The sequence below is a fragment of the Bombus huntii genome, chromosome 6 (assembly GCF_024542735.1).
Source record: "Bombus huntii isolate Logan2020A chromosome 6, iyBomHunt1.1, whole genome shotgun sequence".
Classification (NCBI taxonomy): Eukaryota; Metazoa; Arthropoda; class Insecta; order Hymenoptera; family Apidae; genus Bombus; species Bombus huntii.
The window spans coordinates 7,264,754-7,553,111 of record NC_066243.1 but is presented as its reverse complement, the minus strand read 5'-3'; the positions used below and the strand labels follow the sequence as shown (position 1 = coordinate 7,553,111).

The 288,358-nt window shown below is 33.3% G+C and overlaps 7 protein-coding genes and 1 pseudogene across 18 annotated transcripts; 3 read left to right on the top strand and 5 right to left on the bottom strand.

Annotated features, from left to right (window-relative positions):
• Positions 1-65,076: 65,076 nt before the first annotated feature.
• LOC126866809 (jerky protein homolog-like) lies at positions 65,077-66,261 on the bottom strand. The gene has a single exon (XM_050620765.1). The coding sequence runs from the start codon at positions 66,259-66,261 to the stop codon at positions 65,077-65,079; it is 1,185 nt and encodes a 394-aa protein (XP_050476722.1).
• Positions 66,262-67,618: 1,357 nt separating this feature from the next.
• Positions 67,619-69,016, bottom strand: LOC126866808 (jerky protein homolog). The gene has a single exon (XM_050620764.1). The coding sequence runs from the start codon at positions 69,014-69,016 to the stop codon at positions 67,619-67,621; it is 1,398 nt and encodes a 465-aa protein (XP_050476721.1).
• Positions 69,017-78,051: 9,035 nt separating this feature from the next.
• On the top strand, positions 78,052-83,842 carry LOC126866579 (uncharacterized). Its single transcript, XM_050620359.1, has 3 exons — positions 78,052-78,364; positions 79,657-79,815; positions 82,639-83,842. Exons 1-3 carry the CDS (start codon positions 78,304-78,306, stop codon positions 82,878-82,880), a joined length of 462 nt encoding a protein of 153 aa, XP_050476316.1. The 5' UTR covers positions 78,052-78,303; the 3' UTR covers positions 82,881-83,842.
• A 2,051-nt stretch (positions 83,843-85,893) lies between these two features.
• LOC126866575 (protein spaetzle 3) lies at positions 85,894-120,413 on the bottom strand. The gene is made up of 8 exons (XM_050620352.1): positions 120,049-120,413; positions 114,415-114,907; positions 113,508-114,005; positions 112,178-112,409; positions 100,756-100,880; positions 89,338-89,628; positions 88,543-88,668; positions 85,894-88,474 (listed from the first exon to the last, which is right to left on the bottom strand). The coding sequence occupies exons 3-8, from the start codon at positions 113,990-113,992 to the stop codon at positions 88,282-88,284; spliced, it is 1,452 nt and encodes a 483-aa protein (XP_050476309.1). The 5' UTR covers positions 113,993-114,005; positions 114,415-114,907; positions 120,049-120,413; the 3' UTR covers positions 85,894-88,281.
• Positions 120,414-126,958: 6,545 nt separating this feature from the next.
• Positions 126,959-132,405, top strand: LOC126866807 (uncharacterized; annotated as a pseudogene).
• A 908-nt stretch (positions 132,406-133,313) lies between these two features.
• On the bottom strand, positions 133,314-136,368 carry LOC126866576 (GATA zinc finger domain-containing protein 14-like). The gene has a single exon (XM_050620353.1). It carries the CDS (start codon positions 136,357-136,359, stop codon positions 134,959-134,961), a length of 1,401 nt encoding a protein of 466 aa, XP_050476310.1. The 5' UTR covers positions 136,360-136,368; the 3' UTR covers positions 133,314-134,958.
• A 201-nt stretch (positions 136,369-136,569) lies between these two features.
• Positions 136,570-139,963, bottom strand: LOC126866568 (ring canal kelch homolog). Its single transcript, XM_050620335.1, has 9 exons — positions 139,518-139,963; positions 139,162-139,308; positions 138,573-138,977; positions 138,241-138,494; positions 137,912-138,139; positions 137,619-137,791; positions 137,399-137,539; positions 137,043-137,298; positions 136,570-136,760 (listed from the first exon to the last, which is right to left on the bottom strand). Exons 1-9 carry the CDS (start codon positions 139,586-139,588, stop codon positions 136,570-136,572), a joined length of 1,866 nt encoding a protein of 621 aa, XP_050476292.1. The 5' UTR covers positions 139,589-139,963.
• Positions 139,964-141,337: 1,374 nt separating this feature from the next.
• Positions 141,338-281,725, top strand: LOC126866564 (dual 3',5'-cyclic-AMP and -GMP phosphodiesterase 11-like). Of its 12 annotated transcripts, none has more exons than XR_007689924.1 (18): positions 141,338-141,693; positions 202,163-202,404; positions 205,479-205,583; positions 264,811-265,054; positions 269,003-269,375; positions 271,274-271,669; positions 274,340-274,588; positions 274,781-274,891; positions 274,984-275,081; positions 275,185-275,248; positions 275,342-275,577; positions 275,676-275,775; positions 275,923-276,177; positions 276,258-276,367; positions 276,456-276,861; positions 277,454-277,537; positions 278,968-279,309; positions 279,574-281,725. XR_007689924.1 is itself a non-coding variant. In XM_050620317.1 (17 exons), exons 1-17 carry the CDS (start codon positions 141,407-141,409, stop codon positions 279,139-279,141), a joined length of 3,534 nt encoding a protein of 1,177 aa, XP_050476274.1. In that variant the 5' UTR covers positions 141,338-141,406; the 3' UTR covers positions 279,142-281,725. The 12 variants fall into 12 exon arrangements, 10 of the variants coding, with proteins under 10 accessions (XP_050476274.1, XP_050476275.1, XP_050476278.1 ...); XR_007689925.1 differs by having other exon boundaries at positions 278,968-279,323; XM_050620317.1 differs by having other exon boundaries at positions 278,968-281,725.
• Positions 281,726-288,358: the final 6,633 nt, after the last annotated feature.

The following is a 288,358-nucleotide window of genomic DNA, read 5'->3' as shown; positions in this document are numbered from 1 at the left end:
AACGTATTACGTTTATGGTTTAACGTTATAACGTATTACTTTATATGATATAACGTTATAACGTATTACGTTATATGGTATATCGTTATAACGTATTACGTTTATGGTTTAACATTATAACGTATTACGTTATATGGTATAACGTTATAACGTATTACGTTATATGATATATCGTTATAACGTATTACGTTATATGGAATGACGTTATAACGTATTACGTTATATGGTATGACGTTATAACGTATTACGTTGTATGGGATGAGGTTATAACGTATTACGTTATATGGTATATCGTTATAACGTATTACATTTATGGTTTAACGTTATAACGTATTACGTTATATGGTATAACGATATAACGTATTACGTTATATGGTATAACGTTATATCTTAATACGTTATACGGTATGACGTTATAACGTATTACGTTATATGATATAACGTTATAACGTATTACGTTATATGGTATAACGTTATAACATGTAACGTCATATGGTATAACGCTGTAACGTATTACGTTATAGGGTATAACGTTATAACGTATTACGTTATATGATATAACCTTATAACGTAATACGTTATATGGTATAACGTTATAACGTATTACGTTTACGGTTTAACGTTATAACGTATTACGTTATATGGTCTAACCTTAAAACGTATTACGTTATATGGGATGACGATATAACGAATTACTTTGTATGGGACGACGTTATAACGTATTACGTTATATTGTATAACGTTATAACGTATTACGTTATATGGTATATCGTTATAACGTATTACGTTTATGGTTTAACGTTATATCGTATTACTTTATATGATATAACGTTATAACGTATTACGTTATATGGGATGACGATATAACGAATTACTTTGTATGGGACGACGTTATAACGTATTACGTTATATTGTATAACGTTATAACGTATTACGTTATATGTTATAACGTTATAACCTAATACGTTGTATGGTATGACGTTATAACATATAACGTTATATGGGATGACGTTATAACGTATTACGTTATATGTTATAACCTTATAACGTAATACGTTATATGGTAAAACGTTATAACGTAATACGTTATATGGTATGACGTTATAACGTATTACGTTATATGGTATAACGTTATAACGTAATACGTTATATGGTATAACGTTATAACGTATTACGTTATATGGTATAACGTTATGTCGCATTACGTTATATTGTATACCGTTATAACGTATTACGTTATATGGTATAACGTTATAACATATAACGTTATATGGTATAACGCTGTAACGTATTACGTTATAGGGTATAACGTTATAACATATAACGTTATATGGTATAACGCTGTAACGTATTACGTTATAGGGTATAACGTTATAACGTATTACGTTATATGATATAACGTTATAACGTAATACGTTATATGGTATAACGTTATAACGTATTACGTTATATGGTATAACGTTATGTCGTATTACGTTATATGGTATGACGTTATAACGTATAACGTTTTGTGGTATAACGTTATAACGTATTACGTTATATGGTATATCGTTATAACGTATTACGTTATATGGTATAACGGTATGACGTATTACGTTTATGGTTTAACGTTATGACGTATTACGGTATATGGTATAACTTTAAAACGTATTACGTTATATGGTATGACGATATAACGAATTACTTTGTATGGGACGACGTTATAACGTATTACGTTATATTGTATAACGTTATAACGTATTACGTTATATGTTATAACGTTATATCGTAATACGTTATATGGTATGACGTTATAACATATAACGTTATATGGGATGACGTTATAACGTATTACGTTATATGTTATAACGTTATAACGTATAACGTTTTGTGGTATAACGTTATAATGTATTACGTTATATGGTATATCCTTATAACGTATTACGTTATATGGTATAACGGCATAACGTATTACGTTATATGGTATAAGGTTATAACGTATTACGTTATATGGTGTAACGTCACACGGGACGACGTTATAACGTATTACGTCATATGTAATAACGTTATAACGTATTACGTTATATGGTATGTCGTAATACGTAATACGTTATATGGTATGACGTTAAAACGTATTACGTTAAATAGTATAACGGTATATCGTATTACGTTATATGTTATAACGTTATAACGTAATACGTTATATGGTATAACGTTATAACGTATTACATTATATGGTATATCGTTATAACGTATTACGTTTATGGTTTAACGTTATAACGTATTACGTTATATGGTATGACGTTATAACGTATTACGTTGTATGGGATGACGTTACAACGTATTACGTTATATGGTATATCGTTATAACGTATTACGTTTATGGTTTAACGTTATAACGTATTACTTTATATGATATAACGTTATAACGTATTACGTTATATGGTATATCGTTATAACGTATTACGTTTATGGTTTAACGTTATAACGTATTACGTTATATGGTATAACGTTATAACGTATTACGTTATATGGTATATCGTTATAACGTATTACGTTATATGGAATGACGTTATAACGTATTACGTTATATGGTATGACGTTATAACGTATTACGTTGTATGGGATGACGTTATAACGTATTACGTTGTATGGGATGACGTTATAACGTATTACGTTATATGGTATAACGTTATGTCGCATTACGTTATATGGTATAACGATATAACGTATTACGTTATATGGTATAACGTTATAACATATAACGTTATATGGTATAACGCTGTAACGTATTACGTTATAGGGTATAACGTTATAACATATAACGTTATATGGTATAACGCTGTAACGTATTACGTTATATGGTATAACGTTATAACGTATTACGTTATATGGTATAACGTTATGTCGCATTACGTTATATTGTATACCGTTATAACGTATTACGTTATATGGTATAACGTTATAACATATAACGTTATATGGTATAACGCTGTAACGTATTACGTTATAGGGTATAACGTTATAACATATAACGTTATATGGTATAAGGCTGTAACGTATTACGTTATAGGGTATAACGTTATAACGTATTACGTTATATGATATAACGTTATAACGTAATACGTTATATGGTATAACGTTATAACGTATTACGTTATATGGTATAACGTTATGTCGTATTACGTTATATGGTATGACGTTATAACGAATAACGTTTTGTGGTATAACGTTATAACGTATTACGTTATATGGTATAACGTTATAACGTATTACGTTATATGGTATATCGTTATAACGTATTACGTTTATGGTTTAACGTTATAACGTATTACGTTATATGGTATAACCCTATAACGTATCACGTTATATGGTATAACGTTATAACATGTAACGTCATATGGTATAACGCTGTAACGTATTACGTTATAGGGTATAACGTTATAACGTATTACGTTATATGATATAACCTTATAACGTAATACGTTATATGGTATAACGTTATAACGTATTACGTTTATGGTTTAACGTTATAACGTATTACGTAATATGGTATAACGTTATAACGTATTACGTTATATGATATAACCTTATAGCGTAATACGTTATATGGTATAACGTTATAACGTATTACTTTATATGATATAACGTTATAACGTATTACGTTATATGGTATAACGTTATATCGTATTACGTTTATGGTTTAACGTTAAAACGTATAACCTTATATGGTATAACGTTATAACGTATTACGTTATATGGTATATCGTTATAACATATTACGTTATATGGTATGACGTTATAACGTATTACGTTATATGGTATGACGTTATAACGTATTACGTTGTATGGGATGACGTTATAACGTATTACGTTATATGGTATATCGTTATAACGTATTACGTTTATGGTTTAACGTTATAACGTATTACTTTATATGATATAACGTTATAACGTATTACGTTATATGGTATAACGTTATATCGTATAACGTTTATGGTTTAACGTTAAAACGTATAACGTTATATGGTATAACGTTATAACGTATTACGTTATATGGTATATCGTTATAACGTATTACGTTTACGGTTTAACGTTATAACGTATTACGTTATATGGTCTAACCTTAAAACGTATTACGTTATATGGGATGACGATATAACGAATTACTTTGTATGGGACGACGTTATAACGTATTACGTTATATTGTATAACGTTATAACGTATTACGTTACATGGTATATCGTTATAACGTATTACGTTTATGGTTTAACGTTATATCGTATTACTTTATATGATATAACGTTATAACGTATTACGTTATATGGTATAACGTTATAACATATTACGTTATATGGTATATCGTTATAACGTATTACGTCTATGGTTTAACGTTATAACGTATTACGTTATATGGTCTAACTTTAAAACGTATTACGTTATATGGGATGACGATATAACGAATTACTTTGTATGGGACGACGTTATAACGTATTACGTTATATTGTATAACGTTATAACGTATTACGTTATATGTTATAACGTTATAACCTAATGGTATGACGTTATAACATATAACGTTATATGGGATGACGTTATAACGTATTACGTTATATGTTATAACCTTATAACGTAATACGTTATATGGTAAAACGTTATAACGTAATACGTTATATGGTATGACGTTATAACGTATTACGTTATATGGTATAACGTTATAACGTAATACGTTATATGGTATAACGTTATAACGTATTACGTTATATGGTATAACGTTATGTCGCATTACGTTATATTGTATACCGTTATAACGTATTACGTTATATGGTATAACGTTATAACATATAACGTTATATGGTATAACGCTGTAACGTATTACGTTATAGGGTATAACGTTATAACATATAACGTTATATGGTATAACGCTGTAACGTATTACGTTATAGGGTATAACGTTATAACGTATTACGTTATATGATATAACGTTATAACGTAATACGTTATATGGTATAACGTTATAACGTATTACGTTATATGGTATAACGTTATGTCGTATTACGTTATATGGTATGACGTTATAACGTATAACGTTTTGTGGTATAACGTTATAACGTATTACGTTATATGGTATATCGTTATAACGTATTACGTTATATGGTATAACGGTATAACGTATTACGTTTATGGTTTAACGTTATGACGTATTACGGTATATGGTATAACTTTAAAACGTATTACGTTATATGGTATGACGATATAACGAATTACTTTGTATGGGACGACGTTATAACGTATTACGTTATATTGTATAACGTTATAACGTATTACGTTATATGTTATAACGTTATATCGTAATACGTTATATGGTATGACGTTATAACATATAACGTTATATGGGATGACGTTATAACGTATTACGTTATATGTTATAACGTTATAACGTATAACTTTTTGTGGTATAACGTTATAATGTATTACGTTATATGGTATATCCTTATAACGTATTACGTTATATGGTATAACGGTATAACGTATTACGTTATATGGTATAAGGTTATAACGTATTACGTTATATGGTGTAACGTCACACGGGACGACGTTATAACGTATTACGTCATATGTTATAACGTTATAACGTATTACGTTATATGGTATGTCGTAATACGTAATACGTTATATGGTATGACGTTAAAACGTATTACGTTAAATAGTATAACGGTATATCGTATTACGTTATATGTTATAACGTTATAACGTAATACGTTATATGGTATAACGTTATAACGTATTACATTATATGGTATATCGTTATAACGTATTACATTATATGGTATATCGTTATAACGTATTACGTTATATGGTATGACGTTATAACGTATTACGTTTTATGGGATGACGTTACAACGTATTACGTTATATGGTATATCGTTATAACGTATTACGTTTATGGTTTAACGTTATAACGTATTACTTTATATGATATAACGTTATAACGTATTACGTTATATGGTATATCGTTATAACGTATTACGTTTATGGTTTAACGTTATAACGTATTACGTTATATGGTATAACGATATAACGTATTACGTTATATGGTATAACCCTATAACGTATTACGTTATATGGTATAACGTTATAACATATAACGTTATATGGTATAACGCTGTAACGTGTTACGTTATAGGGTATAACGTTATAACGTATTACGTTATATGATATAACCTTATAACGTAATACGTTATATGGTATGACGTTATAACGTATTACGTTATATGGTATGACGTTATAACGTATTACGTTGTATGGGATGACGTTATAACGTATTACGTTATATGGTATATCGTTATAACGTATTACGTTTATGGTTTAACCTTATATCGTATTACTTTATATGATATAACGTTATAACGTATTACGTTATATGGTATAACGTTATAACATATTACGTTATATGGTATATCGTTATAACGTATTACGTTTATGGTTTAACGTTATAACGTATTACGTTATATGGTCTAACTTTAAAACGTATTACGTTATATGGGATGACGATATAACGAATTACATTGTATGGGACGACGTCATAACGTATTACGTTATATTGTATAACGTTATAACGTATTACGTTATATGGTATAACTTTAAAACGTATTACGTTATATGGGATGACGATATAACGAATTACTTTGTATGGGACGACGTTATAACGTATTACGTTATATCGTAATACGTTATATGGTATGACGTTATAACGTAATACGTTATATGTTATAACGTTATAACCTAATACGTTATATGGTATGACGTTATAACATATAACGTTATATGGGATGACGTTATAACGTATTACGTTATATGTTATAACGTTATGTCGTATTACGTTATATTGTATACCGTTATAACGTATTACGTTATATGGTATAACGTTATAACATATAACGTTATATGGTATAACGCTGTAACGTATTACGTTATAGGGTATGACGTTATAACGTATTACGTTATATGATATAACGTTATAACGTAATACGTTATATGGTATAACGTTATAACGTATTACGTTATATGGTATAACGTTATGTCGTATTACGTTATATGGTATGACGTTATAACGTATAACGTTTTGTGGTATAACGTTATAACGTATTACGTTATATGGTATATCGTTATAACGTATTACGTTATATGGTATAACGGTATAACGTATTACGTTATATGGTATAAGGTTATAACGTATTACGTTATATGGTGTAACGTCACACGGGACGACGTTATAACGTATTACGTCATATGTTATAACGTTATAACGTAATACGTTATATGGTATGTCGTAATACGTAATAAGTTATATGGTATGACGTTAAAACGTATTACGTTAAATAGTATAACGGTATATCGTATTACGCTATATGTTATAACGTTATAACGTAATACGTTATATGGTATAACGTTATAACGTATTACGTTATATGGTATATCGTTATAACGTATTACGTTTATGGTTTAACGTTATAACGTATTACGTTATATGGTATGATGTTATAACGTATTACGTTGCATGGGATGACGTTATAACGTATTACGTTATATGGTATATCGTTATAACGTATTACGTTTATGGTTTAAAGTTATAACGTATTACTTTATATGATATAACGTTATAAAGTATTACGATATATGGTATAACGTTATATCGTATTACGTTTATGGTTTAACGTTAAAACGTATAACGTTATATGGTATAACGTTATAACGTATTACGTTATATAGTATATCGTTTTAACGTATTACGTTTATGGTTTAACGTTATAACGTATTACGTTATATGGTATGACGTTATAACGTATTACGTTGTATAGGATGACGTTATAACGTATTACGTTATATGGTATATCGTTATAACGTATTACGTTTATGGTTTAACGTTATAACGTATTACTTTATATGATATAACGTTATAATGTATTACGTTATATGGTATAACGTTATATCGTATTACGTTTATGGTTTAACGTTAAAACGTATAACGTTATATGGTATAACGTTATAACGTATTACGTTATATGGTATATCGTTTTAACGTATTACGTTTATGGTTTAACGTTATAACGTAATACGTTATATGGTATAACTTTAAAACGTATTACGTTATATGGGATGACGATATAACGAATTACTTTGTATGGGACGACGCTTTAACGTATTACGTTATATCGTAATACGTTATATGGTAAAACGTTATAACGTATTACTTTATATGATATAACGTTATAACGTATTACGTTATATGGTATAACGTTATATCGTATTACGTTTATGGTTTAACGTTAAAACGTATAACGTTATATGGTATAACGTTATAACGTATTACGTTATATGTTATAACGTTATAACGTAATACGTTATATGTTGTTACGTTATAACGTAATACGTTATGTGTTATAACGTTATAACGTAATACGTTATATGTTATAACGTTATAACGTAATACGTTATATGTTATAACGTTATATCGTAATACGTTATATGGTATGATGTTATAACGTATTACGTTATATGCGATGACGTTATAACGTATAACGATATAGGGGACGACGTTATAACGTAATACGTTATATGGTATGACGTTATAACGTTATAACGCATTACGTTATATGTTATTAAGAAATAACGTAATACGTTATATGGTATAACGCTATAACGTATTATGTTATATGGTATAACGTTATAACATATTACGTTATATGGTATATCGTTATAACGTATTACGTTTATGGTTTAACGTTATAACGTATTACGTTATATGTTATAACGTATAACGTAATACGTTATATGTTATAACGTTATAACGTAATACGTTATATGGTATGACGTTATAACGTATTACGTTATATGTTATAACGTTATAACGTAATACGTTATATGTTATAACGTTATAACGTAATACGTTATATGGTATGACGTTATAACGTATTACGTTATATGTTATAACGTTATATCGTAATACGTTATATGGTATGACGTTATAACGTATTACGTTATATGTTATAACGTTATATCGTAATACGTTATATGGTATGACGTTATAACTTATTACGTTATATGTTATAACGTTATATCGTAATACGTTATATGGTATGACGTTATAACGTAATACGTTATATGGTAAAACGTTATAACGTATTACTTTATATGATATAACGTTATAACGTATTACGTTATATGGTATAACGTTATATCGTATTACGTTTATGGTTTAACGTTAAAACGTATAACGTTATATGGTATAACGTTATAACGTATTACGTTATATGTTATAACGTCATAACGTAATACGTTATATGTTGTTACGTTATAACGTAATACGTTATGTGTTATAACGTTATAACGTAATACGTTATATGTTATAACGTTATAACGTAATACGTTATATGGTATGACGTTATAACGTATTACGTTATATGGTATAACGTTATAACGTAATACGTTATATGGTATAACGTTATAACGTATTACGTTATATGGTCTAACGTTATAACGTATTACGTTATATGGTATAACCTTTTTAACGTATTACGTTTATGGTTTATCGTTATAACGTATTACGTTATATGGTATAACTTTAAAACGTATTACGTTATATGGGATGACGATATAACGTATTACGTTGTATGGGATGACGTTATAACGTATTACGTTATATGGTATATCGTTATAACGTATTACGTTTATGGTTTAACGTTAAAACGTATAACGTTATATGGTATAACGTTATAACGTATTACGTTATATGGTATAACCTTTTTAACGTATTACGTTTATGGTTTAACGTTATAACGTATTACGTTATATGGTATAACTTTAAAACGTATTACGTTATATGCGATGACGATATAACGAATTACTTTGTATGGGACGACGTTATAACGTATTACGTTATATCGTAATACGTTATATGGTATGACGTTATAACGTAATACGTTATATGTTATAACGTTATAACGTAATACGTTATATGTTATAACGTTATAACGTAATACGTTATATGGTATGACGTTATAACGTATTACGTTATATGTTATAACGTTATATCGTAATACGTTATATGGTATGACGTTATAACGTATTACGTTATATGTTATAACGTTATATCGTAATACGTTATATGGTATGACGTTATAACTTATTACGTTATATGTTATAACGTTATATCGTAATACGTTATATGGTATGATGTTATAACGTAATACGTTTTATGTTATAACGTTATAACGTAATACGTTATATGTTATAACGTTATAACGTAATACGTTATATGGTATGACGTTATAACGTATTACGTTATATGTTATAACGTTATAACGTAATACGTTATATGTTATAACGTTATAACGTAATACGTTATGTGGTATGACGTTATAACGTATTACGTTGTATGGGATGACGTTATAACGTATAACGTTATATGGGACGACGTTATAACGTATTAAGTTACATGGTATAACGGTATAAGGTATTACGTTATATGTTACAGCGTTATAATTTAATACGTTATATGGTATGACGTAATAACGTATTACGTTATATGTTATAACGTTATATCGTAATACGTTATATGGTATGACGTTATAACGTATTACGTTATATGTTATAACGTTATAACGTAATACGTTATATGTTATAACGTTATATCGTAATACGTTATATGGTATGACGTTATAACGTATTACGTTATATGTTATAACGTTATATCGTAATACGTTAGATGGTCTGACGTTATAACTTATTACGTTATATGTTATAACGTTATATCGTAATACGTTATATGGTATGACGTTATAACGTAATACGTTATATGTTATAACGTTATAACGTAATACGTTATATGTTATAACGTTATATCCTAATACGTTATATGGTATGACGTTATAACGTATTACATTATATGTTATAACGTTATATCGTAATGCGTTATATGGTCTGACGTTATAACTTATTACGTTATATGGTATATCGTTATAACGTATTACGTTTATGGTTTAACGTTATAACGTATTACGTTATATGGTATAACTTTAAAACGTATTACGTTATATGGGATGACGATATAACGAATTACTTTGTATGGGACGACGTTATAACATATTACGTTATATTGTATAACGTTATAACGTATTACGTTATATGTTATAACGTTATATCGTAATACGTTATATGGTATGACGTTATACCATATAACGTTATATGGGATGACGTTATAACGTATTACGTTATATGTTATAACGTTACATCGTAATACGTTATATGGTATGACGTTATAACGTATTACGTTATATGTTATAACGTTATATCGTAATACGTTATATGGTATGACGTTATAACGTATTACGTTATATGTTATAACGTTATATCGTAATACGTTATATGGTATGACGTTATAACGTATTACGTTATATGTTATAACGTTATATCGTAATACGTTATATGGTATGACGTTATAACGTATTACATTATATGTTATAACGTTATATCGTAATGCGTTATATGGTCTGACGTTATAACTTATTACGTTATATGGTATATCGTTATAACGTATTACGTTTATGGTTTAACGTTATAACGTATTACGTTATATGGTATAACTTTAAAACGTATTACGTTATATGGGATGACGATATAACGAATTACTTTGTATGGGACGACGTTATAACATATTACGTTATATTGTATAACGTTATAACGTATTACGTTATATGTTATAACGTTATATCGTAATACGTTATATGGTATGACGTTATACCATATAACGTTATATGGGATGACGTTATAACGTATTACGTTATATGTTATAACGTTACATCGTAATACGTTATATGGTATGACGTTATAACGTATTACGTTATATGTTATGACGTTATATCGTAATACGTTATATGGTATGACGTTATAACGTATTACGTTATATGTTATAACGTTATATCGTAATACGTTATATGGTATGACGTTATAACGTATTACGTTATATGTTATAACGTTATATCGTAATACGTTATATGGTCTGACGTTATAACTTATTACGTTATATGTTATAACGTTATAACGTAATACGTTATATGTTATAACGTTATAACGTAATACGTTATATGGTATGACGTTATAACGTATTACGTTATATGGTATGACGTTATAACGTAATACGTTATATGTTATAACGTTATAACGTAATACGTTATATGTTATAACGTTATATCGTAATACGTTATGTGTTATAACGTTATATCGTAATACGTTATATGGTATGATGTTATAACGTATTACGTTATATGCGATGACGTTATAACGTATGACGATATAGGGGACGACGTTATAACGTAATACGTTATATGGTATGACGTTATAACGTTATAACGCATTACGTTATATGTTATTAAGAAATAACGTAATACGTTATATGGTATAACGCTATAACGTATTATGTTATATGGTATAACGTTATAACATATTACGTTATACGGTATATCGTTATAACGTATTACGTTTATAGTTTAACGTTATAACGTATTACGTTATATGGTATAACTTTAAAACGTATTACGTTATATGGGATGACGATATAACGAATTACTTTGTATGGGACGACGTTATAACATATTACGTTATATTGTATAACGTTATAACGTATCACGTTATATGTTATAACGTTATAACGTAATACGTTATATGTTATAACGTTATAACGTAATACGTTATGTGTTATAACGTTATATCGTAATACGTTATATGGTATGATGTTATAACGTATTACGTTATATGCGATGACGTTATAACGTATAACGATATAGGGGACGACGTTATAACGTAATACGTTATATGGTATGACGTTATAACGTTATAACGCATTACGTTATATGTTATTAAGAAATAACGTAATACGTTATATGGTACATCGTTATAACGTATTACGTTATATGGTATAACGGTATAACGTATTACGTTATATGGTATAACGTTATAACGTATTACGTTATATGGTGTAACGTCACACGGGACGACGTTATAACGTATTACGTCATATGTTATAACGTTATAACGTAATACGTTATATGGTATGCCGTAATACATAATACGTTATATGGTATGACGTAAAACGTATTACGTTAAATAGTATAACGGTATATCGTATTACGCTATATGTTATAACGTTATAACGAAATACGTTATATGGTATAACGTTATAACGTATTACGTTATATGGTATATCGTTATAACGTATTACTTTATATGATATAACGTTCTAACGCATTACGTTATATGGTATAACGTTATATCGTATTACGTTTGTGGTTTAACGTTAAAACGTATAACGTTATATGGTATAACGTTATAACGTATTACGTTATTTGGTATAACCTTTTTAACGTATTACGTTTATGGTTTAACGTTATAACGTATTACGTTATATGGTATAACTTTAAAACGTATTACGTTATATGTTATAACGTTATATCGTAATACGTTATATGGTATGACGTTATAACGTATTACGTTATATGTTATAACGTTATATCGTAATACGTTATATGGTATGACGTTATAACGTATTACGTTATATGTTATAACGTTATATCGTAATACGTTATATGGTATGACGTTATAACGTAATACGTTATATGTTATAACGTTATAACGTAATACGTTATATGTTATAACGTTATAACGTAATACGTTATATGGTATGACGTTATATCGTATTACGATATATGGTATGACGTTATAACGTAATACGTTATATGTTATAACGTTATATCGTAATACGTTATATGGTATGACGTTATAACGTATTACGTTATATGTTATAACGTTATATCGTAATACGTTATATGGTATGACGTTATAACGTAATACGTTATATGTTATAACGTTATAACGTAATACGTTATGTGTTATAACGTTATATCGTAATACGTTATATGGTATGATGTTATAACGTATTACGTTATATGCGATGACGTTATAACGTATAACGATATAGGGGACGACGTTATAACGTAATACGTTATATGGTATGACGTTATAACGTTATAACGCATTACGTTATATGTTATTAAGAAATAACGTAATACGTTATATGGTATAACGCTATAACGTATTATGTTATATGGTATAACGTTATAACATATTACGTTATATGGTATATCGTTATAACGTATTACGTTTATGGTTTAACGTTATAACGTATTACGTTATATGGTATGTCGTAATACGTAATACGTTATATGGTATAACGTTATAACGTATTACGTTATATGGTATATCGTTATAACGTATTACGTTTATGGTTTAACGTTATAACGTATTACGTTATATGGTATAACGTTATATCGTAATACGTTATATGGTATGACGTTATAACATATAACGTTATATGGGATGACGTTATAACGTATTACGTTATATGTTATAACGTTATATCGTAATACGTTATATGGTATGACGTTATAACGTATTACGTTATATGTTATAACGTTATATCGTAATACGTTATATGGTATGACGTTATAACGTATTACGTTATATGTTATAACGCTATAACGTAATACGTTATATGTTATAACGTTATAACGTAATACGATATATGGTATGACGTTATAACGTATTACGTTATATGGTATGACGTTATAACGTATTACGTTGTATGGGATGACGTTATAACGTATAACGTTATATGGGACGACGTTATAACGTATTAAGTTACATGGTATAACGGTATAAGGTATTACGTTATATGTTACAGCGTTATAATTTAATACGTTATATGGTATGACGTAATAACGTATTACGTTATATGTTATAACGTTATATCGTAATACGTTATATGGTATGACGTTATAACGTATTACGCTATATGTTATAACGTTATAACGTAATACGTTATATGTTATAACGTTATATCGTAATACGTTATATGGTATGACGTTATAACGTATTACGTTATATGTTATAACGTTATATCGTAATACGTTATATGGTCTGACGTTATAACTTATTACGTTATATGTTATAACGTTATATCGTAATACGTTATATGGTATGACGTTATAACGTATTACGTTATATGTTATAACGTTATAACGTAATACGTTATATGTTATAACGTTATAACGTAATACGTTATATGGTATGACGTTATAACGTATTACGTTATATGTTATAACGTTATAACGTAATACGTTATATGTTATAACGTTATAACGTAATACGTTATATGGTATGACGTTATAACGTATTACGTTATATGGTATGACGTTATAACGTAATACGTTATATGTTATAACGTTATAACGTAATACGTTATATGTTATAACGTTATATCGTAATACGTTATATGCTATGATGTTATAACGTATTACGTTATATGCGATGACGTTATAACGTATAACGATATAGGGGACGACGTTATAACGTAATACGTTATATGGTATGACGTTATAACGTTATAACGCATTACGTTATATGTTATTAAGAAATAACGTAATACGTTATATGGTATAACGCTATAACGTATTATGTTATATGGTATAACGTTATAACATATTACGTTATATGGTATATCGTTATAACGTATTACGTTTATGGTTTAACGTTATAACGTATTACGTTATATGGTATAACGTTATAACATATAACGTTATATGGTATAACGCTGTAACGTATTACGTTATAGGGTATAACGTTATAACTTATTACGTTATATGATATAACGTTATAACGTAATACGTTATATGGTATAAGGTTATAACGTATTACGTTATATGGTGTAACGTCACACGGGACGACGTTATAACGTATTACGTCATATGTTATAACGTTATAACGTAATACGCTATATGGTATGTCGTAATATGTAATACGTTATATGTTATAACGTTATAACGTAATACGTTATATGTTATAACGTTATATCGTAATACGTTATATGGTATGACGTTATAACGTATTACGTTATATGTTATAACGTTATATCGTAATACGTTATATGGTCTGACGTTATAACTTATTACGTTATATGTTATAACGTTATATCGTAATACGTTATATGGTATGACGTTATAACGTAATACGTTATATGTTATAACGTTATAACGTAATACGTTATATGTTATAACGTTATAACGTAATACGTTATATGGTATGACGTTATAACGTATTACGTTATATGTTATAACGTTATAACGTAATACGTTATATGTTATAACGTTATAACGTAATACGTTATATGGTATGACGTTATAACGTATTACGTTATATGGTATGACGTTATAACGTAATACGTTATATGTTATAACGTTATAACGTAATACGTTATATGTTATAACGTTATAACGTAATACGTTATATGTTATAACGTTATATCGTAATACGTTATATGCTATGATGTTATAACGTTTTACGTTATATGCGATGACGTTATAACGTATAACGATATAGGGGACGACGTTATAACGTAATACGTTATATGGTATGACGTTATAACGTTATAACGCATTACGTTATATGTTATTAAGAAATAACGTAATACGTTATATGGTATAACGCTATAACGTATTATGTTATATGGTATAACGTTATAACATATTACGTTATATGGTATATCGTTATAACGTATTACGTTTATGGTTTAACGTTATAACGTATTACGTTATATGGTATAACGTTATAACATATAACGTTATATGGTATAACGCTGTAACGTATTACGTTATAGGGTATAACGTTATAACTTATTACGTTATATGATATAACGTTATAACGTAATACGTTATATGGTATAAGGTTATAACGTATTACGTTATATGGTGTAACGTCACACGGGACGACGTTATAACGTATTACGTCATATGTTATAACGTTATAACGTAATACGCTATATGGTATGTCGTAATACGTAATACGTTATATGGTATAACGTTATTACGTATTACGTTATATGGTATATCGTTATAACGTATTACGTTTATGGTTTAACGTTATAACGTATTACGTTATATGGTATAACGTTATATCGTAATACGTTATATGGTATGACGTTATACCATATAACGTTATATGGGACGACGTTATAATGTTATAACGCATTACGTTATATGTTATTAAGAAATAACGTAATACGTTATATGGTATATCGCTATAACGTATTATGTTATATGGTATAACGTTATAACATATTACGTTATATGTTATAACGTTATATCGTAATACGTTATATGGTATGACGTTATACCATATAACGTTATATGGGATGACGTTATAACGTATTACGTTATATGTTATAACGTTATATCGTAATACGTTATATGGTATGACGTTATAACGTATTACGTTATATGTTATAACGTTATACCGTAATACGTGATATGGTATGACGTTATAACGTATTACGTTATATGTTATAACGTTATATCGTAATACGTTATATGGTATGACGTCATAACGTAATACGTTATATGTTATAACGTTATAACGCAATACGTTATATGTTATAACGTTATAACGTAATACGTTATATGGTATGACGTTATAACGTATTACGTTATATGGTATGACGTTATAACGTAATACGTTATATGTTATAACGTTATAACGTAATACGTTATATGTTATAACGTTATAACGTAATACGTTATGTGTTATAACGTTATATCGTAATACGTTATATGGTATGATGTTATAACGTATTACGTTATATGCGATGACGTTATAACGTATAACGATATAGGGGACGACGTTATAACGTAATACGTTATATGGTATGACGTTATAACGTTATAACGCATTACGTTATATGTGATTATGAAATAACGTAATACGTTATATGGTATAACGCTATAACGTATTATGTTATATGGTATAACGTTATAACATATTACGTTATATGGTATATCGTTATAACGTATTACGTTTATGGTTTAACGTTATAACGTATTACGTTATATGGTATAACTTTAAAACGTATTACGTTATATGGGATGACGATATAACGAATTACTTTGTATGGGACGACGTTATAACATATTACGTTATATTGTATAACGTTATAACGTATCACGTTATATGTTATAACGTTATATCGTAATACGTTATATGGTATAAGGTTATAACGTATTACGTTATATGGTGTAACGTCACACGGGACGACGTTATAACGTATTACGTCATATGTTTTAACGTTATAACGTAATACCTTATATGGTATGTCGTAATACGTAATACGTTATATGGTATAACGTTATAACGTATTACGTTATATGGTATGACGTTATAACGTAATACGTTATATGTTATAACGTTATAACGTAATACGTTATATGTTATAACGTTATAACGTAATACGTTATATGTTATAACGTTATATCGTAATACGTTATATGCTATGATGTTATAACGTATTACGTTATATGCGATGACGTTATAACGTATAACGATATAGGGGACGACGTTATAACGTAATACGTTATATGGTATGACGTTATAACGTTATAACGCATTACTTTATATGTTATTAAGAAATAACGTAATACGTTATATGGTATAACGCTATAACGTATTATGTTATATGGTATAACGTTATAACATATTACGTTATATGGTATATCGTTATAACGTATTACGTTTATGGTTTAACGTTATAACGTATTACGTTATATGGTATAACGTTATAACATATAACGTTATATGGTATAACGCTGTAACGTATTACGTTATAGGGTATAACTTTATAACTTATTACGTTATATGATATAACGTTATAACGTAATACGTTATATGGTATAAGGTTATAACGTATTACGTTATATGGTGTAACGTCACACGGGACGACGTTATAACGTATTACGTCATATGTCATAACGTTATAACGTAATACGCTATATGGTATATCGTTATAACGTATTACGTTTATGGTTTAACGTTATAACGTATTACGTTATATGGTATAACGTTATATCGTAATACGTTATATGGTATGACGTTATAACATATAACGTTATATGGGATGACGTTATAACGTATTACGTTATATGTTATAACGTTATATCGTAATACGTTATATGGTATGACGTTATAACGTATTACGTTATATGTTATAACGTTATATCGTTATACGTTATATGGTATGACGTTATAACGTATTACGTTATATGTTATAACGTTATAACGTAATACGTTATATGTTGTAACGTTATAACGTAATACGTTATATGGTATGACGTTATAACGTATTGCGTTATATGTTATAACGATATAACGTAATACGTTATATGGTATGACGTTATAACGTATTACGTCATATGTTATAACGTTATATCGTAATACGTTATATGGTATGACGTTATAACATATAACGTTATATGGTATAACGTTATAACGTATTGCGTTATATGGGATGACGTTATAACGTATTACGTTATATGTTATAACGTTATATCGTAATACGTTATATGGTATAAGGTTATAACGTATTAAGTTATATGGCGTAACGTCACACGGGACGACGTTATAACGTATTACGTCATATGTTTTAACGTTATAACGTAATACGTTATATGGTATGTCGTAATACGTAATACGTTATATGGTATAACGTTATAACGTATTACGTTATATGGTATATCGTTATAACGTATTACGTTTATGGTTTAACGTTATAACGTATTACGTTATATGGTATAACGTTATATCGTAATACGTTATATGTTATAACGTTATATCGTAATACGTTATATGGTATAAGGTTATAACGTATTACGTTATATGGTGTAACGTCACACGGGACGACGTTATAACGTATTACGTTATATGTTTTAACGTTATAACGTAATACGTTATATGTTATAACGTTATATCGTAATACGTTATATGCTATGATGTTATAACGTATTACGTTATATGCGATGACGTTATAACGTATAACGATATAGGGGACGACGTTATAACGTAATACGTTATATGGTATGACGTTATAACGTTATAACGCATTACGTTATATGTTATTAAGAAATAACGTAATACGTTATATGGTATAACGCTATAACGTATTATGTTATATGGTATAGCGTTATAACATATTACGTTATATAGTATATCGTTATAACGTATTACGTTTATGGTTTAACGTTATAACGTATTACGTTATATGGTATAACGTTATAACATATAACGTTATATGGTATAACGCTGTAACGTATTACGTTATAGGGTATAACGTTATAACTTATTACGTTATATGATATAACGTTATAACGTAATACGTTATATGGTATAAGGTTATAACGTATTACGTTATATGGTGTAACGTCACACGGGACGACGTTATAACGTATTACGTCAGATGTTATAACGTTATAACGTAATACGCTATATGGTATGTCGTAATACGTAATACGTTATATGGTATAACGTTATAACGTATTACGTTATATGGTATATCGTTATAACGTATTACGTTTATGGTTTAACGTTATAACGTATTACGTTATATGGTATAACGTTATATCGTAATACGTTATATGGTATGACGTTATAACATATAACGTTATATGGGATGACGTTATAACGTATTACGTTATATGTTATAACGTTATATCGTAATACGTTATATGGTATGACGTTATAACGTATTACGTTATATGTTATAACGTTATATCGTAATACGTTATATGTTATAACGTTATAACGTAATACGTTATATGGTATGACGTTATAACGTATTACGTTATATGGTATGACGTTATAACGTAATACGTTATATGTTATAACGTTATAACGTAATACGTTATATGTTATAACGTTATAACGTAATACGTTATATGTTATAACGTTATATCGTAATACGTTATATGGTATGATGTTATAACGTATTACGTTATATGCGATGACGTTATAACGTATAACGATATAGGGGACGACGTTATAACGTAATACGTTATATGGTATGACGTTATAACGTTATAACGCATTACGTTATATGTTATTAAGAAATAACGTAATACGTTATATGGTATAACGCTATAACGTATTATGTTATATGGTATAACGTTATAACATATTACGTTATATGTTATAACGTTATAACGTAATACGCTATATGGTATGTCGTAATACGTAATACGTTATATGGTATAACGTTATAACGTATTACGTTATATGGTATATCGTTATAACGTATTACGTTTATGGTTTAACGTTATAACGTATTACGTTATATGTTATAACGTTATATCGTAATACGTTATATGGTATGACGTTATAACATATAACGTTATATGGTATGACGTTATAACGTATTACGTTATATGGGATGACGTTATAACGTATTACGTTATATGTTATAACGTTATATCGTAATACGTTATATGGTATAAGGTTATAACGTATTACGTTATATGGTGTAACGTCACACGGGACGACGTTATAACGTATTACGTCATATGTTTTAACGTTATAACGTAATACGTTATATGGTATGACGTTATAACGTATTACGTTATATGTTATAACGTTATAACGTAATACGTTATATGTTATAACGTTATAACGTAATACGTTATATGGTATGACGTTATAACGTTATACGTTATATTTTATAACGTTATAACGTAATACGTTATATGTTATAACGTTATAACGTAATACGTTATATGGTATGACGTTATAACGTATTACGTTATATGGTATGACGTTATAACGTAATACGTTATATGTTATAACGTTATAACGTAATACGTTATATGGTATGACGTTATAACGTTATACGTTATATTTTATAACGTTATAACGTAATACGTTATGTGTTATAACGTTATATCGTAATACGTTATATGGTATGATGTTATAACGTATTACGTTATATGCGATGACGTTATAACGTATAACGATATAGGGGACGACGTTATAACGTAATACGTTATATGGTATGACGTTATAACGTTATAACGCATTACGTTATATGTTATTAAGAAATAACGTAATACGTTATATGGTATAACGCTATAACGTATTATGTTATATGGTATAACGTTATAACATATTACGTTATATGGTATATCGTTATAACGCATTACGTTATATGGTATAACGTTATATCGTAATACGTTATATGGTATGACGTTATAACATATAACGTTATATGGGATGACGTTATAACGTATTACGTTATATGTTATAACGTTATATCGTAATACGTTATATGGTATGATGTTATAACGTATTACGTTATATGTTATAACGTTATATCGTAATACGTTATATGGTATGACGTTATAACGTATTACGTTATATGTTATAACGTTATAACGTAATACGTTATATGTTATAACGTTATAACGTAATACGTTATATGGTATGACGTTATAACGTATTGCGTTATATGTTATAACGTTATAACGTAATACGTTATATGGTATGACGTTATAACGTATTACGTTATATGTTATAACGTTATATCGTAATACGTTATATGGTATGACGTTATAACATATAACGTTATATGGTATGACGTTATAACGTATTACGTTATATGGGATGACGTTATAACGTATTACGTTATATGTTATAACGTTATATCGTAATACGTTATATGGTATAAGGTTATAACGTATTACGTTATATGGTGTAACGTCACACGGGACGAAGTTATAACGTATTACGTCATATGTTTTAACGTTATAACGTAATACGTTATATGGTATGTCGTAATACGTAATACGTTATATGGTATAACGTTATAACGTATTACGTTATATGGTATATCGTTATAACGTATTACGTTTATGGTTTAACGTTATAACGTATTACGTTATATGGTATAACGTTATATCGTAATACGTTATATGGTATGACGTTATAACATATAACGTTATATGGGATGACGTTATAACGTATTACGTTATATGGTATGACGTTATAACGTAATACGTTATATGTTATAACGTTATAACGTATTACGTTATATGTTATAACGTTATATCGTAATACGTTATATGTTATAACGTTATAACGTATAACGATATAGGGGACGACGTTATAACATATAACGTTATATGGGATGACGTTATAACGTATTACGTTATATGGGATGACGTTATAACGTATTACGTTATATGTTATAACGTTATATCGTAATACGTTATATGGTATGATGTTATAACGTATTACGTTATATGCGATGACGTTATAACGTATAACGATATAGGGGACGACGTTATAACGTAATACGTTATATGGTATGACGTTATAACGTTATAACGCATTACGTTATATGTTATTAAGAAATAACGTAATACGTTATATGGTATAACGCTATAACGTATTATGTTATATGGTATAACGTTATATCGTAATACGTTATATGGTATGACGTTATAACATATAACGTTATATGGGATGACGTTATAACGTATTACGTTATATGTTATAACGTTATATCGTAATACCTTATATGGTATGACGTTATAACGTATTACGTTATATGTTATAACGTTATATCGTAATACGTTATATGTTATAACGTTATAACGTAATACGTTATATGTTATAACGTTATATCGTAATACGTTATATGGTATGATGTTATAACGTATTACGTTATATGCGATGACGTTATAACGTATAACGATATAGGGGACGACGTTATAACGTAATACGTTATATGGTATGACGTTATAACGTTATAACGCATTACGTTATATGTTATTAAGAAATAACGTAATACGTTATATGGTATAACGCTATAACGTATTATGTTATATGGTATAACGTTATAACATATTACGTTATATGTTATAACGTTATATCGTAATACGTTATATGGTATGACGTTATAACGTATTACGTTGTATGTTATAACGTTATATCGTAATACGTTATATGGTATGACGTTATAACGTATTACGTTATATGATATAACGTTATAACGTAATACGTTATATGTTATAACGTTATAACGTAATACGTTATATGTTATAACGTTATATCGTAATACGTTATATGGTATGATGTTATAACGTATTACGTTATATGTTATAACGTTATATCGTAATACGTTATATGGTATGACGTTATAACGTATTACGTTATATGTTATAACGTTATATCGTAATACGTTATATGGTATGACGTTATAACATATAACGTTATATGGTATGACGTTATAACGTATTACGTTATATGGGATGACGTTATAACGTATTACGTTATATGTTATAACGTTATATGGTAATACGTTATATGGTATAAGGTTATAACGTATTACGTTATATGGTGTAACGTCACACGGGACGACGTTATAACGTATTACGTCATATGTTTTAACGTTATAACGTAATACGTTATATGGTATGACGTTATAACGTTATACGTTATATGTTATAACGTTATAACGTAATACGTTATATGTTATAACGTTATAACGTAATACGTTATATGGTATGACGTTATAACGTATTACGTTATATGGTATGACGTTATAACGTAATACGTTATATGTTATAACGTTATAACGTAATACGTTATGTGTTATAACGTTATATCGTAATACGTTATATGGTATGATGTTATAACGTATTACGTTATATGCGATGACGTTATAACGTATAACGATATAGGGGACGACGTTATAACGTAATACGTTATATGGTATGACGTTATAACGTTATAACGCATTACGTTATGTGTTATTAAGAAATAACGTAATACGTTATATGGTATAACGCTATAACGTATTATGTTATATGGTATAACGTTATAACATATTACGTTATATGGTATATCGTTATAACGTATTACGTTATATGGTATAACGTTATATCGTAATACGTTATATGGTATGACGTTATAACATATAACGTTTTATGGGATGACGTTATAACGTATTACGTTATATGTTATAACGTTATATCGTAATACGTTATATGGTATGACGTTATAACGTATTACGTTATATGTTATAACGTTATATCGTAATACGTTATATGGTATGACGTTATAACGTATTACGTTATATGTTATAACGTTATAACGTAATACGTTATATGTTATAACGTTATAACGTAATACGTTATATGGTATGACGTTATAACGTATTGCGTTATATGTTATAACGTTATAACGTAATACGTTATATGGTATGACGTTATAACGTATTACGTTATATGTTATAACGTTATATCGTAATACGTTATATGGTATGACGTTATAACATATAGCGTTATATGGTATGACGTTATAACGTATTACGTTATATGGGATGACGTTATAACGTATTACGTTATATGTTATAACGTTATATCGTAATACGTTATATGGTATAAGGTTATAACGTATTACGTTATATGGTGTAACGTCACACGGGACGACGTTATAACGTATTACGTCATATGTTTTAACGTTATAACGTAATACGTTATATGGTATGTCGTAATACGTAATACGTTATATGGTATAACGTTATAACGTATTACGTTATATGGTATATCGTTATAACGTATTACGTTTATGGTTTAACGTTATAACGTATTACGTTATATGGTATAACGTTATATCGTAATACGTTATATGGTATGACGTTATAACATATAACGTTATTTGGGATGACGTTATAACGTATTACGTTATATGGTATGACGTTATAACGTAATACGTTATATGTTATAACGTTATAACGTAATACGTTATATGTTATAACGTTATAACGTAATACGTTATATGTTATAACGTTATATCGTAATACGTTATATGGTATGATGTTATAACGTATTACGTTATATGCGATGACGTTATAACGTATAACGATATAGGGGACGACGTTATAACGTAATACGTTATATGGTATGACGTTATAACGTTATAACGCATTACGTTATATGTTATTAAGAAATAACGTAATACGTTATATGGTATAACGCTATAACGTATTATGTTATATGGTATAACGTTATAACATATTACGTTATATGGTATATCGTTATAACGTATTACCTTTATGGTTTAACGTTATAACGTATTACGTTATATGGTATAACTTTAAAACGTATTACGTTATATGGGATGACAATATAACGAATTACTTTGTATGGGACGACGTTATAACATATTACGTTATATTGTATAACGTTATAACGTATTACGTTATATGTTATAACGTTATATCGTAATACGTTATATGGTATGACGTTATACCATATAACGTTATATGGGATGACGTTATAACGTATTACGTTATATGTTATAACGTTATATCGTAATACGTTATATGGTATGATGTTATAACGTATTACGTTATATGGTATGACGTTATAACGTAATACGTTATATGTTATAACGTTATAACGTAATACGTTATATGTTATAACGTTATAACGTAATACGTTATATGTTATAACGTTATATCGTAATACGTTATATGGTATGATGTTATAACGTATTACGTTATATGCGATGACGTTATAACGTATAACGATATAGGGGACGACGTTATAACGTAATACGTTATATGGTATGACGTTATAACGTTATAACGCATTACGTTATATGTTATTAAGAAATAACGTAATACGTTATATGGTATAACGCTATAACGTATTATGTTATATGGAATAACGTTATAACATATTACGTTATATGGTATATCGTTATAACGTATTACGTTTATGGTTTAACGTTATAACGTATTACGTTATATGGTATAACTTTAAAACGTATTACGTTATATGGGATGACGATATAACGAATTACTTTGTATGGGACGACGTTATAACATATTACGTTATATTGTATAACGTTATAACGTATTACGTTACATGTTATAACGTTATATCGTAATACGTTATATGGTATGACGTTATACCATATAACGTTATATGGGATGACGTTATAACGTATTACGTTATATGGTATGACGTTATAACGTATTACGTTATATGGTATGACGTTATAACGTAAATCGTTATATGTTATAACGTTATAACGTAATACGTTATATGTTATAACGTTATAACGTAATACGTTATATGTTATAACGTTATATCGTAATACGTTATATGGTATGATGTTATAACGTATTACGTTATATGCGATGACGTTATAACGTATAACGATATAGGGGACGACGTTATAACGTAATACGTTATATGGTATGACGTTATAACGTTATAACGCATTACGTTATATGTTATTAAGAAATAACGTAATACGTTATATGGTATAACGCTATAACGTATTATGTTATATGGTATAACGTTATAACATATTACGTTATATGGTATATCGTTATAACGTATTACCTTTATGGTTTAACGTTATAACGTATTACGTTATATGGTATAACTTTGAAACGTATTACGTTATATGGGATGACGTTATAACGTATTACGTTATACGATATAACGTTATAACGTAATACGTTATATGGTATAACGTTATAACGTATTACGTTATATGATATAACGTTATAACGTAATACGTTATATGGTATAAGGTTATAACGTATTACGTTATATGGTGTAACGTCACACGGGACGACGTTATAACGTATTACGTCATATGTTATAACGTTATAACGTAATACGCTATATGGTATGTCGTAATACGTAATACGTTATATGGTATAACGTTATAACGTATTACGTTATATGGTATATCGTTATAACGTATTACGTTTATGGTTTAACGTTATAACGTATTACGTTATATGTTATAACGTTATATCGTAATACGTTATATGGTATGATGTTATAACGTATTACGTTATATGCGATGACGTTATAACGTATAACGATATAGAGGACGACGTTATAACGTAATACGTTATATGGTATGACGTTATAACGTTATAACGCATTACGTTATATGTTATTAAGAAATAACGTAATACGTTATATGGTATAACGCTATAACGTATTATGTTAAATGGTATAACGTTATAACATATTACGTTATATGTTATAACGTTATAACGTTATATCGTAATACGTTATATGGTATGACGTTATACCATATAACGTTATATGGGATGACGTTATAACATATTACGTTATATGTTATAACGTTATATCGTAATACGTTATATGGTATGACGTTATAACGTATTACGTAGCATGTTATAACGTTATATCGTAATACGTTATATGGTATGACGTTATAACGTATTACGTTATATGATATAACGTTATAACGTAATACGTTATATGTTATAACGTTATAACGTAATACGTTATGTGTTATAACGTTATATCGTAATACGTTATATGGTATGATGTTATAACGTATTACGTTATATGCGATGACGTTATAACGTATAACGATATAGGGGACGACGTTATAACGTAATACGTTATATGGTATGACGTTATAACGTTATAACGCATTACGTTATATGTTATTAAGAAATAACGTAATACGTTATATGGTATAACGCTATAACGTATTATGTTATATGGTATAACGTTATAACATATTACGTTATATGGTATATCGTTATAACGTATTACCTTTATGGTTTAACGTTATAACGTATTACGTTATATGGTATAACTTTGAAACGTATTACGTTATATGGGATGACGTTATAACGTATTACGTTATACGATATAACGTTATAACGTAATACGTTATATGGTATAACGTTATAACGTATTACGTTATATGATATAACGTTATAACGTAATACGTTATATGGTATAAGGTTATAACGTATTACGTTATATGGTGTAACGTCACACGGGACGACGTTATAACGTATTGCGTCATATGTTATAACGTTATAACGTAATACGCTATATGGTATGTCGTAATACGTAATACGTTATATGGTATAACGTTATAACGTATTACGTTATATGGTATATCGTTATAACGTATTACGTTTATGGTTTAACGTTATAACGTATTACGTTATATGGTATAACGTTATATCGTAATACGTTATATGGTATGACGTTATAACATATAACGTTATATGGGATGACGTTATAACGTATTACGTTATATGGTATAACTTTAAAACGTATTACGTTATATGGGATGACGATATAACGAATTACTTTGTATGGGACGACGTTATAACATATTACGTTATATTGTATAACGTTATAACGTATTACGTTTATGGTTTAACGTTATAACGTATTACGTTATATGGTATATCGTTATAACGTATTACGTTATATGGTATAACGTTATATCGTAATACGTTATATGGTATGACGTTATAACATATAACGTTATATGGGATGACGTTATAACGTATTACGTTATATGTTATAACGTTATATCGTAATACGTTATATGGTATGACGTTATAACGTATTACGTTACATGTTATAACGTTATATCGTAATACGTTATATGGTATGACGTTATAACGTATTACGTTATATGTTATAACGTTATAACGTAATACGTTATATGTTATAACGTTATAACGTAATACGTTATATGGTATGACGTTATAACGTATTGCGTTATATGTTATAACGTTATAACGTAATACGTTATATGGTATGACGTTATAACGTATTACGTTATATGTTATAACGTTATATCGTAATACGTTATATGGTATGACGTTATAACATATAACGTTATATGGTATGACGTTATAACGTATTACGTTATATGGGATGACGTTATAACGTATTACGTTATATGTTATAACGTTATATCGTAATACGTTATATGGTATAAGGTTATAACGTATTACGTTATATGGTGTAACGTCACACGGGACGACGTTATAACGTATTACGTCATATGTTTTAACGTTATAACGTAATACGTTATATGGTATGTCGTAATACGTAATACGTTATATGGTATAACGTTATAACGTATTACGTTATATGGTATATCGTTATAACGTATTACGTTTATGGTTTAACGTTATAACGTATTACGTTATATGGTATAACGTTATATCGTAATACGTTATATGGTATGACGTTATAACATATAACGTTATATGGGATGACGTTATAACGTATTACGTTATATGGTATGACGTTATAACGTAATACGTTATATGTTATAACGTTATAACGTAATACGTTATATGTTATAACGTTATAACGTAATACGTTATATGTTATAACGTTATATCGTAATACGTTATATGGTATGATGTTATAACGTATTACGTTATATGCGATGACGTTATAACGTATAACGATATAGGGGACGACGTTATAACGTAATACGTTATATGGTATGACGTTATAACGTTATAACGCATTACGTTATATGTTATTAAGAAATAACGTAATACGTTATATGGTATAACGCTATAACGTATTATGTTATATGGTATAACGTTATAACATATTACGTTATATGGTATATCGTTATAACGTATTACCTTTATGGTTTAACGTTATAACGTATTACGTTATATGGTATAACTTTAAAACGTATTACGTTATATGGGATGACGATATAACGAATTACTTTGTATGGGACGACGATATAACATATTACGTTATATTGTATAACGTTATAACGTATTACGTTATATGTTATAACGTTATATCGTAATACGTTATATGGTATGACGTTATACCATATAACGTTATATGGGATGACGTTATAACGTATTACGTTATATGGTATGACGTTATAACGTATTACGTTATATGGTATGACGTTATAACGTAATACGTTATATGTTATAACGTTATAACGTAATACGTTATATGTTATAACGTTATAACGTAATACGTTATATGTTATAACGTTATATCGTAATACGTTATATGGTATGATGTTATAACGTATTACGTTATATGCGATGACGTTATAACGTATAACGATATAGGGGACGACGTTATAACGTAATACGTTATATGGTATGACGTTATAACGTTATAACGCATTACGTTATATGTTATTAAGAGATAACGTAATACGTTATATGGTATAACGCTATAACGTATTGTTTTATATGGTATAACGTTATAACATATTACGTTATATGGTATATCGTTATAACGTATTACCTTTATGGTTTAACGTTATAACGTATTACGTTATATGGTATAACTTTGAAACGTATTACGTTATATGGGATGACGTTATAACGTATTACGTTATACGATATAACGTTATAACGCAATACGTTATATGGTATAACGTTATAACGTATTACGTTATATGATATAACGTTATAACGTAATACGTTATATGGTATAAGGTTATAACGTATTACGTTATATGGTGTAACGTCACACGGGACGACGTTATAACGTATTACGTCATATGTTATAACGTTATAACGTAATACGCTATATGGTATGTCGTAATACGTAATACGTTATATGGTATAACGTTATAACGTATTACGTTATATGGTATATCGTTATAACGTATTACGTTTATGGTTTAACGTTATAACGTATTACGTTATATGGTATAACGTTATATCGTAATACGTTATATGGTATGACGTTATAACATATAACGTTATATGGGATGACGTTATAACGTATTACGTTATATGTTATAACGTTATATCGTAATACGTTATATGGTATAACGTTATAACATATTACGTTATATGTTATAACGTTATAACGTTATATCGTAATACGTTATATGGTATGACGTTATACCATATAACGTTATATGGGATGACGTTATAACATATTACGTTATATGTTATAACGTTATATCGTAATACGTTATATGGTATGACGTTATAACGTATTACGTTGCATGTTATAACGTTATATCGTAATACGTTATATGGTATGACGTTATAACGTATTACGTTATATGATATAACGTTATAACGTAATACGTTATATGTTATAACGTTATAACGTAATACGTTATGTGTTATAACGTTATATCGTAATACGTTATATGGTATGATGTTATAACGTATTACGTTATATGCGATGACGTTATAACGTATAACGATATAGGGGACGACGTTATAACGTAATACGTTATATGGTATGACGTTATAACGTTATAACGCATTACGTTATATGTTATTAAGAAATAACGTAATACGTTATATGGTATAACGCTATAACGTATTATGTTATATGGTATAACGTTATAACATATTACGTTATATGGTATATTGTTATAACGTATTACGTTATATGGTATAACGTTATATCGTAATACGTTATATGGTATGACGTTATAACATATAACGTTATATGGGATGACGTTATAACGTATTACGTTATATGTTATAACGTTATATCGTAATACGTTATATGGTATGACGTTATAACGTATTACGTTATATGTTATAACGTTATATCGTAATACGTTATATGGTATGACGTTATAACGTATTACGTTATATGTTATAACGTTATAACGTAATACGTTATATGTTATAACGTTATAGCGTAATACGTTATATGGTATGACGTTATAACGTATTGCGTTATATGTTATAACGTTATAACGTAATACGTTATATGGTATGACGTTATAACGTATTACGTTATATGTTATAACGTTATATCGTAATACGTTATATGGTATGACGTTATAACATATAACGTTATATGGTATGACGTTATAACGTATTACGTTATATGGTATGACGTTATAACGTATTACGTTATATGTTATAACGTTATATCGTAATACGTTATATGGTATAAGGTTATAACGTATTACGTTATATGGTGTAACGTCACACGGGACGACGTTATAACGTATTACGTCATATGTTTTAACGTTATAACGTAATACGTTATATGGTATGTCGTAATACGTAATACGTTATATGGTATAACGTTATAACGTATTACGTTATATGGTATATCGTTATAACGTATTACGTTTATGGTTTAACGTTATAACGTATTACGTTATATGGTATAACGTTATATCGTAATACGTTATATGGTATGACGTTATAACATATAACGTTATATGGGATGACGTTATAACGTATTACGTTATATGGTATGACGTTATAACGTAATAAGTTATATGTTATAACGTTATAACGTAATACGTTATATGTTATAACGTTATAACGTAATACGTTATATGTTATAACGTTATATCGTAATACGTTATATGGTATGATGTTATAACGTATTACCTTTATGGTTTAACGTTATAACGTATTACGTTATATGGTATAACTTTAAAACGTATTACGTTATATGGGATGACGATATAACGAATTACTTTGTATGGGACGACGTTATAACATATTACGTTATATTGTATAACGTTATAACGTATTACGTTACATGTTATAACGTTATATCGTAATACGTTATATGGTATGACGTTATACCATATAACGTTATATGGGATGACGTTATAACGTATTACGTTATATGGTATGACGTTATAACGTATTACGTTATATGGTATGACGTAATAACGTAATACGTTATATGTTATAACGTTATAACGTAATACGTTATATGTTATAACGTTATAACGTAATACGTTATATGTTATAACGTTATATCGTAATACGTTATATGGTATGATGTTATAACGTATTACGTTATATGCGATGACGTTATAACGTATAACGATATAGGGGACGACGTTATAACGTAATACGTTATATGGTATGACGTTATAACGTTATAACGCATTACGTTATATATTATTAAGAAATAACGTAATACGTTATATGGTATAACGCTATAACGTATTATGTTATATGGTATAACGTTATAACATATTACGTTATATGTTATAACGTTATAACGTTATATCGTAATACGTTATATGGTATGACGTTATACCATATAACGTTATATGGGATGACGTTATAACATATAACGTTATATGTTATAACGTTATATCGTAATACGTTATATGGTATGACGTTATAACGTATTACGTTGCATGTTATACCGTTATATCGTAATACGTTATATGGTATGACGTTATAACGTATTACGTTATATGGTATAACGTTATGTCGTATTACGTTGTATTGTATACCGTTATAACGTATTACGTTATATGGTATAACGTTATAACATATAACGTTATATGGTATAACGCTGTAACGTAATACGTTATAGGGTATAACGTTATAACGTATTACGTTATATGATATAACGTTATAACGTAATACGTTATATGGTATGACGTTATAACGTATTGCGTTATATGTTATAACGTTATAACGTAATACGTTATATGGTACGACGTTATAACGTATTGCGTTATATGTTATAACGTTATAACGTAATACGTTATATGGTACGACGTTATAACATATAACGTTATATGGTATGACGTTATAACGTATTACGTTATATGGGATGACGTTATAACGTATTACGTTATATGGGATGACGTTATAACGTATTACGTTATATGTTATAACGTTATATCGTAATACGTTATATGGTATAAGGTTATAACGTATTACGTTATATGGTGTAACGTCACACGGGACGACGTTATAACGTATTACGTTATATGTTATAACGTTATATCGTAATACGTTATATGGTATGACGTTATAACGTATTACGTTATATGTTATAACGTTATATCGTAATACGTTATATGGTATATCGTTATAACGTATTACGTTTATGGTTTAACGTTATAACGTATTACGTTATATGGTATAACGTTATATCGTAATACGTTATATGGTATGACGTTATACCATATAACGTTATATGGGATGACGTTATAACGTATTACGTTATATGTTATAACGTTATATCGTAATACGTTATATGGTATGACGTTATAACGTATTACGTTATATGATATAACGTTATAACGTAATACGTTATATGGTATGACGTTATAACGTATTACGTTATATGATATAACGTTATAACGTAATACGTTATATGGTATAAGGTTATAACGTATTACGTTATATGGTGTAACGTCACACGGGACGACGTTATAACGTATTACGTCATATGTTATAACGTTATAACGTAATACGCTATATGGTATGTCGTAATACGTAATACGTTATATGGTATAACGTTATAACGTATTACGTTATATGGTATATCGTTATAACGTATTACGTTTATGGTTTAACGTTATAACGTATTACGTTATATGGTATAACGTTATAACGTATTACGTTATATGGTATATCGTTATAACGTATTACGTTTATGGTTTAACGTAATAACGTATTACGTTATATGGTATAACGTTATATCGTAATACGTTATATGGTATGACGTTATAACATATAACGTTACATGGGATGACGTTATAACGTACTACGTCATATGTTTTAACGTTATAACGTAATACACTATATGGTATGTCGTAATACGTAATACGTTATATGGTATAACGTTATAACGTATTACGTTATATGGTATATCGTTTTAACGTATTACGTTTATGGTTTAACGTTATAGCGTATTACGTTATATGGTATAACGTTATATCGTAATACGTTATATGGTATGACGTTATAACATATAACGTTATATGGGATGACGTTATAACGTATTACGTTATATGTTATAACGTTATATCGTAATACGTTATATGGTATGACGTTATAACGTATTACGTTATATGTTATAACGTTATATCGTAATACGTTATATGGTATGACGTTATAACGTATTACGTTATATGTTATAACGTTATAACGTAATACGTTATATGTTATAACGTTATAACGTAATACGTTATATGGTATGACGTTATAACGTATTACGTTATATGGTATGACGTTATAACGTATTACGTTGTATGGGATGACGTTATAACGTATAACGTTATATGGGACGACGTTATAACGTATTAAGTTACATGGTATAACGGTATAAGTTATTACGTTATATGTTACAGCGTTATAATTTAATACGTTATATGATATGACGTTATAACCTATTACGTTATATGGGACGACGTTATAACGTATTACGTTATATTGTATAACGTTATAACGTATTACGTTATATGTTATAACGTTATATCGTAATACGTTATATGGTATAACGTTATAACTTATTACGTCATATGGTATAACGTTGGAACGTATTACGTTATGTGCTATATCGTTATAACGTATTACGTTATATGGTATAACGTGATAACGTATTACGTTATATGGTATAACGTTATAACGTATTACGTCATATGGTATAACGTTGGAACGTATTACGTTATATGGTATAACGTTATAACGTATTACGTCTATGGTTTAACGTTAAAACGTATTACGTCATATGTTATAACGTTATAACGTAATACGTAATATGGTATAACATTATAACGTAATACGTTATATGGTATGTCGTAATACATAATACGTTATATGGTATGACGTTATAACGCATTACGTTATATGGTATAACGTTATAACTTATTACGTCATATGGTATGACGTTGGAACGTATTACGTTATGTGCTATATCGTTATAACGTATTACGTTATATGGTATAACGTTATAACGTATTTCGTTATATGGTATAACGTTATAACGTATTACGTTTATGGTTCAACGTTTAAACGTATTACGTTATATGGTATAACGTTATAACGTATTACGTTATATGGAATAACGCTATAACGTATTACGTTATATGGAATAACGCTATAACGTATTACGTTATATGGTATAACGTTATAACGTATTACGTTTATGGTTTAACGTTAAAACGTATTACGTCATATGTTATAACGTTATAACGTAATACGTCATATGGTATAACATTATAACGTAATACGTTATATGCTATGTCGTAATACGTAATACGTTATATGGTATGACGTTATAACGCATTACGTTATATGGTATAACGTTATAACTTATTACGTCATATGGTATAACGTTCGAACGTATTACGTTATGTGCTATATCGTTATAACGTATTACGTTATATGGTATAACGTTATAACGTATTTCGTTATATGGTATAACGTTATAACGTATTACGTTTATGGTTTAACGTTTAAACGTATTACGTTATATGGTATAACGTTATAACGTATTACGTTATATGGAATAACGCTATAACGTATTACGTTATATGGAATAACGCTATAACGTATTACGTTATATGGTATAACGTTATCACGTATTACGTTTATGGTTTAACGTCAAAACGTATTACGTCATATGTTATAACGTTATAACGTAATACGTCATATGGTATAACATTATAACGTAATACGTTATATGGTATGTCGTAATACGTAATACGTTATATGGTATGACGTTATAACGCATTACGTTATATGGTATAACGTCATATCGTATTACGTTATATGTTATAAAGTTATAACGTAATACGTTATATGGTATAACGGTATAACGTATTACGTTATATGGTATAACGTTATATCGTAATACGTTATATGGTATGACGTTATAACATATAACGTTATATGGGATGACGTTATAACGTATTACGTTATATGATATAACGTTATAACGTAATACGTTATATGGTATAACGTTATAACGTATTACGTTATATGGTATAACGTTATGTCGTATTACGTTATATTGTATACCGTTATAACGTATTACGTTATATGGTATAACGTTATAACATATAACGTTATATGGTATAACGCTGTAACGTATTACGTTATAGGGTATAACGTTATAACGTATTACGTTATATGATATAACGTTATAACGTAATACGTTATATGGTATAACGTTATAACGTAATACGTTATATGGTATGTCGTAATACGTAATACGTTATATGGTATGACGTTATAACGTATTACGTTAAATGGTATATCGTTATAACGTATTACGTTATATGGTATAACGTTATAACATATAATGTTATATGGTATAACGCTGTAACGTATTACGTTATAGGGTATAACGTTATAACGTAATACGTTATAGGGTATAACGTTATAACGTATTACGTTATATGGTATGTCGTAATACGTAATACGTTATATGGTATAACGTTATAACGTATTACGTTATATGGTATATCGTTATAACGTATTACGTTTATGGTTTAACGTTATAACGTATTACGTTATATGGTATAACGTTATATCGTAATACGTTATATGGTATGACGTTATAACATATAACGTTATATGGGATGACGTTATAACGTATTACGTTATATGGTATGACGTTATAACGTAATACGTTATATGTTATAACGTTATAACGTAATACGTTATATGTTATAACGTTATAACGTAATACGTTATATGTTATAACGTTATAACGTAATACGTTATATGTTATAACGTTATAACGTAATACGTTATATGTTATAACGTTATATCGTAATCCGTTATATGGTATGATGTTATAACGTATTACCTTTATGGTTTAACGTTATAACGTATTACGTTATATGGTATAACTTTAAAACGTATTACGTTATATGGGATGACGATATAACGAATTACTTTGTATGGGACGACGTTATAACATATTACGTTATATTGTATAACGTTATAACGTATTACGTTACATGTTATAACGTTATATCGTAATACGTTATATGGTATGACGTTATACCATATAACGTTATATGGGATGACGTTATAACGTATTACGTTATATGGTATGACGTTATAACGTATTACGTTATATGGTATGACGTTATAACGTAATACGTTATATGTTATAACGTTATAACGTAATACGTTATATGTTATAACGTTATAACGTAATACGTTATATGTTATAACGTTATATCGTAATACGTTATATGGTATGATGTTATAACGTATTACGTTATATACGATGACGTTATAACGTATAACGATATAGGGGACGACGTTATAACGTAATACGTTATATGGTATGACGTTATAACGTTATAACGCATTACGTTATATATTATTAAGAAATAACGTAATACGTTATATGGTATAACGCTATAACGTATTATGTTATATGGTATAACGTTATAACATATTACGTTATATGTTATAACGTTATAACGTTATATCGTAATACGTTATATGGTATGACGTTATACCATATAACGTTATATGGGATGACGTTATAACATATTACGTTATATGTTATAACGTTATATCGTAATACGTTATATGGTATGACGTTATAACGTATTACGTTGCATGTTATAACGTTATATCGTAATACGTTATATGGTATGACGTTATAACGTATTACGTTATATGATATAACGTTATAACGTAATACGTTATATGGTATAACGTTATAACGTATTACGTTATATGGTATAACGTTATGTCGTATTACGTTGTATTGTATACCGTTATAACGTATTACGTTATATGGTATAACGTTATAACATATAACGTTATATGGTATAACGCTGTAACGTAATACGTTATAGGGTATAACGTTATAACGTATTACGTTATATGATATAACGTTATAACGTAATACGTTATATGGTATGACGTTATAACGTATTGCGTTATATGTTATAACGTTATAACGTAATACGTTATATGGTACGACGTTATAACGTATTGCGTTATATGTTATAACGTTATAACGTAATACGTTATATGGTACGACGTTATAACATATAACGTTATATGGTATGACGTTATAACGTATTACGTTATATGGGATGACGTTATAACGTATTACGTTATATGGGATGACGTTATAACGTATTACGTTATATGTTATAACGTTATATCGTAATACGTTATATGGTATAAGGTTATAACGTATTACGTTATATGGTGTAACGTCACACGGGACGACGTTATAACGTATTACGTTATATGTTATAACGTTATATCGTAATACGTTATATGGTATGACGTTATAACGTATTACGTTATATGTTATAACGTTATATCGTAATACGTTATATGGTATATCGTTATAACGTATTACGTTTATGGTTTAACGTTATAACGTATTACGTTATATGGTATAACGTTATATCGTAATACGTTATATGGTATGACGTTATAACATATAACGTTATATGGGATGACGTTATAACGTATTACGTTATATGGTATGACGTTATAACGTAATACGTTATATGTTATAACGTTATAACGTAATACGTTATATGTTATAACGTTATAACGTAATACGTTATATGTTATAACGTTATAACGTAATACGTTATATGTTATAACGTTATATCGTAATACGTTATATGGTATGATGTTATAACGTATTACGTTATATGCGATGACGTTATAACGTATAACGATATAGGGGACGACGTTATAACGTAATACGTTATATGGTATGACGTTATAACGTTATAACGCATTACGTTATATGTTATTAAGAAATAACGTAATACGTTATATGGTATAACGCTATAACGTATTATGTTATATGGTATAACGTTATAACATATTACGTTATATGGTATATCGTTATAACGTATTACCTTTATGGTTTAACGTTATAACGTATTACGTTATATGGTATAACTTTAAAACGTATTACGTTATATGGGATGACGATAAAACGAATTACTTTGTATGGGACGACGTTATAACATATTACGTTATATTGTATAACGTTATAACGTATTACGTTATATGGTATGACGTTATACCATATAACGTTATATGGGATGACGTTATAACGTATTACGTTATATGTTATAACGTTATATCGTAATACGTTATATGGTATGACGTTATAACGTATTACGTTATATGATATAACGTTATAACGTAATACGTTATATGGTATGACGTTATAACGTATTACGTTATATGATATAACGTTATAACGTAATACGTTATATGGTATAAGGTTATAACATATTACGTTATATGGTGTAACGTCACACGGGACGACGTTATAACGTATTACGTCATATGTTATAACGTTATAACGTAATACGCTATATGGTATGTCGTAATACGTAATACGTTATATGGTATAACGTTATAACGTGTTACGTTATATGGTATATCGTTATAACGTATTACGTTTATGGTTTAACGTTATAACGTATTACGTTATATGGTATAACGTTATAACGTATTACGTTATATGGTATATCGTTATAACGTATTACGTTTATGGTTTAACGTTATAACGTATTACGTTATATGGTATAACGTTATATCGTAATACGTTATATGGTATGACGTTATAACATATAACGTTACATGGGATGACGTTATAACGTATTACGTTATATGTTATAACGTTATATCGTAATACGTTATATGGTATGACGTTATAACGTATTACGTTATATGTTATAACGTTATATCGTAATACGTTATATGTTATAACGTTATAACGTAATACGTTATATGGTATGACGTTATAACGTATTACGTTATATGGTATGACGTTATAACGTAATACGTTATATGTTATAACGTTATAACGTAATACGTTATATGTTGTAACGTTATAACGTAATACGTTATATGTTATAACGTTATATCGTAATACGTTATATGGTATGATGTTATAACGTATTACGTTATATGCGATGACGTTATAACGTATAACGATATAGGGGACGACGTTATAACGTAATACGTTATATGGTATGACGTTATAACGTATTACGTTATATGGTATGACGTTATAACGTAATACGTTATATGTTATAACGTTATAACGTAATACGTTATATGTTGTAACGTTATAACGTAATACGTTATATGTTATAACGTTATATCGTAATACGTTATATGGTATGACGTTATAACATATAACGTTATATGGGATGACGTTATAACGTTATATCGTAATACGTTATATGGTATGACTTTATAACGTATTACGTTGTATGTTATAACGTTATATCGTAATACGTTATATGGTATGACGTTATAACGTATTACGTTATATGGTATGACGTTATAACGTATTACGTTATATGGTATATCGTTTTAACGTATTACGTTTATGGTTTAACGTTATAGCGTATTACGTTATATGGTATAACGTTATAACGTAATACGTTATATGTTATAACGTTATATCGTAATACGTTATATGGTATGACGTTATACCATATAACGTTATATGGGATGACGTTATAACGTATTACGTTATATGTTATAACGTTATATCGTAATACGTTATATGGTATGATGTTATAACGTATTACGTTATATGGTATGACGTTATAACGTAATACGTTATATGTTATAACGTTATAACGTAATACGTTATATGTTATAACGTTATAACGTAATACGTTATATGTTATAACGTTATAACGTAATACGTTATATGGTATGACGTTATAACGTATTACGTTATATGGTATGACGTTATAACGTATTACGTTGTATGGGATGACGTTATAACGTATAACGTTATATGGGACGACGTTATAACGTATTAAGTTACATGGTATAACGGTATAAGTTATTACGTTATATGTTACAGCGTTATAATTTAATACGTTATATGATATGACGTTATAACCTATTACGTTATATGGGACGACGTTATAACGTATTACGTTATATTGTATAACGTTATAACGTATTACGTTATATGTTATAACGTTATATCGTAATACGTTATATGGTATAACGTTATAACTTATTACGTCATATGGTATAACGTTGGAACGTATTACGTTATGTGCTATATCGTTATAACGTATTACGTTATATGGTATAACGTGATAACGTATTACGTTATATGGTATAACGTTATAACGTATTACGTCATATGGTATAACGTTGGAACGTATTACGTTATATGGTATAACGTTATAACGTATTACGTCTATGGTTTAACGTTAAAACGTATTACGTCATATGTTATAACGTTATAACGTAATACGTCATATGGTATAACATTATAACGTAATACGTTATATGCTATGTCGTAATACATAATACGTTATATGGTATGACGTTATAACGCATTACGTTATATGGTATAACGTTATAACTTATTACGTCATATGGTATAACGTTCGAACGTATTACGTTATGTGCTATATCGTTATAACGTATTACGTTATATGGTATAACGTTATAACGTATTTCGTTATATGGTATAACGTTATAACGTATTACGTTTATGGTTCAACGTTTAAACGTATTACGTTATATGGTATAACGTTATAACGTATTACGTTATATGGAATAACGCTATAACGTATTACGTTATATGGAATAACGCTATAACGTATTACGTTATATGGTATAACGTTATAACGTATTACGTTTATGGTTTAACGTTAAAACGTATTACGACATATGTTATAACGTTATAACGTAATACGTCATATGGTATAACATTATAACGTAATACGTTATATGCTATGTCGTAATACGTAATACGTTATATGGTATGACGTTATAACGCATTACGTTATATGGTATAACGTTATAACTTATTACGTCATATGGTATAACGTTCGAACGTATTACGTTATGTGCTATATCGTTATAACGTATTACGTTATATGGTATAACGTTATAACGTATTTCGTTATATGGTATAACGTTATAACGTATTACGTTTATGGTTTAACGTTTAAACGTATTACGTTATATGGTATAACGTTATAACGTATTACGTTATATGGAATAACGCTATAACGTATTACGTTATATGGAATAACGCTATAACGTATTACGTTATATGGTATAACGTTATCACGTATTACGTTTATGGTTTAACGTCAAAACGTATTACGTCATATGTTATAACGTTATAACGTAATACGTCATATGGTATAACATTATAACGTAATACGTTATATGGTATGTCGTAATACGTAATACGTTATATGGTATGACGTTATAACGCATTACGTTATATGGTATAACGTCATATCGTATTACGTTATATGTTATAAAGTTATAACGTAATACGTTATATGGTATAACGGTATAACGTATTACGTTATATGGTATAACGTTATATCGTAATACGTTATATGGTATGACGTTATAACATATAACGTTATATGGGATGACGTTATAACGTATTACGTTATATGATATAACGTTATAACGTAATACGTTATATGGTATAACGTTATAACGTATTACGTTATATGGTATAACGTTATGTCGTATTACGTTATATTGTATACCGTTATAACGTATTACGTTATATGGTATAACGTTATAACATATAACGTTATATGGTATAACGCTGTAACGTATTACGTTATAGGGTATAACGTTATAACGTATTACGTTATATGATATAACGTTATAACGTAATACGTTATATGGTATAACGTTATAACGTAATACGTTATATGGTATGTCGTAATACGTAATACGTTATATGGTATGACGTTATAACGTATTACGTTAAATGGTATATCGTTATAACGTATTACGTTATATGGTATAACGTAATAACATATAATGTTATATGGTATAACGCTGTAACGTATTACGTTATAGGGTATAACGTTATTACGTATTACGTTATATGGTATAACGTTATGTCGTATTACGTTATATGGTATGACTTTATAACGTATTACGTTATATGGTATAACGTTATGACATATAACGTTATATGGTATAACGCTGTAACGTATTACGTTATATGGTATAACCCTATAACGTATTACGTTATATGGTATAACGTTATAACATATAACGTTATATGGTATAATGCTATAACGTATTACGTTATAGGGTATAACGTCATAACGTATTACGTTATATGATATAACGTTATAACGTAATACGTTATATGGTATAACGTTATAACGTAATACGTTATATGGTACGTCGTAATACGTAATACGTTATATGGTATGACGTTATAACGTATTACGTTAAATGGTATATCGTTATAACGTATTACGTTATATGGTATAACGTTATAACATATAATGTTATATGGTATGACGTTATAACGTATTACGTTAAATGGTATATCGTTATAACGAATTACGTTATATGGTATAACGTTATAACATATAATGTTATATGGTATAACGCTGTAACGTATTAATTTATATGGTATAAAGTTATACCGCATTACGTTATATGGTATAACGTTATAACGTATTAGGTTATATGGTATAACATTATAACGTATTACGTTATATGGGACGACGTTATAACGTATTAAGTTATATGGGACGACGTTATCACCTATTACGTTATATGGGACGACGTTATAACATATTAAGTTATATGGTACGACGTTATAACGTATTACGTTATATGTTATAACGTTATAACGTATTACGTTATATGGTATAACGTTATAACGAATTACGTTATTTCGTTATAACGTATTACGTTATATGTTATAACGTTATATCGTAATGCGTTATATGTTATAACGTTATACCGTAATGCGTTATATGGTATGACGTTATAACGCATTACGTTATATGGTATAACGTCATATCGTATTACGTTATATGTTATAAAGTTATAACGTAATACGTTATATGGTATAACGGTATAACGTATTACGTTATATGGTATAACGTTATATCGTAATACGTTATATGGTATGACGTTATAACATATAACGTTATATGGGATGACGTTATAACGTATTACGTTATATGATATAACGTTATAACGTAATACGTTATATGGTATAACGGTATAACGTATTACGTTATATGGTATGACGTTATATCGTAATACGTTATATGGTATGACGTTATAACATATTACGTTATATGGGACGACGTTATAACATATTAAGTTATATGGTACGACGTTATAACGTATTACGTTATATGTTATAACGTTATAACGCATTACGTTATATGGTATAACGTTATAACGAATTACGTTATTTCGTTATAACGTATTACGTTATATGATATAACGTTATAACGTAATACGTTATATGGTATAACGTTATAACGTAATACGTTATATGGTATGTCGTACTACGTAATACGTTATATGGTATGACGTTATAACGTATTACGTTAAATGGTATATCGTTATAACGTATAACGTTATATGGTATATCGTTATAACGTATTACGTTATATGGTATAACGGTATAACGTATTACGATATATAGTATAACGTAATAACGTATGACGTTATATGGGACGACGTTATAACGTATTACTCTATATGTCATAACGTTATAACGTAATACGTAATATGGTATGACGTTATAACGTATTACGTTATATGGTATATCGTTATAACGTATTACGTAGTATGGTATAACGCTATAACGTATTACGATATATAGTATAACGTAATAACGTATGACGTTATATGGGACGACGTTATAACGTATTACGTTATATGTTATAACGATATAACGTAATACGTAATATGGTATGACGTTATAACGTATTACGATATATAGTATAACGTAATAACGTATGACGTTATATGGGACGACGTTATAACGTATTACGTTATATGTTATAACGTTATAACGTAAAGCGTTATATGGTATGACGTTATACGCTATTAGGTTATATGGGATGACGTTCTATTTTATAACGTTATAACGTAATACGTTATATTCTATGACGTTAAACGGTATTATGCTATATGGGATGACGTTATAACGTATAACGTTATATGGGACGAAGTTATAACGTATTAGGTTATATGGCATAACGTTACGACGTATTACTTTATATGGTATAACGTTATAAGGTGTTACGTTAAATGGGACGACGTTATAACGTATAACGTTATATGGTATATCGTTATAACGTATTACGTTATATGGTATAACGGTATAACGTATTACGATATATAGTATAACGTAATAACGTATGACGTTATATGGGACGACGTTATAACGTATTACTCTATATGTCATAACGTTATAACGTAATACGTTATATGGGACGACGTTATAACGTATAAAGTTACATGGTATAACGATATAACGTATTACGTTATATGTTACAACGTTATAATGTAATACATTATATGGTATGACGTTATAACGTATTACGTTAAATGGGACGACGTTATAACGTATTACGTCATATGGTACAACGTTGGAACGTATTACGTTATATGGTATAACGTCATATGGTATCACGTTATATCGTATAACGTTATAACGTATTACGTTATATGGTATGACTTTATAACGTATTTCGTTATATAGGACGACGTTATAACGTACTACGTTATGTGGTATTACGTTATAACGTAATACGTTATATGGAATAACGTTATAACGTAATACGTAATATGGTATGACGTTATAACGTATTACGTTATATGGTATATCGTTATAACGTATTACGTTATATGGTATAACGCTATAACGTATTACGATATATAGTATAACGTAATAACGTATGACGTTATATGGGACGACGTTATAACGTATTACGTTATGTGGTATTACGTTATAACGTAATACGTTATATGGAATAAAGATATAGCGTATTACGTTAAATGGTATAACGTTAAAACGTATTACGTAATATGGGAAGACGATATAACTTATTACGTTACATGGGATGACGTAATAAAGTAATACGTTATATGGTATAACGTTAAAACGTATTACGTTATATGGTATGACGTTATAACGTATTACGTAATATGGGAATACGATAGAACGTATTACGTTACATGCTGTAACTATATAACGTATTACGTTATATGGTATAACGTTATAACGTATTAGGTTATATGGTATAACGTTATGACGTATTACGTTATATGGTATATCGATATAACGTATGACGTTATATGGTATGACGATATAACTTATTACGTTGTATGGGATGACGTAATAAAGTAATACGTTATATGGAATAACGTTACAGCGTATTACGTTATATGGTATAATGTTAAAACGTATTACGTTATATGGTATGACGTTATAACGTATTACGTAATATGGGAAGACGATAGAACGTATCACGTTATATGGTATAACTATATAACGTATAATGTTATAACATATAACGTAATACGTTATATGGTATGACGTTATAACGTACTACGTTATGTGGTATTACGTTATAACGTAATACGTTATATGGAATAAAGATATAGCGTATTACGTTAAATGGTATAACGTTAAAACGTATTACGTTATATGGTATGACGTTATAACGTATTACGTAATATGGGAAGACGATAGAACGTATTACGTTATATGGTATAACTATATAACGTATAATGTTATAACATATAACGTAATACGTTATATGGTATGACGTTATAACGTACTACGTTATGTGGTATTACGTTATAAAGTAATACGTTATATGGAATAACGTTATAGCGTATTACGTTATATGGTATAACCTTATAACGTATTACGTTATATGGTATAACGTATTACGTTATATATCGGATGACATTATTACGTATTACGTTATATGGCATAACGTTATTACTTATTACGTTATACTGTATACCGTCATAACGTATTAGGTTATATGGTATAACGTTATAAAGTAATACGTAATATGGTATAACCTTATAACGAATTACGTTATATGGTATAACCTTATAACGAATTACGTTATATGGTACAACGTAATATGGTGTAACGTTATAACATATTACGTTATATGGTATAACGTCATATGGCATAACGTTATATAGTATAACGTTATAACGTATTAAGCTATATGGTATAACGTTATAACATATTACGTTATATGTCATAACGTTATAACGTAATAGGTTATGTGGTCCGACGTTATAACGTGTTACGTTACATGGTATAACGATATAACGTATTAAGTTATGTTGTTTACCGTTATAACATATTACGTTATATGTTATAACGTTATAACGTATTACGTTATATGGTATGACGTTATAACGTATTACGTAATAAGAGAAGACGTTATAACGTATTACGTTATACGGTATAACGTCATATGGTATAACGTTATATAGTATAACTTTATAACGTATTAAGCTATATGGTATAACGTTATAACGTATTACGTTATACGGTATATCGTTATAACGTATGACGTTATAACGTATAACGTTATAACGTATTACGTTATATGGTATAACATTATAACGTATTTCGTTATATGGAATGACGTTATAACGTATTACGTTATATGGTATAACGTCATATGATATAACGATGTAACGTATAACGTAATAACGTATTACGTTATATGATATGACGCTATAACGTATTACGTTATATGGGACGACGTTACAACGTATTACGTTATGTGGTATACCGTTATAACGTATTAGGTTAGATGGTATAACGTTATAACGTATTACGTTATACGGTATATCGTTATAACGTATTAGGTTATATGGTATAACGTTATAACGTACTTCGTTATATGGGACGTCGTTATAACGTATTACGTTATTCAGGACGACGTTATAACGTATTTCGTTATATATAATGACGTTATAAGGTATTACGTTATGTGGTATAACGTTATAACGTAATACGTTATATGGAAAACGATATAGCGTATTACGTTATATGGTATAACGATATAGCGTATTACGTTAAATGGTATAACGTTAAGACGTATTACGTTATATGGTATGACGTTATAACGTATTACGTAATATGGGAAGACGATATAACGAATTACGCTATACTGTATACCGTCATAACGTATTAGGTTATATGGTATAACGTTATAACGTATTACGTTATATGTTATAACGTTATATGTTATAACGTTATAACGTAATACGTTATATGGTATGACGTTATAACGTAATACGTTATATGGAATAACGATATAGCGTATTAAGTTATATGGTATAACGTTATAACGTATTACGTTATATGGTGTAACATTAAAACGTATTACGTTATATGGTATACCGTTATAACGTATCACGTTATATGGGACGACATTATAACGTATTACGTTATATGGTATAACGTCATATGGTATAACGTTGTAACGTATAACGTTATAACGTATTACGTTATATGGTATAACGTTATAGCGTATCACGTTATATGTCATAACGTTATAACGTAATAGGTTATGTGGTCCGACGTTATAACGTATTACGTTATTCAGGACGACGTTATAACGTATTACGTTATATATAATGACGTTATAAGGTATTACGTTATGTGGTATAACGTTATAACGTAATACGTTATATGGAATAACGATATAGCGTATTACGTTATATGGTATAACGATATAGCGTATTACGTTAAATGGTATAACGTTAAAACGTATTATGTTATATGGTATGACGTTATAACGTATTACGTAATATGGGAAGACGATATAACGAATTACGCTATACTGTATACCGTCATAACGTATTAGGTTATATGGTATAACGTTATAACGCATTACGTTATATGGTATAACGATATAACGTAGTACGTTATATGGCATATCGTTATAACGTATGACGTTATATGGTATAACGTTATAACGTATTACGTTATATGTTATATGTTATAACGTTATAACGTAATACGTTATATGGTATGACGTTATAACGTATTACGTTATATGGGATGACGTTATAAAGTAATACGTTATATGGAATAATGTTATAGCGTATTACGTTATACGGTATAACCTTAGAACGTATTACGTTATATGGTATAACGTCATATCATATAACGATGTAACGTATAACGTTATAACGAATTACGTTGTGTGGGATGACATTATAACGTATTACGTCATATGGAACAACGTTATAACGTATTTCGTTATATGGGACGACGTTATAAAGTATTATGTTATATGGAATGACGTTATAACGTAATACGTTATATGGAATAACTTTATAGCGTATTACGTTATATGGTATAACGATATAGCGTATTACGTTAAATGGTATAACGTTAAAACGTATTACGTTATATGGTATGACGTTATAACGTATTACGTAATATGGGAAGACGATATAACGAATTACGCTATACTGTATACCGTCATAACGTATTAGGTTATATGGTATATCGTTATAACGCATTACGTTATATGGCATATCGTTATAACGTATGACGTTATATGGTATAACGTTATAACGTATTACGTTATATGTTATAACGTTATATGTTATAACGTTATAACGTAATACGTTATATGGTATGACGTTATAACGTATTACGTTATATGGGATGACGTTATAAAGTAATACGTTATATGGAATAATGTTATAGCGTATTACGTTATATGGTATAACCTTAGAACGTATTACGTTATATGGTATAACGTCATATCGTATAACGATGTAACGTATAACGTTATAACGTATTACGTTTTGTGGGATGACATTATAACGTATTACGTCATATGGAACAACGTTATAACATATTTCGTTATATGATATACCGTTATAACGTATTACATTATATGGTATAACGTTATAACGTATTACGTGTTATGGTATATCGTTATAACGTATGATGTTATATGGCATGACGTTATAACGTATTACGTTATATGGGATGACGTTATAAAGTAATACGTTATATGGAATTACGTTATAGCGTATTACGTTATATGGAACGACGTTATAACGTATTAAGTTATATGTTATAACGTTATAACGTATTACGTTATATGGGACGACGTTATAACGTATTACGTTATATGGGACGACGTTATAACGTATTAGGTAATATGCCATAACGTTATATCGAATTACGTTATATGGTATAACGTTATAGCGTATTACGTTATATTTCAAAACGTTAGAACGTATTGCGTTATATGGTATAACGTTATAACGTATTACCTTACATGGGATGACGTTTTAACGTATTTGGTTATATGCCATAACGTTATAGCGTATTACGTTATATTACATACCGTTATAACGTATTACGTTATATAGTATTACGATATATAACGTAACATTATAACGTATTATGTTATATATGTCGCATTTACATTAGAATTAGTGTTAGGGGCGTGAAACGAATCTTCGTTTGGGTTAGACGTTGTCGATATGTAATAGAGAAGACATTGACTAGTGCAAATACGATTATTATAGAACCGGTCAAGTAACCCTGGTAGTTAGGTACTCGAGAAACTAATAACAATGATCCTAGGTTCAATAACGAATCCGCGGTCGATTGGATGATAGATGAACGTACTCACAAAATCTAAGTCGGACGCGTAATGTGCACTGGTCGTAATGGGTTACTCCTTTCATCAATGAGATCGCGAGCGAGAATGTCTTTCCCCTCCCGATGATTCCACAGGGGAAATCTATAATGGGGTGTGTCTGAGGACACGAGATCATCGGATTCGTCGAGAACAGCCTTCGTTCAGAAAGTAAGCGATATTGGCGTTGCTGCTAGTTGGTCAATATCCATATTGGTGGTTAGAAAAAGATGCTAGCCGCCCTCGAGGGTAAGTTTTTTTTTTTTTATTTATTTGTTGAAATTACAATCAATTCTCGCGTTGAGAATTTTCTGTAATTTTTCTGGCGTGGCGCAGTGACATGGCTGTTTATTTACAATAAGTTAATACTTATTATAGATAGGTATAATTTATAAGTATTATAAGTAAGTAAGTGCATATGCTTAATTTGGATAATTAAATCAATCTAACGTTTAGGTCTAGCGGGTAGTGCCTCTTCAGCCTGCGAATCTGGTCCGTCGTATCGAGTAGTCCAGTGATTAGGGGGTTTCGGTGTTTGTTGATTCTTTTGCTGTATCTGTTGCTATATTTTGCTATTTCCTCTTTGACGGTGGGTATCTTGAGGTCGCGGTGTATTGTTTCGTTGGTTACATACCAAGGTGCGTCAATTAGGGATCTTAGCGTTTTCGATTGAAAGCGTTGGAGTATTTCGATGTTGGAGTTACTTGCTGTTCCCCATAGTTGGATTCCGTAGGTCCAGACAGGTTTTATTACGGTCTTGTAGAGGGTAATTTTATTCTGTAAATTTAGTTTGGAGCGTCGGCCCGTGAGCCAATAGAGTTTTTTTAGTTTGTCCTTTAGTTGCTTCCTTTTATCTGAGATGTGTGTCTTCCACGTTAGTCGCCTGTCCAGGGTCATGCCCAGGTATCGGACTGTGTCCCTGCTAGGAACTGTTGCATTGTTGATGGTGACCTGGGGGCAGGTTTGCTTTCGGAGCGTGAAGGTTACATGTGAGGATTTCTTTTCGTTGACTTTGAAGCCCCATTTGTGAAACCACTTTTCCATGGAGTCGAGACTTCGCTGGAGAGTGGATGAGGCTATTACCGGGTCTGCGTGGGAAGCTAATAGCGCTGTGTCGTCTGCAAATGTCGCTATTGTTATATCGTTTGATATAGGTAGGTCGGCAGTGTAGATGGAGTACAGTAGGGGTCCGAGGACACTACCTTGGGGTATGCCGGCTTCTATTGGGAATGTTGCGGAAGTGGCGTCTAGGTATTTAACCATGAATTGTCTATTGGTTTGGTAAGATTTTAGGATGGAGTAGTAGGGGTGGGGTAGGATCTTTTTAAGCTTGTGTAATATCGTGATATAATGTGTTTACAAAGAGTGGACAATAGAGATGTTAATCAGACAGAAAAAGACGATTGTTGTTCAACCTGAACTATTCACGCCAAACGCACAGAAAACAGCGTAATCCACACTCTCTCGGCAACGCCACTCGCAACCTCTGTCTCCGCTCAGCTCGCACTCTGCTCCTCGACTCACGCTCTGGCCGTTGCCGCATTCTGTTGTCTTTTTCCTAGGCCCACCGCACACGTGTTCTGCAGGCGCTCGTGGCCAGGGTCACGTAGGTCTTTTCCACGAAACTATGCACTTGAAAAGACCGATGACACATTGATGGGCCCGACGACGCCTAGGCTCTCGCGACATTGTTCATAGTTCGCCCGATATTTCTTAGGCCTTTCGTCCACGATACTACACTTGTATAGTAGCCCTTCATGCCATACTTTGTCGAATGCCTGTTGGATGTCTAGGAAAACCGCTGAGCAATATTTTTTCTTTTCGAGTGTTTGGCTGATCGTATGAGTTAAGCGGTGGATTTGCTCTACTGTAGAATGATGTTTTCGGAAGCCGAATTGGTGATCTGGGAGTGTTTTCAAGTTCTCTAGGATTGGAAGGAGTCGGTTCGTGAGCATCTTCTCGAATAGTTTGGACAAAAGACTGATTGGGCGATAGGAGCAGGTTTCGTATATCGGTTTATCGGGTTTAGGGATGAGGGTAATCAATGAGATTTTCCAGGCCTTAGGATAGTGTTCCAGGCGAAGGATAGCATTAAAAATCGATGTGATGAGTGCTATCCCTTTTGTGGGAAGTTCCTTGATTGCTCTATTGCCTATTAGGTCGTGTCCTGCTGCTTTCTTGGGGTTTAGGCGATGATTGTTTCTATAGTCTCTGCAGAGAAGAAGGGTTCGATAGGAGGGGACATTTGGAAGGGGGTGTGCAGGTATTCAGTAACGTCCGCGGCGGCTTGGGGGGAATGGGGTTTGAATACTTTTGACAAGTGTTTGGCAAACAGGTCGGCTTTTTCTATAGGGCTTCGCGCCCATCCACCTTGCGGACGGCGGATAGGTGGGATTATTTGTGGGGGGCGTGTGAGTTTCCTGGAGGCCTTCCATAGTGAGTAGTTGGCGTCGGCTGTGGGGGATAAGCTGACGAGGTATTTATCGAAACAGTCGTTTTTATAGTTTCTTAGGGTTCTGGATAGCTTTCTAGTTGCGCTGTTAAGTTTGCGTTTGTCCTCCGGTGATCTATGAGTCTGCCATACTCTTCTTAGTCTACGTTTTTCTGCTATTTTTTTAGTATGTATTGGAGATATTCTTGTTTGCTGCTAGATGGCTTTGTCGGTGTGGAGAGGCGGATTGCGTTTATTATGCTCGTGTTTAAGTATTCCGTGGCTGCTTCGATATCTTCCTTTGTTTTTAGTGGGGTGAAGGCTGAGGTTGAGTGTGTAAAGACTTCTCTGAAGAGCTGCCAGTTGGTGTGTTGGTTGTGAATGGAGCCATTAGGTGTATTCTCGATGATTGTTGAACTGACTGTTGCTATCACGGGAGAATGATCAGAGGAGAGATCAGCCGAGGAGTTGATCTGGACGTGTCTTGATGGGATATTTTTAGTTATGAAGAAGTCGAGAAGGTCGGGTATTTTGTTGGTGTCAGTGGGCCAGTATGTGGGTTCGTATGTGGTGAGGTAGTTGAGGTTGTTGTTTATTATGCTGTTTAAGAGGTTTTTGCCTCTTGCTGTAACCAGTCTGCTGCCCCATTGGATGTGCTTGGCGTTATAGTCTCCTCCAACTATGAATCTGTTGCCCAGGGTGTCCAGGAAGTTATCAAAGTCTTCTTTGGCGATGGAGTGTCTGGGAGGGCAGTATACTGCTGAGGTGGTGATTGAGCCATGACAGTCTTCTATTGCTACGTTTGTTGCTTGGAGGTAGTCTTTCTGGAATGGTGGGAGTTCGTAGTGCTTAATACTTGCTTTGATTATTATTCCGGTGCCACCGTGGGCCTTTCCGCTGGGGTGTTGGGTATGGTAGAATTTGTAACCATTTATTTTCAGGTAGCTCTTATCGGTGAAGTGGGTTTCCGATACGAGCATTACGTCGATTTGCTGGTGTTTTAAGAAGAGTTCTAGTTCACGTTTGTGTTGCGCTAGACCGTTGGCGTTCCAGAGAGCTATGCGCCTTGGTTTTATTTTGAGTCGGGGCGTGCTAATTTTTCCACGATGAGTGTTAGTAGCGATAGCAAGTGATTTATTTGCTCCGATTGTTTCTCTATTAGCTTTTCGAGCCTTGAGGAGTTGTCTGTGTTAGGTGGGTTGGGGACACTGTTTTGGGGAAGGTTCCTTTGGCTGTTCGGGTTATTTTGGATGCCTTGTACTGCTTGGGCATAGGAGGTTGAGGTGGAGATGAATTTGGTAGGACTGGGTGTTTGGTTGGTTGAGGGGGTTGGGGTAGTCGTGAATTTCGGCGGGCTGGGTGTTTGGTTGGATACCTCTTTTGCTCTGAGCTTAGGGTACCTGTTCGTGTATAGTGTTTTATATGCTGGGCAGCCTTTGTAGTTGGCAGGGTGGTCCCCTTGGCAGTGGATGCATTTCGCTGGGGTTTCCGGTGATTTGGCGCACTGGTCAGTGGAGTGAGAGCCTGCGCATTTAACGCAGCGGAAAGTATGGTTGCAGTATTTCTGCGTATGACCGTACCTTTGGCACCTTTTGCACTGCACTATTTCTTTTTTCACACGGTGGTTCGATCTTTACTATCGCGTTCATTAGGCGACTGATGTTGTATATTTCCTTGTTATTCGGTTTTTGTTTAATGTCTAGGAAGAATAAGGATAACGGGTCTTTCGAGACTCTATGCCTTATATTACTTACGTTGATGACTTCGTGGCCGAGTTTTGAGAGTTCGTATTTGAGTTCGTCTATGTCTGCTGAGTGGTGTATGTTTCGTAGGACCACCCGGAAAGGCCTTTCCTGTTTGAGTTGGTAGGTGTGGAAGTTGGCGTTCAGGGTCCTGAGTGTCTTGGTGAGTTTTCTGTAAGCTTCTGGGTTCGTCGGTAGTATTTTAACTTTATTGTTGTTTATCTTAAGATTATATTCCTCCTTGCTGATATCTCTCTCTAGGAACTTGGTCATTGTCTGTATGTCAATGACGTCGTCCACAAATATTGGTGGGGGAGGGGGGATTCTCTGTTAGTTTCCATGGCGTCGTTTGAGGATTCCAATACGGCGAACCTGTTGTGTGTGTTTATTTGCGTTGCTGTTTCTATTTTTCTTTTCTTTGTAGTGTTAGCGTCGTTAGTGCGGAGAGTTCTGCTACACTTCTGCCACGGGGGGGGGGGGGGGGGGTAGCGCGGGGTAGCTGCGAGTCTGCTCCGGAGAGCCTGGTCGCGGTTGCTGGGCCATCATCGAGCTAGTTAATTCGGAATGAACAACTAGTCGTGAGGCTGTGAGGCTAGTATTCCAGTTGGGGTTAGGTGCGTGGGATTTTCTTCTCCCTAAAGGGTAAGGGACACTTAGCTGTGTTCTCTTTCGACGGTTGGGCGACACGTGTTGTTTTCGGACTACGCTGGGCATTAGAGACACGTCTGCACGCTTCGGCACTCCACAGCGAACTGACTGTGCAATGTCTACCTGAAAATCGAGAATCGATTTTCAACGTCCTGAGCTACCAATCTTTCTCCGTCAATCTTCAATGTTTTAAATAATTACCCTTTCTTCTGTGATCTTGTCTATCTCCGATGTTGATCTCCGTCCGTCCGTTTGGGAAATGCGTGTCTCTCAAAATGGCTTTCCGTAAAACAAAGAAAGCCGCTCTGCTCGTGAAACAAAAGAAGTCGTGCTGTCCGTAAAACAGAGAAAGTCCCCTTGTTTATCCGCACTTGAACTCTTAGAGAGTTTACATATATGTCCTAATATAAGTAGTTTCTCCGAGCTATTTTCATTTTGTAGTTCAAATCATCTAGGCCTTTTATGGAGAGCTATCATCAAGTATATCTCGAAAGTTCTCGTCAGTAAGTTTGTTCGCTTCTATATCCATAGCTGCATTTATAAAATCTATAAGAGTACTGCTGATATCGACTTGTATGTTGATATTATGTTTCTTATCACTTTCAAACCAGTTCATCACAGCAATACTGTCGCACCCTCCGCATCCTGGTATTTTGTTCAGTTTTTTAAGTGCTTTATCTATGTCCTTTTTTATTATTTCGGGGTCTTCCGAACTCTGTTCGCTTTCATCTTTCAAAAGCTTGTCCCATGCGTTTTTCAGTATTAGACTCTTGACTTTTGACCAAGTATTATTTACCATACGACAGCAATCGTCTATATATAATTGGGAATAGATGTGTATAAGTTCTTCCTCTGAAACGCTGTTAGATGTTGGTATTAATGATTCTAGCAAACGTTTCCGTACATTCGCTTGAAACATGCGATTATTCCATGATCCATTGGTTATATGAGCGGTGCAGCGTCATTTGAAAGATACATAATTTTAACTAATTCATCTTTTGTACTTATTATCCCGCTTTTGTGATGAGTGGCAACGTTATTTAGGAAGAGCAGAGTTTTCTTTCTTCGCCCGATTTTCTGTTGTCTTTCTGTAACTGATTTTAAGAAACATTCATCGGACCATTCATTGAAAAGTTTATTGTCTATCATAGGCTTGGTGTTAGCTTTGTAGATAATTGACAGAACTCCGGAGGATGTTAAACATGGAGGATCCTTCCGATTACTAGTACCGGCAACTTGTGACATGCGGTAGCATTTGCACAAAAAAATGTAAGAACTTTTTCTCCGTACGTGCTTTTCTTTGATTGCGATGCCTCAAAGAGCAGAGTTTTTTCTGGTACTGTTCTCCATATTAGTCCTAGGCAATCGGCATTGTAAACGTTATCCAATGTGTATTCTCCGTCTTGCAGAAGATTTTTGAGCTGAGCTTTGGAGTAATCCGCTTCACCTTCATTTACGATTTCTAAATCTTCATTCGTATCCGTATTACGGAAACCATAACGTTTTCTAAAACTTGCCACCCAAAGCTTACTGCCTTTAAAAGGTAAAGTACTGCGAAATTTTTTATTCAATTCCTGAGCTTTAGTCGCTAACATCTCATTTGTTACTGTTATGTTTTTATTTGTACAGCGTATGTACCACTGGCGAAGAGTTCTGTCGAAATTCGCACAAGAGGCTGCACTTCCAAAAACTGTTGTGGAACTGCTAGTAGCCGCTGAGTTGCTCTCGAAACATTCCGTTATTCCATCTTGCATTTTTTTTTTATATTGCATATGGCGCCTTTTGAAATATCATACTTTTGTGCTATTATTTTGTAATGGACACCTTCTTCCATCATTTGGAGGATTTCCTGTTTCTTTTCAACTGACTACCATTTCCTTCTTTTTGTTAGAGCCATTATTGTTTGTAACGTTTCGTATGTAAATACCGCACTGAAATGTTGTGACGAGATTTTATTTCGACAGTTACAGTCGTCGACGATTTTGATAGGAGGAAACAAATACTATATGGATTATATACTTATATTGGTATATACGTATACAGGGTGGTTGGTAACTGATGGTACAAGCGGAAAGAGGGTGATTCTACGCGAAAAAAGAAGTCGAAAATATACAATAAAAATTTTTCGTTTGAGGCTTTGTTTTCGAGAAAATCGACTTTGTATTTTCGCTCGGTACGCGTGCAGTACGGTATAACGGATCTCACTGTAGATCGTTGCCTCGATGGAAAAATTAAAAAAAAAAAATTAAAAAAAATGTTTATTGTATATTTTCGACTTCTTTTTTCGCGTAGAATCACCTCCTTTCCGCTTGTACCACCAGTTACCAACCACCCTGTATATGTATCTGACATGCATTATGGAGAATTATACAACATTCTGATGATTGAACGTTGTGATAATGTATGTATGTGATGTATAATCGAGGTTATATTCTATATCAAAATAACGAATAATATTTCACCGAGAGTTGACGGAAGGAAGCAGCATGAAAGTAAGAATTTATTATGAGATTATTATGAGCGGTAACCTTTTCAAGAAGACTAATAATTCATTGTTTCTGCGAATATTGCAAAGCTTCTTTTCATGATTTTATTTTTCGAGTATTTTTATGCAATTTTGTAAAAGCAAAAATAATGATTCTAACTACGGAGACAGGCGAATCAGAAATAATTCTAATTTTAGACATCAGTGAATTATGGAACTACACGTATCATTGTGCTTTATTGTTAATATCGAGTAATTTGAAAACAGTGTCTTCTTCCGTAAAAAATTTAACGTAGATTATACCTATGAAATTTGAATTTTTAATACGTACTGGCAACTTGCCTTTTTCGATTGCAAGTAAGCAATGCTGAAATTGCGATCATTAAATATAGATATCTTGAAAATAAAGATTTATGTTAATCCCGATGTTATTCTGTATTTTATTTGGGCGTTACTTAGGAGAATCCTGTTTCAAAAACTCAATTTAGTACCGTTCTGTACTATCGACCATTTATCATAAATCACTAGATTTAGGACAATAGGAACCCATGCGCAGTTGACTACGAAAACATGAATGACGCATAAGCGATTGCCCGATCGCTACTCAAATCCGGTGCATTAAGCAAATTATATACACTGCTATATGCACAAGTATGCGAACACTCGGTGCAACTCAAACAAAACGTTTATATAATTATTATATTTTAAAGATTATAATAGAAATATGTTTCTCTAGTGTTAACTCTTTAATTCTCGTCGTAAATGGTATTAAATGTAGTGCCAAATCGAAACTGGAACGAGGAAAATATACTTTTGCCAAACAAGTCCCATATTCATTACTAGTAAGTAGCTAACACTTGATAAAATCTATATAAACTTATAGAATGTAATTGAATAAACGCATATTGCAATCATTCTAAACTCTCAACATTGTACAGATATGTATGCTTACAGTCACTGACCTTAGCTGTTTTCATGGAAGTAATGTTCATTCATCTTCAATTGTGTTTTGCTTTTTAATTACACTAATGAATATCAACTATTGTATTGGACAATATCGACTAATCACAAGGTTAACAGAGATAAGATCAGATGCGAATGTACATTATAGAGCCTTATTTCAAATATATTTTATGTACTTGCAATAATTTAGAAGTGTCTTAATGCTTACGCACGGTAGTATATACTCAATCTACGAACAATTTTTATGATTTCCCGTTGTGAAACCAGATTTGTCTAAAGCAGTAAAAATTAGTTTCTATTCCACGCAAGAAATTGACATTGACGGAGGAATTTTTTTTTTTACTGAAAAATTTCAAGTCGTCGAATTTCACCGTCTGATTTTCTATCTGTTTAAAATTCGTGGAATTTTAAATCAAATCTGTACTTCTATTAGAATGATTTTGGACATGTTAGATTTTTGGCCATCTAACCAACATGTTATCATGTGGGTTCTTATCTTTGAGCGGATAATAAATCTACAAACATTTAATGCTTTTTAAAAGATTTCTTATTATGAAGGGCTAATCTTGTTCAAAAGATATGTCTGTAAATACATCCGTTGTGCGCAGAAACATTTTCTGCAAACTTTTTAATATATAAATTAAGCGTTTTAATATAAAGGGTTGAATCGACTAATTTGGCGTCGTCAAATAATTTGAAAATTACTGCAGAAAGCACTGTTTTGAGCAAAAATCAGATAGGACTCATGTCAATGTAGTTTTCTCTTATTCTTTATAACGACGAGTAACTTATAAATCATAAACAGATTGCAAATATTTATGTAAATTTATATTTAATTATATTTATCAGTAGTATTTGTCAAATCGTTATCATGAACAATAGTCTGGCATTTTTTGCACGACTCACTTTAAGATTTGTTATTCCTCGTTTTAAGTTTTTGAACTATTTCTATGCAGTACATTCACTTGGGTGCGGCTGGTGGTATTGACTTTGATGATATTGGTTACGAAATGGCGAATTCCAGCAACTTGAAAAGAATTGCATTTAGTTCTTTTTTTCAGTTGCGTGACGGAATTAACTGCGAGACGTTTCGTCGATAGAGTCAAACCATTAGTATTAGATGACGAGATATCTCGGCACAAACGTTAAACAGGTGGTATCGAGCCGCGAGATATCTCGTCTAGTGTTATGAAGGGGTTAAAGTACAATTAGGAAAAATTCATCGAATCAAACAGCAGGCGAAAGAAATGCCTAAACGGTTTCCTAAATATGGGGAAGTTTGTCCAATTACTTGATCTATTAAAACCCGATGAACAGCTTTCATTTTGTTTCTTTAAACACATTCTAATGTAACGAATAGTCTTTCTTTTACAATTTCTAACAACGAATGTAACATAAAATTGGACATGAAGCTGACGATATTAAATATTTCTTATTCAACATATAATATTCTGACTTAATAATCTGATAAAGGAGTTTTAGTAAGTATAACTATATTTCGACAGAGATGAACGAGATATGCTGTCCTCAAGTACGGATTTACTTTTACAAATTTCATAGTGTAAATAGAATTGTTACCTTTTTGACCTTTATTAAACATAATTGTAAATATTTTTAACTGCCACGGGTAACTTCGATTCGCCGAATAATTTCGGCTCGATATTCTGAAGAAGAAAGTTGTGTTTAGGAACATATATGGGAGATCTAGGGTGATATCGTATAATGTAGCCAGAATATTGATAGATGTAGGCGTTGAGGTAAGAGGAATGTTACATACATTTTTAAAAGTAAGATCATATTTTTTGACGCATTGATAGATGTAATTCGCTATTCCTTAAAGAAATATTAGCTTGTTATGGGGGTGTCCTAAATTGTAACGTTATAAAACAGCGTTTTTTTGTGATTTTTTTTTTTAGAAGGGAAAGAAAGAAATGAAGTTATTGAATTTTGAAGTATGGTTTTATATATATTTAACGAATACAAAAAAGTTCTTTTTAAAGTAAAACAAAATTATAACAGATTTCTAAGCCTATTTCATGGGCGTCTTGTCGCTGCAGTCTTCAATCGGCGGGAAAGATCCGCCTCGTAATTCTTGACTGAAACAAAAAATCAAAAAAGGATTAAATTTTTGTTTTCTTCAGGGTGAACTAAAAAAAGGCAGAAAAAAATGTGAAATTAAAAATTTCGGCGGGTTTAAGAAAGAAATGTGTTTAAAAAAAAATTTAAGGTGCTATAGCAATTATTTAAATAAACTTTTTGACGAACTTTTTTAGTTCACTTAGAAGAGAATTTAATACTGAAGGAAAAAATTGTTGGTTCAATTAAATAAGTCGTTTAGTTTTTTTGCTATTGCGCCCACCAATTTAGAAAAATCGTGAAAATAAAAACTGGTGAAAACGCGTTTTAAAGTTTTCAATAGGAAAAAATATCAATTTTTAGTTACTTACGTTGAAAATCTGCTACTCAGCTATTCCTGGTCAATATATCAGTCCTTCTTTTGATGCACTTGATGGAGTCTACGAGCTGTATGAGCCTCTTTACGGCTAAATGCCTGGCGCTTGTTCTCTCTCTCTCGATCCGTCGCGTGTCAGCGATATCAGTAAACATTTTGCACTGCTGGTCTATATTCAAATTAAGCAACTGCATGACACTCAGAATCGCTGAATACCCTTCGTTGAACATACCTGCAGCCGTGTAGGCAGCAATTTCAACGATCTTTTGGCCCGAATTGAGGTGTTTTGAAATGATGAGCCAAATTGTTGAGTTGAACGACTCATTGGAATTTTCAGTATAACCGCATAAGCATCGCGTTAAAAAGGTTACCGTCTGAGAGATCTTCATAAATTGGGCGAATGTGTTTCTCAACTTCTTTATTAATCAATCGATCGGGATGATTCAGCGTTACTGTTATAGCTTCTTTCATCTTTTGGACAGAATCCACGTCCCTTCTAATGGCCAAACCATAATATTCTTACGATGTGTACAAATTCTTACAATCTGAACAAAACTAGTTATTAATGCTACAAACTAGTAGGTAAAGTCACGTACACTAAATGAATCATACACATTTGTACTTCTATTAGACACATTAAGACTCGACTGGATACAACCATGGATTATAACTATTGTATTGAACAACCCTTCAACCTTTTTCAGGTATGAAACTCTGAATAGAAAGTCGGAGTGGCGAGCGCTCGCATACCTGCTCCACGCTCGTTTGCTTTATATTCTTGGAAATATTTAGAATTGGCCTTTATCACTTTGCAAATATATTCTTAGATAGTTTATCTATCGATTTAAGCAATAAAAAAAAAAAACACGATTTTTTGACATTTTATTTCAGGACATCCCCTTATGTCAGAAAACTGTTACTTTCTTTTAAGAAGATGTAAATATTTTAGAGACGTATGTTAACGAGTACCTGCATCAACATTTACGTTTAATGATTTAGTTTAACGCTACTGCTCATTTTATAGCATATGTTCAATAATTCGTACATCTCCGAAAATATTAATAATAATCATAATTTTTAGTTTCTTTGGAAGATAATTAAGACATTTGTTGGGTAAAAGATAGTTGGTAGATATCAGAATACGATGATATATTTACATTACATCAAAATTATAAGCTGTGATTGAAATTCTTTCTAAAGGATTGTCAGCAATTGTCTTCTTATAAGATTAAAATATATTCTATTATATTTTCTTTTAATTCAAACTGTAGAGTATTTAGCATTTTCTTTGGCTTCTAACGCGTCTAATGTTGTATTTGATGTTTCCTTTACGCTTTATACAAATGAAATTTGGTAAAACTTGTAATTTTTTGCAAAATTACAAAAATAAATAATTTTATACAAAACATCAGAATAGAGATCACAGATAAATGTGAATAATTATAATAAATGCTAATCTTTTACTAACAAATTGCTTCATAACTTGAAAACCAAAGCCGACGAAAAGTTATTGAGAATGAAAATCTTGATAATATATTTCACAGTTATTTAAATCGGCGAGGTCGCCATTCCCAATAATTAAACTCTTAATAATAATTTCGTTTAATAAGACAAATTATAAAGAATACGAGATAGAAGAGGGGAAGAAGAAGCTAATTTGTGTATTGTATTTCTTTCTATATAATATGATTTTATAAATATAAATTTAATTCCAAATCAAGTTTTGCACAGATTATTTACGTATCCAGCGGCTTTGGTAGGTACTCGCACTGATAAATATCCGTCGATGTATGGGATGGGATACATAAATCGGAACACCTAAATATTTTCGTTTTTAGTGGTTTCATAGAAAAAACTACACAGCAGTAAGTTGTGCTATATGGAGGAGCACACACAGTGATAGATAATGTTTTTTCTGAAAGTCATTTTTTAAATAAGATTTTAAGGTCATTATCATTTTTTTGTGGGACCATATATTTGTTTAATACATTAATCGATCCATCTCGATATTCCCTACAAAGATTTAATTTAACAGTTACTTTAACTCTAATTTTTCAAATTGAAAATATGAAAGTCAAAGAGAACGTAAATACAAGGAGACCATTTCGCATCTTTCCTTGTTTTCCATATATTGTTGATTCTTGATTATCGTAACTCATAATAATAAATATCAGGATATTAGAAAACAGCTTCTCGTATACCGATTGTCATATATTTCAAACTAAATGGTACAAACAAACAATTCAGCGCTACATAAAATCTTACGCGTCCCATACCTTTCTTGTCAATAATACATATTATATTTCTTAATATATTTTTAAATATATGTGTCTTAATATAAGTAATTCCTCCTAATTGCTTTCATTTTGTAGTTCAAACCATCTAAGCCTTTTATGGAGAGTTATTATCAAGTAAATTTTCAAAGTTCGTTCGCCTCTGTATTCGTAGCTGCGTTTATAAAATCTAGAAGAGTTTCCTGGATATCATCTTGTGTGTCGGTATTATGTTCCTTATCAGTTTCAAACCAGTTCATCACAGCGATACTGTCGCACCCTCCGCATCCTGGTATTTTGTTCAGTTTAGTAAGAGCTTCGTCTATGTCTTTTTTTATTATTTCGGGGTCTTCCGAACTCCGTTCGCTTTCATCTTTCAAAAGCTTGTCCCACGCGTTTTTCAGTATTGGACTCTTGATTTTTGACCAAGCATTATGTACCATACGACAGCAATCGTCTATATTTAATTGGGAATAGATGTGTATAAGTTCTTCCTCTGAAACGCTGTTAGATGTTGGCATTAATGATTCTAGCAATTCGTTTCTGTACATTCGCTTGAAACATGCGATTATTCTACGATCTATTGGTTGTATGAATGGTGCAGCCTCATACGAATAGTACATGATTTTAACAAATTCATCTTTTGTACTTATTATCCTGTTTTCGCGATCCGAGCCACCGTTATTTAACAACAACAGAGTTTTCTCTCTGTGTCCGTTTTTCTGTTGTCTTTCTGTAACTAATTTTAAGAAACATTTATTGAACCATTCATTGAGTATGTTACTGTCCATGAAAGGCTTGGTGTTAGTTTTGTTCATAATTGATGGATCACTTGTGTGAAAACTATTGAAAGATGGAAAATGCTCAATCGTGGCGATTATTAGTACCGGCAGCTTATGACATCCGGTAGCATTTGCACAGAGAAATGTAGTAACTTGTCCTTCTCCCATTCTTCTCCTTGATTGCGATTTCTCAAAGAGCAGAGTTTTTTCTGGTACTGCTTTCCACATTAGTGCTGCGCAGTCGGCATTGTAAACATTATCCAATGTGTACTCCCCGTCTTGCAGAAGTTTTCTAATCTCAGCTTTGAAGATATCCGCTTCATATTGATTTCCTAAATCTTTACTGATATCCTCTTTACGGAAATTGGAACGTTCTTTAAATCTTGTCACCCAACGGAGACTGCCTTTAAGACTATGATTTGTGCGAAATTGTGCATTCAATTCCCGAGCTTTATCCTTTAACATTGCATTTGTTACATTTCTGTTTTTTTTTTTGTACATTGTGTGTATCACTGGTGAAGAGCTTTGTGGAAATTCGCAACAGAGCATCCTACTTCTAATACTGTTGTGTAACGGCTAGTAGCTGCTGAGTTGGTCTCAAATAATTTTATTATCTCTTCTCGTCTTGATCTTATAGTGGACGCGGTGGCACGTCCAATTCCATACTTTTTGCTATGGATCTATGAGACTCACCTTTGTCTATCATCTGAAGGATTTCATATTTTTTCTCAACTGTCAACCGTAACCGTTTTCGTGTTGGAGCCATTATTGTTTGTAACGTTTCAAATGTAAATACCGCACTGAAATGTTGTGACGAGATTTTACTTCAACAGTTACAGTCATCGACAATCTTAATAGGGGGAAACAAATACTATATGGATTATATACCTATATAACTATATACGTATATATGTATATGAGGTATACTATGGAAAATTATACAACATTCTGATGATTGAACGTTCCGATAATGTATGTATGTGATGTATAATCGAGATTATATTGTATATCAAAATAATATTCGACTAATAAAATAATATTCGACCAAGAGTTGATAGAAGCAAGCAGCATGAAAGTGAGAATTTAATATGAGAATAATGAGAACAATTTTTTTTGCAAATAGTTTATAAATAAATGGTTCCTTGTAACTGAATTTATATTTCTGTCTATTCTACAAACGGTAACATTTTCGAGAATACTAATAATCCATTGTTTCTGCGAATATTGCAAAGCTTCTTTCCATGGTTTTATTTTCCGAGTATTTTTACGTAATTTTGTAAGAGCAAAAGATAATGATAATGATTGTTTTTAATGCTTGTGTGGAAAAGACTACACGAGACAAAGTTACGCTATTTCAAGGAGCAAACGCAGTGGTAGATAATGCTTTTTCTAAGAGGCATTTTTTAAATAAGATTTGACGGTCATCGTCATTTTTTTGTGGGACCATATATTTGTTTAATACATTAATCGGTCCATCTTGATATTCCCTATAAAGGTTTAAGGTAATAGTTGCTTTAACTCTAATTTATCAAATTGAAAGTATGAAAGTCAAAGAGAACGTAAATAGAAGAATACCATTTCGCGTCTTTTCTTGTCTTGCCTATATTGCAGAACCTTGATTATAGGAACTAATAATAATAAATATCCGGATAGTAGGAAAACAGCTTTTCGTATACCCAGTGACATATATTTCAAAAAAAATGTTACAAACAAACAATTAAACGCTACATAAAATCTTACCCATCTCATTCCTTACTTGACACTAAAGCATATTATATTTCTTTATAAATTTAATGTATATGTTTTAATATAAGTAGTTTCTCCGAGTTACTTTCATTTTGTAGTTCAAATCATCTAGGCCTTTTATGAAGAGCTGCTATCACCAAGTATATCTTCAAATTTCTCGTCAGTTGGTTTGTTCGCTTCTGTGTCCATAGTTGCATTCATAAAGTGCAGAAGAGTACTGTTGAGATCGAATTAATGATGGGGCATATTTCTTGTTAGTTTCAAACCAGTTCATCACATCGATACTGTCGCACCCTCCGCATCCTGGTATTTTACTCAGTTCTTCAAGTGCTTGATATATGTCCTGTCTTATTTCGGGCTCTTCCAAACTCTGTCCGCTTTCATCCTTCAGAAGGTTGTCCCACGCGTTTTTCAGTATTGACGTGCTGACATTTGTCCAAGCATGACTTGCCATGCGGCAACAATCCCACAGATTTAAGTTACACTGGTTATTTACCATTCCTTGCATTGTATAGGGTTGAGTACATGGAACTAATGTTTTCAGCAATTCGATTTTGTACTTTCGCTTGAAACACTCGATTATTCCATGATCCATTGGTTGTATGAGCGGTGCTGCGTCGTATGAAAGATACATGATTTTAACTGATTCATCTTTTGTACTTACTATCCCGGTTTCGTGATGAGGGAAAACGTTATCTAGCAACAGCAGAGTTTTCATTCTGCGCCCTATTTTTTGTTGTCTTTCTCTAACTGATTTTAAGAAACATTCATCGAACCATTCATCGAAAAGGTTACTGTCTATGATAGGCAGGGCGCTACCTCTGTAGATACTTGTCAGAATTCTGAAGGAATTTAAACATGGAGGATTCATTTTTGTTCCGACTACTAGTACTGGCAACTGATGACTTCCGGTAGCATTTGCACCAAGAAGTATCGTAACTTTTTCTCCGTGCGAGGTACTCATCTTTAGTGATGGCTTATACATTGCAGATTTTTGTGGTACTGCTGTCCACAGTATTCCTAAGCAATCGGCATTGTAGATGTTATCCAATGTGTATTCTCCGCTTTGCAGAAGATTTTTAATTTGAGCTTTGCACTTATTCGCTTCATCTTCATTTCCTATTTCTATATCTTCAGGCGTATCCCCTTCACGTAAACCGTAATGTCTTTTAAAACTTGACACCCAAGTCGTACTGCCTTTAAAATTAGCAGCACCGCGCATCTTTGTATTCAATTCCCGAGCTTTACTCCCTAACATCTCATGCGTTATTGTTATGTTTTTATTTCTATATCGTATGTACCACTGGCGAAGTGTTGTTTCGAATTTTTCATTAGCTTCATCTTTTGTAGAAGCTACTTTGGAAGTGCTAGGACCCGGTAAGCTGTTCTGGAATTCTTCTATTATCTCTGCACGGTTGTCTTTTATTATGCTCAGAGTTCTAGATGAAATATTGTACTGTTCTGTTATGGTATGACGAGTCTCACCTCTTTCAATCATTTGAGTGATATCGTATTTCTCGGCAACTGACAACATTCCCAAGCTCCGTCTTGGAGCCATTATTGTTTGTAACGTTTCGAATGTAAATACCGCACTGAAATGTTGTGACGAGATTTTACTTCAACAGTTACAGTCATCGACAATCTTAATAGGGGGAAACAAATACTATATGGATTATATACCTATATAACTATATACGTATATATGTATATGAGGTATACTATGGAAAATTATACAACATTCTGATGATTGAACGTTCCGATAATGTATGTATGTGATGTATAATCGAGATTATATTGTATATCAAAATAATATTCGACTAATAAAATAATATTCGACCAAGAGTTGATAGAAGCAAGCAGCGTGAAAGTGAGAATTTAATATGAGAATAATGAGAACAATTTTTTTTGCAAATAGTTTATAAATAAATGGTTCCTTGTAACTGAATTTATATTTCTGTCTATTCTACAAGCGGTAACATTTTCGAGAATACTAATAATCCATATATTTGTTTAATACATTAATCGGTCCATCTTGATATTCCCTATAAAGGTTTGAGTTAACAGTTGCTTTAACTCTAATTTATCAAATTGAAAGTATGAAAGTCAAAGAGAACGTAAGTAGAAGAATACCATTTCGCGTCTTTTCTTGTCTTGCCTATATTGCAGAACCTTGATTATAGGAACTAATAATAATAAATATCCGGATAGTAGGAAAACAGCTTTTCGTATACCCAGTGACATATATTTCAAAAAAAATGTTACAAACAAACAATTAAACGCTACATAAAATCTTACCCATCTCATTCCTTACTTGACACTAAAACATATTATATTTCTTTATATATTTAATGTATATATATATATGGTTTAATTCTAGGATCATTCAGGGATCGATTCTGAAAATCGAGTTTATTGTGAAAATACTTAAATGAAATACAGGAGTAAACAACAATTAATAATTAACCACAATTAATAACAGTAATAATTAAATAAACAACAACCAATTAATAACAGTAAACAATAAATAGCAAGTTCTGCGCAATGTTTTTTTTTTTTTTATTTTTATTTATTTATTTGTTGAAATTACAATCAATTCTCGCGTTGAGAATTTTCAGTAATTTTTCTGGCGTAGCGCAGTGACATGGCTGTTTATTTACAATAAGTTAATACTTATTATAGATAGGTATAATTTATAAGTATTATAAGTAAGTGCATATGCTTAATTTGGATAATTAAATGAATCTAACGTTTAGGTCAAGCGGGTAGTGCCTCTTCAGCCTGCGAATCTGGTCCGTCGTATCGAGTAGTCCAGTGATTAGGGGGTTTCGGTGTTTGTTGATTCTTTTGCTATATCTGTCGCTATATTTTGCTATTTCCTCTTTGACGGTGGGTATCTTGCGGTCGCGGTGTATTGTTTCATTGGTTACATACCAAGGTGCGTCAATTAGGGATCTTAGCGTTTTCGATTGAAAGCGTTGGAGTATTTCGATGTTGGAGTTACTTGCTGTTCCCCATAGTTGGATTCCGTAGGTCCAGACAGGTTTTATTACGGTCTTGTAGAGGGTAATTTTATTCTGTAAATTTAGTTTGGAGCGTCGGCCCGTGAGCCAATAGAGTTTATTTAGTTTGTCCTTTAGTTGCTTCCTTTTATCTGAGATGTGTGTCTTCCACGTTAGTCTCCTGTCCAGGGTCATGCCCAGGTATCGGACTGTGTCCCTGCTAGAAACTGTTGCATTGTTGATGGTGACCTGGGGGCAGGTTTGCTTTCGGAGCGTGAAGGTTACATGTGAGGATTTCTTTTCGTTGACTTTGAAGCCCCATTTGTGAAACCACTTTTCCATGGAGTCGAGACTTCGCTGGAGAGAGGATGAGAAGCCCCATTTATGAAACCACTTTTCCATGGAGTCGAGACATCGCTGGAGAGTGGATGAGGCAATTACCGAGTCTGCGTGGGTAGCTAATAGCGCTGTGTCGTTAGCAAATGTTGCTATTGTTATCTCGTTTGATACAGGTAAGTCGGCAGTGTACATGGAGTACAGTAGGGGTCCGAGGACACTACCTTGGGGTATGCCGGCTTCTATTGGGAATGTTGCGGAAGTGGCGTCTAGGCATTTAACCATGAATTGTCTATTGGTTAGGTAAGATTTTAGGATGGAGTAGCAGGGGTGGGGTAGGATCTTTTTAAGTTTGTATAGTAGCCCTTCATGCCATACTTTGTCGAATGCCTGTTGGATGTCTAGGAAAACCGCTGAGCAATATTTTTTCTTTTCGAGTGTTTGGCTGATCGTATGAGTTAAGCGGTGGATTTGCTCTACTGTAGAATGATGTTTTCGGAAGCCGAATTGGTGATCTGGGAGTGTTTTCAAGTTCTCTAGGATTGGAAGGAGTCGGTTCGTGAGCATCTTCTCGAATAGTTTGGACAGGGTAGGTAAAAGACTGATTGGGCGATAGGAGCAGGTTTCGTGTATCGGTTTACCGGGTTTAGGGATGAGGGTAATCAATGAGATTTTCCAAGCCTTAGGATAGTGTTCCAGGCGAAGGATAGCATTAAAAATCGATGTGATGAGTGCTATCCCTTTTGTGGGAAGTTCCTTGATTGCTCTATTGCCTATTAGGTCGTGTCCTGCTGCTTTCTTGGGGTTTAGGCGATTGATTGTTTCTACAGTCTCTGCAGAAGTGAAGGGTTCGATAGGAGGGGACATTTGGAAGGGGGTGTGTAGGTATTCAGTAACGTCCGCGGCGGCTTGGGGGGAATGGGGTTTGAATACTTTTGACAAGTGTTTTGCAAACAGGTTGGCTTTTTCTATAGGGCTTCGCGCCCATCCACCTTGCGGACGGCGGATAGGTGGGATTATTTGTGGGGGGCGTGTGAGTTTCCTGGAGGCCTTCCATAGTGAGTAGTTGGCGTCGGCTGTGGGGGATAAGCTGGCGAGGTATTTATGGAAGCAGTCGTTTTTATAGATTGTTAAGGTTCTGGATAGCTTTCTAGTTGCGTTGTTAAGTTTGCGTTTGTCCTCCGGTGTTCTGTGGGTCTGCCATACTCTTCTTAGTCTACGTTTTTCTGCTATTTTTTTTAGTATGTATTGTGGATATTCTTGTTTGCTGTTAGTTGGCTTTGTCGGTGTGGAGAGGCGGATTGCGTTTATTATGCTCGTGTTTAAGTGTTCCGTGGCTGCTTCGATATCTTCCTTTGTTTTTAGTGGGGTGAAGGCTGAAGTTGAGTGTGTAAAGACTTCTCTAAAGAGCTGCCAGTTGGTGTGTTGGTTGTGAATGGAGCCATTAGGTGTACTCTCGATGATTGTCGAACTGACTGTTGCTATCACGGGAGAATGATCAGAGGAGAGATCAGCCGAGGAGTTGATCTGGACGTGTCTTGATGGGATATTTTTAGTTATGAAGAAGTCGAGAAGGTCGGGTATTTTGTTGGTGTCAGTGGGCCAGTATGTGGGTTCGTATGTGGTGAGGTAGTTGAGGTTGTTGTTTATTATGCTGTTTAAGAGGTTTTTGCCTCTTGCTGTAACCAGTCTGCTGCCCCATTGGATGTGCTTGGCGTTATAGTCTCCTCCAACTATGAATCTATTGCCCAGGGTGTCCAGGAAGTTATCAAAGTCTTCTTTGGCGATGGAGTGTCTGGGAGGGCAGTATACTGCTGAGGTGGTGATTGAGCCATGACAGTCTTCTATTGCTACGTTTGTTGCTTGGAGGTAGTCTTTCTGGAATGATGGAAGTTCGTAGTGCTTAATACTTGCTTTGATTATTATTCCCGTGCCACCGTGGGCCTTTCCGCTGGGGTGTTGAGTATGGTAGAATTTGTAACCATTTATTTTCAGGTAGCTCTTGTCGGTGAAGTGGGTTTCCGATACGAGCATTACGTCGATTTGCTGGTGTTTTAAGAAGAGTTCTAGTTCAAGTTTGTGTTGCGCTAGACCGTTGGCGTTCCAGAGTGCTATGCGCCTTGGTTTTATTTTGAGTCGGGGCGTGCTAATTTTTCCACGATGAGTGTTAGTAGCGATAGCAAGTGATTTATTTGCTCCGATTGTTTCTCTATTAGCTTTTTAAGCCTTGAGGAGTTGTCTGTGTTAGATGGGTTGGGGACACTGTTTTGGGGAAGGTTCCTTTGGCTGTTCGGGTTATTTTGGATGCCTTGTACTGCTTGGGCATAGGAGGTTGAGGTGGAGATGAATTTGGTAGGACTGGGTGTTTGGTTGGTTGAGGGGGTTGGGGTAGTCGTGAATTTCGGCGGGCTGGGTGTTTGGTTGGATACCTCTTTTGCTCTGAGCTTAGGGTACCTGTTCGTGTATAGTTTTTTATATGCTGGGCAGCCTTTGTAGTTGGCAGGGTGGTCCCCTTGGCAGTGGATGCATTTCGCTGGGGTTTCCGTTGATTTGGCGCACTGGTCAGTGGAGTGAGTGCCTGCGCATTTAACGCAGCGGAAAGTATGGTTGCAGTATTTCTGCGTATGACCGTACCTTTGGCACCTTTTGCACTGCACTATTTCTTTTTTCACACGGTGGTTCGATATTTACTATCGCGTTCATTAGGCGACTGATGTTGCAGATTTCCTTATTGTTCGGTTTTTGTTTAATGTCTAGGAAGAATAAGGATAACGGGTCTTTCGAGACTCTATGCCTTATATTACTTACGTTGATGACTTCGTGGCCGAGTTTTGAGAGTTCGTATTTGAGTTCGTCTATGTCTGCTGAGTGGTGTATGTTTCGTAGGACCACCCGGAAAGGCCTTTCCTGTTTGAGTTGGTAGGTGTGGAAGTTGGCGTTCAGGGTCCTGAGTGTCTTGGTGAGTTTTCTGTAAGCTTCTGGGTTCGTCGGTAGTATTTTAACTTTATTGTTGTTTATCTTAAGGTTATATTCCTCCTTGCTGATATCTCTCTCTAGGGACTTGGTCATTGTCTGTATGTCAATGACGTCGTCCACAAATATTGGTGGGGGAGGGGGGATTCTCTGTGAGTGTTGGTTTGGTGGCGGTTCTACGATTTCCATGGCGTCGTTTGAGGATTCCAATACGGCGAACCTGTTGTGTGTGTTTATTTGCGTTGCTGTTTCTATTTTTCTTTTCATTGTAGTGTTAGCGTCGTTAGTGCGGAGAGTTCTGCTACACTTCTGCCACGGGGGGGGGGGGGGGGGGTAGCGCGGGGTAGCTGCGAGTCTGCTCCGGAGAGCCTGGTCGCGGTTGCTGGGCCATCATCGAGCTAGTTAATTCGGAATGAACAACTAGTCGTGAGGCTGTGAGGCTAGTATTCGAGTTGGGGTTAGGTGCGTGGGATTTTCTTCTCCCTAAAGGGTAAGGGACACTTAGCTGTGTTCTCTTTCGACGGTTGGGCGACACGTGTTGTTTTCGGACTACGCTGGGCATTAGAGACACGTCTGCACGCTTCGGCACTCCACAGCGAACTGTTGGGAAAGTTGCTAGTGGGAGACGCCGCTCGTTGAAAAATAGGTCTGCCCCATCTTCCTGTAGTTGGGACAAAGACCGTTTGTCTGTTTGAAGGACTTTAGTTGACTAAATCTTAAGATTTATAACGGGCCCTCGAGCTAGCTGGACATGTACTGCGGAGACGCATCGACATCTGGCAATCATCTTACTCGAAGAATAGGGTCTGCGTGTGGCGAGCCACGGGACAGAAACCGTTGGAATGTTTACTGTCGCGTGTCGCCACGAATATTTCTTTTAAGGAGAGCTATAGAATTACTCCATACCTTTGTTAGACAAAGCGTTCATCCCGTGACCGCGGCTACGTTCGGCGACTGACTGTCGCCTCGAACCCAAGCTCATTATCACAACTCTCGAACAATTACAATCGGATCGAATGACGACAATTGCTTAATTACGCCTATGATAGAATCTATATTACGGTGTTAGGGGGTTATCTCGAAGTTCCAAAGGGGAGGCTTCGATGTCCTTTCATCTCCGACATATAGTATAACGTTATAACTTATTACGTTACATAACATAACGTTATATTACCATATGGTATAACGTTATAACGTATTACGTTGTATGGTATAACGTTATAACGTATTACGTTATATAGTATAACGTTGTAACGTATTACGTTATATAACATACCGTTATAACGTATTACGTTATACAGTATAACGTTATAGCGTAATACGTTAAATAGTATAACGTTATATGGAATAACGTTGTGATCTAACGTTATAGCGTAATACGTTATATGGTACAACATCATATGGTATAACGTTATGGTATAAAGTAATAGCGTAATACGTTATATGTAACAACGTTATATGGTATAACGTTATAACGTATTACGTTATATAGTATAACGTTATACCGTATTGCATTATATAGTGTAACATTATGCAGTATGACGTTATAACTTATTACTTTATAACGTATAACGTTATATAGTATTACATAATAACGTAATACGTTATACAGTACAACATTATATAGTATAAACGTTATTTCGTATTACTCTATATGGTATAACGTTATATAGCATATCGTTATAAGGTATTACGTCATATAGTATATCGTGATGCAGTATAATATTATAATGTATTGCGTTATGTAGTATAACGTTATATAACATTACATTATACCGTATAATGTTATGTATTATATCCACATATCGTATATCGTTATATAGTATGACGTTATAACATATTACGTTATATAGTATAACGTTATATAGTACAATGTTTTATAGTATAACGTTATAACGTATAATATGACTTTACAATGTATTACGATATAATGTATTACTTTATATATTGTTTTACGTTATACAGTATTACGTTATATGGTATTACGTGAAAATGTATTACGTTATAATGTATCACATTGTAATGTATTTTGTTATATAGCATTACGTTATATTATATTACGTTATATTGTATTTCCTGATACTATATTGCTTTATATTATTTTGCGATATTTTGTATTTCGTTATATTTTATTACATTATGTTATATTTCGTCCTATTGCTTCATGTTGCAATTATCTTACTCCCTGTTAGTCCGTAGTATTTTCTTGATAGAATAAGCTTAACTCGATTTTTTACAAGTCCGATTTTGGGTTATGTTCTTGACTCATTAATAATTAAACTTTTTCGGTATTTCATTGCATTGTGGCTGATAATCTGCTATAATTTTAATATTAAATATAGACGTTTAGAGTTGCTACTGGATAGAACCTAATGGAAACTAATTAAAAGATGTTTACACTTATAAGCGATGTTCGATCGATATAACAATGCGGGATAATGTAACGGAATCATAAGTTCACAATTAATAGCGCAATCAAATAACAAGAAGTCAGTAGAGTGCTAATATAATAATAAACTGTTTTCTCTCTATGCTTCATATAACTGCTTGATATTATTAATAATCCTATATATAAATTTACAAGAATTTCGAAATATATCTTTATTTCCTTAAAAATGTTAAAATTGTCGAAAAGTGTTTCGGATTACAGATTTACATCTGTTTCACTTTCCTTACTCTGCGAGTAACTTTTTCTTGATAATCGTAACGAAGCATTTTTTTCTTGGTTTTCACATCATATACGCTTAATTTCTGAAAGAGAGTACGACGATGTTGATTGGCCGGAAAAGGCTGTTGACTTACAAGTCAGAAATTAAATGGCTTTATGAATGAACAGGGAGACAGTCTACTCGATGTAACCTTTGTATCGATGATGGTGATGTTCTAACCAACACTTATGAAATCGTGTATGCTCGGATGTACACATCTTTACGTATTGACGCATCTAGGTGAAGAGGGGGGGTTAAATGCTCGAGTCAATTCGGTAATGTCAGGCAGGGTTAAACGATCTTCTGACCCCTGACAAGTCTTTCTTAACAAGTCGGCAAATTCACTTTACAATCCTGTTATTGGGCATCTGTAACCAATTGGATTTAAAATAGATTGAGAACATACACAACAGTTTTTCATGCAACTGATGTAGCAATGAAACTTTAAAGTCATTGCAACAGGAATAAAATCATTGAATTCGATTTACAATTCAATCGAATATATCAAGAGTCTTATCAATCTTAAAATTTAGCTAACCAAATAGGGAGATCTCCCGTCTGTAAAATACAATACATTGCTGCGACCAAACAGGGAGATCTCCCTTTTTTACTTTTGCAACGCGTTTTCCTTTTCTTTTCTTTTGTTATTATCAGTTATTGTTTACCTGGAATTGTTCCCAATTAATTGTGCCACTTTTTCTGCTCTTATAAAGTACAATATATAATAAAATACACTAATGTCTTTATACCATATTATAAAAAAATATTAAAATGCATTGTGAATTTTTAATTTCACGTTCTAGTTGTGTTACTTATCTTTAGTCACCTATAATATTTTTAATTCTACCTATATTTTTTATATTTTTAATATATACTTTTAATTTAATGTTGTATATAAACAATATGTGAAATCGTTACATAAAATCATTACCACAAAATATAATTGACCACTTAAATAATTTTTAGACTTCTTTGTTTTTTAAATAGTGACTATTAATCCTCGATACTTTGAAAAATGTGCGATAGACAGCATATAGGTTGGCTTGTCCGAGCGCGATGAGAAACGTATAGCTCGCTGTGGCGCGCTCGGTTGGCTAAGTGTTAATTACTGGATGATCAATAATAATAAGTCGCTGATACTCGTACATGTTTAGTAATAAAAGATTAACAATATTGCAGCACGTGGTGTTCTACGAGAAAAGCTTAACGTTATTTAATTGTTAATTCGTTCAGATTTCCATATCTCAATCTGAGAATCTTCAAGTTCTAAACAATTGCGTATTCCAGTTTCCATCTTAAACCTCGAAAGACCCTAGAGAGCGTTTAACCGGTCAGTAATTGTCCTAATGAGTCCAATGAGGGCCCCGAGCAAATTTGTTTTCTCTTTCCTTCTCCCTCTCACTCCTGGAATATAATTAGCGTTTCGTCTGTTGCGTTCTGTTAAAAGGTTCCTTTCGTTGTTTGCTCTTGACTCCTACTTGCGCTTGCATGATCCACGGAGGGGTTACGGAGTTATTACATGCGATATGTTATTGGACTGGACCGTGTTAGCCGCGTGCCCCGAGAAGCGCGGAGAAACTCGAAGAAGAGAGGGAGCAAGGAAGAAGGAGACCGCGTGTATGTTCTCGGTTCTCGGCAAAAAGGGGGTGTTGCCTCTTCAGTAACGAAGTGAACACTGTCTGTGACGCTAGCAGTTTCTCTCTATCTATTTCTGGATACACATGATATCGCCTTTGACATCTTAAGCGGCTGTATCACTCACGGTGTAAAGTAATCATCGATTAGATTAATTCGGCAGCCATACAGGTCCGAGAAGTAATTGAATCAACATGTCCTCCAGATTAACATGGATGTTGGTCATCTTCGGTCTGGTTGTCCTTTTGCAATCAGGTAAAACAATTAGTAATATGTAGAATACGTCTTAATATAACAATATAATGTAATACGCATTAAATATTTTGATATATAAAATTAAGGCGAAGTGAATAAGTTAACGTTTCGTATATTTGCATTATTCTTTAACCATGTATCGTATAATTATCTAATAATATATTGTTGAAGTGCAATAAATTCGTGATATCGCTAGAAATAACGATAGTTTGGGTACGACAGAAAATTTATGAGTAGAATATAAATTGAAAGGCTCTTATATTTATCCTTAAAGGATAGTTATAAAAAATAATTGGAAAATGAATTGTAAGAATTGTAATTTAAAGAAATAAGAAAGGCAAGTTGTTTCATAAATACGATATAAATGTATCGATTCGTGTGAAACAAGCTATAAAGAATTTAAAATATTCGGAAAAAATGAAATTTGTAAACTAATGTCGAGTAACAAAGGTAATGATTTATTTGGCATGACGGTGGAATGTTACGTTATTTGCTCATTAAACTCGATCATTACTATTCTTGTGTCCTCGCTTGTTCTACTGACGATTTTAATTATTGCTTTTGTTTTCGTGTTAGTGTGTTCATTATTATCGTCTTATCAGATATATTAAGCCTATTACTGTCATTTGTTTGTTTATTATATGTCGCGCTACGTTATGCTCATAACACAGTAAAATAAAAAACCGAGTACGAGTAGTTGATATAATAAAGTAACATTATATAATAATATATAACATTAATATTATATGTTATAGTATATAATATCAATATTAATATTAATATAAATCATTATAACTAAAATCATATTAATTGTTATTGTGATTATTTAAACGGAGTGTAAGTTTACGGGAATTATATGCAACATATTTTATATCCAATTAGTAGATGATCAGATGATTAATGTATACGTATAATTTGTAAGTATCGATGACATAATACAAATTGTATAGAGCAATTCCATTCTTAACTATTCCGTCATTTGCCGTTATAGTATGGGGGGTGACGGGGAAGAGCGAGCAATCGTCAAAACATTCCATAAAATTTCTCAGAAAAGTTCTCTAAATATTTGATTGTTATAATAAATAAAATATATAATAAAAACAGAGCTAAAAATGTGAAAATATTCGAAAATCGTATTTGATTAAATGTTACGTATATTTAAGAATCATGTTTGAGATTTAGTACCGTTCAAGATATAACGCAAGAAAACTTGCTTAACAATATATTTTACTTTGTCGCATTTCATATGCAATATTTACTGATATTTAATAATGTATTTACATATGTTATAGGTTTAGCTTTACGATGTTGGGATTGCGCTTCCAATAATAATATACTGTGTGGTGATCCACTGAACATTACAGAACATCAAGCGGCGTTTAATACGAAACTTTGCGAAACTGGATCTTACGAACCGGTAAAACATGTATGCAGGAAAATTGTGAGAAGAGGTAAGTGGTTTGACGAGTAATTTATTAAAAAATAATTTTTTCTTGTCAACATTGCTTTACAAAAAACATTTCTGATGTAGCCTAGAAAATACTAAAACGAAATAATTAAAAATTGTGTACTGTCTAATATAATTTTTAATTCATAATATAATTGCAAATTAACCTGCAAGTGATTAAAAGTTTCTTTGTAGAAATTTTATTAATTTTGTATTTATACTATTCGCAACTACGTTTACTCTACCTTACGTACGTAAAAATATTTCCTATTTAATAAAACACTTACTGTTGTGTTTTTCACTCAAATGTCTACTTACATATAAATATGTATATGTTTAATAGATCATAGACAATTCATTTTTTCTTGTAGCCGAGTATTGATTAACTGATTATACACGTCGTTTCCATTCTGCATATAGACACTTATTATTATTTAAATGTATTTGTGATAATAATAACAATTATTACAATCAATGACTTGATATAGTGCGACTGAAATTTAAATTTGCATGGATGTGCTCATATTTTAAGACATCCTGTTTCGTCATAAGCATAGCAATTTATTACTCAATTACGTACGATGTTCTCACATTGGATGACGTATTTGATATATGTGTATATATTGCGTGAAACTAGAGAACATCATAATCTAGTGTTTATCGTCTCCAACTTAATCGCCACGACATACTATGTTTCACTCGTGAGTCACAGCACGCGCTGTTACGTTCTACACTATAATCGCGATAATAATATGTTGTCAAGGTCAAAACCGCGCCCGTGTTAAAGAAAAATCACTCACCGTCGTAAAATTTTGAATATCAAGGTTAATCCTACTAACGTGACCGTAATCTTAGGATTAACGATATTCATACATGCATGATAACTGAGAGATTAGTAAAATTTGTGTAACACGAAAAATTATGCGAAATGAATATGTTCACTGATAACGCCAACAACATTTAGAAAATCAAAGTTACTTAATAAAATAAAATGCATTTGGTTTGTAGTAACAACATAAATAACGATCGTTTGATTGCATAGACATTTGCATGATTTTCATTTTCCAGCAGACTTTATCGAAATTTTAGAATATCTTGTAATGAAATATAAATTCTAGAAGTAAGTAGAATACATAAAAAAATGCTTTATCGGTTAACATAATTCCTTGTTCTGGAATATCTCGAGCTTTAAATTGTTTATTTCCGAAGTGAACAATAGCTACAATAATTTTTTTACTTGTGTTTCAAATCAAAAAGATAGATTAGATATTATTTGCTCCATTAAAATGTCTTTTGCTCGTTTCCGAGACTCCGATGTTCAGTTTATAAAGGAATCTGAATTTATTTAAATGCGCAATACCGTAATTATTTCCTCAGTCCACTTCGTCATATACTTTGAATCATAAGTGTTACACAACCTGTTGCACCATATCGTTCAAATAACACTACGTTTTAACAGAAACACAAAAGGAAACGTCGCATATAGCATATTTTGTTATGTGTACACACAAGCGCGATCCGGAAATTATTCAAACGTATACTACGTATGTATCTATTTGTATTCTCTTACGTAGTACGCAAATCTTGCAAAGCTGACAATAATTTGCTTCAATATCACATTGTCATCGGAAACTAATAATCTCATGATTTTATACCATCATAAAACTCATCCATCAATATACAGGATATTTTCTTCATATCAATCATCTCGAATATTTTCGAAATTGCTGACAATAACGAAAAATATTTCAAATAAAAGTTGAATGGTTTCGAGGTGTGCATAATTTAATTTATCACGTAGCTGATGTATAAGACGAATAAGATTTCATTTCATACTAATAATCTAGAATTTTCTTTAGTCTCATCTTTCTCTCTCTTTTTGTCTCATTCTTTCTGTATTATTTTCTAGCAAAAATATGCTTGTCATTTTAAAAAGTACACATATTACATATAAGTGTTATAAATTATTATATCTCCTAATCTAATGTTCCTTTCACGAGCTGGGTAATCTTATTAGTAGCTTAATGATTTTATGAATAATAACAGCAACATCGATCAATACGTTAAAAAAATATGTTTCCGTTTAAAAGTATGAGGTTTCCTTTCATGTATTTAGCATTCGCCCACGTAAAAATTGCTTACATTAAATAATACGTCCCCTGAAAATATTTTACTTCTATTTAATACACCTTCCAAACTTAATACTTCTGTAAGTTTTAATTTAAAGGAAAAGTTTCAATGAATTAATTTAAATTAATTTTTTTAGTTTAATTCTTTTCTAATGTTTGTATTTATTAATATTACATAATATATTACATAATATATTATGTATATAGTATATAATACTTGTATTTACTAATAGTTTTCAAGATATTTATGTTTGATATCAGGTATGAAAGTATGCACCTTTGAAGCGATCAAACGCAATGATACTGTGCAAACATACTTAACAGATTTAATTTTTGAATTGTTTAATTTTTAACAATTTAATTTTTCTTTTTTTTCAATTTACAGAAATTGAAAGAAGACTATTCAATATTAGTTGAAAAATATAATACATATTACAATGTATTAAAGCTATTGATTGAAGATTTGATAAGTATATGTTCGTATTTTTAAAAAAATATAGATACATATTGCATAAGTAATTCAACATGTATTAGTAAAGATTAATAGAAATTTCATGAGTTTAATTATAAATCACAGGATTGCTTTTTTGCTTTTCTCGTTGCTTGCGTTCATACTTGAATATAATGTCTTAAATATTTAATCAGCTATATTTTCAAAATTGTCTAGAGAAAATTCCAACGAGTACTTTTTCTTGCAGAAAATAACGAACGAGTAGTAATACGCCAGTGTTCTACATTGAACGTCGATGAAGGAGACATCACCGATGGTCCTTGCAGCACTACAATGACTTCAGGTCGACACATAATCGAGTCCTGCCATATTTGTAGTACTGACCTCTGCAATTCCGCGACGGGCGCGTCGATTACGCAATCGCTGTTCGTCGTTGCTCTAGCCATTATCGGCTATCGTTCTCTCCAATCGAAATACGGTATCCTTTAACAAAGCGTCATTCAAGCCCGTAAATAAAAATCGTTACTTTTAGAGAGCAATTATCCGAGAGAGTGCCATTTTAAACGACCCTAAATTGAAACGCGATTAATGTTCCGCAAATAAATTTTATTGACTATTCGTCACCTTTATGTCCTTATCATTTTCTTGTATTATAAGAACAATTTGGCCAACCTATCGATTAATTAGTTAAAAGAATTGCTGTTCTGGAAGCGTAAGACAGTTTAAAATCTTATTAGCATAATGAATAGTGTCATGTTAAAATGGTTCTACGTAATCAGGATCAGTTCGTTAAGATTTTATAGTTAGGCATACCTCGTTAGTCGCGTACTAATTGTAAGTAGAACGGTTGACATATATTACAGTAGTTGCGTAACTGTGCTGAAAGCTTTACTTAATTTCTAATCGTCTATTTAATTACTATACCTTCGTACGAAACTACTTTAAATAAAATTAGCACTTTTGTACAATTTGTGTATATAAATTCAACACGTATGGCGTGATTGTACAATAAAGGATTATTAATTTGAATTATCCTCTGCCTGTCGTGATCACACGCTCGCGTCACGATTAGTAAGAATTCTTTGATCGATTGATTGAAATATTCTTCATATTACACAAAAATCTGTATAAATAAACTGCTTTCTCTCGTTTTTATCTAATTTTGGGCTAAGATTCGTTGCTATGTGTCTTTTCAATCTTGCGTTTACTTGCAATTTCTTTCGTTATGACGTTACTTTAAGGTTAAAAAAAATTACTAACAAGTAAAAAAAATTAGCTTATCAGATATCCGTCCAATGTATAGGATAATGCAAAATTTTTCTTTCATTCTGCGCTTAGCGAATGTCTGATTAAATTAACATTTTGTTATATATGTACCATTAAAATTCTATTACTTAATTAGATTTGTAGACTAGATTGCGCATTGTGAATAAATTTGCTTTCGTTGTTGATCATTTCTCTTATTGTTAGGATAAAGTACAATCGTCTTGTCCTTTGTAATTTATAAAAATTATAAAATCCACTGTATTTAAATTTACACATTCTCTTGTCGTTTAAATCTTTGCCTGTACATTTATTTTGTATATATTACGAGATATTTTTATCGACTCACACAGTTTTCGGTGATAGTCCTAAAATCTCCTTATTTTTATGCTACTATTTTCTATAAAAAAAAGCAATAGATCACGCATTATGACAATCTATGTTATGAAAATAAAAATGTTATTTGATGATAAAAGTTCCATATTTATTTCTTTGAACGTAGTTGAACATATGAAATCATATTTATTTCAAATGACAACGTATAACAGAAAAGAATGTATATAGACATCAAATCTAAGAATCATCGTACAGGTTATCCCAATCTCGATTGGCATCTCATTAATCTGATCGACATTACATTTTCTACCTACACTTTTAACTATATATCGATGAAATGTGTTGCCAAAACGACATTTTTAATAACTCCTTTATTTACTTAGTATCAAGGTAAGCTTTCTTTCCTTTAAACAGAATCGACGTTACGAATCTTCATATTAATTTTTTAACACGCGCTTCTCAATTCCTATCCGAGAAACTTTTTCTATCAAAATTCCCCACGAGTGGCACGATATCTGGTGCCAAAGAATTGGTCATATCCGATCTATTTATTACTGAGATTAATGTTCGCTTGACCATTATTTCGAAAAATGGCTCCGTTATCATTTTATACTTTTATTGTATGCAGACATACATAACATAATCAGAGAAATAAAATCTCCATAGAATATTGTCTTACCTAACGAATATTATAAAAAGCACTGTAATTTCAATGTTTTATATATTTTTTCGTATCATGCGCATTCCGCGTAATATCGCACTTTCAAATTCTTTATGAAAGCATAAAAATCCGTAGTCTAGTTACATCCTTCAAACAAAATATTTATGCTCCTGTGATGTCCTTCCCACATAGAATAAGCTGGTATCGTTCGGTGAAAGAAGTTTGCGATATACTGTGATTGGCCCACGTCTCAACGCGGATTTTTTCCTTCTCCGAAATGCACATTCCGAAATCACCATGTTGATACGTGATTTTCACAAAATCAATTGCCCGCCAAATAATCCCTTTGCACCGGAGGTCGAAATAACCGAAATACCTCACGCCTACGTTCTTCGACGTTTACAATGGAATATCATTCGTCATCGGTCGCTTTTGGTTATGATAATGCTATTTCTGCTAGTTTGAAAATTGAGAGAACTGAGTTTAATGTTTATTCAGAAATTTAGTATCATCGCGCGGAGTTAGGACTTAAAGGAATTGAATATTTGTTGCTTTCTAAATAGAATTTGTATCATATTATCGTAAGTTTATGTCGTTTATACCATCGAGGTATATTTGTGTTGGTTAATTACATTTTTTTTAAAAGTAGGGTTAGGCACGTGTTCACAATTGTTAGAAAGAAGAACCCGATTTAATCTACATCAACTTTCGTAAAATGAAGAACTGACAGCCTGTGTCGGGATATCATCGTTAGATTACAAATGTTTATATAAATTCAAATATTTTTATTAACGTAACTAAAGAAATGAAATTTAGACATAGAAATTTGTTTCATCGTATATGTATGTATTACTCGTATATATTACTCGTATTTTATTTTAAATATTTTCTATAATTTGTATGTTATCTATTATTTTGCACATATAGATTAAAATTTTTCATAAACGTACAAACACCTGCAGTCTAGTTACTACTTTTTGAATATCGAATTTTATAACAGTTAACGTTTAGTAATTTTCAATAAAATAACACTGAGAATGAATATATTTCTATATTTATAATATAAAAAGCTATATTTCTACATCTATAATAATTAAGAAGTATTAGAATTAATTCTTGTTTTCGATTCTTTTATTTGATCATGGAAATTGTCATTCTTCTATCCTTTTCTACCTACATATCTTAAATGATCCAAATTATTATTTTCTTGTGTTAGCCATTATATAGGACCAGGAAATAATAATAATAATCAGAATTTATTTCGCGTATGTACAAAATTCTATTTTACCGAATATAGGAATATAATGTGTTACATATGTATGTTTGGATTTCGTTGTTTGCGGTTCGCGTACATAACTTAATAAATATTTTTCTAATTCGTATTTTAACGTTTCTATGCAATTACATTTATACACGCTAGTAATTATATAGATTCGTTACACGGTATTTGACTTTGAAGATACATATCCTAGAAGAAACAATAAAACACGGGTAATGAATATAATGATCTAACTACTCCGACGAAAAAGAAATAACAACGTCGATTACTGAGAATTATATTTTCTAGATTGTCAGAAAGAGATTGCGACAACAGGATACGCATTCCAACTAAATGACCGCGCATATCTACTTATTTACTTACAATTAAACTAAAGGAGGGAAAAAAATGTCGACGTGAACGATGGAGGACAAAACGCGAAGGTTGCGCAGCAGAAAAGCCTCTTTTCAATCGAATGTAATTATCTTGTCTATCGTATAAAAAAGCATACCGAAGGTACCATGGAACGAGTTTTTCCTGTTTTTTACATTCGAAATACGCAGCACCTTGATACACCAAAATTTAAATGCTGCTTTAAATTGATACGAGGGCGTCGGGTATCTTAGTTGCAAGGGAAGGTTATAGCGAAATTGCCGATCACAAGCAAATTCTCTCTGATAAACTAGACTGTAATTAACAGAAGAAAGCAACAAATGCGTATTACGTATTTATAAAGATATAGAACTGAAAAATTTTGATCGCCAATATATGAACTATATTAGTATTGTCACGTTGCCATTAAACAAACTGACTGAAATTCGAATCTATCTTATTACGATTATCTTATTTCGTTACGTTTAAAAGGTTTACGAAAATGGTATTATAGTTTGTTTACTGTTTTAAATATCATTGTTCTTTTTAACGCTGTTGTCTATTATCACAATAGCAATTCGAGCATTATTACATCGATAATGTTTATAATACGATATAATATATAAAAACATAGTTGCAAAAAATTATTGTAATTGTCATTCGAAAATTGAAATAAACAAGAGTCGCGTAAATACACAGCTGCTAATTATAAAACTATGGCGAGTTTATTATACGTACAGTATGTCTACTTTAAATGGATGCACCCTATCATTTCTCTAACTATTGAGAAAATATTATTGAACATTATTGAATTCGTTGTGAAATACGTAATAAAGTGACATCAATATTATAATACATAACAAATCGCGTTAATATTCAAATCATTGGAAATAAGAATTTCAAAAATTCACGTATTCCAAACAACTTTTACGTAAAACATTTTTTTCGCTCTTTCGATGGTGTGTATACGTTTAAGTAGGACATACTATACTTATATTAGTTACATGTATCGCTAAACCGGGCTGTGATATTATTCACATAATTCAGATGACCAAAGGACACCCTTTTTTCATAATTATTTCTGATTTGTTTATAATTTACAGCCAATATAGTACATAATATATGTGTTAATATGCATCTGTTCCTTCTCATATTACTTTTTGCTATCCTTTCCTTATTAATTAGTTGCCTTGATCTTACACTGCTGATAGATGTTCGATAGATCATTAAATTAGTAACAAAAATTGTATTAAATACGATATCACTAGACTGTGAATGTTTATGCAAATACGTATCTCTATAAACACTACTGAAAACATGGAACTTGAAGATTTTTATGACGAGCAGCACTTTATTTTCGATACTTTGTACGTACAATATCTTTCTGTGTGTTATGTGCGTTCTGTACATGTTTGCATCTTGAAACTTCCCATAAATGCATAAACATCCGTAGTTTATCACTGATAAGTATTATTTTACAATAAATGAAGATAGATAACAATAAACAACTAATAATATAACAAATTTTCCCTAATTCGCATTACCAAAAAGTATTGCAGGAAAATAATGATATCTATTCTAATTTATAATCTATTATATCTGTTTATTTAATTCTTTATATAACTTAATCCTAATAATCCGACAAAGAAAGGGAGAAACGCTCCTCAGTAGGAAGGGAATAGTAGAAATTCCTCCAATAGTTTCTAATACTATATTCATAAATAAGGCGGATTTTCTTAGCGACGAAATGTAATAATCGTCAATTAAACATATATGTTATGCTTAATTTAATAAATGTGGCGGAGTTTTATCCTATCGAAACGACGGCGTTGTTGAAACCTGCTTAAAGCAAAAGGATGATAGTTTCTCTTGCCGCAATTCAATTTCATTTCGAAGACAATATCAATCTGCGTACAGTGTTCTAGCTTTCTTTCTAATCGCAGTTGAATCACAAGTTCGATCGTGACAGTATAAGAGACTCTTGCTCGTAAAAAGTCATGTTAATTTCGACTGTTAGATGAGGAAAATTTGCTCGGAACCGGGTCGCATCTACAGACGCAGCAGGAAGGGAAGAGGAACCAGTCCATGAAGATACCTTTGCAATCGTTGTCGGGGTCGTACGCAAGTAGTCGGTGCCACTTATACTTTTGTTCGCAACCGCAATCACCAGTACAGCGGTTTGTCTGAGTTTTCCTGCAAGAGGAAAATTTTTGAAGAAAAGTTCCGATTTCACGTAAAGTCGCGTATGAAAGCACACTTACGAGCAAACTTCTTGGTGAATGGCCTGCTCGAAATGCTGTGTGTTCACAATGGCACGAATTTTGCCAGCGCTGTTGCTGGCCCAATAAGGAGTTACAATTTCCACCTTCGATTCGCATGCATCGACTCTGAAAAATATTCGGCTGTTTAATACTTAATGTTACCACGTTTTTATTTGTCGTGGTAATTTTCTTTTCTATCTACAACGATAGTATTAGTGTTGTTTTCGTGCTAATATTTCTCATTTGTCCTGTAATTGTAAACAATAGAAAAATGTTACGTAAATATAAATTGTTTGGAGCTTTATTAAAAAGTTATAAGAAAAATGCAAACTATAGAGAGACAATCACATAATTACTCCTTGTTGATACACAATTTTAAAATGTCCTTTGTTCCCGCCAATGGATACAAGAATGTAGATGGTAAAAAATGTAATTTACCAGTCGACAGTGAGTCAACATTAATTCTTGGATAAACTTTTTCATGTTCCAAGTTGTACATGCGAGAAGGTGCAGTGGTATAAGCAAGCTATAAATCTTTTCCTTTTGTCGTGTTCTGTTATAATTTTATAACGAAGCTTAAAACGACCTATTTTGTATAATATTTATTTCTTGCTTATACACATAGGATATACTGATAAATTTTGACCAGAAAAGAAGTGGAACTTCCTATAAGTAAACAACTGCATCGATAGAAGGAAAAAGAAATCAATTCGAATTATTATCTTATGGAATAGTGATATCTTGTCATTAGCGATTTTTAATGGACCTATAAACTCAAGCTCTCGAAGAAAGTACCTGCCACTGTCATTTCGATTCTTTCCAGGAGATTGTCGGGGATTTCTGGTCTTTCTGATATTAGCAAAAAATGAGTCACCATCAGCCTCCATTTCCGGATCCAGTTCGTCGCGAAAACTAGGTCCACCATCGGGGATATCATGTTTTGTAGCTTCTCTACTTTTTCGTCTCCTACGTGTCCGATGACTGGGCTCTCTTGTCGGAGAACCGTATCCTGAACTCATTTCGAAGTCACCGTACATTCTCTTCATTAACGCCTTATTTTCGTCAATAAAACGTTCTATCCGTTCTCTAAAAAGTATTTTATCGTTTTAAATTTCATTATCTTATGAACACCTATGAAAAATTCTCAATGCGAGAAATATGTTGCATGAAACGAAACGTAATTGTATAGGAAATCTAATATAATTCTTTGTAACAAAGTTCAGGGTGTGGGAAAACTAGTTGTAAACTAGATCCATGAATATTATTACTTTTAATTGAAGCATTGAAAGCATGACATGAAACGGACGAAGATACATTTTTTTTGAATCTGTGTTTATAGCGATCATTTATTCCAATAAGCTGTATTAATTGTATAAACATGTAAGAACTCGATTTGTCTGCATCAAACACAAATAACATAACGAAATCAACTGTTGCGCTGGATATTTTGTGATCACATTTATTGTAGACAACGAATCAGCTTGTTGAGTCGAAGTTAGTCCACTTTTACTCTAGCCAACTCTCATACCACGTTGAGTGCACTCGTTCTCGTCTCCACTAAAGTAGAAGGATCAAGTGACAAAAAAGTGACAAAAAAGTGAAAAATACTGCATCGACATCATCTCCATAAATACAAATAAGAACAAAAAGAAAATTAAATAAGATAAGACAAAATAAAACTGTACAAAAAAATAAAAGCCACCGATAATGAAGCCAAGAGCAACGAAACGGAACCCACCGTAGACCCAATAAAAAAAGCCATCAAGAGAAAAATAATTACACATAAAACAGCCAGGGAAATCAACAGTATCTTAAGACTCCCCGCTCAAAAGACGCGGAAACTCAACCCACAACCTAACCTGGTTGCCAGGGCAAAAAGTCTAGCAAACATCCCAGGAAACACAGTTGTAGATTATCACCCCAGCCAAGAAGAAAAGGCTAACGAAACCAAAAACATGAAGCCCACAAGAGCTACTTCGCCTCCAGCGATAGTAACAAAAAATAGATTCAGTATATTACAATCTGAACCAGAGCCTCATCCACAACCGGGACCATCAAACTACTCCACTTGGAAATCAACCCTGGATGAAATCAGAAAAAAAAACGAAACATTACGAGGCAAAACGGGAAGGCACGGTCCCACCACGCCACCGGAACAATCGGCGCAGCAGGGGCGACGCACCCCACCGTACAACCCAGGAGGCCCGGCGCCTCCAACACCGCCAAGGGGGGACCGAGCACCGGACGGACGCCCCACCGGATGCTCCGCGGAGGAGCGTACGAGCACCCCACCCACCACAAAAGACAACAGGCCGCCACCCATAAACATACTCCTACAAAACCCCAAGGACACCGTAACGCTCATAGAAAAAGTAGCGGACATTAAACAATTTCACATTAAAAGAATACACGCAGGTAAACACGCACTCTACTTCCAAAATCTACCCGATTTCCATAAAGCAAAGCAAACTCTCCTCTCAGCAAACACAACCTATTACACGTATACACCCAAAACAGAGAAACACCATACATACTTGCTAAAAGGTTTAGACAATAGCTACACCGAAACAGAAATACTTACAGACCTACAAGCCTTGCACATTGACTACGTAAAATTCATAAAAGTCACACGATTCACGACAAGAAGATCAAGGGAGAACAACATATTGCTCCCAATTTACATAATACAGCTATCCCCCTACAGCAATATAAGCAACCTACTAAAAATAAACTATTTTAACTACTACAAGATAAAATGGGAAAAAATAATAAAAAAAAAAGGATGACATAACTCAATGCCACAAATGCCAGCGATTAGGCCACACAGCGCAAAACTGCAACCTAAACTACCGCTGTGTTAAATGCAGTGAGCCCCATGGCCCAGGCGACTGCAAAATAAAAAGGGAAAACGCAGTAACCAAAGACAAAATATTCTGCGTCAACTGTAAAAACTCAGTTCGCTGTGGAGTGCCGAAGCGTGCAGACGTGTCTCTAGTGCCCAGCGTAGTTCGAAAACAACACGTGTCGCCCAACCGTCGAAAGAGAACGCAGCTAAGTGTCCCTTACCCTCTAGGGAGAAGAAAATCCCACGCACCTAACCCCAACCCGAATACTAGCCTCACAGCCTCACGACTAGTTGTTCATTCCGAATTAACTAGCTCGATGATGGCCCAGCAACCGCGAACAGGCTCTCCGGAGCAGACTCGCAGCTACCCCGTGCTACCCCCCCGTGGCAGAAGTGCAGCAGAACTCTCCGCACTAACGACGCTAACACTACAAAGAAAAGGAAAATAGAACCAGCAACGCAAATAAACACACACAACAGGTTCGCCGTATTGGAATCCTCAAACGACGCCATGGAAATCGTAGAACCGCCACCAAATCAACATTCACAGAGAATCCCCCCTCCCCCACCAATATTTGTGGACGACGTCATTGACATACAGACAATGATCAAGTCCCTAGAGAGAGAAACCAGCAAGGAGGAATATAACCTTAAGATAAGCAACAACAAGGTGAAAATACTACCGACGAACCCAGAAGCTTACAGAAAACTCACCAAGACACTCAGGACCCTGAACGCCAACTTCCACACCTACCAACTCAAACAGGAAAGGCCTTTCCGGGTGGTCCTACGAAACATACACCACTCAGCAGACATAGACGAACTCAAATACGAACTCTCAAAACTCGGCCACGAAGTCATCAACGTAAGTAATATAAGGCATAGAGTCTCGAAAGACCCGTTATCCTTATTCTTCCTAGACATTAAACAAAAACCGAATAACAAGGAAATATACAACATCAGTCGCCTAATGAACGCGATAGTAAAGATCGAACCACCGTGTGAAAAAAGAAATAGTGCAGTGCAAAAGGTGCCAAAGGTACGGTCATACGCAGAAATACTGCAACCATACTTTCCGCTGCGTTAAATGCGCAGGCTCTCACTCCACTGACCAGTGCGCCAAATCACCGGAAACCCCAGCGAAATGCATCCACTGCCAAGGGGACCACCCTGCCAACTACAAAGGCTGCCCAGCATATAAAACACTATACACGAACAGGTACCCTAAGCTCAGAGCAAAAGAGGTATCCAACCAAACACCCAGCCCGCCGAAAATCTCGACTACCCCAACCCCCTCAACCAACCAAACACCCAGTCCTACCAATTTCATCTCCACCTCAACCTCCTATGCCCAAGCAGTACAAGGCATCCAAAATAACCCGAACAGCCAAAGGAACCTCCCCCAAAACAGTGTCCCCAACCCACCAAACGCAGACAACTCCTCAAGGCTCGAAAAGCTAATAGAGAAACAATCGGAGCAAATAAATCACTTGCTATCGCTACTAACACTCATCGTGGAAAAATTAGCACGCCCCGACTCAAAATAAAACCAAGGCGCATAGCTCTCTGGAACGCCAACGGTCTAGCGCAACACAAACGTGAACTAGAACTCTTCTTAAAACACCAGCAAATCGACGTAATGCTCGTATCGGAAACCCACTTCACCGATAAGAGCTACCTGAAAATAAATGGTTACAAATTCTACCATACCCAACACCCCAGCGGAAAGGCCCACGGTGGCACCGGAATAATAATCAAAGCAAGTATTAAGCACTACGAACTCCCACCATTCCAGAAAGACTACCTCCAAGCAACAAACGTAGCAATAGAAGACTGTCATGGCTCAATCACCACCTCAGCAGTATACTGCCCTCCCAGACACTCCATCGCCAAAGAAGACTTTGATAACTTCCTGGACACCCTGGGCAACAGATTCATAGTTGGAGGAGACTATAACGCCAAGCACATCCAATGGGGCAGCAGACTGGTTACAGCAAGAGGCAAAAACCTCTTAAACAGCATAATAAACAACAACCTCAACTACCTCACCACATACGAACCCACATACTGGCCCACTGACACCAACAAAATACCCGACCTTCTCGACTTCTTCATAACTAAAAATATCCCATCAAGACACGTCCAGATCAACTCCTCGGCTGATCTCTCCTCTGATCATTCTCCCGTGATAGCAACAGTCAGTTCAACAATCATCGAGAATACACCTAATGGCTCCATTCACAACCAACACACCAACTGGCAGCTCTTCAGAGAAGTCTTTACACACTCAACCTCAGTCTTCACCCCACTAAAAACAAAGGAAGATATCGAAGCAGCCACGGAATACTTAAACACGAGCATAATAAACGCAATCCGCCTCTCCACACCGACAAAGCCAACTAACAGCAAACAAGAATATCCACAATACATACTAAAAAAAATAGCAGAAAAACGTAGACTAAGAAGAGTATGGCAGACCCACAGAACATCGGAGGACAAACGCAAACTTAACAACGCAACTAGAAAGCTAACCAGAACCTTAACAAACTATAAAAACGACTGCTTCCATAAATACCTCGCCAGCTTATCGCCCACAGCCGACACCAACTACTCACTATGGAAGGCCTCCAGGAAACTCACACGCCCCCCACAAATAATCCGCCGTCCGCAAGGTGGATGGGCGCGAAGCCCTATAGAAAAAGCCGACCTGTTTGCAAAACACTTGTCAAAAGTATTCAAACCCCATTCCCCCCAAGCCGCCGCGGACGTTGCTGAATACCTACACACCCCCTTCCAAATGTCCCCTCCTATCGAACCCTTCTCCTCTGCTGAGACTATAGAAACAATCAGTCGCCTAAACCCCAAGAAAGCAGCAGGACACGACCTAATAGGCAATAGAGCAATCAAGGAACTTCCCACAAAAGGGATAGCACTCATCACATCGATTTTTAATGCTATCCTTCGCCTGGAACACTATCCTAAGGCTTAGAAAATCTCATTGATTACCCTCATCCCTAAACCCGGTAAACCGATACACGAAACCTGCTCCTATCGCCCAATCAGTCTTTTACCTACCCTGTCCAAACTATTCGAGAAGATGCTCACGAACCGACTCCTTCCAATCCTAGAGAACTTGAAAACACTCCCAGATCACCAATTCGGCTTCCGAAAACATCATTCTACAGTAGAGCAAATCCACCGCTTAACTCATACGATCAGCCAAACACTCGAAAAGAAACAATATTGCTCAGCGGTTTTCCTAGACATCCAACAGGCATTCGATAAAGTATGGCATGAAGGGCTACTATACAAACTTAAAAAGATCCTACCCCACCCCTACTTCTCCATCCTAAAATCATACCTAACCAATAGACAATTCATGGTTAAATACCTAGACGCCACTTCCGCAACATTCCCAATAGAAGCCGGCATACCCCAAGGTAGTGTCCTCGGACCCCTACTGTACTCCATCTACACTGCTACCTACCTATATCAAACGATATAACAATAGCGACATTTGCAGACGACACAGCGCTATTAGCTACCCACGCAGACTCGGTAATTGCCTCATCCACTCTCCAGCGATGTCTCGACTCCATGGAAAAGTGGTTTCATAAATGGGGCTTCTCATCCACTCTCCAGCGAAGTCTCGACTCCATGGAAAAGTGGTTTCACAAATGGGGCTTCAAAGTCAACGAAAAGAAATCCTCACATGTAACCTTCACGCTCCGAAAGCAAACCTGCCCCCAGGTCACCATCAACAATGCAACAGTTCCTAGCAGGGACACAGTCCGATACCTGGGCATGACCCTGGACAGGCGACTAACGTGGAAGACACACATCTCAGATAAAAGGAAGCAACTAAAGGACAAACTAAAAAAACTCTATTGGCTCACGGGCCGACGCTCCAAACTAAATTTACAGAATAAAATTGCCCTCTACAAGACCGTAATAAAACCTGTCTGGACCTACGGAATCCAACTATGGGGAACAGCAAGTAACTCCAACGCTTTCAATCGAAAACGCTAAGATCCCTAATTGACGCACCTTGGTATGTAACCAACGAAACAATACACCGCGACCTCAAGATACCCACCGTCAAAGAGGAAATAGCAAAATATAGCAACAGATACAGCAAAAGAATCAACAAACACCGAAACCCCCTAATCACTGGACTACTCGATAAGACAGACAGACTTCGCAGGCTGAAGAGGCACTACCCGCTAGACCTAAACGTTAGATTCATTTAATTATCCAAATCAAGCATATGCACTTACTTATAATACTTATAGATTATAAATTATATCTATCTATAATAAGTATTAACTTATTGTAAATAAACAGCCATGTCACTGCGCCACGCCAGAAAAATTACTGAAAATTCTCAACGCGAGAATTGATTGTAATTTCAACAAATAAATAAAAAAAAAAAAAAAAAAACTGTAAAAACTACGGACACCCCGCGTCATACAAAGGTTGCCCCAAACTCGTAGAGCTTCGTAAAAAGCTAGCCGATAAAATCAAAAAAGACAAAGAAGCAAAGACACAACGAATTGCCCAAATAAGCCGCAAATACGTCCCAGAACTAAAGTTCTCTGACGTAGTGAAGCAGCAAACAACATTAAATCAAACAACCAAAATCACACCACAATCAGCAAACTTAGATCCGCGCTCAAGCCAAAGCCCAATCACAATCGATAACTCCCCCCATCTAAACATTATAAACGTTATCGAAGACTTTAAAAAAGGTATTCTCCAAGCGTTAAAAGAACAACAAATGCAATTAAACGAAATAAAAAACACTCTATCAACGCACGAAGAAAGGTTCGACGCCATCTTCAGCACTTTCAATAGTACAGATGACGAATAACCAAAACACGCCAAACCAACAATCACAGCAAAAAACACATAAATTTAACCTAAAACATCTGAAAATAATCGCAATAAATGCTAACTCTTTAATTTCAAACCAAAAAAGATACAGTATGCTAACCCTAATAAATAAAGAAGCCCCCGATATGGTACTCATTTCAGAAACAAAACTAAACAAAAGACACAATGTACACTTCAAAAACTACACCATGATAAGACACGACAGACCGAACGCCAGTCAAGGAGGAGGAACAGCGATCCTCATAAAAAACCCTATAAAATACAAAACGATCCTAATTGATAAAATAACACGTTTCAGAACCTTAGAAACAACGATCATAAAAATAAAAATAAGCAATAAGGAAAATTTATTCATCACTGCAGCCTACGCAACCTACGGAAACCAGAAAGAATTTAACTACGAATTCAATAATCTCTTCGAACTCTTGCAGCTCAACAAACCGGAAAACTACTATATAATAGCAGGAGACCTTAACGCAAAATATACAAGCTGGAAAAACGAAATAAACAACACGAGAGGCAACTTCATTAGAAACTGGCTAGACAATAAAAGCATCCACTACAAAACAAACTTATACAGCTCCGAGCTACCCTCTTACCCAAAAGGAGGCTCATACCTGGACATATGCCTAGCAGATGCGCGACTAAAATTCCAAAACCTACGTCCAAATAACACCCTAAAAACCTTAGCCTATGACAGTCACCATAACGCCCTAGTATTTCAAATCAACAAAAACACATCTGACTTCCTAACACTCGAAACCCAGACCGAGACACCCAGGTACAACTACAAAAAGACAGACTGGAAAAAGTTCCAAAACACACTCGAACAAAACTGCGACCTAAAGATCTACAACAACGTCAACCTAACAAACAGACAAATCGACTCATTCTTAGACGAAATAGAAAAACACACACAAATCGCTCTCAAAAAATCCGTGCCAATCATAAAACAAAAAAATTCATGCAAGCCCTATATAAACAATAAAATAAAAGATCTACAGCGAGATAAAAGTTACATACTCTCCAAAATAAACAATATAAAATTTAACTATTCTTACGACAAAAGAGAAGAATTAGAATTCCTGAAGTTCCTACTACACAGAATAAAAGCGCAACTAAAACAAGAATTCGCAATTTCTATAAACCATTACTGGACAAACAAAATAAAAAACATCTCTAAAAACGACTCAGCCAACATGTTCCCACAAATAAATCAAATCTTTAGACCAAAAAAACAAAACCCCATCCCACCTCTCAAATTGCCCCCAGAAAATGCCTCCCTCATCCAAGAAGCAGGTATAACGATACACAACACCATCAAAGACACCGAGGGTAACTTCATAATACCTAAAACAATAGAAAAACTAGACATCATCGGCACCCACTTTTCCAAAATACATACGCAAAACGAACACATGGGCCGAGAACAACTAAACAGAATTATCATCGCCGAAACAAACAAACTCAAAAATGAAATAGAACAAGACAAAACGCTAAACAAAACAGTCTGCACATTCTCAAACGAAAACACCGCAGACAACCCCAAACAACCAGATCCAGAAATAAACTACTTCACAAATTACAATCAACTAAACACAATCCTCTCCAAACTAAACAACAAAAAATCCTCCGGCTTCGACGGCATCCCAAACATCCTACTCAAGCGCCTACCGAACAAAATAAAATGGTACTACACGGTACTCTTCAACAATGCTCTAAACAACACATACTTCCCTAGAAAATGGAAAAAAAGCCAAATTGATAGCTATAACAAAAAAGGACAAAGACGGCTCATCGCCCGCAAACCTACGACCCATAAGTCTCCTCCCCAACATAAGCAAAGTATTTGAAATAATCATAAACAACCCCCTAACCTCCTTCTGCACAAAAAATAACATAATCCCAGAGAATCAATTCGGCTTCCGACACAAACACTCCACAATCCACGCAATAAACAAACTCACGTCGGACATCTGCTGGGCTCTAAACGCAAAACAACGAGTAGCCGCCTGCTTAATAGACCTCGAAAAAGCTTTCGACACAGTCTGGATCCCAGGTCTCATATACAAACTGATCAAAAAGAAGTTCCCTAAACATCTGATTAAAATAGTCTGGGACATGATCACAAACAGAACATTCGTAATGACTGAAGGTTCACACTCATCAAGCAAAGAATTCTCCATAAAAAACGGTCTACAACAAGGTACAGTAAATTCCCCGTTACTTTTCAGTATTTACAACAGCGACTTACTAAACCTCTTTGATCTCAATACATCCACCCATAAACGCTCCATAGCCTTCGCAGACGACCTAATCATATACGTAACAGGCCGCAAAACCAAAACTATAAAAACGGAACTCCAAGAACTTTTTGAGAAAATAAACGACTATTACCACGCATGGAAACTAAAAATCAACATAAGCAAATGCGAAACCATACTGTTTAGACCCAAGTCAAGTGAAATCGGCCCAATAGAAAGAGAACACTGCAAAAAATTTCAGATAAGAGAAAAAACAGACAAAGGGGCCCTCATACCACACAAAAATTGCGTAAAATACTTAGGGGTAAATATAGATTACAAATTAAACTACAAGCAGCACACCGAAATTCAACTTACCAAGGCCAATAAAGCATTTTGGAAAATGAAAAAACTATTCCACTCCAAACATCTCGACAGCAAAGTAAAAATCCTATGCTATCAAGCACTAATCAGACCGATCATAACCTACGGCTGCCCAATCTGGTACAACATATCAGCCTCCCAAATGGAAAAAATTCGCATATTCGAAGGAAAATGCATCAGAGCTTGCTTGAGTACTTACAGATCCGAACACAGCGGATTCAAAAAATACGTAAGAAACAAAATAATATACGACCTAGCCAACGTTCACCGCATAGACTGTCACATCCTAAAGCTAATACGAAACCACTTCGCGCAAGCGGCAAAGATAAAAGAAAATAGTTTAATCTTCAGTTGCTTATTTCCAAATGACACATATTACAAAAACACTCTGACAACAGGCTACATCCCGCCAGAAGCTTTCCCATACCTTGACGGAAAAAACTATCTACAGGACCAAAATAACATCCCGATAATTTATCTCATAAAAAGAAAAATAGGGACCCAAACTATACTTTACGAAGAAAACCTAGATGGTCAGACCGCAGACACTAGATGGAGATACAACATGGCCCTCCCTCTGAAAGACACCAAAGACAAACATAGAAAAAATTCAAAAAAATATTGGTGGATACTGAATCCATAATAAAATAAGAGAGAAAATCCATTAAACCGATAAAACTCAATTCTGCCCCCGTACAATACAGGTACAAACATTGTAATTACTGCAATTCTCCTTCTTTTAAAAGAAACTTATTTATTTAATATCCCCCTCCCCCTCCCCCTCATCCCACCCCGCCCCCAAATACCACAGCACCCAAAAATATACTACCGAAGCGTCCTGTTTTTGCGACCCAGTTTCCAGGACAAAAACAACAAGTAAAAACAAAATCACATAGAAGCTCCGCTCCTCTAGCGGCTTAAACCAAAAGATATATCCAACACGAAAAATGTAAAGCGTCGACACATATTACAGCATGGCTACGTCGTACCGTTGCGTATCGGTACCTTTGCCTAAGATACCATTATATAAATTCACCGTTTATTGTGAACACTATAATGTATTCAAAATTGTATATTGGGTTTTTAATAAACAGTTTAAAAAAAAAAAAAGCACTCGTTCTCGTCCGATCACGAAAGTTAAGCAACGTGGGGCACGGATAGTACTTAGATTGGTGACCGCTTGGGAACTCCGTGTGGTGTTGGCTTTTTTTTGGAGGGGGGGGGGTGTATCGCTCACACCAGTTCCCGGGCCCCTTTCGATCGCAGCCGGGGCGGTCATCGTGAAGGTTTTAGTCGGTTGGAGTCCGGCACTACCACGCCGCTTTTCCCCAGAAGCGGCCTGGTGTCCGTGCGGATTTCCTCCACGTTAATAAAAAAAAAAAAAGTTTTGCTCTCAATGCTTCAATTATAGTACGACTCATTGTCAGCCAAGCTTTTTCTTTCAGTTTTGAAGTGGCTTCTACAAAAATTTTAATTTTCCTACAGAAAAGTCGATAATTAGTAAACAAAGTTGTTTTTGAAGATTTGAAGATATCTGTAAAATGCCTTGCTTCTACTATTTCTAATTGTATTGCTAATAATGTTATATGTAATATTATGAACTAATTACGTTAAATACTATTTTTGCAGTATCACGTTAAATGTTACTACGAAATATTGAATATTATATGCGATGACATATGATATTGCAAACGAGTATGAATCTTCTTTTATTTTACATCCAACTCTAACTACGTCGTTTATGTCATAACAAATACCTATTAGTTACATGCTAAATACGTGGCAGGTAATGTAATAAGATAATAACGTAAACGTAAAATATTACTACGTTGTTGTTACAGGTATTACATTGGATATGTGTTTCCGGCAGTTGGACAGAACAGCTGATGATATTTTTTAATACACGGTACACCACGTACCAAATCTCCCCTCAATTCGACTCCCAGAGCAACGGAAAGTGCGGTCCAAAGAATCTATAACAAAAATATAATGTGTCTTAAATTCGCAATATTTTATTCTATAAGTTGTTGTCAACTACATAAACATCGCAAATCTCGTTATTCGTTGCTACAAATATGTAGAAAATGGTCAATTATATTAGAAAATTATAATAGAAAATGGTCAATTATTTCTTGTATACAGTTCTCGAGTTTCCATGTTCTACATCTATTATAACTTAAAGTATATTAATTTTTCCATTTCTAAAAAACATCACGCAAGTACAAACCTCTATTGCACAACTAAACAGGCGCGGCTAGTTCGAAGATTATTTAATGTCGATTAAACTTATGTTGTATATTTACTTAATAATTACAGTAAATAGGTATACGGCTCGAAAAAGATTGTTCTAAAAAGTTGGAGCAGTATAATATTAGTCGATATAATAGAAGATGCAATTTCGATATGAACGTAATGACTCGTACGTTACGTGATACGATGCGATTTACTTCGTCGCGAAAGATTTCCAAATAAAATATAGAAAATACTGCGATAGAATATATAAAATTCTTGTAGTTCTCAAAACAGAAATTCAAGATACGAGCGGAGAAATACTAAATAGTTAGGATATAAACGAGTGACGGAGATATGCGCATAAAATGATCGACATCAAACAACCACGCCTCGTGTGAGTCTAGGGCGTGTTTGACCATTTCGATTGTTGTACACGCTCGCATTGTAGACACGAGCCAAACGAACCACCCTTTGGTCGTTTCTATTTCTATTCAATCAAGGTTCGTATCAAAGAAATGTGAAACGACGTCTTCAATCAGAGAATATTTGCTAACACCTGCGCAATAACGATACGAGGTACGACATGTACATATTTTGTAAATTGTATAGTATGTGGCCTACGCGTCCTCGTACTACATGCTTTGTAGAATAAGGATGGTAAAGATATACGGAAAATACACTTCGGTAATGTCATGGAAACACCTACGATCAACCGCAAGGACGTCTTCATCGAGGAAACAATTGTCTCGGCGCGACAAATGTTGACTTGAAATAAAATAATCGAAATGTGCATACGAAGATCGCAGGACGAAGATACAGGATCTGATCGAATAAAAGCGGACACTATGCGATTCCTTGTGAATATGGTATGGTATCTGAATGTGGTAAAAGTGAAATTTAATATTTAATAATATCTAACTTTATATCTATATCGCTGCACAACGTTTAACTTATACAAAATCAAAATTCTCATTTACTTCTGTGCATTTTGGTGTATTTTGGAGTTTATCTATAGTCCACACAAATAAACTTATATATGAAAATCGATATATAAAAAAAACATTTTAAACTATATTTAAGTTAATTGAACATACAAATATACACACACATACTATATCATTCATAAATTCGGATATTTTGACCGATATGTAGTAATAATATTTGAATACTTTTAAAAGATATTGATGTGTACACTATCGTACACTGTACATTGATGTGTGCACATACAGTATATACATCGTGTTCCAAAACAATACCAAAAATTGTATCATTCTACTCTATAAATAGAATTAAAGGAACAGTGTTATTACATAGAAACTGAAGTTGTGAAAATAGCTATATATCAGCGATGTTTATCAAATCTGTATATTCTAACTATGTCTACGCTTTAAATTCATTGAAAGCTTCTATTTTCGTCTTACATTCAAAGGGAAGATATGTGTAGTTGTAACATTTGGGCTTAAAAATTTTGTTCTCTGTTTATGAAGAAATCTGAGAAAAAAAGAATAGCAGCTAGTTACTTATACTTCCGTTTAAAAGGATGAGAACACTTGTTTAGTATGATGAAAATGGTACTTGAAGTGCATCGTGACGAGTAAAGAATGTATCCGATGAAAGTCATTTCAAGCCTTCAAAAGTAATAGAGAATTTTTTAAAGGCAATATAAAAATGATACAAAACTAATAATTCGCTAATAATTGGATTGAATATATTTTGTAGTGAATACTAAATTACGAATTGCTTCAACATCGATATATCCTCGATTTGAATTATTTAACTATTTCAAGTATTGTAAATTTTACATAAACGCGCGTACATTCACGATCAACGCCACGAATGATTATAATTATAGAATTGCTGATTTGTACCGGAAATCGGGTCCGTTAATGATTATCGTCCTACACTCACGGCTCCGTTGAAGAATCAGTAGGCGTCATTCAGTGACTCGAGTCAGTCTGGAACGTTGTATGTATGAGGAAAGTATGAGCAACGTGATACATTGCCCGCCAGAAATGAATCACGCCGTGTTTCTACGTCAGTGAATTGCAATCTCTCACACGAATTGAATTAAAAAATTAAGTTACATGTGATAAGCAAACAGATAAAATGACACTTATGGTACATATTGATTTATAGCTCTATTATTTCACTGTACTCGTCTTGCAATTTTTTAATGCGTTAGATTAATAGTTAAGTGGTATGTAGATGGTAATTCTGAATATGAAAGTACTTTAATATGAGTTAAGAAATCGAAAAGAAAAAGTTGTATAAGCTCGTAGAGGTATTAGGATATTAAATTCAATTAAATTCTAATGATCTGTTCTTATCGGGACAATACGATAGCACATTCTTAAATTTCTATAATCTTTTGTGATAAATTATTTTCATATAAATATTATTTATTTTATATCTACGATATTCACAAAACTTACTAGTTTTAAATTACCATTTTGTATTGTATACGATTTTGATATGAGTAAATGAAACATATGCTAAGCTCGACTTTCTATCTAAGGAAGAAATATAACATCTATGCGTATGTTTTAATTATTGGATTATAAAATAATTTAGTCTACTATACTGAAGAAAATTATATGACATAGAGATCTGTAATTGCTGAAAGGAGGAAATAAACGTAAAAGTGATTTGATAAAAAAAAAATGAAAAAATATTTTTAGATCTCTGTGCCATCTAATATTTTCTTGCTCACATATAATAGATTTTAAATTGTTTGTATGTATTTCGAATCTTATTTGTACAAAACAATATATGAAATAGAAATCTGCGTAAAGAAAATAATTATTTATTACATTTGTTACTACCAAATAAATGTTTCCCACTAATAACACTTTACAAAAGAAGCCAATTTTTATGTTTACATATTAATGTTCTGTTTTCTGTATTCAAAATGCAACGCATGCAACGAAATAAAATAAATTCGACAGAATGAAAATATTGTCAAAGCGAAACTTTCTCCATTAATTTTATTTGTTTACTTGTGTGTTTAATATACATGCAATTTATGAATACTCTGTGTGTGTGTGTGTGTGTGTGTGTGTGTCGCAGGGAATATAAAATATTAAAATGTAATAATATTAAATACAATTAGTTGAAAAAGGAAAGAAAATGAATTTTGTATACTTCTGAATGATTTAATAAGCTCCAAGATTTTGCAATATAAATTTATTGGCAATAACTATGCGAGTTAATGATAAAAAGGTTGGTTTCATTTAACGTGAGATTATATGTATAATATATAATGCAAATTTTTATTCCTATTAGCTTGTAACATAATATGAAAAATGCAATTTTTATTAACATTATATTACAAAAGTGCTTTAAATCATTTATTTATCTTAATGAACATGTAATCATGATGAAATCTGAAGATCACATGTCGGTTGCGTAAGGACAGTTATAAAACTGAATGACTTACTCAATTTAAGTAAGATATGTTGATTTTATGGCATACTATAATAAAACATTTATTTATTTAATGTACCATCAGTCTCTTGAAAAATTTCCAAACATTGCCAATGTTTAGAAAATTCTCTCATATAACGTTGTTTTATTCATGTAGCTGGGTTTTTTACAAACATTAAGTATAAAATTTAAATATTTATATTTTATATTTGTTCATCACGATACTCTTTGCTCTACGCCAACCTCATGATTCCACTAACAAACCAACAATATCTCTAAATAATAATAAAAATAAGCAAAAATACCTACTACACACTTTTAATCATATGTACATTTCACATGTTCGTATGTACACGTATTTATACATACAATGTTGAACATAATTATAAATTTACCACTTTTTTGAACTATTCATTATTCCGTAGGAATGTACGAAATTAATGAGGGATGAATGTTGTATTAAATTCAATTTTATATTATTTACGTAAATAATGAATTAGAATGTCTAGTAAAAAATGCTGTTCATTATTTATACAAAAATTACTTGTGAAACGACAAATGAATTTGTATTGTTCACTTATAGAAAACAATGCCATTTTTAAGTAATTGCAATAAAATAGTTCATAAAGTTCATAAGTTACTACTTAATAACGGATAATCTGTTAAAAAGTTTTCGTTTTCGTATTGCTAATAAACTTTAGTTTCTCTTTTTAGTACGATTGTAACTTGTGTAGTTTTTGAAGGTATATTTGAGAGGTCTGAACTGCCTGTCTATTCTACTTAGAAAAGCGGAGCAGTTAAATAAAGGCTTGAAATGGACAGTTGCCAGTCACATCTCGTAATGTGGATAAATATTGACAATACGCTATTGTCAACCGACTAACGACTAAATGAATAAGATTTGCGCTAATTCAACATTTGAGTTAGTCGATTTTACTATTCGGCTCAATCTCACCGCTCGCTTTCTACATCGAAAAATACCATATTTTAAATTGTAATGCAGAAACATTTTCACACTTTCGTCGCCTTTAAACAATTCTATCATTTGACTAAACGATCTCTAGCAATTTCTATTAATTACGTAGCAAATTTTGTTGCGTGTTAAAAGGAACAAAGGAACAGCAGCGAAGAGAAAAGCAACATAATTCCAACGTGAAAAAAGACACTACATATTTGCAGTGTTAGTAGAAATTTCTTGCTTTGCGTTGGCGTGAACAAACACATAGCTGTCACATAAATACTTGGGTATAGTACATATAAACATACCGCTGCGAATATATCGCCGCGAAATATTCGTCGTTGTCATAGATATGTGTACTTCGCATTAGCCCGAAGACTGCTGTAAGGCTTCGACAGCATCATAGATCCTATGATCAATTTATAAGGCACTTAAAATTTAGGAAAAGGGTAAGACAAAGAATTCCGGTTAGTCATACTATAAGGAATGTACAAAATGAATATTATTATTTAAAGATTATTTTACTGTTAAGAAAAAACAACACAGATGCGTATTTTATGCGTCATTATTATTTAACGCATTAAATTATATCTGTGTGAAACATCGTTTGCTTAAAAGTTTACTTTAAAGCATCGAAATACATATTTATACCTAGATAGTCTTTCATATATTTTTAGTCTACGTATAAAAAATATGCATATAATAAATTAGTTTATTGTACCGCTTACGAATGTTTGAAAAACGTATAAGATGACCAATACGCGGAGAAACTTCGCCATCACGTCTGGTAAGTCTTTTTCTATAAAAAAAAAATATTTTATACAATAAATATGAATCGATTCAACTTCATTATCGAGATAAGGCGATATACATCGAAGTATTAATGTAGACAAATTTAAATATTTTTGGTACGATGGTACAAATAAGAAGAAATCCCCACGCTTCAACACATCAAATATACTCAAGAGTACCACAGTCGTACGCAGTAACGTATTTTCACGTACAGATTTTCCGCAAATGTGCGATATATATTAGCAGACATTCGTTTCATCGGATCTCATTTCTTTAAGGACTATCTCACAGGAGTATCTCAAACAGATCTTCTGCAACATTGGTTATCCTTGTGCTTAGATAGCGCGTCATTAGAAATACAACATCGTTTATGGACGAGCACGATGATCCACCTGACTGTGTTACCAGAGACGTAACACTATTGCTCAATGAGACTTTTGCTGATCGATAGATTGGAAGAGTCAGATAGAGATAGACTGTGACACGACCTCCACATTAATTTGACTTATCCTCCTCAGATTCTTCTCTTTGGAGCTACGAAGTCGAGAACATGTCTAATCGAAAAGCTTGATACACGCAAACAGTTAAGAGAAAAGATCGATGAAGCTATTAACGTTAACCTCCTGACACTCAATGGACATGGTTGATAAAAGCACATCTACTTGTTGTACAGTGACACACGAGCTTATTTTAAACAATATGTGCAAATATCACTGCAATGTTGTACCGTCAACGAGCAATTTCAAATGAATAAATAATAAATGCAAGTTGTCAATCTTAATATAGGTTCATCGGTACTAATTATAATATTTCGTCATTCGAATGAAGACATTTATATTGGACAAGTGATGAAGCAAATACTAGAAACACGTTCTAAGTTTAATCGCATTAGTTTTGAGTCGATTGAACGATTTCTGTCATTAACACAAATCGGTAGCTATTCGTATTTCGAAATGCTGCCGGTCACTAATTTCAATTTCGCTTGCTACTTCATAAGTCAGGAATACTTCAATATGACAAACTCGATGATAATTTTACTTTATATAAATCGCATACTAAAAGATAACGCAAAATTGCACAATTCGAGTAGCTGATTTGGTTTCTTTTTATTTTACAGTTTTTCTTTTACAATTTTACAGTTACTATAAATGTGAATAGCCGTTCAAAGACGGGACAACAAATTACGCGGCTTTAAATAAAATAAATAATAATAATAAATTACACACATCTTACTGCTATATTATTTAATGGATAATATAATAGCTACGTCTATTCTATATATCTATATATCTATCTATAATATTGTACCTATATACACAAAAAATTTGTATAAGTAACAAATTCGTAACTAAGGTCGCGCAATTAAATTATAGTCCCGCTTTCGCTAAAAAAAGGAAGAAAACATTTAAGTAGATACAAGCTAGCAGAACCGTATGTAAAAAAGCATTTACTAATGATTAAAAGTAGACCTGAACAATATTTATGTCAGTCATAGTTGCAAACAAGGAACTTAATTTCGGTGTTAAATTTATCTTCAATAACTACATATCTCACTCATGAACCGCATATCTGAGCTAAATCCGTCAATTTACTTTTATGAAGTGGAATACCTTAATTACAGCGACTGACAAAAACAGCCCGCACGAAGTCGTAAAGTCGTAAAACGACGCAAGAATCACGTGGAACTGTGGAATGAGCGTGGAAGGTTAAACATATTTCTTTTTAACTTTCAGTGATCAGACCGAGGACATCGACCAGAACGCTTCCGAACTGTAATACGAGCTGCGAGTCGTTACAGCGTTACATCGTTATATCGCTACGTTTCACAATCGATGATCACGAATCGATTTTAACACGTTTATGCGAAGCAAAAAAACAAAATAAAGAAAGAAGAAAAGAGACATCGTATTGACATTTATTGCGTGTTATTACGATTAATTATATATCACGAGATTCGAGTATAATAAACGATCAACTTGTAATTGAGCATTATCTTCTCTTAATCTTCTAAATACTGGATGCATTACAGAATTGCTCCACGTACTATGTAGGCTAAATGTTAGTACCTCTGCAAGGCCAAAGCGTAATAGCGGACAGCATAACAGAGAAGCATAAACTTGGCGTAAAGGACGATTGTATTAGCTTATACTTCGTTATAAATAATAAGATTGATTATAGAGAATAATATGAAGGAAAAACTGGTCAAAATGCCATTGTAATAATTTATGGAAACTAGTAAAAGGATGACTTTGTACACTGCAGTGACTTTGTATTCAATCATATTTCATATAATTCCATATTTCATATGTCATATAAACCGTATTCGGTTAACAAGGAGTGGAGTAACAACGATTTTGCAATTACTACGTTCATTACTTTAAGTAAAAGAGACTACTGTTTGAAAATGGCTGAAGATTAATGTTTGTTACAGATAAAAAGCTATTAACTACTAACAGAGCGCGGTTAACGTGGATATAGAGAAATATTTGTATCTTCCGTCATATAAGAGTCATGCTCGATTTTAATTTCGAATAGACTGGAAAAACCGGATTGCCAGCTCGACATTTTTTCCCAATATCCAACAATGGAGATCTGAGATTTATCATTAGATTGTTCCGTTCTATCTCTATACGACAGATATTTGTTGGAGAATCGTTGCCTAGAAAATTTCATTCGCGCACGTAATAATCATTTTTATTAATAATTCCTAATGATCTGAAAACAAAATTTGTTTTCTTCTTATGTCATACACTATTAACTATTCTTAAGTAAAATTAATGTAAGTCGTCTTTTCAGATCGCAATTATATAGATGAGATAGTATATATCTTTACATAATTAGAAATTTTTAAATAAAATGTTCAATTCTCGATAAAACTATTAAATAATACAACAAGCATTTAATGACGCCTTAGGATGTAACATTAAATTTAGAAATCGGAAAGCTTGTAAATTCAAATTTCATCTACTGCGTGTTGTGTAGTAGTGTTATCTTAGTAATAGTATTGATTTTATCTAGTAGTCTAAAGTAATTTCATATTGATTTCGTATATAAAAGTTTCAAGCAATTTTACAAGAAGAATAAATTTATCCAAAGGCATGGTAATAGATAACGGAAAATTACCGTTTGTCTTTCGCAAGTAAATATGTAATGATAAATTGGTTTGTCGATTTAAACAAATTAACAAGAAACGGAACGTCGGGTCAAGGGGTTACTGTTTCAATGCCAGTACATCGATTGACCTTAAAGTTGGTATCGCACCAGGGAATTCTTTGCACGGTGCGCAATTTTGCAGAAATGTACGACCACACAACTAAGAGGAGATACGTGCAAAACAGCTGGGCAGGTGTAAGCGAAGTACATGCACTCGACCGATCGTACATTTGCGAGATTCTAGGGAAGATATTTGGGGTCATGGGTGCTTCCAAGAAAATGTCACGCCAGTGATATAGACTTTGAATGTTCCTGTAGCCACGGCCGCGTTCGATCACCTTTCAAACGATCCTCGAACACAAGTCACGGTTTTTCAAGTACGAGTCTTGGACTGCGACGTTCTCAAGGAACAAATTGTACAAAGAACTGCCAGCAGAGATCATGGTAAACATTTCTGAATTAATAAACTGCAAAGGCTTTGTCGTTATTTAATAAATCCATCGTCTTCCTGACGGAACGATCTTTTCATCGTAAAGAACGATTTTGAGTTTTAATTATGGGTAATCCATTGTTTGAATCGTTTCGTCTAGGTGTAATTAAAAGTTTAAGTTACTTTTGAAACGTTTCGAGTAATAGTTAGTGAGCTGACGAGCTCTGACGAGCCAGATATTTGGAATTTATGAAAAGCGCGTTAGTCACGAAGGTTGAGACAAACGTGCGACCTAATTCTGAGATCGCGATTATCTAACAAATTTGTTGAAAGTTGTGTCTAAGCTTGACGAAATCTACTTATATATTCCATACTCGTAATTCGTGCGTGAACAGCTCAGTATACTTTCTACTCACAACGAATTCTTCCGCTCAACAGCCTATGAGTCACACCATACCATTGTCACTCGGCATTCGTAAGAATCGCATGAACGAAATGATATTAAAACAGTCGGCGTCTCGTAACGTTTAATGATTATACGTTGTAATTTATAATTATATTTTATACGATTTCAACTTAAACAAAGCTATTTATCTGTACAAAAAGATATAATTATTGTAAATATATTCTTAATCATATAACGAGTAATTAAATACCAATTAATCAAAGAACGATAAAGAAGACGTTTGAATATTCAGTAAAAACTGAAAACCAACTACATCATCGTTATATTTGTGACAAATACTTTTAGAAAAAGTTGAAAGCAACTGTATACTGTAGTAAGAAAAATGCAAACACGCTTTGTCCTATAAAATTTTGGAAATCAAAATACAAATGAGAATTAAACAATACACGAAAGACGCTGCCTTGTTATTCCTTCACGAAATAATATCATTTTCACCATTAACAGGCTTCAGGTGTCGAGTCATTTGTGCTCCGCACTTATACATATTTCAGTCACATATTTTGGTTTCTACAAAAATAATGATTCGTGTTTTATGCTTTGTACTTGAACAATTACATGAAGAATTAGTTTTTTATTCAATTTGGTCTGACGAAGGAAATTTTAAGCTATCCTGGATCAAAAGAACAAAATAATGGGTGATTGAAAAAATCAAACGCATTTCGTCCAGTACTTATTACTAATAATCTTATAGATAATTGTAAAATAAAAATTAGATAATTAAAAACATTAGTAGTATCACATTTAAAGATGTATTCCTAATCAGTAAGTAATCAATCGTTCATCAGTCAATGCTTGTAAAGAATCATACGGTCAAATAGTATTATATAATTCAGCTTACTTTACGATGAATTTTTGACCCTTTATAGTTCTTTATTAAAGCACTTTCGGATATGAATTTAGTTGAACTCGTTTCATCCATAATATTTGGTACTATATCAACTTGGTGTCAATCCTTTTCAAACTGAATGACTGTATTGTAGTTCGTAAGTTGGACAAATTACTCTATAGATTATATTGTAATATATCACGCTACATAAACACATACACGTAACACACATTATCAATTTGCAGTGAAAAAGAACATGCAGTGTTATGTAAAAGAACACAAGATGACCTGAATTTTTTATAAGGGAAAGATATTTTAAAGTAACGCTACGTTTATCTCTCTTTTAGTCGCTACACATTCTCTGTTCATATTAACTTGAAATACTTTTTTGATAAATTGCTACGAATACTTTAAACACAATGAACTTCATACACAATTAAATAGTATGACATAATGTACGAATTACATTTCGATGATATACTTCGTATTTTTACGACTGTTTCGATTCAGACTTTCGCTTACACCTTAATTTATCTTTTATCGAAACCTACGTGTATGCAGTTCGTGCATTCGAAATTAAAGTATATCATGTTTCAAAGCTCCGTCTAAAGCTGTAAAATGACATTGTTTCATTAACCGAGGAAAGTTCACGGGGAATTTTAAAGAGCATTTACAAAAACAAAATTAAAGAGGAGAAAGCCAAATTACACACGACCTCATTAGCGTCATGTCTGTAACGCCGGAGATTTTTTGTAAGAAACTTTTACAGGTGTCAGTAACAAGACGTCATTCAAGTCATCGTAACATATAATATTGTAAATAATTCAACAGAGATCATATAAATATTTTGAAAGATTAATTATCGAATGTCCTTATACTTGTTCTACTTGGCAACAGAGTTGCTAAGTGAAGGTCTCTCATTCTCCAGAGACGTTTTTAAAGCGTTGCATGCAAAATGATTATATGCCATGATGTTGTTTTCAAACTTACCGGTATCTGTACAAATGTACCATTGTTTAGTTGAGGATACGAATACAGTGGCACTACGGGGACCGAACCATTCTTTAAAAAGATTGGACCTTGAATGGGTGTGACGTGAGCGTCCCTTGGTATCTCTGGGTCTTTGTCGTCGTAGTAATCGTCGAAGTCGTCATCATAGTCTAAAACAGCGTGAATCGAAGTTTTTGTACCAGGTCCACTTTCACCGTTAACTCTCGTATACCTTTAACAAAATAAACAAAAATTGAACAACAAAATACTTGGCACTTTCATCGGATTATAATTATAAATTACGATATAAGAAGTAAATTTGATGTGCAATTTTAACACATTAGCGGGTTCGACGAACCTTTCAGAGATTCTTATGATATATATATATCTATATATGTGTGTGTGTATATGAAAAAATATTACGTAAGCGAGAAAAGTTATTGAGTTGTATACGAAATAAAATATAAGAAAATGTAAAAGTATGAAAAGAAGCGTGAAAATTACAAAAGAATGCAAGCTTAATGTCGGTAAAAAAGATTAAAAGGATAGCAGGAATGCGTACTTTCCGCGTTTACCGAGTTGAAAAAAGGGACTATAAATGACGTCCTTTTACGATAATTGTTATTAAGTTTGACAAAAAATTGTGCTCCATATTTAATAATACATATCTGGAGTAACGCAGGATGAAAGAAGCTATATCGTATGTACGGATCGATGACATAATTGACCGGACGAGGGAACGACAGTGACGGGCGAGCACACGAGTCAGATATTCGTCAGAAATTCATTAGGAATGCATGGCAAGCAACAAGAGAGCATTCAGCTGATCGTTACATAAATAATTACGAGAGCAATTAAGGTTGCTATACGAAATGCTTTCGCTGGTTCGGCAACAAACGATGCTTTAAAACGAAAATATTGGTGTACTCCGCTACATAGCACATTGAGTTTAATTACACGTATTGCCATCTAATTAATTGACGGAAAAATATGAAATTCAAAAGAACGGAATTATACGTCACCGTGTAATATAATCGATTTAATTAATTTTCTTTTAATTATGATTCCCTTAACGTACACCGAAATTTCTACATTTTCGTTAAATTAAAATTCCATCAACTGGCGACCGCGTGTTCACACTACTTTTTCCCCTTTTTGTTTCGAAATTTAAGAAATCGTTGACCACATACACTCACACCGACAACGAAGAGTGTAGATAATAACTGAATAACGGTAAAGTTAAACGAAAAATCACCAAATACAAGAGATTACAATTAAATCGATTAAACGAAATGTATATAATAAAATATTATGAATCCTGCGAAGTTACCCATTAGGTCTATCAGGATAGCTCTCCTGTTCTGGCATTCTCGATGTTCGAAAATTATCTTGATCCCTCTCTACCGAAACTCGTTGCTGTTGTTGTGACAGCGACGGAGGAGGTCTCATTTGTTGCTGCTGTTGCCGTGGTTGCGTTCTTCGAAAATCTTGATTGTAATTCGCATATCGACTGTCCTGTGTCGATGAAAAAGACGAATCTTCGACGAACGTGTTTGTATTTCTTTGTCGGTTAACGGTCGACTGACGTTGTCTTTGTTGTTGTTGCTGTTGCTGCTGCTGCTGATAAGCAGCAGGCGGTATATACGGTTCGTTTTGGAAAGGTTCTTGGTCATTGAAATTTGGAGCGGGCGCAGGCGGAAGTACGGCATTCAAACGAAGGTTGTTCACTGTCGACTGTCCTCCGTTTTGTCCACCGTAGAAAAATGGAGTAGGCGTTGCCGACTGATACGGCAAGGTAAAGTTGACCAGTGACATTTTTACTTTTATTCTTCAAACAAACAAAGAAACTCTCTCAATCGCTTTGAAACAATCTTCCAGCTCTTATTTAATTCGACAGTTTGTTCGGACTCTTTTTATTTCTGTAACACGTTACCGAAACTGAAAACGCGATTTAAAGTCGAATACGTATATTATTGTTACTTTTTAACAGCTGATGTACGAACACTATAATAGGTATTCATTTATATAGAGTGAGCCATATTTCTATAATACTACGATACTAAAATATTAAACGTTAAAAGTAATGCACAAATGTGCAGAATTTTCGATAATAAAATTATATAATATTTGCAGAAAATCAAATTCGAGAAAGAAGTGTACAAAAATATGATTAAAGTTTCAAGGTCAAAATAATAAAATTATTTATTCAAATGTATATTCAATATATCTTAACTTACCGTAAAATCAGGACGACACTTTAGAAGGAAATACAAAGTCACGTCCTTCGATTGTGAATTTTCAGTTTTACACTTTCAGCTTTGATGATCGTGATTTTGATCGTGTACAAAATCACGTCTCATTACCATAAACTTCATGATCAACCAGGAACGAAGAATTTCGTGATTACTGTTCAAGATCTCAAATGAACTGTACGTTAAATATTTCAGCGATCGATTTCATCGAAATTCAGCTATAATCTTTCCTTAAAAGTGTTATATCACCTTCGAAAAATTCCTTTAAACACGCTTCAATTTCACTGACATTTTTAACGCTATCCTACGTTTTACGAAATCAGACAACATAGTCGATACTTGAAATATAGGTTGATCATTCGCAACTTGATATGTTAAAATTTTTCTAGATAACGCGATTAAGATTATTCGGCGAAGATTAATGGCTTCTTCCTTCCTCTTTTTTCTCACGTGATGTTTGTGTTGCCGCGAGATCGACCTGAAATGACAAAGAAATATCAATATTTGGCGAATGTATCGCTCACCGAAGCGTGAACCATTATCAAGCGTAAGTCCACAATTTTACATGCAGGGAATAAATAAATGTATTGTGTAACATTTCATTGAAAATACCACTGGTAAACGTACACCGGTGATTTCTACCTTTAAATTGTTTAAGGAAAATATAAAGCATAATGGTGAAAAATTGTTTCAAGCGTAAGAAAGATTGAAATACAGGATGATCATTAGCGAAGGACAAGAAAACGGAATGGTCATGGAAATCAAGCTGGATGGAAAAATATAACAATTTCGTAACAGAATGTCGTATAGTACCATAATAATTTGATTTTTTATGAAAAATATTATAAATGTCAATTATGGAAATATGTAGGTTAACGATACAAAGAATTACTTATTTGCCTTGCTCACGATGATTTATTAGACATGCCACTTTAACGACAGTGACAAAATTATGCTATAACAAAAGCTATAAAAATTATATTTTTCGAACAACTTTTTAGAATTCACTCAAAGAAATCGGTTGCATACAAATATGTGTATTTTGCACGTATTACAAAGTCGTCTTTAATTAATTAATATCAATAATATTCTTTCATTGCGTGTGTTAATAATTTGTAAAGAATTAGTAAAGAAAGAGGAATATTTATATATTGATAGAAAATATGCAAGATAGAAATAAAATGATACCTAATAATAGCGATTATTAATGTTTTCTTAGTTGTTACTATACGACAAAGAAATTTAATATACAGGGTGGTTGGTAACTGGTGATACAAGCGGAAAGAGGGTGATTCTACGCGAAAAAAGAAGTCGAAAATATACAATAAAATTTTTTTTTTTTAATTTTTCCATCGAGACAACGATCTACAGTGAGATCCGTAATAATGTACCGTACGCGTACCGAGCAAAAATTCAAAATTGATTTTCTCGAAAACAAAGCCTCAAACGAAAAATTTTTATTCTATATTTTCGACTTCTTTTTTCGCGTAGAATCACCCCCTTTCCGCTTGTACCACCAGTTACTAACCACCCTGTATATACGTATAATATAATATATTATAATTAATATTTAATACATAGTATAAACAGGATATATACTGTTTTCAATAGATATTTTATTACATATAATATTTTATAGATATTACACAATATAATATAATATAATAATATAATATAATGGGTATTTTAATATATCCAAATTTTTAATATATCATAATCATAATTTTCAAATATCGACGTATCACGATCTTAAATTAGCATATACCGCGGTAGAAACAACTCAAAGTACTCAAATTACCTGAGGTGAGACCTATCTAATGAATAGGTTACGCAGCGTTACTCATAATACGACAAGTCTCAAAAGACAATGTAGTCATGGATATTGAGTACAAACCGCGTGCCTTTCTAATTGGCTTGCAATTGACGACATTGTGTTTTGAAGTATCTAGACTTTTAATAATTTAGACTATTTCTTCGAAGGAAATAACGTTGCTACAAACGTCATTGCGTGAAGCATTTGAGAAATTTGAGTAATTACAAGTTTAATTCCAAACTGTAAATTTCGTAGAGAATACACAAACATACGCGATCTTTTATCCCGTTAATCCAAATATAGAGTAGAATTAAAATATTATTTTAATCGATAATCAATTATACGTAAATTATGGCATGGTAAATACACAGATGCTGATCCAAGATAATGTCAGTGTTAGTACCTCTATATATCTTAATAACATTATATATTAAATATAACTTTAGCGAAATATAAAATAGAAATAATATATCATTGGAATAAAAATAATCGCTAATGACCATAGTAGCTGATGCGACTTTAAGTAAAATAAATAACTGTATAGCGATGATACTTGTCGAGAAGTAACGTGATGAGACAAATGATATTTATGACGTACAATTAGCAGTATCAATTTATAAAACCTCAATGTCCTAATCTGATAATAATACGTCATATCACGACGTTGGAATTACGTCAATACACCTATCCATAATAACAAGTCACTTTCATTCCCTTCCATTAATCACGATTTATGGTTCAATGGACAAGAGAGTGAGTCTACGCGAAAACAAGTCGAAATAAGTCGAAAATGTGGGATACGATTTTCTTATGAAACGCTTCGTCCTTGAGAAAATTGAGTTTGAGAATTTGTTAAGTGTGTACATGTACGTAAATTTGGTTAATATCCAACTGCATGTATAATGTGTAAATAATCAATAGATAGAAAATAAATCACATTTTTTCTTTCAAGATCTCGTTTACGAATAAATGAAGTTTGATCGTGTCTAGATAAGAATTAAATCTCTTAGTCTCTTCTTTTCTAATTCCATTTTCTCAAAAATGGAGTTTCGAGCAAATATCTGGTCGCCCACTTCTGCGTGATATACATATTGAATATATATATTAAACAGTACCGAGAAAATTTATTTCAAGGTAATCGAACGAGTTTCGTGTAATATGGTTAAAAATATGAATATGAATAGGAAATATGTTGTAAATGTAAGATTTTTAATGTTGACATAGTGCACGCGTAAAGTAATAAGAAAAGAGTTACTACAAACCATTACTTAGTAGCGATAAAGAAAATATGTCAATTTTTGATTGAAAATTTCATAAGGGAAATATTAATTATCGAACAATAAAAGAATGCCATAAAAATTAATTTATTAGTTTTTAATATTTCTATTAGGAACTTCAAGTGCATTCACTTTAATTGACTTACTTGACATTTACTTTACTTTCGCGTTGCATGAAATAATGTCATAAAAATTAATTGATATATATATATATATATATATATATATATATATAATATTTATATTCAGAACTTCAAGTGTATTTACTTTAATCGACTTGCTTGACATTTACTTTACTTTCGCGTTATATTTACTTGATCCCATACGCAACATCAGTCGCTTTATTTTATTATACGAGACATAAAACCATACTTCGTAAGCAGGATCGTAGCATTTTAAGCTAGGCTATCTAAGTTCATGGAAACTTAAAAACACGTTCACCTATTTGCTTCTGAAAATATCTCGACAATTTGTTTTTAACATTCGGAGAACTACGATTGTATCCTTGATTCTAAGACCCTCCTTATTCTACTTGAACAGACATTCGCTAAAATTATGTCATTGAACGATATCATTGCAAATAAAAATTTCCTGCCAACGTTTTTTCTCGCAATAAATTTTACATAAATCTGATTTCGCTTTACTTATACTTTTTCATTTGAATTGTTTAACGCGTTTTATCTTATAAACTGTGTTTTTTTTTTTATAAACATGTGTACTTACATACATATGTTACACCTTTCCAGTAATGTACCCAGTAATGTATAAATAATGATAACGATTATATGTATATATTAACTTGTTTACTATAATAATATACGTAAATAAAATATAAATTATAAGTTATGTTATATTTATAGTTCACTCAGGAAACGTATGTTTATTGCACTTCGTGATATCTATATATAATAAAATGAATTATTTACGAATACATAAATGTTCATATACTATATATATTTATATGCACGGTATATAAAAAAGATAAATTTCATTTATATAAGGTAATACAATTTTTTACATCATATTTCATTCATTTATGGAAAGCATCTTAACATTAAAATAACCACATTATACGTTATAATGTAAGGCACATATATATTACACATATTAGCACAAAATTTAAAAATTACATTTACTGTACAATTAAATATATTATTTACCAGATATATATGTATTCGCTAAAGTTATATAACAAGTTCTTACAACAAAAAAAAAAAAGAAAAGAAAAGAAAAATGGCTAAAGACAAAACATTAAAGCGCGTGTTCATAATTTACAAATGTTGCTAACGATGAATTAAAAGAGTAATCGAGGCAAGTAGTAGATGCAATAAACGCACGAACGATAAATCTGAAATGTACTTTCAAAGCACGTGTTTTATTTGAAATAATCTTAACTAGCCGTGAAAATGAATAAAATGCGATGATAACATTTGTATATCCGTTTAAAAATATATATGTATACTTCAAATGACAGTCAGTGTCGTCTAATATCTTTATGAAAGAAAATTATGCGAACGCGTCGGCGTATGCGTGGCCACGCAATTGTTCATACGAGAATGGGATTCGCGCGCGTGTACCACGTGTCTTCCGAAGATGCCTGTGAGATGCGAAAGCGATAATGACTCCGTTGATTTACCGGAGAACCGATAAAATTCGACCATAGTCGAACAAGTTTGACCGTCCGTCACTTTCGCTCATCGAATCGCTTTCTTCGAAATCGAGTATGTAAACTGTGCTTTCACCTAAAAATAAATCGTGCTCCCACTGTCCGGTTTGTTAAAACGGATAGCTTTGCTTTCCTTTTCGTTCTTATACACTTATTAAATTCAACCTATCAATTTCATTATCGTTTTCAAGGTACTATTCTCTTTTATTGTGTTAGCGATTAATTAAATAAAAGACACTAGTATGGTACATCCTCTGTTAATGATAGTTTCCGATGTGATTACAAAAATGCTAGTTTTTTCGAGGCGAAATGCTTTTGGGCTGTTGCTAATCTGAAATATTCGATGATTCAAGGGTATACGAGTTAGTCTGGAACGTGGATTAGAACCTGTTCACGATGTCTGTAAATATTTCTCGTTAACTTGCTTCGTATTAGAAACGAGGGGTTCGCAGGATAAACGTATAAGATACGTATGATAAAATTTGTAATTCGTGAGAACAGTGAGTGAAATTGAACTTTAACTCTTTGTTTCTTTCTGTTGAACTTAAAGTTGAACAGAAACATATGTATGCTCCTACATGTTGAGATGCAGTACCTTGACATACGTGGCCGTAGAGACATAAAAGTGCGTGAGAAATTTTTCTAAATAAACAGAAATATCGAGCATCGCTTCGAGTATGTCTCGTTTTCACATCGAGCACCTGGAATACCGCTACATTATGAGGTTAATTCGACGCTAAAAATTATGTTTACCCAACATATCGATTATCTTATTCGGCACTGTCGAAGAAGCTTTTTAATCGTAAGTGGCACATCGACATCACCGAGATACATTGTTACGAAAAATTCGACGGTCAACTTACCGGATTCAGTGATGCGTTTTAGATTCTCGTGGAGCTCGACAAACTTAAAACGGAAACACGGCCAACACGTATCGAAACAAAAATCTCATCCGTTGCTTTCACTTTTGGTAATCGATCGATTTTCGGGCGAAAAGCAGGAGCTGAAAGCGAACGAGAGAGAAACGAAAAACGGAAGTACGCGACACGGTAAAACGCGATTGATTAACCGGTGGAATCGGGCAGGAAGAAATCCGTGGAAATGCATTCGCAGAGGACGAAACACGTGCTTGCTCGTGCGCGAAACACGAGCAGCTCGTCGAAATCGCCGAGAGGCGTGCGTGACACCGCGCGAAACGCTACGTTGGCGAGCGACAACTGAAAGAGAAGCGTTTTAACTTTAACCAACTCTACAGAGAATGGGGATAAAGAGAGGTGTCCCTCGATCATGAAGAGTAGCGCAGCCTGTAAGTTCTCTCTCACTTTCCGTTCCTTGATGTCCCTCTCTTCTGTCTCGTTGCTCCCTACCTTCGATTTCGATCGTTGCTTCACCTTCTCGCAGGAAGATCGTTTAATAGAGCATCTGTTTGTTTTCTTTCTCATCGTTTTCTATAAATTCGTCGATGTTCAAAAACGATTACTTTCTTTTTAGTCCGCGCAGTTCAGCCGCATGTACTATATAGGCATTCATATATACTTTGCATATCAATGCTATGTGCATTCAAATATCAAATCTAAAAAGCAAAGCAAATTTTTCGCTCTTCTACTTTTATTTTCTATTCCGTGATACTAATCTTTCGCATCTCATGAAATCACTTTTAGCATTTCGTATCGACTATATCTTTCTTCCTTTATCTTTTATATTTTATATTTCTAATCAGCAAATTTTACTCTTTACGTTTTCTCTTATCTCTGCCTGCAGATCGTTCATCATTTATTCGTTAAGGGTCGAGTTGGATAGAGAGAAAGAAGAAGAGAATTTCTCACAAAAGGAACGTTTTCTTACGTACTATCCGCGTTCTTGTTCTTGCAGCATAAATAAAGCATTCGAATCAGGGCCGTAAACGCGGCGCGACGAGACGGTTAAACGTAATCGGCCTGTTTAAACTGTTTAAAGGCATCGTTTCCTTTCCCATTATATATATGTATAACGACTCTCTTACTTGCATCTAATCTCGCAATTCGGTCTCACGGATCGTTGCAGCTACGCAACACGAGCAAAGATTCACGCCGTTCGACGTTCGGGCGCCAGATGAAGACGAAAAAGAAGAAAGAAAGCCAGAGGGGAAGGAAGGTATCACGAGGTTGAACTGTATGGCAACGAGCAGTTATTACAACCCTATCACGCGTCTACCATCGTTTCAACCGTCTTTTTTCATTCGCGTGTTTCTTCTCTATCGAGGGACATTTTTATCGCATTCTCGAGGTGCCTTCTCCTCTCGAATCCTTTAGATGCATCGCGCTCCAGAACCTTTCATTTCTTTGCACATAGAACGGTATAACTGTATCGGAATCTGCAACGGGCCCACCTACGTTCACCTTCTGTGTTCCGAGATACTGTACGTGTCTATCCACGGATGCTAAATGCTCGTCCCTAGTTTCAAAGAACGCGTTCCATTATTTGCGGTTTCTAACTTGAACAGGTAATGCGAATACATGTTCAAGGAAATGTACATATCTTCGGTTTCAGTCGTCTCAAGGCTCTTTCTTTCCATGGTATTTCCGCTCAGTTGCAATGGATACAGGTAGCTCGAAAGGGAATTATCAATAATAATTAATGCCGTAGAATCTTCCCTAGAATATATCTTTTATTCTATTTTTTTGTGAAGTAACGTTTCAATGATCAAATTATTAGCGTTTAAAAATTTGGAATCACTTCGAATATATTTAAGGTTTATGGAGAACAAAAATAACGTAGTTCGATATTAGTTGTTCTTAATGCATTTAGTATAGACTATCCGCGAATTAGGTAGTTAATTTCACGTAGTATATTTGGAATTTTTAGCTACATAAAAGATTAAATGTGAGAACGGAGACAATCAATACTGTACCAAGAATCGAAATTCTGAGAACATTTTTGGCAAATATAAAGTAATAATCGTAATCTATCCTCTTTGCTATGGTGGATAATAATTTAGAATATGTAAAAACTCAAGCATCTATTCGTCTGTTTTTTATTTAAAAACTCAGGTTCACTTTTTATTAAACAAGCAATCACGAATTTTTAAGCGATAATTTAATATCTTTGATGGAATTAGGATACCTGCTAACTTCTACAGAATTTTTGGAAAATCTATTGCAATTTTTTCCCAAAAGAATACACCGAATCCCTTCGTATATTCCATTGAGAAATCGAAGTTGTAAATCTTACTAGGAAAATCAATACATTTGCGACCAAGTGTTTTTAAACGACGCTATTTCATTCTTTTAGCCGAAGCAGAAATAATGAAACGTATTTAAAACACGAAAGTAAACGTAATAAGGAACAATTTTAAGTACAAATATGAATTATTCAAGCATAAACAACGTATGTATTCTGTCATGTCTATTAAATGCAAATTTAATAGAATAAAATAAAATAGATTCCTAAGAGGCGGAGGGAGGAGGAGGCAAATAAAAATCGAGCAATTCATTCGCGTGGCAAATATGGACAGGAAATATCCTCAGCGAAAGTCATTAAGGAAAATTACGATCAGCTAACCGAAGCTTTAACCTTTTTCGTATCTTTTACATTTTATTCGCAAAGACTTTCTTAATACAGATGCGTATTTCTTACCTTCAAAAATTAAAAATACATTTTTATTCCGCAGAATTCTGAAGTGGCAATATTTATATGACTTATTCTCAGAATCAATTGACAAATGTTTGTTCATCCGTGTAAAAGCGTTCTGTGTAATGCTTATATTGTGAAATCGTTTGTGCATGATTATTCTCTGTTCTCTTACTGTGATAAGTAAGCCGTATACGAGCAACGACAGCGTTAGATGTACAGCAATAATAGCAGGAGAAAATAAAATTCTTTATGCGAAAGAACATGAAACGTAAGGAGTGACATAAAAATACGATTTTAATAGATTTGTTATTCGTTTGAGAAAGTTCCGATTCGATACAAACAGATATAATGATTCATGTAGTTACAATGAAACAAATCTGCAGAATGATTTTCCTACTTGTCACTTTACACACGCAAAAAGAATTTTACGATACCTACTATTTATTTACGATACATCTTTACTTAAGTATAATGTCATTCGTATAAATTATTTGGAAACTACAATAATTACGTGACACAAGTGCTTCGCGCTATTTAAATACAGAAGTGGTTTAAGTTAATGCAGTTAATAAGTACTTTCAAAATTGAATTAAGGAGTACAACGCTGTTGTTTTCATCGCACAGTGTGCAAAGAGTTCTGTGTAAAGAAAATGCGGTTTAATAAAAATTTGTCGTCATGTTATAGAATTATATAACGAGCACTAAACACCTATATGATAAGCCTTATGTTAAAAATTTGTTTCATTTCTTATTCTTTTCACTCCAGAAGATTGAATTTACATTGACGAGGTTCAAATTGCTATTTTACAAGGAATCAACGCTGTGGAGCATGTAGCACAATTTTCTGGAAATTAACCATTTTCACTAGGAAACATCGAACAATATGCAATTTATCGCACGAATTTGCACAAAGAAACACTGTCAAATTGATTTGTCGAAATTTATGCCGTTTCTACGAAGTACGTGCCAATGGCGTTCCGTTTCTCTTGGAATATGTACATTTCATATCGAACAACTGATTACTTAAAGCAACGTAAATGTCTCGTTAATCGTTGCTTATACAGATCCCACAGTTACCACTTTGATCATAATTTCCGCATTGAACATTTATTTGTTGCTGGTGCCTGAACCAAGTTACTTAATAAGTAAATAGAAGACTGAAGAATCGTACATGATAGATTTCCTCGGTTTCTCTTTCGCTTTCGTCATGAGGCAATCGTAATCTTGACATCCTTAAAAGCTAATGATTCGCGTCGGTATTTTTCGTATTTCGTCGTAATTTCAGAAATTATATTTTCAAACGTATACCTGAGGCCCGTGTTCTAAATATTTCGCGTCAGTAAGATTTTATTTCCGAGAAAGTAAAGTCTTTACTTTGATTCGTTGCTTTATAGAACTAAAAAAGTAAAAGGAAGAAGCAAGAACACGCTTAATCTAATCAAAATTTCGAACAACGAGTTACAAATGATTAAGCTGCGGATGTTCGTGCAAATTTTATATGTCCAAATATGTGAAACGTATACGAAATTGACGTAAAATTAAACGTGCCAAAGATATGTGAAAATATATTAGAAAATATATTGGAAATAGTACGATATAACCCTTTTCAAATTGCTAGATTACGTCTTATGAAATTTAGCGTGGAACTTTTTATTGTATAGCGTTGATCTATTTTCGGTATATTATACGTTGCTACTACACACATACTCGTATGAATCTTTAAACAATATAATTTGCGCATATTAACTTTTGTCAAATTGAAATTAGAGATATCAAAATTGAAAATAGAGATACAAGTCTCGACTCGTTTTATCGGATTTTTACAGTGACAGTAGTTCCTGAGATACGACTTCGGCCTTGCTATCTTTTAGATACATCTCACACGTACGTATGGTACAATCACTTCGTGAAATTGAATGTACGATAGGAAGAACTTATGTTACTATTTAGCAAGCTATAAACGGATATAAAAGAACACAGGCTAATGCGAACGATTTTCGAAGGTAATGATCAGTATAATCATTGCAAATAATTGTAAAAACATACGATCGTATATATCGCTTTTGCCCGATAATTTTTACATTCGGTTGTTCGTTTCATATTTTTTAAGAATTTATTAAAAATATCGCCTTTACTAAAATTGTAACTAAATCGTAGCAGAACATTTTTATGAAAATAATTTTGATCGCGTTATAAGTACTGTATTAACAAGGGGATTTTTCGTTACGTACATCTTAAATAGGTATTTTCTCTATTCGTTGCATATTTTGTCGATACTAGCTGGCAATAATGATATGCAAATAGGGTTGTGATAAATTATAGATCGTATTACACGCATTAACTTAGAATTACGTAAAGAAATAGTAATATTGAAAGACCAGGATATGATCTGGAATAAATCGGTATAATTAATGAGTTTCAGAAACCCATATTGACAAACCAATCAGCCTTATAACTGCTACCTCTGGTTTTGTTTCGAGGAATGTAATGACCTGTTTCACCAAGTAATCGATTTCATCGTCGCGTACGCTGCCAAAGAAAGCCCGATAAAAATCGACTTCGATCAACGACCAAACAATTTCCTGTCAATTTCTGCTCCACCCACTCTACAAGGACTTCTTTTGCCTTAGGCGTATTTATTGCAGGAAGCTATAAGCATACAAGCGTAAAAAATACTGGTCACGAATCTTAGTCCATTGTATATTACTATATTAATCAGGTAGATATTTTTAATAACTCGACATGACTTTTACGAGTTTCTTTGGGTGGTAAATAAAATGAGATGAGTATCTTGAATTTTATTCCACAGATCTATTTAATTCATACGGTATAAATACTTAAAAGCTACCTAATGTTTCAGATTTAATAATATACCTATCATGTGAGTGTTTGTACATACGAGTATTAATTTGCCAATTGATCACAACTAATTTGAATAATATAACTGTTTTTCGAATTTCTGTTATTTTTATCTAAGGACACCTTAAGCTTTAACGATAACAATAATAAACATTTATTACGAGTTTTTGCGTATAATATAAAACATAGATTTTTCTATCGCGTCGTATCAATTTAGAAGTTATATACTACAATATAAAATGTACAGGATCCGAGCGATTAACACGTACAAGCAGACATAAAGTGATCCCCTATGAAAAAATAAAAATACAATTTTCGGGTATCAGTTTTCAGGAAAATCGATTTTGAAAATTCATCAAATATGCGAGCAAGAGACAAGTTCTTTAATCGAACATGTTCAGACTTTGTTTCCTTCGAAACGAAGCTTCGAGCAAATTTTTATCCTACATTTTCCGCTTATTGTCGCACGTGAAATAAAGTCCCATCGATTGTCAAAATTCCTATCTTTACTTGGGAATTAGACGATCACAATCACGTATACTTGACAAGATTCGAAACTCATTTGTCATTTGCTAAAATGAAACCCCAACGCAATTTTATTTTTATTTCAACTCACAGAATCGCCTTCACTTTATTTGTATCAGGAAATTTAAACCACCCTGTATATACCTACTTATTTCCGTTGTAGCAATTTGCTCATAATCATCTATATATACTATATTTGAAAACGTATACAGGTCGGTAATTTCAATGTTAAAAAGCGTACGAATCATAAAAAAATTCGTACAAAATACCTCGCATTTATTTGATATAGCGGAGTATCGGTTACACGGAGTTCCGTATTATTCGAGATACTTCGAACTTCAGCATAACTTCACTTTCTCCGAAATTTCAACTCGAGGAATACGAAAGTGTACATATGTATCGTGAAAGCAGTCAAACCTTTAACCGATCAAATAATTAATTAGACTTAAATACGTGTACAACGTTACATCATCAAAATCTTTCCTATGATTTTATTATACAATTTACGAACACTGACAGACTTTTCCGTATTATCCGAGTTTTCGATTATCCGAAGTATGCCCGATTGATCGAGGTTCTACCGTATCTCAAGATGTTTTAAATCAACAATTTTTTCAGAATATACGACCGTAATGTTCGAAAAATATTTCGTGATGACAAAGAGTTACACTTAGACTTTTATCTCCCTTTTATTTTACGATTTATAGAACCGTGAAAGTTTTATTTCAACATAAAGACCTCAAATAATTGCAGTATTGATCGAGATTGAGATTAGCAATGCCAGCAGTAGTAGACCATTCTGATTGCAATCGTTTGCCCCTAACTTTGATCTTAGATACTAAGCATCAGATAAATATAGTTTCTCCAAGTAATTACAAACTATGGTAATTTGTCTTTTATAGACGACTGAAATAATTGCATGATAATGATCAACCACCGAATATGGTAAATCTACGATTCGATGTGATTTTACGCGGCAGTTATCGAACCTATTATTCAGAATATTGCGGTAAACGAGAGTTCAGTGTCACTGACTTTGATCATTTTAACGTCGCAAACATCTGACGATAAGAAAAGATAAGTTGCGAAAATTTACACGATTAGTATCTTAAAAATTCTGAAACGGTAACAATACTATAATAAAATAGGATCGTAAATGCGGTACGCGTAAAATGCATCGAAAACGTCAGAACCAGGAACGTGCATGCCGCGTGAACCGACACACGCCAGTGAACCCGAAGAAAAGACTGACAATGAAAGGGGGTCAGATGTATGGTATAGGCGCAATACAGAATAATTTTGCACTGTTTACTCTTTAACTTCCTATTATCGATTCGATGAGAATTGAATCATATTTATAACTGCAAGAGAATGTTTAAGATAATATCAAAGGAGAAATAGAAGATTCGAGTGAGCGCCGTAAAATCGAATAAATCGGTAATTAATTTCATAAATATTAAAACTCTGTTCGACGTCTATCACAATGTTTTATCAAAATCATATTTGAACAATTGTACAATTCGTCGCAGAATTTGACATGCTGTGTATGTAATTTACGGGGTAAAATAATGCTATGAATCATTCAAAAAGATATTAACGTCAGTCAGTGTGAATACCAATCATTTCCTCTCTTATGTAATTCATTTAGTATTATAATTATATAAAGTTTCGATCATGAGAAACCGAGTAGTATAAGCAAACCACAGATCTGCATTGGCACAAATGTGGTCCTTCGACGAGAAATTCGATTACAGGTATATTTGTGTTTTATGTTATACGGGATACGTCCTCGGATAAGACTCGTATACTGTAACAAAGCATTGAATTTAATATAACTTAGGTACTCTTTAACGTCTATTAATAACGCTAAACTTTCACAGGTATTTTTAGAGGCTGTATAGCTATCATAATAGTTTATGTGCGCAATAAGAAATTAGTCAGTGGTCCAACGTTAAGAGCAAATTGCCAGAGGAAAGGACACGTACCGTTACATACGATGGTAACCCCGTAGAAAAACCTGAAAGCGGACCAGATGCCTGCTGCGCAAAGGCCCGTGATAGGTATATGCACCTCGCTCGGTTCCTTGTGCAATCAACAATGAACAACTTGCAAACGATTGCAATATAACGTAGTACGAGGGACACGTGCAAACACCTTTCCTTACCCTTGGAAGAAGGAAGCCTCTGAACGAGATCGAGAATTATTGCGACCACTTTCCATTACGTACAACGCAGATATGTAGTGACGGGTAAAATTCTGGAAATCTACATAAATATTACGAAATTCTATTACGTGGGAATAAAACTTTTATACATTTTTTTCCTCTTATTCTCTGCAATTTCTCTTATTCGACATTTTAAATAATTTTAATAGCAAAAACAATTATCTATAATATCTTAAAAATCTATCAGCGGAAGTTGGCATTTGTTATATCTCAAATACTATACAATATAATAATACTATTTCAATTTCATATTTTTCTTACTTCGTTTGCATGTTGATTAATTTTACTTATACAACAACGTGAAATAGTGTAAGCAGTACTTGTCGTTTCCTTTTTGTTCATTTGGCTTTAGATGTTTCTTTAGATTTTACTTGTGTTACTCATGTTATCACCTATTTACGAATTCCAAAACGTTTACGAAACATGAAACTATTCTAAAAGGTAGTGAAACTATGAAATAGTACGAAAATTCGAAACATCTTATCAACGAATAATTGGAAATTTAAATTTCAATTTGTTTACTGATTTTTTCAAATTTTTAAATATTTTATGATGATTTTATTTTTCATGAAATTTCATATCCTACCAAATGTTTCTTACTTATTTTTATTATTTATATCTTTTTAATTTCTACTATTTTAATAACACTAAATACTTAATAATACTAAAAGTAGCAAAGATGGTACGAGTGTGTATTGTTTAAAATCTTAGAATGGACGCGATATAATGAAAAATAAATTCTTCAATAAAAAAATAATATTCTTCAATGTTAAACTCGTTTACGAGCATGCATCTCAAAGAATTTCATTTCATTTAAAAAACGTCAAAATTTCTACTTTCTACTTTGCAAAGAAATTTATTCGAAATACACAAGAAACGACTTGGCGCGAGAAAATCTTAAATCTTGCACACAACTCTGTAAGATTTAGATTGAAAAAATATTTATTTTCCTTCTCTATAAATACAGTTACTTCTAAATCTATTGGTATTATACCACCCATACCGAAACTAAAGAATGAAACGAAATATAAAAATATAAAAATAAAATAAATATCAAATGCAATAGATATAGAATTTCACTATATGTGCGAAGCTTAGGAACAGAATTTTTTTTACCTGATATCAACACACAGTGTTTCATAATAAGTGAACAATATTTGAGGGGCAGATTCAGCACCTAAAAACAATAAAGAAAGTTGATATGTCAACATATGTCGTATTTCATCTTGTTTACGATATATAGCGAGTTTTGTGTTCTATCATTTCGTATCTAATTACTTTCACGTAAGAGATGCGCAAGATGACTTCCCTGCGTTTCAATGCATGCGTAGAGACGTCTTTTTTTCCTCGATTTTGTCGAAAGTCTCGTTCAATCTTATGGCAAAGTACACATTTCAACACCTTCGATAGATGTTGAGTATACGATGGATTTCAAGTATTCCCACAAATAAAAATCCAACGAAGCCATACATTGAATGGGGAATCATTTTGAGTGTCTCTCGTGAAGGTAATCAAATACGTCGTAAATATTCTAATATTATATTCAAGGGAGGAAGGAGATTAATATTTTTAATTACGAAGTATATAAATTTAAACATATGTCAATAATTAAGATATTAGATGTTTGACTTGACCAAGAGTAAAATGATATAGCCACAGAGGACATCCATTTAAACGACAAAGTAAAAGATATGCGTGTCGACTCATCGATATCGTATCTTGGATTTTCCCAATTACGTGTCCTATTTTAATACAATTAAATATCGCGTAAAACGTTATAAGTGCAACCGGAACCAGGACCTCATTAAAAGAGAATAAAAAAGAAAGGGTGCGCGCGTGCACGTGGCACGAAGACTAGATTTCGTAATTTCTCGGTTACACATTACACTTGCACGACAAATCCGTGATTCACATCACGGCATGGTTATGCCGCGTAACAGTAGCGATAAACTATTATTCTGTGTCTATAGAATCCAGCATGTCATCGTTCACCGGCTGATTTTAACGAATGCATGCGAGATTCATCTAACTGCGACATAAAACAATAATCGTTTTTCGTACAAAAGAAAGACTCCGATATAATGGAGTATCATATCGTTTCAGTGAACGACTTCTGTTCTAACATGTACAGAGAAATATACGATTGTTCCATCGCCAATTCTTTCGTTTGTTTTTTATTTGTTCGTTAGTAAATCGTTAATTTTTTCTTTTTTTTTTTTGTTTATTTCAGACCGATCGGAATTCGAAGGTGACAAGCATAGGACCAACGCCCACATACTTCAACTATCGTTCCGACCATCGATCATAATGAATTAACAATTCTGACGCAAGAAACTTGTGCTTCTCTTCTGTTATAAATATTAAACGTACGTGTTCCGAAACTATATTTGATTATGGTCAAATACTCTACTATACCCTACTATACATATAGCATTATAGTACATCCGGATCACACGATCAAGAAACGTATAAAAATTGTACTAACATAGATATTACATTTTACAGTAATCGCTATATATACGTTCTTAAGAAATGTACATGAGTCAGAATATAAAATTTGATTACTGACCGGAATGCAAACATTATCGATATCAGAGAAAAGGTGAACGTAGCCTTTCTCCTCGCTTTAATTTCACACTGGCAAGGTACATAACCATTCATGTATGGTATTCTCCAACGTGCATTTATGTTAAATAACGTTTTTAAAAGTAACCTCACTGAAAACATTTATCATATGTGTTACGATTGCGATAAGTCTTCAACATCGTCGCTGATTATGGAATTCTGTCAATACGATAAGTGCAGCCAAAACGATATCTTGCGTAAACATAAGAATTTAACGAAAATGAACATTGTTTGAAGTTAAATAAAGATACTTGGACGATGTTAATAAATTGTCAATGATTTATCTTGCGTTCGTAGAAATATTAAATATTATTTCGTAAAAAGCGATACTACATTAATTTTTGCTAATTACTTATCGAATGCAATTTGAGGGAATTGAAATTACAAATTTCTAGATAACACAAAAGAAGCTTGCTATAGAAACTTAACAATTTAAAGGCTTTATTTAATTTTTTACCATCCACTTATTAAGCATCAAGCGAGTTCAGACATTGTAACTATTGATTCGAATTAGAAATCTCTGTTTATTGCTTTGTAGCAACTTTTGCCTATACAACATATAATTTTGCACCGAGAATTTCCAACAGCTTCTTCAAAATAAACAAATAATCTGAAAGCTGTTTGCAAAGATTCAAATCGTTAATGTAGAAGTAAATAAATTTAGTAGAATAGTAGCAAACGAAAATGTAGATGAAAATAAATGCCAGATTCTCAGTGCAGGAAGGGTTAAACCAATACTCGAATAAAGTATCGTCGTATCTGAGCGCGTCTGACCATGAGAACCACACCCGTAATATGTACTTGAATACCCGTGGTGCCAAGATACACAAGTTCTCTAACCGTGTACCGTACTGTGTAACGTCAGAAACACAATAGCGTTTATCATCATTCGAGTATTAATAACATTGTTTCTGTGATAAAACGAAATATTCATCGTTTTTGCAGATCATTGTCGTTGGTGGTGCACAAAGAGACGAACCTTCTAAAGAGGATCATCTATCTGTGCATCGGCCATCCCGAAACAGTTTCAGTGAACTGCGCGCATAAATTTCGTTTACGAGGCTTTACGTGCGAATTCGCAGTAAGTCCAAGACGGAAATGTCACAACGACCACACCCCAAATGACATTCAGAGTTCGACGCTCTGGACAAATCTTTGCTCAACTATAAATTATTTATGTATCCATATGTGTGTTACAAAATATTTAAATTACTTTTGACTGGAACATGCACACACACACACACAAGCAGACAGCGCTTATTCCTGTTTAAATGATTTGTAATTTAGCTCTGTTCACTTTAGTTCTTAAGACGGCGAAGTTTTATATGACTAATTTATTTTCAGCATGCGATAAATTAAAAAAAATATATAACAATCAGATTTAACTACACATAACAATACATCGATATTAGGACTATTGTAACACCAAAGTGATAGCAGTTGGCCTTCGCTTATGGGGGAGTGATCAACTTTTCTTAAAGTGCTTATAGATGTATATCGATTGTAAAGACATTTACTCTTGCAAAAGCGTCATGATGTATACTAATTGTATTGCAATTTGAACACGATATATTATAGTATGCTTCTTGTAATTTGTGCATTTTGATGTTTCTACTTGCTGCAATAGAAAGCTAATTGTAAGCGAAACTATAAGTAATTTATATTTTTGTATATAGGAAACAAATATTGTTATGTTATTATTTTATATATTTATTGATATCTACGCCTTACCTACTATTTGTTTCGCTTTTATTGTTTTATAATAAAATTAAACTAAAAAAACGTTAATAGAATTATATTTTAGTAAACAACTATATTATACGATAAACTAAGTATTTTATTAGATATTTTGATATATATTCTATTATTTGTAATTGTATTATTTTTATTAAACATAAACCAATAATTGTAAATAAACTTTTCTCACAACAAAAATATTTTATATAAGTATTGATTTGCGAAATATAATTTGTATAACATAGTGTTACGATTATAATTCTTTGCAAAAATTTTAATGATTCAAATTAGTAAACAAAAATTAAATTTTTCTATTTCATAACAGAAATAGAAACAAATTAATTTAACACTTAAAAACAACTGTATATAAATACCGATTAAAAACCTCTATGAAAAAGCTTTGTGTACTTAATATAATTTTCAACGAATATAGATATTCTATTTCAATCGATTTATAGGTAATTAAACTTAAACTTGAAGATAATAATTTTGATGTTTAAATCTTCATGCTTATAATATTTGAAAAAAATAATTTTACATAGAGAATTCTGTATAATAACATATTTTATTTAATTGAACGTGTGCCTTAATATAGTCATTAATTATAAAATAGAAAAAATAAATATACATTTGGCAAATCTATCTGGTATTTTTCCTTACATTATAATTCAAGAAACTCATCCAACATGTTTCCTTAAAAATTAATATGTTAGGCGCAAAAATGTTATAAATCCCACCTAAGGATTAATTTCTAAGTTATAACATATTCAAAGATATGTGTAAAGTTGTCCTTACAAGTTTAAACACTACATTTTACTTTGATAAACCTAATATAATTGCCTTAAATTTTTCAACAGTAAATTTATATTTATTTTCAATTATATCTCTAAACTTACTGAATCATTGAAATCAATGATTAGTATATAATTGAACAGTGTTAGAAAAACAGAAAATTCATTTAGAAGAGTAAAACTTTACAAGGACAACTTAATACTGACAAATAACATATCTATTTTGTATTTAAATATAAGTCAATATATGTTTCCTATTCTAAGACATAAATCGCATGTATAAAAAGATTTTCATTAATTTTAACGTCATTCTTTATAATAATAATTGCTACAAATTTGTACTTACAATAACTATCAAATTTAAATTAAAACTTACCATCTTTAACATATTCTACCGCAATATTGAATATAAAACGCTTTCTAAAAATAATGAATAATGATCTTAATTTTGTTCATTTCTTCAGTTATTGAAAGAATGCGTTTGTGATTTGCTTCGAAAGATCTTAAATACTAAAATTGAAAAATATGACAAAAGCATTCTCTCTTTGGTTCAACAATGATGCCCAAAAAAGGTACACATACGAAATTGAATTATAAAAATTACAATTTTTATACAATTCTTATGTTCTTATAATTCTCTATATTATATGTATGTATATATTCTATGTATATAGAATATGTAACACTTAAAATTATTCATTAAAATTAAAATAATAAAATTTGCTTTAACTATCATCTATTGTTTAAAATTGTTATAAATGAATAAAAAATCATTAACTGAAGTAGTTCCTAAGTTTATATAAAGTTGCATTGATGAAATAAAACCTCAATAATCATTATTATATTTAATCTATTTTATATTTTTTAACATATATGTGACTGATATTTATATGTATTAAAGTAAGAGCATCTTGAATTCTCAATGCACATATAAAGCGATTTTATTGTCAGTATATGCATGAATTTTGAAATTGCATTGAAATTCTTTCAATATTTATACTTCTTAAAAAATGTTTTAATTTGAACTGATAATCTCCTAATAATTTTTCACTAAAATATTTTTCTTTTCTAATCACTAATTTATTAATAAGACGAATAGACGAATAGATACAAAATTACATGTACTATGATCAATATCATTAATATTGAGAAAAGCGTATTTTTAATCAGATATCACAAAATATAACACTTTTCAGTTTTATCACTATCCTTTTCTTACAAACAAAGGAATACAATGAAGATATTGTGTCTTGTATTACTTTAGTAATCATATTTCATGACTAATGGTAAATAATATTTATGAGAAATTAATACATGACAACAAATCCATATATCAAAATATAAACAAAATTTTTGTTTTTTGATGATATAAAGAGTATCATGCAGTAGAAATTCTGGAATTAAGTATCATCACTATCACTTCCTTGCTGCTCTTGAGGTTCTTCTTCCATTGGAGGAACAGTGTCCATATTTCTATCAAAATAATGAGGATTCCAAGCTGGCAACCACCTATGTATGAACCACCAATGCACAGATAATCTACCATGATTACATTCTGCTCTTTCGCATCTACCAAGAAACTGACAAATGCCAGTAACACTTCCACTCTGATTTCTAATGCACGAATCGTCACACGTATGTTGACGTTCTGTTGAACGATTAACTGAACAAACAGAAGGATGCGTAGTGGAAGAATTATGCGAAGAAAACATAGATCTAATGTTTGATGTACTAGGTTCATTATTTGATAATGTACTAGATGCTGATGCATTTGACGTCGAAGCGCCAGGATCTACGTTATTGAATAAATTTCCTCCACCAGTTGTACTTCCAAGAGCTGAAACACAGGGTCTACCAATATGAACTGTAGCATACAGTGGATTATTAACTGATGGACTACCTCTACTAATCCAATCAAGATATTTGCTAAATTGCGCAGCAGAGTTAGAATTGGGTAGAACTTTCCCTCTGCAAGAACAATTATTAGGATTTCTACAATGACATTCCGTCCTCGATGATTCAGCAGGTCGGCAAGATGTAACAGGCAGTTTTACATAAGAGTATTCACCGCGGCAAAAGGGGCATCGACAATTCCTTGGTAACTGATATATGTAATGTCTAGAATTATTTCCAAATGCATCTTGATAACGTAATCTATTATGCAAATTATGGCAATGATGACACAAATATCTTGTATCTATATGTCTACAAAATGAACACATGCAGTTATAACCGAATGGATAAATGGCACGTCCAGTTGACGCGTAAGCAATATTTTCTGTCGAAAAACAGTTACGACCTAGCCTACCTAATCTATTCTGACAAAATTGATTAGATAATCGTGATGAATCTAGATAAAATTGTCTTGGCTGATCATACTGATTTCTAGATTCCATGTCGTTTAAAAAACTTGGAATATATTGATTTAAAATATGGTATTTATAGCAACGAGGATACGTTCTACTACCACAAGAATACCGGTCGTCTATTCTTTCATATGTGTGGTCATCCTGATTATTTTGGACCGTGGGTTCATTATGAGCAACTTCATTATTATTTTCAGTATTTTCATCGTCGTCGTCGTCGTCATTATCCAGTCTTTCATAAATATTTTCTTCTGGTTCCTGTAGTTGTCGATTACGATTGTAATTATGAACTAAATCTACTGGATTTTGATAGTTTGGATTGAGATTTGAGTGCATTTGAACCGAGCCACCAGGTCGATTTTGGAAGCCCCGTGAACCACGACCTATGTTCTGATAGCTGTCATCTCTTTCTTGATTATTCCTATTCTGATTCATAACTGCAGCAGCTACCTCACCATTTTCGTATCGCTGACATACACAACGCAGACCTTGGCAGTTATGCCCAGCACCACGATATTGCTGAAGTACATTCTGGTCTGAATTCTGGACTTGGATACCGCTGGGCCCGGCTTCCCGTGATTGATCCGACGTTTCGGCACCCGGGTCTGTATTTTGCTCTAATATGTGCCCAGCGGATTGTAATCCTCACATCGATGTTGTAGACGGCATGGGTTTATCGATTATTGCTACTCCTGCATAACTGCGACCAATTCCCATGCAAGTTGGAAGAGTTGTCCAAGTATCCGTTCTTGGAGAATATACTTCTACTGATGCCAGACTGGACGATCCATCATCACCACCGACCACATACAAAAGACCATTTAGCGCAACTACACCTAAAGAACACAAATATTTTCCATACTTTTGTAAAAAAGAATTTAACTTGTCATATAGATATCTATGCGTCAAAATGTTTACATTTCTTTTTCAAAAATAAAAGCAGACTCCATATTATCTTATGAATTTTGTTTTATCTTAAAAAATACAAAGAGTTTTGTAACTTTATAACTTTCCCTTATAAGAGAAAACGAAGAGTATTAATATATTTTTGGAATTTTATACTTTGTGAGGATATCTCCATCAATTCTCATAACTTAAACTAAAATAAAGGTATTTACCAGCATTTCTGCGACAAAGAGCCATATCACTAACTGGAGTCCATTGATTAGTATCTGGGTTGAACGCTTCTACACTTTTCCTGACCAGTGGACCATCATGTCCTCCTACAGCATATAAAATACCATCTAAAACACCAACACCAGCACCACTGCGACGTGCCGACATATCAGGCACTGGTTTCCATTGATCTTTTTCCGGATTGTAACATTCGACACTAGATAAACATTGTCTAGATACCCCATCATAACCACCAACCTACAATTAATAATTTTCAATTTTAAGTATTTAATGTAATTTGCAATCATTTTTATATCGTCTCATTATTTAATTGATTTAGTTTTATTAATAAGCTTACAGCATATAATAGTCCCTTAACAACACCCACACCAACACTACTTCTACGTGTTGACATTGGTGCAATTAACCTCCATTCGTGTGTTCTTGGATCATAAACTTCAGCAGAATTAAGACCAGTTGATCCATCAAATCCACCAACCTAGTATTTTAAAATAACAAAGAAATATTGATAAACAAAATTAACAACATTGCATATATGTAATATATAAACTATTTACAGCATATATGCAATTTCCAAGAACTGCTACACCAAGCGTTGATCTTCTTGCCTCCATTTCTGGGCAAGGTGACCACTGGTCTGTAGCTGCATCATAAATGTCTACTGTTCGTACTCTAAGAGATCCATTAAATCCTCCAACAGCATATACACGGCCACCAAGGACGGATAAACCTATATGTTAAACTTCATATAATAATTTATAGAAAATAAACTTATATGTTAAACATTATATAATAATTTATAGGGAATCATTATACATTGGTTTCATTCAAAATATGGAATGTTATTTACCAGCTCTACAACGACGTGTAGGTAACTCAGAGACTTGGTACCACTTTTCTTCTTTAAAATCATAACATTCTACACTTCTAATTGCTTTTGGAGCTTGTCCTCCTACAACTAATAACACTTTTGGTAAACCTTTAGGTTGCCTAGGTTTTGTACGAGGAGTTTTGAACAATGATTTTTGTTCTCCTTTAAGAAGGTGATACTTTAAAGCTTCGATCAAAAAATCTTTACCTATAATAAAATGAAAAATCTATATAGTTTAGTCTCTTACATTAAATTATGACAATAAAAGTTGTCACATCTTTATGTTTGGCATATATTTTGTCACTTACATTGTAAATTTGCTTTAAGAAGTGGTTCTTCCTCTACACGTTGTACTAAATATTCTTGAGATAATAAAGGTAAGCGTACATGTTCCATTAATTGTGCTAAATCAGCTTGTCTTTTTTCTAAATCATGATGTACCCATGATATTACGCATTCATACACTTTTTCTTCAGAAGGTACCATTAAGCAGTCACTGCAAATTAATTTAGCTACTTGTTGTGGTGCTAATGTTAAAAATTCTTCACCATCCACTACTTCCCTATATGTAATAGAATATTTATAGTTAAAGTAAAAAGATGTTTTGACTGTGTAGAAATAACAATATTTTAGTGCTTACGAGAAATGTTGTTCAATGTAGCTATCTGCATGTGATAATAATTCTAGACAACCATGAAGGTCAGCAAATGCACGAATTCCTAAACAATTTGACGGATGTAACTGAGCTTGTAAGAAATCACAACAAGCATCTCGAACATCAGTTAGTTGCAAAAGATTTGCAGCTGGTAATAATACTTGTACATTATCTTCAGTTACATGAACCTCTGCAGAATATACATAATCTACTAGTAATTCAAGTGCAGAATAATCTACACCTTGTAACGTTATCCTTTCTTGATCTCGTTCCTCAAAACTTGTAAACATAGCATAAAAATAAGGGCTGCAAGCAGCCAGAACCATTTTATGTGCAGGTACTTCTAAGCCCCCGTCTGCCACCAAAATTACGTCGCATAATAAATTCTTCCTAATAAATAATTATATTATTTTTAGTATATTATTATTATTATATTATTTTTTATATAGATGATAAAAATAATCCAAAAAGAGGCTCTGATGTAATTTTCTCTTTTTTGGATTTTTATGACATATCTTTTATATTATAGTAATACAATACATATACGATAAAATAAGCAGTATATATTTCTTACTTTCGCATTTCATTAATAACATCAAATGCCCGATTTGTATGATGATGATTTCTATATGGTGGTTTATCTTTTCCACCTTCACGTGGTATGTGTTTTTGTGAACTTTCATCCAAAGAATTTTGACTAGCATATCTGAGTAACAAACAACTACAAGAAAATAATGTTTCATTACTTCAAGAAAATCAAAATTACAAAAGACAAAGATTTGTTTATATTTATTAATCAGAAATTCCATTCAACATATAGATATAGAAATAATGGAAAATATATTGTAAAATTATGACTTCAAGAATATCATAAAATCATGAAAATTGAATATGTGTAAATGAAAGAAATATCGTGTAATGTAATCTCACCTTCCCTTGTTTTCAGAACCATCGTTATTATTGGAAGCATTTTGCACTTGATTTTGTCCCGCGGACTCCATTTCGGTTATTTAATTTCTTAATAAAGCCGAAAAATATAATTCTAGTAGCTTAATTAATGACACAAATAAAGTCCCACTTTATTTGTACAAATATCGATTCACTGAATCGAACAAACATCATCAAGTGTAGAATCAGCTGTGAAAGAAACGGAAAACGACGCTTCCGATTTTGTTAACGGCTTACACCGAAACGCAAAGCGACATTTACAGATATATATCGCGTAATATAGAACCGATAAGATAAAATAAAGAATTAAAAAAAAAAAAAATTTATAACTACCAAAATGTCAATAACAATACTCCAATAAAGGATATAAACATTATGATCAAACTTTCTTATTCAATTCTCGAACGTGATTTGCTGGTTTCGTTAAAGAAAATACTCGATGGTGTCGACATCTACAACATACTATATGAATTATTTTGCTTTTTTAAAATTTTCATTTGATATTTATTTATTAGTGTTATTAAATTGTTTGATAATTAATAATTGCATATATAAATAATAATACAAATATAATTTAGATACATATATATAAAATATATGAAAGAAAAGTAGATACAAAAGTAGAATATGAATATAGTTTTGGAGTAAAAATATTCGAAGATACATACATACATACTATGCGCATATGTATAGTATGAACGAGTATCTGCTGTCATTTATTTGAAAATTGAGATATTAAATATAAAGTTTATCTTTAGATTTAAGAAATTCATTGAAAACTTTCTAGTCCTGTTAAAACAAGCAAAGTTAACCTTTGTAAGGTAATTCAACATTAAATTAAATTTAACCTTTGTTAAATCTACAAAACATAGTAATAATTCATTTTTAAAAATATATAATCGTAAAAGTTTCTCGATACACATTATGTTTGCAAATTATAATGTTCAAGTATAATTGGCTGTCACATTTATTTATGTGTTTCTAATTATGATGTGCTGACCGTGATTTTGCTTGCAAATGCTATAGAAATTACTGACAATTAGTAAATTTATTCTTTAACAATGATAAAATAATTCCATTTTTACAAGAAATTTTTAACAATCTACACAAATTACTTGCAAAGTTGTTCATATAACTTAATTTTCATGTTACAGTGCGTGTGTAGTTATATAACAGCGTGTAACATAATTCATCGTAAAGCAAAGTGCAAACTTATGTCATCGATATATAGCATCTCCTTTACTGCAAAATATACCGTGAGAAGTTAAAACATCTAGTCCTACAAAGTTCTGCAATGTCATTTGTAGTTATCCATTATATTTTCAAACATGCCCGTTAGATTAATTGCATCTTAACTTCTCTCTGAATTCAAGATAAAATATATTACATGAAATAAATATTTTGAAGTTACAAATTATGTACATTTCTTAACATATTTAAGGGGAAAAAGAAAGAAGAAATACGTGTAATTCTATAAGCATGTTTCGACATGTTTCGATATGTTTCGATATATGCTAAATTTACTCTTCACAACAAATTCAAATTCATTTTATTTGTGTAAAAGAGTAGTCAGAACGCGAGCGTTTAATATGCTTTACGATATTTGAGAAATAAAATCAGCTTTCGGTAAATATATAACACGAACAGTTTCGAAGGATTCTGGCAATAAAAGAATTCTTGTAAAAGTGTGATGCATCAGATACTTTGGCGACAGGTGAATCACTTGTTTTAGCAGTTTCGATATTAGAAGTGTTTCAAAGTTCAGGGCGCCAGGTGTCGCAGTTCGAGTAGCGAGGAACGAGCGCGATACGGCTCGTCAGTTATCCAGCAGATTGCTGTGAGAGCGTTTCGTTGCGCCATAAGAGGCGTCGATGGTTTCTTACTTAGTCGTTTCTTCCTCTTTCTCGCCCTCGTGTTGCGAGAATTGGCGCGTCTCGAATTTCGAAATTCAAACAGCCGCGGAAACGGCCCTGTACAGATCGTACACGATCGATTACACACCTGTAACACGAAAAGTGTTAGAGAAAACATCAAGAAACCAAGCAGAAAAGAATTTCGCGTGGATCGTGAAAGTCGATCCGGTCCTCTCAACGAGGAATCCTATTGGCAAGGAGCAACTTCTCCATCGTAACTTTCCTCGTTTTCGTTACTTCGAAAGGTACGTCGATTCGCAACTACATACATACAAACTGCCTCGATCGCGCCTTTAGTTCCTTTGTTTATCTCTGCTCAAAGTGCAACGCACTTTCCTGGCCTTTCTTGTTGTCCTGACTGTTTCCTATAAATGTCGTCAATTCATTAAAGTCGAATTGAATCATAACAAAACCTCCGTAAGTTAAAGAATACCGTTATCGAAAATAACCTTAACCGAGCTTACTCGCTTAATAGCTTCGAAAAATGATTATTAGATCGAACTGAAACTTTGCTAATTGAATAAAAAACGCTCGAAGACTATATTATCATTGTTACCTATAAATTTTTTCGAACAATATTGTTTGTTTATGTGCAGCGAAGAAATGCGTTTATCGATCGATTCGTATATCGATAATTTTTTTCTCCGTAATTGATCTTTTAATTGAAGCAATAAAATTGTCGATTGCCGACAATAACGATTCGCGATGGCCATGAAATGCACTATTACAAAAACGTGTTCTTAAATACGACTCTTGAGTGCTTTGCTTCGTTTTGCACTTTCGTAGAAACACACGTGGTTCAAAGTCACATCGCGTGGAGAGTAGCGCTATCTCCAGGAAGCTTCAAGTTTATTTTATTTCTCTTCTGCTGCTATATGCACATTCCGACTATGTTTTTATTTTCCATTTAGAAATTCATCTCGTTGCACTGTTGTGTTTAACGAAACCTTTTATACAAAATATATGAATGACTTGTGTCGTTTGGGTAAATCTTAATTAAATTAACTTAAATAAAATTAAATTTAGTTTATATCGTAATAAATGTATATTTATAGTACGTTATGTGATTAGAAACGCGATATATTTAATTTTATCAATTAACTTGTTTTGCAATTAGATTAATGTCACACGATACCTATTCGTTTCGCTCTCATCGATTATATTAGGATACCATGCTTCGTTTCAATCGAGTTATCTGACATTTCAAAATATACGTGCACTAGTATATAGCTTATAACATATGTAAGTACAGCTCTGTTTCGATCTCTATTTAAAATGATGCTGATGACATTATTGCTTTCAACAATTTCTTTGCGAACTTTTACTTTGACATTGTTCGTTACATTTTCCGTCATTTATTTGTTTCACTACTTATAGTGAACACGAAAGAAAAGCTAAGTAAGGAACAATCGTACGCAGTTGCAAGTTATTTTAGTAGTTAGTCGAATATGATCGGCGAGTTACAAACCGCGCATGTGTTGCATTCGATTAGAATTATCTTTACTCTGGTATATTATAGTCCGAGCAATAATAATTAAATTTTATTATTACTGTTTCCATTCGCACGAAGCATAAACATCTGGAATATAGACTTAAATAATAAACTGACTGATGATAAATTTCATTCGTAATATATAGCAATGATCCAGTTATTTTATTACGTTTCTTATAAATTATAAAATCGCAATATCACAAGTTTCCATCCATTACACATTTTATGCTCCGGTTATCGCAAAAGTAAAACCTGTTGTCAGTTTTACTTTTACAGATTTGCAAATTTTTGTAAAAAAAGTAATCTTCAAATCTACTATTCTACTACGAAATAACGTTTTACAACGTTATTTATAAAAAGGTGACGATATTTTAATATATATAGGATCAGATTAAAAAAAAGAAGATACATAGGTTTTGATTGCTTAGAGAAAAAACAAGAAAGAGAGAAAGGAAACGATAAAAATATAGCAGTAGTCATTGAAAGATGAAAAGTACCGGCAATGAGGAAGAGAATGCTTCTAGTATATGTACACCATTGTTATAAGTTACAAGTGCAAGGTTACAAGCAACGTGCATTGTGTATCCGGACGATTATTTCTCCACTGTAGTAGACGATCGCCGATTCGCTGTTTGCACAATATGAACGGTTATTTCCAGACTGTCGTCTTTCAGTTTCATACGTGGTTGGCCGTTTAAATCATTCGAAGAACACTTTTATCCTGCACTTCCCGTAATTCGTCCATTCGCGTAGACGACATTCCGACGCCTACATTTATATTATCAAATCATTTAAGAATCTAAAGTTGTTTCAGTTCACAAGTTCAAATCGAAGCCTTTACATAATACCCTCCTTATAATTTACATTTCGATTAGCCTCGTAACCGTTATTTAGCTGACAGCGAGAAATGTTTCTGCAGATCTATTTGCAATTTAAGCATTGTTATTATCTCTGGATAAATACTCGCGCAATTGTTTTTGTGATAAATTCCAACTGAATAGTTACGTTCGATTTTTATAGTAGAATTGAAATGTGACTTTTTGCAGGATTTACAGCAGAATATATAAATTTGTTTCATATCGTGCGTAGAAGTAAGCAATTGGGAGAGAAAAATGAATTTTAAGCTTTATGTGAGTTTAAATTAATTGTAATATCGAATTAACGTCTTTGACGTTTAACGAATAGGCAAATTAGTTATGGTAGGCCTAGCATGTGAAATATAAAATTTGCCAAATCATCGAGACGCCAGGGTCTTGGGCGTAACACGGTGGCCACACGAAACAGTCGGAAATGAAAGTCGGACGATTTGATTTACGACGCTACCGTGAAATTTCTAATACGTATATGTACGTGCGATGATTATCAAGCACAAAGTCTGACACTTTAGTTGGTTACACGTGTTTGACAGAAAAAACAGTGGCGTGAACGAATACTTTAGCGCCCTGTGTAATTTCAGAAGGCTAATTATATAAAAAAAATTATAGTACCAGTTAAGGCTTTTTACACTTTCAATGCGCATACATATTTTATATTTCAATTTACATTAAACGTTTCGTCCACAAGCGCGAACGTCATCTTAGATTACTTTGTGGTTTTCATCGGCATCGCACGCATTATCTCTCTGCGTGCTCTACCATGTAATAGTTTCTATTAAATTTGTACCAAATCGAACGTTCGGATTATGTGTAGATAAATATTCATATCGTCTTGCAACTACGCTATATCAGACACGATATTAGAATTACTTGCATATAAAGATCGTACTTAGTAATATACAAATAAGGTAATTTAATAATATTTTTAATATTTTAATATTTAATAATAATAAGAAATTTAATAATATAAAAATGTAAAAGTTAAATATAGAAAACAAGTGCCAAGCAAAATTAAATTGACGAATATTTTATATTTGAATTTGCTTTGTTTTAAAAAGGTAAAGAAATGAATTAACGACTATCTTCTTACTCTTTAGATCAACAGATGGATAAAATTAATTAATCAATAATATGCGGTTGATCAACCAACAGTGACGTTTTAATAACATTTTTAGCTCGTACGATGGCAGATATTACCTAGCTGCTATCATAGATTCTCTTGAACCCAAATCAATAATGCCGTACACACGCGTATGCATCTGTTGAAAATGAAAAGTGTCGTCGTATTCTTGATCATACTTAGGACTAACATAACAGTGCCGACAATAGAATAGTAAGATATGAAAATTTGTTTAAAAAATTTATTGCAAAATATGAAGATCCCACTCGTACTTTCGTGGATTTGCGCAAATTCTGTGCAATATGTATAACTTTCCATCCCAATAATTTATCAGATTTAACGTTATTCAGAGGTTTGCATTTAATAACATCATCCGTTCAATTTTGTCTTATTGTCAATTATCAGCCACGTCAGAGAGGAAGAAATTTGCTAGAAATTATGTGCATTGAAGGTTAAAAAGATTTAGTAAAATATAAGAAGCTTATTAAAAAAATGTGTTAATGAGAAAATTCCCTGTAGTCTTCTCGCATGAATTTTGGAAAAAATTCCATGAAAGTTGCTGGAAGCGTAAATGTATCATTTGTGGAAGGTTAAATTTTACCTGAAGGATTTTTTAAATGCCGAAATTACTTTAAAAGGAACTAGATGAAAACGCTGTAACAGCTCGATTCCAAGAATTTTGAATTCTGGAATTGGTAATTTTTATACATAAATTTGAAAGAATGAAATTAGTGAGTCGTAAGGAAAGTGCATTAAATTATGTCGGAATTACTGTGATTAAGTATATGACTTGAAGAAATTACCCCCGGTAAAAGTTTTATTTGAAAGGAAAAAAAAAGAAACGATATTTCATATATACCACTCTAATAATTTTGTTTCATAAAATGTCCTTATAAAAGGAAAGCTTGAAGGGGAACGTTGATGTGTTCAATGTTAAAAGTATCCGTAAAAATCGGAGTTTTTTAAACGCTTCCTCGAAGCATGGATTTTAATCCTAATAAAATTGCTTTGAAGATAGCCCGGCACAATGCAAATATCCTTTGTTCCTAATTTCAAGATTGTCAAATCGACAAAATGGGTAAATGGCTTTGGAGTTGATCAGTTCCTGAGCTATTCCGTCGGGCGCTGTTTTAAAAGGAAAAATCAGGGACCTTGCGTAACGTTCAGATCGATAACTGGGAAACGATTCTTCGCGAATGAAAAAATATTTCAACTTCTGCAAAATCAAGAGAATGATGACGTAACAAACACGAAAACATTCATATTTAGTATTTGCTTGTTAAAGGTAATTTTGTTCACAGAATAATGCATTATATTTTATTCATATGTAATTGACATATGATTGATATTTGAACATGCGAAACGGAAGAAATAACAACGTGTAAGAAATTCCTTGCAAAACAGTAAATATGAATTCGTTGGAATAACGTTGTATGATGTGTCGATACCAGATACATAGAAACGAACTCGGAAAGGCCGAAAACATTTGTGGCATAGGTGAGTCAACGAGTGCAGCGAACTCGTCGTGAAAGCACTTTAGATAATACTGGATAGAACGCATATCGTTATCGCGCGGCGGCGCAACGTTATCGGATGGATTCGGGCCAGAAGTACCGTGAAACCGCGTTTATAGACAGCTAAAAAACATCAACGAAACCCGCATCCGCTTTTTTCTTCTGGAGCTCGGTTTCTCCGCCGGAAACGGTGGTTCGTTTGTTACGCAGGAAATTTGCCTCGAGTGCGCGGTATAAATGTATTCATTGATTGCACCCTCTCCTCATTTCGATCAAGGATCGCGGACGTACGTTCCTGATAAAATTGGCGCACACGAAGGTACACCTTTCTCGGTAGATCGATCGGTGAGTCATCTTTTCATATTTAATTATCGAGTTTCCTGTCGTACCCGGTTATGACGTTCGTCGGAGGATCACCTTTGAATTTTCTACGCTATGGCAATTCCATATATTGTATTCGTAACGTCAGGTTCTAATTACATATTTATTAATCGGTCTGTGTTCGGTCTCTTAAATTATTATAATTATTCAAGGTCGGGCTTATAAGCTCACTCGAGAAATCATATTAATGAAAGACGATTATGCGTAAATATAATTGTGCGCAGATGTTGTAGATGTGTACGTAGGTACACGAACGTATTTGTAAAGGATACATGGAACAATGAAAAAATTTCGATTAAAGCGATTCTCATTATGTTATGTTAGAATATAAAGCGATTATGTAAGGCGAAATTAGTTAAAGCAAAATGTTACTCCTGTTGAAGTGTGTCCCACTTCAAAGAAAACTCCACATCTTTTCTAAAGTTTAGTTTTCTTAGTCCTCGAAGCCATTGGGTATTGTTTAGCACTAAATCAATTTGAAGGGCCTCTCAACCTCATAGTTTCCTAGGAACATGCCTTGCACAGATGATGCAATGGGGTACAGACAGGTCAGTTTTCCGTAATTGTATAAATACCCATAGACCCATGGCTTCGAAGCTCTTTGGTAAAGTAACGCTGTCAGTGTGACAACGACCATACCCAAATCCACGCCATTCCATACTACCTGATAGCGAACCGTTAGGTTTTAACTTGACCTTTGCACATGGCCCAACATTACACTTTCCCTCCATCAGGATCCTCCCCTTGTCCCTCAACGCAACATATAAGAACTGTAAGCATTCGACCACCAGACTAGTCTTTAGTTTTTAGTCTTGAGTCTTGAGTTTTGTGTACAGTTTGGCCGTGGTTTGAACAACTATTTTAACTTCGCTACTTCATTGTAATATTATACTTAATCATTTTCGTGAATAAAAGCCTACAAAATTATAAAAGCACAAGTTAAGTTATTGCTCAACTACTCCTTTTTTATCATTAATTTTACGTGACATATACTTATACTTTTTTAAATATATTTTTCTGTTATACATTCATCCACGCATTTTCTCTCTCTCTCTCTCTTTATTATGAGATAAAATCTTAATAATTCCGATGCTATATTCTCATGTTATTCTTATATTCTGCTTCTTTCTTTAAAATAACAATTTATTCTGAATCTTCTTCTCCTTCCTGTCTATTTTTATTCGTCTTTGCTTCTGTATGTCGCTTAAGTTATGCGAAACGCGCTTGCCCATTTTCTTTACTTTTCCTATTTGCATCGATTGACAAATAATATCAGAATAGCTGTTTCATTTAACATAATCTTTTTCCTCCTCTTTCTCACATTACCCACTTTCAGTAATCTTTTTTAAAATATCATTATCGATCGCATTCTTTCACGTTCTCCTTGATTTATTCTCCGATAAAAGGTTGTCGATCTTGAATCCTACCAATCAATGTCGAAATATGATTTACACGTATATTTCTACAAATACTTATTTCACATTTCTAGTAATTGTTTACAATAAATGTTCCAAATTTAGATTTATGTCTCGATGAGCGATGGAACTTCAACGATTTTATTCTAATTCTCTCAAATATTTATCAAGCGTTTAAACATTTAATATTTTTTTTTTTTTAAGTTAAAACATAGTTACATCAGTTATCTGACTTTTATTGCTAGTTTCATCTTACTTATGTAAGAATTGCGTTTAACTTCTTTCAATTTCAATACTGAAGGACGTTTATTACCAATAAAATTGCTCGTCAATGTTTGCTGAAAAGCATTATTTTCTGTTCTTACATTGTACTCCGTATAAATTACGATTGCCTATTATGTTCTGTAAATTACGGTTGCAGAATAGTGATTGACGACCAATCCTTTTAATGCGAAGTTATTCGATATTGATCGATTCGTCGACTTCGATGTGTAGAGACATACACACATTTCCAAGAGCTTGTACTTCTGTAAACGAAGATTCTAACTGGTTACCAACGTGTTTACCATATCTTGGTAACAATTTTTATGAGAGATTTAATATGTCTTTCGATTTCTTCTTTTCTTTTCTTTTTTTATTTAATGCTCGATTTCGAATATTTTAAATAAATAATATAGTTATACTTAGGTGCAATGTTTTCAGAATATTTCTATCGAAGTTATTCACTCCGTTATCGGTATATTGTACATTTCGTCGGGAAATACATTGGTTTTTAATCTGTTAGAGGAACATGCACATACGTACGTATAGAAAACACATAAAACAAAGCATTGATTGGTAACGTAACATTTGGTTGGTTCGTTGAAATACGATCATGTAGTTTGTTTGAAACTGAAATTAAATATCACTGCCTCGTAAGGTCGTTTTTTGTCTATATATTATATAATATTAGTTAAAATAATTCTACGAACGGATATACGTATGTTTGTTCGTAATTTATCTAAGGATAAATCTGTGATACTTTTTAAATTAATTAGTTACTGTCGCATTAACCAATATAATAAGTTATTAGCAACTCGGTTCAAATTATAGGTTGAGTAGTTTTTTGCAAATTATCGGTTTGTGTTAAAAAGTTGAATGATTTTAATGTTTGAAATATTTTAAGTTATCTTTTACAGTACAGTCGTATTATTCATTTAAATCTTTATAATGTGAAAATCAGCTTTTGCAAATAAAGTATACATTTACTAAGCATTCTGTTGTGGTAACAAAATCTTTGTATTTGGACGTAAATTTTTTCTGTTGTAAACTTTCCATATTTAGTAATTTTACTGAAAGACGTTTCCTTTTTATGAAAATTTTCAACTGTTTGTTACGATGCATAGTTAATAATCAGTGAATAAAAATATAGCATGTAACAATAAAAGGACGTAAGCTAAATAGCAAGAGTAAGATTTCCAGTAACACCAATGCGATTTATTTATTATATATAACAATGTTTATAATAACGTTCTCTTGTTTGCAGTACCGTTTTCCATGTTTGATCAAACAAATGTCTCGTAAATCGATCAACTTTATCAAATACACACTTAATTTTGATAAAGATTGCGAATTTCAGGATGTAAAAATTATGACGTTTAGTGCTGTATTTCTATATGACTTTATTATGCGAGTATTTCACACGATAAGCTTTACTGCGATTTTATTAACATCTGTGATTGAAAATCTATGAAATGAAAATAAATGTTCAATTATTGTTTTAAATCCATAACTTTCTTATATTTTATTATTATGCATTACTAAATTATGATTGCGTTTTTTTTCATATTATAACTGAATTATGCCACATATTATATACAATTATCATATGCAATTATGCTACATTTGAATTTCTTATATATTATCTTATTTCCTAATAAGATACTTTTTAAGAAATTATAACTGTATATTTTCTATTACTTACTATTGTATGATAAATGATGTTATTATTAAAAGTTTGTTTTATCTTTGTGTATCGTTCGAGTTGACATAACTTTAAACAGAAATTGATTATTTAATAACTTCTTGTAAAAGTATTCAGTATGCGTATACGACATGCGTTCACTTTTGTACAAGGAATAGATATATTTTTACGAAGACACACGACGATAGATATTTTCTACTTTTGTAGTATATCAACAGTTTCAATGTAATACTTAATTGAATGATACACAAGAGTAAGTAGACAGATAAGTATACGAAAGTATCCGAACGCGTACATTTATAAGTTTTATAACGAGCGAAATATATAATGTTAAACTCGGATATTTAAAACAATTGGAATACGCGAGTAGAAGTAGAAAATATTTTAACGACATGTGCATACATATTGCATATGTATTTCTTAAGCATCGATATAAATTCCAATGCAGTCGAAGAGATATGAAAATACTGATAAATCACGAGATAACATTTAATTTCAGAGATTACATTCAACACTCTGTGCTTATAATACGTTTTTTAAATATATGGACGCGTATAATCGCAATGAATGAAACTTTTGATGATTTGTATGATAAATTCTTACGCAACTATTTTACGATAAATGCAATGGTAACTCGCAGTCAGTCTCATGTCTAATAGCAAACGTTCTTATTGTATCTCTACAATACCTCGAATGTGTTTATAAAAGCTATCAAAATGAGATATCCTGTGATATGAATTATCCTATAACGAAAATCAAAATAGTTATTTTTCTTTTTTTAACGGAAGCTTGTAAAAATGCTATCGATAGATGCGTAAAGTTTTCCGAATGAAAGTAAATGACAATACGATTTCACTTGTACTACATACAGTTGCACACAAATTCGAGCGACTTTCAAATTTTTTTACAGAAAACCTGCTTTCGTCTTCCTTTTTATACTTGTTACGATTCAAAATCATTCTCGTGTTAAGATATTTTTCTTCGATTGTAAGTAAAGATAGTTGGAGCTTAATCGTATATAGTTTTCATAGCTGTTAGAAGAATCTATAGGTAATAGTATTATGTAGATCTAATAAAAAATCAAATAATTTGAATTTCTATTGGCAGAAGTCCGTCACTGACTAACAAATTAGCCGTGCGAGACTAGAAAGCTGCTTGCCGCTCTTTTGTCTCGCTCGCTCTTGATGTAACATAATCGTCCTCTACATCGCGCGAAATCTCATAAAAGTACAATACTGTATTCTGCTTATGTAATCACAAGCAGATTCATTCCACGATCGCTTATCTTTGAATTGCTACGAAGATAGCCTGAAAGATTTCCACAAACACGTCGCCAGAATTTTCTACGACTAAAAATAATTCGAAAATGTCATGTAAGGCACGCGAATCTTACAAGAAGCATATAAATGTGGAGGCAACGATAGCGATTACTTTAATGTACTGCAAGCCAAAAGTGAATGAGTGACAGGCAGAGCGAGTCACTTAATAGCTTCAGCTGAAATATCTTCGATGCTATTAATTATATGGACAAATGTTTCGGATGAAAACTTAATGGCTTCGAGGGGGACGGAGCATATTCTAAATAATAATTCTGTTATTAGTTACTCTGTAGGTGGGTGCGTAAATGTCATGAGGAGATCAATTTTGCTTTCTTAGATGGAATCGTATATTTTTTAATATATTAGACGCATAATACAAAGCAGTTCGAGAGACTAACAGTACCAGACTAGTTCCCAAGTAAAGGTTGGAATAGGTTTTACGGTTTGGGAGCAATAAAGGGAAGACTAATATTCGACCTAGAAATAGAAAAGCTATGGTTTAAATCATAAACGAGGAAATAACGCAAGACATATAAAGGGATGAAGATTAGTATTTCAGCAGGATAATGCGGCTGTGTATACCGTTAAAAACGTGAAAAGTTATTCTAACGGTGTATTTGACGACGCGTGTATGTTGCGATGAGAAACAATTTACCTTCTTGAAAGAACTAAAGATTTATTTGAGAAGACTGAAATTCCAATCTTAGAAAATTTGTATAAAAATATAAGAGTCTATCCAAAAGGCTATTGGAAGTCATAGGAAGAGCGTGGAAATGTATAACATTATTAAAATTTGATTAAGATATTTGTTTTCGAATTAAATTATCGTTTTTCTTCAACATATCCTATCATTCTGAAGCACTTGTTTTTCAGGTAAATGATTATATATGATTTCTGGGAAATAGCTTAAAGAATTGCCGTTTTCCATTAACGAGGACACTCTTCATATAGCTGTACACAAAATCTTTGTACGCATTACTTTCGTCGAGAAAAATTCCGGAGTCATGTTCTTGGAAATGCGAAAATATTGTATATGCACAGATACATCGTAACACCGACGGATTATAAAATTTATTCTTGAACAAAATATAATATCGCGTATTTAGACGTTCGTTTGGAATATGGTTTCAATAATACTAATTACCTAGAATATTTTTGATATTTTGGAGACATGCGAAAACCGTAATCGGGAAAATTATGTGGTATGAAAGGGGCAATGACTTGCTCCTTCCCCCACATAATTCTTTGGTGGAATGAAGAATTGCAAAAATGTCAAAGTCACTGTTATCTTCTTTAAATGGCACGTAATACTCTGCTATTTCTACACAAGGACAATCGATGATAAATAAAGGAGTGAAGCAACGAGTTTCACGAGGCGAACTCGACTTGGTGTACGTTTGCATCGACGCAATATTGAAGTGCCTGCATTCTAAGTCTTTACTTCATACTTATGTTGTCGCTTCATATCATGATAGATAGTAAGAAACTTCGTTTCGTTAATATCAACAGATCTTTCAGACGGTGAACAATTCATTGAGTTAGGTCTTCGAAGAACGGTAGATGTCGAAAAAGAGCTAACAACGTTATGAGATATGGAACAAAAAATCGTGGCGGCATGTGAAATAAGGAATAACAAGTCCACCGATTCCAATGTTGCACTGATAAAAACGAACACCACTACAAACTACAAAGATTTTTTGTGACGTGGGACTCGTTTTACTGCTTCATTTATTGTCGAATAACCTTGCATTGTAGATGGTTTAAATCGTCATAAACATCCACGATTATACCAGCAAGAAAAAGCTATCCTATACCGTTTAACGGCATAATGACGGCCTTGAAATTTCCGAAAATTTGTCAGAGAAGACATATTACTGGCAAATGTTTAGCTTCCTCTGTATCATATAACTCTTCTAAATAAAGCTTTCTTGCGCCTCCAAAAATAACGGTGATATCCAACGATGATCTAAATTATTGAATTATATTTAAGCATCATAATATATGTATTATACATGTATATAAAAATACTGGCATAGTTAAGTGAAAATAGTTATATAATATTGTTAGTTATTGGTATCGATTAGTTGTTATTTAAAGTAATAGCAGGTCCAACAAATGCGTATGATACGTACGTTGATTGATACAGTTTGTAAAATACTGTTTAATAATTTTTGTATGTACAAATACAATGCACGTACAAACGACGAAAATACTAAGAAGCTCTTGTAAACTCTAATTATTGTAGATATTTTCTTTACAAAGTGTATGTGAGAAAATACCTGTGTTATACGTCTATTTTGTGTACCTTTTACAGAATATTTGTGCAGTAAAATCATAAAATCAAACTACTCGCGACTAACATTGATATTGGTTAACGATGTATTGGAATGACTTCGGCGAAGAATGATTTAGATGAACCAGATATCGTACAATGACTCAATTACAGGTGTTCAATTTGTATTTTCTCACACGCGAAAGATAATGTGTTGCATCTATCTTTATCGTCGCGAAATCAGAGATTAGTAACGTCCCATGCTGGTAATTTACGTGTTCTTATTTTGTTCAGAAAGAATATATGTAGCCTGTTTATAATATTTATCTAACAAAAAATTAATTATACAAGATGAACAGTGTGATAATGTGATCACCTTAGATTATATAAGAATATGTTTTATATGTTCTATTCAGCCTTACAACCAAGGATTCGGCTTGATTTACATATACCTATACAGGGTGAGAATCATTGACTTTATCAAAAAATGTTCGAGGTGAAATCTGTTGTATTAAGGAGCTTGGTCAGTGAATATTCATATTCCATATATTAGTTCAACAAATATTGTAAAACGTATTCTGAAGAAGGAATCGTATGTTTATTTATAAAACGAACTGAAGGTCATTTTGAAAAAAAAAACGAAGTTAATGAAAGGTTTGCTAGAATCGCCTTGGGAATCTTTAAGTTAATTTATATGTTATGGGATACAGACGTTAGGATCGGGCCACTAATAGCATAATAGGCTAAAATAGTCTACGTTTTGCGATTAATTCTTTATAAAAATTAGTATAAATACCATAATTATATATTATATATTACATATATATTTTCCTATATTATATTATATTATATTATATTATATACGTATCAAATACGCGAATAAATAAATTTAGAAAGATGTAGACACTTCTCAAAAAATACCTGAACCATTATTCAAGATAAAATTGAATTTCTTTTTACAAATATTCCATACAAAGCGAAGAAAGATAACGATTACCTTTATATTCATATACTTAATTCATAACTTAGTAAAACGTCACTTCGTACTAAATTTGGCACGCAAGTTAGTTGCCGATGATAGAATTTAAAATAATCGATTGTAATAAGCGATAAGTGATGTGACTTCTCAATTTACACGCCCGTTAAATCGACTGTGAAATGAAGCGGGAAGCTGCTAACTAAGCTAGCACTTTAATTGATTAAATTTCCAGAAGCATTTATGCATATTGGAAAGTATGATGAAATAAAATATCTTTTCCACAAAAACTAAATCTACATAAGGCTATAGGAAAAACATTTTTAACAATGTTCATAATATGACGAAAGTTTAAACACGTGTAAAACTCTGTCATATCACTTGAACACCTAGTTACATAGATATTTTTTAATTTTTAATTTATATTTATATAGATAATTACCAAGGCTTGTTTTATGCATAATATAAAAATTGGTATTTTCTAGTTAGGTTTCTTACGAGAACATTGTATAAAGTTGTATGAAGTTTGAAAATATTTCCATAGGACAAGGTCCGAGCGAATAGGATAACATTTCTTTCATTTGTGGCTTAGTTTCCGAAAAAATCGAATTCGAACGTGTTTCCTTAAGAATCCGATCTATGATGAATTTTCAAATTTATTTTTCTTCGAAATAAAGCGTTTCGCGAACGAATTCTATTCTACATTTTCGACTTATTTTCGCATGTAAAATAACCTTCTGTCGATTATTTACTCCTGCCCAGTCTCCAATTAGCCATGTTCAACTATACTTGATAAATTTGCAAACTCGATTTTCTCGAAAACGAAGGGTCGTATGAAACAATTGTATTGCGCGTAAGAAATCGCCTTGTGTCTGCTATACTTACATGTTATTCGATCGGATCCTATGTACGTCATCAGCATTGTGACAAACACAAAAAACTAGCAACAGATGTCTTTCGCAACTGGACTAAATTATGCAGCATAAGTTGAAAACAAGTCTCGTATAAATTTTATGCATCATAAATTGAAGTCAATAAAAGGCAGATAAGAATCTCGCAGGTAGACAAAAATTTCATTACATAAAATTAGATAATGTTGAGTGGTGCCTTACGTGTAGCGATGGGTTCAAGTACGTGGTAAATAGGCTCGACGATTGGTCGACTAGTTTCGAACTTTTCAGCCTTCTAGAAATATCTCGAAAGAAAGGAACGATACTTTAAAGAAAGCTGGAACGTAAACGCGATTTGCTTAAAATTATTTATCGTGTCTATCATTTTTAATGTACTATAAGTTATAAGTCGTCGTATAATTAAATAAAATTTATGGGATCTGTATCTGTCGACGATAATTCTGTATAATTTTTCTAAGTTTGATATATGAATTCATGGAAACAATTAATACCTTTTTGATCCTAACGATCTAATTATTATTTCTAACTTACTAGGCATTCGAAACTTTCGAGACTTTCAAGAATTTCCATACTTTTAAAAGCTCTCTACGTTTTTTCTCGATCATGTTCGAAGCGACTCGAATTTTTCATCACGAATACAGACTCGAAACTGTTTGAAGTGTTCAAACTTCATCAACGCATGCAGGAACTTTATTCATTCAAATATCTAATAATAAATATCTATATCAGATATCTATATCGAGTAACTGTAAGTAAATTTTTGAAACTGATAGCTTGCGAAGAGAGAATACTTGGCAAATATAATGAACGAATCATTATATCGTACGAACAATTTTCAAACCCCACGAAGTAAACCTTGGACGTTGAATTTGATTCGAATTCACAAGTGCACATGGAACTTGATTCCACAGCAATCCCGGTGGTGCGGAAATGGATTCACTACCGTTATCATATTTTTTAATCGGCTTATAGAATTTTTTACGCAGTAATAAACGCGTTTTTGTATTCTTCTCTTTATTTCCCTAAAAAGTATCCAGCTGTTTGTACCTAAACACGATTAATTTGAAAAATATTTAATGTTACAAAAATAGCAGCGTATGAAAATCGATAGAGATTTGTAAACCATTTTCCCGTTTATGTTATTCTCGTCTTTCACGTGAAAAATTAAAAAGAAAAAAAGTCGTTGAAGTGTCTCTTAAATTGTTCGATTCCAAACACAAATATTTTAAAAGTTAAAATTAGACAATTTTAACTTTTTAATAGACCTAACATTTCTACGTAAAACAGAAGAACCCACCGATTGCGTGCAATGTGTAAAAATATGTATACGTCAATTTAAAAAACTGTTTACGAACCTGAACTGTTTCTACTATTTAAGCCGGCATATTACTACGTGATGTATGATACTTTCCGGAACAAACGTATGTGCAATGGCATAATATTTAGTCCGTAGTCGAAATAAAAGAAAAATTTTTCTTTATTTTCTTAAAATTGTAGACGTCGAAATATTTTTTGCATTGCTACAGTTACAAATAATTTCCTTAACTTCGCACGAAATAGCGCAACTATTCTATGTCGAAGGAGGAAGTAAATCGGTGACAGACGCGTAGAAAGCAATTTGTTAAACGCTGGTATCCTTTTTAGAGAAAAGTTTCAGCTGTGAAGGAAAGCTCTCTAGAGGAACGGGACGAAAATTCAGAGAAAGGCAGTCGCAGACAAGAAAGTCAAAGGTAAATGAAACCGAAACGAGAGAGGTCAATCTCCTTTCGCGATGAAAACGCGGATATATGTCTCGGCCTGTATATTGTTGCACATTTGAGGCAATGTTTAATCGCGAACTGCTTCTTCCATTCTATTTCGTTCGTATCGAGAATAGTAGATTGTTAGGTTGTATCTAACGTTTCTAATGTCGCAATTTGTAATCTTGAAGATCACGTAGAAATTAGTATAAAACACGGAATTTTCAACTTCAGCATCAACTAAGAATCTTGTCACACTGCATGTAAAAGTAACGAAATGTTTCAAGAATATTAACTGCATGTTTTCAAACAAATATTTCCTATTAGATAAATTGTTTGTGAAACAAATTTGTGAACCAAACTATTTATGTAGATACACATCATTACATGTTATGTGATACGTCAATATATTCCGGAAATAGCTAGGCAGCATAAATGTTTTTCAATCGTTTTTCAATTAAAGTATTCGCATTAGCACATTTTCCTCGTATTCGTATTAACGAATTTTCGTTATATACGTTGTAACGCTTGGATACAGGAAGAAATGGAATATAACGTACGTTCTACAAGACGTATGCTTGTAATTTAAGATGGTTGAGATCGTGAACGAAATACAGATCGCAAGGGAGAAGCAACGAGGCACATAAATATACATTATTTTGCAGTAAGGTAGACGCATTTGCTTACACCTTGGACCGAATAGAACGATGAGTAGAACCTAAGGAACGACCGTTATCTTTGAACGACGACAGTTAGTCGCATTACCAATTACTTTTATCTGTCAATAAGCAAACGGCCTTAACGATTACCTATATGTCACGTGTATATTGCGCACCGGCTGTGACTATTCCTGTGATATATTCGCGTGCTTCAGTTACGTGTTATTTGCGAAACGAGAGCATTATTTGTCAGAGAGGAGATCGATACGGTAGTGTCAATAAGGAACTATGATAGCCTACCTTGTTCTGGTTTTTCCATTACCTTTGTACCTCCTTTTCGGGCCTTTCCCTTCTTATTTTTCTCCATTTCTCTTTTGTTCTCTTTTTAGCTTTTATTTTAGCAAAACAAGAAATAAAGTTGTCAATATCAGGACGCAAATTTACTTATAATTAGTAGTTATATTTACGTAATTATTGGTTACAACTACGTTTATGTAGACAATTGAAGAAAATATAAAACAGAATACGCTTTCTTATGTCACGAAGTCTTTCTTTCCCTAGTTACATTGCTAGTGTAATTGTCGAAGAAATTGAATTTTTTAGCTGTAGTTTATGCGTGATTTCGGGTGATGTTAAAGATGATTATTTATAGCTAATCGTCAATAATTTGGATTATCTTTGATAGAGTAAATATGCTTTAAATCGGTAAATTCATCTTTTTGAAATAAAGCAAATTATCATTTTTTGATAAATGTTCGGTTAAGATCACATAATAGTTATGAAGTACTCCGGTTGAGAGCGTTGCATGCGAGTATCAGAGATTTTGTACGTCAGTGTTGATAAAGCAGATCTCTTCCATCCAACTTTCAATGTACGAAAAATCTCACACTTTCTTCTTAAACGTATTAATCAAGAAAGATGAATTAATCCGCTGTTCGAATTACCATTATTTAGGATATAATAATTTACTTATCTAACACTTTCTATTTTTAAATCCCGCACTGGACTTTTTTTTTAAATGAATTATTCATAAATACATACTAAACATGAAATATATGAAGACTTCCTTTTCTTAGTTTTCTTTAATTACGTAATTATTATGTACATAGAAGAAATTTCGGTCAAGGTATGTTCCTGTTAGTAATTATGTATATATGCATATGTATACAATAATATATACGTAACATATCGTATACATATATTCTGCTATATTTTGCATAAGAAAAATATGAATCATAAAGAAGCGTCGAAGAATGAAGGAAATGAAACATAATATTTCGAACATGTACATTAGTTTCCTTATTTTATTCCTTTAGTACCGTTTAAGTCGCTTAATGCTGCTTTCATTTTTTAATGTTTACCGTTTGTCACGTATTTGTTTAATTTCTATACCTGATTAATTACATTCGTTTCTTTTATATTTCAGTACGTAAAATATCTACATACGCCTATCGCAAAACTGCCAGTTTAACGTCGATTTTTTGAAAAGCACATTTCCAAAAAATGCTGCGCTTCATCCTTTATCAGTCTTCCAGAATCGTAGCTTGCAATACATAGTGGAGGGGGAATAAACCGTACTCTTTCTTTATAAGCGTTTTATACAGCTGTATGAACTACATATGTATATAGACACTAGATGCGTGTATATGCGGCACTGTACATATGATTGTGCGACAGAGAGTAGCGTGGCGTGTACTGGCGTGTAGTCTAGAGTCTAGACTCTAGACTGCTGCGCTATAGTCAGGGGCGAATCAAGAATGGATGCCAACACCCTGCATAATAATGCAGCGAGATATAATTAACCTTACACTGTACTTCTATAATTAGCTACCTTCCTGTCTTTGAATTCTACCTTTCTATTCAATATTAATATAAGATCTATATAATATGTAATATAATTTGTTTTTTCTTTTGGCGAGTAAAGAACACACGTTAAATTACAGCTTATAACTACTTCAACTTAAATATATCACTCGCTGTACGTATATTTTCCTTCCGATTTTATCTTCCCTCTTCGACAAATGGTCAGTGTGAATGAAACTTGCAAATAATTTCTTTTTTCCCTGATTACTTTAGATACGTATTGTATTTTACTACGATTACGATTTCGTTTTTAAATTTCTAAATTATATGTACGCGATAGCTGTCACTAGCGATATTCGATATTTGTAAAAATAAAGTATCGGTATCTTCAAGGTATATAAGAACAACGTCTGAATTAATAATAATATCGTATCAGTTAGCTTTAATTCTTTTTATATTGGTATATTCGAAGCGCCGTATATATTTAAACAATTATATGGTAGCTTTCGATACATTCAAATAAACGCTTCACTTACGTAATGCGCGCTATGATCAATTTCTGTAAATGAATAACTCCTACAGTGACCCTATGCTAAGTATTCCAAGAAGCAATAAGCCTAGGTAGATAGCTTGACTAAAGTAATTGATTGCCGGCTATATCTACAAGCTTGGCTGTATTTTGTGTTACGTAATTCCTGAAATGACCTCTTCAGTTTTATTAAAGCATGGTTCAAATAAGATAATCGTGTTGATTAATCGTGGTCATAAGAAACGTCAGAATTTCTAAAATATCGCCAATCTCCGTGAATGATCGTAAATTGCAAACTTAATACAAATTTCGTCCGTTAGTCAATATTTTGGTCAATCGATCAATATTCGTACAACGTGTGCAGAGCTTCTTTACGAGAAGATAATATCGTTATTTCGCCCGAAATGGATGGCGAATCAATTTTTTCCAGGATCATTTGTATTTACCATTGTATTTACCATTTTAATGAGAAAACGAATCGTATGTAACGATGATCGGGAAGATACGGCCCTGGGTGCAACGCGTATAGCACGCGGTCGTATAGTGAGAGTCCAGGTTCTGTCGTTGAAGCAGACGAGAGTCAGTGCAGGTCGTGCGGCAGGTTCGTCTGCTTCGCCTGTTTCGTCTCTGTGTAAGCTTTTCGCCTTGTATGAAAATCGTCGATATTAGTCACGCTTTGAGAAGCAGCTTTTTGCCAAACCTCCGGATAACAGGCGGTAACGTAACCATACGTGTCGATCTTACCGCGTTGTTGATGTTGCGGTCGACGAACTAAGATTGTCCACAATGAAGGTAAATAGTGATGTGCGTCGTTCGACTAGATGATCGAAACGGCGAATGCAATTAGAATCATGAGGCTTGACATTCGACGGAAAAATCGATCACACGATGGCTTCGTGTCATATTTTGTTGACGATATTACAAAACAGTGGTCGATGATGATCGGTATAAAAGATAGGTTAGTGCGCACGATAAAACATCGCGTAGTGTTATAGCTAAGTAACGGTATTAGATGGTTGTATAATGCAGAACTCACTATCTATATATCATAACATCAGTTCTCCGATCCGAATTCAAATTTTACAGATATCTTAACTTGTGATCATTAAAATATTCTTTTAAATTCAAATACGAAATTGATGAAACTGATAGGAAGCGGGAGAATAAGTGATAAATATTGTCGTTACAGAAATTTTATAATTGATTGAAACATATTTATCTACGAATCACAATTACCTATACTTCTTGAGTAAGAAACTAGAAATTAATATTGCAGCATAAATATGATAATTCACATATATTAACTATCAGTTTATTAATATATTAATAAGTATCCTATAGTAACCTATCCTATAGTATCCTATAGTATATTTTCAATAATAATGGGAATCAAATTAGCTTATACATACTTGATACTCAATTCATATATACATGCATATACATACATACATACATACATACATTTTTTCCGTGTATTTCAGAATAACGTAAACGTCTAACGTCACAATAACGAATGCACGAGCCTGCAACGTGTAATTTAGCATTTCATGTGGTCTGATACGGATTGTAACATTTTAAATTTGACACGTTTAAAAGATAGACTACAATATGATGATACAGAACGTTGTTATGATTAAATTAACAAGCTGAAATTGATTTGTTATCAGTTACCGCAGGTATCGTGGAAGAATTTCATTAAAAATTGAACGCAATTTCTGAGACACCGAAGCACGAACAATATTTCAGATATCGCTAATACGCATCGCCTGACTTGGATAGATTTATCAAAGATTTACTTTGTTTATCGTTCATTATTGCTTGATCGTTGGAACGATAATATGTATGTATTAGGAAATGGTATTGAGAACTGCGAAGCGAAATTCAAAGAAGGTCATTGTAAACTGCGATATAATCCTATCTACGTTGAACGCTAAAAACTATGCTTACCGACTTACGAAAATCCCCTTTTTTTCAGCCGAGGGATTCGTGCATGAAAAATAAGGGTCTCTGCCGTACCATTTCTCCTATAGAATGAATAATAAGGAAATTTCTTATATCTGGCTAAAATTTGTTTGGTATGCATAACTACTTCCTTGTCATTTATTCCAACAAAGCAATTTACTGTTATTTCTCCGTATCCACGATAGATTTCATATTTCCGGCCGCGGTATCAAATATCATACGTGAAGCTATTTCCTCTCATAGAATCGTCAAACGTTATTTTGTATTCCCAATAGCATTTATTATCAAATTAATAATATTCCATGTAACGTTTAAGAGATAGAAAACTATATAAATCGTAAGAAAATCGTTCAAAGTCGCGGAAAGCATAAAATCAGTTCGTCAAATGTCTCGAGATGTTTTTTAGCCACAATCAGTCAGCAGCACGCGGTTTACGTCGTACGTTGTAGCGGTGTACGTTTTGCGTAGCAGGCCACGTTACGTCAGCGACGCCATTCGGTTGTGGCGTTACAGCTAATAAAATATATTTTTCTGGCCGGCGAAGACTGCGCAGCACCAAAAATGGTAATTATGGAAACTTTAAGGGCGCGTGATTAACTTTCTCGTTCAGAATATTAAAATGTTGTTTACCTACATTCGCGAGGTAAGAAGATCCATTGAAAAGGTTACTCGGACTATTTTCGTTTTGATAAATGGCAATTCCACGCGTGGCAGCAGCGAACAACTTATGCGATTTCCTTATCTCGATTTACGTTAAGAAAGATCAGTCGTATGTTTCGGCAATAAAAGATGTTCTAGAAGGATATTCGTGTTTATCGGTTTATACATGGATTACGATACCGTGTTATACGATCCGTAGCTTCATTGCCGTTCATAACTTTCCAATCTTCGTCTGATTATGCAAGACATAACAATGTAACTGCCAACGATGAGATAGCAAGATATCTCTCTACCAAGCTGCATAAATGTCATAGCGTATCGTTATTATTGCCATTCAAAATATTCGATCTAATTTTCTAATATTCACGATTTTAGAAAAGAAAACGAGCCAAAAATAACGTGGCTCGTTATTTCTTTCGTTTTAGCGGAATTCTCTTTTTTCCATTGTCTTTTTATTTTTAATATGGTTGTTTTTTAATGTTTCGTTCCTTCTTACTTGGTATACTTCTAATAACTTCATGGATTATATAATATTCAAAGACAAAATTATTCTGTTACACTGTATGATTCTCATAACACTTCGTCCTTTTATTGCTTGACTTCCATGCTATTCATTGTTTTTATCCGTGTGAATGTAAATTAATAGTTGTAATTCAAGTTCTTTGATATTAATTTAAAATACGGTGTGCGTGTGTGTGTGTAGAAGCTCGAATCCCCATTCGTATTTGTTTCATTAAGAAATCTTCCTTTCATTGAATAAATAATCCAAAATCTCTGAATGATAGATTTAAGTGCAAAGTGCAAACGGGAAGAATTATCGCTTTTCCCGAAGTATACAAATATTTACATCTAATCAATTATTGATACAACGTGGGTACCTATTGCAAAACAAATAGCAGTTCACTTCGGTCAATGCATTTGAAGATAAGACGAATTTTACGCAAAGTAGTCGTACTTTGTCTAAGTATAAGAAATACGTTATAGATAGAAGTAATTTTATTAACTTGAAATTACAACTTTACGTTCGTACGAGATACCATTTGATGTTTCAGCGTAATTCTCGTATAAATATTCATTATTATACAATGATACTTTCAAGATATTTTCAATTTATATATTTATAGAATATTTTTATACAATACAATGATTTACCGAATGCAAATGTTTCGATTCTATGAATGTACATATTTAAAGAAATGTATAAAAAAGAAACCACAGAAAATATGTGTTAAATTAAAAACATTTACAGTTATGTTATTACGGTAAAAATGTGACAAATTTTACATTCACTGGGGCCATCGTATTGTCCTATAGAAAATAGTTAAACCTTTTCACCTTCTATTTTGCCTACTTACGAGAAGCAACTGTAATAAGAGAATCGTAATATGGTCTTAAAAAGTTCGAAATGTTACAAATTAATAGGATGCACTTGATAGACACATAGGTGTTATACTATCCACCGGTTTACTCAAGATTTTTATTTCTCTTACATGTCATATGCGCTTGTAAAACATACTACGATAAAATCGATTACAATGAGAGTTTACGTCAATCTATACTTTGCTTATCTCCTTATCTTTCTTCCCCCCATAAATTCTGCTATTGGCAAGGTACGAAACCAATTGTATGGTATTATTTCATTGGCAGTTATGCAGTAGTTTATTTCCATTCATCACGTACAAATTGAGAATGTCTTATTAGCGATAAGTTATCGTAAAATAAACTATTGTTTATCGCAAACCATTAATTATTAAAAATTAGCGGTTAAATGCTAGAAACGTCTTCGTTGAGCACATAATGCTGCTGGTAATCGTTGCTCGCAGTTGCTCCATAGAATTCAATTACGTAAATACATATCCGAGAAGTTACTCGTATACAGACAACGTATCTTATTTCGTCGTTCAACAGCTAGTGAGAATATACAGTAAGATGAAACGAAGAAAAGAAACAACGATTTCGTGCGACGTCGAAGGTATCAGTGGTATGAACTTTTTAAAAAGAGTCGATAAAACGAAATTGTAGTGATCGCGTCTTAGTGGCCACATGTTTTCCCAAGGATGTAAACCAGCTACGAAAAGAGACTACCTAATAATACGAGACTTCTTGGACTGTTGGATCTCGTAGAAGAAAAACTGGATACGTGCAACGAAAAACGAAAATCGTGAATTCACGTTACGCCAGACATGTAAGTTCTTTTTGTACAAAACGTACGTAGCTTTAACTATTCTATTTGTGTTGACACATGAAATATTAAATTTGTATAGATTACGTATTTCCTCGTCTGCTTTAATTACGGACTCTGCGAAATATTTGTTTTATTTTTCTTTTTAAACGAAGGTAGTTTTAAGCTTAGGTAGTAGTATAGGCTTATGCTATGGAAACTTTATGTATTCGCGTAGCTTCTGAACGTTAGTAGCTGTAATTTTTGAGAATTAATTTTTAAATTCATCCTCGTAACGTTAATGTTACACGAACATTATACAATATCGACATGCGTTCGAGAGGACAAATTTTTTAATCTGAAATTTGATAATTTTTTGGAGCAACGTCTACCGATAGTATACTGCAAAATTCTTCTTTCCCGAAATATCAACGTAAGCTATCTTTTGTGAAAATTCTATAATTTATTCTAATTAACAACATTGATACTTTCTACGGATTTTACTCATACCTGCAGTAGATAAATTTCGCGATTCGCAATTGCACAAGCTTGAAAAAATTATCTTCGATATGCCAAGGTAACGATGCTTACTATTCGTCTACTTTTCCCGTACTTTTCCATTTCTCTTAATTGGTGACAGCAACCTTGTTACGTAAATCCGACAGAGTTTAAAAAAAGATCATTAGTAGATACAAGTTCTAGGTCCAGTTTCATCTAAACATTTGGGCTGCTATATTATATTCTTATTCTAAAAACCGCAATATCTTGCAAACGAGCAATTCGTAATACCTGTGTTTAAAATTATTTAGACAATGAATTAATAGAATCAATCAATTAATGAAACAAGATCGATAATTATCATCCCGATTACTAGTCTCTTGTTTGTATAACTGAAATTTGTATAATTTAATGTATCCAAGAGGGTTAAACATTTTGTATACTTTGAAACAAGAATGAAAACATTACACGCGTATACAGGGTGTTTCTTAATTACTTTCTTATTCGTTGTGATAAAAAAAATGTTTCAGGCAAAATTTGTGCGGTACCGAGGAAGTCATAATGTGCTTTTATCCATTTGATTTTACGATCACCCTAAAGGTTGAAAGGTCCATTAAAGATGGCATACAAATCCGTAAATGGACTTTTCGTTATGTACTCTTGTAGCTGACATTTAGATGTTTTCAAAAGAAAGAAAATAACAAGAACAAAGAAGTATTCTTTTATCGGTCTACTTATTTCATAAAAGTACTCTCGAAATTAATAGAGTCTTTCTTTCCTTTTATTGTGATTCTTAGCATCCGCATATTTGATCTTTCACGACAATAATTTACAGTCTTCCTTAAGGACAGAAACAAACGAAGTCGAAACTTTGCAATTTCGATTACCAACTGGGAATGTCAACGGAGCGAGTCTCCAGATAACATCGAGCAATGTCGCTTTCACTCGATGGTAGACAACGCTTAGCTGTCGCTTTTGTTTTCGGTGAAAGCACGGCTATCTTTCCCGTGAACCTAAACGATTGTCGCATTCGTTTTATCATCTTCGACGAATCATTCTATCGTCTACGTGGCATAGGCTAGTAACGAGTTGGGAATAGTAATTGATATTGTTACATCGATGGTCGATAGTTGCGTGCAGCAAGCTCATGCCGCGGCTTTGCCTTCACTGACTCGTTAGCTTTATTGATAATCATACCTTACCTGTCTGCGCATAACCTGTTCGCTTACCTGTACCGATTTCTTGCCGGATGTCTGACGTGAAATCACTTTCCGCGGCGAATTCGAGCCGTTTTTTAAAGCTAACTTTTAATCTTCATACGAGTTAACTATCTCGATAAAAGCTTCGACATGTGCGCGCCGCGCCGCGTTAATGTTAGTTGGCTAACTATACGATATATTCCATACGATGGTAAAAGCGAGAGAGAAAATTGAAATGTCCATCGATAAGATAACGATTGAAACCTGCGAGAACGTCGAGTTGTCGGGGAAAGGACAGAAAACTGTTTAAACTAAATAAAATGTTTAAACTATGTGGAACTGGTTTTAACTTATCAGAAATATATCGCGAGCGAGCGAGTTTGTGTCTCTTCTTTTCAATATTATTCGTTTAAAAGTAAAAGTTGCCAGTTTAAATGCCTCTATGGTTTTGAATCTTCAATTAGTAACATGTACATACCTAATGACTGTCTCTAATGAATACCTCCCTCGATCAACGAGGAGAAAACAAAACTAAAGCGAAACGTCTTCCTCTAGTCGTTAATGATTGACCATGTACCTAGCATGTACACGTGTGTTTCATCTGATTACGTGAATCTGGGAAATGTATTAATATTTCTTTTTTCTGGCATTAATAAAGCGTGTGACACTAAGTACATTCAGCATCAATGAAACGTACATGATTCGCGTTCGAAGCACTCGAGTATAGTAAACGAATATTTGTGTTGGAGGAATTTAAAGAATCTCAAACGCTGTACCTTTCCTGCAAGGATATATGTCCCTCATCACAGACACAACGGAATAACAATGTTAAACGAATCAGGAGAATGGCCACTCAATTACATGCAACTGTGCAACTATTTAGGAAGATCGCATGGCTCGCATAATGCACCAGGAATAGTTAAAGAATATGCTGAGAAAACATGAACAATCTTATCGATGTGTCACAGCAAATTTACCTTAATCTTGAACAGAATTCTATTAAAGACAGAGTAACGAGAATTATTAAAAAAAGTTCTTTTCGAAAGAAAAAATACTAAGAAGCTGAATGAATAATATTATCTTTTCTGAAATCGTAATTTCGTAGGGAATACAGACAATGAATTAACGAAAGAGTACAAGAGGCCACCAGCTTACTCATTTCAAAGAAATCAAACCTACTCTTCATGACGCTTAAATTGTTGTCAAAAGGCTACTAACAAATTTTAGATCCGTTTATGGCTCAGCAACCGCCGTATAAGCGTAGCGCGCAAGACGTAACTCAACGTCTCAGCACTAACCAGAAGGCAAATTGCCTTCAGCCGGATTCTCACTGACCATTCTAACCTTACGTATTCATTAACGAAACCACCACCAACTCGATGCCAAATCTTGTGAAGCACCTACAACCATGCAACACATTTCACCGGACTGCCCTATAAATTTTCATTTGAAAAAAATAGTTGCAATATTAAAGTCAGCGCGAAGCCAAACCTGAAGAGTTCTGAAAGTATTCATAGCTTCATAGCATATGGTGATATTTAGTGTATACGAGCGTAAATGTATCGCTTAAATGGCATTTACAGCGATTTACATAAAGGCGATGTTGCCTGTGTCACTGTTTAACGCTATTTAATCATCATTTACAAATGGAAGTTACTTGTGAATTCTATACTACAGTATTCCAACTGGTACGTAGGATGTTACACGATAAAAAACAACATTTTTTCACTTATAGCGTTATTTGCAAGAAATCTTCAACTGATTACTTGCATTTGCGTGAACTAATAACAATCGCGAATTTGGTGGATGAAAAACAGATCGTTGCGTTTGACTGGCTGAAGGATTCGCCCTTATCTCTAAATAATATCTATGTTGAAGTTAGATGCATTGACGATTGTCAGCAGGTATCGCATTTGATGATCTGTCGAATATTTTCGAGCTGCGCAAGCTGGTAATAAAAGAATAATTATTATTAGCTCGGTATGTTTGCATCGCGATATTTATAGTTAAGAGAAAAACAGTTTTTATAGAATTATAGTTTTTAAAGAACAGAGACATCAATTGTTATGGATCGTTGCATACTTTTCCATTTAGAGAATTCTTTTACTTAAACTGGACATATTTTGTCAAAGGTTTCCGCATCGATTAAATTAATGCATTTAGTCAACGCAGAATTTTTGCAACGGACAAAACGACGTTTCAATCATATATCTGCTTCTTATAATGTTTGTACTCTTGTTTTTTCAACATACTACGTCTGCGAATGCTATTTATACGTGACTTCTGCGTTGTTTAATTAATCACTATGTGAGAACATATATCTAGATACGAAAATACTAAAGACTATGTATAAATACTTGTATTATTTGTACGTAGAAGATGAACTTAGAAATCGGTACAAATTGGATAGAAATGTGTTCAGTGTAAATAATTAATAGTTACGAGAAAGGTGGTAGTTGATTTATAAATTTGTCAATATTGATGGAACGATTTTATCCATTTTCTGACTGTCATAGTCTTTAGATAAATATAGATGAAACATTTACGTCTCATGCGAAATCGCATTTGCCTTATGAGACTTCTATACGTCGGATATATCATAATTTTAATAAGATGATTTTAATTATGCGTAACTCATTCGGTTAATTTAGAAATCGTTGTTGACTTCAAATTCTATACATTTTATTACACTTTGGTACTTGCTGTTTTTGGAAATAGCGTACTTCGATACTTGCTATTTTATAAATTTTAATAATATGAGAAATGTGTAGAAAGCATATAGGTATCGTTAAATGATTTCGCAAGAGGAACGTGAAAAGGAGCAATTCCTTTTTCTTTTTTATTTTTTTGATATTTTTTAAGATTTTTTTATAATGAGACATATTCTTATCTATCACAATCTTGTATGCACTGTCAAAATATATTCGAGCATACTCGAGTTATAACCGTGAGATGATCTTGAACATCAAGAAACTAATCAGATTGTCAAGCACTATAGTGGTACATATGTGAACTCGACTTGACTAAGGACACTTGAATTGTTTACGTTATAAACATTCGAAGTGATCTTCATCGGTTGTGATAGAGTCTCTGTGACAAGTTTCAATTTTTCCTAACATGACAGCACCACAAGCTTTAATTATAATACGTCACCATGTCCTCTGGAATAATAGATTGCTTCTTCTTTTAACTTTCAATGAAAAGAGATCCAATGACATCACATTTGATAAACATACTGAACACGATATGTATATGTCCATTGCATCTAATCTAAAGATTTAGAAATGTTTTTTTGCATATGACAGCACCTCGTGCAGATAATCCAGTAAAGATATTGGAGCGTCGTGATCCTTAGTTGCTTATTTTAGAAACTGCATTGCCAACGAAATTCGCTTCGAATATTTATAACACATATAATAAATTTACGCTTTCATTTAATCACTTCTTCGATGTTGAAGGTCGATCTGAAAATATAACTTAAACGTACGTAAATGTATTTTAACGTTCGTTATAAGATGCAATAGAGCAAAATGTTTTAAAAAAGTAGCGATGGCTTTTATTGTTTTTAAATAATACCTGTAAAAAGAAAAACGTTCCTTAAAAAACAATGTTAAATTCTCCTTTAAACATTTATTACATCATTAAAGATAAAGAGGATATTTAAGCACATTTATACTGACAATCAGACACCATTGTATAATGGCGCGAGGCTGATCATTGGGAAAATTAAGTAAAAGCAAAGCAAGCGATGCGGATATTAAATTTTCACCTGTAAGTAATCAGCTTTTTACGAATTTTTGGAAAATTAAATTCATGGAAAGCAAAAAATATACCAATTCTAAGTGGGAAGAGGCTCGTTAAAAACAAAGGAGATGTTCACGTATCCTCCATACGCTTGGGTAACCTGCGTATTTGAATAATGTCGTACAATCGAGTTCTTTGACATTTTTCATTTAGGTATGTAATACCTAAATGAGTAATACACATCATACGCAATTGTTGTCATACGAACGTTCGAGTGGGAAAATACTTGATAATTTTAATCGATCTTGCGGTTGATATGTATTTCTTGTCTCTCGATACATTATCAATATTGATAACTGAGTCGTTTCTCCTTGTAGCTACGTATATCTATATACATGACATATGCATATTCCTGTTCATAAGTCACTGGACACTTATTAAAGCTGACAAAATATATATATATATATATTCTTATTTCAATATTCCGTAAGACAATATGAAAGATCTGGCAACCGTATTTGGCAACAACCGTGTTCGTGTCAATAAAAATTGGTTACAAAACATTTTAGGAATTATCGAATTCCCCAAGTTTTCAAGTGTTGTGTTATGTTATTTATATTTGACCGTTTTCGGAAGTGCGCTATAACGTTTTGATAATCAGTAGATAAAAAGGACATGTATATTGCACGAAGTGATTTGTACAATATATACAATATGAGATACGTAACAATATGTATTTATATTATACTAATATCGAAAATCATTACCGATCATTTTCGTCTGTAATTACAAGATCATTTCGTCTTTCGTATTTAGTTCCAAGCAATAGGTTGCTGGTACGTTTTAGAGGACATTCGTAGGGCGTAAAACCGGCGTATAAAAGATTATTTTCTAAAGTTTGAACTATTCGTAAGATGCTGCTTAATGTCACCTCAGTCACATTCAAACGAAGCGAATAAACTTGGACAAAATAACGAAGCTTATTTTTGCGTATATTGACCCGAGGAATATGGCACGAGGCGCTTGAACTCTTAGGAGATTGCGTACAGTGTGTAGAACGTGATGGATGGACACACAAAGGCTACATAGCATATGTGAACTTCTGAACTCTGCTTTTTGTATTTTACGTTTATTATGAAAGTATTTAATAAATACATCTTTGACTACACAATTTATTTGACGAATTAAAAGATTACAAGCTTGGAACTTTAAGTATACGATTTTTTATGAATTTCAAATTGTATATTAAAAAGTTTATTTTTTATGTTGTTGTTAATGTAATTGTTTGGGCTAGTAACAGTACCTTTCTCGATTAAGTTTGTTAATATCTTCGAACAAATTTCTTATGCAAGTTCCTTTTTCTTGGCATTTGCGTCTCGCTATTATTTCCTAATTTGCTTTTTTTAATCATTGGGGCAATATTGCGACGTGTGTTTCGAATCGCCGTTTTGCATAAAAATGAAATTCTGTCGTGTTAGATTCTGTTTATGTGAAATTTGTATAGCACTAAATTATTACACGCTATCACATATACTACAAATGCTATCGTAACGAAACATTCCTTTCAGTTTTTCATTGACTTTTCTATATGCGTGGAAGCTAAATATACCTAAAATTTGTACTCGCCAATTCACGATATGTTTATGTAATTCTTGGCATCTTTACCTGCTTTTATCCATCGCATCGTAACCATCTCTTATTTTATGTTTTCAACTATGGTTCTGTAACAGTAATACAAAAAGTTTGTTTCCGCGAAGTTCTTTCAATTTTGATGAAGTTTCGACGTAGTTTCTGATGTTGTTAATCTCCTACTGGGTTCGTTCCATTTCCGTATAAAACGATCTTAGTTTTTTGTTAGGTTGATCGCTTTTGAAATGCAATACACCTACGTACTTCTTCTATCAAAGTAATAATACGCGAATGTTTTCGAACAGATAGCTCATTTCTACAATTGATCACCTCTTTGTGTACCGTAGATCTTAAAATAAGGAAGAATAACGTTTTTCTAATTTTATTCCTATCTCTTTTTAATGGCAGCTCCTTCTCGATAATAATACAGAAAGAAAGTTCGGTAAATTCTCGATATTATTTTACAGGTACGAATAAAAGGAATGTTATACAAACATGGGTCGTTTCAAGTTTTCTAAATAGTTATAAGGAACAAGTACGAAAGGTACAGCAAAAGCGATTTGCCGTTATGTAAAAATACGATGGCGATGAATGTAATCGCTAGGTGTTGATACTCGATTTCGAAATGTTCCTGCCGACAGGAGACTGGCAGCGGTAAAAAATTGAATTTATTATCCAACTAGTTCATCTTGATTTTGTTTCATCTCAACAAATCGATCGATTCTTCGCATCAGTTCACCACACATATCGATTTGTTTAATCGTGCCTTTTTTCAAGGTTATCCGCGCATAAAAATCTAGTGATGTGAAATCGGGCGATGTAGCCGGCTGCAGTATTGTTCCCTTCATATGTCCTATTTTTGCTGTAACTCTGTAATAAAGCTTCAAGCGATCCATATTCATATGACATTTTTTCCCCACAGAATTAAATCCGCGGAACGTCCCGAAAAGGTTCAGCTACAAAATATGTGGAATTAAATATGGAATTAAATGTGGAATCCAGTTAGAGATATATTAGAAACGCGTTCATAGATTTAGTCTTAAACCAAGTGGAGATTCGTTTCACGCCCCTAACCCTAATTCTAATGTAAACCCGACATATATATACAGGGTGGTTGGTAACTGGTGGTACAAGCGGAAAGGGAGTGATTCTACGCGAAAAAAGAAGTCGAAAATATAGAATAAAAATTTTTCGTTTGAGGCTTTCTTTTCGAGAAAATCGACTTTGAATTTTCGCTCGGTACGCGTGTGGTACATTATAACGGATCTCACTGTAGATCGTTGTTTCGATGGAAAAATGAAAAAAAAAATTAAAAAAAATTTTTTATTCTATATTTTCGACTTCTTTTTTTCGCGTAGAATCACCCCCTTTCCGCTTGTACCACCAGTTACCAACCACCCTGTATATATGAGGGCATATATATATGGGTGAGTCAGCTAAGACGAGCCACTCGAAAAACTTTTCCAATTTTGATGATGAGGAGAAATGTAAGAAATAAAAGTTGTTTGATTTCAATAGGGTTATTGCGTGATGGTCAAGATCACCATCGTCTTTTCAAATGAAATTATGCGTTGAATATCTACGATTCACGACTACTCGAGGTAACTCAAGGTAACAGATATAATAATGAGCGAAAAATGAAAATTCATGGCGAATGGTTCCCAAACAGAGTATACGTAGTGTACATTCTGATAAACATAAAACAAACAAGCATTGGACAAATGCACCAATTTTTCTTTCGAATATTTCTCCTTATCTTGAAAATTGAAGGAATTATTCAAGTGGCTTGTCTTAAGTGATTCATTCTGTATATGAGTAATTGCACGTTTAGATATTGATCTAATATATATTTATACATATAAATGTAATGCAATAAGATAAAATAACGAGTGTCTTAATGTCCATAAGTGAGCATCCGCTGATTTATGGAAAAGAATGTGTAGATAAATATTTATTTTCTTTCTTATCATTAGGCTACGTATCTTCCTCCAACTTCATATTTTTACGAACGTAGCTAAAAAAGTGGAATCTAAATAAAAATGTATTTTACCTTCTAATAATGATGAATACTGTACTTTAGACGTTTTCGTACGTTATCTATGCTCTACGCATTGTCCAACTTTTCCCCATAAACATCGCGCACAGACATCCGCAGTCTAGTTATCGTTAATTACTTCAGGTAATTCCTCTTTACGTAGATAACATCCTAAATAATAATAATTTAATGGTTATACTTCGGCAAACCCATACTTTCACGTATTTAGCCGGTGTAGTTTTTTTCTGACGTAAGTATCTGAATAGATAAGTAATTATGGGAGTAGGCATGCGCTAAAGTAAGGTAAGGTAGTAATCATACTCGTTAAAATTCTCACATAACCATATCGCAACTTCAGAATCTGTATACTGTAAAAATCTCATTTTCTCGTATTAAAGATAGAGGATTACCAGATTTTTAACATCTTTGCTTGTAGAATTTTTTTTTTAAATAGTGCGTATACTAAATCTTTTATTTCAATAGATGAGATGAAAAAACGAATTAAGAAGAATGGTTTAAGCGTGGATAAATGTACTTTATAATGACTAAAATGTAAGGAAACGAGTGGAAAAATGTTTGGAATGCATCGATGGAAGTTTGAGCGTTTCTTGTATACGTCCAAAGGAAAGTTATATCTCTCGAAAAGCATTGACAGATTTTCTACTTTACCTACTCCAATACATTTCTGCTCAGAATGACACGATCAATAGATGCAGAAGATATCGTAGGTATGGTTTGAAAAAAAAGTTGAATTGCACTTTAGAATCGCACCGATGCACTTCTCGTAAAAAAATCGCACCACGCGAAGATAGAGTTTGATAAAAGATCCAAAATTTTTCTCCGCAACTTTTTTCTATCCGCACTAGGAACAGAGTTATAGTTTTGCCAGTTACCAAAGCTAGTTAATCTTATTGTACTCAATTTCGCATAAATTAACGATGCTCAGAAGTTAACGTTACGATCCGATTAAAGTAGAAATTGCTACGTACTAGGTGTGTGTCATTTGTTATAAATATTTGTAAAGAAACATTAACCCATTTTCAAAATTATTAAAATTGAAGAAATCTATTTGAAAAATGTTGTTACATATGTACCTACCTATTTTCTTTTTTTTTTTTAATTCCTTCCATTCTTTTTGCATTCTCTCAAAATCTGTGTTCTCTCATTCAATGATCGTTTCGGTCCCTTAAGTTTGATGATGTTTCTCATCTGAAATTCGTATACAATAGTTACGTATTTCGTTTTCAAACGAATTACAGATATAAAAAAAGTAAAAAATTAATTGCCTGAACTAATTTCTTGAGAAACGTATCTATCATTATGATAACGTTTCTTTCAATGAGGGTGGCCTCAGACTATCAATAGGATGACATTTCATCATCAATAGGATGTCATCTGAAAGGATCACTATTTGTCAATATTTGTTAACAATATTGAGAACGTCGAAGTAGTAACAATACCATCGATTGTCTGAAAGCGCTCTGAGGTATCTAAACGTACGTTTGAAACTAACCATTGGAAAAGTTAGAAATTCAAATTAATTCCTTTGGTTTGGTATATTTAGGAATTCGGATTTCAGCTTTTTGTTTTGCAAACCGGAATATTTACATTTTTGATGATTAATTGGCACGACTGAATTTTGAAGATAGCCAAAGTTCGTTGTCATTAATTTTTTTGTCTCTACACACATCCAAATTTCACTGTGCTCTACTTTATCTTCGATGATTCATACGCAAGACAAAAAATCTGTTACTTTAAAATTGTGAAACTTTCTTTCGTCGGAAGAGATTTTTCTTAGACTTTAGTACTTACAAGTCCTACAATTATAAAGTTCCGGTTTTTTATGGAATATTCTGTAAACGTGAAATATCATGCTCTGTGAAAGAAAGAATTCATTCTTGGATGGAAATTCGTTTCGAAAGAATGAAACAAGCTCTTAGATATTCGACTGATTTTTTTTCGAGTACAATCTCCTAATGGCGTAAGTGGTAGCAAGTTTTTTAAATATGACTTTTTAAAATACTTTTTTGTTACTATATCTTACGTTACGAAAGAAGTCGTTTTTGTATGTTTATTGCCAAGAAGTTTCTTTTTTACGATCTTACGATATAAATAGCGTTAAACTAACGTACGAGCTATCATACACGGATTTAAAAACCGGCTCGGTGAGAAGCTGTCGTAATCCATTTAATAGGAAAAATAAAACGTGTAATCAGTTTATCAAGATAATTGTATAAAAATTGTTAAAATAGCTGTCGCATAATTGTATGTAATTAACCGTTAATGTACAACAACGTAAAAGTAGTCTTTGAACTCTTTAATGTGGTGCGACAGAACATTGATTATCCAAACAAGTCAAGAGACAATTCAGTTCGATAAATCAGTAACAACACCGGTTATCGATTACCCAGGCTAAGCATTTAGATAAAGTAAAAAGTAGATAAGAGAAAGAGAAAGAGAGGAAGGGGGAGGGAGTCAAATATCTCGATAAAGCTTAAACATATAATAGAAATATACATGTAACTTTGAATTCGAATTTCTATGTATCGATCACTAACGAATTAACGTCCTGATAATAAAAAGATCCGATAGATTCTCTAGAATTCGATATATTTTATCAAACACAAAATTGAAATATGCTACGAAATGTATATACAAGATTTATTAATCCTTTATTAACCCTTTCAAGGTGGAATCATTTTTAGCCTAATCGTTAATATATTTTCCCGATTGGTTTTCTAAAAAAGACATAATGCGTTACAAACTAAAAGTAGCTTAACCAAGTACGGATACATTGATCGCATAAATAAATAGTTATTTATTAAGTTAGAATATCGCGTATACGCATCTTCAAACGCCAAAGGATTAACGATCAAAGAAAATGTTTCAGCAAGAAAATATTTATTACGGAGGAACAAATATTATGGTAAAGAACTATTTTTTTATCGCCGCTATATTTTCCAAGAACTGAAAGTCATCGATGTTTCTTGACGGGATAATACATTTTTATTATTATAACCTCTGCCACTCTCTTTCTCTTTTTTTTCCTCTTCTATTACAATCGATAGAAAAGGAAATTCACGTTCATGCATAACGTATCGCTGACCTTCAATAACTTTCGAAGCAGTGTGCCTTATGTAAAGAAAAGAAATTCAGAGATCTGAATCTGCATCGAATTTACAGCATGATGAAACATCTGTCGCTTTTAACGTTTCTGTATTTCGATCCAACTCTTACTAGTCCTGCAATTGCTTGAAATATAAACTTTTATAGCTTCCCCGAACCTCTTTTTATAGCTTTTCTTTTTCATAATTATCTGTTGATTATGATTGGTCGGCATATACACGTACGATATATTGCGTAGCACTTAAAGTTGCATTTACATTAAACAACTTTTGGTCCTTTATCTACACGATCGACTCTATCGATCGACTCTTACAATGTCTCTCGTTCAAACAGAATTTCGATCAAATGGAATCTTCTAAAACAAATTTAATCACATGTTGCCCGTTTGTGTGCTATACTTTTGATTCGACAATGTTCGGTGTCGATTGTAAGTACATTGTAAAATCGTAATTAGCGGTTGATTGAAACAGTAGTTTACACAACATGTTGGTCATACAAATATTGGCTAACGGGATGGTATAAATCGTTTGGTCGAAAAATTGTTGTGTATCGTTGATTAACTATATTCGTACGAAAATTGTATTCACGTGGAACAATTTTCTGTTAGACGACCGAGTTGTTGAAAATTTATGATCATTCGGTTTGAAGTTGATCACGTAGCTAGCGTAAAATCGTAGTTGATGGGTGACTGAATAAATATGCAAATGCATAGTTTTATGCACATTAGCTATTTTGATGAGACAAAACTATCGAGAAAGTTGCAGTGTAGGTAAGTTTTTTAGTCGAACGACAATCGAAAATTGTCCGTAAACGCGATTTATGTACGGGAAGACTCGTGAATTTTAGATTCTGCAAATGTAAGTTCAGAATTATGTTATTAGAATGTTATTTTTTACAAGCACTATTTTATCGAACGATATTGATGGGATTTCAAAACTGGTAAGAGTGATAAATGTAGCAAAAAAATATCGATGTGCAACTCTTATTGCAGACATGACGTTCTGATAGATGGGCCGATGTTTTATGCTGGTGATTTATATCGTTGATTTAAAGGCCGGGAAATAATAGCGAATTTGTCGGTTTTATGCTCGTCGAATGTTGGAACACGAATCGAAGTTACTAAATTTGATCACTCGACCACAGTGATTTGCAATGAACAATATTAATGACTTGACAAGTTACAAGTTATAGGTTCTCCTTTACAATTTTACAATTCTACTTCAAACAGGATAATTATGTAACTCGTGATTTGTAAAATTTTCTTTTAAAATTGCATTCCTCCTACTATTAAACTTGATATGATTATATAGAGTGGGTCGTAACATGACGCTCTTAATAATCCGAAAAAAATGTATCAAACGAAAGTTGCACACTTTCCAAGAGAACATATGGACATTTTTTTTATCATTTTGCTTCTTTATCGGGATGATCTCTTTTAGTTTTTTAAATGAACTGTCCAATATCTCTTCTCAAACTCCGATAAAGCATGAAATTCTACGTAAAGTAACATTATACGAGACAGGGTCTAAAATTAATAATTACCGAGATACTTTCAAATTAATCTTTTGAAAAATATACTCAAATTAGTTATTTCGGAAAATATACGCCACCGGATAATTTTCATTGGCTTCGTAAAATCGACCACCAATGCCGCACCGGTGAAACCTGAATGTTTGATGCGGCATAATCGGTCACCAGATGAGCACTGAACATGACGCGACTACCGAGCATTACGCGCGGGACAGTCATCGTGCTGATACCATATTTTAACGATTTATTAATTAAGTACGATCGAATGATCTGGTGACCACAGGAATTTCGTCAGTGTCGGTGGTCTATTTCACGAAGCCAATTCTCTGTTGCCTAGCAGTGTATATAATTTAAAATGATTAATTGGAAAATGTGTCTCGCCAATTATTAATTCCACGCTTTATCTCGTGTAATAGCTTTTATGTAAAATTCGACGCTTCGTCGGAATTCGAGAACAAATGTTAGGCATTCTATTTGAAGGTCTGAAGGTGATTGTCACATCCCGATGAAAAAGCAAAGTAATAACAAATCGATTATGGTATCGTACGCCCTAAAAACCGTGCAACTTCTGCTTGAAGTATCTCTTCATAAAGCAAATGATTTATGAGTCATCTCAAGTTATCATGTTAGGAGCTCCACTTATAGTAATGTATTATAGCTAATGCTAACAAATCGTATCTAATAAAGTTAGGCGAATAATATCAATTCAGTTGTGCAAGAAGGCAAACAAGTTGTCTAATATAAATGTTAGTAAATTCCGACAGGTGTAAGTTTGTATAATCATATTGTTGTGGAATAGTTTCGAAAATTCAGAAACCTATTCTTCCGGTTCTCCGTGTGTCTTCAAGTTTCAAAGGATACTTTCTAAAGTCGAATAACTAAAACAGGGCAGAGCTACTAGAGAAGCGAGAATTTTGCGATACTTTAGAAAATTAGATCAAAGTAGAAAATAATTATCCGATTTACGTGACTTGAACAGCCCCGGAGTATAAATTCCGAAGGTTCATTATAAGATTCAGCTTGTTCAACGAGTTAGACTTACGATTAGTTAGTTAGTTAGATTGGTTAATGTCGATCGACTGATTCGATTATGATTGGGGATAAGAGTTGTTTGTAGTTCGAATTAAGACTCTTCTGATCGCTAGTAAAACAAGATTAACTATCCTTTGAGGAGATAAGGTTCAGCAAGGAGAAATGGATGTACAGTGGGTACAGAAAATATCCGCACGTAGTTTTATCTTGCAGCGAGGTGCTTTTTTTATTTGCTTCTATATGTATTTCGTTTTCATAGTAGCAAATCGAATGGCACGAACCTTAATATACTTCTACTCAATTAATTAGTATATAAATCTTATAATGATCGTAATAGTATATCAATATTCACTTTTTGCAGCCACTGTAGATATTGAAAATTGCTAAAACATTGACATGTTTTACTAGCTGTAGGACAGGTTTAAAATCGATAAAACAATAAAATGTGGATATTGAAGCATAGAATCGAGGTTTCAATCGTTTTAATTGATTATAGTGAAATATCTTTTAAAGAAATTAAATTAGTACAAAGAGGGAAATTATATGCTGTGCAAATAATTGTAATCTAAATAATATGACGGTATTTATATTAAAACAAATTTAACGATCTGCTAGACTAACTCATTTCATTTCACGGATGCTCGTAAAATCGTAAAAAATCAGTCATCGTCTGTTCTTCACGCTGCAAGACCGTTTTCTTTCTTTCACCACCTTTTCAGCATGTTTATAATGTTTCAGTATTTGCAATAAATGTTTCTTATCGCTGACGACGCGATGTAGGTTCCGATGGATCGTTGGATGTTGTTTATAAAATTTCTCTTTAATTTGATCGTACGATAGAAACATGTTCATTACTACGCGATAACGATAGTTCTATTTTTTCTTTAGTCACTATCCTTGGATCTTTTTTTATCAAAGATAAAATATCTATCACAAACATCACACAACTTTCTGTTGACTATCCGAGGACATTTATTGTACCGACTCTAATGTCAAAGTGAAAATCGTTCCGAAACAATATTCTTCTTCCGATCTTAATAAATATTGGATGTTATCTGCTGCATCTAGAGTGATATTTTTGGAATCGTCGGTGAGTCGATGGATCGACACGTACCTAAATTTTTAATATCGCTTCTCAAAGGAAGTATAGTGAGGTTGTGTCAGATGCTATCGAATCGATCATTCGATAGTTTCGCCTGGTTGAATCCATCGAAAGGGGCGAGGGTGTTTTATATTTAACATTTTCGCGTAGGAAGTAGAGCACAAATATCACACAATTTTACGATTCTGAAAAGATACAGGTCTTAATAAATACGCCAGAATTTTCTTCTTTTATCGTAATTAATAGACTGTACAAATTCAATTTTTATTCGATAATAATATTATTAGATTCATATTTCTGATTCTTATCCATGTATAATTAAATACAACGCAAGGTAAAATTTAAAAAATTGCTATCTCGGTAGAAAATTGTCTTATCCGTCAAATATTAAAATAAAATGCACTGTAATTTGGATATTCTATATATTTTCTCGTGCCACGTGTATTCTGTGCAATTTTGCACTTACAAGTTTTCTATAAATACATAGAAATCCACGGTGTACATAATTGATTTCACAATTCGCTACTAGAAACTAACATTTTACGTAAAAGTAACGTGCGATAGTAACAGATCAATAATGAAGGTTGAAGAATATATAGAAGAATATATCTCGTTCATGAGCAGAAGTAGTTATTCAAACATATCGCAAAATTTCGAAACAGGTGCAATTATTCGGCACATGTAGCTTCTAACTCTAAACTTAGAGATAAATTTGGGTAGATAAAATTGGTGCCGATAAAGAATTTGATGAAGAATTATACTACTACATATTATATACCCTGACTAATACCTGATTATAATAAAAAAAATCAGTTTACATTGTGGATTTCGTTGCTTTGGATCGTGTTTGCGTTGAATCCTTTTCGACGTAAACATTGAAAACGACGATAAGTTTACACAGTCGAATAGGAATCACAGATTAGTTGGAACAGTCTCCGATCAAGAAGCTTTCGTGGATATAGCAATTCGAACTGCATTCTGACTGCATTCTGACTGCATTTGCAATAAACAATTACTACATTCTAATACACAAAACATATATGTACGTATTGGTATGTATTGTATTGGATAATAAATTATTTCTTTCAAATGTATAAAAATAATATTTGTGAATCTGTTTCCATAATAAATGATATTATATTATACATCATATTATACGTATACATACTAGCGTTCATAAGTAGAAATTCAAAAACTTTGGACAATTTGTGCTAAAAGTATTTAAATTTGACCAAGATATATAAATTGTAACGAATTAATCTCGCGATATCCTATTACACATAGTGATAATCACAAGGAATAAACTGTTACGATTCAATTTATCCGTAATTTTGTAATTAAAATACTTTTTGTCGAGAAGAAATGTCCAGATATTATTGAAAGGTAATTACATGCATAAGTTTCGTTAACATTGCATCAGATAATAATGATTTATTTCGACACATTAGGTTATGTAACAAATATTGGGGCAAACAAGTCGAAGCGTTAAATTTTTTAATTGAAAAATGTGTTACAATTCCTAACAAGTAATTTTTTTTCTATTTCCCGGATATTTACGACTTTATCTTGTGATATTAACTTTAACGCATGACTCATGATGTTATGAGAAATGCGGTTTCCAATGGAAAAAACGTTTATAGTGAAAACTTTTGTTTCAACTATTGTTAGTAAGTACATATTAGGATATACCGATGGAGTTAAATATTTTGGAATGTTGTTTCGTAATAGGAAACGTACACTTTGATGACTCAGACATGCTTGTACTGACGTCATTAGGTAATCTGATTACTAAAAGCAAAACCGACAAATGAATGTACGATATGTACAAATTATGTACTTCGATATATATATGAAGTATATATACATACACTGTGTGATGTCAAAGTGTAAGTACTTATGTACGTAACTATTTATGGTATTAAGTCGTTTGATACATTTAACTACGTAAATTTTTAAATTCCCAAATATAAAGTATTAGGCAAGCGTTTAACGTTACTCTACTATTTATACATCCATAATATATATGTTTTATGCTGTTTTACAGCTTTACAAAAAATACATAATCGTTGAAAAATCGAAAAGTTATTAAACGCCCGAGCTTCCTGGACATTGATAAACACGAATATTCGTTTAAATGTACTCTCATTACGAATACGCCCACTAACTTGTAGCGTTAGCGGATGTACGGTGACATATTACAGTATTCTCCATCGTGACGTAACATGTTCCGCTTCGTTTATTCTATTTAGAATATCAGAACTTACAGCGTATCATTAAGCTCGACGACACAGTCGTCCTTTCCACCTCTTCGATAATTGAGATCGACGTTCATTGCAAAAAACTACAATACAATGTATGCTCGTAATGAATTATTATCCACCACTTTTGTTTCTCTAATATTGCCACCATAATTATTTATTACGAACATAGCGAAAGTTGATAATATAAAGGGATACGGGGCAATTTAGTTACTTATTATTATATTATTATTGTATACATTTTAATCTTACAAATAACATTTCTTTTCTTAAAAGAAACGATCTTAGTTATTCACTAGTCATTAAGCCCGCATTATGAGAAAATATATCAGCTGAAATTTTACTGACTGAACAATAAAATTATTGAGAATTGAACTACGGAAGCAAAATCTAGAGTTATATTTATAAAAGCTTTATTTCCAAATTATTTATATTATATTAACGTAAAGAATTTAATGTTTTATCTTCTTTCTTCTAGTTAAGGAACTTATAATAACAATGAAAAGTGGATAATTAAAGAAACTAAATGTTCCACATATTCACACATTTTAGATAAAACATGTTATTGTCATTTTAACGTCGTAAGGAATTTTGCAAAGATTTTTAAAAAATTTATATATATATATATATGTAATATCTATGATCAATTCAATATACTCGAAATTATTTCTCAAACTATTAAAGATGTAAATAAGTTTCTCATTTAAAAGTTGTTCGATTTAATGCAATGAAGATAACTAAATAGTACGTTTGAATTTGTAGAGACTTTTATATCAACTATCGTTTATCTGTAGTATTGTACTATAAAGTTCTATTATTGGCAATATATTATGAATTTTATGACGCATCCAACAACGTATATTAATTGTATGTTTGCATAGTAATTTGTAGGATATATTTATGACTCTCAGAGGCAGATCCTCTGAAGAATGCACTCTTCATTAACACTAACATAAAATCTTAAACACTCGCTTTAAATAATTTTCTCTCTACGCTTTAATCTTTCACGCTGCGAGTTAACAAGAAATATTCTGACGTTATCTTGTTAGAACTAAACTCTTTACGGCTAAGCTGCTATAAGATAATCAATTCAAAGTTTAAAGCGCAAACTAGTTTCTATAAGTGTCGAATACACTTATATCAGATTTTTGCTTCGTATTTAATATTGTTATTTCACTCGTTTTACTTGACATTTCAGTGAATGTGGAGGATATTTCAGACTAATGAAATGAATTCAACCAGTGAGCTGGGTGCCGATACCCCGTCTTTCGTCTTTCATTGCGGATGAATCAGCCGTGACGATCATCCAAAATGAAAAGAAAAATTGTGTTCCTAAGAAATACTTCAGTCTCGTTATGCCTTATTGGACTTTACTTGAAATTCGTAATAAATCAACGATAAGGAAGATGTCTGCTGAAGATGTGTTATTTAAATAGAAATACATTGAAACCTTTACCGAGAACACTTTGGAAAAAAATTAAGTTTTCTTCATCACAAGTCCAACGACGTTCGTACGAAAGAATACGGTGTGTACACCGTATACGTATGTATGTATATGTATTCTATATACACTTTTATATTCATTGCGTTTGGAAAATTTATGTTACTATTATCGAGTTCAAATTTATGGTATTTATTTTTCCACGGAGACGTAATGAAATATCTATTACTTCACAAGTTAGACAATTCCATCCACGACTCGATGTACCGTTTAGGTGCGTAGGCGGACAAAACTCCTACGATAAATTGCGGTAAACTGTGTAACTTTCTAACGTCCGATACTTCCTTTCTCTTTATTTCCCATGTACAATGATATACATACATATGTTGTAACTATTCTTGTTTCGATTGATTTCGTTTAAATTGCCTCCAACCAGATGTAAAATTTAATTTTTCACGTCTTTGTGTCTTTGTAGTTGTGTCTGTGACACGGATTATCGAGATTTTCTTGGTAGAGAGCTTTATATAGATGTAAAAATTGTCCGGCTAATTATAGTAGAATTGTCAAAAGTTTCGACGATTCTACGTGAAACATCTCAAGCGTAGAACATAATATTTTCAAACAACGTTTTATTTCCCAGAAAATCGAATTTTGTCTATATCTGAGTAATTTCCAACTGGGTACAAATGGACAATCAGCGAGATTATTCTACATGGGAAAATAAATAAAAAATGCGAAATCAAATGTTTTATTTTCGTTCATGGCTTTGTTTTCCACTTTGCCAATTTCATGCATGTATTGCAAAATCATACATTCTATATTTCCAACGTATTCTCTCGTGTAGAAGCTCCCTTCTCTCGTCGATTGTATCCTGATTACTGACACACTCACTGTATAATATGTACGTACACATAATATACCGATTTTCAACATTTTTCAATCTTTTTCGTGTCAAGCGCGGTAAACTAATTGAATACCATCCGGGGAGAAAAGGAGTCTAGAGCACATTGTGATCAAAATTGAGTTAAGAGTACAGTATAGTGTATGGGCTCTGTAGATCATTTTAGTATACGCAAATTGCAGACATTGCAGTAATAAAGGGATGTAACGTTGAAAACAAGAAGCATATTAGGTGTTTGAAATCTACGGAAGAAGGGTCTATATCGCATCTAATTAAAGCTAATTAAAATCCAAGTTTCAGTTAAGAAGTTTTGAATTGAAATATATTTCTTTTTCATAAAGAACTTATCGTTTATTGTTTGCTATCTTTTATCATCGTCCTTAACTATTTTGCTTTATTGCAATAAATACTGAAGTAAAATGTATCATTACGATTCCTAGCTGTTCTATTGGATCACAACATTACGATTACAGTGTAACCTAAAAATCGATTTATCTCGAAATGTACTAAATGCGCTTTAGAACCTTATTCCCGACTGGTATTGAATTATCCCCCAAAATACGATATATTATATTTGATTCGAAACAGAACATTCACAACGAATGGCAGTTTGGCTATTGACATTTTTCTATTTGACGATCTATAAAGAAAGTAGTCAGTGCTTCTATGTTAGCTCTTGACTGCTCTATTGATACAACGTGCTATTAAAAACACGCTTGACACCCGAACAACCGTAAACATGTTGATAGAATAATTACCTTTTTTGATATGAAACTTCATTTATTTGGATAGAAATCAGGGAGATTGTCCGTTGTTAGTTATTGCACGTTCTAAACATTCTCACGGCGCACTGGTTGAAAATCGCTGGTACAACATGTTAATAGAATGCACAACGAGGAGAAAAATAATCGGAAAAATGAAAATCAACATAGTAGAGCATCTACTAGCTTCCTATATCTCATCCGAATACAATAATATCCAATTCTGCTACTAACCAATGCTTCTTCATGCTGTAAATACGTATCTTACTAAGATACCAGATAGAAAGTTTAAAAAGAAAAGTAATGATCGAACGTATAAAAGATTGTATTTCATTGTGTGCTAGATTAACGATTCGCTTATGAGTGGTATAGATGCCGCGGACGCACATAAACTTTACATAAACTCAAGAGAATATGCTTATGAATGTGCCTTCTCAGTCTGAACCATACGGAGCACTGGTAGAATCCGAGAAGAGGCATGAATGACTTGAGGTACAGAAAGAATCTGACTCTACAGACGCGTTTATGTTAAAAGGTTCAGACGCAATTCAGCAAAAGTAATATGGGACTTTTAGACGTTAAAACAAATCGACACTTAAATCAACCGACAATTTCCTTGATTTCTATTCAAGTAAATGAAATTTCATAATTGCTGTATCGACGTATTTATGATTCTTCGGGCGTCGAACGTGTTTTTAATAGCACGTTGCGCTTTGTTCCGTGACTTCTTTTCCTGAACGTTTCAGTTCGCTTCTTCGTAAGAGTTTCGGTACTACGCAACGTGCTACAACGTGCGACACGACCGGGATACAAAGAGCCACCAATGTGTCATCTAACAGGCATCGTAGGACTTTGAAATGGAAAATAATTGTTCGTCGATGTAAGCGCGTAAAATATTGGCATTTTCGTGCATCACGTCAAAATGTCGTTAAAAAGAAAAAGATGATAGTATTTCCTGGTGTCGATGAATCGACTTGATTTTCTGCGTTTCAGAACGGAGACACGGTCAAAGTAGCAGCGTTATAGTAACGAGCAACAGATTGGTGAATAGGCAAGTGTCAAGGTCCCGTTTCATAGTGAATCGTTTCTCGTCGCAATGCCGATCGTTGAGTATGGTAGTGGCAATGCTAATGGCCAGAGCTTATCCCATATTGTCGGCTTCTCAAGCCTTTTGAATTCTTCAGATGGCGGTTGATACGTAGACAGCGTAGACACGCGGTCGCAACGTGCATCGTCGGGACGTTCTTCTCCTGCCCATTATTCTCCAGAAAAAAGCGAGTTAGTCGTGAAAACGTTCCCGGGTTCTAGCGAAAACCATGACCGAGGAAACAGTTTGTTATTCCTTGGAAAATCCAATGATTTCAGTAGTAATAGCTGAACGTACGTTCAACCGTCGTAAGCTTTTTTTTTATCCCGCGGAGCAGTCGAGTATCGCGTCATCTTGCTTGTGAAATTGCTTGTCAGCTTGCTCGACTTTTTCTCAAACTTTTTTATTAGAATTTTTCACGGCGGCATTTTATCTGCTCCAATTTATACTCTGCAGACTGTTACAGCTTATTGCTATATAAAGTTTATGAATTAACAACGAATAGCCGGCTAATACGCGTATACTTCCTGACACGGAAGAACGAGATAAATCTGATAAATTATTACGAGATCGTTAAAGCTTTTAAGAATTATTATCTCGTTTGGAACGTTGCGTTATAAAGGGCCCGTTTGTTCGATGTTACAATGGATATTTCGTAAATGATAGTTACATTGTGTGTATATAATAATAAAGTTAAATATTTGTTCGCCTGCACTTGTTATTGACTTTTTTTAGTTTTTTTTATATATTCGTTGTTATTCCATCTCGCGTGTGTCTCGTAATTCCATAAATCGGATTCACACAGATAGACAGATTTCTAGAAGATTCCTGTCCAGTTAATCGCGAACTTCTGTCAAAACGATTTAAATCAGGAGAATAGCGAACTCTACAGCTTACAGCTTAATTATTATATCGTATTTTAGTTTTGTTTTGTATTATGTTATATATTATATCGTTTCCCTTTAATTCGTGCAAATAATTTTTATCTTTTGCTTTGTTTTTGTAGTCCTATTAATGACATTAAGATTTACCTTTTGCTAATGGTACTTTACAAAAATTGTAATGAAATTATTTGATATTCTTGATGACCTAAAAATTGTTTGGGATTCATCAGTTACATTTACGTTAGCTACGCAAAATCAGAGTGTTATGTATCTTAGTTGTAGGTTTTAACGAAAGCTTTATGTGTAAGAATATTCGTTCGATTGCCTTATTCTACGTATAATAATTTGTTCGTTGTAATTCTTATTTCATTGTTTTTACTCTTTCCGAATTATTTAATGCTTAAAGTGTAGCTGAACGATGTTGTAACAAATATGAAATTAAATAACATCATTCGTATCGATCTGTATGAAATGTAAATGAGTGTTAGGAGTATGCTTATCATTTTTCTATGGAGTCAATAAATAATAAAATTTAACTATTTGGCTTATTTATTTACCCATTGTTACCTAGTTATATTAAAATATAATAATTTTCAAATTTCAAATATAATAATTATTGCTTAAATTGATTACAATACAATCTGCTCTGCTCCGCTTAAAAATTATATAAACAGCTTGAATATAAATGACTTTGGAAAGATACGTTATAAATCTTGTTGAAAAATTATCGCAATTTATTTCACTGTTACAGATTTCGATACCTCGTTGCATATTCGTAACTTACTTACAATTTTATCGTATCATGACAATGAAACAATAATTAAAATATCGTATATAAGAAAATGTAATAAAAGTACATTTTATCAAAGATAAGTAAAACTCCGAATACTCTTAAGTATATATAATGTGTATGTATCTATAAAACAATGTATACATTTGTATGATGCAGGAAAGATGGTTATGAAAATTCACATTTAGGAGCTCAGTAATATCGATTGTTCATCATTACCGGATCTTCTCATCGTTTCTAGTTGCAAAGTTAGAAAGCGTGTTATACTATTCATATTAATGATTAGTGGGAAAACCAAAGTAGCAATACATTAAGCTGATTAAACGTATGGAATGACGCCGATGGTTATGTTGCATATCTCTCTTTATAACGTGATCCTATCGCTAATCGTGAACTATCATTATGCAATAATTTAGATTTCGTTAAATGACGCAACCTTTTATTATATCATCGGTTCAATAAATTAATATACATTGATGAAATAACAGGATCTGTAACTTGATTTATATTTATTAACCAACGGCGTATCTTTCAACACTTAAAACCGTATGATTTGCAAATGGGTATAAATTGCGCGATAATTTTATGTAATAACGTTGTGTCATAATTTTATGCATATGACGAATTTTTATGCTTATGACATACGTTTAATCGTTCCTACTATATTGTCGAATGAATCAGCTGGTAACGCTGGCTGGAATTTTATTCAAAGCAAATTATAAATTATGGATTATACTAATTTATTAAAAACAAGTAGAACTAAGTTCAATGTTACAAATTAATTCATTTCGTTAATATACTTTAATCGTAACTAATTATAATTTTTATCTGTAACAGAAAATTGAAATCACACGTTGATACCTGGTAATTCGAGAACTTTCAAATCTGCTGATAAAATACATTGACACATCGGTGGTTAATTACTATAATATATTATTTAAAATATTTACCCCATGGATTTTAATTACTTACGTGTAATTATTGTAGGGCAGTGAATCGAATTTAACTACCATATTTAAATGCCATCTCATTCATGATTATGACAATTTTGTCCTACAGATGAACTTTTGTGAAACGATTCAAAGAATGTACATCCATGGTGATAAAATATCAAACGTTGTCTTTCGCGTTATTTCTTTGTTTCTAAATAATTTACTATTCCGTTTACTCGGCTATTTTCCTATTAATAAATTTCGTTACAAATTATTTCACAGACGATTATCTGTAAGTTTACGTCATTCTAGTGACGCGTCAAGTGACAGATAAGTTCGATCCATTAACTTCAGTCTCGTACCATGTAAGAACATAAGTCCAAGTAACTAATGAGACTTCCTAATTAAGACGCGAATACCAGTGGCTTTTTTTAATGTAAACGGACCAATACTTTTTTATACGGAGAATCGCAATCGCTGGTTCGATTAATGCAAAATTACGTTCCCCTCATTTGATATTTATCTGGAATACTTCCTGATATATAAATTAACAGCTTGCATGATGTATCAGGCTCTAGCCTTAGGTCACTCTATATTCTATAATCAATAGTATCTTCTTGCAAGCATACTTAATGACCGCTACTTTAATTTAGTAGTACATACATAATTTATGTGCACAACAATATCCTTGAATTGCAACGGTGAATGGAAATTGCATGTATGCATGCATGCATGTATGTATGTATATTAGACAATATGGATCAAGGCAAGAATATTTGAAAATATAGATACGTCGGTTCACATATGATACACGCGTGTGAATATTTCATTCGAATGAAAGAAAGGTGTATGCATATCGAATGTCTATTGTGAAAGAGTCAATAAAGTTTTGTGTTGGCGTACAGATTTTCGCTGATATTAACGATAATCCTTTGTCGTAATAGAATAATTTTTTCGTAGATTTCTATAATTAATGTACTTCCAAATAGATTTTTCTACGTATACTTAACATGTTATTTAAAACAAAAAGAATTTTAGTTACTGGCAAATACAGGATTTTTTACTTTGAAAAAAATTTATTTACCCCTTTTAAACTTGTAAGCTACCTAATCTTAGATCATCATTTTTTAACGTGTTTTGAAAATTCGTTATGAATATGTACTCCTTGATAACCGTATATTTACAAAGTATCTTTGATTATATGGAGAAATATATTCTGTTCTTAAAGATAAAGTATAATCTTCATTTTCTAAAGGATTAAAGAAATTTCAGATACCGAAATATTCCAAGTTGTAGTCGTTGATATTCCTTTATATTTTCGGCATTTTGACTCGATAAATTTTGGATTCCGAACTTTTCGAAGTTATAGATATAACTGCTTTTCAAACTTAAAACCTGCTTTGTTAAGCTGTTAATATTATTTTTCCCACGTACGCGTATTACAGTATTGTTATCAGGAGTGAAAGAGATTATTTTCCTAGTTTCAGTAAAATGTGGAAAGAATACACTATCCCGTCGACTTTATCAACAGTAATTATGTTTAGAATTGAAAGAAAACGAGAAACAATATATTATTTTACCAGTAAGTGACGATACTATTATACAAACACGACAAGAACAGAGCAAGGTGTTTCCCGAAATGATGACATAAATTTTAAAATTAAGCAATAAATTCTTCCCTTACGTTTAGTACAATGTGCACGTAAATTCGTTATTAATAAATACAATTGCAGCGAGGGAGATTCTATGGCTCAAAATAGAATGAAAATCAAGAATAACGAACTTGTATTTGTGGTTTCATTTTTTAGAGAAAGTTTGGAAACTTGTCAATTATATGTATCTTTGCTTTATTTCCAATTGAACGAGAATAATACCACCTGAACAAGCTTCCAATTGAACAAGAATAACAATCTCGCTGCAATCAGACCAAACTTCTCAAACCATTGGAGGAATCCTTTCGAAATACGAAGGCTGTTGAGGACCTCCTCAAATTTATCCAAAGCAATAAACACTTCTACTATTCCATTTAACTATCAATAACCAGCATTACACGTCGTTAATGACGTCGTCGAAAAGGAAAGGAAGAATAAACAATCGAGAGGAAGAGTAAAAAATCGACAGGAAGTTATTCCACGCGCGAGAATGTAGAACGAAATCTTTTCGCCTAAAAATCTCGAAAATTTCATTTTCTACGTTGTGCGATGCATTTAAAATCTAAAGCATTTAAAACGTAATACTTCAATATTCGAATAAAGCTCACGGACTTATCCTCCTGGCTGCCGTAAATGTCAAGTTAACCGCACCGCTACCCTATTTTCTCGCAAAGATTGCCCGCCAAATTAATCCTGGTCAACTCGTTAATAAATGGAGAGCAAGTGGACGATCGTTATGCGTTTTTCTTCCAAACGACGAACTCTTGCTTCGTTATTTCAGATATTTGACCATTTCATCCGATTGCTCTGGAAACGCTTATACCTCGAATGCCGAACTGCTTTGGCACAACGTTATTGGAAGCTATTCTCGAACAACTGCGATTGTTTCGTATAAGCGATGTTGAAAGATCAATTTTCAACGAAATATTGAAAATTATTGTTAGGCAAAGTTAAATCGTATTACATGTTGGGTAAAGTTAGACTGTAATTTCTTAACTTAAGTGATTTCTTTCGAGAACACAGAGGAAGTCCTTTCTTAATATATTTAAATACTGCATATTAAAATATTTTAAATATAAAATGAATATAAAATGGAAATATTAAAAATCTTTGTTTAATAAAGTCATCCTTGTATGGCCTTCGATACGAGTAGATGTAATTCACGTTTACTTGCGAAACTGGTTTGACTTTTACAGTTCGTAACTTACTAATGAAATAATGAAGGGAACTGTCTTTCCTGTACCGCATGATTGATGGTTATAGTCTGCGAATTCATCTCGATACGAATTATATTCTCGAATATTAACGATTATATTTGTCATTGAGTACGAGGCAGTGAAAAAGTGTTCAATGAATATTTTATGATTACATCTACAAATTATGATGTTCAAAGGTACTCTGTATAGGGGAATCGTTTTTAAATTTAGAGTTACTCAACTTTGCTACATAATCTATTCAATTTCATTCGATTTGTTTTGAATGAGTTGGTATATCTCTTTGCTCGAGCAACGTTGTACTACAGTGTAATCTTGCTAGTCATATTAAGAAATAAATAATCGCGAATGCAGGCTAAATTATCAAGTCCAATAAGTCAAAAACAAGTATGCATATACATGAAATTTCAATATCCAAAAGATAAGTCAATTTTTTTTGTGACGGATGATATATGCGATGTAAGGAAAATTATGCCGCATAAGAAATATTATCTATGAAATATGTATTTTCTCGATTTATTAGCGAAAACTTCTGCGAATATAAATCATTCTTAATGTGTAACTAAATTCATGGTAATTTATAGATAAATATGCTGAAATGCAATTTTTTAGCAATTGCAAAGTAAAATCTATTTACAGAAGTTAAAAGCAACATATCTGCGACGACCATTCGGAAAATCATATCTCTTTTGAAATAACAATAACGTAAATGTATTTTAAAGAGCTTCCTTCCTTTGTAACTTTAGTAAACATACTTAGCTATTTACCCATACAATCACCACTCCCGTTTCAGCACTTATCGTAACGTTACACAAGTTTCTGTGTGCCTACCTTTACGATACACTTTTCCACTGTGAGTTTACATAACACAATAGTTCCTCGCGAAGCGTTGTGTCCAGTCCAAAAACTCTTTAAATTTGGCAAAAAAATTATCCTGTGAATCGATCGATGCCGTCAATCATTTGTAACGAAGCTGTTTTGTAAGCTTCTGCGTAACGAGAGACAGTATTAAACTAAACGGTATTGAATCATCCATAATTTTATTACAATAAATTGCTGTAATTCAACTACAAATTCCTTTTGGAAGAGTTTTTTCAGCATTCAAGAAGCGTAGAAGTGCGACAGACCACGTTTCGTCATCGGCGGGATTTTCAAATCGCGTCATCGTTTCAAACGTACGAAACAACGACGATATTCATTATTTAAACAATTTAAACAGAAAATTTCCTATGATTTTAGTCGACATATAAATGAAACTAATTAACCTTCTATGAGTACATTCCATCTTTTTACGTGCTTGCCGTACGTAGACGGGTATTTCCAGTTACTTTCTGAACGAATACAGAACTTGTCAGTTGCTATAAATTATCGTATATCGTTGCGACAGTATGAGGTTGAGGACTTTAGTCGTATCAGAGAAGATACCTCTGCAAACGAGATAGATCGATTGTTCGATCGGGCGATCGTTTCGTCAACGGCCGAATGCACGCTGCCCACGGAACAAACTCGTGTGACCCATCGACAATGCACGCTGCCCCACGGGACAGGCACGTGTGACCCACCGGCGGTGCACGCCGGCGTCAGCGTGTTAAAAAGAGAGTCGATCCCCGTATGAGCTCGTATCGTTGTATATAAAAGCATATAGATCGTATTGTTGATTAGTTTGCGGTATGACAGTACGGTGTAAAAGTCTGTAGATAAATAGCGTACAAAAATCATGTCGTGCAGCGAATCGCGCAACAATACGAAACAAAATGTAATTATAAGTTGCAGAAAGATGTAGCTTGTAGAACTGCGACAAGTTTTATCATGACAGATAGACTCGATTAAATTTTCGAAAAATTGCTTCAACGTGTTCTTTCATACTGTTTATAACACGTTTTTTAAATTTCTATTTATTTGTAGTATCGTAGATGGTTTAATGATTTCGCTGCGAATCGTTTCATGTTCTGTCGATTACATTGATGTCCAACGATTGCGACGGCGATAATGTTTCGCATTATCGCTCTTTGGTACATAGAGCATAATGTATATTTGCTGTTATTATCAATGTAAAAGATGAAATTGCTTGTAGATTACATTTTTCCTGCATTTTATTTCTTACGATTCTACGCTATCTGTGTTTGAATAGCCGCGTTTATTTATCTTTCCATTGGTAAACACGAAATTTTCAGTACTATGACACAAACTCGATGCTCCGTTGGGTATTTCCAGTATTTACCATCCGATTTGTTTCATGCTCTAACTCTATCATCAGATGTAAATTGATTAAAATTTAGATTGATAGTAAAACATACAGGGTGGTCGTGGAACATCAATCTACACCATTTTTCTGGTACTTGCAATAGTCGGACAAAATAACGTATCTTGTTTAAGACGAGGAAAGATAGCATAGTACTTTTCGCTCTTTATGTTTTCTCTTCGTCTTTCATATCATAAGTTTTACAACGTTGAAGTTAAAATATTTTTCAATAATTCGTCGATCCAAGTACCGTAATATTTTTTTTATAAAGAATCAAAAACTGATCGAACGGTACATAAAAGAGAACGTAGTGTTCCATCTAAAAATATAGAAATATGTTAAAGTAAGGTTTTTTTCGAAATTCTTAACATCGTAATTTGTAGTCGATCGAAAGCTGATTAACTATCGTTCGAAACATTTTTTTCTCCAAAGTGTTTGAAAAATCGCGGCGACTGATTTTTAGTCCACGCTGTATATGCTTCTAAAGGTAAAAGTGTTCATTTGACCCCTTCGCATTGGAGAACGAAATATCTCGCCACGCAATGTCTGTCTATGATACGCTTCGGACGAGATATTTTGCCACACAATGTCCTTCGTACGATGTTTTGTACGAAATATGCATCTCGCGACGCAATATCGTTCATGTGATGCTTTGAACGAAATATCTCGAGCCCCGTTTTTCAACGTTTACAAACTCAACGTCTTACGGATTGACTTTTACGCGAATCATTGGATGCGATATCTGAAGTTTTAATAAAAAGACGTGCGAGATATCTCGTCCGAAGAGTCACACAAATGATATTGCATCGCGAGATATCTCGTACAAAGCATCACATGAACGACATTGCGTTGCAAGATATCTCGTGCAAAGCGTATATCACGAACGACATTGCGTAGCAAGATATTTCATCCTCCGATGCGAAGGGGTTAAATGTTACTTAGGAAATTCGACACGGAAGAATTCGATCTTCCAACAGTGGGCACACGTACGTTTCTGTTCAAATATCTTTCTGCCTCAGCTAACTGGTTGGCTTTCGTCCGCTATTATAAGAATCATCGGTAAACGATTTTTATAATTCGACGTGCGTTTCGGGAATTTGCCTGTCCCTTCTTCTTCTAAACGCAATCTTTTGCTGCTTAATACACAACCATGTTCTTTGCGCTTTTATAATGTACTGTATCTTTTATGTGCAATCGTTGAAATATCAAAATAGCGATTTTACAACACGTGTAATGATATGAGGAGTTTCTGAAGTGAATTCTAAGTCACGCGATCTTAGATTTTAATTTTTTCTAAACGAGAGGATGATTTTGAAAAAAAAAGAATTGCTGGCTTTTTAAACACACGCTATATAGTATGTAAACGACTCCTTTTGATTAAGTGTTCCTTTGAAATGTTTCAAACTGTTTTACCTTATACAGGCGATGAAGGGAGAACGACCCTAACATGCCCTTTAAAGGCTACCAGAGTCTATGGAACAGACGAAAAGGGTCACTTATGCTATAAAATCCATATATAACTTGCCATATAACCTAAAAGCAAACGTATGTTTATACTCTATTCGTTTATTATTAATTATTAATTACGCTTAAATCCAGTAACCATATCGCCAGATACTGCAAGATTTTATATTATTTTTAACTTTGTAGAATTTTTAATAACGTTCCCTCGGTTCACAATTTCCACTGTATAGCACACGGTATTGAAACAAGCAAGTGATAGTCTTATAACGAAGAGTCATCAGTTATAAAGAACACATTATTTTGAAATTACTATTTGCAGTCGTTTTCCAAGATGATTTTCGTGTCATCCAGTCCTGTGACCTATAAATGTCGAAGTTCTAGATAATTCAGATATTCGTACGTTAATTTTCTACGTACAGGGTGTCTCGCTTAATTTGACCACCTTAGATATCTCACATATTATAGGATAAGAAAAGGCGTCAGAGGGAAACGTTATTTAATTTCGAGGCGCAAATCCATGATGGTAATCGTGAAATTATTCTCAGAGTCATAGTTTCCAAGATTTCCATGTCGTTCGTGTTTCTTTAGATAGAACTGTATACTTTTACCACCACAGCTGAGGTTAAGACCAGTGCAGTAGCTTGTAATACCATGACATTCGTGTAACTTTGAGTAGGAAAAATTTAGAAATGTTCGGTAACAGCTACGAATGATGAAACAACTACATTAGAGTGATCAACGAAGAAAAATGCATTTTTACAAGCGATGAAAATGATACTCGATAAGAGAAAAGTTCCTTCAACGTTGGATCGGTTTTACACGCCTAGACTTCTTTCTGTAGAGTGTAACAAACAGAATATTAGTCAGCAAGTTACAAAGACAGATAGAGAGTCACACGTTAATCGTTCATAGAAACGTATTGAAGTGGTTAGTCATCGTTTCGAACGCTTATTGAAATAAGTTTTCTTTCATCAATCACCTTGTCGTAGTTATTGCATTATATACAGCTATTATCAAACAGCTTTGAATTTTTCGTACTCGAAGCAAACTCGTGGTATTCTAACAGTGGGACGCGTTACGATGCATCATCGCGGAGCGTCGACTGACGCGTTTCCACTGAATTCGCCATCTTCAGATTTTATCGAAAGGTACGTCGTGTAAACGTCTACCTCGAGATGATTGTACGTCTATTATTATATACAGACTGATTGGTAACTGGTGGTACAAGCGGAAAGGGGGTAATTCTACGCGAAAAAAGAAGTCGAAAATATAGAATAAAAATTTTTCGTTTGAGGCTTTCTTTTCGAGAAAATCGACTTTGAATTTTCGCTCGGTACGCGTGCGGTACGTTATTGCGGATCTCACTGTAGATCGTTGTCTCGATGGAAAAATTAAAAAAAAATTTTTTTTAATTTTTATTCTATATTTTCGACTTCTTTTTTCGCGTAAAATCAGCCCATTTCCGCTTTTACCACCAGTTACCAACCCCCCTGTATATATTCATTAGTCTAAATTAAACAAGGATTACATTGGAAATCCTTTAAAACACATTTGAATTGCATAATTCACACTCGCAGTCCGTACACAGGATCCGATCGAAAAATACGTAGAAGCTGGTACGACGCGAAAAAAAAATATGAAATAAAATTTGTCCATTCACGACTTAGATTTGGAGAAAATCGAGTTGGAAAATCGATCGAATGTACTCGAACGCGACTAGTTCCCAACTGGGCAGGACTATGAAAATTTAAATTTTATCCGACCATGATAAATTAATAAATTAGTAATAAACTTAAATATTGAATATTAATTAAACAAGGTGGAGCCGAATAACATGTTGCGTAACATGTTGAACGAAACAAATTTTATTCCATGTCTCTTCCTTATTTTCCCGCGAGAAATCATGTCGTGCCAGCTTTTACGTGTTATTCGGTCGAATTCTGTGTGCGTGTATAATACGTGCGATTCCCGTAACTCCGTTTCCCATAATACGGGGCATATCCGCCGCGTTATACGAGGGTTCACTGTGCTCAACAAACTGAGCAATTAATTCATTATCTAAAATAGGCGTGGAGCACGGAGTATTCAATGCAGCAATTGATTTCGTTGTATCGGGTTTGATTTGGAGAAGTATGCGTTTCTCCACACCCCCTTCGAGTAACTTAACGATATAAACTCACATGTAGCTTCTGAATCAGTGGAGTCCACCTTACCACCTGTAGCAAAACGAAGGATCGTTTAGAAGCGAGCAAGAAGATATCAGAGTATCATCGTCGCAAGAAGCATTGGTATTAGTTACGTGCTTTCCATGTGCTAGAGTCAGGGGCGGATTTATCTTGACGTTAATGACGCTGTAAGTGTCGGGCTCCGGTACTCTACGGTATCCAAAAGTGCTTGTTAAGCAGATTAATAGATTGTCAGAATTACTTAAAATATATTTGTTGGCACGAAAAGACCGGGGATGAAAATTTTAGTTTGGCTAAAACGATGTTTGTCGAATCAGCACGTTATAGTCATTCGAATATTCGAGACGCCCATCAAGCGATCGATGGGTCCATTCTGAACAGTGTTTTGGAGGATTCTTGCGTTTCCTAGAGTACGTGAAAAACGATTGAATCCTCCAACGAGACTAACCATGGGTGTTTTGAAAGCAGTTTTGAACTGGCCAGTGCATCTTAATTACTTCACATGAAATCAATATTCTCTGTCCAAGTGAATATCATGTTCTGACAGATCAGCCAAACGATCTTTAAACGTACATGTCGATTACTTATCGGTTTAACAAACATCGATTTAGCCAGGATAAGCTTCCTCAAAATTTGGTTTAGCTTAGGGGCCCCTAAATGATTATTATCATTAGGCACCCAAAGGGTTAAATCCGTCACTGATTACAGTGATTTTCTGCATATATAAACGACATCGAGGATTGCTGCAGAATCGGAATAAGTTCTTCAATATGTACATATATACAGAATCTTGAACAATTTTGCTTGAGATAGTAGCTTCTCACTGACTACAACAATTGCAGAGGATAAGGCCAAGATGTTTCAATTAAAACTTTCCTGTCATATTATTTTTCCATCTTTACCATGTTTACGCGATAGATTGGTAACGATATCACGTAGAAATCTCTTTAGATTCTCAATCTGAAATTATTAAAAGTTTCAGCGATTCCTGCGCGTCAGATTTATTACGATGGATGACGCAATACGCGAAAGCTTTTATAGCAATAATCCAATAATAATAAACAATAGGAAAAGTTAATCCAATCAACGCTGGATGAAGACTTAAATATTATACGAATTATTTTAAAGCCTTTATTTACCGAGGAAAAGCAGACAAAATTGCGAAATATGAAATTGGATTATTTCGTGTTTTTCAACTTTTAAGCGTGCGACACACGCTCTTTTTATTTTATGAAACAGGACCGACAATGAAAGATGTCAACGATAAATTACAGCGAGTCACAGTCCTGCGCGCTCTTTGTGTTCTCATTATCTTGATACCACTGATATGTTATAATCAAAGTTATAAAAAACGAGCAAAATTTACATGAACAAATAATGTGCAATTTCATCGGGGTACGTTCATTTATAGGTAAATGTAACAAGAAGTTAATACCAATGTTTAATAATTTTATTTCTCACGTTCATCAAATATTTGCTGATTGGATCTTTGATTTTCTTTGCTTGATTTCATTCATCGAGATTTGTTTTTTAATCGCTTAATGTTCTAATTAGTTTTGTGGAAAAGCTAAATGATGATGTAATTAAAAGCTTTGTAGGATATGTAACATAAACAGATAGAATCATGTTGTTCTCTAGAAAATACTATTGAAATATACGAATGTTAGACTCTAACACATAGAATACCCGCCTTTTCTTTTTCAATTAAAATAAATATGCTTATGACTTTTAAAAACTAAGTTAAAAGTAAATGTATTAGCCGAAGTATCTAACTGTGTCATTGGAACTGGAAGACCTCTGCCAGCAAGATATCATGTTTTCAACATTATTTTCGAAAAATACTGCTGTATCGTTGCGTTTTATTTAATTAATTTGAATTTCGTATGTATTTGGTGTAGCGTTGCAAAGAAAATAGCGAAGAACCTTCAATATTATTTCAAATTAAAAGATGGCAAGGGATCGAGGAACATAAATCAACACACCTACAATTTTACGTAAAGCAATAAACGATATAGTATATATACCATTCTTCGTACAAATTAGGTGAATAATTGCCCAGACAGATATCAAATACATTACGATCTAATATTTTGCTTGTATCATATTAAAATTCGTCATAAACGTTTTAAAATGCAAATTTTCTTTGTGCAAATAGATACAATTAAACGAAAGGATAGAATAATAAGCTTCAGATAATAAATGACAGACATTTAGAAAAAAATTAAAAGATGATACGATTAGAGTAATGCATTATGGATTAGCTCGTAACTGCGTTTCACGAGTATGCACGTCAAACAAAAACTTTATTTCAGTGAGTTTAACGCGTATACTTGTCGTCGCTTGTATTTATTTACGCACTGCACGACTTAACCCCGTGAGAGATTTCTAAAACTAAATTCCGCGGTTAATTGTTTAAAAAGATACTTTTTTCGATTTTGATAAAAACTACGTTAACATTCACTTACATTACTTTACGTTATTTATTCTTTTAGAATTTTTAATAAGAAGAAGCGAAAATAAAATTTGTGATTCGACTAACTTCAACCAAGTACGTTGGAGAAACAGATCAACAACGTCTCTATCGCAATTTCCATTTTATCATTAATAATCATCTCTACTATATATTCCTTACTCTTGACTAAACTCTGTAAAAGAAAGTTACATGCGATAAGATTTAATTGGGTCATCCTTCGAGCTTCGACGTATAATATTCTACTCTATTCGACGCAATGAAACTTTTGGAAGTCTCCTACTGTCACGGAAACGGATACATCAGCCAATGCTCCGAGGACGCATTTAGACTCCCATCTGCTACTTCTTCGTAATCGGAAATAATTTGTCGTGTAGCTTTCCCAGCCTGTATCGGCAAGCTGCGCACGAACGACACCAAAAATAGCATTTCGTCTAAGCATCGACGTAATTATAATAACGGCCATTAGCTTGATGAGCTCCGCAACTGGACCTAGTAATCACAGGGCGTTTAATTAACGGTCGCGTTTCTTAATGATTGTGTTAGGCACGAAGAGGTGTACGTCTTGCCACGGCGATGAACCCCGTTGTGAATTCGAATTCGAGTGGTACCTAGCCTCGTATCGATATCGCGCGTAGGGACAGCAAGTTGGTGGATGTAGGAGGATGACTCGATGAGAAATCGTATCGAAACACGCACGTCCGCTCTTCCTTTCTACTTGCTAATACTGAATCCTCGTATGAGTAGAGAGAATTCGCCTAACAGCTCCACCTCCTTTCTCGCTAGTCTACCTACTTCCACCCTCTTTCTTTCACTCGACTCGGCTCCACTCGCCTTGCCTCGCCTCAACTTGGTAAACGTGCTGCGACGCGGTGTGTTGCCGATCGCTATGGCACTCGATCGGCAGGGTCGTTGCGAGACGAATCGCGACACCAATCGCGACACCAGGAGGAAACTCTTCTGCATTTGCACCTGCAGCTATACCTCCGCATCGAGTCCTGAAAACGACGATAGCATTCACTGTTTTCGTAAGTCATCTTCTCGTCAAGTTCGATGTTCATTTACTGTTTTGTGTGTAATTTCCTGCGATGCTCGTTTCCCAACTTCCACGTTATTTCTCGTTATGGTGAGATATTTTGTGCGAATCAGGCGTGAACACGGAATCTTTCTTAAGCGCGAGACAGGTTACGATTTTGGAATGCATTTAAAAACAAAGGGAGAAATATCTGTTAATTACTCGCTGACAAAGAAGACTTTAGGAAGCCGCCCTCAATTTTTGTTTAAGTCGATTTTGTGCTTTCATTGGTCTGTATCTAGTTACGAGCCATTCACAGGCCGAGGTCAATTTCAGATTTTGAAATTTTTTAAACTTTAAGAATAAATCGATCGCTTATCTCATAGTACATTTCATCAATTTTCTCTATTTTTTGTTTTATTTATACAGTTAATCTATATTGCAAATATGCGGCTCATGTGTATTTCTAAAATTATTAAATGAACCGGATCTCGTGTCTATTATTTAATAAACAATAGATGGTAATTTTCTAAGGAGGCAAAAGTACCTAAACATATTAGCAATTTCACTATGAATTATCAGTATTCTTTAGAGAAACTTTGAGGATGTGAGCTTCGCGATAAAGATTATAATTTTAATAGAAATCGTTGTAAATTATTGTATCTTATATCATTCATGATTGTAATGAATGTCATGAGTATATTTCATGATTGTAAATGTACATCGTTAATTTTATAATACTCTGAACTTGCCACAGGAGAAAATCAATACGATGATTTTATCAGCTATAATTTATTTTAATATAATTAATTGTCTGTATCGATTCTCTGTACATAATCGTAGCATGTCTCTTATCTATATTATACATTGTTACTGCTTATCGACCCCCGACGAAATATGTTATATTTATGGCTGCTGTATTCGTTAATTTTCGCATGTTAAACGAAAGAGTAACATCTGTTTGTATCTGGATAACGATCACTTTTATATTAACGATAAATGTCATTTACAGAACCATTTGTCGGACTAAATAAACGACTATGTATTCGACCTACAATATGCCCACATATTTCAAAGCTTTAATTCATTCGGTTACCAAATTAACGATACTAAAGCCACTGATTCTTTGTGTTGCTTATCCCGTAAATAAGTCGATTCTAATCCTTCTTACGCATTGCCATTGGTTTTGTAGATACACTTTCCTTAATTTTTTACCAGTGGGATACAGAGTTGATTTTATTCTTGAGTTTTGTTATATCATTTACCAAATTAACTCGATCCATAAATTTAACTATGTTACGTTAAACGATTGTTTTAGATGAAAATGTTAAAAGATTGAATATAATTTATTGGCATAGAGAATCGCAAATAATTTTTCTTCGGATATTTCAGTGCTCTATGTACAACTACAAGAGAGCACTACGCTTATTTTCGATGTATCGGTGGTGTAATATTGATTAATTCTTAAAGCGAGTCGTCCAATTTCCATTACATTAGCATATAATTTTAACGCTTGTAACGCTTATAACGCAACACCGCAGGCCCTTAAAGATAAAAGCAAAAGGATAGGGAAATTTGTTTATGAAGTAAAACGATCTTGTTATATCGTTAGAAACAAAAACGACGAACCGCTTATTTCAGACATCGTCAGATTATCGTCGTTACAAGAATCGTCAATAAAGCTTATTAAAGCGAATGTAAGACGAAGTAATCCGACACACTGGCTCGTGTTATGTTTCATTATCAAAAATGATAAATGCACGTTTGTTGAAGGCTGGGTAGACTCTTTTGTCTCTGTCATATCAATTTTCATAACACAAAAAGAGGGAAATATATCTAAATTGAGCGATACCCTAATTTATTTAAAAAATATCTATACTTGTACGTCGATAAATTCTCCGATATTTTCTTAATTCAATGCGACGTATAATAGGTACGCCGTGTTTGCCAATTATTTTCTTTATTCACCAGTGCGGGATAGTTCAAGATGAATAAAATCAACGTTTCGTTTGTTCGTTTTCATTGTGCTCTGTTCTCGGTTAATTGCCGCACGCTAACGCCGTGAGTTCGGAAAATTCACGGTTATTTTCCGACGGCGACCTTTCATGTCCAAACCATAAAAGCACCATCACGTCGATCAAAATATCACTTTACGGATGGTATACTTCCGCGGCAATAATTTTTGCCCAGTTCCGCCACATTTGAAAATCCGCCAGTAACGTCCATATCCTCACGCGTCATGGGATTATGTATACATATACCCACATTCCATATATTTAACATCATTTTGTACATATCAACATCACCAGAAGCATGGTTCAACAAAACTCTTTCAACCTTTCTGAACAACCTTTCAAAACCTCATCGTAGTTTCACCTACGCCCCGTTAGTGCACATTGTAGCATAACCACAAACGTCGGACAATCTTACAAATCGCTATAGTTAACGATACCTAGTACATATTAACGTTACAGGTACAGCGAAATCTTCATTATCTGAACATCTATTACCAACACATTCCAACGTTCGATCAAAATGTTTTGTTGTACGAATATTGGAATCAGCTGGAAAACAAAATGTATTATGTTAACTATCGCAGTGAAACGGGAGATGCGTCCCAAGCGACACAACCGTAAAGATGCATTGAAACGTTTACGATATTTGGAGAAGAACTTTTAGATAAATTTTGAAAGAGACGCGGAGTAAAAAGATCATTGCATTATTCAGCGGTAAAATACCTTTAACGGTAAAATAATTTATCAACATGAAATAATTATGATTCGGAACAAAATATTCTTCCCATCCGAAAGCTTCCCTTCTTTTCTCTTTATTAATTCGAAGGTTCAACCGTATATATGTATGTATGTATATGTTTGTATGTGTTTCGTTTCCTCCTTGATACAGTGGAACGGAAAAAGGAAAACGCGAAGAAAGGAGAAAATGACGCTTTACCGTATTTTACTATTCGAGCAACCGCGCGACACACTTTCATATAATAAATAAAAAAGGAAAAAAAGACAAAAAATATGTATCGAATCGAGGGCTTAACCGCACACGGTTATGAACGTTGTTTTGATTTTGTTTTAGGTACGCGGAACGCAGTCAAGCTGGCTGCCTCCGCCGGTAACCCCTCCGCTGCCGTCGCCGCCTCCGCGCATCCTCCTGTGCTTTGGAGCTCGCGCAGGAAGCCCGGTAAGTCCATATGTATACGCATATTATTTCCTACTCGCATTTTCATTTCACATCCGTGCTTAACGGCAAAACTAAATGCCAAGAGAACATTCGCATCATCTGCTCGGTTTCTTGCGAAAGTGCAATTATTGCGAGCTGGTGGTTCCAAGTTGTTACTGTTAGTCGAGGAGAGCGACAAGGAGAATCTATCTTAACTCTTAGTCGCAGTAACGAATAAAAATGCCAAGAAAGTTACGACGAAAAAACCAATGATGACGATGAAACAAGGCAGATTACATTTCAAATTGTTCAAATTGTCAAATTAAGACAAAGAACTCGTTTGGAATATTATATGGCGCGATAAGGAATTATTTAATCGATACTTAATCAGGGAAAATGCGATTTTCCATATTACCGGTTACTTAGATCGAGTATTGCTATCATTAGAATAAATTTGTCTTCTTGATGTTTATGCCTCTTCGGTGGCAGTTTCTTACGTCCAATCTGAAGTACCATCCAGCGACAGTAAACTGAATATCGCAGTTGATTGAATGCATTAATGACAAAGATAACATGGAATAATGATGTATTCGTTCGTAAAGAGTTCAAGTATGATAAAGAGTACATTTAGATTGTAAACATATTAAATAATACGCAGTTATGTAAAACAGTATCGTCTGGAGAAAAAAGTAACTTTTGTTGTACTGTTGCGCGATAGAAATTCCTATAAAGTAAAACACGACGGTTTCTTGTGTCGTTCGAATAGCTTTTGCACGAGTTTAAAGATACGATTGAAAAAAAGAGACAACGTTAGCGATTAATGTAACGTTGCAGCGATTGGTTGTTCGTCCTCGTCGCGCATCTGACAGGGCTGCGGCCGCGAAGCATGCAATTGGCCCGGGGGTTAATTTCTCCGCGACCGGCTAATTTGATACGAGCCGTGCTCGTTTGACCCCCACTTATTGACCCTGGCCAGTTAATTCGCAAACTCTCAGAGGTCTTTTGGGATTGGAGCATATAACTGATCGTACGTTTCATATATCTTAATGATAGATTTTGCAATAATAATAATTTTGCAATACGACTTTTATTTGCACACGTTCGCTAATTACGCGCTTCGTTTTAACCAAAATTATTGCGAATATAATGTGGACTACAATTAATATATATCGTATAATTGTTCTTCAAAAAGCTATATATTTCGTTCGTATTTTTTCGAAACATGGTTTATATCGACGCTTATTTCGATTTAATGTTAATGTTAATTCAATAGGCAATGCTTGAACGTAAAATAAACGAGCATTAAAAACCACACGGTTAATATGCAACATGAATATTTCAATAAATAGCAAAATATATGTTACGATAGACGATAGATAAGATACATAATAATAGGTACAACGCTATAGTGAGAAACTATATGTATATTTTCAATACGGAATAATTATGTAACTAGGTATAGCATGAAAGGAGTTTATTTTTAAAGAAACGAGGAATGTTGGTCTATATTTATATTTATATACTAGAAAGATATAACGATAGTTTTAATCATTTCTATAAAGTACAAAATGGTATTTAAAAAATAATAATTAAAAAATAATAAAAAGGTAATAATTTAAGATTTCACGCACAGTTTTATTTACAAAATTAATAACAATGCATCGTCGTTTCAACGATATATTTTTCCTTTTAATTTACTGATCCTAAATTGCAAGACTTCCATAGAATTGTACCGAGACTAAATCATTTATTTTAATGGTATGCGACGATTTCTAGTTACAAAAATAAATAAAACAATTGTTTACGGCTTTTAAATTTTAAACTTTCACGAAGTTTATTAAATCACGTAACTTGCGGTGCTTCGGTTTTCGATCGTGTGTTTAATAATAGGTATGTACGTTGCGTTTTGTTGCAACATTTCCACGTTTTAGATCTGCATCGAAGAACTGGAACGTGTACGAAACAATTCGGAACAGATTGCACCGTACTAATAAAAGCAGGATTGTTTGAACTAGAAACGTTTAGAACGTTGAAGATTCGGACATTGCATCAACATTCATTGTTCAGAAATCTAGATATTATTTATTCAAAGATTACATCGAATTTTTCTCGATATCGAATTCCATAGTTGTCTGTAGTAATTCGAAGAAAGGACTGATTGAAACGATAATTTTTGGGAAACCAATCCTATTGACGAATATTATGTACAGTGATTTGCGAAAGTATTCGTACACTTTGTATAGAAAACTTTTACCTACGTGCGTATATCGTGTGTGCTATATAAAACATTTTGAAGTTTTATTAACACTATAATAAGACGCTATAGTGCCACGATAATATTGGACAAATTTGAATCGAAGCTGAAAATCTACACAGAAAGTGCAAGGTTTGTTTATCACAAACTGATATCTGACAAAGTTAATACATTGATGTATACTAATAGTATACATATGAATAGTATGAATACGAATAGTCACTTTGAGCAATAAGCGTTAAGGATGATCTCATTCGATACTGAGACTTATTAATATTATGGATGACTGCATATATAAGTGATTTTGTAGTCTGCGTAAAATATATTTGCAAATACACTTATATCAAATATCTCGTATCCATAGTGCTTGGAACAATAGTTGACACACCGTGACACATACGCCACAACGAATTTAGGAAGAAATTCCAACGATAGCCGAAAAAATAACCCACCTAAGGAAATATAATACCAGACTGACGTATTTTCACAATAACAGCCAAGGATCTCTACACGGTTAATCTACCCAGAAGATTCCATAAAAAACATCCAAAGGACCCTCTTCCGTAATGACAGAACGTTGATATAAATTCTCTGCACGACTGCTTTCTGCCGAGAAAAAGAGCTACGTGGTACACTTTCCAAACCTGCTACAGAAATTTACCGGATGTGACAAGTACTCAAAATTATTATAATAAGATAAAGATAAAAAAGGAAACATCTTGTAACTCGTGTATACATCTCCAAAGTCGTTTAAAATTTTATCAATATATATAATTATGCCAGTTAGACGCCATTATGGTGCCAATGCAATTTCAAAATGTGTCGTATAACAGACACGATATGTTCATAAAAGGCGTCGCCAAGTGTACGAACACTTTTGCGTGCAATTGTAAATATTTTATTTCTGCGTAGAAATATTTATACACATATGTATTTAAACATACTCTTTTACATGGAATCAATAATTAATGTACGTGCTATATGAATGAATACGCATACGTACATTTTTATCGTATTTTATATACAAACTTGCTTATCCGCAAAACGAAAAATGTGAAAATCTCGCGCTGTAACACGAGCAAAATGAACGAAGGTAAACACGAAAGGAGCGACACTTGGAGCAAATACGTACAAATATAACATGATTAATGTAAGTATAATACAACATATGACAATCCGAAAAGTTCGAGCGAAACGAATGAAAAATGACAGATGACCTTTCGATCATGATACGAAGAAACTACCGCGACCTTGTTGGAGCTAGCAGCGACAGAAAATGGAGGCAAGCGTTCCCGCGGCATTGACACGCTTGTCAATGCCAATGGCAGCGTGGTTCGAGGCACGCTTTCAGACCGATCTTTTACCCTCTCTCTTTCTGCCGATCCTGTCTTACGATATATCTCGTGTTCCAAACAAGTTATGTTATTACTTGGCCCGTACGTGGGCCGAGAGAGGAAGGTCACAACCTCCGGGAATTAGTGGCGTCCTAATTGACATATCCGTTCGAGCGTTTTCTGCTCGAAGAAGCGCAGCTGCGAGGATCAAAGTCGACAAAGGAAGGAAGGATCTTGTTGAAAGCCAGCCGTCGAGATTATGAAATGAAATTCTGACCAAGAAATTCTTTGAATTAAAGAGTTTATACCTATCCCGGAAAACAGCTATATCATTTCATCGTTACAATTGTCCCTATTACTTTGCACATTGTCCATGCAGGAGATACGTTCAAAAGGATATTAATCAAAATGGGACAATACATTTTTTCCTTGTCAAGGGTCCTTATATGTAGCGTAGATTTAAATGAATTCTAAAATGTATCTGTTACGGTGCCTATATCTGCAATTAGTACAGAAGTAAATTATAAAAAATATAAATAGTTTGCACATTTAGGATATATTAATGAAACTAGTTTTCGCGATATATTGATTATTATGATACATGAATGTGATTTTTCTAATATATATGCATCATTGTTATGCGAATGTGATTTTTATAATATATATATATATATATATATATATATATATATATATATATATCACATTCGTGTAACAATCAATATATCGCGAAAACTAGTTTTATTAATATATTCTAAATGCACAAACTATTTATATTTTTTATAATTTATTTTTGTACTAATAAAATATATGTATATAAAGTATTCACATATAAAGTAACTTTTCAAAGGTACTACATATTTTATTCGCTTAATTATAATATGTAATTGCAATCGACAAACATATTCAACTAATATCTCTGTAATTTTGTCAAATGGATGTAAGGTTGATATAACATAGGGTAATAATTATTTATATATAACGGTATATTTTTAATCATGTCGTAATGATTAAATATTCTAAACACTGCCTTGTCTCTATACATATATACGCTGATTTATTTATATAGCATTTTCACAGATATGATCAAAACTTCTTAGGCATCGCGAACATCTTATAGCATATCGAATTATGTAGCATATATTAAATCTAATTAAAAAGTTAGGATATAGTAGAGATTTTCGTTCCTTATTGGATATGCACACATTTTGTGCAAACTACAAATTAACTTTGAAAATTTCAAATATATCGAAGTTTTATTAACATAGGTCTCGTAATATCATTACGCATAGCGAGCCCCAATTAGCGACAATTAGTGTACAGAATGATAAATTATGTTCGACTGGTACAAAAAGCAGTGTAAAAAGTGGGTACAAGACTCAATTAGTTTTTCTTTGATTCTTCATTGATTCGTTTGATATATTGTAACATTCATCATACAGACAATTTTTAGTACAAGAAATTAATGTTAGATTAGATTAGATTAATCTAGGCTTTGCTAGTTATGTTAATCATTTTTGCGTCATATACCGTTATGTCTGTTAAATAAAAAAAATCATTAACGCAACTGATATATTTTTCTATCTAATTTGACCACTTTTTATGACCTTTTGATAAAACTATCATTATCATTTCTTTTTCCTTTTTTGACCCAATAAATTTTATCAGTTTAGTGTTTATACGATACTTTCCTTTCTTTCGCGTTCTTTTTCCATCATTTAAAAAGTTTCTAACAATCCAAACCAACTTTGCTGAAGGTTACCAAGCGCTTTATATCACAGTAATAGAATGCGTTAAAATCTTGATTAAAAATTGCCACGATTTTATTTATTTGTTTATTTATTGTTTTCTTTTTCTTTTCTTTGAAATACAGGAAAGAATGAATGGTCATATTGCGTTATCAGGAAAGAAATTTGTTTGCGAACCATAGAAGTGTAAAATGGGAATGTTACTTCAGACTGTGACACGAAAATGCAAGCTTAGCAGTAAGAGGAGGAGAAAACGATGCACGGGTTAATTACGAGATCGCTGCTAAGAGAATTCCTTAACGAGTACCCGGTCGATTAGAGAGTTGCAACTGCCGGTCGTCGTGAGGTAACGGTCGTGACACGCGCGACTTCAGAAGAGAAATCTTCTTCCTTTCGTTCCTCCTCTTTGGTCATGTCGAGTAATAGCGAGCACGCCAGATGGATCTCGAAATCGCGTATTCGTCAGACTCCTCGCCACGATGAAATTTATCTTTCAAACGAAACGCTTTTACTTTGCCGGAACATTCATTCATTTCTCATTGTCAGACATTGTAATGTTTCTCCGAAGCCTACAATGTCCTTATCGGAACATGTTACAATATCCGCTTTATGGATATCATTCTTGCTTCCTTGAATATCGATATTGCAACTTTTACGAGACACGTTTCGCATTAAATAATTTATACATATCGATAATTTCGATGTTAACTATGTCTTTTACAACTGTTTCCATCGCGTTTCTTTTATAAATCATTAGCTCGCAAATGAAAGGTCTTTTCCAGCAAAAGGACAATGCTTGATAATGTTCCGTGAAGAAGCTTAGTTTCAGCTTTAAAACGCAGAGCTCCTCCGGTATAATCGTAGCAAGAATAATCAGTCCATGCAGATCAAATTTCTAATACGAATTGTAAATAGGACGTAGGTGATATTTCCTTAAGACATGTAATAGAATTTTTAAATTTTCTTAAAAAGATCATGACGAAGTCATTCTTGGATCGCATCCAAGAATAGAGACAGCAGCATAGATTTTTCGCGGAATCTCTTCCACGTTTATATTTCTATTGGCATAAAATTTGAAATGTGATTTCGCGGTAAGAATCCATCTGCTCACTTATCTCAACTTATATTATACATATGTAATCACAGTTTTCCAGGAACTTTGTGACTCGTTTACGCGTTTGTTCGAGATATTTCTCGCTGAAAAGATTGTGCACATTAATTATGCAATGATCCTATTAAATCTTCGTTGCATGTAACTTTGCTCTCGCGGGCCAGACTTTTGCGAAGCAAAAGGAAGCTGAACGTAATTAAAATACGTTGAATACTACTATACGTTTGAATAGGACAGCTGCTTCGAAGAATCGTAGACACGTTTGACGACTTTTTTTCTTGTACTTCGTGTAGTCGAGTAGAAAAGAGAGAGACAAGAGGTTAATGCAACGTTTCCTGAAACATGAGGTAATCCCCGATCTGCAGCCGACATTTCAGTGCTAGTACGACCGGACACGCCCGCGCTTCCAGCCGTTTTTCATTAGTTCAGTCGTCAAAAGCGGCGACATCCGCGGGAATCTTCTAATAGATTGTGTAATTGCAATTCCTTCGTCGTTCTTCAGATTTTCGGATTACTTTCTGATTTCGTTATCCGTTCTATTTTAACCAGTCTTTTCACGCGTAGTCAGAAAATCGTACGTTTCAACAGGCTTTCATTAAAACGGCGTTAGCTCGTTAACGCGCGTTCGCAAGAACGGCAGTTATCGAAATTTATCATCTGCGTAGTATCTATCAACACTTTCGATTCCATCGGATCAAGAACTGATGACTCGTCTCGTTCTAGCAGCTGTTACACGCAACGTAACGTTTAATAAACTCGCCTAATGATATCCTGTTGCAGGATTTGAAATATTAACGCGGAGAAAAGAAAGTTTCACTGACGACAAGTGAGAAGAGCGAAAGAAAGGTGGAGGGGGTCTATATGACCCACGTATAATCAACGATATCAGCACGGTAGTCCGAAATAGCTGGCTCTAGCTCATCAGTTGCATAATCGAGGAAAGTCGTGTAGGTACACGAAGACCCCTTGGTAATACTCGCACGCTCGCATTCGCGTCCGCGCTTGCGCTTGTGCTTATGCTGGCGCTCGCGCGCGTGCGTCGTGTGCTTACCGCGTGAAAACGTGACGGAATAGCCAACAACTTAGCTGTCGTTTTCTTTCTTCGCTTCCCCTTCCCTTTCACCTCTTCTCGCTCTTTCTCTTTCTTTTTCTCTGTCTTGCGCTCTTGTTCTCTTTCTCGTTATTTTTCGGCACGTATTTTATTGTTTCTCCTCTTTTTTACTTTATTCTTTGAATGAAAGTATACAGGTTCACGCGTGTGGACGATATCACGAGTCCCTCTGCGCTTTTCCTTCTTCCGTTCGTTCTCATCATTCGTCTTCTTCAAGCTACCATATGTTTAAGCTTTTTTTCTCTTACGTCTAGCGAAGTTCACTTGATACAAAAAATGAAGGCCCAAAACATTTGTTCTCTTTCTATAATATGTACGTACGTATATACCGAGTGACAAAATATCAAAGCGGGCGAAACATTTTGATAATGATAATTATTTTATCGACGTTATTTAAGGCATGTAAAAATATGGGATTATAGAATTTTAGAAATTTTTAGAAATTTTAGAAGACTCTTAGAAATTTTGCGTCACATATAGTTAGAAATTTTTCGACCACCATGTAATGAAACAGAACTCGAAACTCAGTTAATTAAACGATTCCTGCAGGTTCACGCGAAGTATTCTTCGTTAAATTCCCAGTGCACCGTCCAACGACGATTACTTACGTTCATTCCTATTCTATTAATAAACATTTATTTACCACAAAATTTGTAAACAGTATACGAATTTGGTATTATTAAATTTTCGCTTCTATTTATGCGTTTCTACTCGTGCATCTACTCTGATGATCGATTTATGAAATTGAATATTTTCCAAAGTTTTTTTTAAACAGCTCCACATTTTAACAACAAAAGATACAACGTGGAAGTTTAATCGAAAAGGGAATTATGTTGTGATTACGACGAATCTTTACAAATTATGGTAGATCCGATTTTCGTAGTTTAATTGTTTTTAAGTATTTCACGAGCTGTAACGATCTTGATTTAGGTAACAAAATATCTTCGGTACAAAGGACGCGGGTCTTTCGTGTTTAATTCTATATCAGCAAGTATCACTGTCATTTTTAGAAAGTCATTATTCTAGGGCAAGAAACTTCGATCTATCGTATTTGTCGAGTAAAAGAGAGGACAAAAGCAAATACTTTCTGCAAATAACGTGGCATCACCACGTATTCCGTAGACTTCGTTCCGTTATAAATTGTAAGAAATTACCAATAGCTCCGAAAAGTCTGAAATTATTTAATTCTTAAAACTGTCTAAGATTTGATTCGATTTCACGTGTAATTTTACCGCGGTTAACATTCATTAATTCAAATAGATCAGTCTAACTATGGACTCGTTAGCTTCTTGTTTAACACACTAAACGGGCGAAATAGGAAAAATAGAAAAGTATCGCAACTTTTCTGGCGTGAAAACACTTAACGATGACTAATCGCTGTGACGTTATTTCGGCCTACGGTGGTACGATGGAAAGATTGTTAGGCAGAGTTCATTGAAAACTCAATGCTGTGCTCAACCTTTATACACCATCGTATTTATTTCGTCAGGCGTAAGCAAGTGTTTAATTAATAACTCGCCAACGTAAAGCAGCAGAGTTTAAAGCAGTTTATTCGAGTGTGGGAGGAGGAAGGTGGAAAAGCAGAAAGATACCTGACGCAAAAAAATATTTACTTGTAAAACATGTACCTACAAGCTTTCTTTCAGAAGGTATACACGAAACCACGTGTGAATCGGTTGACGCGTTTGTCGTTAATTTCATAAAGTTTATTGCACTTGCTTCGTTAAAACTGCTGTCTAATATTTGCCTCCAAACGCCGGCGAGCCTAATTAGATATCGTTAGCGAAACTGGTCTGTATTTTCAATACATAAAGTCACCCTATGTATATGTAACCAGATTATAAATTGCATTTTTCATCGTAATAATTTATTTTCTTTTACGCAACCGCAGCGTAACGAAACGCCTGGCGGCGAACAAATTTAATTGTACCGGTATGAAGTACGTATACAAATTCTCACACTGGTGATCTCGTCTTTCGCGTATCACGAGATAAGCAGGATCGTCTTCGCGAAGTTAATCATTCGCTCGAAAAAGCGTCAAAGAAGAGCGGCCGAAAAATTGACCGGCTTTTCGCGTATTTGTGGTAAAACAAAAAGCAGGTGTAATTTGCATAAAATCCTCTCTTCTCTCCACCTTCAATTTCTCTCCTTTCATACCAGCCACTTATTAAGCCACTACTTATGTAAATAGATGAACGTGCGCGCGGTTATCAGACGAAAGTCGATGTAAGCACAACACGTCGACCAACGGAATAGATAACAATTTTTTATCTGGTCGCCTGTCTTCGAAGCCATCGTTCTTTTTTGCTTTGGTGACGCCAGTGCACTTTGCTATTTTATCGGCAGCTGGATTTTCAAAGATAGACAAGCTTCCGGTTGTTGCAACTGGAAAGCTCGTATTATCCGTAATCAATAAGTTTCTCGCGCGAAAACATTTTTCCCCTACGTACATAGCGAAACAACGGCGTTAAAACGCAGTAAATTTCCGCAATTTCAAATCACATTAAATACTCGCATAAAGGTCAAATCGGATTTTTTGCTGCTTTTGATTTTTTGCCATTTTCTTGGACATCGACTCTCGCGCATTAAATGATTATTGGTTTCTGTATCGTTAATCTCCTGTCTTTTGTTTATCCTATATACTCTTGTTTATCGGCGATAATCAGATTGCAAATTGACATGTTTCGTAATTGCTATCGACATGTTAGCTCGCACTATTCGCCGTGTATTTGTAATTGCTCGCAAGAATCTCGAAGAAACTAAATCTAATGCTAGTAAATAAGTAGAAACGCATTAATTCGATCGAACGAACGAACTACTCGCGTTTTTATCTTTTTTGATCGTCGCTCCTATATTTCTCCTATACGCTTTTCTTTCAAGAATTTTGATTAAAAAGAAAAGGACTATAAAAAGAGCGTTACGTTTTCATAGCGTCACCGACCTGATATTAAATTTCATATTATATACACGTTTGCTTCGAATCCCTCAATTTTCTATAACTTTCAAAATCTTTCCTCCTTTCTTTTCGCTTGCCACCAATTTTTCCATCTTCCCTTCTTCTTTCTTACTTACGTGTTTTCTCTCCTCTTCCCCTCGATGCCCTCTGGAACCGTCTCTGTCAATCGTTTTGGCACAATTGTCGCGGCCTCTTTCTCTCCCCCACTCTTACTCCCGATTTTCTCTCTCTTTTTAACCGCCTATCGCAGTCGGTTATACGCGCTCCTCTCTCCCCTCTCTCTTTCTCTCTCTCTATCCATCCCGGTCTCCCTCTCTCTAGGTTGTTCGGCTCTCGAGACCGTGACTGACTCGATTCGCTTCGACTCGGCAGTCGCGGTTAAACTCGCGCAGGAGGCATTACGTGCGATTTGCGCGTCACGCGCGTTATTCATAACGCAACGAAAGAGGAGAAAAAGAAACGTCTTCCGTCAGTAACGGCCGGCTTTTTGCTTCTCGCTCGTGCAAGTCCGAGAGTGGTTTGCCTCGTACGGAATTCATTTTTCCATCGCACACGCTGATCAGTGTTCGAAAGAGTCGATTCGTCCGAGTGTGAAGATCAGCAAAAGAGAATCGCGGTTTTGACGAGCCTGACCCGTCGTCGAAGCGCGAAAGCGTTGCCGTGCACGGCCGAACGTCAAATTCAGCGCGCAACGAAAACAACCTCGCCGTGTTGCGAAATTCTCACCGCGTCGGTCCCAAACGCGTTTCGTTCGGCGGTGAAAATTGAATCGACAGGCGTAAGAGAACGGCTGACGTTCGAATTGGGATCAAAGTCTGGTGACACAAAAGTGAGAAAGTAAACAAGCTGCGCGCGTGCACCGTCGTCGTGTACGCCATGTGCGCCCGCTCATGATCGGCAAGTGCTCTGTGCAACGTTTCGATTCGCGGCAAGTCGTCGAATTCGATAGAAGGAAAATCGTTTGCTCGGAACTGCGAATTTTAGTACCGTTAAGAATCGCGATTGAAATTGTCTCGCTTTCGAAATCGCCAACGAAGTGGACGAGGAGAATGCTCGATTTCTCTGTTGGAACAGTGCGCGTACCGAAATGATAAGGTTAAGTCGCAGCTCGTCGAACAAAGAGAAGACAGCTGAAATCGACTGAAAGACTTGGGTTGTCAAAGACAGGGCGTACGCTTCGTGTATCCTTGTTTGGCGTAGCAAAAAAAAAAGAAAAAAAGAAGAAAAAAGAAAAGGAAAGAAGAAGGGAAACGTGGACGAGAAGAAGAGTGCGCTCGTAAATCTCTCGTTTCTCGTCTATATTCCGTGTCGAACGTAGAATAAGCGTTTTAGATCGGGGTGAAAAGAAGTTGGACGAGATACGTTTGAAAGTCAGCTGTTTGTCGAGGGGCAGAGCGCGCTGCGCTAATTCCTTATGGACTTTCGATCGTTCCAAGTATTTTACATCGCATTTCGTGCGCACGTGGTAATCGCGAGACGAGCGTGACGGCAGCTCTGGAAACGAGGTAGTCGGTCGAATATCGTTGACTGGATCTACGAAGATACGGCGCTCGTCTCGAGGGTGTTGAATCCATCGAACGCTGTTCGCGAAAACCGGTTGCTCTTTCGTTTTCCCTGCCGTGTTAACAATTAGTGCCACGTCTTCGAACGAACAGTTTGATAGATCGTTGAACATTCTTTACGATTAACGATCTTCCCCGAGATGCAGAAGTGATGGACGTCGCGAATCGGAGGCGCAGCAGTCGGCTTCCAGCTCGTGTACGAGTCGATTGAACGTCGTCTCCGACGAGCGACGTTTTCGACATCGGATCGGCATATCGATCGTCAGAAAGTAATTATTCGCTTGGTTGTTTACCAGCGTCACGAAACAGCGGCCAGACTCCGTGCGTGTCGAACCGTCGAGGCACGTGGATGTTATCGAAGGAAATTTGCCCCGAGAGGTCGGTCCGCAACGTGGGAGCGATTACAACACAAGCCAGTTCATTCATCGTACGGATTCCAGCGCACCGGAAGTGACGAGACGAGAGTGCTTCCCCGAAGTTCGCGCACGCACGAGTGCGATATAGTCGACTTTTGTAGAGAGCCGCGTGTAACGCGTGTGTATAGCAGAGTTGTTTCGTGTGGAACGGGAAACGCCGGGTAGAGAGTAGAAGAGAGCTTGATCGTGAGAGGGAACGAGCACACGGGTTCCAGAGAAGAACGCGCGCGCGGCACAGAAAGACGAAGAAAGGGGTAAAGGGGAAAGAAAAGGAAGCGGCGCAAGGCATCGAGGAACAAGGATGCGGTCGTGGCGGAGAATAGCGGGCTGCCGGACGACCGAGCGTCCTGCGAGACGCACGGTCGCTCCTTGAAGGACACCGCGGTTTTCGTGACCGGAGGATGGACTGCTCTGTCGAAGAAACGAGTTGCGTGCGAGAAGAGCAGCGCTCATTCTTACATGACGACCACGCTGTCTTGTGAACCTGATTGTTCCATTTCGTCGAGGCGCCCCGCCACACTCAGCGCACGATTATGCAGCTGAAGAAAGCGATGCTTAAGATATTCGATCAATGTGAGTTGCCGATTTTGCTTCTCCATCTCTTTCTTTTACTTCTTCTTTTCACTGTCGTTCTCTTGCTTCTTCGTCTTGCTCCTTCCTTCACCTCCATTTTCCTTCTTATTCGTGTACACCGTTGTTTCGTGTTTAACTTCTTGCAGCTCGTAGTACGAAACGATACGTCTATGAACAAAAGAGAGAGAGAGAGAGAGAGAGAGAGATCCGTTATACGTAAGAATAATTAGAAATAATGGTTGGTAATAGAGATTTCAAAAATATGTTTCTTTTACGTTACTTAGACCCTGGCTCAGTAGTTCAATTATCGAACTGCATCACACGCAACATAAACGACATGCAATATTTTACTTGACAGAAAAAAATGTGCAGAGTAGAACAGTATACGCATTTATACGCAGTACATACCAAAGGAAGAACGTAGCGCAGATGCGAATAATGAAAACCGGAAAGGACAGTAATATTGCAAAGTATCAAAGTAATTGCTGGAGACTGTGCAGAAAAAAGCTTTAGAAGCAAAGAGCTGGAAGTAATTTTGTTTTAAATACGGAGAATCGCTGAAAGAAATAAGACGAAATTGCGGGACTGAAACCACTAACTCTCAAAGGGTTAACTACTTTAAAACCAATTCCCGGTGAATGAAAGTTTCTCGGCGAATTTCGACTTTCTTTGTTACCTTTTTTATTTTTAGAACCTCGGATTTTAATTGTAACGAACTCGTAACACGTCTTGAACGAAAAACGAGAGGGAAGTCAAAAGTGTTTTTCGAATAACGTTTGCGATCTTCTCGTAGAGGAAGATACGACGAGAAATTTAGATTCACGATACGACAAATTTTTGCTAACTCGATACGTGTTTTGTTGCGCTTAGGTACATACGAGACACAAACGTACAATACCGATAGGGCCTAGATCGAACGATGATAAACGCACTTGAGGTTACGGACAACAAACAGTTGTCGAAAGTAACCGAGACGATGATGTTTCCACCTATTCTATATCGACTGTAATACGTTTTTATCAATATTATACCACATTGTCCAATCATTTCTTCGTATTGGAATGGCTATTGTAGTTGTACATTTTGCGCATACTTCGTTTGTACCGCGATTATAAAAGTTAGTGGTGTACAGTACCTGTTCAGGCACAAGACGATAGTGAGATGCTTCCGTTCAAGTTCAAAGACAGTGTTTATAGTATCAGTTAATGCCCGACAGCGTTAGATGTAAGAACAATATTTCTCCATCATGTATAGTGACTGTCAGTTGATAATGTTTTCGTATTTGTTTGTAAAAGGCCCCTTCTATATAGCATTATTATTAGAGAGGAAAAAGAAAGAAAGGGAAAATAACAGACACGTCGTTTTGCAAACAGAGAAGAATTCATTGTATTAGACAGTGTTTAAAGAACTAAAAGGTTTCCATTAGTATCTATTAGAAAAGATTTTCATGATATTTGCGAGCGAAAATTTCACAACACATATGATCTCGTCGTTTCCTTCCGAAAGAGTAGAGAATTTCACGAAAGAACAAGATTGCTTGTTACGAGGTCAAATGTTGTCTGAACATAATGCACGCTTTACGGAAATAATTATTGTTTGTTGACGTCGTGGACGTTCTTATCTAGAAATATAATAAATGCATGTCCGAAATACAACGTGTTCAAACTGATTGCTATGCTGAAATTGTTACATTAAATTGCATAATATTTGATGATCTGAATCGTGTCGCTATTGTCTCACTTTTCGACGGATAATATAACTCGATTTTAATTCGACATGAGTTTGTACGAGTATATCTTGCTAAGATTTATTTTCCAAGTTAAATTTGCTACGAATTCTTGCTATATGAAAATACGGTACGCTCAATTCATCTATATTCTTTACATTTTCAAATATATTTAGCTATGCAAACCGTAACGATAGTAGAAGTTTTGACCATCTTTACTTCTCTTCAGTCAAAATTAATTACGAATGAATTTAAAGAAGCTCCGGATGGAACTCGGCAAAAATAACGTTATATATATAACTAATCGCATTGTAGACAGGCATAATGTGATTCCTTATGAAAAAATAAGACGAGAATGTAGAATAAAATTCTTTGTTTTGGAGAAAACCGAGCTTGAAAATTTGTCAAATATACTTGAACCTGGGTAATTCCAGGCTGGACAGAAATAAATAATGGCAGAAATAAATTCTACAGCCAAGAACAAGTAAGGAGTGTGGAACAAAATACTTCTATTTACGGCTTTATCGCGAAGAAAACAGAGTTTGAACGTGTTTAGTTAAGAATCGGCCTGTTACACATGTATGATAAATTTTCAAATTTATTTTTCTCGGAAACGGAGCGTCTTGTGAAAATATTTCATTTTACAATTTCTACTTATTTTCTTACGTAGACTAACTCGCTGTCGATTATTTATTTACTCCTGTCCAATGTGGAATTAGCCAGATTCGAGTACACTTGATAAATTTTCAAACTCGATTTTCTCGAAAATTATGCGTCGGACAGAGATAATTATATTCTCTGTTCTGTATTATTATTCTGTGTTCCATATTTTTCTTACTTTCTCGTAAGAAATTATCTCACGCCAGACATTATTCGACCGCGTTCTGTATAATTAATGTTCAATATTTAAATCTATCAACAATTCATTAATTGAACGTCGTTGGACAAACTTTTCTTTTCAAAGTATTTGACCGAGAAATGGTGTTCTTCTTTTCACGGATGTACTAATTTCTTTGTTTCCGCTCGCCATCTGCTCACGTACGTACACGTACGTGTACACGAAGTTGTGTGCATGTGTAAGATATCGTATAGATTAATACTCGTGCAAAGCAGTCTTCCTGTCCAAAAGTGTTATGTCCGCTGTTGTGCTAACGTTTAAAAGTATCCAAGCATTTGCTTGTGTTTGACAAAACACAATGTAAATTACAAGTGACAGTACCGGTAATGATCTAGTTATCTAATCGATACTATCGTAATTACATGTAGCATAACGTTACTGCGAGTTTGATTTTTACATGAAAAATCATTCATCCACTTGCAATGGAAAGATTAAAATTTGTATGATGAAACTTATGAAGGTGTTGCGATATTTTATCATCGGTCTATTTAATTTTAAATTACGGATCAGACGAAGAGATTTTTATAAACTGCTAGGAATACTAGGGTGGTTACACTTATGGGATAAGGACGAAGAATTTTTCTTCAATTCTAATAATATTAATAAATTTCCTATAATAAATCATTCGTTTCTAATAAATATTACTTTCAATTGTTAGTTCGTCGTAAGTTTGTAATACTTGTCTTAAATACTGTTTCTGTATAAAAATCAATGAGTGATAGATAAAGAGAGAGAGGAAGAGAGAGAGAGAGAGAGAGAGAGAGAGAGAAAGCGTCCAGATACGAGCGCCTAGTATACGTAGATTGGTTTCTTTGACTGGCGCTACGCAGGGAGAAAAAAATGTAAATGAGTCGCGCGAGACAAAACGTGTTCTTTAATCATTGGCAGCGAAAGGAACGTGTCGGGAAAAAAGTCAGTTGAGACGAATGCGTGGTCGATAGATAAGAAGCATGAACGAACGTGTACGTAGTGCGACGTAGTTGTCGCAGCTCCGTTATCAATAGCTCGGTGCAATCGCACGGGTAATAAATTAGATCCGCTCGTAGAAGAGCAGCGAGCGTTTCTATTACATAGTAGAAAAAGAAAGGAACGTCAGCGTGTCGCGTCGGCTCGGACGTGTATATAGTATCGTCTCGATGGAAAAGTTTGGTGTATTTGGTAGGAACGAAGGCGTATCATGGACTGCTGTAAATGCAGAGGCTTGCTCGAATGGCACGTACGAAAGTATTGTATTTCGTGTAGACGTTTGTTCCCCGCGGAACGCTGCACCGGTGGCTGGCTGTGTGCACGCTGCAATAAACGTAGCCGTGAGTCGAACTGCGGTGCATGGCATAGCCACGCGTTCCTCTGTGCTCCTCTATGCTCTACTCTACACGCTGTACGCTCTACGCAGAGCGCGGAGAGACCCGTGCACACGGCTGACCGTAACTGCATGCGTGCGTAACGTGATTCCTTCGTGCACAGCATGGGCCCCATTAGTGGCCCCCAGGTCGTAATAGCGTAATAGCTCGACAGGTTACTAGAAGGTATCGCGAAAACCCATAGCCTCTTTACGATAACTCGCTCCCCTATCGCGATTCGTGTCACCGAATAAATCTCATATTCGCGTATCTTCACAGTGGACGCGAATTTTACCACCGCGTTCACTACCTGCGACTAATTTTTTTCTTGCTGCGGCAGCCCCGTCGATAGCTCGGTCGTTCGATTCGAAGAAAATGAAATCGCGTGATTAGGCGTATTGCTCTCTTGATACGGATGTTCGGTCAGAATAACGATATTATCGCTCGAAATTATAGAAAATTCGATTTGCTTCCTCGATACGCTTTCGCTAAATCGCTTGTTTACCCCTATCAACGGCTTAACTATCATTGTGTCGATCAACGTTATTGTTCGTTTCAACGTTGTTTCAACCGTATGATATGCAAAGTATCACGCGTCAATAACGTATCGAGAGAGGATTTTTCCCCTAACAATCGTGAAACTTGGTTCGTGAATAAAATGAACAAAATAAAATAAGTTCGTGAATAAAAAGCATTCGACTGTTGTTTCAATCAATGGGGAGACGTATGGGATAATTCTGATTCGTACACCTTTTGCGCGATGTGTACATTAGGGAAAGTTTGTCGGAGTGGTTATTTAAATATTAGAAAGAGTTTCATTGTCTCGATTTTGATTTCATGATTTCGATCTTTATATGATTTTGCAGAATGAAAAGATTCTAAATAAGAATGCTTTGCGAGATACATATGTAATTACTAATTACGTTTTAGGATATCGTCACTCGCACAGATATTGTGATGCGATGCTTAAAAACACATTTTGAGAGACAAGTAGTTGAAGCAAAATTAACAGAGATGTGATAAGAAAGTAACTTTCAACAGTTCTATGTATGTGGATGTTGGTTACACTTTTAATATTTTACATAACACACATTATTACACACATTACGTTACAGACTACATTTTACAGTTTAAGATGATCGCTTCCCGTCTTGCTCTTGCTTACCTTATGTTTATTATTAATTAGAAGAATATTGCGTTAGCTGTTTAGTGTTCTAGTTTTTCCGATATAGTTTCTTTTTTAGCGCTTGATATGGTTAAATATCTATCTTCAATACAATTTGAAATTTAAAACGAATTTAGTAAAATAAGTCACCCTATAATATTATACGCATACTTATCGTCTTTCGTAGGAGAAGTAAGTCTTTCTTTATTTTAGCGAACGATATCTAAATCCCCGATATAGTATGTCTTTTATCAAAGACGAATTCATCAGAGAACAGGTGTCTTATACATAGTACATATATAATGCTGCAATAAATGTCAGATTGACGATAAATGAAGTATTATTTACAGGCCTATAAAATCGTGCTAGTTGTATGTGATAAAATGAATAGGTAGGGGATAATTACCTTAATTGCCGATAATTGTTCGTTATCTATAAACAAAAAAAAAACAACAACAAAAAATGAAGAGGCTACATAAATTTGAAAGATAACATTTGCGAATGATGTAATTTTTAACAGGAGTATAATACGTGCACCTCTCACATTTACGTAATATAATCTAGTATCTTGTAACCAATATTCGAGTAATCCGAAGTAAAGATAACATTTTACTCGATTAGATTGCGATGAAAATTTTTAATAATACGTTCGACCACTTTTGGTAACCTACGCAAATCTACAAGAATACTAAGACACAAAAGTTCGCAGAGGAGCTCGTAACTAATTAATTGAGACAACAATATCCCAGGTATTTTTAAGAAAATGATGCAATGAGTAATAGTTGTAACAAGTTCAAAAACTTGGTACGAATGTTTACTTGTCATTCTTCTTTAGTTCATCAATTTCTTAGAACTCTCGTAATAAACAAAGCCGTGCCTTAATTGTCATAAAACGTGTATGAAATTGCCAAAGAAGGAAACCAGATCAAACAAAAAAGACTGATCAGTTTCGTGAATTACTGAGAACAGAGTAATAGGACGCTTCAAATAATTTTATTTAAAGAAGAAGAATTTCCTTTATCGAGGCACTAAAATTTAATACTTTTAAATTAACCAATATCTTGTTTTACGTAATGAGTAACTGTTGTTTCACACATTTTTCAAAAATGAATGTATTAACGTAACGAAATTAAAATTGCATCCATTCTTCTTAAATTCATTCATAAGATAACAAGATTCTATCTTTTTTCATCAAAAGTGTTGTTTCGCGTACTGTATGCATATTTATGATATTTTATACAAATATTTCTTTAATAAATATTTATGATATTTAGTAATATTGTACATACGCGCGCGCGTGTTATAATTTAAGTAAACGTGCATAATTACGTATGAGCAACATCGAAAGTACTATGCGTTACTACCTTACAATTAGTTAATTAAAATTGTAGCGTTGTACGTGGCGATACAACTTGAGACTAGAAAAGGATAACAAGAACGTGCTTGAGTAATTTTGAACGGGTTTCGAGCAACAGTACTCTCTTGAAATGAAATCGTAATTGGATACTCGCATCGCTGCAATTACTTCGACTTTTTCTGAATTCGTTGCCCTAGAATGTCTGTACCCTAAATACAGCTCTCATCATCTATTTTTTTTTTACCTCGATAAAACTTAGCAGGGAACGGTATGATTTCTGTTTGCGGTTCTACCTGCCGGAAAGGTTGACATTTTTTGTGGACACCATCGCGAAAAAGCTGCTTCATCGTTTATCATTTTGTGGCGAAAATATTTGCTCTAGGCCAACACAGTTGGCTAGACGGGCCGAAAGCAAAACCGGAAGTTTGTGACAGTCGAAGCACAATTTCAATTTCGTTTGTTTGCCATCTGTTCGTTGATATAAATTCGGCAAATAATATTTTCTCTGTAATAGAATTTTCGCACGTTCGTTTCCGATTCGTTTACCCGTACAAGAAATTCGATGAATTTTAATGATTTCCCCGAACAATTTTATCGTCTTCACTCTTGGATAAAACAAAGTTTCCTTAATCATACGTAATCGTTCAGTATTCTTACAAAAAATAATCCAAAGTAAAAGTAGTGCTATCGCCTGAATTAAGTAAGTCGTTACATTTGGCCTTTTATCGGGAATTTTTAATTTACATTTTCAAAAAAAAAATTATATTAATGTCTGTTTTTTCTATAGAAGGAAAAACGTTGGTAGCAGATGCTCATTGTATTTTTTATTGTGAGATACGTACAGCTTGTAATCTTATAAAATAAAAAAAGGAATGTTTTCATAATGCTTTAAACAATCATGACTTGCAAACTTAATCGAATTTAGTCTTTTCAATATTATTATATTGCAATTTGTTATCGTCTAGCAACAATTCATATGACGTTGTATTTCAATTGTTTAAACACACAGAGACGTGGATAAACTAATTGTGGGTAGATTTTATCAGGATTTTTCAATCGATGGAAACGCAAACACTTCAACATTTCAAAACAAAGGAAAATGAACTTACACGTACAGCACTGTCAAAATAAATCTACCAAGTATCGATGTTTCCTTTCCTTTTCTTTCTTTCTTTTTTTAACTTTTTAATAAAACATCTAATGATCCATATTTACGCATTAAACATAACAAAAAAGTTTTGCTCAGGAAAAAATACCGAAACATTTTGTATTCACCATGAATTTTTGTTGGGAAGAAGTATTACAGGAATAGAGAAAGCTGTTAGTTAGATGCTTGAAGAACTGTTAAATCTATTGACAGCGCGTTGATGTTCGCGAATGGCCACGTTAGCTAAAATCATACTGAATACACAAACAAGGATTTCTTGTTTCTTGGAATCAGCGTTATGATATGGCGACGATTACTTTAGGCAATGAAGAAATAAACGTCGTTATTGGTCTAAAACGCTCGCTATAATCGCCTAATCACTGCCAACTATGAATAGGAAAATGTTATAGAAATAGCGTCGTATTCACCTTCATTTGTTTGTTACACATAATCGAGTGTAGCGTGAACGATAGGAAATTTCTTGATAACGACAAGATAAAGAAATTATTATCGAAAATAGCGCTGTTACCATCGATCACAATTATTCTAGGAAACAATACAAAACGACGACAATGATAATTGTAAGGAAAAGAAATTTTTTTCCACAGAATTATCACATCTTATGCAACGAATAAAATCAAGACGCGTACATACAAATGCGATAATTGTAAAAGAAGAAATAATTTTTCAAAGGATTATTACGCTTTATTCAATGAATAAACTTGAGCTACGGATCACGGTAAATGTTAGAGGATTGTTATGTTTCTTGATAACGTCGAAAGTTGAATGGAAGTAAGAATCAAACAGTTCAGCAAGCGAGTTTAGGAGCAAGTAAATCCCTTAGAGTTAAAATGTTTTGTATTCGTTTGCTCAGACGTATAAATGTATTTATATTATGATACGTTGTCTAAAATATTTTCCAAGTTTATTTTCTTCTCAATCCCCAGAATTATTTCCAAGAAAACGTAATACCCAAAGGTTACAAGCCCGATCGGATGGTATAACAAACCCACGCTCTTTTAAATTTAAATGTAAAATAGCATGTACACGATGCACTGATACCTTAAAGCATTTAAGCTCTTTATCCGTATATAAATTTTCCATTTACATATGCAGGTGGTATTCTTCTTTTAGAGTCTGTTAGCGAATCGGGTATCTTTGAAAATATTTGAAAATATCTCCGTTTGTTGAAGTTAGTTGCAACTTTATATGTTATAATCGGTTTATTTTTGACTACCTAACAGGTCGGGTTGCGCTACGTATTCAGATGTAACTGCTTGCAGTCTTCAATGACAAATATATATTTTCTTTTTTTAGAGAAATTGATAAAATAGATTTATATTTAATTGTTTTGTTATACCACGATTATTTATTTTTGCGCCTTATTATAACGCATTTAATTACAAAGCACAGCATTTGTTACACGATCGTACAAGTACTTGCATGATTTTGTTGATTTCACATAGAAACGTACTTGAAGATAGAGAGTGACGTTAATAATTTGTTGAGACTTTCGTATATTCGATTATTTTCCAAGATTTACCTCGGATATAAACAGTATGATTGAACGTAATCAGAAGTAAAAGAATCACAGAATACTAATTGGAACTAATTTTTGCAAATATGGCTCTCTTCGTTCACAATGGTAACATTGAAAAGAAAGAATAATGGTCCTGATAGAAAATTTTTGTACCAAGATATGATCTAGAGTCGTACCAGAATTCTGCTTACTATATTTTATAGTTAAATCTGAAGAACTTTGAGGCACGTATTGTCGTTATCGCGTTTGGCTTTCTAGTTCCTAGATATACTTTTACGTACGTTTGTCATAAACTTTTCTTTCTTTATAAGCCATTAAATTCTGCAAAATGCATTCTACAAAAAATCTGTACCTAGAAATGTCGGATGCTATAGAGATATATAATACTGTGGAAGAAAGAAACAAATTTTTTATTTTATATAAATAATTTGTTAGTTAACGTTTTTAAATATCTATATACACATATTACGTGTGTGGTGTGTATAATAACGCAAAAGAATTATTACTAGACTGCGGATTCCTTGCGCTTGTAAGAAATTTGAAAGTGCAACATTGCACAGGATGTAGGTAATATGAAACGATATGTAATATATCGAAAATGTAACGCTTCCTGTATTATTTGATAGACCAAAAAATATTCTACGGAGATTCTGTCTATTTCTCAAAAACATAAATTTACATAAAAATTCGCGCTCCAGTTATTACTTGTTAAACAATTCGAAGTTACCTTGATATCGCATGTACATGCATAATTTTTGTACAAAATACTGTAGGAACATTTACATGACCTTGAAAATTATTGTGAGTATGGTCAAATTTGCATAGCAATTTATCTAACGAGTATAATTATCAACAGTTATAAAAATAAGTATTTTATTAAAACGTGCATAGAGCTTAGTTAGTAGTCGTAATACAAATTTGAGTAATTCTTATGAATCTCATTTTCCTTCGTTATTAAGGTATTATACATACGTAATATGCCGTATAGATTAGTATTCTCCATGAGAGAAATCCATGCTTACGTGGATGTGCCTCCGTGGTCTCCACTCCCTTTGTGTTGTTGTAGAAGATAAAAAAAGGTTCAGGAAGAAGTCAACAGATTTAACACGACCTTCTTATTTTTGTCTTTTATCTCGTTATTAAAACAAAAGATAGATAAAAAGTTTACGTCGGTCACGTGTGTTCCTATATACCATACCATGGCATGAGATGCGAAGTTGGAAAAGTTCTTTAATTAGAAGCTCCAAAGTTTAAGTTGGCTAGCATTCTGCGTATTTCTAAAAACTACACACGTTAATGTTTTTAGTTGTGCACGAGTTACAGAAAAGCAGCAACTTTCTCATTGCTGCTAAGATGCAAGCAGAATGAACAACTTTTATTAATATATAAGCGTACTATACAGGATATCACGCGACGATTCTCTACACATACTCTGCTAAATACGTACCGTAGGTAAGAGTAAGATGAAAATGTTGTGTAAACGCAGGACCATACAAGTTTTATTAAAAGATTATGATAAAAAATATAGACCGTGAAGAGAACAAGAAAAAAAGAAAGCTAAAGTAATTATGGATTTTTCTAACGTAACACGGGATAGGATATACATAGAAAAATGACATTCCTTTTTTTTCATATCGATTTGCCGAGTCAAGTATATATTGAGTAACAAATTGGCTTATTGAATAAATTCAGTTGATGTTATATTACATAGATATACGTATATGTATGTACGTTTTTGCATTTCCAAGTATTATTCGTGTGTGTCGATACAATCCTACGATCAATATCGAATTTATTGAATTTATTTGACACATGCCAACAATTACATTGGTAAATCTAACTTGCATTGATGCATAAAAAGCCATTGTTTAGCTATGTTTGATTGTTGTTCTTGTTGTTTATAGGTACTCCTCAAAATATCTGAAAAACAGAGAAAATCATGATAAGAGCGTTTATCTTTATTTTCTCTGTATATGATAGACGGTGATGCCACTTTTCTGGCTCCTAATGAATTTTCCAAGCGATTTATGATCTTTTCTTTATGCAAAATCATTTATCTTCGTGTCATTTTCAGCTGTAGAACACGGTAGCGAAGATAATTTATGAAATGTCATTCTACATATTGCAGATAGTATTGGACATTATTTTATAGCTTTACTCCTTTAAAATAAACATTAAATCCCATCGTTAATTAAATATTAATTAATATTTTTACAATTTTATCTTTTATTTTTTTTTTCGTTTAAATGAATTAGCTTACGAGGTAGTGTATGAAAATGTAGTAATATTAATATTATTTCATTCTACAGGTTATCGTAATATTATTACACTTATAGAATACTTGAAAAATAAAAATAATCCTGCGATTCGAAAACAAAGGACAAAATATCTTAATTGACAACGAGACTGAAAAAGTGGTATTCAAATTTAATTAATCACATAATCTCAACGTTTGTAAGTGAGTTGGCTAATGGCATACTGAGCAAAAAAGGTCAGACCCACTCTTATATTATTTCCATTTGTAATGTGCCCATTTGTTACTTTTTCTATTAATGTCAATCCTCAACGCTTTTTAAATATCTTTCCTTGCAAGTACTGCATTGTTTTGTAGAGGACAATTACTAAGAAGTATTTATTCATAAATATAACAACAAAATTAAAGATTTGCTTGTATCGTTTTCTGTTTTTGGAAAAAACCGTATAGTGGCTCCTTCGTAAATTCCTCGAAAAAATATGCGAGAGAACAAATGAGAAATAAAGAAATTAGTCAATGGTAGCAGTACTTAAAAAAAAGTTCTAGAAAATACTAAAAACTTACCTCGAAGCTAAAAAACATAATCCTCTATCGCTATCTTCCACGAAATGCTGGAAGCTGGAAGTTACGTATGAATATGTATTAATGGAGCTACGAATATATCTTTTCCATGGGAAGATCTGTCATGTTTCAGATAATTGTAGTGTCTTCTTGTTCAATATGTGTCTCTTTCACTTCACATTTACTCTACCACAAAGACCGTTTCAATAAATTTTGAGATACGTAAATGTCTTTTGCTCGTATATTAATTAGAATCCGTATTCTTCGTTACAATTGAAAAAAGATTCTTTTAAGATATTACGTATATAAATTATAAGGAATATAATTTTAATTAAAAGCAAACGTTGACTGATGCAGGATAATTATGGAACAGAGGAAAGTCGTTAGAACGAAGAATAAAATATAAGCATAGTTAAGAATTGACTGGTGATGAACGTTTTATCTTAATGTTTTCTTTGTCGTATATTTTTGATTTTCCCGAAGAGGTGTCCCTAATAAATTGGAAGCTTTCCAACTAACTAGTTTGTGATTCCAAGTTGTGAGTCATCCGTAGAAATTGTAGGCTAAAAATTCTGAACACGTAGATCGGCCTGTGTTTGCTAGTTGATACGAAATTGAAGAACAATCGATGAAAGACACGGCCGATAAAATGAATGAAACGAAATCGAATTTGAAGCTTGATTTCGTAGCTGCTGCTTCGATGATCCGTTCGTTCCCTCTAATCGAATTTTCTTGCAAATTACAAATCAATGAAATCCAATGTTCCGTCCACTACGTCGGATTTTTTGCGAATTAAAGAAATCGCCACAGACTTGTTTCGTTTCTCAGGTTACCCAAACCGTATCGTCATTGCGCGGAATTGATTGACGTTGTTTGTACGTATCGATCTTGCAAGAAATGCCAACGAAGAGAAAATTCGAGCGACGAGGTCAAATCTTCCCGAACGTTACCAATGCCATTTCGTTGCGCAATCTGAACCGTTCGTTCGTTGATTTCGGAGGTCGATGCATTATCGAGGTAGTCATATTCTTTTCTCGTAAATCTAACACAATGTTTAAATGTTTAGTTTTCAAATTTTCGCTCGTAGAGAGAACATGAATGGTGAAAAGGGAAATTAGAATTGAACGAGGGATATCAAATCGAGCATTGCCATTAAGAATATGGCTGATTCGGGTTAAACGGGAAAGGCTGGTTGTGCTTGCAGGCTTACCGAGAGCTTACGCACGCACACGACTTTCGAGCGAGTTTAATATAGACACGCGTCGTGCCGCGTTCTCCTCTTGCATACCGAAAGTGGACCTCGACGACGAACCACTACGATTCTTGCTCGCTTCGTCCGCGCTACGTGAACGCGTTTATTTTTCTCTTGTCGATATCGTCAAGCCAGACGGTACGTCGGCGTGGAATTGAAACAGCAGATGCTTCGGTTCAACGTTACGCCACGCTCAAAATTCAACGCGTGTTGGAAAATTCCTTTTCTTCGTTTCAACTCGGTAACAATTTGCATAACGCGTTTATAAAGGTTAGATTTATTCCTATTGTTCTTTCTCGTCTCTTTTCCTAATATGAAATTACGTACTCGGTAACAATGTCATGCTAACGGCCAAAATTGTTCGACACATGTACTTTCGGTCCATACGTTACGTAGCGATCGAATTTGAATATGTATAATATACAGGCGAGTTCGAAACAAGGTTAGTTAGCTGTTCTTCTTCCTCGTTCGTTGTAAGTTTTAATGCCGAAGCTTTGTTGAAATTAACGGAACTGACTGAAACAAGAACAATGTATTATATTATCCTCGTCGATTTTTTATTTTTTCCATTGTCTACTATTTAATTTATACATATTTAATATTATATTTATATTATACATATTATACATATTTATATTTAATAATACTATTTAATTCAAGCGCCAATTTCATTGTTTCCTAGGTTCGAAATTCTTTACTTTGAAAACAAGTGTTTTGTGCGATACAGAAGCCGAATTATTAATTAAATTTCTATACTCTCTGTTTTCGATTATCGATTTTCCATTATCGAGACGGTGACAGTGGACAAGAGGCAAGAAGAGGAAAGAATACGAATTTGAATATCTCAAATGCTATTAATATAATTGATTCGTTACATGAAAACAGAAATTGATAAATCAATGGTTTAAAGTAGATACGCATAAAATTTGCTAGTAATTGCCATATGGCAAGTTCTCGGCAAAAATTATTTTGTCTAAAACTTTCCGCTTTTCGACCAAATCGTGTTTCGATTATGTTGATGAAGTTGGATTTTAATCTACAGGTTCCGATGTATCTTTTAGTTTACATTTTGCTTACGATGATCTCGCATATATATAGTGAATGATTGACTGTTTCTGATTATAGCGATAATTACAACAGGATGATTCCATTTTGTATATTCATGTATAATTTTAATATTATTCATACTGCAGCAGGATATTTGGTTGATAAAAGTTCTGTATTATGAATTTTGTTTATGAATATGGCTTAGTCATTTATTCTACATCTTTTTATTCTTCTTTTGCAATAATATTTATGTAGTTATACTAGGATCTTGATACGAGATTAAAGTTAGTGTTTCGACTGAAGGAAGCATTACTGTTTTTTTATGGTAATATGCTTTTTCATTGCCAGCTCAGTGAGAAGCAATCCAGATAATAATCGTGTTCTTGTTAATATTGGCGAGTGGTTTATAATTTTGTTTTATGTTATTTCTATAGTTTTATATCTATCGGTTCTATTTAGATCTGGTAACACTTTGATTGCGCTTATAAAATTCAAATACATGATTCAGAGAAACTTCCAGCTTAGGAAGCTCCATTTAAGAGGAAATGATCGAGCAGTTTGTTTCAACTTTTTAAGACTTAACATACACTTCCTGGGCGTCAAACGCGATAGAGTATACATTCTTTTCTTCTTTTCCCAAATGTAAATATACCATTTTCTATATTTACTATTAAGTTTCTTGAGTATTTTCATGTTTGAAAAGCGACTTGCACTCACTGACTCGTGAAATTACTTACGGTTTTGTGGTTTATTACTCGCCGGTTTGATATTTTAATTTAGTCGAGTAGAGCTGGAGAGATCGAATTCGAAACCGATCGTAATATGTTAAATCTGTAAATCACAGGGCAGTCGAATTATCGCATAAATCACGAAGTGCAAGCCGATATTCGATAATGATACTGCGATGTCGCAAAACGTCTGCCTGTCGGCGTTAACTATCACTGACTGTTGTGCCGTGCATGTTCGTCGTTCGGTAATTACAATTTCTGTACTTGTACTTGTTCGCGCATGGAAGTTCCACGTCCTCTCACGCGTATCAAAAATTTCCGAAAATAAATGATTTATCGAACGAAATTATAATATCGAGCTTTGTATTTCCATACATTTATCTCTGCGAGTTTCTCTGCGAAAAAAAAAGATACCGCGTAATTATTCGAAAGTATCAGGCTTCGAATCGTTAAAAACGATTTTATTGAAACTTAAATTGTCGTTTAAATCTGTTACGTCCAACAGTATCTTTCTCGTAAATCGATATCAAGTTACTAGATTTCTTTTTATATCAGTTACTATTTTAGTTGTATTTTATGCGACTTATGTTTGTCAGAGAACCTCGAAAACTCAGAGGTGAACTTGTTATTCCGCATATGCTATAACTGTGATTTGATAAGAGCTGATTGTGAGTTTAGTAGGAATCTGAATGACGTGCGTTGAAAGTCCATGCTAAGAACATTTAGAATACTAATTGTTGGCTTGAATGAAAATTCCATCGCTACGTGCACCAATGCGGCCACGTATTTCCTCGACTACAACGACTCTTCTACCAATGGATTCAACTTGTAAATCACCGCGATACACCTTCTTCGCATACGTATACATACGTATACTCGTGTAATGTGTACGGCACAGTAAACAGAAATTTGTTACGTTTACTTCCGAGAAAATATTTTTCTGCTATTTCTTGTTTTCTTGCTAAGCTCTCCTTATTTTATCTATCGTAACTTTCTATTTCGCATTTACCAGTCATATTCTACAGCCGTGTTTACAAGAATATTTTTCACGCATGTATAAGTATTAATTTTACATAATTATGTAACACACGCGTGTTGTTTTAATGATAGCAGGATATAATGTATTAGAAAATTATAGTTCAATAAACATTATAGATGCTTTGCCGATATCATAGTATGCGTATGTTATGTCGATAGAGGGACTACAGAAAAACATAAAAATCCTTTCTTCCATTGTTCGAACACTTAAATATTTCTCGATATATTATAGTATTCTTCGTTAAACAATACACTTTTCGGATATCATCGTTAAAATAAATAAAAGATATATCCTTTAAGAAGTTCATTTCGAATTTTCTGCAATTCTATTTTGAATATTTCCAAAAGCTAATGTTCAATTTTATTTCCCTCCTCTTTCCTCGCCTGTAATTCTCATACTGTCGAAGTTAGATCAGAGCTTTACTTAATGTAGCACTACTTAGATTATAGTAGTACTTAGTATATTCCGTTACATACAAGCGTGGAAACATTCGCTAAAATTATTTACATCAGAATTTCCATATTTCTGAAAACTTACTTCAACAAAACTAGTAACACAGTTATCTAGGACTTATTACACGGTGTGTTGCACGTCGCGGAATCAGAAAAATCAAACTTTGCCTTAATCTTAAACACACGATACCTTGTACAAATACAACCAACGATTTATATATTTACCCGAATGTATCGCTTGTACATAGAAACTATTACATTGATGGAAAGTTGGCTACGCACCGAGAATATGTGCGTTGAAAGATATGCAACGTTAATACGGCAAAGTAAGTACGTAAGTGTTACATACCTACGTGAAATGAGCTTGTATGTACGTAACGAATATCTTGGCGCCACATTTCCGTAAGTTGACGACGACGCCGCTCCGGATCACCGGTAGGCCGTTGTGATAACTCTCGTGTCAGACAGTCAACGATTATACATATAGACAAAAAAAAAGCATTCTCACAGCAAGCCATATAACATACGCACTGTCTTGCCGACAGCAGCCGTTTACTAAGTGAGAACCAGACGAACCGTGCCATTACTCTTATTTCAATTGCAACGTGTAATACACGGTATTAGATCTCTTTTCACGTATTACCCAACATTGAAAAAAGTCAGAGGAACTTATATGATGACTGTATCTTTACGAGCTATGAAAACCAGATCGTAAAGTTTAGAATGCTTTTAAAAGAAACGTCTTGCGTTCTGTCGAATTTATCGTAAATATGTAAAGTGTAAGGTATATGTGACACGTATGCATTAAGACCTATATATTACGAGTATTATCATATTCGCAGTTACTAACGTAGAGTTGTCTTTTCATAAACTATAGCTGCTCGCCACTGACGTAAGGATGTGTTTTCTTCTCTCTCTCTCTCTCTCTCTCTCTCTCTAGAAGTTATAGCTAGATATCTCTGACGTACAGTTACGTCATTTTTTATAAGAAAGCAGCAAGCTATATGAAAACTGTCTGCACGAAATCAAGAATAAGAAACTTAAAAATTGTGTTCAGACGAGTTTATTGTGGCAGTTTAATATTATCTAAGTTCTTATTTAAATGCGGAATAACAAGTACACGTACGAGTATGATTACACGGCAGGTTAGACTTTATGTTTCACGTTCCTTTGTTTACGAAAGAGGCGCGCGATAATCAACATTCATAAACAAATGTTCAAATTTGTAGAAATGTACGTTTCCTAGACGCGTTTAAAATTAGATAAATAATTAATTATGGAAGCGTTTCTTAATTTTGAATTAGATTATAACGTATGCATGATTTAATACGTTCATATTTTGTCACATAGTCTTTAGCATCAATGAGCAAAGACGTAGCATCGTAAAATTGATCAACTCTTTTACAAAGAACTTTGTATTAATCCATTCTTGCAGCTTTATTCGTTAGCTTTCTACATTTGTTAAATTATGCTTCCAGAGTTTAGATTTTAGTTTTGCTCAAACGTAGCTAGTAGGATCAAAATCAAGCGACTAGAGAAATGTTTTTAGCAATTTTAGTATGTGTATATATGTATATATATATATATATACAGGAACGATTCTTGCACTAAATATACATCAACAGCGATTTACGTAATTGGAACAAGCGATATTTCTTTTTCGATTGTGATTAGAAAAAGATGTTAGTGGAATCTTTAGAATTATATCTTTCCTTTTAAATTGCAATGTCTACTTACATAGGTTTTACAGCCGCATCACTGCTTTGTAGATAGAAATATATATATATTTCTAGTTATATAGATAAGATTCGCTTTAAGAAAATACGATAAAACGATCGAACATGATTAGTTCCTGAAATATTAAAAGAAACTTCTCAGTCTTTTTTTCAGTTATCCAAGTGCTTCTCCGTTTGATTTTAAACGTTTCCGCTCTTTCATTGTTCTCATCAGCTTTATCTCTGATTTATACATAACGTTTGATAAGACTCGTTCAACGGTGCGCCATATGAGATCATTCTATATCGTAAAAGGTTTTCAATTAGTGGCATCTTAAAGCAATATGAATTGCGGGCACTATACACGTCCATGCTACGAACTCGAACGAAATTATCCGGTTTATTACCAGATGATTGCGGACATGGTGTTCGAATAGGTTGAGTTTTATTTTAATAAAATCTTTCTTATAGCCGTTTACATATCTCGTAACTATTTCTAGTCCTTGTGTATTTGCTTCTGAAATGAACGATCTTTTTCGAGCACTCTGTCGTAATATTCGCTCTTTACATTAATAGTCGACGAACTATTTTAAACGACTTTTCTATATTAATTGGCGAGAAACGTTCTCATTTATAAACTCGTCAACGTCCCTTGACGATCTTCCCTTCTCGACCAGATATATTTCGAATTGTTCCTTTACGCGACAGTTTCTATATATTTCTTTCATTCTGCGAATTTGATTTGTTTTTTGAACATAACATTTTATGTTTTATATTATAATCTCTCGTATTGAGATATTTACTGAAAAAAGTGCAAAATTTTCCCTTTAGTAGAATTACTATTTAACTAATAGGAAAATTAAATGTTTCCTACATATACAATTTGACGCCAACGAAATACTTGTGTTCTCTATTTTTATTCGTATATACGATATCCTAATAAATTTAGTCGCTTCAAATATTTTCTTTTTATATGTAAGAAGATTTTATTTATAGAAATTGTACAGCACACAAATAAAGGTAGTTTATTCATAATAACATTCCAATAATAGCTGTTCCACAGGTGAAGAATTTCTGAAGATTACGTTCGAATTTTTAAATGGTATACTATAGGTTTTCATTCCCAGTTGAGTAGCAGGTCTTTAGAGAATTTCAATGATCTTCCGCACAAGGACGATTAACACTAAGCAAAAGAGTAAAATAGTCTAATATCACAAAAGATGTTTGAAACGATGATTGTCTGCATTGATGAAACGTTGCAATCGTTATATTTTTGAAGTTCACATCCTTATCATCATTTCCAGATTGATTGTAGAACATGCCTCGTTGTCGAACATTGTCTCGTTGTTAATCATCGCGAGACGAAACATAGCATGGAAATGATAGGGATGTAAATAATACAGTCGAATAATCGAGATGAAAAAAATGACATAGAAATTTGAAACTTTCTTTCAGTAACGTCAATAGATTTTCAACAATGACGAAGAAGTCATTGAATTACGTCCTTGGGAAACATTAAAAGATATCGCGTATTAGGAAAACCCAACAAAACGCCACAAGATATGGAACAAAGAATCTTTAACAGCCTGTGAAACGATAAGAAGCGTACACGGAGTTCAGAAATCGAGCGATTGAAATCTTGCGTCGACGCAAATGTGTATCGCTTCGAGTATCTGTTACGATCTAAAGCTCGTTGTTTCGTTCAATTAACGAACGAGCTTACGCTCGTTGTAAATCACTGAAATCCTTTAAATACTCGATATTCCATTAGGGATGAAGAAATATCGCGTGTCATATAAAAGACAGCGAACTTTGAAATTCTTTGAAAAGCTTTCGCGTAATGCTTATTTCTTAGTTCTATTCTATAAAAATACGCTGCCATCGATTTACGGAAAAATTCTGAGTCATTGCTATTTACTCGAAGTTTTATTTACTCGAAGCGATTTTTGTATTCATTTTCCGGAGAATTTTCACTGTCTACCGTAAGTCGACGTTTCATTTTACGAGCAATCGTAAACACGAATTTAGGTCAGGCTAACAAACGTGTGTTGATAAATACCTTAACAAATTTTAATCAGCTATGCATGATCCGAGATTAAGATAAAAGGCTTTAAGAGGCTCGTTTCATACAATTTCATCTAGCTTCGAGTATCTGACGTGTAATCTTCATTATCATTGAAATACATTCAAAGATCTGTTTAAATCGCGAGAAAAGCACCGAATAACCAACACTCCGTTATGTACGCGTCTCCGCTATCCTTTTTATGTCGTCGCTGCTCTAACCTCCCGACACGTTTCACTCTTTTACGCTCTTTTGACACGTTGTAGCAAGTAAACGATCTTTGACATGTCGCGGTTGACAGTTGGTTAAACAAGCGAGAAATCGTCGAAGGCGACCGGTACGAATATATTATTATTATTATAATATTATGATTATATATACATATATATACGCACGCGCACACATACATATATATATATATATATATATATATATATATAAAATACATAAAAATATATTTATATTATACATACAAAATATATAAAATAGATAAAAATATATACATATATATGAAACACCGGTATAAAATCAGGCGGGGAAGATACAGCGAGAAAAGAGGGTGGAAACGCTTGGCCATTTCGTAACGCATTATCGCAATCGAGAAGGCCGGGCGCGCCACGCGAACGCGTTCTTCTCGAATCGTCGTTTCGATTTCCTTCGCACCCCACCGCTTTCGGTCGGCTGTTGTGAACGTATACACGAACGCGAATGTAGGGGACGACGAATCGCAGGCGGAGAGCGATTATGGTAGCCGGTAGCTCGGCAGCTGCTCAGCTGGCTATCAATGACGTACGAAAGAGGCTTTGACGCACGGTAGTCAGCCGGAAGGAGAGAAAGAACCGCACTCCGAGAAAAAGATATAAGCAGTTTGTCGAACGAGGAGGTGTGCGTAGAACTGGCAAAAACGGAGATTCCAAGAGAAAGAGATACGCAAGCAGGAAGACCGTGTAGGAAGCGAGAGGGAGAGAGAAAACGAGCGAACACGTTGGCGAACAGACGGAACAGAAGCGATTGCAACGTGTACAGGAGATTCGTGGCATTGCTGAAATTGCGTACGAGAAATTGCGATCGGAGGAAAAATATGAGCACAATTCGGGAGCGGAAGGGTAAAAATTGGATGCAGAATTGGGATAAAGATCCGTTGGCAATGCTCTAGAAACGTTACGGGGAAAGCAACCGACAGCGGTGTGCTATTCGAAATTGGATACAGCAGTGGCTAAAAGAGAAAAGCGATTTGTGGTAAAATTATTTCGCCCGTAAAGGGCGATGAGAGAAATTAAATAGCCGAAAGATCGTGTCCGACGTTTACATTTACATTTATATCGACGCATCTGGATTTTCCCAAGAAAAGATAAGAAAAAAACTATGATTGATTAAACGAGACTTGATAAGAGATACCAGGAAATTCCGAATTACATGGACAGGATAAAAGAGAATGTAAATAGAAGTACGTATAAAAGTAAAAAATTATCGAGGAATTAAATAGTAACGGATAGAAGGGACAGAGAGAAATTAGGGCAAGGGTGCAATTGAGACAGACTTGCAAGGTGAAAGAAAGAGATAACGAGTCAAAGCAACGTACAAGAAGGGAGCAAGATACGAAAAACGGTGGCATTGAACTTGACACGACGACGAAGTACCGTGGTCTTTGCGGGAGAAGAAGACCGGTGCTACCGGGATTCGAAGAGGGGAGATGATGAGGGCGACCGGTCGAAAAGCAGGTTTCGGTGGCCTGTTCGTATAAACTCAAAGGTGGAGTGGGAGGCCCCCGACGGACACGAAGAGAGATCGACGAACGAGATGCGATAAATCCTTCTTCATCCGTTCGTTCCGCTTTTCTGTCCTTTTTCGGATCCTTCCGACCTTGTCACGATCGCAGACACAAGATCGACGCGAGACGGTTGCAATCATAGCGATATTCGCTGGCTCCGTTTCCGGACCGTAGGACACTGCCTCGGGGAGAAACCGATTCGTACACGTCGTTTACTGACATAAGTGTGTCACACTTGACAATCTGCGTAATGGGCTCATTCATAATGATTTTCTTCTTTCTATTCGCAAAGTAAAAGAAACATATGCCCATGTGTTCGTTCAATGTTTCATTGTTGATGAAACCGTGAGAGACACTCTTGTCATATGAATTATTTGCATAACGTTAAAAAAACATAGCAAATTAGTTTTACATATATTTAATGTAACATAACTGTGCAACATATTTTTTCATGTTTCTTTTTTTTTTTGCTTTTACGATAAATGATAGTTCCGAAGACGTGAAACACTGTCGTAAATTTCACGTTTGAACATGAATGTTTCGTATCTATGTTGCCAGGTTTTTCTACCATATTGTAAATAAATTCTTATCGCTCGCAGCGCTCGTAAAACATAATTTGATGTACACGGCGTACTCACGATCAGCTTGTGCGTTGTAACGGTAAAGTATGTAAAGCCTTGTTGTTGTTGCGAAATATATCCGGTAATGACATTTTACCACTTATCGATAATATGAAATGCTTGTAAAATATTTATCTTCCCGCCCTTATCTGTGAAAATTCATAAGACATGGACTTCCGCTGATTGAGATACTAAGTTCGTTTCTTACTTCTTACCGAAGTCCTATAGAAAACAATAATATTATGTTCGATATTACGACGATAACCAACGTTTCATTCGTATCAACATTCATATACTGTATAAATAATCTTTGATGCACATCTAGTAAGAACATGTTTTGAGAAACATTTTATAAAAAGTTGCAATTTTTCTTGATCGCGTGTCGAATGTAACATACTGACGATTTAACATGTCATTCTACATATATGTTAAAGAGTTGAAAAAATATCGAACCGACAACAGTGCAACGAGCTTGGAGATACTCGGATGTTTATAGGCCTTAAAAAAAAAAAAGAAAAAAGAGCGGGGGTGGGTGAGAAGAAACGCGGCTAAAAAGAATGTCACGAGTTCGGAGGAAGCTCGCGCGAAAATCATTCTCGGATGAACGACACAGAGAGTATAGGAGGTAATTGATGGACCTTGTGCAGATCGAGAAAAAAAAGTTGGCGATACTGAGGTTGGTGCGATTACGAGGCGCATCGCGCTCGAATCGTTTGAAGCACGCACACGTGAGAGCGGACGTACGATATATAGAGAAAAACATGGTTGCGCGAGCACGTCTGCACTTTCCTGCGAAGCAGCCAGTCGAGCAAGGCAAGCCGATGTGCAAAGGCGAGTTGTGTGTTGGTGAAAACAGATAGGTCAGCTTGGCGCCACCAGGCCGAGGCAAGCCGAGTGAAGGCCGGTCGGTTGCATGCTCTTGTTGCTGGCTTACTGTTCTTCGATATCCAACCATCGCTACCAACCGAACCACGCATTGTCACTGTCAGTGAAATCATGCGCCGTCGCAGATCCAAACCGGCGGAAACCATTCCTTTGTTCGAGCGACGAAATTCGATTATACGTGTCTACTGTCTTTCCGGATATAAAACCGTAGCGACACAGGATCGTCCAAACAAACGTTTTTGTGCAATTAAATACGACCAATAAGAATCTTTTATTTCGTTATAATACTAATGTTTGTGGCTAACGGTGTATAGCCGGTGTATAAGCGTATTCAATGTGCTGAGGTATGTTAGATAGGTTTTAGGTATATACCGGTTTTCTGATACGATATGATGTTTGAAGATGTTGGAACGCGTTTGAACAAACAGTCCCGAATAGTAAGAATTACATCCAGATACAATCAGGAGTCGCGGAGTATCTTTTTCGATGAAATTTTTTCTTTTTTTTTTTTTTTTTTGTCTAAAAGTGCATTGGAATGATATACAGGTATTCCGAAAATTTGTTGTTACCATTAAACAGTACCTAACAGCTTCAGTTAGATCTTTTTCTGCTTCTGAACAATATAACGACGCCTACTTTGCTCATTATCTTCGTGCAATAATAATGCTATGTCAGACTAGATGTTTCAGAGATAAATGTAGAAATACATATTATCAAACGAGAGTCATTACGCGAGACGGGAAATTACTGTTCTTACATATTATGCTACTCGAAATTAATTGGTAATATAAACACCAAGTATCTCCGGTTACCATTCCGTGCCTGCACGGTTAATATGCACCAACTACCCGGAGCACTATCATTTCAGCGATGAATTTGGTACAGTCGCCTACGAGAATCGGTTCATTTCGTCGTATAGCGATATAACGTGATAGACCATCCCTGTATGTATAATAGACATTGCTGTTCATTCTCAGCGAAACGCTTCTCAGACCACGTTCCCTCGATGATCATTCGTATTGAACTGAATTATACATTTTATCAAAAATTTGTACAGAATCGATTAAGAAGTTAACGTTCTAGAAATGAACGAATGCAACGTGATTGTATTCTCTTCTGCTTGTTTCTTCCAACATCTTAATTTACGACGATGATAAAATGTTGCAGAGAAAACGGGAATAGATATGAAAGAAACGATAGTATAGCACACAAATGAAATTACAGAAGAATTGATTTAATACAAACATGAACACAATATATCATTTTACTCGTCGACATAATTAATATGCGTTCGATTGCAGTCAATGAGATATGTAAAATAATGGCATATACTTTAAGACATCTTCTTAACAATAATCATCTTCCTGTAAATTGTCAGCGATCGCCACCCTACGAAAAGGATATACGTAATTCCGAGAAAAAATATTTGATACATACATAAAACTATGTATGAATAAAAATATGTATATTCTACATAGGTAAAGTTAATAGGCTAAGTTACGAGTACTATTGAAAAATGTATGTTTTTAAGCGAGGCTACCCACAGAGCTATCTATGGTGTCCATTTTGCCTTGTAGATAGTACAAAGATCCGTAGGAATTACTTTATTAAAAATAACACAGTTAAGTTGTATACACGTGCAACTGGTCCTATTTATACGGAATACGGGTTAGATTGGGTATTTTCCATATTATCATAAGCGTAAAAATTATTTCCTGAAAAGTCTCATCTTATCAGTTACGGGTGAAAATTTCGATAACGTACTAGTTTCAGCAGGGAAGAGTATTTCCCGGAAGCGTAGTTTAGCGGTGGGAAACACAAAAAATCGAATGACACGATAGGGAAAACAAGGCTGATGCTGATATTTATTGCACGACCTCGATGTTACCACTCCAATACATATCGCTAGTAGCCGATCATTTTTCGAAATAATTATGCTGTGCTATGTAGCATTATGAAACCTGATGATTAGAGGAAACAGCGCGCACGATCAAGTAATCAGATAGAAAGTACTCACAGCGATAGATCGGTCTGATTTCCGATCGATTATCGTAATCGTTTCGCGTATGCTATTGTACGAAAGGAGCAGTCCTGTTATTGCGAAACAGTTACATACGCCAAAAAAGAAACAAAAAGGAAAGAAGGGAAAGAGAAATGAACGGCTTTTATGGAAATCGGTTTATTCGTCGAAAATGCTTATCAGGCGCCAGCGTAATTTAGTACTGACAGTGAGTCGATTTTCGTTTATCTTCCCATTACGATTGCGCTTACTATAGTTGGCAAGTAACTATTGAACTTCGTACTTGAATGCTTTGTGCGAAGATCGAAACTGCAAGTCATTTACTAGAAGACATCCATCCATGAAAGTTTCATTATCCTAAATGTACATTTTCACTCATGACGTATCTCTGTTCGTCGGTTATTCTTCTCTTTTTAATTTTTAATCTTCATCGTTTATGTGGAATCGTCTCTTTCTGCATTTTCATATAGAGAAGGTGAGAATGAATTGAAAGATAAAAATTCGTAGATAGGAATAACGAAAGCAAACTAACCTCGCAAGTAAAGTAGAAGCGAAGCGTTTCAAAATTAAAATTATAATTTAAAACTCGGATTAAAATTCGGCAGTAGAAACTACCATTTGCGTAGTAAAATATGTAAAATACCGTGTGAAGATAATTCGATTGAAGAACTTATTTTATCGAGTTAAGAATTGTGTTCTTACTTTCTATCAAAATATTCGAACCAAACCGATCAAAAGTATATACGTAGTTGTTGAAAATTTTATATTTTATGTAACCGACTATAAAAACCGGAAATTTGTTCAAAAGTTTGCGAAAGGGGAGGATTATGTAAAATAAAATAAAATACATTCAAACCGATCATAATACAATTATGTTAAAATAGGGCGTATTATTGACGAGCAAAGCTAATCGTAAAGAGTTATTTTTTCACAATTCATTTTGCAAATAAGGTTACTGTTTTTATCATTTTTTTAAATTACGCTGGTCAAAAATCTTATTGCTCTCTGGAAATAAAACAGAAATTTTACATAAAATTGCTTGAAGATTCACCGACTTGTTTACTCGAGTCTCATTCAAGAAGGCGTTCTCGCGTTTGATCTGAGAGCGGGTATTTAAATTTGTTTACGTCTATTTCTACAAGTCACTGCGAAAACAGTTTAATTGAACTAGCGATGAGAAACAAAATAATGAGAAATGTAAGAATAATGAAGCGAATGTCTACGTCTACGTTTCGTTTCTGCTATTACTATTTCCCTATACGTACGCATAGAAATCAGAGCGGTTCACTCATCGATCTGCTCCAATTACAATTTCCTTTAAAATTTAAACTTTCTATATTGCACAAAAATACCATGGCCAAGATAGAAACAACGTAAATATCAGCTAGAAACACGCGGCAACGTCAGTTGAGATATACGCACGTATCTCTATCGGAAGGTTGCTGGAAGTTTTCAGGAAATTAGAATACTTAATGATCACTGTTTCGTTATTCCACGTTGGTGACGAACGAAGAAGATAAACGTTGCGTAGTGAAGCAGCTATTCTCGAGGAAGTCAAGCAATCAAACCGAGCAATCGTGGCTGGTGGAACAGATAGGTCAGCTTGGCGCCACCAAGCCGAGTCGCAACGAATGAAGGCCGCTTGGTCGCATGTTCGTGTTTGCTACCTTACTGTTCCTCGCCACCCAACACCGGCAGCACCATAATGCGTCTGGCACTGTCACCATTAGCGGTAACGGGTAATGCTTGGATTCCACGCAATCAACCAAACGATTTAGCGATCATGAGGAAAATTCACGAAATTTCTTCCAGTCTGAGAAATTTTGTTCACAAGCGACGTAGTCGTCGAGAATAATTCATTCGTTGGTGTTGTCGTTAGTTGGAAACGAGAAATATTTAGGAGTATGAATCAACGTGTTCGATCATTCGATAATTCAAGAACAGTGCTCCAACAATCGATGATCAATCGACGGACAGTCTAACAATTTCGACGATGAAACGAGTGTTATCACTCGTTTGATAAATAGTATCAGATAGATGGCAGTACATTTTATGTAAAAGATTCTGCACAAAATATGACCGATAAGGGAAGCCAGAGGTGGATTAAAACTTTTACCGGGAGATTGCCGACATCGTCGACTCTCCATTTCTAATTCATTAATTAAATCCTATGTAGAGCGATCCCAAATCTCTACCCGCCCACCAGGAATTTTCCCAAAGTCCCCGATGACCTGTTCGTCCCCGAGAGAACCTTTTCCATATGAAACGGAAAGCCTAATGAACGGCAAAAAGTGGATTAATATGTTTTGGAATGTACAATTTTAAAGCTTCCTAAATGATAGCTATTTCGAATTTTCGAATCTACTTTCAAAAAGTGTGCATTAGCATTGAATTGTTTAGCATTCTAATTGCGATAAAGTAAAAAGTATATGTCGGTACATATAAAGATAAATTTGTAATTGATCAATACAGTAGATACAACGTGTTTCAGGAATGGACAAAGCACACAGGAACAATGAGAAAAGTTCACATAAACATGTGCCCTATTTGATCGTGTTTCAAAGTTACAGTCACTTTTGCGTTACAGTAATCCGCGATAGCTTGTGCTCATAGGAGGTGCTCGAAATGATCACTCTCGGTTCGTACGCAAGTTTGTAGTTGTGTCAAAGAATTTCGCAATCTTTCAATAATTCCGGGTGTCTGTCGAATAATACAAGCAAAGGTAGCCATTTCGAGCAAGTTTCTATGAAGATACGCTGCCGTGGATTATCGTAACGCAAACCTGGCTACGACTTCGAAACAAGTTTAAATAGGACACGTGCTTATAACATGAACTTTTTTCATTGTTTTCGTGTGCTCTGTCAGCTCCTGAAGTTGATCCCACATGTTCCGAAACGCTCCATATATGTTGAATAAAAATGCTGCAGAAGTTGCTGAAACGATTCATCTTATTCTTAGTGACAATGCGGTAGTACGTGCACGTTAAAAATGACATCATAAATTTTTCAAAGGAGATCCCGATTCTAGCCCGAAACGTTCGCGTTTCAGTGGCTGTAAGAAAATAAAAAAAAAAAAAAAATGGTCGGAAGAGGATTGCGGAATGAAAATAGCAGAAAAATGGTAATCATACGTATCAAGAGATATGATACTTTAATGATTCGGATAATATTTCTACTGTTGAAAATAAAGATAAGTTTTGTTTACAGAAGCAGGCCTACGTAAAATATCAAGTTAAAAGCACAGGATTTTTTATCACATTCAATAATGAATGTTTTTACGCACTGTACACTCTAAAGCTTGTCTTGTATTTTATGCGTAGCCATTCCCATTCTAATCTGGTATTATCGAAATTACCAGTCGTCCTATCTGTCTTTATTAAGATCGACGAGCTTTGTGCGGCAATACGTAGTATACGAGTATGCGAAGATTGCAGTGAGACATGTCCATACCTGTGGTGTCTAGAAAATGGCGTGTACTATTAATTATAACTAATGCGCGTCTCCGTCAGTAATCATGGTTAACGATCGGTTATACTGGCTTCGTTCCATACGTGCCTTTATCCTTACGCGAACGTGTAACTGGTTCACATGGATGGGTGCAACATTTTTTTAACAATACATTCTCTCATGTGCTGCATTACCTGTGCGTATAAATACGTTGCGAGGTTTTTTACCATTAATTAACACAAAAATTAATATTTATATAATCAACATAGTGGTAAACATATTGAAAGATCTATCGATTAGATTATATGAAGAGAAAATGAAGTACAAAACTTCAGAAACTGTTTTCTTTTCTTTTCTGTAGATTTCTCTTTGAAAAACTTCAATCGCGCATAAAATTTAAACTTGGCAAACCAATATCGTAAAGTATCCAGTTTCTGTTGAAACAAGTCGATATTCTTTCCAGACTCGAAATAAAAATATTAATTGAAGCACTTTATGTAAGAAACATGTGTGTCCAGCGAATTATCATACCGAGTATTATGGTACAAAAACTATTTGTTCGTCTGTTCTACCACATACCATTCTGGATTATTTCCAAAACTATTAACGGAGACGAACTCTGGTTATGGCGTGATAATGAGGTAGCACGGTAATGGACGTTTATTTTGAATCGGCAGAACGGCGAAACTTACTATACAGAAAGCAACTTCAGTTGTGCAACCAGTTTGCTCGTCCTAATAGACATCCTGTTTTCTTGCGGTAGTCCGCTTTAATTAAACGTTTTACCCATTTGTAGTAATTTCTAGATCGATTGATAAAAAACAATGCGACTTGAATAATGCATTAAATTTGGCACGAAGTATAGGTACATACCACTGTTTTTGCGTGCCAAGACAATCGCGGTTAGAGTTACATAATTTTAGTAAAATATAGTCAACTATTTCTATAACAATCGTTTCACGTTGTATGGAAGCCGTGTTATAGGAGGGCTGTCGCAATTTTTGCACCATGTTATATCGAAATTGTGCTTTCAGAGTGCCGTGTTACAAGAGAGTCGAGAGTTCTAACAATGTGTGAAAATTAACAAACTATTTTCCATTATACAGGCTGTTCCGGGTTTTCCCTGTTGAAAGATGTCGGTATATTCTAAAAGTTTATTCTAAAGGTATATTTCTAAAAAGTGTCATATAAACACGTGCCATTTTTAAAGATTTATAACGTTCAGTAACGTCTTTTCGACAAAATATGAATAGATTAGAGATATTTACATCTAGTATCATAATACTTAAACGAGTCCATTTTCTGTCAAGATTGACAGCGACAAAAAATTCCTTACTCTTTAAAGATCTCGTTCATAACTCGTGCAAGTTGGAGTGGAGAAGTTATCGTGATACTTTCTAACTGTACTGCCAGATGTAAATATTTTTCACCAATTCATACCTTGTACCGCACGTTTATTACCGCTATTTTATATTATGTTAATTACACTTACATGATGATTTTTCTTATCTTGACTTATAGAATGTACCGACAACGTTTAGCTGAAAAAATCTCGGACACGCTGTATAACAGTCTACGATATGAAGCATTTGGTTCTCTTTTTTCTTGGCCAAACCTTATCAGTCTGTTCTGTACGTATAAATAATAAAAAAAAATATTATAGAAAATTGATCAGAAAGCTATAGCGATAACAATACGAAATATGACAGAAGTGGTAGTGGATTTATAGTTAGTATGTGATACAGAAGAAAAGTAGATTGACAACGAATGTAATCGTCTATCGCATAATATGTATCCTATTTCAAAATGTTCATCAATCCCGTCAATCGACGCAACACTGACAATGGCAAGAAATTGAATTCCTCTCTATACGAAGTTCATTTTCATTGTTCTTCGCTTCAATCCATCAATCATCACGTCGCTTCATATTGATTTATTATTTTTCTTTTTTCTTGTTGCAAATTTCTTCATACGTAAAAACCAAAGGGCGAATATAAAACAGATATAAAACGGGAATCGGATAAACTTGGACGCCAAATTACAATCCCCTTCGCATTCTTTACTTTTCTTATAACATCTCAAAGGAAACTTCGATTGAATCATACTCAAATATGTACATTTTTTTTGTCGTCATGATCATATGATAGAAGAATATTCGGTAAATTTCATTGGCATTTTACTAAATTTATGTGCTTATTCGTAAGTAACTTAGAAACCAGTTGATCGCGCAATGTATCATGATATTTATTGAAAATAGTCTCCTTCGTACAAATCTGGAATAATCCACATATATAATCGTGAATTATGAGCTAACCTGCCTGAATGTCTCTACTCTAATCATAAATTATCGTTTCTCTCATATCGTCGATATTGCATCATGTTTGATTCGAGTGAAATTGATGAGGATTCGTGTATGTTGTACACGAGGCATATGACAGAGATCGTTCTTGCCTGATGGTCGTATGACAGTGACGACACACGGTTTTTCTCTGATGTGCAACATCCGCTCACATCCATACGTGTACACCGCGCGTGTCTGACCGTATACATATTAACAGAAGGAGAAAATGAGAGAGAGAGAGAAAGAGAGAGAGAGAGAGAGAGAGAACAAGAAAAAGAGCGACAGCGGGACAGCAGAAGAAAAGAGCATACGCACGGACATGCAAAACGTGCTGGAAAAGGTGGGGTTCGGTGCGTCGAAGCAAAGCCAAATGCTTCGACGATCGAAAGTATCCTGGTTATTGTTCTTGCCGGCATGTTACAAACAACATCGCGTCATTCGGTAGAAACCAAACATCGTTGTTATGATAATATAAGGCAAGGCAGGACGATGTCTGTTTTTGGTATTGGATACGTGATTTAGATACGTATTAGATGCGTTTTGAAGTAGATGCACGTATGTATATGTGTATGTATAAAACACTACGTTAGAAAGAAATTAATATCGGTGTTAAATTCCGTAACATTGGCCGTAGCGTAGTATCTTTATCGATTATAGGTTTCAAGATATTTTCAGATATTCGTCCGTTCACTCGTAAAAATCATCGATATGCTTAATCCTTTGCAAATGATAAGAATGAAACAATGGAAATAGGTGTGATTATTACACTACACGATAGTTTATCGTCTGGCTCGAGATCTATCATTAATTCCGATCGAATTACTTTCAACGCTCGAATAAATCAATTTTTATAAATAGGTCAAAGAGGAGTTTAACCTTCGGCAACGGAAATTTTGTTTGTCCATTGAAAAGAACAAAAATGACAATTGGTCGCAATCTTTTACTTCGATCGGAGGCCTGAAAAGCACTAATCGTTACAAACGGACTATTATAAGACACGATGATATAGCAATAGATAAACATAGTGGGATTTAAAAGATACGTATTTAACTTGTACAAGCTACATGATGCTATAAAGAATTACAACGTAATTAAGATTTTGAAGTCGTTGCTTGTATGCAACCGTTTTCCTGTTGATGCATTTCGTCGGGGACATATTGTAGGTTAAAATACAAAAGGACGGAATAATCCCGATGCGACAGCGCGAATCGGAGCCGACGGAACCTGTGGAAAAACACGGCTACGGTTTACCGGGTAAAATTCCTACGTTGCTGGTTTGTTCCCACTGCAAAAAGTCCCATGCTAATTCAACGTTGAACGCTTGAGAACTCATCACGGATGAGTTAGCACGCCTCATGATCCTTCGCAACGTCGAGCTTTGGATCCCGATTACACCGAGAGGGGATGCCGCGACATGGTAATAAACCTTCGTAACCTTTGTATCAGTCCAAGGGAGAAAACGAGTGCACACAACTTATTCTTCTATTCACTTTTTTCTTCGCGAGGGAATTTTTTGAAATCTCTCAGCGCGACGCAGTCAGGGTCTTTGGTACCTTTCTTTTTCACAATCTCGAACCGTTTCTAACTCCAATTGTAAAATTAAGGGTAACGTAATTCGCTTATCCTTTTCAAGTCGTTACTGATTTGTACGACGTTAGTAGCGAAACAGGAAATGAAGAAAAGAGATCTGTTCTTAAAAAGTTATTCTAACAATTTTTTATTATAACGTAGAAATGTGTAATATAATATTAATATAGGTATATTAATGTTACAATAAAACATTGTGAACTATACGGAAGTGGTAGTAACGAGGATACAACAGAAATAGGATAGGCTGATATTATAGACCGATGTACGAGTATTTCCATGTATATGATTTTTAGGTGCACGTATACACAGTAACTCTTAATTGGATGGTGTGCTTAAAATAAATGGCTAGAAGAGTGTACATAAGGAAATAAATCCTAAATGATCATTTTTATAGGTTTATGTAATTAATAGAACTGTGTGCTTAAATCCTGAACAAAAAGATAAAATGAAATTCTTTTTAGATAATTTCTCGTCATATAAATGGCCATGGTAGCTTTCAAAATATATAGATACTTCATTTCCATACGAATATTTTGAATACCTTACCATTATTTTTCAAACTTATTTTATTTTCGAAATATTATTCCAGATGACGCAGTTGCATCTATGCAATTATTATCGATGCTTCTCCAGTGAAATAAACGTCTTTGTGCTACGGTCACAACATTGTTAAACCAATTTATCAAATGCCCACATCTGAAAATTCTAAAAACTCAAAGATAATTAAAAGATATATATATATATATATATATATATATATATATATATAAGATATCCTAGAGGTTGAAACAATTCTTGAAACGTTTATACAGAATTTTAGACCATTTATAATTAAATTCAATTTTAATATACACATCCTATCAGAAGCGTATCTCTTATCCAAATACATAAATGAAATTTTGATTAAATATCGATAACGATTAAACGATCACAATGAATTAACTTTACAAGTAAACTGATAGGTATAATAGAGCATGCGAGCGGTTCAAAGAATTCCTTTTGCGATATTGGCGTGTCCAAATGACTTTGGACGTGCATCGAATAAGAAATAATCGTTTAAATAAACGATCGAATGCTAAATAACGATCGAATCACGAAAGTAACCGCTCTTATGATGTGCTTATCGTATATGGACTGCATGTGTGATGTAGCCATTATAAGAAAGGTAGTGTTTACGACTGCAATGGAATTCGACGGAACAATAGACATTACCATCGGTTTTAGCGAGGTTTCGGGACTCGTTATTGTTAACGCTTATGTTCTTTTACATATCCATACGGCACGTTGCTAAAGAATATGTTCTGTTTGCGATAGTGATAATCATAATAACCTCAGAAAATGTGACAAACAATTTTCGTTATGCCAACAAACATACTGGTAATTAAGCATAGTGAAATTACTGATTTAATATCCTGCTACTGAAATTGCACTGATAAAACGGTTCGTATCTACATACGTTTTTTAGTTTCATCCATTTAAAATACATGCAATTACGAGATATCAAGAACGTGCATATTGATAATTAAAATATTTATTTGGTTATATCTTAAATTCTCGCAAATTCGATTATAGAAACAATAAACTTATTGGAACATAAATTTGAATTAAATCGTCCATTAATCTCCATCATTTTGGAACAATATATGCGTTGACCATATCAACCGCATATATTCCATAATATTCACATTGAATAATAATATCGTAACTACATATACCAACAATGATATAGTACCATACAGTGCAACAAATACAGCGTGTCAATGCGCAGTTTCTGTAATTACATTGTAAGTATGAAAGTACATGCTTTATTGAATGCTGCAAAAAATAATTTGAAGAATTGAGCGTTAAGATGTTCAAAAGATGTATAAAACTTGATTTTATAATAACAATTAGAAAGACACGCGAAATAGATTGAAAATCTATTTTGCAGCCAGAAGGCTCTTCCTAGTTAAAAATGTTGAGCGCAGTTAAAGGTTACTTAAAATTAATAGCGAAAGTGAATTGGTACCACAAAAATAAGATTGTTCAGCTAATAAAAAAAGGATCGTACGGTTGTTTCAAAAAATTAAAATAATTTTTAGGAAAGAGACACGAAAAAAGTGGAAGTAGTAATTTTAGTACAAAATATATATCTCCATTTGTAATCGATATGTTGTTCTTTTTTAGTATGTAAAAGGTTCACTCTTATACTAAATTCATTTTAAGCAACTTTCAACTTTAGGGAATCGAGGAAAGTACCGATTGTGAAAGTGTACGAATATGTTGGATCTTGAGAAAGTATCGACAAGAAACTTAGGAACAAGTGTATTTATTTTAATCGTTAATCACTCTTCAAGCGTTAAGGTTGATACGTAGATTTTGAAAAGTTGTATGATATTGAATAAAATGGGAAGGAAACGTCAAGAAATTCGTGTAACTTTTAGCTTTGTATCAATGGCATCCTTTTTGTTAGGAAAACGTTCGTCGAATCTTGAATGCGCCAGCTATGAATTTTTGTGACGATACGCATGTACGTAGGTGCCTACGCACAAGAAACAGGTCTTGTGGTTCATCTCAGGTAAGTGGATCTTCCAAGAGCCAATCAACCAACTTAATTACCAAGGGCACTCTCAGCTTGCTCACAAATCACACACCTTCATAACTCTCGAGTTTGCTGCCTGTCGATAGCTCGGCGACATGATCGGCTTACGAAACTAATGTAAATATCAAGTCTTTACAAAGATTACGATAATTTGCGGCGGAGAAATCTTCCTTTCAAAATAATCGAGTTTTACCACGTACATTGGCATAGGATTACACTTATATACACACGCATACGTAAACATATTTATTTAATAACTTCCTCATTATCGAAAGTAATATTTTAAACGAATAGTGCTGAAGTGTAACGATCCGTAGCTTTAGAAATTGTATTTGTATTACATACTTTCATTTTTTTAACTTTTATATACACACATGTAAGATCATATCTGCTTTAGATTTCGAGTTAAGGATTCTGAAACACCTTGTGTGAATTACATTAAATGTGTAATTTCTTTGAAACAAACAGTGGAAAGATTAATCGTGATCTTGTAACCTATTTTCTCTACAGTTTCATTACTTTTTTATCTACAGTTCACAATGTACTCAATTGTTGATACAATGTTCTTCATAATTACCTTCCTCGTGTAAAATCGTACGTACTCGATTAATGCTATCTGTTCCCATGATGTCGCTCTCTTAAGATTTTGTATTATCGAAGACCAAGAAAAGAATTCTTGATACACTGATTAGCCGCGTGGAATCGCGCACAGCCGTTTGATATAGCGCTAATTTAAACTGGCGCGAAATCAAGTTAGTTCCCTTTTTCTACAAATGTTTGCGGTTTAATGTATCTTAGGGAGAAATGAAGTCGGTTCGTTCGGTACGGGCCTCTGTATCTTCGCAAGTTATTGCGTGAAATGTTTTCATCAGCTTCGCCGGCTAGTCTCTCGCGAAATGAAGAGTTACGATCTGGTAGCGTTAAGGAAATGGTGTACCTTCTTCGTTCACGCACAATCAAGGACTACGATTTTCCATGTGTAGCACTGCGCCGTTTCATTGACATTTTTAGTACTGCAATGTACACTTATACGAATATCACATTTCTACGTCTCTTTAAAAGTAACAGAATTAATATTTATAAAAGGTGGTTCGTTCGTGTGTTTCGCAAATACGCGGCGTGCAGATACAATGACACTACGATCAGGAAAGAAAAATAGCTCTACGAGAAATGAAAAATGGAAAACATAAAATAAAAGTTATTCATAGAGAAGAAATTGCCTTAAATATGGTTGATGCTTTTTGTTTTGCTTCGCTCTATTTCATGCCCGGCCATAGATAAATTGTACTTTTAACGAATTACAAACATCGAACATATCGCTGTTTTGCTTTGATAGTGGCACAACTTAAAGTATTTCAAATTTTTTTTTATCGAATAGAAGGTATATATTATGTTTTTACTTTTATCATGCAAAGCGGTATGTATATGTATAATTCCATCAGTTATACGTCAGTAGGCGAAATTACTTACTTGTGCTGCTATCAATATGGCCTTAGTTTTACAACTACACGTGTTCATCTTCAGTCGTTTTCTAACGCTACAACTGAAGCGTTGTGTTCTTTTCGCGAGTAGTGGCGTATCTTGCGTTAAGTCAGCCTTATAATGTTGCTGAACCGACAGACGTTTCTTCGTAAAGTTTAAGACGCCCCTCCACCGAAGTTTCCAGTTGTGCCAATATCGAAGCAAAGCGACGGTATCATAAGCGTTTATAGGAATTATTGTCAATTCTAGAATCAAAGTTATATATTAAGCGGTATAGAAAATGTTCTCATCCGTTTCTAATCTGGAACAAAGTTTATCATGCCTGAATGTGTCCCATTTTGTGCTTCGCATTATCCAACGTAATAAACATAAACGTAAGTAGAGAGTACATTAATCTACAGCAAGATGCTTTAAGCCGAGACGTAATTAAGTAATTAAGACGTAATATTTCGAATCAATTTTACTCGAAAATAGAATATCATAGAAGAAAATCATATTCTACATTGTGGTTTTATTTTTTCACGTAAAACCATGCATAACTTTCACTTAAATATTTGTAATTCGATGTTCGGTATTTCGATACTTATAAGAATGTGTATTATATGAATATTATATGCAAAGGTGTATGAATGATATTAAAAGCCATTCACGACCGAATTTAATGATATTCTTAACGTTTGTTAAGCTATTTGCAAATTGAATATGTATAGGAAAGTTACTGACTATGTATAGATATATAGCATAACAAAGAGTGTGGCTATATTCTACAATATCAGTTTCGAAGATTTACCTAGAAAAATTTTATTTCTATATGCTAAATAGTTGCGTTTTATTTTATTATATTAAAATATATAATATAGAATAATATCTTCAAGTATATAAATATATAATAGGATTGTATAGTAAGAGTCATATAAACGTACATATATCATGGGGGCATAAAAGTATCGTAAAGTATTTTACTGCTGTTGACGAACATGCAATATCGATTGCTATTATCATATGACAGACGTGAATACTAACTCCTATACGAAATGGTTATTTCTCGATGTTTCCAATGGACGTCAGTGAAGTCCGCGAAAGTAGCAAGGGAAGATCGCTAATATACAAATTTAAAAAGTTATGAAACTTTGGAGATAGAGTAGAAGATATATAAGTATATATTATGCATTTTCTCTTGTTTTTTTGCTGCGCAAATTCACTCTAAGGGTAAAATTGACACCTGAAAATCCGGCTATTTTCTGCCTTTGCGTTATAACTCTTGATAAATTCTTTATCAGCTCCTAATCCAATATCTGCTAATCCGTGATCTAAAAAATCAGAAGAAGTAGCTTTTGCCTGAAAACCTGTTTTCTATCTTTTACAGTTCGCGAGTTATATCGCAAAAGCGGGAATTGGACGGATTCTCAGGGGTCAATTTTACTCCCTTAGGGTAAATTTGGATAGTAAAAAAAAAAAAAAGAGGAAGGAAAAATGCATAATACATACCTATATATTCTTTACATATACTCTAAGTTTCATAACTTTCGGAATTTGCGGGTCGGGAATCTGCTGTTGTAAGTAACGTTTCTTACTGTAAGCAGCTTCTCGTATTCGGTTAAACTAGAAGTTAATAACTCGTAAAATCGTATTAGCCACTTACCCGATTTTAACTATATTCTTTATTCGCGTTGTTCGATAGAACAAAGTAACACGGTTTATTTGCAATCTTTTTCGATATCTTAAAAAGCCATGAGATTAGTTTCATGGCGCCATAAATCACCTTGTCAACTATGATATCGTATCTTTTCTTTCTTTCGTTTTCTTTGCGACGCAACGTTCATGGCTGCCGGGACGATGGTAATTTCATGTTCCTTGTTTGACGCAAATTTCAAGATTGATAGACACATAAAAGCGTACTATAATTTTCTATTATTCTGAGTCAACATAAGCCGAACGTTATATTTCCGTTATACCTATTTCCAGATATTTTTTACCGAACATTTTTTTCATCAAATTGCCATTTTTTTATATTTTTATTCTTATATTCTTGTGTAGAACACGTAATATTATTTACGTTAACGAACGATCTTTCTTCGCTCGTATCAAATTGATTAAGATTTCCAAATTTTCCTAACTATAAAATCATGCGACTCATTGTAGGACGGTATCGAATTTATATCGTATACTCCGATTTTGTTTTATGGCACATATCACGTCATAAAAATTTATTGTACCTACGTATAATACTTGAGCATGAAGAGACACGAATCGTTGCGTTCGCAACGTCGTATTTCTGGTTCTTTGCAGTTTATTTTGTGTGCTTTATATGGATGGCACGGTTAACCGTAGTAAAACAGAGCAGGATGTGATTCTACATGTAGAACATAAAAAAAAAGATTGGGTACAATATTTTGTCATCCGAGGCTTTATTTTCGAGATAATCGACTTTGAAGATTTGACAAGTATACTTAAATTTAGCTAATTTCGGATTGAACAAAAGTAAATATAATCGACAAGGGTTTATTCCGGAAAACAAAGAGTTATATACTCAGATATTTTTGGGGCTGTTTTATCTTCAACTTGAGGTATGTACATACAGCCAACTGTTTCGAGATTACGCAGTTCTTGCCATCTCCTTGTTAGTAAATATCTATTTCCTTTATATCTGTTCTAAATTCTGAAACTGCGCTCTCGCCGACTATGCATTTATCAATATGCCAATCACAAATATTTAAATGAAGCAAATAAAATATTTGAATCGTAAATTGAATCCGTTGTCAATACTTTTGTATTCACGATTCATGCATAACTAAAAAGATTCTGCACATATACATATTTTTGAGTTATTGCCAAAACATGTAACTTGTGTTATTATTAGTTACGTAATATCTCAATATTTAAGTTTCAAATAGTTGAAAAGTGTTTGATATTCGTAATATAGAGTTTATCGTGCAAGTTATAATAAGTTGCCGTATTTGTACTCAACATATACTTAAAATTAAAAGTGAAAATTTGAAATAATAATTTTAAGTTACGAAGTGGATAGTTAGGAAACTTCGCTGTATTTCAGATGTTCGTAGTAGAACATTAGATTGTACTCGAAAATGTGTAATTTCAAATATCGTTTTATTTACGTCACTTTCCTATTTAGAATATAATCAAAATTTGAAAAAAAAAGAAAATTTTGGGAGGTTATTGCAACTGACATCACATAGAATTGTATGCAAACCTCTAGTATATCATAATTTGTGCCTTTTTTTGTAACGGTTGTGTTGATAGCGCAGAACGTTTCAAAAGTTGAGTCAGTTGATCGTGAAATGAATATAAATTTAATCGCGACGCCATGCCGTCTCGGAATTTCCGGCATTGCTGCTGCACTACCATCTTGCAATTTATATTCCATCTTCGTTGCTCTTTCGACAATTTAACGAGGTCGTCGTATAACAAAAACTTCTGTGTGCAAATTAATATCAACGAAAGGTAGCCTAGAAGCTCTGTAACGCTTTATTTTGGTTAATTAATACTTTATGCGTTTGATCTTACTTATATAGGCCTACATACATACCATAGAAAATTTGTATGTGCATATTGTGCGTGTCGTATAAAACATTTTAATATTTTATTAGCATCATAATAATATAACGAGACGCGACTGCCAGTCGTACATTGCCAAAATTTGAATCTAAACTGAAAATATATTTAGAAGTTGCAAAGTATTTACTGCAATCTTATATCCAGTAAAACAGTAATATACAGTATTAATAGTCACCATAGTCAGCGTATAGAGAGTGTTAAAGATGGTCACACTAGATACCGAGACTTATCATTATCGTGGATGATTGCTTGTTTAAATACTTTCATCATTTCTGTAAAATATATCTTACTTATAATATAAAAATATTTTCGAGATCGTTAAAAATTTTACTAATATAACCGTGATAATTAGGTGTGGTTTCGATGACAGTGGAATTTCAAAATGTATCGTATTCACAAAACATATCCACAAGTATTCGAATATTTTCAGCAGCCGTTGTAACTAATATAATATAACGTGAATACATGACATATGTAATGACAGTATTTCTGAAGAAAAATTATTTCTTTGGGCATTTATAGAAATTCTATCAAATTCTGATTTGATTTCCAATACCTTCCAATTTTTTTGAGAATTATTAGACCAACGTAGGTTTGTCATTTGATCGTTGAAGCAGATGCGAAGTACCTTTAAGCTCTCATTTATGTCATTTCCAGCTTCGCCGTCGTTTTGAAGTTTGATCGGAAGTGGAAGACATAATCAACCGATATTTTCGTTGCGTTTTAAGTAAATTTCTGATATAATTACCAATGGTTTACTTATATCATACTTTTATTATGGTTTTCATCTATGAGAGCTATTTGTAGCCACTGGATTAAAATGGAAAATCTCATGCAAACTGCTCAAGCAACGTTTCAATTATTCTTGTAAAAAATTGTGTTCAAAAAATAAATGCTCAGAAGGACAGAGATATTTCGGAATAATGGTCCATTTCTTGACTTCGTCGTAGCCTTTGAAAGTTTATGCAACTCCGTCATGTCTCCATACGTTGTATCGGAAACATTTTAAGGATCACGAGTAAGAAGTCGTGAAAACAAGAAAGCACGTTGACACGTTTTTATTTTATTGCAACATAAAAGAGTTTTACTTTATTTGGTAGATGTTTTTTTTTATATTGGCGTATGAAAATATAGTGGAACAGAAGCGTATGGAAATTAAGTTTCAAAGACGCATGAAAACAACACAGGAAGCATATTCAAAAAGTATTCGTACGCTTCTTTTTTCTTTTTTTTTTTTTTTTTTTTTTAGACAGAATAACTTTTTACAAATTAGACCAAACCACTTGAGTTTTTTCGAAAAGTTGGAAGAATTAATTTACGATGATAACTTGTAAAAGATGGATGATGTGTAAAAAAAGTTTTAAGGAAATTGCAATCGGTCGGAAAAGCGACGAAAATAGTAAAGGTCATTTTTTACGACTTTCTTATCTGAGTCTATGGAATGTAAATGAAAATTTAAAAAGTACGTTTTATCGTTTTATGTTGGTCATATGTATCTACATATAGAAAATTTTATCGAAATCGGTTAACGTTGCTATGAGCTATAAACGGCTAAAAATGGTGAAAGCCGCAGCTTTTCACGACTTTCGATCTACTAAATCTACACCTTTCGATGCCTTTCGCTTGTTTCTACATCAATCGATTTCGATGTTTTCAGCGTGTAATAGGAGAAATATATTTACAGAACGTGTTATTTAAATTTTTTATTACAGGTTTAGATTTTAAAAATCTGTAAAAAGTGACCTTTTTCTTCGCAATTCCGACCGATTGCAATTTTTAACAATTTTTTTTACTCGTTGTCTAGCAAACTAATTTTTCTAATTTGTAAAAAAAAAAAAAAACCCTCAAGTCGTTTGATCTAATTTTAGAAAAGTTATTGCGTTTTAGAGTGTACGAATATTTTTTACATTCACTGTACATAATCTTGTTTTACGACAAAATGCGTATCCATGTTTATGGAAGTTTGCAACTTGCAAACTTTTATTCGTAAAAAGAATGGCATGAAAATCCTATTAAATTCTAGAAGTTTTGTCGAATTTGGTCAGAAATTTTATCGATTTTCATTTATGATATAAGTAACGTAAAATCAGATTGTTACGTCGCGTAACACTCTACCTAGCCGAGGCCTAACCGCAGGCAATATGGCAACCAGATGTCTTCGGATACTCGCAGCGTATCCTCCATAGTTTCAAGGACCTTCCATAAATCTCATAGATTTCCTAGAAAAGGTCCTTCAAACCAAACAAACATCTGTTTCCGAAGAATTTCCAAAGACTATTGTCTACCACGGCTTAACTAGGGAAAGTTAGTTTTTCTCACGTACGCTGCAACTTTCCTCCCACTAACCACTTTCTCTCGAGGGCGGTTAAGACCCTTCGTTTAACCAATTAACAACGAAGCCTATTTCCCTCACTCTCTTAACTAACATCGGCACCAACAAATCCGATGGTCCCGTGCGCTAGACACACCCATCCTTAGCTTTCCTCCGAGACAGCATCGTCTCCCAAGACAGTACTGATTTTACATCCTTCGAACGGTCAACATCCTTCCACCGGGTATACACACCCGCAGATCAGTCACTCATTCATCTCGTACATACGCACCAGCGTAATTGCCTTCGTTATAAGTTGTTGGAATAAACGGTGAAATATAACTTACTCTACTGTGTCATATTCATTTAACCACCTCTGTTATCTTAACCGAAACAGGGGAACGACTACTTCGCGGCGTCGATTCACCGAATCGTAGCGAGAATTTACGCCTCTCGCTGACGCGTTTTCCTCGCGACCGCGTCTCTCCGCGAACGGTCGTAACACAGATGACGAAAGAAAATGCTTGTTTGTTATAAGGCATACAATACAGGTGCAAGGTTGTACTAATTGATACCTCATTAATTGCTTGAAATTAAAATACGTTATATCTATTTCGAAATATTTTTCAGGAGAAAGATTACGAATTATGTGATTTTCGCAGTTATTATAAAATCTATTCCAAGTATCTCTTATTTCTAAGGTATAACAATGAACATATCTTACGGTAAATTAAGGTTGAAGTTCCTTCTTCATTGCGTTTTGTACTTACGTTCTAAACAGTATTTAATTGCGTCGGAATCAACACGATATGACGTTACGTGGTAGAAATGCAAAGAACTGAGTGACGTGATATATTACCCGAGAGAAGAATTCTCGTGTATTTTTTTATTTACGAATTGGTTTCTAAGGAGGTTGTTCATTTATGATTGGTTGATTCTGTTCCAATAAAAAGTGTAATTCGCGAATAAGCTAAATAAGTTTTATTGTTCTTTAAAGATGACTGTAGGGTAAGTCTTCAGAATCTCAATGGGAAGTTTTAGAAAGTGACCACGATGTTGTCTATAACGATGCACGATGAGTTGCATAACCTGTTACAAGTGAATATCTCCTAAATAGAATAAGTTATCGACATCCTGTTTATTAGAACACCTATAATTACAAAGGATACAATATTAACAGTGCGTGAGATTTGTTCAAACATTGTTCTAGAGACCAGTTTCTCTCTAACTTTGAAATAACTTTGACAGGTGAGATTTGCGGCGTAATCTACATATGGATATTAACTTCGATTTAACGATCTATTTAAAAATGTGTGGAAGTTCAAGACTACCTATGAGTCCTTTAAACCCCGTATCGTGACATTTTGACACCGCGAAACTAATTAGTTGGCGAGTAATGATAGCAAATTACTACGTATTATTGAATCAATTCCACAATTAAGAAGTAAATTTCATCTGTCAAGATTTCTTGAATAAATCATTGTACTCAGCAGGTCGTGCGTGGAATTTTATTTAAAACGACTAACATGTGAGTCTGATAATTCGAAATTTATTGGGTATGAAAGAAATTCACAAACGTATACTGCGAACAATATATCCTTTGTAAATATGTGTAAATATACCAACATACCTCAACGTTTCGTTTCTCATAAAATATATTCATTTGTGCTATGATAGTTTGCGTGGTGCACGCTGTTGCAAATCGTCCCAAGGATTTGTGGACGCTAATTGCCAGCATTAAAAAGATTTCAATCTGGTACTTACTAACTTACCTTTCTCCTTCCCTCTTTCTCTCTCTATCTCTCTCTCTCTCTCTCTCTCTCTCTCTCTCTTTCTCTTCCTTCTTCTCTTTCTCATTCTATGAGTGCATACGTTCATATTCGCGGATGTTTATATTTTGGCAGAATTTTTTATCATATGCATTTGCACGTAGCAACACAGGCATTTATCATGCATAATCTTAAACATAATTTATCACGTACTTTTGTAAAATATTCATAAATTTATATTTATTCATATTAAAATTTCTTTATCTCTCTGTTGTATCAATTAATACCTACACATGTAGAGCAACACGTTAAAGCAGAAAGGTCTATGTAACTTTAATTAATGAGTTATTGCAGTATAATGCGAAATTATAAATAATGTATTTGCCGAGAGAAAATTCTTGTAGCGCAAACTTCCAAATCGCGAGGCTTCGAGACAATCTTTTTATACATATAAAAATGTTTTATCTTTTATTTACTCTTTGTTTATACTACAATGTAATTGATAATTTACTATGAGCAGTAATTGTTTCACCTAAATTGTTTTCCAGATAGAATTTACACCAGAACGTTATATTATTATTTATATTATTATTTCTCACAATCCATTTTTTACACATTTAAATTTGATTTAGCACGTATTTTTTTAATCTCTTTATATACTAAACTTTTTTTGGTACCTTTTTCTTGTATTTGCTCTTCGACTTTGGTTTAAGTTTTTTGGGACAATTCAATTACCCGCCGCTTTTTTCTTTTTATTCTGTTTCTTTTTCCCCTCTACATTTATGGAAAACCTATTTGTCGCGGAATAAAGTGGCAATATCAAGTTCCGAAAGTCCTTTCAATACATCAAATTACGGCGAATTTTCCCCAATTTCATCTTTAATAGATACATTAGTTTTGGTCTTCCATTTCGTATTTAAATTAGGACATATTATTTTGTCGTCTTGTATTCTTGAATTGATGAAATTATTATTTTCCTTATGAAGGATAATTTACTTGATATATTTACATATAATGATCCTTACAAGTGTATGAAATAAACATTGTACTACAACGAATACAAATAAAATAAAAATTTGATCGAAGATTTTTATTTAAAACCAATTTAGTATTTATTTTACATTGGATTTTTACATCAGCAATCTTCTATTCTACTTTTTCATATGCACTGTATTTTTCAACGTTTTCTTCGATAAGCTATCTACCGTATGAAAACAGAATTGCATCGTTGAATGTATGCAAACAAAATCTGAGAATAGCAATTTCGATACGCCATAGGAAAGCTTATATTTTAATTTCGTTTCTTTTTATTTCATTCATTTTGTTCACGCGAACGCATTCAACCTGCATTATTTGCCAAGAGGATGTGTCTTTCATTGATTTCTTGCAATGTTTCCCAACGAAGAAATCGCCGATGAAATAATCTGCTTTCGAAATTTAGTTTGCTTTTTAGTTTAAGAATCGAAACGCAAAAAAGAATACGTAACGATGATAGTTGGTTTGTCAAGTAGGCCTGCACTTGCGGAGCATCGAAGAACCGAGGATGACGGCGGAGACGGCAGCTCCTTGTGTGCAGGGGATGCAAGGGGTGCAAACTGCTATGGCTGGTCAGGGTACGTTGCAACAGGTGCAAGATGGAAAGTCCGCCGGTGGTTACTATTCTTCGACTTCCGCCGTCTACGACCCGGAATACGCCCGCATGGAGGCTTGGCTCGACGAACATCCCGACTTCGTCAACGACTACTTTCTCAGGTTGTTATCAAAATGATCATATAGTTTGAGACATGTTATTACGATATTGAGTTCGGGTTGATAATCATTGCGTCTATGAAAGTTCTTTATCAAAAGATAAAGGTGACTTATTATTATTAATGTGTTTGCTAGTATAGCAGGTACATGGTACACCATAACGTCCACCGAAGGATACGTTTTATTCCTTGTACTTTTGTACAATATACTTTTGTAAACAGTAGCAGTGCATTCCTTTTTGTTAATCAAACGCACCAATTGCATTGTTTATTTATTCCGCAGTATAAGTAGAATTAAATCTAAATTAATTTTGTAACACCAGGTATATCGAGTTGTAACATAAATGAGAACTTCTTGTAGGCAACAGTGTAAGTGGCAGACATCGAATTTTATAGGAGAGTGAAGTATCTTCTTTGACTTCAAATCATTTTTGAAATTTAATTTGTTCTGATCGTTGTACGGTCTTAAATGTACGACAATCCAAATTCGTCATAAAGTTTTCTATTCTTTACTAATATAGTAGAAATTCGTCAGAAAAAGAAATGCATTTGTAGAAAAGTCTGTATGTCATTTATTAGTTGCAGAGAAAACCAAATGTGTCATTCATTTAAATTTGCTGGCATGGTAAGTACCGATCTTCTTTGTACCTAGACAACATGTATAAAAACAAAAAATATATTTTTTCAAGATTTATTACAAAATTTTTATTACAAAAGCATATTTTATAATATTCCGAGTAAGAATTATGAAATTGATAGTATTTAGTATTCGGTTATGTTCATCGCTTAATGGCATAGAGGCGATGTTGCACGTATCTGTGGCATCACCATTTTTAACACTATTAGAAATTTTTACTTTTTTAAAACTCAACATTATTATTACAAGTAGAAATTGCTCTTAAATTCTGTACTACAGTGTTCCCATTGATATGTAGGATGTTATACGATAAAAAAAACATGTTTTAATTTTTGCGTTTACAGCGTTGCCTACAAGAAACCTTCAAGTAAGTTCGGTCAAATAAAGAAAAATCTTGAGTTTAACGGAACTTACTTATGTTACGACCCAATATAACGCTGGTAGCGAATGTACCTAAGAATTGTACTTGATTGTCTTCTTGCTACTGTAGTCAATTCGTTTGTAGAATCTCGTTGGTATTTAATTAGACTTTGCATTTGAATAAAATAACGGGAAAAAGAACGGGTAATAAAATTAAGTATGAAAACAAATGCAAACAAAGGTTGATACGGTATTAAATACATAAATATAATAACAATAAAAATATTCAACCCCCGAATTAATAGCGAAGGAAATAATTTTATTGAATATCGGGCTAATAGCAAAATTAACGAACAACATGTTTGCTCGAATCGAAGGTAAAGCTTATCATGAAGGAAGTCGCAGCGTTAGAAAATCGTGATAAAATGACGGTTACGTAGTTGCATTTTATAATTACCGGGGTGATAAATAATAATGGTAGATTTTGTTAAATAGTAGTAATAAGCAATGGTATCAAGTTGTTTCCGATATTTGCATATCTAATTCGTCTCGGTAATTACTGAATAGCATTTCAGTTTGGAATACTGCATGGCCAAACAACCAACGATATATCATTTTTCTTTCTATCACTTTTTTAACAATCTTCACAGCTAATACATATACTTTTTATATATCCCGTGTTCTATGAATTTTTCATTAGATGCAAATACATTTTCTCGCAATAAATCTACATATTTTGCTGCTATACATTTTCCTTCGATACTTGGTAACTGTCCAACTTATTTATTACTCAAGTAGCTCCATGCGATATTATCAATTCATCATCGTGTCTTACACTGGCAGCTATGTATTCCAAGTAACTTTCGTTTTACCTTTTAGTTTGATATTAATCTAAATTTGGATTCGTTAGCATTGATCATAGATTTATAGAAAGTGACAGTAGTTTGTTATAATATACTCTTTAGCGAAATTTATGCGCTCGCGATCATTTGCTTTCAAGCCGTATTTTTCTAGTTGCTTAAATAAGTGTAATACGTAAAATTTGTCGCTTTATCCGAATTCGAGAAGAAATGTTGCGGCATCTTATGTCAAAAACCGAAGGTGGCCGTCAGATTCCGATAGAAAAGCAAAGTAACAATAACTCGATTACAGTTATCAGAATTACCTGCTTTAATCTTTTGAGAATTTACTATATTCATTATATTTTATATTTTTTCATTACAAATCTTCGTGATCACTTGTTGAGTAAAATATACGATATTTATGATTAATCATAAAATATGAATCAGGAATCATAAAATATATGATATTATCTTAAAGCCTTAAAACACTAAATGCGTAACCCTACATAATTTTTTATAACATTTTTTTTGTAACATTAGTTCCATCTACATATTAGATACAATAAACGATACTTTGTGTTTATGAATTTTTTCTTTTTTGTCTAACTTTAGTGTAATATTTCTATGGAATTATTGCTCTTAATACATATAAATAATATATAATTATATTCCTATAAAAATGTAGAATGGAATCAAGGATGCAATTTATTTTCGGATACGTACTTAATTGTATTAATTAAATTGTCATTTTATCTGAACCTCCTGTGAAGCTAAATTGCGTATTATAAATTGCGTTTTCCGTTACCCGTATAACGTATGGACTAAATACTCGAGGCATAATTACCGTCCTATTTTTTTATTTTAAGAACAGCCTTATTATTCCTAAATACTCTTTTTATCAACCAATTAAGAATAATTCGTGTAATTATATTCCAAATATGTTACTTTTAATGGAGCGGTACAAATTACAAGCATCTATTATTCATTTGTTGCTTCTTAATGTTCATTGGCTGCTTTCGTAGAGATATAATTTTCACCAATCTTCTCCTAATATCTGATTCTTGTTGTACTCATTTAAAGAGCTATTAAGAGTACGAGCGACAATAATTTACGCGTATCTAAAGCAATGTGGCTAAAAATGAAACCATAACGTATAAGTTTCGTCGTAAACTAATGCGTTAATTTGCAAAAAAAAAGGGAGGATAAATGTTGTCAACAACTGACGATACGATGTTTTCAAGTAGTATGAGTCTTGCAGGCCGTACGGTCAGTTACCCATGTGTATAAATTTACATTTACAAGTAGCAGTTACCGGCAAAAAACATCTTATCTAGTTTTCAGTGTTAAGAAATAGTTTACCATTTGGAATTGGAAAGGATTACATGATAAACAGAATTTATAAAGTGAAATCGATAAAGGGAAAAAATAATATAATAATTGGCTTATACAATATTTCTACAATATTTCGTTATTCTGTCGCGGGTCGATTAATACGATAAACGCGAATTTTTTTAGACTAACTAAATCGCACGATATTTTAATAATAAAATAAACAAGTGAAGGATTTAAAATTGTAACGAGAATTGTTGAACAGGAAAGTGACGAGACAGGCGCAAAATCTAAGAGTAACTGTCACACGATATTATAATGATAAAATAAACAAGGCATTTTAAGAGTGCAAACATTGTAAGTGCCAAAATTGAAAAATTTGACTCTTTATTGGAAAGTGTTCTATATATCAGTGAGAATACTCTACTACAGAATTCAAGTGTAATTTCCATCTCTAAATAGTTATTAATAATGCTAGAAAATGGTGTCACAATGTTGCCTGTATAGAGCAAGCTATATATAAGCGTCGATAAACTTTAATCAATTGTTCCTTATCTTTTCTAAATAATCTAATAAATGGAACTAAATAATGGAATATTGAGTTTTCTCTACAACTAATAGATAGCACACACAGGTTATACAGCTACACTTGTCTTTTTCACGAATTTGGTCTACATTAACGTATAAGGTTTCTTCTGCTCCTGAAAAACTCGTTTCTTGGCACTTACAGTGTATTTTCTGTAAGCACTGTTCATTTAAGATTGTAACCTGGATCGTTCGACAGGAAAGTGACGAGACAGACGGTAGATATGTGGCTGGTCTCACACGCAACGCCAACATCATCGTCGAGCAGCTGCATGGAGCTATCCAGTCCCACCCATGCAGGTGGCACGTCATCTTCCGGCCGGGGTGGTTCTGGCGGATCAGGTGCCACAACGCCTGTTCGAAAAATCTCAGCTCACGAGTTCGAACGCGGTGGTTTACTAAAGCCGATCGTGAACACGATCGACGGGACGCCCACCTTTCTGAGTGTTTCGCCCGGGGATTCGGGCCAACCAGGAGGTCAGCAGGTTAGCTCGGGAAACGCGGGCAGACCTCAGAGACGGTCCAGACACGAATTGAGGCATCTCGATGAGAAGGATCTCATTTTTGAATTGGTACGTGCTCCAATTGCTTTCGTTGATTTTCTCTTCTTACTCGTCTTCGTTTAATGATCTGAAACACCTTTTCCTCGCGGAACATCGACAACCTTTCAGCTTCTAAACAGTTCTAATTTTATATATGTATAACGTAACGTTTTATAGTTATACAATTTTTAGCTTTTCGAATTGAAAGATTCTGTTCCCTTAATCATTAATTGCTGTCGTACGGAAAATTATTGAAACGTTATTAAACTTCAGATATATGTATCTCATACGCACGCAGTATAACTCTTTATTTCAACCAATTAAAGCAACGTACAGTGCAAGTAAAATTAGACCAAATGATTCTTTGATAATATTCTTCTGTATTATAAGTCAAAATCCCGATAGGATTTAACTTTTTCTTTTTTCACAGTATCGCCGAAGATACGTGTTAACGGTAAATTGGAGTATAAAAATGTTGTATGTAGAATAATCCACAGAAGTGAGCGAAGCTATGATCTTGAAACAGTAGAAGATAAAAAGTGAAATGGTTTCGAACGGTGCATTACGTGATGAATATGTTTTAACAGAGGTGCAGACCTTTTTAAGGAACTAGAGATCGGCGATATATTTGCAATATGAAAGTATATTGTTTGTTACATCGATCATCGATCGTGTGTTTTGTTCTTTGTACAAATATATCAGTGCATCTGGAAATAATTAAAAAACTGGACAAGGTATCAAAATAGTAATATGCTAAAATTTGACAATTAAAGATTTGCACTTTTGTATTAAACATTTTTATAGGAAAGAGGGACATGAAAAAATGTACCAAACGTAGTATAGAATTTAAAAGTAGGTCCTTTAAAACTAGATTTTTTGTCTTTTACAAAAGATCTTCGCTTTTAGGTATATGTGCACTATATGATACATCATTCAAAATCATTGCTTAATGAAATTTTCGTCTACCTTTTGCCGCTTTAAAGCTGTGCTTTTGACCCATTTGCAAGGACTACATTTTTCTTCGTGACTTGATATTACAAGTTTGCTTATTGATTGTTTATATTATTGATGATGTGAAGAAGCTTAGTGAAGTTACATATGTTTTTTAGAATAAATGTGATATATGCTTAAATATTCTTAAATAAACTTTATTTTGTGTATCCGGTTGAATTGTCTGATTTCTAGTAAACACTGAAATGTCTGCTTTTTAATAACAGTAAATTAATGATTATAACAAATAATAAGATAACAAATTTAATTATTTGCTAAAAGACTTGCCAGGAGCGTATATTTATTAATTAAATGTACGATTTGTCGATGCATCAAATATCAGTCACAGAGCATTTACAAGCAATTGTCAAAGCAATTTATAAAATTTACACACGCACAAACGTTAATTTTTCATGTTGGTCTCTAAAATCAATTTTATCAAATATTCTACCCTATCTACGCAACGATAGCGGTAAAGAGTAAACTCATCGCAGACCTTTTCGTCTGTAATTCTCACTCCTGTTGCCTGAGTTTCGTACTGTTAGAAATAATCAACTGGTTGGATACTTTTAAACGAACGGTATAGTACACAGACGTAATTACACGGCACTTTAACGATGTTTTTCTTTATCTTCGACTCATCGACAGCTTCTTCTAAAACTTGCAATTTACTTACTGAGCAACGTTAGAAAGTTTGGTAATTGAGTTTTCCAGTAGTAGGAATTAATTGACGCCTTTGATACAAGACTACCAAGGCGTAACTAATAGAAGGGACAGAATTCTATTTGCTTTGAAAAACTTGTACACAACAGTACGTTGGGTACACCAGTACGTTGGATTCAACAGTATCGTTGGAGAGAAAATGGTGTTTCGGCGTGATATTCCTCGATGCTTGGCTTCCATCGAACAATATTCAATGACAACGAATTTGCTCGTAGGTGAAGGATATCTGTAACGAGTTGGACGTGAGATCGCTGTGTCACAAGATCTTGCAGAATGTCAGCACCTTGCTACATGCCGATCGTGGTTCTCTGTTCCTTGTTCAAGGCGAAAGAGGCGGCGGTTGCATGCCTTCTTCGCAAAATTACGATTCCTCGTCGAACCATTCGACTGATAATGCAAATTCAGGGAAAACGGGAAACGGAAGCTCCGAGCAACGTGGAACAGGATACTCGAGAAGCAGATGCCTAGTGTCCAAGTTGTTTGATGTATGTTCGAGATCGACGCTACTCGAAATGGAGAAAAAGGACGAGATCAAAATTCCGTGGGGCACGGGAATTGTCGGTTACGTCGCCGAAAGCGGAGAACCTGTTAACATACCAGACGCTTACAAGGCAAGGGGATTTACTATTTACTTTGCAAAAACCAGTACAAGATTGTATGACGATATTAGATAGGTATTAGATAACGTAATATATTAGACTGACTATATATGTGTTTTCGAAAGTATTTCACAATCGGAGAAACGAAAAAATTTACTGTTTACAGAAATAAAAGACAATGATAAGGGATTACAAGATTCCATTTGAAAATTTAGTCGCAGCCTTCCTGTGCCTTATACGAAAATACTACAAGCGTCGTCTAGAACATTTTTCTGGATCTCTCTCATATTTTTAACTGTATACAGTTAACAATAACATGATCCGTAGTTTTATTTATATAATATTTTGATTTATACACTATAATTTTATTTATCTGTTAAGTACGTATAAAAGAAACAAAGAGAGGACGTATTTTATTAAATATCAATGTTTTGGAAGAAATATATTATCAGAGAATAATTTAAGTGAAATTGTGTTTCTAATTGTTATTTAAGGATGGATTACCTAATCTTTGCTTTTTTAGGTACAATGTAGGAAAACTGAGCAAACGCCAATAAATTTTGCGCAGGTTAAAGTTGCGTTGGTAGCCGACTAAATTGTGCGTTACGTCTGACGTATCCCCAATATTTTCATCAGTTGTGGCGTAATACGGTTTTATTGTATAACGAAGCGTTCGTAATATTTTGGCAAATCCAAAAATCTGTGTTTGTAAATCCAAATGCAAACATACGATAAACGCTCGGGTTCTACCGTAGTGTCAAAATTTTTAGTCCGCCACGTAATGTTTGTCCAGTTTTTAATTTCTCACTCTTCTTTTTTGTATTTTCGATAGACGATGCGAAACGTATTAATAACTACGGCAAACATATTTGCGATTAGTAACATTCTTACTTTCTAAGATAAGGAGAACAGAGGCATTAATTGCCACAGTTTTGAATATTCTAGAACCGTGCAGCAGTTTTATTCGACATTTTCATTTCTAACACCTTGAAATATATCGGTTTCAAATCCTATTTAGATTACTTAATCGCTAAACCAATTACCGAATATCCATATCTGAATAAATTGTAAACTCGAGGATAGAAAAAAATCAATTTAGATTATTTAGTGTAATAAATCTATGCTCCGTAATATAATCGTGACGCAATAATTTGAATGAAAAAAAACGAAAATTATACGGAACACGTTAATACATTGAATATTTTAGATCAGCATCATTACAATATTAATACATAAAATGTCAAACTAGTAAAAATTGAAAACTAATTAGAATTCACAGAGAGCATTCGTTGTAAGGACTTCAGTCTTGAAAATTTAAAATGTTTCTATTTTTTGTTAAGTATTGTATGCTTATCAAATATTCTTTCGTCTGATATTTCGCGTACCATGAGCGTAAGAAGTATACTAACATAATTAATCTATAATTAATTAGTGTAATTACCAGTACCTAAGAAAGGATTGAAATAGAAGGATCAATGATTATATGTAAATCAAGTAACGCAATATGTGTAAATATTACAAATTAATCTTTTTTTTAAATATTAAATAACATAAAATACCATAGAATAATAATGTTCGTTAAAATTACATTTCGTTTATTTCCAATTATGAATTTTATTTCATTTTATTACCTTTCTGAAGTTACGTAGTTGTATTTCTTATTCCAATGAAAACTGGTAACAGCTAAAGCACATTATTAAAGTTCTTGAAATCTTATTTCGTTACAGTTCTCCAACTTCAAACTATCGACGTTTCCATTAAATTCTTTAATAATCAATTACTCATAACGTTTTAAGACGTCGTATTTCTGAAGTATCTAAGTTTAATTAAATACTTAACTTATTTTAGTTTTAATTACCGCGCAACTAATAACTATCAAGAACTGCGTTTGAGTTTCGTACTTATATATCAATATTTAAAAGATCTTATTTTATTTATTTATCGTTGTTCCATTGTACTTTCTTTGTATAACATTACCAACGATAAGTGATTTTACTACGGCAATTATTAGTCCCTAGACGTCAGATCTACGAATTATCAGCTATAATTTATTTCTCTATGGAGAATTGATTCGTCGATTTCACGTGTATTGCAAAATAAAATTTAACTGCTAGATCGATACAAAATATTAAAATTTTAACTCTGTATCAAGGTGAATAACAAATGGTTAATTGATATTTACATATTTAGAAGCTATTGTACGATTTCTTAATTTTGTTTCTCTATCTTCTATAATATAATATAGTTCCAAAATTTCAAATCTGTTTATAGTTTACTATTGCGTCGATCCAATAACTTACTATACATATAAACTTGTGTTAGTGGTCACAATTGTACGAACGATATCAATAGTCGATGTACATTTCTCGAATAATTGAAATCTATGACACGTACAATTTCTAACTAATGGTACAATGAAGACAGTGTTCATTGTTCCAATAAAGAATCGTATGCGTCAACAATGGCAAAGCACTCTTACGTAATTTTTACAGTAGAAGCAAAGAGATGTATAAAAGACGTGTGTCGTTCGAATAATTCGAGTGAAGCTGTGTATATATACGTTTGCACAAGGACTGGGTTTGAAAATTAATGCTATTCCTCGAATCAAATGACTATCCGAAGCATTATTTATTGTATCCTGTAATTATTCCTTATATGTTAATAAATATGATATGTTCTTAGGACGCGAGGTTCAATCGTGAAATTGATGCATTAACGGGATACAGAACCAGAGCCCTTTTATGTATGCCTATAAAGGATTGCAACGGAGATGTTATTGGAGTTGCACAAGTTATCAACAAACTCGGTGGTGAAAGTCAATTTACTACGCAAGACGAAAAGATTTTCGCTGGATACTTGCAATTCTGTGGAATTGGATTAAGGAATGCGCAGCTGTATGAAAAAAGTCAATTAGAAGTGAAAAGAAATCAGGTCAGTTGATGAAGAAACGGAATACTCTGTAACTGGTGAAATTACACGCGTGTAACGAGTAACAAATAATGAAACAATATAAGGAATAATGCATAAATTATTCATAATCTCGTGTTTATGGTCTTTCCATTTTCTTTTGTGCCTTTGATACAAGCTGGTGATTTTAAACGCGTGTTTTATTCGCTACTGTAGGTTCTGTTGGACTTGGCTAGGATGATTTTCGAAGAGCAGAGCACGATAGAACATATGGTTTTAAGGATTCTAACGCATACGCAATCCTTGATACAGTGTCAACGAGTACAGGTAAACGCGTTCTCCTTCTCGGGTATATACGTACTTTGTATCGTATACAGAGAAGAGAACATTTTTAATGTAAAATCCAATATTCTGTACAGGTTCTTCTCGTGCATAAGGCATCAAAGGGCAGTTTCTCACGAGTGTTTGATTTCGAGGCGAACGACCTCACCGGCGAGGATTCAGATTCTCGCACTAGGTGAATGAAGTTTGTAATTACGTTCTCATTTCTCTTCACTCAATTACCAGCAATAATTCAATTTCCTCGGAAACCTTATATGTATTCGGTTTTGTTCACGCAGTCCATTCGAGGGCAGATTCCCTATAAATGTCGGCATCACTTGTTATGTCGCTACTACAGGCGAGGTAAATGCACTGGTTAACAGAGCAATGTATTATCGTAATACTTTGTCCGATTTCACAATTTATAACCGAAAATATTTTATTGCGTTTCCTTAGACCGTGAATATACCGAACGCCTACGAAGATCCAAGATTCGATCCTTCAGTAGATGATGGTTCTGGTTTTAGACATCGTACTATTCTCTGCATGCCCATCAAGAACTCGTCGGGACAGATTATCGGCGTCATTCAACTCATCAACAAGTTCGACGATCTTCTCTTTACGAAGAATGACGAGAACTTCGTCGAGGCATTTGCTATTTTCTGTGGCATGGGAATTCACAATACGCACATGTAAATATGCAAGAAATAAACTGTTGAAATCGTTTGATAATTAATCGATTGGAACGAATGAATTCCCTAGGATTGATTTTGTTTAATCATTTCTTTAGGTATGAGAAAGCTGTAATAGCGATGGCCAAACAGAGTGTCACGTTAGAAGTGCTCAGTTACCATGCTTCTGCATCATTGGAAGATGCACAAAGATTAAGGGTAAGTCTAACTTTATAAACTGGATATAGTAAAGATCAAACGTATTTGACTTTTCTTTTATTTCTTCTTCAAAGAATTCGAAAATTACTGTTCAATGACGTTCACATACTTTATATAGCACAAAATAAATCCGATTCCCAATTCTAGGGTTTAAGAGTGCCTTCTGCAGCGTATTTTAAATTGCACGATTTTAAATTCGATGACATTCATATGGAAGACAATCAAACTCTAACAGCTTGTCTTCGAATGTTTTTGGATCTTGACTTCGTAGAACGTTTTCATATCGACTACGACGTTCTTTGTCGTTGGCTTCTTAGTGTAAAAAAGAATTACCGAAACGTCACATATCACAATTGGCGTCACGCATTCAATGTTGCGCAGATGATGTTTGCCATCCTAACTGTAAGTAAACGTAATGCCATTAAGTTTAAATTGAATGGAATTATGTTAAAAACGAACGATAAATTTGTATTATTTTTTAGGCCACGCAATGGTGGAAAATTTTTGGAGAAATTGAATGTCTCGCGTTAATTATTGCTTGTTTGTGTCACGATCTGGACCACCGGGGCACGAATAATTCTTTCCAAATCAAGTAAGTACAAACGTTCCGAGGAGAAAACATATTTTTGCTTCAGTAAAAAATTAAGGTAATACAAAGGGGGAAAATCTTTGACTAACAGAGCATCTTCGCCATTGGCGCAGCTTTACTCAACTTCAACGATGGAACATCATCACTTTGATCAGTGTCTTATGATATTAAGTAGTCAAGGAAATCAAATTTTATCAAATTTATCTCCCGAAGAATATTCTCGCGTGGTAAAAGTTCTCGAAGAAGCAATCCTCTCTACCGATCTAGCGGTTTACTTCCGAAGAAGAGGGGCTTTCCTTACCTTAGCTCAAGGTGGAAGTTACAATTGGGCTTACAGTGATCAGCGAGAACTTTTAAGAGGGATGTTGATGACCGTTTGTGATTTGGCAGCCATAACTAAGCCTTGGGATGTTGAAAAGAGAGTGGCAGAATTAGTTAGCAGCGAATTTTTTGAACAAGGAGATATCGAAAGGCGGACTCTCAATATCACTCCTATTGTATGTATCGCTAAATTAAACTTTAGTATTTAATTATAACGTAGTTATAAGTAACAGGAAACAATGTAGACATTAACCTAATTATAAAAGACAGTAATTAAAATAACAGCATTAGATGTATTATGTATCTTTCTAAGTGAAGTTTTTGTAGAGAAATGAACTTTTCTATCGCGCATTATTAAATATAATATAATATTAAAGTACTAGAAAATCAGACCTAATGATACGTAACATTTAAAATTGAGACGATTAATTCTTTGATTTTTGAGTAATTGTATACAAAACAGTAAGAATAACATGTTATGGTAAACCAATAATTCTTGTTCTTACTAATAAAAATCTGTGGTATCAACTAAAGGTATATTTGATAGAAGTCATTATTAAATTTTTATAGATAAACCATTTGCTACTTAATATATTTTGTTTTATTTTAATCCAGCATGATATAATACATTATTTTATAACTAATGATTTTCTAATTATTACTACTACTAACAGTTATAAGTTATTTCTGCTTACAATATTGTACATATTACAATTAGTTAATTATTCATGATTCAAAAATAGCACCGTTACTCATATGATATTGCAGGACATTATGAACCGGGAAAAGGAGGACCAACTGCCAATGATGCAAGTTGGCTTCATCGATTCGATATGCCTCCCTATTTACGAGGTAACTAGCTTTCTACGCTATCGACAATAGCAAAATACCATCTAAAAAGCAATCATATTTGTTACAATTTTTAACTTATCGTTAAATCACATTATCGATCATTTAAGTTAATACACCAGTAAAAGAAATATAATAATAGGGTAATTCAGACAATTGCTTCAAGTTATAACTCCGTTACCGGTGCAGTTGCAGAAATATATTAAAAGAAAAAGATCATGTTCTTTTTAGAACTTAAATGGTACATGTGCAATCAACAATTACGTTATTTTTTTAAATGGAAACGTATACATTTTTTCACGTAGATACATTCCTCTTGTCATTCTACGTAAAAAAGTCAATACTTCAATAAGTACAGTTGTAAAGAAACTATTAATAATCGTGATACTTAAAAAAAAATATCTTTATCGAAGGAGATTCTCGAACGCTTCATGGCGATTCATCGCTTCAAATGCCATAAATTCTGCAGCGGATGCAACGCAACGGATAATATTGCAGTGTGTAGCAATAACCGGAGATCACCTTAACTCAGTTATAGAAACAATTGGAAAGTGTTGTCTGAAATGTTCACAGTGCAATGGAGAAGCATTTGAGCATCTTCTTCGATAAAGACATTTTTTAAAAATATCTCAGTAACTAATTTTTTCACCATTGTATGCCAGTAGCTTTCTACCTAGAACAAATAAGAGGACTCTGTCTATGTAAAAGGATATAAATTTCCATTTAGAAAAAGAATACAGTTGTTGATTGCGCATTCACCATTGCAGTTCTAAATGAAAAAACAAACATGGACCCACGAATGTGTAGTACTCTTTTCATCTCTCCATTCGTCTCTCTCTTTTAACACTTTTCTGTAACTTCATTGATAAGGAAGTTATAACTCGAATCAATCGTGTGGATCATCCTGTATATTAACATTAATGTAGCGTTCACAAAATCAGAAATGTTGTAAAAAATTATACTGTCTTTTTAAATCGTAAACTAATATGTTTTAGCATTATATCTATCTGCAATATTATATACAGTTTTGTTGCTTTCACGTTACGTTATTTCACTACATTAAATATGGGGGAGAAGGTTCACGAATTTAATATTTACCTACTATAGTAAATACACAACGTTACTTGATAATGATTAATGATGACAAAATGATACAATAATTTTACTAGAATCGAAATTGACTTGCCACTTTTCTATGATTTCTTTATTGTCTCGTTTCATTAATATACGATAGTCTTCTATTTATTTCCTTTATGTTAGTTTAGCGCAATGCTTTCTACTTTTCGTAATAATCTCATCTTGCCTGAATTAATTACACGCTGTTAGTTTCGATAAATTAGTATTTGGATTCTTGTTGTTTCAACACGTTACAAATATTTCCTGCTATTGTTAAACCGAACGTTCTTAAATATAAAGTGATTTTTTGTAAATAGGCATTCGCTTTATTATCGGATAAATTGGAACCACTGGTCGAAGGTGTTAGAAAGAATAAACAACATTGGCTCGAGATCGCGGAATCCAAATGTAAAACAGACAACTGCACGAATCACGATAGGACGCTGTCAGTGTCCGATACCGAAGAAACTAGGGAACAGGCGGACCAGTAGTCATTATGTCGATGGACGCGGAAACATGAAATGGAGACAAATGTACACGGATAGTTTCTACCTGTTTTTTTAGAACGAAGAATAAACAGAACACGATGTCAAAGGGAGCAGCAGATGATGATCACTGTCATACGTTTGAAGAGCTTCACACCTTCGTCTCGATACTAGGTATTACAAACATCGTGAGTTAATTTATTCATTAATATTGATCATCGCGGCACGTTCTTTGTATCGATGGTTCATAGTATTACAAATATAAAGAAAAAGTTCTTCAAAGCCATATGTAAAACTTCGTTTGTTTCGATGGATCGTTAATCGTATGTGTCAAATGTTTGCCAGTTTTATTTGCATGTGATTCCAAGTCGAAATTTAATGCAAATAATTCGTCCTACGTTCGTTCGAGTATCTCAAAGGATTAAAAATTATTTCTAGCAAGATTATCGTGTACGCTTTATACGTTGGTCGATGAAATCAGAGAAATCAAGGAGGCTGAAGGTGATTAGTTTAAGACGATCAAGAAGCTTCGTCCTCTCTAAAAACAGATCAACCCCGAGATGCTACTCTTGTACCTGATCGTATTGTACGTATACTTACTATGGCAGATCTTTGATGTCCAGAGAGGACGAAGAAGAAGAACGATAGAATATGAGAAATCCAATAGGATCGTAGAAAGCTTCTTTTCTCTTCGTGTGCGAATTCTATTGCGAATTGAAGACCTGTGGCTTGTGACATATGTTATGCTTTTATGTATAAATATAATATCGACGATTAATTACGGCAATGTATTTTTCAGCGGAAATATATAAAATTGCGTAATCCACTACAATTTCATGCGAAGGATGAAATGATGGTGCTATCGAAGTAGATAAAATAATACTGTTCGCTCATTAAACGCTTCTTTTCTTCCTTCTTTTTTCGTTCGTAGAACTCATAAAATGACAATGACATTGTTTTATTCAAAAATCTAAACAAAGCCTTTCGCGAAACGAGATGGAACGAGTAAAAACGCGAAATTGAATTTTGAATACGTATTGAAACTAAAATGCGTATTATCAAAGTATGTATTGCTTGATCAAAGAGTCGCTTGTCCAAAATTTACTTTCATTTTTCTCATTATACGTGTAATTATAATATGTTGTAGATATGTCCGTTTGCAGTATTTTAAGCGATAAGAAAACGACGTTATTTTTATTTTTGTTAACAGGGAACATTGATAGTTATACAAATTTTATACGAGTATGGCTTATTAAATTCTTAGTAAATAAGAAATGAAACTGTAAATACATAAGTAACAAAGTGAGTAGAAAAATGCTTATATGTGTGTATATGAATCTCGTTCTTTGACAAAATTACAGGTCTTCAATTATAGCGAGACAGATGATTCCACGATAATTACGTAAATGCGGATAAAGAATACACAGTTCTGTCTTGAGATCGCGTTTACAGGGAACTTGTCTCCGATTTATGGACTCGTCCGACCAAGATCGAGTCTTTCGTGTAATTATATAATGTATTCATAAACCAAAGTGTACGTTTATACATAAAGGCCAATCGTGATTTTTATTACTCGATACCGCAACGATTTCAAATGCTGTTGCACGTGCTAATTATTACGATTAGTGATTAGATGTAACGGGAATTAATTTTCTCGTTGCTTATCTTGCTTATTTTGAATGTTTTGTAACATCGTTTAGATTCGAGTAATCGTTTTCCTCTTCGCGCAAAGCTATCGTTTCAGAGTATAACAATTAAGATTTAGGAAATATTTGTAAGAAACACCACGTCTGTATAATATGTGTCTCTATAATTTCGGATAGACAAGTTCTTGTTATATCGTAAATGTATATTAACGATTATCATAAATTACGGATCAAAAGAATGAACATATCATTGCGATTTTATTAATGTTGTTAAAAATTCTGACTTGTGTGTTATATCAGTGATCTGTACACTGGTACACACACATCGATATATCGAGGCTTGGAACTAAATAAATGACGTTAAAAGGCGAAGTTTAAACACGTTTGGCTAGGCGGTGCGTCGCAAGGATGATATTTCAGTAAATTTTTTGTTTACTAAATATCCATTTGTATCATCGAAGGATACTCATTTTTTGGGAGGCCTCTGTCGATTTCGCAGTGTTGCATATTGTCAGAGTTACATATCCAACCTCAAGGTAGAAACGTAGCTTTGCGAAGACGAAAACACTTCAGGATTCGTTCGCGTGTGATCGTTACTTATATTGGTAGTCCGTATTTTATATATGTTCCTTTTATCGTTCGAATGTTCTTTTTTTTTTCTAATCATTAATGAATTGTCAATTTCAATGACTCTATAATTGGAGTAGGAATGTGTAAGAAGTGTGATAAAAATTATTCCGTGTGTCTGTTACAGTGCGAGTGAATGTTATGCCTACAGAAGCGATATAATGTACAGTTTTCGTGTAAATTATTGATACGTCAAAATGGAGTTGTTTAGCGTGTATGTTGTTTACGTTATGATTTAACATATAGTATGAGAGTCATATATTATACCGAACATTTAATATATTAAAACAAGACTAAATTATGTGATATATCTATAACTTATCTTTAGTCATTTTATTTTCCCGTTTTTCAAATCATATCCTATAGATTGAATGCACTGTAACACCAGTAAATATCACTATTAATACATACATACATACATATATGTATATGTACGTTTAAACCTAGTCTTATAAAAGATTATTTTCGAAAATTTACCTCTGCAATATCGATACGATATTTTCACACTTAAAATTTATGTCGATTCTTCAATTAATATTTACTTTATTCTATCACGTGTTTCTATTATTAAAAAATCACTGATACATTTACTTCTGAGTTTGTTCGTTAACACGTGAATTTTAATACGTGACAATAATTTACACGCTTGCGTTTCTTTCTTTTTTTTTCTTTTCGTTATTTTGATAATCGGAAAACGTTCTTTCCCCGTTATTTCTTTTAAACTTTCGAAGGAAATATTCGTATTGCATGGAATTACAGTATTCTTAATATGTTAATGTATCATTGAGTTTCGCGAAGGTGCCTATGTTAAATAAAGAAGCCATATGAATATTTTATTCAACTTGATACACGAATTCATTCAGTTCATTCGTACGGTTTACCGTATCTAATACTCTAGATAATCTAGACAGTATACTGTCGAAAAAATGTTTGTTACCATATTCTGTCTGCAACTAGCTTGTTACATTAAAAAAAAGAAAAGAATTATCTAGATAGTAATATAAAAAATTTTCGAACTACAAGTTCACCACAAAGTTCATTGCCCCGATTTACGTATATCCCACTCCAACTAAAAATACGAAATCCATCACCTGTTGCCTTTCTCTTGACAAAAGGAAGATATATGTATGTATATACGATTTTACTAAATTACGACGATCTAATTATACAATAAAGATAAAAAGTAAAATGAAAGCTACAGTTGTGCTAGATGTAAATATTAAAATTTATACGTATATGTATACTCATCAGTTTTCAATCTCTACATTTTAATCTTTTCAATCTGCAATATTCCGCTTGTTCTACATATTTCAACTGTCAGAAGCATTCTCGATGTCATGTAACTAGATAATATACGGCGTATATGGATTATCAATTATAAATTTGATGTTAAATAGTAAAGATATAAAAATAAAATATGCAATTGGGACCTTTTGGTATTAATTCTTCTTAAGCGCAATACAATACAAAGTCTTGATCCGTCATTTGAATAGAACGATTAATTGTACTTTAAAACGTCACCTTAACGGACTGATGACTCATAGCCAGAGAAGGTATGTACGATCATAGAGGAGGCCGGATCAATAGTTGACAAATTGTATTTTGCAATGTGGGTCAATCGCTGACACGTAACGACAACATGATGTTGCAAGCTTGTCTCGATGGACCTTGATTACCGATGCCAGAACCATCATGAAAAATAGCCAACAAATAATATTTTTATTACAGTTTCAAATTAAAGGTAACATCGATTAATACAATCGAAAATAAAACATTCGGTTACTCTTGAGTAGGTTGACGATTTATTTCTTCTTCGAAATTCTTTTGCCATTACCAGTTAACACCGTGGTATGGTAAAATGTTGATACAAGGTATGTACAATGATACGGATTTATCGAACGAGCATGATTACCAATATACTTTAATAATAACAAAACTTTGTAGATCGTAAAAATTGGAGTTTAATATTGATCAAGGAATATCGATACGATTGTATTCTGTAGCTAATTAATATTGTGTACAATTGACTGTCAATAATAAAACGTTTATCCTCATCGTATTGTTTACAAAAATAGAATGATTATCGGTATCGCGCAGCGAGATGCGTGTTGATGAACATTTTCGTTAAACGGCTCGTTTAAATTTCAGATTTCGCACGACCGACAACATGATTTCATTTCCGGAATTGACAAGGCGTTCACGAACTTCGCAGTGCCTCAAATGCTGTATAGCTTCGCCATTCACTTTAGTCACTATGTCGCCAGCTTTTAACCCAGCTTGATCGGCCAATCCCCCGAGAGATACCTTTTAATTAAAAGAAGACGTTTTATTTGATTAAATTTCAATGACTATTCGAACATTGCATACTTTCACTAAAACGTTACTACAGTCACATATTGTTACATGCGTTGTAGATACCATCAACTGCTACAACTTGCAAGATTGCAATCGAATAAAAAAGCTTCAGAGAAAATGTGTTATCGAAGTGATTATAGCGAAGTCGAATTTTGCTATTAGAGATCTCGCCGTGGAAACTCGAGGTAACAGCGAAATGCAAGCCAAGGACGAAACTACCGCCGACGAAAATTTGTTGAGATTCACAAATATCCAGCAGTTTCTCATCTACGATTCGATTAATGATTTCCTCTTTTCTCAGAACGATGTTCCGCTGGGCCGGCCGTAGGATTCAGGCCGAAGGAAAACGAGGTCACGCGATCCGATACGAATGCAATGTCGATAAAAATCTCTAAAGCAGAAAACGTGAATATTTTCCGCGATAGTTTTTTCCAAATATACGATATTATCAAATTGTGGCGCGATCCACGCTTCCAATCGAAAAACACGATGTATTTAACACGTATGAGAATTATTAATCGACTTACTAGCGCAATTCTTGTACGATTGTAATGAATATTAGTAGATTAGAGTAGAGTACATGCTATATATTACTCTGACAACAGTCATCGGAAAACTAAAGTCAGCCCCTCCGGACAATCGAAAGCCCCAAGCTTGATTGCTGCTTCTAGAGAGTTTTATATCAACGTCCATAGTAATTGAAAGATGATCGCCTGTAACAAATACACGAGATTTAATAATATAATTAAAAACAGTTGCAAATTAATGTCCAGTGATAGAAATCGTTAAAGTACAGTAACCTTTCTTCTTTGAAACTGTTGTAAAAAATAAATTACGTAAAGAAAATTTTGAAAATTTACCGTAAAGTGAAATTACGATGCATTGTAACTAACGAAATTAGCATAAAGGTAAACTGTATATTGAGGAAATTTTTTTATCACTGATAGATAATTAATTCGTTTTAGTTTTTTTTTATTCTTCTATTTTAATATCGATCGTTTGGATATTATGTATCGATCTTTTTTTCACTGTGAGTATCTTAGGTGTTAGAAATTTAAGCTGGAATATCTCCTTTGTGTATTTCCTCTCAGTAAAAGTAACTCCAAACGTTTAAATGTTATCAGAGAATGTTACTATACGCGTTATTGGAAAGTTTTCAAGGCACAAGGATGAAAAAGTTAACAAGAATCTTGCAATTAATCGGAAGTTACCTACCGATCGTTTAACGATTTATCGGAAGTGGAGTTTGTAGGAAAGTTTCTTAGTCGATTTATGAGATACGATGTAGGAAGAAAGTCAGTCAAACATTTCCACAAATTGGACGATCGGGGCAGTACTTTCCAACGTTTTATGCAGCGTTGACGAAATTAAAAATAGAAATGTATATGTACTAACAGTTTCAATTTATAACGAACATAAAATTGGTGTCAGAGGTTCAACTCTTTAGCCTAATCGAATCCTCATTTAATTAGAAATTTCCCTAATCACGAGAGTGAATGTTCACAAAGGCAACTCTATTTCAAATAGATCGATTTTAATTCTTCAAACCTTAATATCACGTAACTTATTTGCGGTATAAATAAAACTACACATAAAAAGATACGGGATTCTTAAATAAAGAAATTATTATATTTAAAAAGCTAAGGATCCGAGTCATCAGTTAACTCGATTAACAGATAACAATAGATGATTATAAACAAAGCTGAACGCGATAATTTGATATACTTAAACCCGTGACTCGTTAAGTGTCTCTTGTGAGTGCAAAATTGTGTATAATTTTTTTTCGAAAATCCATGTCAAACACTTGTTCGATTCATCGATACTGAAAACCGATTATTAACACACCATGTCTCGTTGTTTATGATTTTTTAATCACGCGTAATCTTTACTCTATTTTGTTATCGCGCTTAACGAAGTCCGTTTATTTGAAAATCGACTTATTTGTACGCAAATGCTCGCAATTCAAGCGTTACACAGTGGTAGACAGATGGAAGAAAAGAAATCAATTTCTTTCACTCACCTCAAGTAATACGACAATACGAAAAATCCTTCGAATTTCGATAAAAGGATACGAACTCTGAAGAAGCTCGATCAAAGAGCGAAATGTCGCGGAGACAGATATCCGTCGATAGCATGTACGATGTGTCACGAGTATGCGCACATAAATAAACGATGGCCAATGCCCGAAAGCTGATCATGACTTAATTCGCTATATCACCATTTGCACTATTCTAGAGCAAGTGCAGCGAATACAATGCCGTGGCCAGCTTCGAATTTCGTACTATAGACACATTATACCCTACATACTATTTCAGATGCAACAAGCGTTGCGAGACCGTGCTAGACATGCGGCTGAAACCAAACACACTCCACCCCTTTCTAATTGCATTTATCGGTTCTATCTATACGGGTTGTAATTCATCGTTTAATAAATTGAATTTTTAGATGTATCGAATATCGTCAATTTAACGTAATGGAACGGTTTCGTGGTTTTAATTAATAAATTTATAATGTCTACGCGTTTGTTGGAAAAGCCGCGTAAATCGATACAACACGTTAAACACGCAGAGACATGAAATGAATCTCAAGTATGGCACCGGTCATAAAATTGAACAACTAAAAGAGTTCTATTTCATTCGTCGAACGCCGTGAACACATAAAGTAAACATGTCTGTTTTATCATCAAAATCGATTGCACAATGTTAATTTCATGACATTAATTGGATGAATATCTTGTGATGTTAACCCGGTCGATTCATAATTATCTCGGCATAAGTGTGCAATGTTTCGAACAAAAATTAATTGCGTTTCATTAATTTAATGTACCGTGTATGAAAGAATCGCCGCGGAGTACGGTTATCTATTTTAGGAAAGCGATGAAAGATATTATTTTTATGTATATAATGTATTTATGTTAGTATATTTTGTAAAGCTTGCTTCACACGTAAGATCGGTAAAAAGGTACTGTATTACCATAATTACTAGGCCCTTATATTTCTCCGAGATAACGAAAAGCATCATTAAGTATTTCCTTCACTTCTTAAGAACAGCTTCTCATTGAAATGCTGAAGTACCGCTACGAGTACTGGGTACTTGTTTCTAAGAACGAGTCACACAGTGCAATATTGGCCGTTTCAACGGTCTAGTCGATTCAAAGGCGCACCTATTTTAAGGTTTAATTGGCCGAAATAAAATTGTTTGGTACAATAAATTTACTGCCGATTTACGCTCAACTTCGGCTTTGCTATACTATTGTATGTTTCAGAAAATGGCATTCGTTTTAGAGCGAACGAAGCGTGATAATTCTATTCTCATGTAGACTGAAAAATAGGCCTTTTTAGAAAGAAATTAAAATATTTTGAGATAGTGCAGAAATAGAACTGTATAAATTTTATACACAGGTCTATTTATTATTCGCATAAATTCTAGGTATCTTGGAACTTTCTACTGTACTTTTAACAAAGACGGAGCCAATATAGATATAAATATTGATGGATCAGTAGAAACCAATTGTAGAATTTCATTTTCTACCAAGTCATTTATAGAGGCACCTAATTCCATTCGTTAAATAACTAATTTTTCGATACAACGGGCTACTGACGTACTTTGGTAGAGAAATGTCAATAATTCTTTGAACCATGAGTATTTATTTATATATATATTTATATAAAGTTTTCATATATCTTGCAAATTAATCAATTTACTGCGCAACTAACTATGCAATTAGAATTTTATAAATTCTACAAGAATTCTCCGACTGCCAAGGACCTATCCAGACGTAGTTAAACATTAAATTAGTGTTCAATCTGCAAGGATATCATGAAGTTATTATGTATTTTATAAAATACATATGTATATATATATATCATAGTTTGTAGTATAAATATACAGTTACGAATAAATTACTTTCATTATAGTAACGTATTTTATCATTCATGGTTATCAGATGCTACACCTATTAATTTCTTATTTATCAGATCGCACCGAAGAGGAAGTTTAAAGAGAAGACAAAAGATTTCTTATATAATTAGAATAAAAAATTATGCACGATATGAGAAATAAGAGGAAAATAATAATCGTCATCATCATATGTACCAACTTTATAGTTCCACAAAGGGATTAGTACCTGTTTAACTTGCATCCTACTGTAAATTTCTTTATCAACTTGAAATAGTTATAAGTAGTATTTAATGTTAAAAGAAGAAAAAGAAAGGAGAATGAAACTATGAATGTTAAAAAAAGAAGAAGAAAGAAGAATGAAACTATGAACCAAGATTAAAACATTGGATTAAAGATAAGATTCAAAATATCAGTTATTGGTTAAAAAATGAACTTATCAAAGTTTGAACGTGCTTTGTATAAAATCATAATCCGAATATTGTCCTTTATTCGGTGATTAAATTTTGTCAGCAGTGCTGGTTATATAATGCGATTTTCGTTATTTCTAATTAGTTTTCATATATCTTGCAAACTATTTAATTTACTGCGCAATTAACTGTGCAATTAGAATTCTATAAATCCTACAAGAATCTTCCGACTGTCAAGGACCAATCCAGACATAGTTAAACATTAAATTAGAGTTCAATCTGCAAGGA

Bases quoted from the DNA above. Each gene is read 5' to 3' on its own strand.
- LOC126866575 (XM_050620352.1), bottom strand. From the start codon at position 113,992: ATGTCACTGGTCAACTTTACCTTGCCGTATCAGTCGGCAACGCCTACT. The intron at 112,410-113,507 runs GTAACTTCGCAG...ATTTTGTTAAAG, and splicing joins TATCCTGATAGACCTAATGG to GTATACGAGAGTTAACGGTG. The intron at 89,629-100,755 runs GTAATACCTGTA...AATACTTTTTAG, and splicing joins GCCGGAAACACATATCCAAT to AGAACGGATAGAACGTTTTA.
- LOC126866809 (XM_050620765.1), bottom strand. From the start codon at position 66,261: ATGCTCTGTTGCGAATTTCCACAAAGCTCTTCACCAGTGATACACACA.
- LOC126866579 (XM_050620359.1), top strand. From the start codon at position 78,304: ATGTCCTCCAGATTAACATGGATGTTGGTCATCTTCGGTCTGGTTGTC. The intron at 78,365-79,656 runs GTAAAACAATTA...CATATGTTATAG, and splicing joins GGTTGTCCTTTTGCAATCAG to GTTTAGCTTTACGATGTTGG. The intron at 79,816-82,638 runs GTAAGTGGTTTG...TTTTTCTTGCAG, and splicing joins CAGGAAAATTGTGAGAAGAG to AAAATAACGAACGAGTAGTA.
- LOC126866576 (XM_050620353.1), bottom strand. From the start codon at position 136,359: ATGAATCAGAATAGGAATAATCAAGAAAGAGATGACAGCTATCAGAAC.
- LOC126866564 (XM_050620317.1), top strand. From the start codon at position 141,407: ATGGTTTCTTACTTAGTCGTTTCTTCCTCTTTCTCGCCCTCGTGTTGC. The intron at 275,082-275,184 runs GTGAATGAAGTT...TTGTTCACGCAG, and splicing joins GATTCAGATTCTCGCACTAG to TCCATTCGAGGGCAGATTCC. The intron at 276,862-277,453 runs GTATGTATCGCT...ATGATATTGCAG, and splicing joins CTCTCAATATCACTCCTATT to GACATTATGAACCGGGAAAA.
- LOC126866808 (XM_050620764.1), bottom strand. From the start codon at position 69,016: ATGGCTCCAAGACGGAGCTTGGGAATGTTGTCAGTTGCCGAGAAATAC.
- LOC126866568 (XM_050620335.1), bottom strand. From the start codon at position 139,588: ATGGAGTCCGCGGGACAAAATCAAGTGCAAAATGCTTCCAATAATAAC. The intron at 138,978-139,161 runs GTAAGAAATATA...ATTATTTATTAG, and splicing joins GTTATTAATGAAATGCGAAA to GAAGAATTTATTATGCGACG. The intron at 137,299-137,398 runs GTAAGCTTATTA...TATTAATTGTAG, and splicing joins TTAAGGGACTATTATATGCT to GTTGGTGGTTATGATGGGGT.